Source organism: Pelmatolapia mariae, linkage group LG18, assembly GCF_036321145.2.
Source record: "Pelmatolapia mariae isolate MD_Pm_ZW linkage group LG18, Pm_UMD_F_2, whole genome shotgun sequence".
Lineage (NCBI taxonomy): Eukaryota > Metazoa > Chordata > Actinopteri > Cichliformes > Cichlidae > Pelmatolapia > Pelmatolapia mariae.
This window is the reverse complement of record NC_086243.1, coordinates 15,794,499-16,079,619: the sequence shown is the minus strand read 5'-3', so window position 1 is coordinate 16,079,619 and position 285,121 is coordinate 15,794,499. Positions and strand designations below refer to the sequence as shown.

Sequence of the window (285,121 nt, the reverse complement as noted above, 5' to 3'; positions counted from 1 at the left end):
TGTAGGGTCTCAGCCTTACAAAATAAACTGCCTTGAGCATCAGTTATCCAAATAATATTTGTTTATTTATACTGTGATTTACACTGTGGACACAGCAAAAGTGAGGAAAAAAATCTTTCTGAGACAAAGAAAAAAAAAAGTAAGAATAATGCGAGAAAAACTTGCAAACAATTTTTCTTTTATTTTTTTTAAAGAAAGGGAGCAATATCACTTCAAGTGTTCATGGTTAGGTTAGAGAGAATGTTTGGGATCAATAACTCATAACAAATGTTGAAATCACATTATCAACAGGACTGGTTGGGAGGTGTCTGTAGAAACTGTCTACAAAGATAAATCGTGAAAAACAAAATACATGTTCCTATGATTACAATCGCTGAACACTCACATGGCGATAATCCATTTAAACAGAAACCAGCTTGTAGTATATATGAACTTCCTTGCAGTTTAAGATAGAAAAATGAGGCGTTGTCGGTCTTTGATGAAAAAAAAACGGTTAACTTGTAAATGTGTCGCGTATTCGCTCATAAATTTGACAATTTTTTAGACACTGTACGTCTCTTTTTATCTCGTTACACTCCAGGTCGATAGGTGGCGGTAAAGGTGAGTGGGTTTTTTTCCAAACTCCGGTGGTTTCACGCAAGTCAAATCCAATATGGCGGTTAACAGACTAACATGTTTTGGGTTAAATGCCCTTTATTCCACCGTCTGCGTCCCAAAGCAGGTAAAGCATTTACGGTAATCTTGCATGTATTAGCCGAGGTTGTGTTTTCATTCAGACTCAATCTATTATCTCTGACTTTTGGTCGATAAATGTAACATTGGCTGTTTTACTGATGTAACTAGCGTTCTGACGTTAGCTTCGCGGCTAATGCTAGTTAGCCTGCTATGTGTCAAACCTGGCTCAGTTTGGTTCTTTGAAGGGTTTAACAGGACATGATACATGGAAAATATAAGAGGAAAGGTAGTATATGCTCAGTTCCCGTGCTTGTTCTAGCAAGAACGGTTGAGTGATTCACTTCTTTTTACGCTATGGCTTCTAATGATCTTGAAAGCAAGATATTTAAGCTGGATAAAATGATGACTTTGTTAGCATTAATTGTGGCCCGTTATCCCCCAAGAGCAACCGATTTCTTTTACAGCTGAGCGCTCTTTATATGGATAAAATTATTCCCTGTTTAGTTTTACTTGAACCTGCAAAGTGAGCCTTTTGTTAACACGATCTGTGTGGAATATGCAAACGTCATAGGAAGGCAAGTTTTCAATGGATCATCAGAAGTTGCATGCAGTAGTTTTATGTCCGAATCACCAGGGTCTCTCACCCTTTGTTATTTCGGAAGCGTACGAAGGAGGTTTCATTTATTTTTTGGCTCACATCTGTGTGTGTCTGTTGTCTTGGGCTCCTGATGCTCTAATTCGGGCAAACTTGATTTCTATCTCTGACATTATCATGCTTATAAGATAGCCGCATAGAACAGAAACTGCTAACATCAGGTCAGATGCTGTGTTTTCAAGTGAAAGCTTGTCCAAAAGGTCAAAGCGTTGGTGCATGCATTAAGCACAAAGAGGGAAACCCTGTGTGGGGGGGGGGGGGGGGGGGGGGGGGGGGGGGGGGGCTCAGTTAGAGCTACAGTGTGTGTAAGTGAGTACAGAGGCAGACTAAATAGTTGTTCACTAACTGAAGGAGCACTGTTTGCAGGCATTGAGGAGCTGCTGGGGGGCGGTGGAGCAGGTGAGAAGTTACTATGTTGACTGGAGGATGCTGAGGGATGTCAAGAGGAGGCAGATGGCCTTTGACTATGCTGATGAGAGGTTACGAATTAACGCACTGAGGAAGAACACCATCCTACCCAAAGAGCTTCAGGTATATACTGAAGAAGGACGCCTAAGTCATATGTGTATTAATAAATAACTCAGCAATGGTAATGATTGAACTGTTACAGAATGAATCCTTGAAAAGACATTAGTACAGAGTGAAGTCTGTATTTGGTTATTTTATTTACTTACTTATTCATTTTTTGCAGGAGATAGCAGACAAAGAGATTTCAGCACTACCCAGAGACAGCTGCCCTGTGAGGATACGTAACAGGTGTGTGATGACTTCCCGACCACGAGGAGTGAAGCGGAGGTGGCGTCTTAGCCGTATTGTCTTTCGTCATCTAGCTGACCACAATCAGATGTCTGGGATTCTGAGGGCAAGGTGGTGATGAGGTCTCACTGGACATTTTGAAAAACAAGATTTTTCAGTGGTTATCAATAGACAGCTACATTTGATTACTTGTGTAAATTATGTTTTCCTTGGTCAGTAAGGTGCTGTTGCTTCCTTATTAGCCTTCTAAATATAAAAAATGAGAAAGTTGATATGAGTACTGATAAATAAATGAATATTGTTGTACATTACAGTTTTGTGAGTGTCTTGGTTTATTATAAAATGTTATGTGTAATATAAACGTTTTATAAAAGCTTAACACCTTCTACTGTCACAGGAAAAGAAGTAAGTTATTTTTTAAGGTAATGGCTGCCCTAAAATGAGATCTAATGCATAGGCAAGAAAGCCCACATTTTCCTTTCACTTACTTTCTTTTCATTTATTCTCTATATAACATAACTGGTCTTTTATATAGTTGAAAAGTATCTAAGATGTGACAAATACCAAACGTGTGGAACTTTTGCTTCAAAGCAGGATGGATCTATGCTTTCATTTGGTTAGCACCACATTCTGGTCTTACGATTAAATGTTCCAACAGAAATGAGATTGATCAGACCAGGCAACAATCTTCTTTCCAATCTTCTTCCAATTTTGGTGAGCCTGTGTGAATTGTGGCCTCAGTTTCCTGTTCTTAGGTGACGAGTGGCACTCGATGTCTTTCTGCTGCTGTTGTTTTGATATGTTGTGTGTTGTGGAAAAAATCAGTGGAGTATGAAAAGAAACTGGTTTTCTGAGATGTATTTTATTTTATTTTATTTTTTTATGTCCTCTCCAGCACTGTAGCAATCAGAATTATTTTCTGAAGGCCAAGAAAAATGCCCACCAGATTTATTTTCCCAAGTAGACCATTATGGCTTTTGCTATACTGGTCCACTTGTTTGTCATATTTTATTCAACCTTTATTATTATTATTATTATTATTATTATTGTTGTTGTTGTTGTTGTTGTTATTATTAACTAATTTTTCATTTTGAGTTATTACAATCAGAACAGACAGGACCAGGGGATGGGAAAGAGAAAGAAAAAGAGGCTGGGAAGAGAATTAACAGAAGGAGAGGGAAAGATAAATAGAGAAGAGGGATAGAGAGAGAAAAGATGATGAAAATCTGCGTGATCACCTGCTGAGTGAAAAAGAAAACACAGTAGGGAAACCACAGCAACAACCAACATAAGCATCAGTAACAGTAAATAATAAATAGTGAATGTTACTGAGCAGCATACAGTACTAATAATTCATGATACGTTTAGAGGCAGCAGCCAACCAAGATAGTGTGTTTGTGAGTACCTGCTTGTACACCTGTGTGAACACCTGTGTGTGTGTGAGTGCACTTATGTTCATGTTTTTATAGAGGTTATATCATTCAAAACACAAATTTCCCTCTACGTTATCCATTCAGAGATGCTGCTTCTGCTTTTTCTATCATGATTGTAATGAGTGACTATTTGAGTTAATGTTGCCTTCCTATCAGCTCAGAGCAGTCCCAGTAGACCACAGGTGTCGAAGTCCAGGCCTCGAGGGCCGGTGTCCTGCAGGTTTTAGATGTGTCCTTGATCCAACACAGCTGATTCAAATGGCTAAATGACCTCCTCAACATGTCTTGAAGTTCTCCAGATGCCTGCTAATGAACTAATCATTTGATTCAGGTGTGTTAACCCAGGGTGAGATCTAAAACCTGCAGGACACCGGCCCTCGAGGCCTGGACTTCGACACCCCTGCAGTAGACTCAGATAAAAGTCACTTAAATCAACTTTCTTCCCTGTTTTGGTGCTCAGTTTGATCTTCACCACACCTGCATGTCTAAATGCACTGAGTTGTTGCCATGATTAGTTATTTGCATTAATGAGCAGATAAAGGATCGAGTGGCCAATGTGCGTATATATAATGGAATTAAATAGAATGTGTCTCTAAAAGTGGTGCAAGTTTGTTGAAAGCCAGCAAACTGTAACATTCATGTGATTTTACATTAAAAGGTTCAGTAAAAAAGTTGAAATTACCTTAAAACGGTTCATTTAATTCATGTCATGCTCTACATACAAGGACACTTTGCTGTTTAGCAATGATTAAACTTCAGTACAGTAGGTGGCGGTAGCACACCTGTAGTCGGCCTTGCAAATAGCCAAATGAAGAAGACGGAAGAGCCATTGGCGTTGGGAAGAAGCGCCGCTGCAAAGTAGTCTGAGAGCAGTGAAGAAGAACCGCAGAGGCATTTCATAGTGTAGCTGATACTGATAAGCCTGAATGGATTTAACCGAACAGGTGAGCAGAATCGTTTCATTCAGTTTAGTGTTCAGCAAAACTGCAGCTTTAAAGGTTTAGCTGAGGTAGCTGGATTTCCATAGATACAGTGAAAGCAGTGCAATGCTTGCTAACGTCAGTCCTATCAACCCGTGGCGAGCAGCTGCGTGATGCCTGATATATTTTTTTAAATTTTTTCTCCAAGGTAACGTTACAGTTGTAAACTAAAATAAAACGCCTGTCTGGCAAATACGATTACAGTCGGTAGTCGTGCGTGGCGGTGCGTGCCAGTAGCTCGCGGCCCAACTTAGCTGTTAGCTTTTATTGGACTACCAGAACATTCTAGCAACATCATTCAGTGTAAAACAACTACTGCGCTGCTAAACAAGTCAATACGGTAGTTACTCGGCGTCTCTGTTAGCTGTCTGGAGATGTTACTAGACCCACTCATGTACAGTATCATTAAGCACTTTTACATTTGAATTATATACATACATACATACATACATACATACATACATATATTACAATACATCTGTAAAGGATCTCTCAAGACATGAATAAGTTGTTTGGATGCAGACAAATGCTTAGTTCCAACGTGTGTTGTGAGTTAGGTTAGACTACATTTAAATAAAGTAATATGACTTCGAGAGTGGGAAATGGGTTAGTGACTATATAATTATTGTAGAAGGCACTTTGTTCTTACTATTTATTAAGTTACAATAGAAGTTTTTATTTAGAAATGAAATGTTAGTTTTTGCACATTTATTTACTTATATAGTTTTTTTTTTTAAATTAAACAAATGTTTGGTAGTTGGATTCAAACAGACAACACTACTCTATTAGTGGATGTGCATGTCTCAGTGATTGTATTGTTCCCCTCATACAGATTAAACAGTTGGAGGCAGACTTGCAGGAGCTGGGGTCCCTCTTGGAGAAGGCAGAGAGGAAAAGAGTTCAGGATCTGCTTAAACAGGAGCAGAAAAAGGTGGAGAAGGAGCTCGCAGCTAAACGACAACAAAAAGAACAACAGGCCAGGAAAGAGGCAGACCCGTCTGCAGCCACTAAGGCAGCATACACCGTCAAGATTACCAGCTATGGTATGGGGCAGTTATCGAGTAGCACTATCAAACATTACTGAGAAAACCAAGCGGTTAAGATGCGTTCAAGAGCTGGGGAGGGGAAAAAACAGTATTTCAAAATTCTTCACATGTGTATCATCTTTTCTGCAGCATGGGACCAGTCAGATAAGTTTGTCAAAATTTATCTGGCATTGAAAGATGTGCACAAAATATCAGCAGATAACGTGGAGGTCAAATTTACAGAACGGTGAGTTGATAATCAGCATAGTGTTCAGTTTGTTTATACATTCCTGTTCCCTTATCAGTACATGTGAATTTGCCCCTTGTCTGTGTTGCAGGTCATTTTCTGTGCTGGTGAAGGATCTAGATGGCAAAAACCACGAAATGACAGTTCTGAACTTGTTGTATCCAATCAATGAACAGGACAGCTACAAAAAGGTAAAGAAATCATGTGCTGCTTACTCAGCTTCTTCTCCTCAGTCCAGCCTGCCATGAGATGTTTGTATTTCAGAAATCGGTTGCTGGCTTTGGGTCAAAAGTCTTTGTCATCTTAGATGAGTGGGTGTGCGTTAGGAAGCAGTGGTGCAATCTCTCTCAGCAGACTATCCCCATATTTCACAAAACTGTGTAGGTCTGTGATATTGCAGGCCAATAATCGGCCAAATACTTGCAATATATACTTCTTCTCTCTCTCCTTCATTCACAGCTAAAACATCAGTTTGCATGAAGCTGTGCATAATGCAGGTTTCCCCTGCTGTCTGTCAAGAGGGTAATGCTTGACAGGCAGCAACTTCATGCTACTCAAAAGCTCTGTGGCAGGACTTTGGATCAAATCAAAGTTTTTATTTTTTAAGATTGCCTTTGCATATTCTGCATCACATCAACAGTTCTAAGCCATGTTACCTCCTGCAGCCATCACACTAAATCTCTTTTAAACCAGAGAAAAATAATGTTAGATGGTTGTAATGTAAGCTTGCTGCTTGATGAAGAGTAATAAAAAAAAAAAAAATTAAATCATGTACGCATCAATGTAGCTAAGAAAGCAGGTGAAAAGGTACCTTATTAACAACTGACTGCTCATTAATTGGTAATTCAGCCTGTGCATCATTTTAAATAGGTGCATTTATTTGTATTTATTTTAAGATTTCAGGAAATATTAGTCATTTTGCAGAGAAAAACTGGAGTAGTGATTCTTAGTGATTGACCTGTTTGTCAGAGAAAAGTAAGCATCAATGAAGAGCCAAACACAGTAAAAACAGTAAAGTAAAAAAAAAATTAAAGTTAAAACAAAATTACATGAGAGCATGTTGCTGGTTTATTAATTTTCTAGCCTTATTACCACAGGTAATATACTCTTGCATTGGTTCTGATGTGGATAATTAAGAATTGTGTGGCCACTAGGGGGCAGCAGACACCCAATTTTTAAGCTTGTGGCAATGAGTTTAAATATACTGCATTAACTTATTAAGGTGGCTATTGTGATTATACTTAAACCTTGTTAAATGCAGTATCAGTGTTCCTGTCACTTTTTGTCTTTGATTTGAGCTGCCAGTCTGTTGTCCACACTCTGAATCTTTTGCTCTCTGCAACAGATAAAAACAGACATGGTCTTGGTCATGTGCAAGAAGCAGTCAACAAAGAAGTGGGACTGTCTGACGGCGGTGGAAAAGCAGTCTAAAGAGAAAGAGTGAGTTAGAAATTTGCTTATTGATTTTAGTTTGTGAAATAAAGTGCAGCAACAGTGCTGTGTCTCAAGCCACTGTGATTGCAGTGCAGTGATTGGGTGCACACATACTACATGAGAGCAATCTAAAGAATTGTTTGCACCATTAAAGTATTTTCCCGCCGCCTTTCTACAGAAAACCCAGCTTTGACGAGAATGCTGACCCCGGCGAGGGCCTGATGAATGTGTTGAAAAAGATTTATGCAGAGGGAGACGACGAGATGAAGAGAACAATCAACAAAGCTTGGACAGAGTCCCAAGAGAAGAAATTAAGAGGAGAGGAGATGATGGACTATTAAATATTGCCACTTTTCCACAGCAGGACCAAATGAGAGCTCCAAAGGTTGAAGCAGGCATGACTTAATTATTGAAAGTAAAGTCTACATACACCGCTCATAAATAATTTGTCTAAAGTAATGTCTAAGCTCGGGATGGCCTCAATTTGGCCCTGCTTTGAAAACCAGGCTGCTGGTGTTCTTAGTGATGGGCTACAACTCATCTGTCACACAAGCAAAAGGATGGAGTCCATCACGTGATGACCTGAAGACTGCAAGAACGCACACATTTCATCATAGCTGACGTTAAGAGTCCAACCTGTGGGTAGAAAGCAGGGAAAATGTTGTCTGCTTCCCTGCTTACATACATTCCCCTTGTGTTTTGTGAAGTCGCACTTAAAGGGTTAAAGGACCACTGCTCAGTCATTTCACAGCTCTTGTTTTTGTTTTCCTGGCTTGTTTCAATAAAATGTCTTGTTGTGGTTTAAATTGGACCAGGGTAAATGTAATTGTTCATTTTCAATGGTAGTTGAAAATCAGTACAGATTAACTTGGCAAATATTTCTCTTTTTTTTGTCAACTATAAATTTGCCAAAGTTCTCTTACTTCTAGTTATGAAGTAAACCAGAGGATAGTTTTCTTTCTTTTTTAATCTTTACATCAGCTGTATGATTTTGTAAATCCACAAATAAGTCACGTAGCATACAAAGACAGTAAACTATCTTATGTCAGCCTAGTGTAATACTTTGTTACTGCATGCAGGTATGTTTGAAACTACATTTTCCACAATCCTTTTTTTAAGTTACATGTTCTGCATGTAACTCTGCATTTTATTGCCATTTATATCCATTGGCTGATGTTTTCAGCTAGCCTTCTCAGTTAATATTTCATGGAGTCGTATCTTAGATGTGTTATGAAATTACAAGATGCGATTTGCCTCATGCAGAAGTAATTGTCCTGGAAACATGGATGGGTTGTGTAAAATATGCATATACTGGCCACTATTAAATGCATGGTTATTAACTGCTCGATAGTGTGCATATCTAATTACCCACTTGTATGGCAGCCTCTCCATTCAGGTATGTAGGCATCAGGTCAAGACCACCTGCTGAAGTTCAAACTAAGTGTCAGGACAGGGAAGAAAGGTGATTAAAGTGACTTTTGACATGGTATGGTGTTTGAGGTGATGGGGAGACAATAATTTAAAAAAATCATTATAAACGAGGCAGAAAAGCATCTGTGAATGGCCATCTTTGAAGCAGCAGCAGAAGACCACACTTACTGCTGCTCCTTTTCGCTAAGAACAGGAAGGTGTAGCTACAGCTCACACCGACTCACCAAAACTGGACAACAGAAGATTGGAAAACCACTGCCTCCTATTGTGCATCCTTTTATGACCACAGTGGACACATCTTCCAAGTGCTGATTCCTCCAGGATAATGCACTATATCTCCAATGGAATCCACAGTCTAAAGCACCTTTGGGATCTGGTGGATCAGGAGATTTATATCTGAAGAATGTTTCCAGCACCTTGTTGAATCTGTGCCATGAAGAATTAAGACCATTCTGAAGGCAAAGGGGGTTCAAGCCATTACTAGCAAGGTGTGGTGATATTACCATAAGCATGGCCATGCCATTCTGAAATTCTAGTGTCACAGAGTTTCATTACTCCCTCATGTGTCTCATCTACTCTCCAGATAAAGATGCACAGTATCAACATTATGAAGAAGCTGCTGAGCTGTCCTTGAGGCCCATCATGGTCAAAGCAAAGAGCACCAAACAGAAGTCGACCTCTCTATCAGGCATCAGGCTTTCTTCAGGCCTTCACCAAAGAGGGCGCACCAACAGCTATGGTCCAGAATTGGAATTAATAGTAGGCCCACTTTTTATTTCAGCTCTTTATTACTGTATTTGCACAGTCAACACTGGACAAAACTGCCAAATATTAAGGACAAAGGCCACTTTGCAAAGCCGAGTGCAAATGCTGTTAGAGCAGGCTTTTCTTTTCTTTAGTTTCTTTTACCTTTATAAAAACTAAAAAAGCACATTAGCTTTATAACTGACCACTACTGTGTCACTAGAGAAATATTTTTCATAAGTCATTTATACTGCACATTCAAGTCCTCACAGCCTGAGCTTGAGAGCTTCACGTTTTGACCACCAGGTGGCAGCCGTATTCAGGACTTTCTCAGGGGGACTGCACACAGGGGAAATCTAAGCTAGGATTTTACTGTAGGAGCCTTGAAAGTTGTGGAATTTTTTTTTAGTAGAACAACACTTTGTTTCTTTGTAAGAAAAAAAAATATATATCTATATATATATATATATATATATATATATATATATATTTGCAGAATGGAAATGATATGTTCCAGGCCTATCTTATATCTAATGAAATAATTTCCTAGTAAGAGGTTTTTCCTGCGTTTAAGTCTTGTTCTTCTTAACAAAGTCTCCTTTAAATAACAAAAGTCTAAAAAATTTCTTTTCTCCTTACATGTTTACTTATCTCTTTTCATAAAGTGGCTTTTTGTATATAAAGAGTTAAAACACTGTCCGGGTCACTGGCCTCCCAGCAGCTCTCAGAGACTTGAGCCAAACCCAAGCGACTCTTTTTTTATCAGGTCTTTCATTCATATTTCCTCTCAAAAAATCCACATCAATATTTGATTGAGTTTCTGTCTGAGCAAATCATCTGGAGTTTCTCCACCAGTGCACCACCTCCTGCCCGCCCACGACTCCGTGACGTCGGGGCCTCTATATAGCCAGGGTTCGCCTTTTCGTCCACACTAGTTGGATACAATTGAGAGAGACGGACGTACCGTGAAGACGCACTTGGCACTTTTACGGAAAAAAGAAGAAATATTTAAGACGGAGACACGTACGAGTCGATCGTTTATTCCGCTGTGATAAATGAGTACCGGCTGTTTCACCGCTGCTCAGCGGATTTCGTGCCACACTATGAATGCGGATTTATTTAAGCCTGCTCCGGAGCGTGGTGGACCCCAACAGACTTCTGCCCCGGCGAAAAACAGCAGGAATAAACACGACCAACCCAAACCGGAGATGGCTCAGGTTGTGACGGATCTCAAGACGGGGAGATCCTACATTAAAGGGAAGCTTTTGGGAAAGGTACGCGCATTTCATACATTTTTCTTCGCCCCTTTTCCATGTGTCTGTGCGTCGCTGCGTCGGTTTTGACTGAGGAGGCAGATGGATCTAGAATCTGAATTAATTAGCCGCAGTTTTGGGCTGATTTTTTTCCCCCTTTCCTTTTTTGTTTTCTCTTTCTGTTTAAAATCACTATGAGCCATGTTCCAGGTGTGCTTGTGATGTGATGCGGGAATAGAGAATGACCTCGTGGTGGATGTGACCAATATTCCCCCCCCTGTCCTCCTCCTTCTTGCTGTTCTCGTCAGTGCTGAATGAATCAGACGCAAGGTGTGCCCAGCTCCGGTGCGCACACATGCTTAGCCATAAAAAAATAAATAATTAAAAAAAAATCTCCACCGATGATGAACGTTTACAGACCCCTCTCGTATTTTAATGGCCTGCCGTGAAACCAAAGACACGCTTGTCTGACCACACCATAATTTCTGCCCCTCATGATGATGCATCAGCATCGCTTTTTGACACAGTGTCCATGGAAGCGAGTTTATCAACGTGTTGCTGGTCGTATCGATGTGCTGCAGCCAGTTTTTTTTTTCCTTCCTCTGCCTGCCGCAGAGCTAGAAACGTCTCCGCCAGTTTCACGGTTAATGAATGCAGCAGCTCAGGCTGCCTCATCCTTCATGTACCCGAGCATGTGTAGTCTTGATCGCATCCGGGAGAGAAGGGAAAAAACAAATGTCTGTGTAAGCGGCAGTAAACGCATCTGGGGGATGATGTTTTTCATCATATCTGCGCATCCAAGCCAATAAAAGATGTCTGAGACATCAGATGGATCGTTTTATGGTCATGACAATCATTTTTATGTCTTTAATCTTATCTCTATTATTGTTCCTGAAATTGTTTTGACTGCATCGCTACTGATCCTCAGGTCAGACTTGCCTTGAGATTGAGTGTGTGGGTTTTAAACCTGCTGCTTGTGTAAATTGATCATTCTGTTTGTTCCCCCCCAAAGGGCGGCTTTGCTCGATGCTATGAGATGACAGACCTGTCCAACAACAAAATGTATGCAGTGAAGGTGATCCCACAGAGCAGGGTGTCCAAACCACACCAGAGGGACAAGGTACACGATCACCAATCTTTGTGTCTCCCGTGTCTTGCATAACTGGAAATCAATGTCTGGGTTGTTGTTTTTTCTTTTGGGACATTGAAATGTCTTCACCGATTGATGAGTTGTCATATGTTGACAGATTACGAACGAGATCGAGCTGCACAGAACGCTGTCACACAAGCATGTGGTGAAATTCTCCCACTATTTCGAGGACCAAGAAAACATCTACATCTTCCTTGAGCTGTGCAGTCGGAAGGTGAGACTTCAGAACTCTAGAACAGTCTGCGCTGCTTTGTGTTCTGCTTGCACTAACAGTATTTCTTGTATTACCCTACAGTGCTGCTACGCACGCTATATTTAAAAGGGGTCTTGGCAGATTTTTACTGTTTTCCTAGTGAATGTAAAAAAAAAAAAAAAAAAATTAGATTTCTTTTATGCAGCTGCAGGGATGCATATGTGCTAGCAGTGTTTGTACAGTCCCACCCACTGATGCAGGGTTGACGGTTCACTCATTGCTCTCTCTGCAGTCCCTGGCACACATTTGGAAGGCGAGACACACACTCACAGAGCCTGAAGTGCGCTATTACCTCAGACAGATCATATCCGGCCTCAAGTATCTCCACAGCAGAGGAATCCTGCACAGGGATCTCAAACTAGGTATGTGGCTGAAAATGCGGCTTAACGCATACACAAAGCATCCCAGGAATCTGTGACTTTGGACGAGCATGCGTGTCATCTGTGGAATGCTGACCGGACAAATGCTTTTGTCTCTTTCAGGGAACTTTTTCATCAATGAGAACATGGAGTTGCGGCTGGGAGACTTTGGCCTCGCTGCCAAGCTGGAGACAGTTGAACAAAGAAAAAAGTAAGCTAATTACTTAAAATGTTTATCTGCTGGAGGAGCTTAATGGGGGCCCATAGATCATACTACTGTAATGATGATTGTTATAATGAAACAAAGCTCTCTAAGCTCTCTCCATATTACCTTTTTCATTTTTTTTGAGTATTTTTAGCCCCATCTCAGATGTATCTTTTAAAAATCTGACTTTTAATGCCCTATTTTAACACAAGCACACTCAACCTAAACCATTACATCAGTTACTAAGCATAATCTTCCTCCCACAACTTTCCTCCTGCAAGTACCTAACTAAACCGGTTTCCAACTGACAGTTGAAAGTACCGCTTAGAGCACAGTTTCAATTCCTGTTAGGCAGCTTCCTGTGGAATACCAGAAGACTGAGAGTGACAGAAAAAATATTTCAAACATTACCTGTATGCCTGATGTTGAAACCAAACCAGTTTTAAATGTTTGAAGCATTACATCTTACCCATATATGGTTCTTGTTTTGTTTTTCTTAGAACAATCTGCGGGACTCCCAATTACTTGGCTCCTGAGGTGCTCAACAGACAGGGCCACGGCACAGAGTCTGACGTGTGGTCCCTCGGATGTGTCATGTGAGTCTTTTTACTTTAAGATGATTATAAGAACTATCCTGGTTTCATAGAGAGTGTGTGTTGGGGGGATTTTGACCTTGGTGTCACTCGTCTCAGTCGGTCGGGAAAGTGGGGACTTTTTTTTTTTTTTTTTCTCCAAATCACTCACTTTTGTTTTTGAGCTGACTCACTGTTGCCTTGATTACTCTCTCACAGGTACACACTGATGTGTGGAAACCCTCCTTTTGAGACGCTCGACTTGAAAGAGACGTACAAGTGTATTAAAGACGTTCGCTACAACCTGCCCTCCACGCTTTCCCCTGCTGCTCAGAAACTCATCTCAGGCATCCTGCAGAAGAATCCCAGTGACAGACTCACGCTGGATCAGATCCTCAACCACGAATTCTTCAAAGTATGTTGACCCTCGGGAAATTTTTTGCCAGTGTTACGAAACACTTTCATTCAGTTGTGACATTTTTATCTCGAGGTGAAGGAGTGTGAAAATGTCAGTGCTTGATCTGTTATCTCAACTGAGAACAGAGTGGGCACGCTCCAACCTCCTCACTTTTTCTCACCGTTTTTTTTTTCTTTTCTTTTTTTTTTTTAATGCATCACCTTTGCCTCTTTCTCAGGGTTTCACTCCTGACAAACTTCCCCCCAGCAGCTGTACAATGGTGCCAGAGCTACACCCTCCCAGCCCTGCCAAGAAATTCTTCACTAAAATGGCCAAAAGCCTATTTGGAAAGAAGAAAGCAAAAGGTGAGCAAGCAGCAAGAGCGATTGGGGGGTTCGTTTTTCAGATTTAGTTTTAAGAATATCCAAGAGCTGCTGTATGTATTTAAACAGTCCTACCTTTAAACATATTTGTTGTGACTACAGTGTGTCGTGTTTTCACAGTGGAAAAAATTCCATGCGAGGACAAAGAGGACAAGGATATTTCCAAGCTGGTGTCGGGCATCGTTAAATGTTCCATCAACCGGCAGATCAGCTACAAAACAGTGGGACCCAATGAGGTACTTTTTTTTTTTTTTTTTTTTTTTTTTTTTTTTTTCTCTCTCTCTCTTTCCTCTGTGAGAAACTTTTGACCTGGTTTACCTTAATTTTGGTAATTCCAGCCAGTTATGCACACAGTTCACATGCAATTACAGCCGTTCCAAAGGCTTGGAGAAAACACAGAATGCATATTTTAATAGCATACAGCCTCCATTACAGTTGAGAATTGCTTTCCATTAGCATGCTCATTTAAATAGTAAAAGTGCCCTAGAAAAAGCAACTGTTAAAGAAGTGGGGTGGAAAAAATGTCTTAATTTTTAAAGAGACGTTGTTTTAAATTTGTTTTTCTTCAGAATAATGTAAGATACGTGCCAAAAAACTAGTTCAGACCAGAAGAAATGTAGCAGTCTGTTGGTGGTAGCTTTTGAATCTTGATAAGAAGCTGGTACTTTGTTATCATAAGAATCTGAAGAAGCTGTTACTGCACACTTAGAGGGGGGGGATGTTCTCTGCTCAGTAACGACTTTCCTATAGAATAGGCCATGACGTATTTGTTTTAAAAAGACTGAACAGAACCTAGAGTATATGCCACAATTGCAGGATGCTCAGTTGGCCGATCCCCAATCAGGCTCCTCTAGTTTATTTATAGAGCCAAAAAGGAGCTACAGTTTTTGCTGTCATGCATGACTCTTTCTTTGTCTGTCTTAAGAAACCTGTCCTGAGGAACCAGATTGTCATTAATAAGCGCAGATAAATATAGATTTTTACAAGTGTACTCTGAAAGTAGTGCTCATTTTAGCTTGTTTTCATGTTTGTCTGTTTGCGGTGGGAAAAAACAAACCTACTCGCACAGCACTTGTGGTAACGTGACATTAGAAACTACGTGTCAGGCTTGCAGCATGCTTGCAACGTGCACAAAGGGAAACTGTGCAGCTGAAAGTAGTTTCCCCACCTTGCAGTGGCAACGAGATGCACTGCATTTAGTCTAAGATGTTGCAGAAATTGAATAAATGAGCTTCAGTGCTGACACAGCAAAAGTGTGCATGCAAGGATTAAAGGAGCTCATTCCCTTTATCTCTGGTTACCCTTTCGGGCATGTGACACACTGCTCTTTCACTTTGTTGTTCTTTCTCATCATGTGCTAATCGCATGTTTTGTTGTTGCTCAGGTGCAGTCTCCCACCGGTCAGCTGGTGAGCTCTGTGCCTCTGGAGCAGACTCCTGCTGAGGAGGAATCCAGAAAGTCCATTTCCCGGTCTTTTAAGGGCACCATGGCCAGCAGCACTGAACGTAAGTTTCTGTCTGTTATTTATGAACACACATTTGGTGTTTGTTGTGGTGGCTGATTGCAATCAGGGTTTCTCATTTTTGCTCGTTTTGGTTGGTTTTTCCCTTCAGCGTGTGAGGATGTGCTGACCCCTGCAGCTGTTGCCGACTCTGCCCTGAAAGTTCTCACGAACTGCCTGGCCACCATGCCTGCAGGTATGTTTATGCATAAGATTGTAGCTCAGCCATTATTTTTGTTCTCCCTGTGGGATTACTTGAGTGGACCAAAGAGGAATAAAATCAAGCAAAATGTCCTTCTTCTGCTGTTTGCCGAGATTACAAAATGCAGCAGAATCATTAAATTTAACTAGCTGGATATTTTCCTTGAATCCTCAGAATTTCTGCTGATTCATTTTGCTCATTTGAGACACACTGTATGTGTTAAGAAAACATACAGTGTTTCTTCACATTCAAATTCATTTTTTTTTTTATTAATCTTTTGACTTGTTGAATTAAGATTATTTCACTAATCCTCATTTTTTTTTTTTTTTTTTTTTTTTTTTTGTTCTCTTCAGCCAATAGGAATCCACCCTGCCTGTCCAGTCCGCAGTCCTTCCTGTGGGTGACTAAATGGGTTGACTACTCCAACAAGTATGGCTTTGGCTACCAGCTCTCGAACCAAAACGTAGGCGTGCTCTTCAATGAGGGAACACATCTCAGTCTTTGTGACCAGCGCAAGTAAGTACTTCAAAATCAACCGATTAAGATGTCATGTCAACATTTACACAGTGCTTAGAGCTTATTGTCAGTTGCTTAGTGACTAGGCTCAATGCTGTAAATGGAAAAGATGTCAAAGTTCATCTTCCAATTTCCCCCCCCCTCTTTCAAACAGGACTGTCCACTACTGCTTGACCAACAACAAACACTTCAGCTTCCCTTCAAACTCTCTACCTGAGCAGCTGCGCAACCAGAAACAAATAGTCGAACTAATGGCTAACTACATGGAGGAGAACCTAATGGAGGTAGGAAAGCACCCATTAGTTTTCAGCCATTACTTCGAGTGATTGACTTGCATTTAATGACAACTGTAAGCCAGGATTTGTGCCTTCATAAACCTGTTAAAGGCCACTTGAAGAGATTATGACCTCATGCAAATGAAACTAAATAATTTCTGTCCTCCTTAGGGTGGAGATCTGCATTGTGAGGAACATGTCTCAGCTCCTCCTCCTCCTCTGCTCCTCCAGTGGGTGAAGACTGACCATGCTCTTGTCATGCTCTTCAACAATGGCACTCTACAGGTTTGGATAATTAAATTCATAAAACCAGTCATGGGACACTGAGTCTACATAACTACTTTTTCAAAGCAGCTGGATTATAATTCTCCTTTTTTTTTCTTTTTCTTTTTAGGTTAACTTCTACACAGACCACACCAAAATCATCCTGTGCAAGTCTTCTGACGACGCCTACCTGCTCACCTATATCAGTCGGGAACGTGCCTCGTGCACGTACCTCCTCAGCATGCTGAATGAATTGGGCTGCACATCTGAGCTACGACACCGCCTTAGATATGTGGTCCAGCTTCTCCAGCACCACACTGATGCCTGAGAGCGCAGCTCAGTGCCTCCCAGGCTACCCGAGTGACAGATGCCTTAGAGGCAACCTGACTGGTTGATACAGTTTCTCAAGGCATAGCCAAGCAAGGCAATGTGTTCATATGCGTGACGGATGAAAAGGATGCTCAACGTCTCTGAGCAATATTCTTGTCTGGCTTAGTGCCTAGGCAGCTGATTTATCAAACTGACTGATTTTGATAAATGTCAAGCAGTCAGGGAGTTGCCCAAAGCAGCATCTGCCTCAAGGGGTTGTGCCTATCCAGCTAAGCCTCAAAGGTATCCACCTGGAAGCTATTGATACCTAAAATAAAGACTCATACATGGCCTGAAATGATGGATCCCTCATCGGCAGATTCCTACAAAACAAAAAAAAGACAAAAAAAAACAAAACAAAAAAAAAACCCACCCAGTTATCCTCCCTCACTCAAACGCACTGCTTCTTGTCTTGGGCCTTTCAAATCCGCCAACCCTACAGCTTTCAGCCTCCCCTGATAGCCCATCACCCAGGCATGGTTTCTTAAACATTTCTCAACACTAAAATTGTCCCTTTTGCTCAGAATGGAGATAATCTTGCAGCAGAAATGCTCAGATTTCCAAAAGTATTTTAGCAGCAAGGTCTTTTACACCGTTCTCTTGCACTCCAACTGATCTTTCAGCAAAGAAGCTTTGTGAAGAGGTATGGTTTGACTAGAGAGAAAGACCCCCCTAAACCCTCAATTGGTTCATGGTCTTTTTTTTTTTTTTTTTTTGTCGTACCATGGTGTACACTTGTTTTTTCAAATGTTTTTTTAAAAAAATAGAAAGAGCCAGCTATAGGATCACACTACAATCTTGACCTCACACGCACAAATATGCCTGGCCTTATTTGATGATGGTGATGCTTAAGTTTGGGAGTCATTGCTTCTTCTGCTCCAACATCTTTTTTTTTTTTTTTTTTAAATTGCAACCAAATTTCACTGATGTGGTGCATAACAAACTACTGGGGCTGCAGGAGTAAACACAATTTTGCACTTTCTTTTTTTTTTTTTTCCTTCTGTAAATTCATCAGGCGTACAAAGCCTTTTACCACTTGTTAGCTTTTTTTATTTGCTTTTAACTAGATACCAAAAAGCATTTCAACTTTCAGTTTGTTTTTAAAAAAGGAAAAGAAAAGATTCAACTTTTTAAAATTCACATACAGTAGGTGAATATGCGCTCCACACGTGCTGGGAAGCTGAACTGTTGGTTGGATAATGGGGTGGGGGAAAGGGGGGTAAAAGTGCCTTTCTGAGGGATGCCTGTTTAGTGCAATAACAGCCCTTTGTGAATGTCAAGCTGGCTACAAACAAGATTGAGATGGGTTTTACAGGTGGGATTTACTTTTGGACTTTGCACCAAGTTTAAAAGTAAGTCCAATAGCACTACACTCTCACTACCTGGTATAAGCTTTTAGAACAACTGTTAGAAGTATATATTCCAATAATATCTACTAAGGGGAAAAAAAAAAAGAAGAAAACATTGTACTCTGTCGTACTGTACTGTACTGTAATCCTGATCGGTTTACATTGCTTTCTTGACCCAGAGTTGTATCCTAAAAACTGTGACCTGGAATGCAAGTATTATGTACATGTGTTTTCAGAAAACTCAACATTGTGAAAGCCATCTGCCAATTCAGAAGAGTCTTTATTTTTTTGGCACATAATGTCGTGTTTATTTATTTTTTATTTATACATAGTTTTTTATTTATTGTGCAAATGTTCCGGTCTTGACACAAGTAAACGTTCAATTCCGATCACTTTTTTTGTAATGTATTTTGGGGGAAAAATGGGACAAAAATAAAGTTTATTGAAAATGACATTTGTTGTAGCATTTTTATATTGACAGTGCACTAAAGTCGAGAAATGTATGGATTTTGTTGAAATGAGTCTAGTCCATTGTTTCATGGACAGGATGGAAACTGAATTGCTCGTCCTGGATGCCAGGTTTGAAAAATCCTATGATCTTCCTTCTACGTCTACCAATCAAAGCACTTTAGAAAGTGTTGGATGAGTGTAGTTTATACTATACTCTATAACTAAATAAATGCCTTTTCACCCTAGAGAACACGCAGTGATCAGAGCTTCCTCTTTCATATTGGTGGACAACACCGGATCTGTTCAGTCTGCCAGGAATAGATCTGGTGTTAGTTTTAACCCTCTTAAAAGAGGGTTAAAACAATCAATATGTAAAATCACATGGGCAGCCAGATGAAGTCATATCATGATGGCTCAGATCTGAGCTGACTCAAATATCTCTTCTTCTTCTACTTCTACTATTTTTAAATTATCTGTTTGTTTGTGTTTTGTAGACTCTTGGCAAATGAGTTGATATAAGCTCAGTATCATTTCAGGAAGCTATAAACTTGATTGTGGATTGTCACTTCATTAGGATAGGCAATAAGGCACAATGCATCACATCTTCTTCACCCCCAGTAACTGTTATGTGTGTTAGCAAAGACTGGACCCACACCACTGGCTGTCAGAACAGTGTCTGAAACCTTACAGGGTTATTATCTCTACTTTTCAGCTGCTGTTTTTCAAAAGCTCCTGTATGGAATTATGTTTTTGTGTTTTGGCTATCAAATGATTTATGACACCACAGCACACAGTATAGGCAGATCCCAGGCCAGGTGAGACAGATCCTAGTGGAGTTAAATGTTTCAATCTCTGAAAAATGGGAAAAACATGCAGGAACTGCATTCATGATCTTGGCAGACACTGCAAGCCTGTGAAAGAAAGTAGACAGGAAGGTACAATCTGTTCTTTACAAAGAGGACCTTCAAAATAAACCCTGGTCACCTTTACCCTGCAGATCTAACCGGAAATATTTTAGACACTCTTGAGTGAGTTCCTCAAATGTTTTACACCTTTTAAAATAATTTCATTAAATAAACAGTGTCTGCAGTCTAAAGTGCATGAGTTCCTTATCATATCACATGACACGCACTAAAGAAAGAACTCCAAGCCCCCTGCTGAGTTGGCTGGTTATCATAACTGCTGTACCAGGAGTTATGCGGTATACTTCACATACAAAATGCTTAATATTTTGGCACGTTAAGTAGGACATTTCTACACGAGGTCCCAACATAAGCCACTTAATGGTCTTCTGGGTCAGTTTAGGGTTCCTGTTTAAATGCACAGAAGTGTTTTAGATTAAAATACTTGTTGTTATCTGCCGTGTAGACAGAGTACAATACGATCTGACTGAGAGCCTCAGATAAAGACAACTTATGACGTGAATGAGAGACTCACATCATTGTTAAAACTTGTCAAGCATGTCACATTATGTGCAAGAAAGGTGTGCATAGTTTTCTTATTTTTGAATACCATTAAAGTCAAAGGCTTGGGCTGTGAAGTCATTAGCGCAACTTCACAAAAATAAGCAAGGTAACAATTCTTTCATGTGCAGCTGAATGTGTCACGTTATGCAAATGTTAGTAAAAACTGGTTTTAATTACATATGTGTGACAGGCCACAGTCTGGGCTGGGGTGGGACTCCCTTCTACTTCCTGTTTATAAAATGCCGTACTACTGTATGTACAAAATATAAACAGTATATATAATGATAAACGTCATGGGTTTATCGCTATATGATTAAAAAAAAAAGTACAGACTTGAAGACTTGAAAGACTTGAAACATATTCATTTTTTTAAACATAAAAGGTTTGAACAGCTAATAGGCCCTCTTTATTTGATAGAATGACATGTGTGCCATTGGCCTCTGGGCACTATGAGTACTTAAACCTTGCTCAGTTATCCAGATCGACCGTGTCTTTCAGCATTCACGAAATACTACTGAGAGCTTGATGGTTTTTTCCATTCCTCTACCTCCACATACACACTTACACAAACATGTCTCCTTCTGAGAGCTTCAGGCTGTTTTATTCACTGTGCACATGGAGAAATATGAGTGCCGAAAAGCAAATATTAGCTTTGCGAGGTAGTATGTCAATGTATGTGATGTTCACAGTTTTACACCATGTTGACTTTTTAAATAGAAGTGATTTCCTGTCAGGATTGCTTTTTGGGTTTTTTGTGGTATTGCTTTTCCCCTTCACATTTACAGGGACAAAAAACAACACTACTGTGATCCATAAAATCTTTGAAGGATGGTATGTGAGGCATGGCAAAGTGGGTGGCACAGCTAAATGAGCGAAAGGAAGGGATGTCCTTCCCTTCCTCTGTTACTTTTTCAGTGACCCTTGGCCACATCGTATTCTGGCTGTGATGTGTGCGAGTGCGTGTGTGTCGGCTGTGGTTTATCTTTCATGCAGGGTACTGGTGCTGATGTCACATTCCTGCCTGTTAAGGCCAGACTGAGTCCATTACACACACCGATGTACGTCACACACCAGTCCTACAGGAAATGTGTGTTTCCTTTTATGATTCTCCCTGTGTTTCCCATTAAAAGCACAAAGCGCAGTGTTTTATTCACTCTTCTGCTGCCAAAATGAAATGCTCTCGCCACACTTTAGTGAATCATCAAGCACTTCAGAAAGAAAATTGTCTCCAAGACTATTGAATCATTCACTAGAATTAAGACTTGTGAGCTCTGAATACAGCGTGTATTCTCATCACATCATGTGTCAGTGGATGGGTTATAGACTGGTAGAGTGGTACAGAGGCTGCATGTGTGGAGATAAAGTAGCTTAAACATTTATCAAAGGCAGATAACATACATAAGCCTCTCCCCACTCCCCATTACAGAAGTTGAGTAATTGAAAGCTATAAAATTACTCATCAAGGTAGGGTCTTTCTTTTGTACAGCAGAGTTTTATGTTTATTTAATTATCTTTTTTATTATGAGCTGATACAACACTGAATCCTTTGTTTCCCTTGTCTGTAAATGGACATGTTAGTTTGTGACAGACTGCCTGTTCCAAGACTGTGGTTTGTTTGGTTTTTTTTACATACATGGAGCATTGAAATATATGAGAACATGTTTCCTGTATCTCAGGCTTAAAGTGCTCTTCCTGTTTCTCGACACCATCATTCTTTTCCGTCTTTGTTCTCTCAGCGGGGCTCATTATTTATCCTCACTAATGATCAGCCATAATATCCCCTGTAGTGACAACATGAAACAGCACTAAAGCTTAGGAAGTCAAACATCTGGAGACGGGGAGGACAGATGAGGGGAAAGAGAAGGAAAGAATTTGGCCAGACATCTAACTGCTGTGGGACAATTTTACCTAATTAGTAACTTCTGTTTTCCCAGGAGTTTTCTCTCTCCTCGGTCTCCCTTCATCCTGTGTGTGTGGGAGCAAAAGGGACAGAGAGAGAGAGAGAGAGAGAGAGAGAGATTGCAATAGGCTTTCTTTGTGAATTGCTGCCAAGGCCACAAGCCAAAGTCCTTGTGAGTGTTACTGGACTAGGGTTTCTCAGCTACCACTGGTTTCCTCTCAAGAACAAATGTTTCTGAGTCATTTGCATAGCCCTTTTCCCTTCTCAGGCTTTATTTTGGTTCAGAACTGGTGCATCCTAATGCATTGTTCAGGCCTGCACAGTCATTTCCCAGATTTCTTATGTTTATGGCTTTCCCATCTACCTCTGTGACCCTGCAGATTATGTCTCTCTCAGGAAGCATAATCTATTCACAAGAAATCTCAGTATCTCAGGTGTCCCACAACCTGTTTCTGAGGCTCAAGTCAACCCCCCCATTTGTGATCTATTTTATCGTCATAGTTCTTTGGTAAAATTCCAAGCTCCTGGTATATCGTTTTATTAAAAAAAATAAAATTGTTGGACGGCTGTTAGTGTCTGTTTCCAAGCCATATCCTTTTTAAGTCCTTGGTTTCAGTCACACTCTTTTAAAATGATTGTGCTGACTGATGATCCTGCCACCTTCTGCCTCCTTTGTCAGTCAATCATAGCTCATAAATCGTGTGGGGGTCAAACAGATCCTACAGCTGGCGTAGTGTAGTTTTTTGTTGTTGTAATTTTGGCTCTGTACACCAACAAAGAGGATTTTAAGTCAAACAAACAAGATGTGATTGTAGTGCGTACTTTCAGCTTTAATTGATATAAATTGTATTTTTAGGAATGTGTGGGAATTGCATGTGTTCTTATAAACATCATTTTCAGTGGCTCGAAATTAATTGGAGAATTGACTGATAAGCAGTTTCAACACAAGTGAGGGAGGCCGTTATTAAATTGTAAAACTAAATTAAGCCTAGCAGTGAGATTCTGGTATAGTCAGTTTATGCTGGCCAGCTAAGCAACACCAAAAAAGTCATGAGGTCACAGTAAACAGTGAAAGCACATGATGACATATTTTCCATGGTTAAGAAAAACAGCTTCACACATCTAACCAAGTTAAGAAAACTCTGAAGGAGGTTCATATGTCAAGGTCTACAAGGTGCAAACCACCGGTCACATTTAAGAATATGAAGACCTGTTTATCTAAAAGAGCCTGCACAGTTCTGAGAAGTATTCTTTAAATAGATGAAACAAAGATGAACTTAATGAACCAGAATGATGGGAAAAGAAAAGTATCAAGGAGAGAAATGGTTTATGATCTGAAGCATAGCATCTGTCAAACATGGTGGAGGTAGTGTTATGGCATGGGCTTATATGCCTGCCAGTGGAAATGTTACACTAGTTTATTTTTGATGATGTGACTACTGACAGAAGAGACTCTGCTCAGATTCCACTAAATACTTAAAAACTGATGAGACAATGCTTCACAAATAGATAATGACCCAAAACATAATGCAAAAGCAACCTGAAGGCACATACATTTTTCAGTGGTCAGGTCAGTCACCTGCTCTCAATCCAGCAGAGCATGCTTTTAAGTAGCAGCCCAAGTTAGCTGCAGTAGCAGTAAACAGCACTATTTAGTGATGTTAAATGATGTTAGTTTGTACAGTTGTTTTGAGTCTCTGAAAATGGGGGGCTTTGTATAAAATGGCTGTAAATCCTAAACAATTTTGTACAAAACTTTTGTAAAACCTCTTGCACATGTAAAGCACCGTGGTGTGGCAAAACTATATAAAATCTGTCTTTTTCCAACAAATAATGGACCTAACTATATATTAAGGTGGATACAGGTAATGTAGATGAAATGGATAAAACCTAGCAGTTTAGAGTGTTGTGAATCTTCTGCTGTCATCTCACTGTAAAATGTCAAAGTGGATAAAAACCTTTTCATGGCTTCTGTAAATAATTTTTGTTAAAACCCTTTACTGGTAACAGACTACATGCAGTAAGCCAAGTCAGTGCAGTTTCAATCTTTTGGTAACTGATACAAGTTTGCAGCCAATGATAACATAACTGTCCAGATGGCTTTCCATTGTAAGCCAAGTCAGAACTGTTATCATCTTTTGGTTGTCTGATCGAATCTGTGTGAGGGGCCTGCGCTTACTCGAGACACACTTTAACAAACTCATGCGTACACGTGGAAACAGAAAAACTATTTTTAGAGTCATGGGGTCTACAGTTGTGTTTTACTTCGTGGAAAGATAAGTTTAACATCCTGTGGTGTGTGCGTGCATGGACATGCGCATGCATGCAAACACACACTGAATACACACACCTTCCTGTTTGTTAAGTATAGAGGAACTAGATACAGTGCCCACGCAACAACAAACATGTGAGATAGAGCAAAACAAAACACCCCCTTGGTACACTGTGTGTGTGCGTTTCCGTCAGTTATAAATACCAAAGATGCAATCACCTGCAGTTTGTTGCCGTTTTAATGTCAGTATCACACAGGTGTGACTTTATCATCAGATATAGTGTTCTTTGTGCTCTTTAAAGAGTAATATAAATAGGCAAGGATGTGACAACTCATGAGTTCAGAACGTGTATTTATTTCCAAGAGAGGAGAAGCAACCATTGACATTATCACACTGCTACACATTAAGAAAGAAACTCATTCATAGAAAGAAATCTAGCTTAAAGATCTAAAGCTGGAGGAACTAAGTCAGACTTTGTAAATAAATGATCAGATTGATAACAATAACACAAGAGGCCCATAAATAGTGTCACAAAAAAGCAGCTTAATTGACTTTATTGCAAGGCATGCCCTCTTATTCACAAGGGAAATTAATAAAACTGATCACTATTCACCGGATGCCAGCTTTGCTTTTTTTACATAATGCCCTTCCCTCCAGAAAATGAGAAATTCAGTCAGGATCATGGCACCACGCAGGATTACACAGTTACGCAGGTATTCTAAAAATAGCAGCAACAACATCTGGACCTTTGTTAACAACTAGCAATAACCAGGCTCATCATGGTTTATCCCTGATGATGCTGAGCAGTGAGCAATGCACTGAGCAATGCCTGCAGCGTACATACATCAAAGTGATGCAGCTTGTCACTTGTCACACTGGAAAAGCAATGGAGTCCTTTTATGGCCCTAAACTGTGATTTCAATAGTTAACATTGTCACTGGATAATTATTGTTTATTCATCTTTTCTTATTTTTTGTTACTTTGTCTAATAAGACAGCATTTTAATTATTTTAAAGAAAGCATGTCCACACCCTTGAATTATGTGGAGACACCTTGTGTGAGGGACTGTTAATCCACTAATGTCTTTGGTTGGAGGAGACTCTGCTGACTAGACAGAAATGAACGGCACAGGGAAACAGATGGTCAGAAGGCAGTGATGTGAGGGAGATGATGTAGTGAGGCTCCAAATAGAAATTTTTAAAAGGGATGTCAATTATTAGGTGTGGGAATTTGGATTTGGAATAGCAGCAACTCAAAGGAAAGTTGACATGTGTGCCCAATTCATCATTATATATATGATGTGAAAGTAAAGTGAAGCATATGCAACTGATTTGACCAGACTGGAGTCAGTAACACTCATGTGATACAGGGTATGATGGAAGGGACAACTCATCCCTTTTAAATGTGATCATTGTAGGCATACAGTCTAACTAACCCTTCACTCATGAGGCAGCTGATCAAGGCCATTCACATGAGCAACTCAAGCGCTAAAGAGAAAAATGAGCAATGTCATCCATGGCAGAGTGATGCAGCAGCAGTTTTATCTGTCTATTATTATCAGAAATGACAGCTGAAACACGCAGAGGAGAAAACCACACATAAAACCTAAATAACCTGTAATTAGTTATTATCAAGCGTTACATCATGTTTGTAGTTCAGCGTCTTCAGTTCATATCTACAAAGCGATCGCAGTCAGCTTTCAGTCATCTTCCCGTCATACACTTTAATAAATTTTACAGAAATCTTTAATCTTTTGACATGTGAGTTCTGTGACTGTCTCAACCAGAACAGGTTTTAGGACAACTGAAACTGTCCACGTGGCCTCGAAAAAAAAAACTAAAAAGGAAAAATAGGTCAAGTTTCACTTAACAACCACTATGACAAATCAAAAACAAAACTTCTAATTTGTTAGAATGTTTTTATCATATGATTACATCATCGTTGAGTACTTCCATATAGAAAAATCCCGTGTGGTTCCTGAGTGCAGATTAAGCTCTACATGTGATCGTTACAGTGTGCGACAGTCACAAGGGAAATATGCAGTGTGTGTTTGTTTTTTAAATTGTCTCTTTGAAACGTGGCGATTTGGGTAGGAGAAAAAAATCAATCTTTGTGTGGGTTTAATCTCCTGATCCAGCAGCTCACAGGATCACAGAGTAGGATTGAGGCCTCGTTCGGAAAATGTTTCCTGCTTTAAAATGAAGTGGTTTTGTTTTTTTAATTTTCACTATACAGTCTCTGAATTCTGTTTCCCAGTTTGACAATCAAGATACTGAAAATCCTCCCACCAGTATGTACAAGTATGTTTGTACTCCAGAACAAGAACAAGAGCATGCTGTAGGACGAGTCACCCGCGGCCCTCTCACACCACATCTGCTCAATGAGGCACTTTGTGTTGTGACCACTGTGGGGGTTGTTTAAACCAACCCCCCTGTCTCCACCCGTTGACTTTATTAGCTCCACAGCCTCACCAAGAAAAGCTCTCAATGTTATGAAAAAACTGTGACAATTAGCTGAGAAAGATTAGGAGAAAAGATGACATATTAAAAAGTCAAATGACTTCACGTGCTTATGGCAATCACACGATTTGACACTCTTTCTTTTGCCCTCGCGATGCTTCTTTCTCTTCCTCTCTCCTCTTTCACTGTTTCTATTCTTACTCTCCTTAAACCCAAACAAGCATTACTCCTAAAGAGGGATTCCAGAGTAGACTGACTGATCAGTGGGGAATTCCCACCCTGTGACACAAAGTTCAGTTCAGATGAAACGCTTGTGTTAAAGTCAGAGTCAGTCAAGATTTATTTCCATATTCCCTTTAATATTTGGAAACACGAAGGGGGGATGATTTACAACATGGGAAGTACCTATAATGTGATATTTCCCTTACTTACACAGTAAGTGAGAGAAAAGAAAAGCTTGTTTATGAGACAGAACTTCTTCTAATAAAATGCTTTTTGTTTTCTATAAAGAACCATAAATGGATAAATAATCAATTCCTTTTTAAAATGTAGGTAAACCGACACGATTTACACTCGGTTTCATGTCCAAAGACTTGCAATATGTTGGAAACACCTTTAACCTTTTATTTTATTAAACTGTGTGAGAACTCTTTGAAGCCAAATATGACATTTAGTGGCCAACGTGTAGCACATTAACTAACCACAATAAAAACTCCAAGCTTTTGGACAACAATACACATGGGGATATAAAGACATACCAGTACAGAGATAAAAGAAATCTAATCTAATCCAGAGGGAATGAGGGGAAAGCCCACGACCTAACCGACTTACTGAATGACTGGAAGTAAACTCGGTGAGCCATGGTAATGGGATTATTGTACTATATTTCAAGCTGTCCTGTACTGACAGCTAGAATAGTTGTATGACTTTGTTTAGAGGTCTTTGGCCCTGTGAGCCCCTCGGGCTGAAACCATGATGAATGATTTTTCTGTCCACCACCTAGTTTGGACCATATCCCAGGCTTAGTCTAAAACCCACCAGGGCTCTGTAGTGCGCCTTTAGCCATATGTCACATAAATTAATCTGTTTGTCTATAACCACTCCATTAGAACCATTAAGATCTAATTAATATGTATTATTTATAAAATTCTGTATGTATCTGGATTTGCTTTAAAAGGATAATGCTGTTAGAAAATGTTTTTGGTTGATGATAAATGGTCAACAATATCGAGTTAAACTTTGAAAGGAGAAATTTGGTATGAAGGTTGCCTCGTTGTCCTCTTCTTTTTGCGTTTATGCCTTGAAATCGGTTCCAGACATCTGGGGTTGAAGCACAGAAACACATTAAATGTATTTTGCTAACCAGGGTCAATGTTAAATTCCACAGTTTTCACATTAGTTATTACCTGGTTGATGTAAAAAGTTTAAATGATTAAACCTTGACACCACACTACAGTTGGAAAGTCTCTATTTATAAGATTATTGCGGGTTTGTGGAAATGAAAATGAAAAACAGTCTGAAACTGTGCTGATTTTGGAGTCATGAAAGCTGAGTTCCTTGTTAAAGCTAAAGAACAGTAAGTAACATTTAAAAACAGAGTTATAAATATATTTTAAACATTTATAACTTTAAATATTTTTAATTCACATAAAATTTCACATAAACCAGAAAGAACAACAGTGAGGGTCAGATAAATAACAAAACGCCTTACTTTAATATATTTTTGTCATATTTTGTTAACCCAATGTTTTCATTGCGACACGTACAAATCTCTAAGAACTTTAAAATCTCTATATAACAGAAATATTTCATAAATCTGTCAAAAACGTTTTTTTAGAAGCTAAATAACAAACTGAATTTATGATTTTAAACATAAATTTGCTTTACTAGTTTTCTATTTTTTTTTTGTAAAACACTAAATCATGAAAAATCATTAATAATATTTTTGAATAAAAAAATATCATTTAAATTAAAGCTTGTCATATGTCTGCTGTGCTAATAAATGTCATTATAAGGACTGTTCTTCTATTAACATTACATTGGTATTGCATAGCTTGGTGGAGATATTCTGCCACTACATGAAATAGGGAAATTCTACAAGGAGGAACTAGAAAGTCACTGTCATTTAACAATATGTTAAACTGTTGTCACATAAAAAAATGAGTGTGTCAGTGACAACAATAGTTCTTTCACTCAGCAAACCACCCCACTACCCATCTTTGGATCTCCCCTGCAACAACCTCCGCTGCTTGTCATATGTTCCTTTTTTTAATGTGTTTCAATAAAGTGCGGGGCTGTCCCACGGGTTCCACCTTCATCAGAACAGCCCACTGCTTGTATTCATAATCACTCTTTTAATAAGGGGATCCTAGAAAACCATGGCTCACATCTCAACTGTGTGTGTCTATTTGCAGAGGTGTATGCACTGAAGTGTAGGCGAAACAAAAGTGAGAAGTTACTTTGAATTTTAAAAGAAGTTTCTTTTGATGATGAGGGGTTTACCTTTTTTTCCTGTAAACTTTTCAGGGTTTACCCGGGTGCAGTTCCATTACTAAACCAGGCAGTGGGCCACAATGGTAAATACTGCAAGCTCATGGTTGCAACTTTGAAGAAATGAAAGAAGTGAAGAAGCGAAACACACGCCTAATAGCAATCAAAACAACTTCTCTTATCGTGACAACAGACTTCAGTACAACCAAGCTGAGATAGGCAAAGCTGGAAGAGTAGTATCTATTATAGCTGCCAGATAAGATTGGTGGTTATTGCTATGAAAGTCTGCTGAGGTTGTTTGCTTGTAAAAATTTATTGGTTTGTTTTGGTCTGCTCTGACATGTTCTCACGTGTTCATAAGGTTTATAATTCTTTTTTTTCTTTTTTATGTCATAGACCAAAATTAGACAGTTTTATTAAGATTTTTATCTCTCTGTGTCTTCCGCTTTTAGCTCATTGGTGCGTTACTTTTTCACGTTGACCTTTCTCAGACTGCAGAAATTCCAGGGGCTGAGGAAGGTGGAAGCCAAAGGGTAGTGAGAGGCTAACAACAAAATGACACACGGTATCAAAATGAACATTTTAAGGAAAGTTTGAATCATTCCACACAGATTAAAGTCTTTGTGACTAAATCTGCAAACAGTGAAATAAAAATTTTATTTTCAGTTTGAAAATAAATCATTTCTTCAGTGCTTGACTCCAGCTCTGAATCCCCAGCTGATGACTACAGTGCTGAGTCCTCCTGTTCCTAAAGGGACTTTCATGGTTGTGCACAGTTGTAGGAGTTTACTCTCACCAGGGGGGGCGTGTAAGAAAAAAACCTGTCTGCAGGCTACTGTTGTTCATGTTTGTGCTGTTGCGGTTGTTAGCTTAGCGCCTGCCATGGCAAGGCCAAAGTCATAAAAGATAATGTTTTGTTTGTTTTTTTTATAGTGAATTTAAACAGACAATTAAAAAAAGAAAGAAAACTGACTACTGGAGCCCCTCTCTCTGTCTTTTCATTTGATTTTTGATCTGTTTTTTGGATCTCCTTTGACGTTCCTGTTGGATCCAGAGTCAGCCTTCTCTGATCTGCTCCGATTCAGGTTTATCCACCTTCTGCTCGACTCCCTTTACTGCTGTGCTCCTACCTGATTCCTGGAAGTTTCTTTTATATCCAACCTTTCGTGCTGGCCTCATGACTCCTAACCTTCTGAGCATCTTTGCCTCCTCACCTATATGCCACCAGGTTACCCTTTCTAGGCCAATGGGTCACCTGGCTGCCAACCTGGTTTCCTGCTCTTCAGCTGCTGGGCAGGAAGTCACAACTCTACAGTCACAGGATGTCAACTTGAAGTCATCAGTTTACATGCGCTCCAACTCCTGGGCCTCTCTCCTGGCCTGTCCACCCAGGATCTCCAAATCATCTGCTCATTTTTATCTGACTCCTAACATTGTTTTCAGTATCTGATGTCCTGCATTTTGGCCCCCTTTACTTGGCAGTCAGTAAAACCTTTTTTTAGCTGCTCTGGCCATTAAAGAGGGCATAACAATACACACACTCCCTTAAAAGGGAGTAATGCATGCAGATTAATAGAAAAATGATTGTGTAACAAATGAAAAATAGAAGATTAGGATTCAAACTTCAAAACCTGCTTACATCTTCACCTCTGCTCCTGTATATTTATTGTACATCGGTTTTATGGTCATCAGTGCTGAAAGTTTGTGAATCTGCAGTTTAAATCTGCTTACCAGTAACAGCAGTGCACACAGTGGATTACATAATTACAATTACATATACCACTGACAGACAGTGCCATGGTAACTGCTTTTGTGGAAGAAACGCACAATGGGCCAACAAAATGATTACCACCTACTTGCATTTTTCATACTCGAATAAATCATGTTAATTATTGGTCTTTATAGTTCATGCGCAAGCGTATTTATAGCCATACAGACACAGTATAAATTCCTTTGTAAGTGTTACAGATTAACCCAGTCAACCTAAGCCTGAACAGAGGCTTGGACATTTTAGGGAGTCTGTATCAGTCTGTATCAAGCTCTAAAATGTTCTTTTGTCCATTTTCCTGTAAGCAGTCAGCACTCCCACTCTGAAATGCTGCAGAAATTCCAGGCTTCTACTTGCAGGGCCAAAACTCAGTCGTGCATAAAAGGCATGCATAATATTGTTATCTGTCTTAAATATTAATTAGTGCTCTCTTGGTCTTTGCACAGTAGAAGTTGTGATTATAGTTTCAGGAATAAGGCATGTCAATCTCGTGCAATTAAGTCTACATTTTTCTGATCGTTGTCTAATTTACAAACTGCAATATGCTTAAGCTCAAAACTAATTAATCTGATGTTTAATGAAAAATTTTCTTACCAGGTTTGCAATTTGTCAATTAGTCAAATCTCCTTGAGCAACAATAACTTTCTGGCAGATGCAGATCAGATACGCAAGGTGAAACAAAGCAAGCTGCGTCAGCACAGAAAGCAAGTCGCTCCACACACATGAAGTTGAGACTGATAGCTGGCTGCTACAGCGGACATTCCTTATCACTCTGTCATAAACCAGTCACCGCTTTCTTTGGTAACACCTTCAACTGTGTGCCCGGAGTTGAGAAGAGTTCAGCTCAAGAATCGTCCACTTCACATGGCAGGATTTTTTTTTAAATTCAACTGTAGTTGCTCAATGTCACCCACTGATGCGGACTTTTAATGACCTTTGGTCAAATTTCTGCAAATCAGTTCCTGTGGGGACACAGATTACACCTGACACTTATTCTTTACTGTTAGGATCTGTGTATAACTGTCTCCCTGGAGGTTATTCATACCATTGCTACTGCAATAATGACTGGATATCTCCAGAAGGTGGATAATCTATGAAGCATTTTTGTAGCATTTATACTTTAATGTTTAGAGCCAGGTTTGCAGATGGCCTTGAGCAGAGATGTTCCTCAAAGTTTCCCGTATGTTGTTTTTTAAGTAGGGAAGCCAGTTTCATCTAGTCAGGTCAGTCTTGGCAAAAGGTAATGTGACAAACATCGGAACAAAATTCAGGCCAACATTACGGTCAACATCTTAAACTAATGGAGGAGAGACTTTTGATTTTGTGGATCAAAAGTGACCCGTGCATGCTTCCTCCTGGTCGGTGTTAGATTTCATCAACAAACAGCAAAATACTTTCTTGAGTGGATGATATTAAAACCAGCAGTGCTAATTCTAGTAATAATTTTAATACACTACCTAATATGAGCTAGCAAGTTGGGTGGTTAGTAGCCAACTAGTAGTTACGAAGCCCTTGGTCACACAGGCCTAGAGAACACTGTATTCTCTGACTGGCCGGTGAGCAGGTGGTGGCAGTCACTCATGAAACATTGGTCACATATGAGGAGATATACAGTGCTGCACTGAAAACATTGTTGTGAATGCTTTGGTTTCTACCAGGCTGGTCAGCGGTAATTTGCATTGGACTTGTCTGCAAAAACTCTCAAATAACAGAGAATTCTCACTTCTAAAGAATGAACTTTTGAACTTTTTTAAACTTTTGAAATGGCTTGGTCGCAGCGTTAAGGCAAGTTGCAGCTTTTACATTAAAGGTGAATGTTTTCTATTTCTGGTTTGTGTCATGTTTTTTCTGGTTTCACTACTGCTCAGAGAGTAAATGGCCAGCATTTGCAGAAAAGTCAGAATCTCTCATGTAAACTATAGCAGCAATAATCTGCTAGTGACCAAAGCAATCACAGAGAGGTTTTTGGTGCAGCACCCTCTTTGATATTGATTTCACCTGACAGCAGCCAGCAACCACTCGCCAACTATTCAGGGAATACACATTTTCCCTAGTGACTGTAGGTGGCAGAGGGTCCCTGACCTGTCTCTAGGCCTGGGACTGTGGCCTCAGCCACGACATCCATAGTATAACTGTTGTTGCTTATCAGTTCACCTGATACACAATACATATAATACTGCAACCTAACAGTGCAGGATAGTCTTGTGTATGTCACTACTTTGGCCAATGCATGAGACGCTCGCTTGCACCTACCTGCACAGAGCAATGATGATGCCCCTTAATTGCCACTGTTGTCATATGGTGGCAATCACTAGTGTCATATGGGATTTCGTAACCATATACAAAGATATAGTTATCACTCTAAATGGTGTCAACACAGCCTAATCTGTCTTGTGTTTTGCACTTCTTTAGTCATTCTGTATGACCACACACAAGCTGCCTACATTTGCACTAGTTCTTTTGCTCTGCGTGTGCACCTGATGTGCACCACTTTCACTTTCCCATACAAATACTGTTTTTTGTTAATCATTAAACAGTTTCATACGACACATGTGATTATCTGTATATTTTAACGTACTTATCTGTGGACTATGGATTCCATGTATTAAGAAAAACACAAACGACATGTTGTGTCAGAATATGCACACATCTTCAGAAAACTGAGGAAGGTTGTTGTTACCTCCACCTTAAAGTAAACTGACCACATCGCACCGCAACTGATCCTGTGCAGGGCCCACTCACAACTGTTATACAGGCAACTGATTATACAAATTTTTCCACATTTCTTTACTTCAAAGCAAAATTCGTGTGGATGAGGTTTACCAGTTATTTAATTCAACACTTGACTGATTAGTGTGCACAATATTGTCAGGTTAACCACCGCATCAGTCTCTACAACAGGTTGCATGCAAATACTACCCACTGTGCATTGGTTTGTGCTTAAAGGAAAACACAAGAAACTGACTCACATTATAATAATGTCCTTGAGAAGGAAGCTAGTTAAATAAATGTAAATTTGATAATAAATATAAAAATAATAACATGAACATATTTAACTTTTTTGTCAAAAATCTTTGAAAGTCACTCTTTAAAACTGGTAACACCTTGTAAAGTTTCAATTACATAGACACTATTTTCCAATGAACTGCACAGCCCCCGTGTCATACTGAAAATATCTGTGCTGTCTGACTCTTGTGCAATTAAGGGTAAGTGTGACACTACTACCACCTTCCACCCACTAACACACAAACAAACTAACACACAGCCACGCACACACACACACACACACACGCACGCACAAAAATGAGGCATTAGCACATTACAGGATGTGTTGCCATGGTAATGCGACAACCCATAATCACATTGTGAGTGTGTGTGTGTTGATGAGTCACCCAGACTTAATCTATATTCATATCTGGAGTGCTTATTTCTGTCACATTTGCCACCACGTGTATTATTACTGTAGCTTAATGTGTGTTAACATATATATTTAACCTTTTTTTTTTTTTTTTTAAATCTACAAACTTTGTTGATCGGTTTGTGACATGATCAAGGTCAATATTGGATTCTTTTCTATTTCTGTGTGTGTGTGTGTGTGTGTGTGTGTGTGTGTGTGTGTGTGTGTGTGTGTGTGTGTGTGTGTTTGAAAGAGGGAGAAGATTGGATTGCTACTTTGTTCAGTGTCTCTAATGATTTTTCCAGTGACCACCTGCTTCTCTCTTCCCAGCCTCCTTTTTGTTATCGCTCTCTTTCTCTCTGATGCATTTTCCAGAAACTAGGTCTCTGTTTTTTTCATTTTCATCTGTGTTGTATTATAAGTGCACTGCTAAAAAAAACAAAACTCCTTAAATCTAACATAAATGTGAAATTACGCACGTCACTTGGGCAATATTACAATTCCAGATCATGTAACATTTCTGTAACATAACTCGATCTGAATTCAATGCTGCTTGACACCAGCGCACAAGTATAAACAATGGAGCAAGTACTCAGGTACAATGCATCTTATTCTACCACCACTTTATTGTCATTTGATTTAACCCACGTGAGACATCCTAACTCTGAATAGCAACTTCAACTGATGGAGAAGAAGCCACCAATGTTGCAGAGGGTATAGTGTGAAAAGTATGTCACCTGCACTAATATGTTCCCATATTAGTGTGAAGACATGCTAACTACAAGCTAGCTTGCTATTCCTCATCTGTTTTCTTATGTGTGCTCTGTTTAATACACCCAGTTAATCTGTGCATTGATATTTAGAGTGTTTAATTATTTAAAAGAAGAAGTAGCGGTCATGTTTTTCTTGAGAACAGCCCACCCCCTGCAGCCTTCACAGGGCACTGTGCCTCTTACTGTTTTATTACTGAGGGAGGGAGGTTTGTGGGTCTGTTTTGCTGAGGTTTGTGTTATCTCTGTGTTTGCAATTAACACTTGCTGGATGAATTATATACCTGGCCTCAAGCAGAGTTAATGATCTAAGGCAGGCTGGTGTGAACTCTCTCAGGCAGCTCTAAACATGTGTCACTGGGTGTCTTCTTCAGAAATTGCACGTTACAGTTGTGGTTTTTTTTACTCAGATTTAGGTCAAGTTACATTTGCAATGCTGAATTCCTGAGTAAATTTTTAACCATAGATTAGACTCTGTCATTTTATGACATGATGAATGTTTTTCCTGAGTGGCTGACAAGTACATGTATAAACATAAAGAATGCAATGAAATTTTAGTACATAGATGTGCTATTGTAATACTTGCATCTGAATGTAGGCATGTGTTGCTACAGGAACCTGCATTTGCCATTGAGCAATGGGGCCTTCAAAGATGTGCAGGTTACCGTACCACAGTGCAGTAATGGACCCAAATGTCATCACCATATGGATACTTGCTGTTGAAATGTCACACACTGTCCCACAAACAACGACGTTCTGCTTATCAGTTTCTGTTTTATATATATAAGCAGAGCACTGTTTAAAGAATTAGTATAAAGTCATAGTTTAGATTTAGAGAACAAAAGATACACAGTACAGTGGTCATGTCTTTGTATTTTGGGAATGTCTAATTACTTTAAACCTGGCACGGAATTAAGGTTTTTCCATTATGAATGGTTTGATAGTCTAGTCTAGTCGATAGTCTTTAGTTTTGTGAGCTACGGTCGTGTGATCAAAGCATTCTTCACCATGTGACTCTAAAGAAGCTAAATGTCATATAATCTTTAGCCCATGGTCACACATCGCTGATGCATTTTATCTTCAAAATATGAAGCGTAGTTTCAATTCCTGTTCTAAATGTATTAATAGTAAATAAATAATAAATTTATTCAATGCTTCCCTGACCATCAGTTATATTAAACTCCTACAACTTATAAATATGTTGAAATTATTGGACTATTTGCATATTATATATGGTTATTTGATCAGCTGTTGTAAAAGTATTGATTGCTGTCACATTAACGGAAAACTTACAATCTGAATAATAATTTAGATAAAAGAAAATTTTGTGTAAAGTATCATACTTTAGGAAAGCCACAAGGCTCCTCAGATCAATAGTGTGGGAGAGAGGCAGTAGTCTAATCAATACAAGCTCCAAATGGAATACGTCATACATTTGTTATCAGAGTCGATCTATGCAGGAGGAAAATTGGGTTACAATGATTCACAACTGTCAATATGCATTCCTTTACTGGTGATAGAACGGGAGCATATCTCTCCTAGGTCTAAATAAATAGCTGGGTAATGTCCTTGCTTGTCTGAATGAGCTGATATTCAAGCACACAGGCATCTCTTTGTTAGCTCTTTCTGAATGTTTGCTCACTTCCCTGTCCTGGTGTTGATGTCAGAGAAATATGCATTACAAGCTGAACAGAAATCAGTATTTTTCACACTGTCAGATTTAATTTAATATGTTTGGGGCTCATGTTTTTCAGTCCCCCTGTTTAGAAAAGGAGAGAGAATGAAAGATTATATGAATGTTAGAACAGGACCGTAAAACATGGGGCACAATGCCTCTTTCAGCTCAGATGGTGCCATGCCAAGTGAAAGCGAGAGAAAGGAAGATACCTGAAAGAGGAGAGACATCTGATAGTCTCCTTTTTTTTTTTTTTTTTTTTTTTTTTTTTTTTTTTTTTTTTAACCTGTCCCGTTTGGTTCTTTTGCCATCAGAATTATTGTCTAAAGGCGAAGAAAGATGCCCAACGGATTTACTTTACCAAATGGACCATCCCAGCCTTGCCGTAATGGTCCATTTGATTCAACTTTTTATTGTTTATTTTATTTTCACTTGCTGAATACGGGACAGACTTGACTGGAGGAGAGAATGTGGAGAAAGAAAGAGGGAAAGAAAAAAACCTGAGAAGAGGGACGGGGAAAAAGGGCAAAAAACAAAAACCAACAGAATAAGCAGACAAAAAATACATATATCGATCACCCGGATCACCTGTTGAGAAAGAAAAAAGAAAGCAAGCAGAAGAAAACGAGAGTAATAAACAAGATCACAATGATATATGAGAATATGACAGTAAATACTAAATATTAAACATTATTGTGCAGTACGTGAGATCGACAGCGCACAGTGTGCTTTGAGGTAGGAGCCAAAAAGGGTGTAATTTGTGTGTGTGATCACCCGTGTGTACACCTGTGAGCATGAACGCGCTTGTTTTTAAAAGGTTCCTTCATGTAATGATCTGCTAGAGGGTGTGGGGGGCCACTGCCCCGACCTCCAGGGCATGAAGCAGGTATGGAGGAGATCAAGACTCCAGACATCCAGAGGCCCCCAGAACACAAGAGACCAAGGAAGACCAACAGAGGGGCAGCCGCGCCACTATCCCAGAAAGAGCTGAGGAGAGTCCCAGATGAGGGGTCACTCAGCAGCCGCGGAGCAGAAGCCAGGGGGGGTTGCAGTGACGTGCCCGTGAGCTCTGCCGGCAGCCAGCTGCGCCTGAGTGGCCGAGCCCCGGGCCGTGAGGCCGAGGGCACCCCATCCCCAAAGTGGCCCGAGCGAGCCCCAGGCTCCAGGCCCCAATAAGCAGCCGCCAAGGAGTGAGCCGGTGGGTACCTGGGCGCCCACCCCCGGAGACAGAGAACCACCAACGCACCGATGTCTGAGGGCGTCCGCCACCGGCAGGGGAAGTGGTGGGGGGAGATGGGCCTCCAAACCTTGGAGGGCCTGAGATGTCCTCAGAGAGGTGGCGTCTGATACCCAACCTGACATATAGACACAGACAAACAGGCACACACAGATACAAACATCTATTCCCACCCTCATGCTCTCATATACAATTGCTCAACACTCACCCAACGTGGAGACAGACATAGAGAGACGCTGTACACACAATCACACTCCCCAAGCGTACTCTAAGCCCCGAGTCTAGGTACCCTTGCCCCTGGAGGGGGAAACTGCACCCAGACTCAGGTGGTGTAACCCTTTTCCCTGCGGTGGGGAGAAGCAGACCACCCCGACTCCGCAGCAGCAGGGAGGCCCCATACACCAGACCCCAGTCGGACGGCCAACTCCTCCTCCTAGCCCCCCTGCTCCAGCAGGCCGCAGAGAACGGGGTGTAGGAAGACTCCAAACCTCCCTCCACCCGCTCATATGTACTGTTGATGTATGTGTGTTCTAAGGTGCATTTAAAACCCAGGAGGGCATGGAGCCACCTGCCAGAGCAGCAGGTAAGCATATAGCCCCTCCTGCTAGCCCTCAATGTCTACATGTATTTAAAATTGAGAGGTGGGCAACGACGCCAGGGGTGAGGTGTACACCCTGATGGTAGTTTGGAATCCGTGTAGCGTGCCCACCTCCAAGATCCTATATGTATGTGTAATGAGAGTGTGAGTAATGTGAATGTCTAAGTTGTGGGATAAAATTGAGGCAGAGGCAGCCAGAAGGGGACAGAGGGGGGGGATGTCTCCTCTGCACCCTGGTGACACACCCCTACCCCAAGGCCCTGCATGTGTGGGTGATTGTGGTGGAGCGGGAAGAGGGAGGCCGCTGGAGATGGGGAGGGAAGGAAGGGAGGGGCAAGTGACCCCTCCCTGGGGCCAGCTCCCCCGCTGACCCCAGTAGGCACCCCCATGCTGTGCAACCCGCCAGGGAAAGGGGGCCCAGGCCCATCCGGACCGGGGCCCAGTGCAGCAGCGCCCCCCGGCCCCACAGAGCCCGGGACAATTCACCCGACCCCACCACAGAGAAAACTGCACCCACCCCATCATCCACTCATCTTCCAGACTACACAAGACAATAGACGCCCAGGCTGAGATCTTCCTCCACCTCTCCTGTATCTCCCCCTCCTGCAGAGAGAGTTCCTGAAGAGAGGAAAGCTCCTGCAAGATGTGACAACCTCCCCCACCAGTTGAAGAGCCCCCCAGGTGGCTCGATGCACCGGCGGCACCCCGCGCCAGGGCCGGGCCCCCATACACCCACCCGCCCACAACCCCGGCAACACACCAACCAGGACCCAAGCCCCTGAGGCCCGGCCAGGGCCCCAGCCCAGAGACGGAGCGCCCCCAGAACCTCACGCCCATCCCGGACCCACCCAGGGGCAGCCAGGCTACCAGGTCAGTAACCCACGTCCGTCAGCACAGACCCTCCCCTAGCCCCGCTGCACGCAGCCACGAGGAAACCGTCACCTAAGAGCCAACAGAGCCCCTAATTGGCCATGACCGCTACCCCGGGTTGAGCCCCCCAAGGAAGATGCTCCTGGGGAACCCCCCGACGCCCTAAGCCTGTCCCTACCCCCACACCAATCACAACAGTGAAGGTGGGACCAAACTATGGCCCCCCACCCCCACTAGGTGATGGAGCTGATCAAAGGAGCCCAGAGCAATTGATCTGATGTGGTGGCAGAGGCTGTATCAAGACTAATGTAATCTAATAGATAATTTCTATATTGGTTAGAATTAAGATTATTTTTATTTTTCCAGTTCATGAGGACTGTTTTCTTGGCTATGCATAGGGCAGTGAAAACCATATGGGCTATATTCTTTTCCGTAGTGACATTATCTAAGCTGCCCAACAAACATACTAAAGGAGAAGTTGGAATGTTACATTTCAGACACTTTGATAAGTCTTCACATATCTCACGCCAAAACTTCTGAACTGGTGGACAGAACCAAAGAGCGTGGATATAATTGTCCGGTGAATTGGTTTGGCAGTGTGAGCAGTTGTTGGTAGACGTAAAGCCCATCTTGAACATCCGATGACCTGTATAGTGCACTCTATGTAGTATTTTGTATTGAATTAATTGAAGACTGGGATTTCTAATTAAATGAAAGGTTTTTAAGCAAATCTGAGACCAGAAGTTTTGGTCTAAGTTAACTGATAAATCCGCTTCCCATTTTGCAATAGGAAGTGATATTGATTCATCTGTTTTAGAAAGCATTCTGTATATTTTGGATAGTAATTTGGGGGTTTTAAGAGTAAGAAATTGAACCACACTTGGTGGTGTTTGTAGTTCAACTTGACCCGGTTTAAATCTCTTTTTTACTATGGATTTAATTTGTTGATATTCTAAAAATCTTTTCTTGTTGATCCCATATTGTGTAACTAGTCTGTCAAATGAAATAAATTCTGTTCCTTCTAGTATATGTTCTAAATATTTGATTCCTTTACTACTCCAATCTGAAAAGTTTATCATATTATTGTTTTGTAATATGTCAGGGTTGTTCCAGATAGGTGTACGTTTGCATGGGATTAATGGAGACTCTGTCAACTTCAGAAACTCCCACCACGCTGTCAGAGAGGAGCTGATGTTGACGCTTTTGAAGCATTCATGTCGTTGGATGTTTGAGCTGATAAACGGTAGATCTGAAATCTCTAGATTATTGCAAAGTGCTTGTTCTACATCTAGCCAAGGTTCATCTAAGAGGGTATGTTTTTGCCATCCTGAGATAAACTGAAGCCTGTTGGCCAAGAAGTAGTGCTGAAAGTTAGGTAGTTCTAATCCTCCTTTATCCTTGGTCTTTTGTAGTGTTTTTAAGCTTATACGTGGGGGCTTATTTTTCCAAAGGAATTTGGACATATATGAATCTAGAGATCTGAACCAATCTTGCGGCGGTTTAGTTGGGATCATTGAGAATAAATAATTTATTTTTGGTAATACCATCATTTTTATAGCGGCAACCCTTCCCATGAGTGATATGGGTAGACATTTCCACCTAGCCAGATCACCTCCTACTTTCTTTAAAAGTGGGATATGGTTTAATTTAGTTAGATCTGCAAGCTTGGGAGAAACATTAATACCTAAATATTTTATATTTCCCGATTGCAGTGGAGTAGAAGAGGAATTATGGAAGGAGCAATTAATCGGAAGGACTGTAGATTTTGACCAGTTAATTGAGTAATCTGATATTCTTGCAAAAGAGTTTATCAGTTCAATCACCCCAGAGATATTGGTTTGTGAATTTTGGAGAAAGAGTAACACATCATCCGCATAAAGGCTGATTTTATGTTCCACGTTCTTGCATTTTATGCCCTTAATTACTGAATTCTGTCTAATTGCTGCTGCTAGTGGTTCGATAAAAATTGCAAACAGTGAAGGGGAGAGTGGGCATCCCTGCCTGGTGCCCCTCAGGAGACAGAAGCTGGAGGATGTCTGGTCATTTGTTCTGACACAAGCTGTTGGGGAATTATATAATATTTTTAACCAGTTGATGAAAGAAGATCCAAAACCAAATTTGTGTAAAGTTGCAAATAGAAATTTCCAGTTAACTCTGTCAAACGCTTTTTCTGCATCTAGAGAAAATATTGTAGTTTCAAGGTTTTTACTGTATGAGTAGTCTATCAAATTAAGTAATCTACGTGTATTTGTTGATGAGTGCCTACCTTTTATGAAACCAGTTTGGTCAGGATGAATTAAGAGGGGGGTTATTTTCTCTAGTCTCTTTGAGAGAGCTTTGCAAATTATTTTAAGGTCTACATTTATAAGGGATATTGGACGATAGCTTGAGGGATATACAGGGTCTTTGCCTGGTTTTAGCAGGAGATTAATGTTTGCAGAATTCATATTTGGTGGAAGTCTGCCATTTTCTTTGATTTCCAACAACGTTCTGTAAAAAACTGGTGCTAGAATCGTCCAGAATTCTTTGTAGAATTCTGCAGGAAAGCCGTCTGGACCTGGAGCCTTATTATTGGGCATATTTATCAGGGCTTCCTGGAGTTCACCTGGCGTCAGTGGCGAATCCAGTGCCATTGCTTGAGTGTCTAATAATTTTGGGAGAGTTATGTTGTCTAAAAACTGATCAATTTCCTTTTTAGATGGGTTTATTTGTGGTGAATACAACGTTTTATAGAAATCCCTGAAAATGTTGTTTATTTGTTTCGGTTCATATATTGTGTTCCCAGATGAATCTTGAACAGCACATATAGTTGTTTTTTCTTTATTTATTTTTAGCTGGTTTGCTAGAAATTGACCGGATTTATTACTATGTTCATAATTTTGTAAGCGTAGTCTTTGTACTAAGAATTTTGTTTTTTTTATCAATTATCTCATTTAATTCTAGTTTTGTTTTGCGTATTTTGTTCAATGTTTCCTGATCTTGGTGGGACGCGTAGGCTTCTTCTAGTGATTTGATGGTTTTTTCTAATTCCTGAATATTTTTGTTTTCTTTTTTCTTTTTATGTGATGAGAAAGAAATTATTTTACCTCTCATCACAGCTTTCCCTGCTTCCCATAAAACAGAAGCTGATGTTCCGGGAGTGTCATTAAAGTCTAAATATGAAGTCCACTCTTTTTTAAAATATTTAATAAAGTCTTCATCTTTAAGCAGTGATGTATTAAATCTCCAGTTTTTACTTGGCGTAGTATTATTCTTGTGCATTAGTGTTAAAGATACAGGAGCATGATCGCTGACAGCTATAGGGTGAATCTCAGTGTCTGAAATGTCACTCAGCAGTGAGCTGCTGACCAAAAAATAATCCAGACGAGAGTAGGAGTGATGAACATGTGAGAAAAAAGTATATTCCTTACTGGTGGGGTGAAGGGAGCGCCATGCATCGCAAAGACCAAAGTCGCTCATATACTGTTTGATTATATTTGTGGACTGCCAATTACGTTGAGTTCCTGCTGTATTGAGCCTATCCATTTCTTCATTTAGTCCAAGGTTGAGGTCGCCTCCAAGAACAAGTGTGCCATCTAAGTGTTCAGAGAGTGCACTGAAAAAACTGTGAAAGAATGAGGGATCATCAACATAGTCTCCTTTACACACACACACCAAGCCGACCATCCGTGCATTCAGACACAGACAGACAGTTCCCAGAGGTACTGCTTTGGTGAATAAAAATCAGAGGCCATGCTGCATTATTTTCTACCACCCAACCATCCTTTTCTAACTCTTATGCTTCCTTTTTGACTATGACTCCAGTCATCTCTATTTTTCTCCACAACATTTTCATTATGATTGATTTCCTTCTTCACCTCTACCTTTTCCCTTTGCCTGACTTTCTTTGACAGAAATTTTCTTTGATTCTTTTCATTCAAGCAGTCCCTCCCTCACATACGGTCTTTTTCCCTCCCATATTTCTACTGCATACTGGACTGTAATTGCAGCAGTGTCTATTTGAATAGGAGAAACAGAATACCAAACAGAGAGCGAAACATGAGAAAGAAAAAGAGAGTGGAATGATGTCACAGCTCAGAAGTGAATAGCCAATATAACAGGGTCACCACCACACATGTCATCCACACTGTCATCATCTTCTGGTCAATGGTAGCGTGTTTCTAATGTGTTCCACTAACTCATGCTTTCATTATTCCCATAATACTAATAATGGCAAGGCCCTCAGACAAATCATATTTTGTACTAAGCTGAAGTCAGTTAGTTCAGAGTGAATGTCATTCTAAAGTGTAATATACCTAAAGTTATTTTGTGCATCTTTACATAGCTGTTTTCGGAAGTTTACATAGACTCATCATGGGCATTAATGTAATGGTAATTTGGAGCTTTTAATGATTCCTTTGAACTGTTCTTTTTCCATTATGCAATGATTGTACAGAACATCTTTAATAACTCTAAAACACAAAAAACAGAATTCGGTGCACAAATTTAAACCTACATAAGGCCAAAAGTATACATACAGGCACAGATATGTACATACACACCCACTGATTTGGTTAAATGCCCCTTAGCAAGTTGCACCTTGACCAGAGTCTCTTGGTAGCCATCACTAAGTTTCAGGAATAATTTGGTCTGGATGATTGAGCACTCTTTTTGTCAGAGAATTGGTTGGTTTCCTGGCATGGACCAAGCTTTTAAGCACAGTCCATACATTTTCAAAATGGTTGAGGTTGGGGCTTTGGGAAGGCCTTTCCTCAAGATGCTTTACCTGCTTTATCCGTTCCCAAACTAGTCTTCATGTGTATTTGGGATCATTGTCCTGTTGGAACACCAAACTGTGTTTCAACCATTTAGCTGCTGATTTGAAGTTAAGTTGAAGAACTTGGAGGTTGTCCTTCTTCATTATTCCATCTACTTAGTGCAATGTACCAGTACCACTGGCAGGAAAAACAGCCCCAGAGCATGATGCTACCGCCACAATGCTTGATAGTCAGTATACTTTTCTTAGGCTGGAAAGCCTCACTTTACTCCTCCAAACATACCTCTTGTCATTGTGGCTAAATTCTCAATCTTTGTCTTTTCTACCCTTTCACCAAAAGGCCTTTGGCTTGTCCATGTGGCCAGCTGCAAATTTCAGTCAAGCTTGAAGATGTCGATTTTGGTTAGCACCCTGAAAGTCAATGTAAAACTTGCTTAACTGTGGACAGTGACGCTGTCACAGTTTCTTCAAGCACTTTCCAGTTCATGGCAGGCTTGAGTCTTGGTGGCTCCTGAATTGATCCTGAACATCCTAATCCATTTGCTCTCATCTGAGGTCGATGGTTTGGGTCTTATTTCAGATCTTGTGGTGGCACATCTGAATAACTTATATATAACTATTTGAACTGATGACTGATGCAGTTGTTTAGAAATGGCTCCAAGAGACCTCCTTAACTTGTGTAAATCTACAATTTTCTTACTTGGACTACCTCATTGTTCCATGCATTGATGAGTGCTGTCAAACAAATAATTTTTACACTGGCAAGAAGAAACTTGGTTGTATTGGTTGTAGTCAATCATCATCACAAATAACAAGTTAAATACGCTTGGCAATGCAAAGTTGAAAGACACTGTAGAACTTTTAGCACCACTTAATAAAAGATGTAACTGTACTATATATGCACAAACACACAGATGATGGCTGATTCTTAGTCAGCAAAAATGTTTCTTTTAGTAAACCTCACTGAGTGAACTAAACTATGACATAATCACACCTAAAGGGAGACTAAATATTTCATGTCTTCAATAAAACAAACTCTGCTATGAGAGATCTCTGCAGATGGTATGTTTTGTTGCTTTTAGTCATTCCCTGCAAGATGACTCACCTCGCTCTGTGAATTTTTCAGTGGATGCTGTGAATTCTTATGCTCAGATTATATTTACAGATATGATTTACAGAGACTGCCAGCAGTGTGAATGGCATTGATGGTGATGTCAGTGTAGAGGCATGAAACAGTTATTTAAATTCACATATTTAACATTGTTTTTCTCCTCAGGATTGTCTGGCAATGACACATCTTGTTGTTTTACAGAAGGTTGTGAGTTTAAAAAAATCCCATAAAACCTGAACTGGTTCTTTAAAGAGCTTTCAGTGTGTTTATCTGCTTGTTAAGCAATGGCGTATCAACACTGTTCCTGGGTCCAACTGTGTACTGCTTTGATTGCCATATTTTTAACTTGTTGTAATGCTTTCTTTCTTGTTTTATCTAATAAAAAAAAAATTTCAGCAGTTATCCTCAGCCTGTCCAGTTTATTTAGCACTACTAACTTGTAGCATATCTTTGACCTAACTGTTCTGGACACTAAATATTTTAATGCTTTAAAAAGGAATCACTCTCAGGCAAACTAAGATTTCAGTGTGGAAATTCAGCTTAGGTTCACTTTTCGTGGTGAGTAACCCAAACCAAACAGCAGCATGTTAATGACTAAACTTGTGTTGCGAATAAATCATCTTAGATACTCTCTCGGCAGATGTTTTATCCATTTTTGGTATCCTTTTCCTGCCATGTGATGGCATTTGTCTCTGGCCATCAGTTACTCAGAACATGAGCTTCTGTTACAAACAATTTAAGCCTCATCCTACGTTTTCCTTGTCCATGTGTTTACATTAGCCCAACCACAGCTCCATTAGCGTCTACCAGCTAGCACATCAGTATGTCTCCTAGTCCATCTTTATGGATCCTCAAAATATTGATACTATTTAGATTTCTATCTTTCTTTGTTTCCATAGTTATAGCAGTGCTATACCTTTCAGCTTTGTAAAATTACTTAAGTCACAACATGGTGTATTTACTTTAGGTGGAAACTTTTCCCAGCCTTATGAATCTAATTTTTCATGAATGTCTTCATGCATGTTTAACTTTATTTTAACACCTGGTGAAATAAACACACAGATTATTTTATTGGAGCTGAAAGAATTGTATACTTTTTAATGCTCAGTTAATAAGGTTAATAATGTCAGACTTTACAAGCAGATGTGCTGAACTGACTACTCTAGGACTGAGCCAGGTTGGCTGTTGCCCCTTTTCTATTCTTCCAACCTTTGTAATTAGCAACTACACTCATACTTAAGTATAAAGATGGGTGATAACATGAGTATCTCATTAAAGTCCTCCTGTAACCCTTAAAGAAAGTAATTAATCATATTTCTAAAACTGTCAAAATGTTCCTAAAATAAGTAATAGCTTGGAGAAATCTGACAGAAGTCTTTGTTGTAGCTGGCAGTGTTCATACTGGCAAGTTTAGTTCATTAAACATTGGCTCCAAAGAGCACTGGCAACTACTGGGGTTGATTTCAATAGATTGTCCTCTCAACTATAGGTGGTTGCTCTTTAAGCTGCAAAGGATTTGGAAAACCAGGCTAAGCTTTGTAATGGGGGGTGCAGTTCAAGCGACAACAGCAGTTGCGTGTGCCATGTATTAATATTCATGTGACCCCTGGAAAGCTGCCTATAAGAGCAGTGTTTATTGTGGCCGCAACAGATAGAAAAAAAAAGAAGAAGATAATTGAAAGAAGCAGGCGGGCCGCAGGAGAAGCAGCTTTGGGGCGTTGAGGCAAACCAACACTGCTGGGCTATGAATGGTCCTCACTCAGCAGGTGGGATCAGCCACAGCCCCCCACCCTGTCCTGCATTCACTAACACACACATAGACACAAGTGCACATATACACAAATACATTATACATATTTGCATGAATGCAAGCAAACCAGCTGACTTCAAGGAATTTTACAGTATGCACATAGAGGTAGCACAATAAAAAGTAGAAAATTGATTCATAGCAGAAAAAGACAAAGAGCTGAAAAAACAGAAGCTCACAAAAGCTCCATCTGCTATGACGAAAGCAATAAGTGCTGACTTGACACATGACCTTAAGCCTCGGCGCTGCCACCATTGCAGCCCTAGCAACCATCACCTCACCTCCTTTGTCTCCCCCCACTTCTCTTCCTCCTGTCTTCATTGAATGACTACAGGCTCCGGTGATTGCTACAGCTAAACGCCCCCACCCACCCCATAAACCCACCAACCGTTTTCCTCCACCCCCTCCTCTCTGCTGAGTGATTCGGGGCCCCCGGGCTCAGCACAAAAACACGGCTGCTCGTCTGTCAACCAGAAGCAAAGGACAGAGCGGGGCCCCTACTGACTCCTATTCAGAACCCGTGAATGACATTATTGAAATCCCAGTACCGGCTGCGTGCATGTGTGGCGGCAATAACCTCACACCTGTCCTCTTAGTCTGCCTAAGAAGACAAGATAGATGGGGGGGAGAGCCCGAGGAATGTGTTGATCCACCATCAAACCAGCTGTTATGTCTAAGCGGTTTGCAAAATAGGCCATGTGTGTTACTTTTGATTTCAATGTTCCCCTTAATGCTTTCTAGAAAACATTAATCAGGCAGTATACCTGCTTTGAAGTTGAACTTTAAGATTTTTCTATTAAGCAGAAATAAACCGTTAAAGCAGACAATGTTGGGTTGTTTTTTTTTTGGTTGTTTCTTTACTGAAGAATGATGAAAACTGTCATTTGTGTGTGTCTGTTAGGCATATAAACTGTCTTTCATCTGTGCCATAAGAGAGCAGTCTGTAGTTTACCATCTGTTGCTCCTGTCTTCCATACCAGGAGATTTATGTGTGATTATTGTTTCTCTCTGTTGGTTGTTCATGTGAATCCCCTTCCAGCCTCCCAGACTTTAAAGAGTCAATTTACTCAACACTTGCATGTAAGAAACCACCTGTTTAAATAAAAAGTGTCCCAGGGGGAAACATTTTTCCCCCTCTGCTTTTAATATTAACTAATTCTTCAAAGGGCCCACTAATCGCAACACATATCCCGTTTATCTCTGTTTGCTTCAGTTGCTGGGACCGATATCGATTTCCAGGTTGGGACTACCCTCAAGGGGTTCGCACAGGATCAAGGCCAATCAATATGTTCTGCTTGTCTCACACACATCAGTGAAATACATTAGGTATAGGGAAAAAACAAGTTTGCTTTCCATGCCTGTATAGTTGAGTGATAATTTGCAAGGGTTTCCATTAGAGTTTTAGAGGAAAACAAAACTGGTTTGAAAAGCAAAACGGTATGCTCGCTTTCACACAGTGACAGGGAAAAAAGATGCATAAATATTTAACAACTCTTTTCCCTTTGTTTCTGCATCAGTACTTCTCTACTACAGGAGCTGCAGACGGTATTGTGTTCAAGATAGCTTATAATGAATCTGAAAATCTGCAGGCATCAAAAATCAAATGTAAAAACAAAACCGAAAGTAATTCACAATAGTTGTGAGACTGGGCTTCTCCCAGTCAGAGCAGACATTAGCTGCGTTATTCAAATCATAAATTCATTTAAACAAAAAGAAAAGCAATAGCCCCAAATCCCTGTGTTGCTTTCGAAACTGTGGCAAACCTTAATGTCGCAGTATCGGTGACATTTATAGTCAACTGACAGAAACCTTTTCCTTTAAAGTTTTGGTTGAACGTCATCAACTTTTATCTTTTCAGATGCAGAGGCTGCAGCTCTTCACAGCAGGTATGTCAATGCATCACTTTTTTCATCATCTTCCTTCTTCTCTTGAAGCCTTTATGAGGAGCCAGTGTTTCAGTATGAGCTCTTTGGCATTTTGCATTATGTAACTTTGCTGTTGTTATGACGTGCCCTTGAGTTGAAATCCAGTTCTGAGGGCAAACACACTTTCCCTCACACCCACGAAACGCACAGCAAGGAAACACATCCACAGACACAAGCACATACCCGCATTATTACGTAAACACACATACTTGCTCACGTTACCTAAACAAGTCACCGATGAAATCACCTGAGCAGTGCAGATTTAACCCTTGGATGCACAACCTACCAATACCTACACTCTTCCACGAGTGGGGTCAAAAATGACCCCAAATAGAAACAATACATTTTGCTATAAGCTTGGTTGTTATTCTTCAAAATCTTTAAAACAAAGAGTTGTAACATTCTCATATTTGAGGTATTCCTCATAAAACATGTTTGTGACATGAGGCCCTTTGCATTTTTATTTATTTTTTCATTAATTTTAAGAAATTGCAGTTTTTGTATCACTTGCATCACTTTTGTATGCTTGCTCTGCATATACTGCAGAAGCTGGGTGTTCCCTCTGAAAGGCACAAGTTGTTCATCCACTGTAACACAATCACTGAGGATGAATTTCTGCCTACAGTTGACCAGGAACAGGCCCCATATGTAGCGGAAAGCTGCCATGTGGTTTGTTTTCTGTCGGTAGGCTCTGGTCCTCTTGTCATCAAAGTGCAAGAAACGGCGAATATCTTTAAATCTTTGAATTGACATAGTGGGCCTTGTACAATGGGTTATGCAGAGGACTCCCAAAAAGCACACCAACTTGTACATCCCAGTTCTTCTCACTTCCTGCAAAAATGGTCAATCAAATGAAGACCAGGAGCTTATGTTTGATTACATTTTTCCACTCTTTTCCCCTGTCTGTGGCTACTCTTCGTGCCTCCATGTTTGTGCATGTCAGAACTTCTTCTATTATATTATCAGACATGAACATCTTCCATGCATCTATTGGGGAGACAGTACTAAACCCAGGTGCAAGCCTTGGCCGACTAATTCAGAATATTGTGGCTAGAGCAGTAAGATGGGCTCATTCTATTAGACTCAGTATCCATTTCCTCTTCAGAGGACTCATCAGAGGACTCCTCTGTGTCTGACTGGCCTTGTTCAGTGGGGGGACAATAGTCTGGGCCCTCTATATCTTAGATGTCAGATTCTGAGTCAATGCCTCCGATGGGCTCTTCATCCCATCCGTCCTGGATCATTTGTAGGGCAAGGTCCACAGGGATCCTAGCTGGACTCATAGCAGCCATGTTACTTTAAATATTAAAAAAAAAACATCAGAAAGGACAATGTTTGAAATGCACAGGAAACTATAAACAGGGCTGCACATAAATAGTCCGCAGGTGCGCATTTGCTGTCAAAATAAAAGATGCGTCCAAGATAAGAAGTTGGAACGCTCGTTTGCGTACATTAGATGTTCTGGAGGAGGACAGACATTTGTTCATAACTCTTAAAGATGTCGAATAAGCAAGCTCCGTAAGCAATTACTTTGGTGTTCCTCCACTGCAAAAGAAGCGCATATTCTCTGAATTTCCGGGAATACTTTTATTTTGACAGCGAATGCACACCTGCGGACCACTTATGTGCAGCCCTGACTATAAATCATGTATGTTACTGTGTAAAAATTAACTCTTGATCCATCAGAAGTGTAAGTGGGACAGTCAGAGTTGCTAAGAATGAAAGTTTCATAGAAGATTCCATAGGAACTGCTTGGGGTCATTTTTGACCCCACTTGTGGAAGAGTGGGGTAGTGATACAAAAACTGCATTTTTTTTTAAAATTGATGAAAAAATAAATAAAAATGCAAATGGCCTCATGTTACAAACATATTTTATGAGGAATACCTGGAATATGAATATATTACAACTTTGCATTTTAAAGATTTTGAAGAAAAACAACCCTGTGGGGTCATTTTTGACCCCACGTGTGCATCTAAGGGTTAAATTATATCTGTAGCTCTGTAACTACGTACAGTTATTGTGACCTTGTGTCTTTCCCATTCTTCTTAGCACGATACATATGGAACATCTAGAGGGAATTTATTATATCTGGCACAAATACTCATTTGGTCTCAAGAATGAGTTGGTTAGAATTAAATGGTGAAAGGCTAAGGATCTCTGTGAGTACCACACATGGTCATAACTCATAATTCATGCAGGAATTATGGCAGAATATTGCATTAATGTCCCATTGCATAAAATGAACGGAGGACAAAGTCAAAGGTCAGATTCATTGGGACATTATAAAATTCAGCAATCTCAGTACTTTATATGCAACAGCTAAGGGACAAAAGTCAGACTGTGATCGTATTTCACATTTAATGTGATCGTAAACTGGTGACTGAGGCCTTTGTTGCTCACTATTAAACTGTGGTGACTGTATAGATCTCTGAGAAAACATCTGTAAAGCAGCCACACTTGAAGCATTTCCACTCAAGCTGCACTCAGTCATTCACATTTTGCATTCCTCCCATCATGTCACATATCAAAAAGATGTGACAAAGCTGCTGTTTCAACTCATCCACCTGAAGGTCATTAACTGAAAATTCGCCAATCCCTGAATGTCACATCCATCCATTTCCTTCCTCTTATCCTATGCTATCCCATCTGTTACGAGGTGACAGGTGGGGTACACCGTGGACAGGTCGGCAGGCTATCGGAGGGCTAACACAGAGAGACACACAACCATTCTCTCTAACATTTCTACCATGCACGTGACTTGTGAGAGGAAGCTGGAGCACCCGGAGAAAATCCACGCAGACACACAAAAATGTCCCAGCGGGCCTTCAAACTCAGGACCAAGAGCTACAATGAATGTAACATACTGAAGTCTAAAGGGAAAAGTCTATGTTGTAAGTTCAAGAACGTCGGACTGAATCATGTTCTGCTCAAACCTGTTTACTGGATCTTTTACAAAAATTTCCTCATAGACATTATGTACATGATTTATGTTGCTTGGAAGTTGCCAAAAAAATTTGAGAGCAGTTACTTAAACAGCCTGAAGGTGAAAAACCAACTAAGCAACTATGCTGTTGAAAACCAGGTTATCAACCAGTTGCTAATTTTGTCTCTATCTTATTTTAAGTTGAGTGGTTAGCATACAGTGGCTTAATCACAACAGCTGCGATATTTTTGAGAGTAATAATGCTAAACCATACAGTTACACTGTACTAAAACCCCAAATTTTGGGAAGCTAATGCCACAACAGCCACAATATCTTTTAAAATTTGATCTATTATTGCATAATTGCTGTAAAAAGATAGATTTATGATCATTTATTTATGATTCATGAAGATTTATGAAGAATTGTTGAAATCATTTTTTTTTAAAGGAAAATGGTAGCATTCAGTGCTTTTTCCTGTTTGAGAGTTGATGCCTAGCAGCACAATATGGAAAGTCTAACCATAACCCACATTTCTGTATTTGAATTCGCTAGAAAGCAAAAACAGAAACAGGAAGTGGCATAGCATGAACTGGATTTAGAAAAGTGAAACAAAAACTGAATTTACAAAAATATAATTGTGTGCAGTGTTTTTTTAAACTTTCATTTCTGAGAACACATGTTGAAAATATCATTATCATTAAATTACAATTTCATGCTCGTCAAACTTTGTTATCTTTGGCATTTATCATGAAATTGAAAAAAGAAAAGGGAAGAAAATACCTGAAAATACAATTTAAAGCTTTTTTGTAGCACCGGTTTAACCTTGAATAAGGTGCCTTTTGCTGAATGCTTCACATGTGAGAGTTAAATGCCTATGAGCTCTGCTGAAAATGAGTGAAAAAGCAGCCACTGAACAAAGAAAAACATTAAAAGACCTTCAGAAACTCTGGAGAGCTGTTACTCAAGATCACAAAAAAAACAAACAAACAAAAAACAGAAATGTGTGGCTCCCTGGAGTGGTAGATCAAAACTTTTGCACAATAATGTATTTCTTCTTCTTCTTCGTCTTCTTCTTCTTGTACCAGTTAATAATAATGATATTAATAATATTATATAATATCTCCACAGTAGTTAAAGCAAAACTACCACAGTTTATAAGTTTATAAGTTGCAACAGCAGGTTTTAAAGAAAGCAGTGGCCTTAATTATCCTCAATCCAGGCCACATGTCTAACAGGAAAAACAGAATGTTTGTTATACTCTCCCTCAAATACCTCAACAGTCATTAACCAGCTATCCCACATATATTTTCAAGAGATCTAACAGGAAGTTTTTGGTGGTATGAACTAACATGAATTATTGCCTGATTGTTTCCTGAAAACACTGACAGTTAAACTAGATTTTTCTTAAAAAAAATCTGAATGAATTTTCTAAGTAAGACTGTGAAAAATGTTGACAGGAAAGCATAAAACAGTCTGGAATCCACTTATATCTAAGTGTTAAATACACTTTCTTTCAACTCCTCCCCCCTTCTCTCTCTCTCTCTTAAACATGCACAGACATGTCCAGAGAAGAGGAAACGGGGAAGCCCGCACATGGTGGGGAACTACTGTGCATCCTGAATTACAGGACAGACCAGCAAGTACAAGAAATGGCACACATGTAACTCCAGTTACAGTGTTCAAATGCGATTATCAGCAGGGCTTTGTTGTCTCTCTGAACTCTCTTTGAGCTGATGAGGCCAGGAAAACCAGATTAATTTGAGACAAAACAATAGCGTGATTAGATGGAGAAACGGTTACAGGTCAAAGAGGCGGGCAGATGGACAGAGAACCAGAGAAAGGCAGACAGAAACATTAATGAATATGGATGTGCCTACATGAATGCAAGATTAGGCGCAAGCTCCTGCACGTGTGCGCTTTGTACACATCCGTATAAATTTGTGTGTGCGCTTCAGTTCGTTCTTCTAGGGAATGTTTGACCTCTGACCATCTCCCTGCACCCCCACCCCGTACATACACACCCCATCTTAGCTCCCTATATTCTGGACAGCTGTCAGCAAGGACCTGGCCAAAGAAAAAAGAACCATCTGTTGCCTTCCTTCAAAGGTCACGGCTCAGGGTTGTGTGTGTGTGTGTGTGTGTGTGTGTGTGTGTGTGTGTGTGTGTGTGTGTGTGTGTGTGTATACTTGGAGGGAGGAGGGAAGCTTCTTTTCACTCGTTTAATCTCCACTGTTCTCTGTCGCTCTCTGGCACACTTCTGAGGGATACGGCTGTTTAAATGCAGACACCACTCGTGTCCATGTCTGCTGTATTTAAAGTGTTTTGTGATGATGCCCAAGCTTGTTTGAACATGAGAGCTCCACTTGTGCATGTGCGTGTGTTGTGTATCTCATCTAGTGCTCATTTATATAATAAAAACAGTGGAGTCCTGGTGCATATCTCCCTCAGAAAACTTCACACCTGTGACTTATTAACCCTTTTGTTTCTCTTACTGGAGCAGAAATGCTGCTGTGGGTCTTTGATCACATTGATCAAACACATTGATCAGCTACTTTAGAAACATGAACGGGTAGAAACAGAGGCTGGCTTCATTATTCACTCAGTTTTAACCTCACTCTGGGTTCTTGGCTAGCTTAGCATCAGCATGCTTTCTTAAGCAGAGGAAGAAGGACGTAGTAATAGATGTAGCTACACCAAGTGAGAGCAACATCAGGAAGAAGGAACATGAGAAGTTTGAGAAATGCCAAGAGTTGAGAGAGGAGCGAGAGTGAAGGATGAAGGCAACAGTGTTCCCAGTGGTAACTGGAGCACTCCGGGCAGTGACTCCCAGAATGGCCGAGTGGCCCCAGCAGATCCCAGGAACGACATCTGAGATCTCTGTCCAAAAGAGCACAGTCCTAGGAACAGCAAGGATACTGCGCAGGACACTCAAGCTCCCAGGTTTCTGGTAGACGACCCGAGCTTAAGGGATAAAGACCACCTGCAGGGCGAATGGGGATTTGTTTTAATTTTTTAAAATGGAGGAAAAGGCCTCCTCCATGGTATTCACCTCCATGGTGATGTTGGCCAACAGGGTGACAGTGGAAGCTGTGCAACTGTTGACTAAAGACAAAGTAGAAGAGAGGGAGAAAGCACGTTGTCTTGGAAGAGGCAGAAGAGGATGCTGGAGATGCAGATGACCTGCTGTGCCAATCCCACAGGGAGCAGCTGAAAGAAGAGCTGAAGATGATTAAGAAGATGTGTTTAGAAATTGGTCCTGTGATTCAGATCAAGTTAATTTACCTGGGTTTTAACTTTTTGTAAATCTTAATGTTAAACAGACACAATAAATAGAAGTTTAACTGAAGGAAAGACAATTTTTAAGCTGTTACATTCGTTGTTTTACCAAAGCAATATATGACAGTCTACCACAATAAGAAAGGGCACAATTTCCTAATCTAACCCGAGAGATTAACTAAGCAGTGATGCACTCCTTATAAACTCCCCCCTTTTGGCCTGCTATCAAAATCACTGCATGGTGTTGTGATCACTCAAGTTGCAGGGTTCACTCTGGGTCCAGTTGTGCTTTTTTCACAGTCCTCTAATTGTGAAAGAAAAAATGCCACTTTATTAAAGATGTTCACAGTACATATAACATTATCTATGTGAACAGTCAATCACAATATAAACACATTGTCTCACAACTGGCTCCTAATCTAGCATGACCTTCTCACACCTGAAAACCTGAAATCTCACATTTTTGTCCTCCATCAAAAATAAATTTAAATCTCTGAGCAGTTTCTTACTTTTGAGATTCTTCAAGACTTCCCATTACATACGTTCATATTTGTTTCCTCAAAGATGAAATGATAAGCTGGAAATCCCCATGTTTGTTCTCACTGTTTTACAACATAAATATCCAAAATGTTGAATTACAATACGTGCAACAATATAATGTTTCTGTGGCTGATTTCTACAGCTCAGATTTTATTACGGCAGCAGATTACTCAATTAATTCATTCCAAGTAGTGCAAGACAATACTGTCAGAAAGCCAGTAATCCATTTTGGCAGGTAGAAACTAGTTTTCAGGGTGATAAGAGGAGCGTGTGCGAGAGGGTGTAAGAGATTTGGACTAATACATTATAGTTACATAAAGGGATTTTAGGGAGAAAACAAAGGCGTTTTTCTGTGTGATTACTAAGGTTTGTACGCAAATACATAATCTGCCATGTCTAGCACTGTAATAATAGACTGCCGGAAAAAGGCAAGGATTACAGGGGCAACAGGCAAGGTGTTGTATCACAGACAAATGATTATCATTTCATAGTCATTTAATATGCGAGATAGGGTGCCTCATTTTCTTTAATGAGTTCAGTTCAGACAGACTGAATGTAAGTCACATGTTTAACCCTAGACAACAGCCTAGTTACAGTTTTTGGGGGGTGAAGAAACTCACAGTTTACCCAAACAAATATTACTGTTAATGGTCATGTGCCAAGAAGGTCACAAGGAAGTCATATGGTGCAACACACACACACACACACACACACACACACACACACACACACACACACACACACACACACACACAAAATAAGCTTTTAAGTGGACCTCATTGAAACTTAAGTATTATTTAAAAGATTTCCCATATTTTGCTCTTTTGCTGAATTATTTAAGCCCCATTCTTGATATATTTTTTTCCTTTATGTCAGATGTAGCCCATTTATAAAGGAAAAACCACCAGCATTAAGGAACTAATAAAATCTGAATCACTGAAGGTAACTACAGCGTAGATGTCAAAATATCACTGCATGTTGTAATCAGATTCTCCTCAGCCGGGAAATAGTGAGTGTTATGAGCAAGTGTATGGGGCCTACCACAAAAACCATCATCATCAGTGACACACCCAAAACAGCAACAACACACACTGTTTGGCAACCCAGCATGTTCCAGCAGTGCGCACGCTGATAACAGTCTCTATGCTCCGTTGCCATTACACATTCAACCCATAATATTGCATGCAAATATTATATAGCATGAACTGTCTGTCACCCTCTTTTTAACCTCAAAGTGATCCACCTTTGGAAAAAAAGAATAATAAGATTTTGTTGTGTGTCAAACACAAGCATATAAAAAAGGTGACCTTGTCCTCCATTTCAAAAATACACAAAAGCAGTTTGTTCATTATTAGGAACTTTCTTGGCAAAATAATAACTTTCATCTGAACAGATAAGAAATAGCTGTTATTGCATTAATGCTTATGTTCCTATGTTTGTTTTTGCTGTTGAAAGAATTTAAAACGATGAATGATCTTTTCTTTCTTCTTTTTTAAAACTGTAACTACTGTTTCTGCTAATTACACGCTGATTAAACACTGGACCTTTATGCTCAATAAATCATTGTAAGTTATTCTGTGATGTTAATGTCTGCATTGGATCAACACTGTAAAAAGACAAAAAAGAAAACCCACTCAATTTATCAAAAGAAATGTTAATTTGTCTTACTAGTGATTCAGAAATGCTACATCCATGTTTGAACAAAGCTAAAGGTAGGCTAGTCTGTCTTAGCAAGGTGCAGTTACTTTTCAGTTAAGGGGTTTGTTATAATAAATAGTATAAGCAGATCAGATGTAGCGAAACAGTCTGAAAAGTGAAGCCAAGTGAAAGTGTCACTTTAACCTGTAAACAGAAGTCACGAGAACAACCATACTTCTAATTTGATTTATTGCCTCGATTAACATTTTCAAGACAAGTAGGTTTATGGTCCCAACCTCCAATTTAAAGACCTTGGATAAAATGAGATAAAGCAGCGGCAGAACCAACTGTAGCATTTGAGGTGTATGCGGAGGTACTAACCATTCATTTTGCAGTAATTATAGCTTTATTTTAATTCACAGTTAATGTAAATTGCAAATGGACTTAGCTAAACATGCTAGCTAGCTTGTTATGGTAGGATATAGACAGCATAAAATATCGATGGGGCTACCAAATTGGTGCCGTAAATGTGCATTGGATCTGAAAACTACCAAATGGCAATTGATGTGGTTGCAAAAAGACTTCGGGTCTTTATATAATTTAAAAAGTAGGACTATCCTTGATGTGCTCTTTGGCTAAAGACTTGTGATTGACAGGACATTAGCCAATACCCCATCTGTCCTCTTCATGTCTATTTTTTTTTTTTAACCAAGATGGTGGCAGTGAAAATGCCGGACAGTGAAAACGCTTATGTCAAGGTTTCAAAATATGACAAGTGGATGGCACTATGGTAACTATGTCCATCCTTTGTACCGTCTACAGCAGGGGTGTCGAACTCCAGGCCTCGAGGGTCGGTGTCCTGCAGGCTTCAGATCTCACCCTGGGCCAATACACCTGAATCAAATGATGAGTCCATTACCAGGCCTCTGGAGAACTAGAAGACATGTTAAGGAGGTCATTTAGCCATTTAAATCAGCTGTGTTGGATAAAGGACACATCTAAAACCTGCAGGACACCTGCCCTCAAGGCCTGGAGTTGCCCACCACCTAAAATGTGTTTAATTTTTGCTCCAAAAAAGGTGCCCCCAAAAGACTCGACATAGCTTTACATCATTGAAAAATACAGATGTTTGTTAATCTGCAAAAACCTTTTAGCATCTCAGGATAAAAGGAACTACACAAGAACACAGTCCATTTACTTAAAGTGCTTTTGGAAAGGGCTGACTGAATAAAGGATAAATAAATGATAGGGAAAAGAGGGTGGAAGGGTGAAAAAGGAGCAGATGCTAAAGGGAAAAAGGAAAGTTAAGATAGGGACATAAAGACAGGAAGAAATAAAATAGCACAAACAATGACACAGAGAGATGTGAGGAAACCTGCCCAGAGGCAAGGAGAAGCCAGTGTGGGTGGTTTGCAAAATGCTGGTAGCTTGGAGCACTTGCATGGCAGAGTATGTGTGTGTCTCTGTGTGTGTGTGTGTGTGTGTGTGTGTGTGTGTGTGTGTGTGTGTGTGTGTGTGTGTGTGTGTGTGTGTGTGTGTGTGTGTGTGTGCGTGCATGTGTAACGGGCTGTGTATGTACTTGTGGGTGGTATCATCTCCTGTGCCTGCGTCATTACCTTGATTAGACTGCATAAAAGAATGGCTAGGAAACCCCAGCCCATTTTTCCCCTCCCTCTCTTCCTCTCCCTCCTCCACTTTATCTTTCTTTCTCTACTTTATCTTTTTGTCTCCCACACTCACACATTTCACACCATAGTAAGTGATTCTTGTAAATCAGATGTGTTGTTTTGCTCCAAATATGTTTTCTCTGTTTTGCTCACTCACGTCTTTTGCCCCTCTTACTTTCTCTTTCTGAAGTCACACTCATGTCATGTCAGAAAGAGGTCTCAATCAGATATGAAAACATATGAGAAATGCAAAAACAAAAACCTTGGTATCTACCGCATGTTGAAAGAGTACAGAGGAAGTCAGGCTCTGCCCTGTCTGATGCTTCTGTGGTTGGATTTAGCAAATGTGCAAAGGTGTGTGCATGTGTTTGTTTGTGTTAGTCAGAGTATGTCTGGAACTTGTCATCATTTTACATGGGCCATTTAAATATTGCCGTCTGAAAACTCCCCTGAAAACTGACCTTTGAATTCCTTTCTAGCAATAATTACCTGATAATCTAGGCAGACTATTAGTCAGAGATAACCTGATCAGTTTTACTCTATGTAGATGAATGCTTACTAAAACTCTGACTTATGCTTCTTGTAAGAAATACCCACTTGAATACAGAATTATATGCAGTATATTTGAATGTATAGGCTGTTTTAATGGTAACTATTTGATTGAAATTCTTTAGGTATGTATATTTCAAATAAGGTCTCTTTGTTTACCCTAAGTAATGCAACATTTATTGAAACTTTACTAAAACATATTAAATCCAGCACAAATGTAAAATCTAGAGTTGCTCCTTGTGACCTTCTAGCTAGTCATTTAAACAAGGGGGGGGAATCAAGCTGGTCAACCAGTCTAAAAGACAGAAAACATTAGAAACTGAGCACACTTCAAATGTACAAAGTTAAACATTTGCCAAAAAAATATTTATTTTAGGTGCAATATGAAACGGTTAATCCACTCCTCATTAATCAAATCTGTTTTAATAATAACAATACTTTTATTTATAGGCACCTTTAAAGACCCACAAGGTCACCTTACAGCAGAACAAACTAAAAACATAAGGTAAACAAAATACAAAACTAGAAAAGCTAATGAAGGACAAAAAAATATAGACTAAGACCAAGTCATAATGAAGGGTATGCAATTCTGAATAGATGGGTTTTTAGATGTGATGTAAAAGTAAAGAGAGAGTTTGTAGTCCGGAGATGTGGTGGAAGTGCACTCCAAAGTCTCGGGGCAGAACAACTAAGGTTCTGCCTCTTAGTTGAGGCCCACATTTGGGCTCTGAGGCCCAAATGTTGCAAACATAGTATCAGTCTAGTTTACTGAGTTTGGCTAACCTCAAGAGCACTAGCAGCAGTAGCCATGGCTTCTTTCATGCTGGCATCCGCATCCTGGTGCAGAAGGTGTTTGCACATTACTTCGGTTACTTGGTTTTGTTCTAGTTTATTCTGACAAACATGACGTACTGTACGGCTGCTTTGTTTTCTTGTTTTACAATCAAGTACTTCAGAAGAGCGCTGGTTAGCATAGCTGCTATCTTCTTTACTTAGTGTTAGTCGCCAATGTTAGCTACCGTTGTACATGAATAAAATAAGGATGATACATAGTTTTCATCACTAGCAAGGGTAACAATGTTTGTCGAGTAGATTAGACTAGACACAACATTGTACATTATGTTGCATCTAATTAAGATCACTCTCTCTTAAGTTCTCTTCCTGGTCTCTATTAACTCATATACATTGTTTGGTTGCTGGCTGCTTCTATATACCATTTCTAAATGCATTTTCCTGTTAGTGGCAGACATCATTTTGCACCTCAACATGAGTCACTGTAGCACCAGTTCTGCCTTTAGTCTGACATTAGAGGATGAATCAGTAGCATTGCCCAGAGACATTTGGACCTCTTGTCAGTCATGTTGAGAGTCAATGAGGAAAACTGCAAATACAATATTAGCTGAAGCTCTTTACAAGCAACCCGTAAAGACCACAGTGCAGGTTGACTGTTGGAGGACTTCTGTGATGTAGCACTGTCTGTAAATGTCAGGCTAAAACACCAGCTGTTTCAGTGTCTGTGTGCCATTACACTAAGAGACAGACAAAACTAAGAAACAAAACTAGTGTCCCTTACGGTCAGTGCTGCTGTTTCACAGTACCGCTGCCAAGTAGGAGAATACCACTTGTTGGCTGAGTTGGGCATTCTAGAGTTTTAAAGTCTATCTTTGCTCTTTGAATCTCTCAATTTCTGCCTACATCTCAAAATTTTCTATTATAACGGAGTGAGTGTCATGGTGCATTAAGTTCAACATGGTTTTAGTGTTTTTGAGAAAATGTAAATGTATGAAAAAAAAATCCCATAGATATTGCTCGGGCATTTTACTAACTAAAAAGTGTAAAAGAAAAATTCCAGATGTATAAGAATGTAACAGAAAGTAGCAGAAAACATAAAAGCAGATGTGGGGAGAGATTAAGACATTGAAAACCACTCTATGACCTTCTAACATCCTCTCTTTTCAACCACATCATTGCATTTCACCTTTAACAAACCAGCGTGGAAACAAACATAACCTTCTTCTACGGAAAATGTCTGACAGTACACCACTGTTTGATTGCTCATCGCTCCTTTGTTGTAGTTTTTTTGTTTGTTTTGTGTAGCGGCGACCCATTAAAGTGATGTACAGCATTTGATGTCCCCTTAGCCTAAAAAACTCCCCCTACTCACTCTCACTTTCAGATTAATATCTGGTGTAAGAAAACAGTTATGTCTGCGGCTGACTTTGTGCGTCTTGGGTTCAAACCACTAAAATAAATCTCCAGAGTGAAATATCATTGTCACACCACATGATTGTTCATCACTTTCTGCTGTGCTTTTACACCACATAATGGAAGGTGTTGATAGTGTCTTTATGTAACCTTTCTCTTTCTATCTTTCTTTCTTTTGCCAAATAGTCAGACAGCCAGAAAAGTTGAGGCACCCCTCAGCCTGTTTAGTATAGTGCATCTGCGGTGCTTGCCAGGCAAATGAGAGGCCAGCAGATGGCTGGAATGTCAAAAATGCCAAAGAAGGCAGCAGAGACACAATGAGAGTAGCAGGGAAAAGCAGAGCAAACGCCCCAAACTGAGCTGTAAACATCCATGTGCGTATGTGCTTGTATCTCTCAGGAGAAGAGTTTTTAAGAGATGTTGTGTGCCAAAAGATTAGATGTTGGTTATGTGCTGCTCTGACTGTAAACACAAGCCTACTCCTCTTCTCTGCATTGGGATTAGACATTAAAAGCAAGTTGTCTTTTGGCCTCTGATCTAAGACAACTGATTCTCCAAAATAACCACTTGAGGTAGCATTGGATTGTTGGTAACATGCAAGGTTTTTCCTGGGGAGCCAATGTGGATGGGCCAATACCTGCAGTTCCCCTATTCACCACTTGAGGCTCACTCTAAAGCCAAGCCAATCAGACCCCCTTGTTAAAATGCCCAACTTAACTGAAATTAATTTTTTCATCTCTTTATACTGTCTCATTTTTACAAGAAAGACTTCTTTTAGTTCTGCTGCACCAAACTTTATTAGATCTTAAAACTGCCCCCCAACCCTCTGACAATACAATAGAGGTGTAAGGTTAAATCTATAATATGTGTCAAGACATAGATTCCTTTGGACAATTTTCTTATCTATCTAGTTACTGTCTGTGAGTTGCCTTGCTGCAAATATTTTTAGATGATACTATAAAAAACAGACAAAAGCAGTTTCATTTCATTCTTGTAGCGTTTCTCCACATGGAGCTGCATTCCCTAATAAATGAGCTCATTGTGTATTTTTGTAAATGTTTTAATTGCACTACCTAATGAAGTCAAGAAAGCTCCAAAGACACTGAAACTTTACATTTCAAAAATTGCTAAAAATTTCCAGAAGACATTATTTCTGTGTTCCTCATTTCCTCATAAAACTATGATACATTATAACCCAAAATGAAAACATTAGAACACCTGCAAATCTGAAATATGGGATCTCAGAAGGAAATTCACATTGTGCAGTGAAATCCTGCAAATCCAGGTTTGTAGGGTAGCTTCTTACGTAATCTCTTTGATCATGCGCTGTATTGTTTTCTCCTCCTCTTGACACCAAACTATCAATTCTGAGCACTGGCACTAGGCTGCTTTTAAATTATTAACTAACAGTAGATTTTACAGTAGGCTGGAAGTATCTTCATAAAGCTGGATACAGCAACCTCGTGTTTGTGCATGGGTCTGTTTAAGCAAATAATCAGCGTTTGTACTTTTGTGTTGACTGACAACGCTCTTCTTTCATTACATAACAAACTGAAGGACTTTTACAGTTTTTATTAATTAATGTAGTAAAACTAAATTACTTATCAACAGAGTAAAAATGATACATTTATATCTTGTGTAACATTCAAATTACAGAATGAGTCATCATTACTATTTGCGAGTCTGTAATGCTGTAATTTGTTATCATAATGGTAGAAGTCTGCATAATATATGAAACCATTTACAGCATATTCAATATCTGAGCATCTTTCAAACTGAGTCAAAATTTAGAGGTTGGTGGTTTTAAAAGAAAAGACAATCACATCTTTTCACATAATCCTTCACATATTATTCTTCCTTTTCTATATGGCCCGTTCTTCCCTGATTTAGTTCAGGAAGAGTTGGAAGCTTTAGAGAGCCCCTTGTGTACCATCTATTTCCCCTGCCATTGTGATATTAGACAAGGTTTAATTTCAGATCTGTGGCTTGTCTCGGACTATCTCAGTGTTCATAACAACACAGACTACAGTTACAAGTTTTTGCTTAAACTGCATCAAAAATATATGAATAGAATATGACATATATAACATGTTTCTACATGTTCTACAATAAATTAAACTGTCAGCATACACAGAAAATAACAAGCAAAATTATGCTTCCCAAAACGGAGAACAAAAACAGATGGTGTATTGTCAAAGTAATACTTTCAGACTAGCGCAGCTCTGGCATAGTGGCAGACTGAATTATCCCCAGAGCATTGTTAATACACTGGTATGAAAGCATCTAACAAAATGTTGCATGCTGTATTATATAACCAGAGTTTAGAGGGAAAATGAGTCAACGTGAAGTGGATGTAGGCTAAGATAAGCATAAAAGCACTGTAGCCTCCTTTTACTTCCTCCTCTATAAACTCTATTGTCATCCCCCCCTCCCAACAAAAGGATTTGTCTGTAATGCATTCGAGTGCCAGATTGGGAATGTTGTAACCTCATAACAGATGAACTCTTACGTAGTTTGAACCAAATCTGCAGCTTTTTTTTAAAGCCAATGAGTAAAGTATGGTGGGAATTTGTATTTCAAATGTATAAACAGTTCATTGGCACAAATATAACAGAGCATGTATATCAGTCGTACAGCTGCAGTCATGGTCTTGCACAAAAGGGAGTGTGCTGGAGCAGAGCCAGCTGATAAAGTGATCAATTTGACACAGCAGTGGCTCGACTGAGGTGTGTGTGTGAATGTTAAACAGGCAGCGACTGTAACTGAGAGTCTGTGTGTGCAAAAACATTCAATGTGCCTAATGCTGAAAGCACCAGTGTGTTGAGCACAGTAATTCTAGAAGATGTCATATAAAGCGGAAGAGATAAAGCAGCCTCACTAAAATGTCCAAGTCTGTCACAAATGTGATGAATAAAGTAAAACTGATTACAAATCAGTTAAATAACAAAAAAACAACTGAATGCAGATGAGGACTCAGGTGAAAAATGTAATATGGCTTGAGTTATTTAGCAGTTTGTCCATTTGTTCCATTTACACATTTATTTCACTTGCCAGTAGGGGGCAGAATAAGCTGTTTATGACACACTGTTGCAGAAGAGGCATGATGTGTAATGCATAATCCAAGTGTGTGTGATGAGAGTGACGAGAGCCTGTACCCAGTGCTGGTGCCGGTGCTGCTGTAGCTTGCTTGTCTTGACTGGTTTTATCTGGTGAAGTAATAAAATGAACTTTTTTGGTTACCTTGGTTAATTCTGTTGCAAACAACTACAGAAGAGCCAGGTGTCAGCCGAAGTAGTGAAATTCTCTGAAATTTCCAGATAACAGCACTCACTTCCTGTTTGCTTTTGTAGCCTTCACTGCAGCTGCAACCACCGCATCCTGTTAAAACAGACATTGATTGATATTTGTTCAGTGTTTGATTTTGTTTTTTTAAAATTGAGATTTTTTTCTTCTTGTGTAACATATAAGACAAAATTACTTAGGATGAGAGATTAATCTGAAGTCACAATAGAGAGTCGCTATAACCTATAAAATACGAATAAGTTATATATTTAAATTTTTGATACTTACAAATCTTCAAAGGAATATTTTTGTGCTCCAGACTTTGTGACCTGGAGCGCTGATGTGGCATTTCATTTGCTGTATTGGTTGGTCATATGCAATAGAGTTGAATGAACCAGAGTCCAGGAAATGTGCTCATCGGATGACAAGAATAACAAAAAGCAGGAAGGAGGCAGAATGGGTTTAGGATCAGAAGTCATCTCCTCAAAAGTGCATTGGCAGGAAGAGGCCTCTGGCTTGATGTTCTTGGCTTCAGGACCATAAGAGTGAAGCTGAAGTGACTGAAGAACAGGAACCAGTGAGTCTGATCAGGATTTGAATATAGGAAAGATTTGTTTTTAGTCCATCTCCATTCATCCAATTGCATTTTGAACTGACAATAACTCATCCTTTTCTTTTCTTTTTTTTTTAAACAATGATTTATTGATTTTTTGGAACAACACAAACAGCAACAAATCAGCACAGCCAAATACAAATAAGAAAAAGAGAAGAAAAAAAAACAAAACAAATACAGGTACATGAGTTACAGATATACATGTCTGGGTCAAAATATGTACAGCGTTTCACATTTGAAGTCAAGGGAAATAAAAAAGAAAAAAAAGGGGAGAGAAAAAAAAAAGGGAATACAGACATTAATTGTTGTGTTTAAAAACAAAATGTGATCCCCCTTTATGTAACAGCACAGCAAGGTCACGAGGTAGGTGATCAAGCAAAGGCTGCCATATCCTACAGAATGCATTACAATTGCCCTTTATGACGGCACTGAGGAGCTCCATTGGCAGCACCTTGAACATTTCTCTGTACCATTGTGTAACAGTGGGGGGCTGTCTCTGAATCCATTGAAACAGTACACATCGCCTCGCTAAATGTAAAAGTTTACCTAACGAAAGCATCTGTACAGAAGACAGAGAGAGCCCTTCTATAGATAGACCCAGAACGAACAGCACAGGGTTCAGTGGGATCGTTTGGTGAAAGATGGAGCGAAGCTCTATAGCAATATTTTTCCAAATTCTAGTAATTAAAGGACATTGCCATATGCAATGGTAGTAGGTCCCCACATCCGTATTGCACTTTACACAAAGAGGAGAAATCTGAGGATGAATTTTATTTAGAAACTCTGGCGTACGCTGGAGTCTATGTAAAATTCTGTAATGGCTTTCCTGGAGTCTGTTGCAGGAAAACAATTTCTTGGCAGATCTAAAAGTTTTGGACCATGCTTCTGCACTAAGCTGAACTTCGAGGTCGGTTTCCTACCGAACCCTGGCCTTATCAGTGGTTACAAAATTCAAAGACAATTATTTCCCATAACAAAGAGAGATAAATTTCTTTTTTGTGATTATTTCCTCATTAAATTTAGGAATAAAGCTTTCAATAGGATTCAAAACTGGTTGATTGGCTGGAAATTTAAGGGAATTTACAAAATGTCTTACTTGTAGGAACCCAAAGAAGTGTTTCTGTGGTAAATTATATTTAATTTGAACTTGATTAAAGGCCATAAAACTACCCCTTTCAAACAGATAGCAAATAAATCTTATATTTTTAGAATGCCAATCATCAAATATACTAATGCCAATACCTGGGGGGAAAGCTTTATTCCTAATTAGAGGCTGCAGTGCACTAGAAAAACCTCTTCTTCCAACGTGGGCAGCAATATTATGCCAAACCTTAAGTGTAGGCATCAAAATGAAATTATTTCTGACACCAAGAGGAAGGTCAGCCAGATCAATAGATAAAAGACTAAGAGGCGAAAGAGGGGCACAGCACCAAGTATCTACAGATGGCTCGCCTTGGTATAGAAAGGAATGTAACCACCCTGAGATAATTTGTGCATGGCAAGCCCAGTAATAATATAAAAGGTTAGGAAGTGCCTGCCCCCCCTCATCTATAGGTAGTTGTAAAATCTGTATCTTTAGTCTAGATTTCTTCCCATGCCATATAAATTTAGAAAGATATCCCTCAATCTCTGAGAATGTTTTTCTGTTGATCCTGAGAGGCAACATTTGTATGGGATATAATATTCTGGGTAAAACATTCATTTTGATTAAACTTATTCTACCCATCCAAGACAGGGGGAGGTCAAACCACCTATTGAGGTCATTCTTGATTGAGGCCACAATTGGTTTAAAGTTCAACTTGTACAACTCTGTTGTGTCTGCGGACACCCTAATACCTAAATATGTAAAACCAGTGGTCGACCACCTGAAAGGAAAATTAGGAGGAGTGTCCCACCTCCCCCCATCACCCAGTGGCAAAGCTTCAGATTTATCATAATTTATTTTATACCCTGAAAAAAGGCCAAATTGATTAATGATATGTGTCAGTGCAGGAATAGATGTTTCTGGCTTAGTGAGAAAGAGCAACACGTCATCCGCGTAAAGGGAAATTCTGTATTCAGTATTCAACAAGGTTACCCCACAGATCTCAGGGTCAGTTCTTACAGCCTCTGCCAGTGGCTCCAATGCAAGTGCAAACAGTAGGGGAGAAAGGGGGCATCCCTGACGCGTTCCTCTACCCAGTGGGAAAACATCTGAGACCGAGCCGTTAACCAATACCCTTGCAGCTGGGGCCCCATACAACAGTTTGACCCACTTGACAAATTCAGATCCCAAACCAAATCTTTCCAAAACATCAAATAGATACTCCCACTCCACCCGATCAAATGCTTTCTCAGCATCCAATGAAATTGCAAGAGCCCTATAATTGGTGTTCTGAGAGAACTGCACAACATTTATGAGTTGGCGTACATTGGAGCGGGAGTATCTATTCTTGACAAAACCCGTTTGGTCAGGCTTTATCAGAACTGGCAGAACCTTCTCCAATCGTCTAGATAAAATTTTGGACAGAATCTTGCAATCTACACCGAGTAAACTTATAGGTCTGTAAGATGTACACAGATCTGCAGGTTTATAACTCATCCTTTTCTGATGCTGACAATGTGTTAGGCATTCTTCAGGTCAAAGTTAGTATGACAGCAGCATCTTTCAGAAAATCAAAAGCTGAGTTAGCCAGTCGCAAGTGATAATCATTGTAATCATTGCAAGTGGTAATCATTTGTGATCACCACCTCCCCTATCAGGAGGTTAATACCATAGTTATATGACGTATGAGGAGGTAGAGGGAAAGCTTTCCTTTTGCTGACAAGTTCACTAAAGTTATGGTATTCTGGTTGTTACCAGGGTAACATGAACATTATAATGAGTAACCTCAACCAAGACATAACCACTTTCCTCATTCAATTTTTTATCCAAAATGCTGGCCTCAGTATTGGAAGCTAAGCTAAGAGCATTAATGTGAATTTCTGGTAACGGAATAGCTTGAATGGGCATTTTAGGGCCCACCAGTAACCCTTGTTCTATTAGTTAGCCTGGTCTTTTGGCTGAGATGGAAAGATAGCCAAGAAGTGTCCCAGCTGACAACAGTACAAGCTCTCCCCTGACCTGAAATGACGTAAAGGATGAGTGTTGGACTGAGACTGCATCAGCGCCAACCATTCTCTACGTCACTCACGCAACCGATTGTCTAATTTTACGGCTAGAGAGACAAGAGAATCAAGGTTAGCTGGCTCATTCTGGGAAGCTAGTTTATCCTTTAATGGTTCACATAACCCATTAACAAATACTTCCCAAAGTAAAGACTTAAACAAATACCTAATGTTTGTCCAACACAAGCATACCATGCAGAACACTGAATGATCTGGCAGACAGTGGCCTAAAGACTGAGGGTTTAAATGCAGCAGTCTTGATGAGGAGATGATGCTCAGGTGTGCATAATGATTGAGAAGCATAGCCATGCTAGTGCACACGCCAGATGGAGATGGACAGAGCTAATCAAACTGGAGGAAGGGGATACAGAATGAAAACCAGGCTCATATTAACTGTAAGTTTGTATAATAGACTGCTGGTAATAAATTGTATCTCAATCCATAAGCATTCCCAGTATAAAGAAGAGTATATAATGTGCAAAACATGTATTTTTACAACAGTTTGTTGCAGTGTTTGTGCCCCAATCTCAATATTATATCAAACAGAAAAAATCACTGTTGACTTTTCTTTTAAAAAGGTAAAAGTTCTGTATTGATAATCTGAAAACACCTGTGTGTTTGTTTATGTGAAGAAAATGAAAGAAGAAATAAACCAAGTTATCCCTTCTCCTTTTTTTCCCCTGACACATCCGCAGCTTTTAGTCTTTGTACTGTAGGTTGCCTACTTGTCTGTGTATGTGTGTGTGTATCACTTGCCTTCTTTGTACAATACCGGAATAGAACAATGCACAACTAAAAGTAGGACATTGACGCAGGATATGAATAGATTAAAAGCTAAAAGGAAAAAGATGAATTTGCCACACAAATGTGCGCATTAAAGGGGTCGGGCACAGGCTAAAGCATCGCGGATTACATCACGTCACAGTAAGTCAGCAGCTCAGTCTGCAGGCCTAAACGCATCTGGACTTCACCAAACTGCCAATTTACCACAAATAGAAGTGCTCTCATTCCTGACTTCAGGCATTGTAATGTTCCAACAGACCAAAACCCAGTATTATGTTGACGCTGCGTTGATATTTATAAAACAGGGAGGGAATCTGATCTTTTTTTTTTTTTTTAAATGTAAGACAGATTATTTGCACATTTCACATACCCTATCAGCTAGGACAGAGTGTTTGTTTATCCATGTTAAATCTACTTGTGCCTTTTCCTGCAAGGGAACAGCCAGATAATCTACAGAGTGGGTGAGGGACTGAATGCTGCTATTTCAGCTTTGCAGTGTCTGCATCTATGAATCACTTTGGATGGACAGAGCAAAGAAGGTAGAGGGGTTATTACACTAATGATTCAAGCAAAACAGTTCTGTGTTTGCTGCTCACTAAATGTTCACCAAGCTGTAAATCTTTAAAAAAAGAAGGGGATGAAATTTGCAGCTGACGTACAATAGTTAATCTTACTGTGTGAAGGCTGATATTTGTTTACATGATCTGCTTTTCTCACAATTTGTACATACAAGTGTGCCTGTATTATGTTTTCTACTATATCTATTTTTGATTTACTTACTAAATACACATCTTCATACATCTCGTATCTAACAGCATACCACATGTAATTTAAAATATATTTTTTTAATATTTCACCATCAGTGACTGTGTGAGGTAGACGCTTTATCTGCAAGTGCACGCTTTGCTGTTTGTTAGGTCAGCTAGTGAAAACGGTGAGCTGCTGAATAATAATTTCCCAGAGTGATTACGCATGCAAGGAAAACAGTCTATATAGGCCAGCTGCACTTACAATGTTCATTAGACTCTCATTAAAAGACATGAAGAGAATGTGTAGAGGATGACATAATACCTGGTGTTGTGGCATACATCTTTTAGTGTTTCTTCTAACAATCGATGGTCCAGGTGTTTCTGTTTGGTCCTTTTAGATTCTGGATCATGGGAGTAAATAAAACACCCTTTTGGAAAAGAGCTACAGAGAAGCAGAGGCTGTAAACCAGCCAAAGAATCACAGGAGTATTAATGATCACAAATCCAATATTGTATTGTCTCTTTGTCGGCTCACTGTGCTCATTCGGGAAGCTAATAAACAGATCCTTTTACAGTTCAACAGAGGCAAGAGTGAAACAGACTTGGGGAGATGGATGGTAGGGGTCAATCAAGCAGCACAGCTGCACTCACAAAAGATACTTGTACTAACCGGCTAATAGCTTGAACAATGCTTCCCCCTAACGGTTAAAAAGAAAAAAATGATGGCCTTGGGCAGGCAACAATTACATGATGAATAGAAAAGGCCTGCAGCTCTTCCTTTTAAAACAGATGTTTATATCCGTTGGTTTCCTTTGTGATTACCTGCTGTGAAGCATTTTGCAAACTGAGACCCACATCAGAGTTTATCATGGGCAAAACAAGACCGTAGACTGAACATAAAATAGTATGCAGCTCCTATTTTTAAGATGGTTCCTTCAGCAACAATTGACATGGAGAAATAGCTTTATTTTCAATCTCTGACTGTACAGTGGACTCTGGCTGATCATTAATATTATTTTAATTATTATTTTAATGCTGTCAGGATACAAGGAGTTTCTATGAAGCAAAAAGGGGAATATCAATCATGTCTTATGTTTTACTGCCATCTGCTGGACACACACAAACACGCATAAACATGACTATATAAAACTGTAAACATGATTTTCTTCATTTTTTTTTCAGACATAACCAAGCTCACTTAAGTGCCACCGACTTATTCTTATGACAAAAATTTGGTTTATCTCAACTGAAATATGATTTGTGTTTGGGGGTCCTTCTGTTTGGAGATTGCATGTGTGTGGCGCCTTCATGGTTTCTTTGATTTGTTTTTCTTCCCAGTGGTCTGGTTTCCTCCCACAGTCCAAAAATGTTAGATAAGTGGTGATTCAAAATGGTCATATGAGTCAGTGTGGGCACAAATAAATGCTCCTTTGTCTGTGTCTTTGTGTTTGCCCTGTAATAGATGGGCGACCTGTCCTGTACTCCACCTCCCACCAAATATTGGCTATGATATGCTCCATCCAGTCCAGGAGTGTCAAACAAGAGGTGCAGTTTGCCAGGCAAAGAATCCAAAGTACTCCACTGGCTGGCTTGGGAACAATTGAGGGATGGCGTAAATTTTGGACTTTTAACTGTATTTTCATGTTTTATAGAATTTCCTATTAATAAAGGCATTCATATACTCATTTATACAGCACCAAAGTAATTAAGTAATAGATACACAATTAAATGACAGAATTGTTCCAGTTTTTTTTACTGTCTAGTCTAGAAATTTCTGTTTTTTTACAGTGGCTCCACAGTCAAAGGAAAAAATATATATTTTCTGTGACTAACATTTCTGTTTTATAATTACAGGTAGCTCTAGGCAATGAGCTACCAGAACTTTGTCTGTAATTTCACATTTTAAGCCCAAAATGTCAGTCTAGCAACATTTCTTTATCACGTAGAAACACTGAGACATACTGCTGAAATTCTTTTTCTTATGTTAAGATATCTCCGGGATTAAATGTGTACTCCTCCAGCCAACTTAACATCAAAGTAAAATGACTTTGACATCCCTGCTCTAGGCTTTTGTATTCTTAGTAAAATTGATGGAAGGATTTCACTTATCTTACTTTACAAAATAAAATGCTATTTTGTTTCCTCCATACATGAGAAATAGCTCTTGTATTATTGAATTTTTCTTGTCATGAATTGATATTGTGATATTGTGGCAACAGTAACTATGAGCTGCACAGAGGAAGAGGCATGTCAGTAAGGCATGTGCTGTAACAGTATCAATGCCACTTTCCCTGCCGATGACCCTACAGGGGAAGTTATAGCTCAAGAGATTTATGACACGAGTATTTGAACTATGTGAAATGTTATTAAATGACAGAGCCGTGCCAACAAACGCAGCTCTTTGAAACAGGAGGTAAAGTGAGGCACGAAATCATGAATGTTCCACTGTTTAATAATGGGACAGGGTACATTCAGCCTACAACCCTGTAACTACCCGGGGAACTCTGCAAAACCAACTCAGTGTCATATCTTTAAATAACATCTTAAAACATTCTTTTTAACCGTACAGTGATGATTTGCTTTCTTGCACATCTTATGTTGATACATAAAGTTATTTTACTGAATGAAACTTGAAGAACAGAGGTTTGGGTTGTCTCTGTTATGGAAATTGTGGCTAATGTTTAACTCATCTTTCAAAGCCTTGTTTACCTCCGCTGTGCTGCATTTCACTCCTCATTCCCTGGCAAACATAATAAACCAATGCTAAATATATGTCTGGGTGTGACATGTGAGGATTTTCCTGACAGCTGAGAAACATCCTGCAGGTCAGATGATGTGATCCCACCAAAGATGTAAACTTCATGGGACCCTATAGAAATGTCATGTAGTGAATTTTTCCATTCATCTTTTTTTACTGAAGATGTATTGACAGCTTTAGTCACCTATAAACCCGAATTACATATAAATATATTTGAACAACGAGTAAAATAGCTTCACAGATATGAACTGTTAGGAAATAAGAAGGAAAATGTTTACAATAATAAGACTCAGACCACTTTGTGTAGGATCTGAAAATTTCTGACTTTGATGACCCCCACTGGTAGAAGGACAGGACATTCCAAACATAGTTGAATAAGATATTATGAGGTTTGTATGTTTTTAACTGGTCATGAGCAACAGTTCTCCAGGCTTTGTGAAGGTCTTTCAAAGTTTTCTTTTGGACACTGGCTGCCTTTTCACTAATTTTTAGTCCGGTCCTTGTACCTGACCATTTTCAGAGGAATGATGTTTGTTTGTTTGTTTGTTTTTGTTTCTTAAGCTTAATAGTGATCGAAGAATAATTCCACCATAAACAGGCACCTGACTCAAGGGATGACCCAATGATGTGTCTACACATAACAGACAGCCTAGCAAAGAATCCATTCTAAATTCTATCTTTAAGCACTTTTTTACTTGTTAAAGATAATCCAGTTTGACAGGTAAACACCACCAAGATGATTCCCAAATTAGCTGGAAACATGGCATGTCTTGGCACAACATTAGATAGATAGATAGATAGATAGATAGATAGATAGATAGATAGATAGATAGATAGATAGATAGATAGATAGATAGATAGATAGATAGATAGATAGATAGATAGATAGATAGATAGATAGGTTCCCCTCACTGGCAACAATGTTACCTTCACCTTCCACATCTTCTTGAGTTCTTCTCTGAGCCCTTGGTACTTTTCCAGCTTCCCATGTTCCTTCTTGATGTTGCAGATTTTTGTGTATACTGTGCCGGCCACTTGGTTATGGCGTACCATGTATTGGCCTGCTAGCATCTTGCACTCTGCTGTTATGTGCTTGATTGGCTCAGGGGCATCTTTACACAGCCTGCACCTGGGGTCTTGCCTGGTGTGATAAACCCCAGCCTCTATGGGTCTTGTACTTACAATTTGGTACTGTCCTGCCATGATTAGCGCCTCTGTGCTGTCTTTCAGTCCAGTTTTGTCCAGCCACTGGTATGATTTGTGGATGTCAGTCACTTCCTCTATCTGCTGGTGGTACATACTGTGCGGGGACCTGTCCTTTCATGATGATTCTTTTCCTTGCACCTCTTCTTTCTTGGGTTTCTGCTGCCTGAGGTATTCACTAAGCATACGGTTGGTTGTGGCCACCTTCCTGATGTACTCATGGAGTTTGTTGTCTCATCCTGGACTGTGGTAATGACGCTCACTAGTCCCCGGCCTCCTTCCTTTTGCTTAGCGTACAGTCTCAAGGTGCTGGATTTAGGGTGAAATCCGTCATGCATGATAGGGAGCTTTCTTGTCTTGATGTCAGTGGTTTCTATCTCCTCCTTTGGCCAGTTTATTATCCCAGCAGGGTACCTGATCATTGGCAGGGCGTAGGTGTTGATAGCCCAGATTTTGTTTGCCATTTAGCTGACTCCTTAAGATTTTCCTGATCCTCTGCAGGTACTTGGTGGTTGTGGTTTCGTAGCAGCCTCTTCATGGTTCCCTTGACCTGTGGGATCGCCAGGTACTTGTAGCTGCCCTTAATGTATGCAATGTTGCCTTATGGTAGCGTGATCCCCTCAGTTCTGACTACTTTCCCTCTCTTCTCCAGTCCGAATGGCATTCCGATGTCGTTGCTGTAGATCCTGGTGGTGTGGATTAGTGAATCAATGTCTCGTTCACTCCAGGCATACAGCTTGATGTCATCCATGTAGAGGAGGTGGCTGATGATTGCTTCATTCAGTAGTCAGTATCCATAGCCAGTTTTGTCAATGATCTTACTCAGGGGGTTCGAGCCTATGCAGAATAGCAGTGGGGACAGAGCATCTCCTCAGTAGATCCCGCACTCGACTGCGACTTGTGCTATCGGCTTGAAGTTGGCCTCTAGTGGTGTTCGCCACATCCCCATTGTGTTTCTGATGAAGGTGACTGCTCTGTCTACCAGGAGCTGCTGTTTTGCCCCAAAGACAAGTTTTGAATGTCCTTAAAGAAGCCTGGAGAACTATTCCAAAAGCGTGGTTAAAGAAATAACATGAAAGGTTGCCTAAGAGCGCATAGACTATGCAGAAGAATAAAGGCAGTCACACTAAATACTGATATTCAAGCTCATTACAACTGTACAAACTCTGTTTTACCTTATATATTGTATTTCCATTTGTGTTATCAAGTTCCAATAAATCACTGCATCTATTTTTCATTTTCCTAACAAAATGTAAAGAAATGACGGGTGAACCAGGACCTATACAGTTCTGTATGGGCAACAGTTTCTAAAAGGTAAATGAATGGGATTTATCAAGAAACAAAGACACTGTTTTGTTTCATTCATGTATTTAACAATTTTGTGTTATTTCCCTCCATTTAATTAAAAAAAGAAAACACTATTGTGAAACAATTAACAGAATAATTACCACTTAAACCTTATATACCTATACACAGCAAATTCAAAAGTGTCAAATGTTTTGGTGTTAGTAGACTTCTTGCAAAAGTAGAGTTAATTTTACTCTAAGTAGAGTCACATTCTTTTAATGTAACTCTGAGGTGTAAAATGATAGTAGTTAAAATCGAGTGTTAAAAATTAGTGTTTCTATGTCAAATCTGGAGGTGTTACAATGGAAACATTAACTCTTGACCTCTTAACTCCGAACTCCTAGAGGGGCTATGACACTAATAGAGTAAATTCACAGACTCCACCCCCAGCACCACAGATTCCGATCCAAGCTGAAGTGAAGCCGTTTCAGAACATTTTGCTCTACATATTTGAGTTGTTTGCCATGCTTGGTAAGTCATTTTTTGTGACATTGTTTCAATTATTATTATTAGCTTTTACTTCTGTGGCTTTTTGGAGTTGAGACAAAGCTGTGTGAAAGGCATTAGCCACGTTGCTCTGTGATAGCATAATAATCTGTTTTAGCTAGCTGAAATGTATTGTCTGCGGGCAAATAGTACAGCCTTGAAAAAAAGCTTGCATATGAATTTTCATTCAAGCTTTTGGTTAACTTAAATGCACCTAAAACAATGTCTAGATTGTGAATTGGTATAATGGTGCTACTTCAAGCCTGAAAACGATCTCCCACAAAAAGAACGAGCAAACAGCAGTAGCAGATGTCCTGACTGGGTTGTACGTTTAGATCCCTCCAGAGTTTTGTACACACGGTTTAGGTAAAAATGAAAAAGATTGAGTTTTTAAATTTAGTTCAACATTAACTGTTGTCTGTGTTCTTCAGTTGTTTGAGAGAGCACCATTTTAACAAACATGTTCGGGTAGAATATTGCCTTTAAATATGGGCATTGGATTCATATCTGGAATCTTTTGGGGAAATACAAATTATAGCTCAAAAATGATTCTTTTTTTTTCTTTTATTTTTTTTTACTGTGCTGCAATTGATTACCAGATTATTTGTGCAATTAATTAGTGCACAACTATTTTTTATTGAATCTCCACACAGGATATGCTTGTGAAGGTGGAATATGGGGGAGAGCAGAAGTGATGAATGGAGGACATGTATATTGTATTGAAGAAAAGAACAATGAGCATGCTGTTGCATTTACCTATGTCAGACCGTTTGATAAACAATATTCTAATGAAAGTGAGAACATGTACATTGCTCCATATTGTTACATGTTTCAGAAAATGTTTTGAAATTGTAGTGCACAGTTCAAAATAAATGTTTTTCAAAAACCATTGCCCCTTTGTAATAAATGTTTATTTCCAAAGGAATTTCTAGAAGTTCAGAAGAGTACAATTCAGACTTTTTAGAATTAATTAGAAGATAACTCTTATGCAGTTAAACTAGAATACTCTGTGAGAGTTAGTATATAAACTCTTAACACCTAGTTAGGATTAATAAGTGTTAAATTATCAACTCCAGACAGATTTGGTACTTAACACTAAATCAGAGTTAACGTACCAACTCTCCAATAAGAGTTAAATTAACTCTCTCTGGTGTGGACCCATATAGACACTTTAAAAGAGTTGAAATCAAATCTGACAGTGTTAATTTGGACATGCTGGATTTGCTGTGTACCACCACTTATTTGACCAAAATGTAAATTTAATTTTCTGATGCTTTCACTCTCTCTCTCTCTAAAACCCGCCCACACACACACACACACACACACACAGAGGCCAATACAATGACCGTTAGGGTTTTTTGCAGCTGAATGCCGTGTCCTTTACAGAACCTAAGTGCTTTACATGCTGCCTCAGAAAGTTTTGTGCTGCTAACAAAAACGTTTGCATGGTCTATTCAAATGAGCGCTACCACACATGCATGCACACAACTTCATAAGCAGACACACATGTACACACAAACATACACCTCACTCAAATTGAAAGCTTATGGCTTGTCTTCTTAGAGGGGCAATAAATACTTTGCGCCTGCTCCAACAGACAGCCCCTCTTTCAGAGGAGTCAGCCAGGCTGTGAAGAGACCAGTAAACAATGACTTCAACAAATCAATGATAGAATATCCTGCAATGCACAAAGATTGTTTTTAAAGAAACTGATATTTGCAAAAAAAAGTTGCACAAAGTTGAGGAAAAAAAAAAAAGAAATATCTAACTTTATTGCACTAAACATTCAAAACCAGATACAGACACACACAGAGCACCACACAAAGAAGGAAGTGAACGCTTGCTGAAAGCTAAATTGAAACATCTTGCAGTCATGATGCCATGACTCGCCATTGTTTCTGGGCCCAAAGAGTTGTAACAGGAGAATAGGAGAAGTGAGGGGAGATGAAGGAACAAGGGGAGAAAGGAGGACCTTTCCACCCATTGGCAAGAGAAAGCGAGAGGAGACTGATATTAGGCGGTCTGTTTTGAAAACTGGTGGACACCCCTTTGCATATACACTCTCTGTCTCTCTCTGCCTCATTCTCTCTTACCCACTTGCCCTCCTTCCACCCCCAGCCTCTCTCCCCACTCCTCCTTTCTCCTGCATCCCCCCTCCCTGGGAAAACAGGGACAACAAATTAGCCTTCTTTTCTCGGTTGGGCCCGGGGAGGAGGACACTTGGACAGCCCTCAGAGTGTCCGCCTGGAGTTCCCATGGACCCCTCTTGCCCCTTCCCCTTTCAGTCGGCAAGGAAGCAGTCATTGTGCCAGCACCTGTCTCTGAGGAAATTGGTAAAAGTGATGGCTTTGTTAGCCATCTCCATGGCAACCAGGAGAAAAGAGTGGGGCCTGCTAGCAGGGATTGGGGTAGAGACTGGGGTGGCGAGGAGAAAGAGTGGGAGCAGGAAGGAGGGAGTTAAGGGGTCTGACAATGGAGTAGCAGTTGCATCGCTCTGGCTTTGCCAGGGATCGATGTGAGGATGCTGTGATGTGCTGTGCGTCTTTGTGCGTGCGTGTATGCGCATGTGTTTGTGTGTGTCTATGAGCTCCCTCATCCCTGTGGGTGACACTGTGACATCCACCAGTGAAGCAAGGCATGACTGTGAATAGATTGAAAGCAACAAGGTCAGTCACATCATGTCCAGAGAAAATCCCCCTCAGAGCAGAAAACACACTTGTAATAATCAAACAGGGTTTTTTTTAAGTACAGCAGATCAATTCAACCTGAGTCTGAATGAAATGCTTTGAGGAAATTTATGATGCAAAATGATTGTAGTCAGTTTTAAACAGAGGAGATTTTGATTTTTTTTTTGACTTATATATTGTAATGCAGCAAAGAAGAAATTCTTTGAATTTGTTTTGTTTAGAGTTTAGAGTCAGCTCAGTACATTGATAGCTGTGAATGAACAGGAAACACTGATGCTCTCAGTTCTTGATCTAGAATTAAGCTTTCTTCTTTCCGGTGGAGATGCATCATTGCTTCATCTGAGAAGGTAGCAGCTGTCATGTTTCATTGATCAGATGCTGGTTGAAATGCCTGGTTAGAATTAAGATAGCGTTAACTTAATATTGGCCAATGTAATATTATTATAACATTTAATCTTATGTAAATTACAGAAAGTCATAATGTGACAATTTAAGGCCATCAAGTTGCCCCAGTTTCCTTCATGTCCGGTGCAAACACAGTGATGTTCTTTTTTTAATTTTTATGGCAATACATGCTTCCGACCAACAGATGGAGGTCATTCCCTGGCTCTAGTGGAAGACGAAAGCCTGCAGCAGAGTTTTATGTCCACAGTTTTAAGAGAGATCTAAAGACTTAATCATTCCTTATTTAATAGAATCTTCCCTGAAAGCTGTTTATATAAAAAGCATCCGGTGAGTTCAATGAGAATGATAGAGCAATCAACCCATACAAGACCAATGTGGGAAAATGTAGCAATAACATGTATTAATTTTTTTTAATTGACAATTTATAAGTTGAGGATCAGTTATGAGCTCTAAATGTAACTGGCTATCTCTGTTAACAGACTGGATCACTTACTGTTAGTTAGTATAGGCCTACCACAACTTGATTATTTAAAACAAACATTTATGAATATATTTGTGTGCTAGCATTTAATCATGTTGTGAACACCATAGTCACATATGCGGATTTGCCATAAATAGATATACAAAAAAAAGTCCCCATATAAAAAAAACATTGTTCATTTATTAAGAGAAAAACAAGTTTAAGGCCAAATTATATACATTTATATACATTTATAAATGAATCTAAATGAATATAGGGTCCTCTCAGTTTGTGGATTGTGTATTTGTATGTGAAAGGGTTTGTGTGTGACTAAACATCTGAACCCATGATTGATGAGACCACAGCTGAATATAAAGGCTGCACATCAAGAGTGGAGAGGAAACAACTACATTAGGGGTCAAGATCAGGAAACGGCTGTCATTCACAAAACCACAATGGTGAGTTTGAATCCCTCCCCACATCAGAGAAGGTCTGAGGCTGCTCAGCTGGTGTCTCATAAACTATTATCCAATGGAGGAAGAAAAATACTGGCTCTTGGTGAGTCCCTCGCGATGCTGGACGGTCTGATCCACAAGGATGCACAGAAGCGTATCTGTTTCGTTGCATCACGTCAGAGTGATAGGAATGTAATTTTGAGTCTGTAAATGGCAGTAGAGCCTTTATTTGGTGCAACATTTCCATTTCATACTTTCACTCACAACTGAAAGTAAAGTTTTACGGGTAGGGTTGAAAATAATCGGCCTTGTGTACTGCCGCTGTCTGTGTGTGAGTGTCATTCCAAATGGCATCTGTGAATATTGCCATATGGGAACTAAGTGAATGCGGTGGGTTTAGAAATACCTCTAAAAGTGTCTTCGCTGCTGTCCAGCACTGTGATTTATCTCCTCTCCGATGTGAGGCTGCAATACCTTCACTGAAACAAAATACTCTAAACATCTGGAGCAGATGCTTTTACCTATCTCTGTGTGTGCGTGTGTGTGCATATGCGTGAGCAGGCATGTGTACTATTTTCTTGATACAGAAACCCCTGAAATGATACACAGCCTCCCATGCGGAATTGCAGGATTGCTGTTCCTTCCTCCTTCAATCTCCCACTGTCTGTATCATGCACATACACCCATACAGTTATATGGCCTTGTGTGTGGGCTAATCCATGCAAACACTTTTTTATAAAGCTAGTTATCCTTGAGCACACACATAAGGTGAATCATTTAAAGTTACAATTTATTTGTCCACACTGGACAAATAAATTGGCACTGTTATTGGCAAAATACATTTTGTGCTATGGATATTTAGACATCCTGGATGTAGTGAAGCTCTTCAATAAATCTCTATATTTAAAATGGATAATAAGGATTTCACATTTCAGAAGTAATGACACCAACTTCATGGTGGCACTAGAGGGATGACTATTATGATTAATTCTCTAGGAACTGTGAAAACAAGCTCTTCAGATATTTCTGCTCCAACTCAAGTGGTGGATCAAACTCTGAGAGACACATAAAGCTGTGCATCTGGAGTGCTAAAAAACAGAAAGAGCCAAAGATAACCATCACATAAAAGAGGAAAGACTCAAGATTACAGTTCCTTACTGGCACTGACACTAAGTGTGCTGGAAACAGCTGAATACCAACATGCTCCCGCGTTACTTGATGCAAATCGGGTTGAAAAACACAAAAACCAGACAGCGTACCATCAAAGGCTTCATTTAGTCACCTATAAAAACAAGTATAGGTAATGATGTGTCCAGTGGTACCAGTGGTATCAATTATATCAGCACTCATTTGCCCTTTCAGCGATATTTGTGTGTGTGGTCCTTTGTATGTGTGAAAATACCCACATCTATGTTTTTTTTGCTCTATTTACTTGTATAATGGTCTCTAAATGCAAACAACTGTTTCCATGTATTTTATAGTGCCTGGTGTAACAGTTGTTTGGGGAGTTAACAGACATTTGTAAACTGCCAGAGAGGCATGGTGTGCTATTATGGCATTACTACCGTTTTACAGAATGAGACTGTAAAAATGGTCACACATTGCACATTCTTCAGTCCATAGGCTGTGAATCCATTGGCAGAGTATGCCCGTCAGAGTGCAAATGAAACAAATATGCAGGGCTGCTTTCTTGCATTTGTGAAATATTTCCAAAATTAGAAACATTCTGTCTCAGAGTGATGCTGAAAAACTTATTCGTGCATTTATTACTTCTGGGTTGGACTATTGTAATTCATTATTATCATGGTGTCCTAAAAACTCTTTGAAAAGCCTTCAATTGATCTAAGATGCTGCAGTTAGAGTACTGACGGGGACATGAAAGACAGAGCATATTTCTCCTATATTGGCTTCTCTTCACTGACTCTGTCTTAAATCACATTTAAAATCCTCACATCCAAGATCTCAAATAATCAGGCCCCATCTTATCCTAAAGACCCCCTAGTACCGTGTCACCCCAATAGAGGACTTCGCTCTCAGACTGCGGGCTTACTTAGTTGTGGCTCAGGCAGAGCCTTCAGCTTTCAGGCCCCTCTTCTGTGAAACCAGCTCCCAGTTTGGATTCGGGAGGCAGACACTCTCTCTATTTTCAAGATTAGGTTCACCTTTTTCACTCACTATGTGTTTATACACCTCTCCACATTTACTCTTTAGTTAATATTCATTTCTGGCTGCCTTCCAAGCATGTCTTTTGTCCTGTCTCTAGCCACAACTGGTCAAGGCACATGGCCTCCCCTCCCTGAGCCTGGCTCTACTGGACATTTCTTCCTGTTAAAAGGGAGTTTTTCCTTTCCACTGTCGCCAGGTGCTTGCTCAAAGAGCATCTGATTGTTGGGGTTTTCTCTTTATTACTGCAGGGTCTTACAATACAAAGCACCTTGAGGGGACTGTTGTTGTGAAGCAAATGAGCGTCACTGCAAAACCAATCACCCCCAGCTGTGTGTCTCTCCTTCACTGGTTAGATCACATAACTTACATATAAAAGACGGAGCTACTGTGATTTCACTCATTGGTTTGTGGACTCCCATTTTGGTTAGAAACTTTGTGCCCATACTGTAGTGACTTTTCAGTCACAATGTTGCCACACTCTAAAACACACCCAACTTTACTGAACATTGTAGACAAAGTATGACCATCATTTATTAAAATAACATCATGCTCTATTAAGAAACTACCTATGGAGACTATAATCTATGGCTCCATAGGCTAGTGGTTGCTGGTCAGTTCCAATCAGAGACACAAATCCCACTTTGGGGTTGTGTCAGAAAGGGTATCAGGCATAAAACTCTACCAAATCAAACGTGCTGTATTGACATCGGAGGAGCTGAAAGTAGCATATGGAGACCAAGATCTCATCAGAAAAAACTTATAGTAAGGTTACAAATCAATTAAGCTGATAGTTTGTTTTCTACACACTCCAACTTCTTTATGGTACATGGTCTTATACTTATATACTTATATATACTGGTACTTATAAATCGCCATTTTACTCACTTTTGAGCACTCAAAGGGGCTTTCTACTACAAGTCCCAATCACCCAATTACACACACTGTTTTTAGCTGGACGTTAACACTATTATCTAACATTCACACACACACACAGTCCTATGAATGCATCGTAGCTTGCCCAAGAATACTTCAACACATGGACAGGAAGCGCTAGGAACTGTCCACCTTTGTTTACAGTCTATGGTGGCCCCATTAAGGCCATGGTGGGGACTTGAAACTTCCTACAATGGACTATAATTCTCAGGCCCCTTGTATACTATCATGAGGGTGACTATGAACACGGTGGATATTTTTAATGCCCAAATAGTGCAAGACCTTCAATCACAACATCTGTAAATTTTGTGTTTTGCCCTGTCTCCTTTGGCCTTTTTTTCTCCTCTCTTTTTCTCCTCTTTTTCCCCAGTGGGTCGCGGCAGATGGATGCCACTCCTTGAGCCTGATTCTGCTGGAGGTTTCTTCCTGTGAAAAGGGAGTTTTTCTTTTCCACCGTTACAAAGTGTTTGCACGTTGGAGCTCACTTGATTGTTGAGGCTTTCACCAGAGTATCGTATGGTCTTTACACTGTGGTATAAAGTGGCTTGAGGTAACTGTTGCTGTGATTTGATGTTATATAAATGAACCTAAATTGAAGTGTCTTCGTGCCGTGCTGTTCTAGGACAGCTATTTAACAAAAAAGGTAAATGCTCATTAAACCTTTAGGCCAAACATTTAACCTGTTAAAGTTCATTTTGATTTGCTTTTTCTTAGACAAAGAAAAATATTTGAGACTTATGAATGCAAAACTGTGGGCAACTGCAACTAATCACATTAAAGCATTTCTTTATTGCTCTTGTGTATGACTGATTTTGTCAGTTTGCAACTTGATCCCTGTGTATGACATTGCTACAATACTAGACTTTACAAGCACTCATATTGTTTAAGTCTTGGCCAGTACTAAGTGTATCTCTCTTATATTGTAGCTTTTTAATGGCTAAATTTATTAGCAATTTAGTGAATTAGTAAATTTAGTGAATTCAGTAATTTAATGGATACAATAAAATACCCCAGACAGTGTTTTTTTCCTTAATTCTCTCTGCCTTGCTCCCATTTTCAAACACAAACACTAGTGTTTCTTGCTCTCCATTTCTACATCTCTCTGATCCCCCCCCCCTCTCTCTCTCTCTCTCTCTCTCACACACACACACACACACACACATCACTGGCATGCTCAAACACCAGCAGACAAACACCTTAACCTCAAACCACATGCTAGGTGCAGACAGGACCACACATACTGTCTCACACACAAAATGTTTGGAATGCTATAAACATTTATTTCGGTTGAAAGGAAGATTTTTGCAAGTGCGTGATGCATACATGTGGGTGTGCACGTGTGTGTGTGTGTGTGTGTGTGTGTGTGTGTGTGTGTGTGTGTGTGTGTGTGTGTGTGTGTGTGTGTGTGTGTGTGTGTGTGTGTGTGTGTGTGTGCATGTCCTCTTTTTTTTCTGCTGAACAGGAAGGCCACCGGATCGAGAGAGATCAAACATGACCAAACATTTTGGGTGTGTTGTCCATAAAATGCGAAGGTTTATACATAAAAAGAGTTAAATAAATAGCTGAGTCATCATCACCCACAAAATGTTCCAAAAGAAGAGCAAAGTGATTTATTAATTTTGTACATTTATGCTTTTGCTTGCATGTTTTTGTATTTAAATAATATATAACAAAACAAATTTCCCATGCGTGGGACTAATAAAGGCTATCTTATCTTAACACAGTTCAGCAGTGTAATGTAATGATCTGGTGTTTATCCCAATATAAAGGTATCAATTAGACTGATTTGAAATGAATGATCTCTAAACAAAAGGTACAAAATGTTCCATATACTTTTGTTTTTATTGCTATAGAGTGTATATATAAAGGTGTGTGTGCATGTGTGTCTGTTCATGTTTGCCCTGTGTGGGTAACAGACCTCCCAGAAAGTCCATCAAACAGAATGTGGCCAAGCAAAGACACACACAGACGCAGAAAGCGAGCTGCAGTTCAGATGATATGGTCAAACTCTCTCTTTTCTTCTTGCAAAATCCTCCCTCTTCCATTAGCACTTTTCCTGTATAAGTCTATATTAATCTTCCTCTGTTACCACCTTAGTAGATCTTCAAAACAGTCTTCCTGTACAGCCTTTATCGCACAGAGACGATTGAGAAAGGCCTTTACAAACTTGACAATGACAGCCTCTGCATTTGCAGCACGCTTTTTAAAAATATAATCATTTCACTTTTAACAGTTGAAGCTGCTGTACTCTGTTACCGAAGATCCAGTATTTACCCTCAGATTCATGAAGACCACAACTATTTTACATGTAATTTTCAGAAAAAAGGAATTGTCTTATAATTGAGTAAATACGGAGTCTCGTAATGGAAAATGTGGCAGAGCGATAGACAACAATTGCCAGTATTGTAGCTCAACAGGGAGGGATGCAAATGGATAACATACACAGTCAGATGGGTTATAGAGACCCTCAAACAGCATCTTACAGAGAAAAGTGCCAGCGCCCTGCAGCAGGGAGTTGTCCAGCTTTTCCCACTCTGGCTTCTCAAAACCCAACCCAGATATTTCCTGGTTCTGACACCAGCTTGGCTCTCAGATCCCTCCTGAAAGCAGAGAGAAACAAGAAAAGAATTACTCCAACTGTGTTCAAGTGAAAAGGAATGAATTTCAAAGGTCTAGTGACGCAGACTGTTGAATGTCAGGTGGAAAAAAAAATGACATTTATTTGCGAATCCCCAAAAAACACACTTTATATCACAGTTGTTTGAAATATAACATTTCACAGCTGGTTTTGAGGCTGATGATGAACAAATTTGCATTCTGGGTTTCAGTCCAATAAAACAGTGACAATGGATCTTGTGAAGTATTTCATAACAAGAGGGAGGTTTTTAGCATGCAATAAACTAAAGTGCATTCACAGTAAATTAGAAGAAAAAAAACTAATCACATCACCGAAGGAATGTAAAACAGTTTCTGCATCTCTGCCACAGTGAGACATCTTAATCTTTGAACTGCGAGCATGTGCGTTCATCTCTGACACTGACTGGGCGAACGTGCCGGTTTTAGTTTCCATAGCAGTGGTAAGGGCCCCACAGAGCACTGGCCCTGGAAGTGGAGCAAACACAAACCACAGTACAAGTGTGTGTGTGTGTGTGTGTGTGTGTGTGTGTGTGTGTGTGTGTGTGTGTGTGTGTGTGTGTGTGTGTGTCTGTGCGCATGTGTGACTTTGTATGTTCTGCAGTACCCACCTCTAAACTCAGAGGGAGGCTTCAAACACACACACAAACACACCCATGCATGTACACTCACACAGACTCTCGCCTTGGCTCTGTTCTCTCGCTGGGTGGTCTGTGCTACAAATGTTTATGATCTAAACCAAGCTAATCCAACTGGCTTGTTTCAGTGAACTGAGAATGATTTACAAGATGCTGCAACAGAGCCAAGGAGGGAGAGGAAATCAGAGGAAATCTTAGGGCTCCATTTCAAGTCACTCAACGATTAGACCTGCACGACTGTCTCCATGTCTGTTTGCATGCATATCCCCATCTGGTTCTGTCTCGGAGTTGTGGCATTCTGTTTTGGACCTTTTTTCATTTTGTCTTCCTCTAACCGCTCAGTCGGATGTCTTCATTTCTGACAAATAAAGCGTATTTTGAAAATATGCAAAATACATACGCTCAGGGAATTTTTTTAAATTTACATGTGATTCCTCTTTGTCTCATTTTTCAATTCTGTTTTCTTCTCCCCCGTTTTCCCCACATATATCAAAGAAGTCAAATCGTGATAAACAGTGTGTCTCTGTAGGGCTCCTCCTTACAATGAACATGCTAAATGAAGAGCGAGATTGTTCAATAGCATTGTCTCTATGTGTATGGAAGGATATCCTTAGGGCAGTATATAATGACAAAGCCTATTAGAAACCTTTCTGCAAGCAAACCAGAATTTGCTGAAAAGCTTCCTTTTTTCTATAGTCAGTCAAAGCTGCATTAAAAATAGAGAGATTAAAATGACAGTTATTGAGATCTTTAATAACCTTGAAAAGCAATAATATAAAGAAACATGAATATGAATGTAGAAGTATGGAAAGCATAAGCAAGAAACATTGATGTCTGAGGGGAGGAGGAGAGAAGCTGAGCCATGTAAAATCTTTGTACTTAATTACATTTTTAAGTAATACAGAACTTAGCATACAACACATGCACATCTCATCAACTGGCCAATCACACTGTCTGAGCAATCAGTTAGCATTAGCCAAGAAGTTATCTATTGCCATTAAAAACTAAAACACTTACCATTTATTCCAGAAGAGAGTTTTATGTAAACAAACACTTTTTTGTTTTCTCACCAAATTCCGAAGCTTTTACAACACAACATTATTATGATTCAAGAACAACACCATCACAAGGATATCACATCCACTATAGAGGAAAACTCAAGTAATGTGCAGATGACATCACACAAAAAACTTCTATACTAACCCCGTTTATTATTATTATTATTATTACAAGAACAAACAAACAAACAAAAACCAACTTTGATATCCTTTTAGACATGTTTGCTTTCTTGCTGTTTGAGCTTTTCTTGTAACTAGCCAAGTTCTCTAATGTCTCGCACACTTCAGTTCCCTGTGGTTAACCAGCTAAGTTAAGCAATCTTTGTGGTCTTTATTTGACTTTTACTGTGGCCTTTTTAATTTTTTTTTCCCAGATTCCTTGATATGAACTGAGAAAGATGCCACCTGCCTACTGACAACACCTTGCAGGCTTGAGAAGATGAAGATGATAAACAGAAATGATCATATGTCGGTTAAAGTGTGTTTTATAAGATAAATAGCATATGGGATTGTTTGATTTTAGAGTTTGTTCTTTTGTTATTTGTCTACATGGCTCTTCTGCACTGCTTATCTGACTTAGACCTCAACTGATGTTTAGCCAAGACAATGAAAAATCACAGACAGCAAATGCAGCTGGACACCCACTTTTTCAGCAATCACCATTCACGGTGGAGAAATTGCATTCAATAGTTTCAGCATTATGGTGTTTGGGCAACAACAGGCAGTCAGGCCTCTTCGTCTCTTTGTTGTTTTCTTTTTCTCTCCTTCTTCCCTCCCTTCTCGTGCTTGCCTGGCTTTGAGCAGGCAGTAACGAGCAGTCAAGCTCATCTCCTGGCCAGAGCAAACAAAACCAGAGCCACATTCCCCAAGCTCAATTTGCTGTTACGTCTCAGCTCTGTGAATTGGGATTTTTCTAAGCTTTAATTCTAAAGGAGTAGCTGTTTGGCTTGTGGCCGCTAATCTGCTCACATTTTTACAATGTGTGAACATTTGCAATTCCTTGTACCATAGCTTTAAAAAAAGAATCTTCTTTATCTGTTTAATAATGTAAAACAATTATCATCATCAGCACTCGGAAAATTAATTTAGTATAAATCATAGTTTAGCTTGCCAGCATGATGATATTATACCCTAGCAGAGTGAAGATTTTTTTTCTTTTTAAACAGATCTGTTCTTCTCAACCATACCTATTCCTCCTTTTCCTCTTGTCTGTAAAAAACTTTAGTCTATGACAGAATCATGGTCTAGTTTTTCTCCTATTCTCTGATCGGAACCATATTACAGAGGAAGTAGTTTCCCGCACGGACGTATTTCACTAAAGGCACGCAGGTGTCATCATTAAAATGCTAGTTGCTTAGCGTCTTTTGCGTAATTACTGTTAAATTATTTGGCGAGAAATCTAATATCTGTTATTTACTTGTATTTAAGTTACCTGTCGGTTTTCAGAAACGTGTCCGGTTGGTTGTAATCTATCTCTAAAAAAGCGGCATCGTTTACTGCTCGCTGCTAGTCCTTAGCCGAGTGCTAACAACACTGACGGCAAGTTACATGCGTCTAGCACCGCTGTCATTTCCAGGCAGCCGAACAGCTCGGAGGGATTCTGACAGGTAGGTAAAGTTTTATATCTCAGTGCTTCGGCTTTGAATTAATTCTTAATTCAAACTAATTTTTAAAGCATGGGTGTGCACTCGGTCAACAGGGTATGTCCTGAGCACACATGCCAGTTTGGCGCTAGTGGTTACTACAGCGATGACATGGTAGATATAAAATTAATGTGGATATAAACGTTCAGGAGAGCAGGCGCTGTGTGAAGCACACGCTGTACTGAGACTAAGAAAGCTGTGACTGTAGGAGTCAAATAACTGCGCGATTTTAGATGTCATATTTCATCATGATAAACACAATATGCAGATTCCTCCTCTTTTTCCTCATTTTCAACCATAGGTGCCGTACGTTACAATAAAGCACAGGCATCTTTGTTTACATACAATGAAGCACAGTTGTGCAAACTTGTTGATGATGCACTGGTATCATGGCGTTGAAGGTCGATACCACTGAATGCTTGAGGGGAAAAGACACTGGGAGTCCATTCAACAGGTATTAAGCTGTGCATGCTCTTGGTATGAAGGTGAATGAAGCAGATTGTGTGCTGCCAGTAGGGCTAGGCGGTATAACTTCAAAAATCAAATCACAGTATTTCAATGAAACTTGCAATAACAGTATTACCGATGATATAGAAAAGAATTCTGAACAAGGTTTTATTGAAGCTTGCAGGCATCAGCATCACTGTAAATAAAGTGTATTTTCCATTCTTCTTTTCCATTGATGAAACACTAATTTAAATTAAAAATTTATTTATATAGTGTCAAATGACAGCAACAGTTGCCTCAAGGTGCTTTATATTTTAAGGTAAAGACCCAACAATAATGCTGATTGAAGTGTGAATCTATTTGGGTACCAGAAGTACCAGCATGATAGTGAAGTAGTGATTACATAGCATTACATTCTGGGATGTTGTATGTTGGGTCAACAGCCTTTTAACCAGCTGCTTAAAGTCCTGCTTATTCCACTATGTAACCACATATGTAATTTCCATCCACTGTTTGTTCTCCCTGGCATTTAGAGAACAGCTAGTGGTCCTCGGTGGAGCCATTTGTTTACATTTGCACTGTATCTTCTACTTTATAGCCTGGTTGTACAATGTGTGGCAATGTGTATTTGCTCCAAGTGCTGAAATATTTTTTTTGTTTTCGCTTTTAGTGGGAACTACGATATTTTGCAAAGTATGGTTTTTGTTTATAATAAACCGTCATTGACTCTCGCTCTCAGAGATGCCTAGTCTTGTCTCATTGTCGTCGTGTGCACTAGGGAATGTAAATGCATGGCGTTGCTATAGCAAGAAACTTGCGATAAGACATTTTTGTATCGTGTGAAAGTTATACTGGCATTATTGTGGTTGTTTTGATGTGGCACTGCCCTAGTTGCCAGCATGATCATGACATTCAGAAATGTTAGAAGCTAACTCCTGTGCTCATCCATCAGCAATGAGATCTCATTAGTGACACAGTACATCAAGCCAATACCATGAAAGACAGAAAAATACAGTTCTTTATGATTATGACGATGATACTAGTATTTTAGGGAATCCATAGTTTCAGTCTTTTGAGTAGGGGTGCACCGATCCCTAACATTAATGTCCTAACTTTGTAAAATGAAATCCGTCTAGCATCACTGTTCAGTCACACAGGCTTGAGAGTAAATGAATCATAGAGAGCTTGTCAGTTGTGTCAATTCATGTGACCACAAATTGCAATTTCATAAACTACTAAACATCTGAAGCAGGTCTGGAATGCCTCTAAACTGCTAACCTTCTGTCATTAGCTTCCTGTGTGCTAGCCAGCTGGGGCCTTTCTGTGTGGAGTTTTCATGTTCTCTGTGTTCCTCCCACAGTCTGAAGATATTCATGGGGTTAGCTTAATTGGTTTTTGTAAACTGACGATAGATGTGGATATGAGCATTATTGATTGTCTGTCTGTGTTAGCCTTCTGTTAGACTGGCCACCTGCAATCTTGGCTGGTGTGAGCTAAGACTTTTTAAATAAGGTAAACAGGGTAGAGCAGAGGGAGTGTCACTTGGAAGACTGATTGGAGTGTATAGCTGAGGCACACAGCATCATCAGTATGTTATATGTGTACATTGAACACACTTTATTTAAAATAAACATAATGGTACCATTAATGCATTTAAAAACTAATAATTAAAGTAATAAAAAGACTTACTTCTTTAACAAGGATCTGTTTGTGCTCTTGTGCATGAACTATATTGAACTGATGTACAATAGCCCATTTACCCATGGTGTCCATTTACATTTAGGAACTCACATTATTGTTAATATGAACCATATTTACACTTTGTGCTTTAATATACTATTTTACAGAGTATTATACACAAATATTATAGACAGTATTTTAGTGCTGTATTAATTTGTTGAAGTACTAAGTCTACACCTGTGGTCAGTACTGTATGTTATACGTTTTCAGTTACAATGTCCCCTCCTCTCTTAGCCATCTGCAGCAGACATGGAGCTCCAAGCGGTGCTGATGGCGGCGGGTGGGGGTTCTCGTATGACTGATCTCACATACAACACCCCCAAAGCTATGCTGCCTGTTGGCAACAAGCCCCTTATGTGGTATCCCCTTAACCTTCTGGAGAAGGTGGGATTTGAAGGTGAGAGCTAGCAATAAATATAATACTTCTTTATCTCTTGGTTCAGCTATTATTTCAGCTGATACTGAATATTACAAATATTATTCAGAGGTCTGGGTGTCCATAATATGTGAAAATATTTGTTGCTTTATAGGTCATCTTAAGCTATAAAATCAGGTCTGATATTGTAGCGTACAGCTCACGTTAACTGTATTTGTTTTATGTAAGCTTTGTGTAAGTGGTAGCGGGGGAGAAGTCTTAAAGTTGGGGCTAAGTCATTCTTGGTTTCCACATAAAATGTAAAGAAGCAAAAATCCTGCCAGTAAGTTTATGTGGCCCACTTGGAAAGTCTGGAACAAAAAGTGGAAACTCAGACCTATAAGAAAAATAGTTTCACCTCCTATTATAACTGAGGACTCCTTTTTTTAATGTTAGTACTGTCAGGATTAAATTACAGATACAAAAACTGATGTAAAAACTGTGAGCACTCTTAAAGGGAGAGAGTTATTTGTGCAGTGACATAATGAAGAGAGAATGTCAGAGGAGGTCATAAAAATGGTTTTATGATTAGAATCATGTCAACTGTGACTTAAAAAATGATATTTCTTTCATTGCTAGTTCATCATTTGGAGTGTTAAAGCAGAATCATCCAGGGCAGAATCCAGGGAAGTGCAAACTATAGTTGTGTGTTTAATAAATTATCTGTTTTGGGGGATAAGCAATAATATGCAATACTAGACTTTAAGCAAGATCTATCCTACACAAGTAGTTGTTGACCAACTACTTGGACTCTAAATTCTGGGGAGTTAAAACTGGTTAGATGTTTTTCACCATTGTTAAAACATTCAAAATACTTTGCTTTTGTTTGGCACTGAAATCCTCAGTTAACAACATTACAAATATTTTACATCGAGTCAGATTTTGCTCTGGTCTGTTATAGTTGTACTTCCATCGGCTTGTCAACACATTGTCAGCACGTCAGGTGTGCATTTCCTGACTATTTTTTTTATAGTCAAGTTTTCTGACTCTTGTGCAGCAGCATGCAGTGGGGCTCAGAAAGCCTGACCTTATAAAGTATTTATTTATTTTTGGCAATATGCTGTTCATTACAAAAGCCTGCGCTAGGTTAAATAAAAGTTGCTTTCTATACATAATCATTCTGTGTGGCCAGCAGTTTACAGTGTGCATTTTCCTAGCCAAATCTGTGCAATTAGGTTTTACTAGGCTGACACAGCTAGAGTGAGCAAATGCCCGGTATAAACCATTTAATGCAGACAAGGCTAATTAAACTAGATGGATTCTACAACATTTTAGATTCGTAAAGTGGTCTAGTACTGTTCCTACCAACTTTATAAAAAACAGAAAAGTGGCTTATTTGCAGCTCACAATATATTATAGCCATGTAAGCATCTGATGTGGCTTGTCTCCTTTTTTATGAAGGTAAGATAATCAAAGGGATACTTTTGTGAACTGTGTTTTCAGAGGTGATAGTGATCACTACTAAAGAGGTCCAGAAGATGATGAGCACAGACCTTAAAATAAAGGATGTGAAGATGAAACTGGATGTGGTTTCTATCCAGGAAGATGGCGACATGGGTACCGCTGATGCTCTCAGACACATCCAGCCAAAGATCAAGGTACGTGCGTATTTGTGTGTGGGTTTTTTTTTTTTTTTTTTTTTGGGGGGGGGGGGTTGAGCATATTTACTCCGAATCTCTTGGACCTTTATTTGCTATGTATGGAAAATACAAGCATGACTTAGATCAGACTGAATTAGTGAAAGGGTTACACTAAAGGCCTCAGTCACACGGGTCTGGAGACTGACTTGAACTGGAAAGAACATTCACCTTCAAAATAAAAGTTTCACCTTTTTAAAATGTTTTCTTTGCAGTGATAAGGCACAACATTTATACATTTTTACTTTGAAGGTGAATAGCTTACATTTCCATCATATTTTTCACAGTTTCACTATCACTCTGCATCTAGAGGCTAGTGTTTGCAGACAAGTTGTTGCCTGAAATTGTGGGCAACCGCGGAACCTGGTATAGCACCCATTTGCAAGCGACTCCCAGCAACCTCTAGCAATCATTTCCCAAATGGTGGAAGAATAAACTATTTTTCCCTAGCAACTGGTTACTAGTTTCCAGTTTCTAGTCCTGCATGACTGCGACTATCGTAACACTTGTTCCAGTGTCTACAATAATTTAGGATACTATTTGCAGTGTTTTTTTTTTTTTTAAAATATTATGATTAAATTGTTTAGTTGCAGGAAGCATTGGTTTGAGTTCTGCTTTATTATGCAGTGCCAGTAAAGAGTTGCATGTTGCATCCACAGACACTGCATGTTGCATGTTGTGCTCTCTAATACCATTCTCCATTGCTCTGATTGACAGTGTTTTGTAGGGAGTTTTTTTTAAAAATTCTGTTTAATGTCACGGTCATACAAAAAATTGCAGAAAGGTTTTAGGTAAGGTAAAAAATTGACAAAGATTGCGGGGGAAGTTTAGGTGGACGTTCACACTGCTGGGCTGACCACCGATCCATGCCTTTTCCTCCTTTGAATGGCCAAGGCCGCCGAGGTGCCTCATTGCACATTTTTAAAATACACACAGACATTCACAGGCACACACGTGTACATATGCTGTCTTGGTATCCATGACCCCCAACTGCAATTTCCATACCCCCCTCTATATCCTGCCTGCTGATCCCTCCATCCCTCCCTTCATCCGATTCACTCTAAACAGATGAGGTCATGGTTAAGACTCAAACTCCCTGTGCTGCCAGTTTACCCAGTGCACCATTTATTCTCATGCAACAGTCATGCACATCTGTGCAACATTTGTGTTTGGGTATGTAGGGTGTATGGTGACCCTGTGTATATGCCATTGTACTGACTGGCCCCTTGTGTCCATGAAGACATGTTTATGTGAGTTTAGGGTTAGTTTGGGGTTAGGATTGACCGTTGATGTGCTTCAAAAGCAATTTCTCTTGTTTATTGTTTTACTATCAAAGAATTGTATACCACTGGCTTAGTTAGAAATGTCAGTTTTAAGAATCACAATTAGTTCAGACTCATCAAATCTTAAATGAAGGTGATACTATGAATGCTTTCGAGTAATTAACTCATTGTAATTCATGCGTATGTCAATAATGTAAGGTTTTATGGTTGTTTTCAGGCTTTCAGGCATTACATATTTACAGTAATGCTATATGAAATCAGCAAGGTAAATAGTGCTGATCTACGGTACTGTCTGATTCAAACATTTACAAGAAAAGACACGTTTTTGGCAGTTACAGAAATACAGTCCAAACATTTTGTCATACAAAATTAACTTTTGCATCCAATCACATCTTTATTTAATCAAGACGAGTTTTTGTTGGTATATTTTTTAAATTATATTATGATCTCAACCAAGTGTTGGTAGGTGATTGGCCAAAAGATCATGACTTTTTTTTTCTGGCACAATCACAACTCTTGATCTGGATTGTGATTCTGGTCAGTGGTTTGATCCCTCGCTCCTCCTTTTTGGCAAATTCCCAAAGAGTGTGTATGTGCAGGTGGGTGAATGTGTTTGCTTGATACTTAGAAAGGCATACGAGTGTAGCTTGTAGTAAAAAGCTAGATTATTAGATAAGTCAACTAATTTCACAATACCAGAACCACTTAATTATCAACATATAGAAAAGAGGAACAATGTGAAACAATATCGCCTACCCTTAATCTCAAAAGGAAGAAAAACCACAGGATCCTAATATTTCCAGGAATTTCTATTCCCAACACTAAGCATCATTACATGCTACATTCCTACTGGATGATAAGTAGATGTAGGGCGTAGTGGGGTTGTCAAAAAAATCGATTCTCAGATACTAAAAATTACTATCAAATTACTCATTTGTATCAGTATCATTACCACCAGTGCAGTCTTTGCCTCCTCTAGTTGACACACTTCACCCAGCACCTCTCCTCACTAGCAGCTGAAGTATTTGACATTAACAACACTGGACAACTTTATTTAGATTAATTTAGGGTTTTTTTTAGCCTTTTTTCGTGACAGGAGACTAGAGTAGTAAGGAAAGGAGGGAGAAAGCATGGACATGCAGGAAATGGCACAGGGTGGACTCTGCAGAAGCCTTTAGGCATATGGTTTGACTGTTCAACCCAATGAGTTATACCAGCACCCCAAGACTGAACAAGTCTTTACAAAGAGTAAAGTATTACACACTCATAAACTTTAGCCTGACTGACACACACATTAACGTTAGTCATTTAACTATAAGCAGTTCCTCGCAGTTCCTATATTAGCCATGTGTTATTAAGTTGGTAAAGTTTGTATTGTTCTAATCTTTAGAAAAAAGATTTTTCCCCCTGTGTTTTTTTTTTTTTTACACTGCATTTCGGTAAGTTTGAAATTCTAGTATTTTGATAACCCTAGCAGGCTATAGTTTCAGTTACAATGTGAGTTGTAGCTTCTTTAACTTTGTCCCAGGTCAGGTCACAAACAATCATCTTGAAATCTCTATCACAATCTGATGTAAGACTGTTGTTTTAGAGCCTCAATCAATACAATATCACTACAATTACCGTATTTTTCGGACCATAAAGTGCACTGGATTATAAGGCGCACTGTCGATGAACAGGTCTGTTTTCATACATCAAGCGCACCGGATTATAAGGCGCATTAATCGAAACAAAACAGTCAGATAAGTCAAACTTTACTCAACTCATTCTTCTTGCTTCCTCTACTTCCGTACCATTGATTCATTAATGTTCAATTCTCTTGCAGCTGCTCTATTCCCATGTTGTTGCAGTATATTAATGACGAACCTCGTATTGTGGATGGATTATCTCAGTTGTTCTCCTGACTAGGGCTGGGCTATATCATACCGTTCACGGTAATACCGGTGTAATTTTGGGCAACGATAGGAAAATGAAATATCGCGATAGAATATGGGTAAAACGCGCATGCGCAGTGCCTATGTTTACATACGCACAAGGCAGCGACGCAGAATGAGAAGAGCGAAAGTGGATCGTTAAATGAAACGGATGAACCAGAATTGGTTTGTAAAAATGCTGCAACTTCAGTGGTGTGGAACTGGTTTAGCTTTCGTCCGTCAGATACACAAGAAAGTACTATTTTTGGTAGAGCATGCTAGCGGGCCGTCGTTATTACCGTGTTGTTTGGAAAATACAGCACACTTAAAATCAATCCTTCATCGACAGTGCCCCTTATAATCCCGTGTGCCTTATGTATGAATTCTGGTTGTGTTTACTGACCTCGAAACGATTTTATATGGTAGACGGCGCTCGAAAATCTGTCAAATGTTTTAGTACGACTTTGCTAAGCTACGAACCGCTTGATGGATTGTCGGAGCATTACGGCTATCGTAGGCAGGCGCCTCGCGGAGTGATACGTACTGTGCTTCAACATAATATTACCGTATTGTGTGTGTATAACCTCTTTTTAAGTTTTGTGGATATTATACATGGTTATGCTGAGGATATGTCGGCCAGTTTCCACTGGAAATGCCTTTTGGTTAAACTGTCAGCAAGGAATTTGCACTGTTACATTTTTATATAACTTTAATGCACATAAAAAACAGCTGCTTGTTTAAGTGAAAATACATTGATGGGGTTTTTTGCACTAATAAAGTTGTGGCGTTGTAAAGTATTTTGTCTAGTGTCAATTATATCGTCAGTTATATCGTTATCACAAATTTTCAAATGTACAGTATATCATGATAAATATTTTTGGTCATATCGCCCTGCTCTACTCCTGACTGACGTTTGGTCCGTTTACAGCATCGTGCCATGTGATTGCGTTTATCCCTAACCATCGGGAACCCTCACGTTAACTTTTATCAAGTGGAAAAAAGTTAGCATTCATCCTGCAGCTTCACTGTGTTTATGTTATGCTAACATAGCTGTGTCGCTAGCGATCACGTAGCACATCATTATATATCAGCTATTCCAACTTCAGTAACCCTACAAAAGTAACTGCTGTTTAGTTTTGTCTTCATTTATGTTGGAAGTGATAGCAGAGCTGTGTGTTTTAATTTTTTCAGAAATCTCTCAATCAGAACATGCTATATCATGTTTAGGTGGAAACTAGCGAGCTAACTTCCTGCTAACTTCTAACTCTGCTAAATTTAATAAATTCTGTTTTCATGGATGCCTGCATGTTAAATTTAATTGTTACACCTGGTAAAGCAGCAACGCTGATCATTTTATTAAAGATGAAAGAATTTAGACAGTTTTTAACTATTATTATAAGGCGCACTGTCGATTTTTGAGAAAATTAAAGGATTTTAAGTGCGCCTTATAATGTGGAAAATACAGTAATCTTTTTGGTCGGCCACACTTGACATGTTGCATAGATATTCAAATGGGTTAAAAATCTAGTGATTCCACGTGATTCTCTGGGTGTTATTGTCCTGAAAGAGAGTGCTCTCCTCCGGACAGAAATGTTAAATCATGGATAAAGCTGATCATTGAAAACAGCTTTACATTCAAGTTGCCAGCAAAGTACTCCTCACAGTGTAGCAAAGGCACTAAATGCTCTCACTGTAATGATAAAGCTTTCAGGGGTTTTTTCCTGTCTGTACAATCGAAGATAAAAATGTCCTTCTGACATTCATTCTTTACAACATGATCAGTCTTTTAGTTCTTTTGGTCAAATGGCTTTAATCGTTTTTCTTTTTTCCCCTTTGAATTGGTGTACAGATTCTAGTTATTTTCTTAGCTAGATTAGTCCTTTTAATAGATGCTTGGAATTACCACATGTACAAATATTCACACACTTAGGCAGGAACTAGCTTCAGCATGCTCTCATTGAGAATCGTTGAGTTTCTAATCCTTTGAGCAGCCAGCTGGATGAGAGGCATTGAGTTACACACACTCACACACTGCAAGGTGATGAGTGAGGAACTGTAACCATGGCCTGCCAAATCCCCGCACAGAGATCACTCAATCTGTCAAACCGAAGCCTGCGCACAGTATAGACACTCACACATCTTGATGCAAACACCCTTCCATGAGGGGATTTGGTGTAACCGATCAAACAAAATAGTTACAGGAATCGGTGTGTGCTCTGGGTGAGCACAGTCGGCCATTTCTCTCGAACACTGAAAGGAGAGATTACAGGGAGCATTTTTTATTTTGTTCACTCTGCAAACAGTGAGGTTACACAAAAGTGGACGGATATGCTGATTAATGCTGAGTTCTTTCACAATAAGCCAAACTAGTGAAAGGAGTACTTTGCATGCACGTTTTGCTTTGTACGCCAAAAGCCTCTTTGACATTTTTATTATCGTTGAGGCTTAATCACCTGGTATAATGAGCGCGTATGAACTAAAACAGCTATATATGCATTGGAGTTTGTGATTCAAGGCTTCACCTTTGGTCCACATCTGTTAGTCAGCCTGTAAGACTCGACACAAAAGGTGAAGAAAGAGAGGAGTGAGAGATGGGACTGAGGCTTTTCATGAAAGCGACACAGCAAACATACTTAGATGTGTCTTTTTTTTATTTCTTTCCCTCTTTCAACAGTCTTGCTCCACACCCTTACTCCATGTGCATTTTCTCTGTCTTTTCACTGAACTGCAATGTTGAAACTTCATAATCTCAAGAAGACCAGGCAAGACTTGTACATGTTAAAAGTGACCTACATTACTTTTATCCCAGGGTGAAATGGAAAATATTCAGTGGTTTGTTTTTGTTTTTTTTATGATGAACACATCAGTCAAAGCTTGTGTATCCTTCAAACCTACAATGACTTGATGACCAGTGTCACACAGCCGAGTCATTTCAAGTTATTAGCTTCAAAATCCTTTGAGGAATCAAAATATAAAAGAGATTGAACAAATAGACTGTTTTTATTGGAAGTGTGGTAAACAGTCTGACTGGCGTGCATGCATGCAGCTGAGCAAAAGTATTGTCAGTTTTCATACTGCAGTATACCAACAAGTGCACTGTAGCTCAAAACATTCACTGGTACTGAATATACAATTATATGGAAATAGTAAAATAATATTATTTTACCTCTGACACGCAGCTAAACGCTGCTCTGGGCGAATCGGTTCTTTGAAAAAGGTGAAATATTTACGAAAGCAGTCATGATAGAGCTTCAACTCCTGAGTCAAACCATGAAATTCTCCCTGCTGCTGTCTTCTCATGAGAATTGGATGAAGCCTGAATCTCTTTTTCATACTTTCTTTGTTTATTATATACGTCATAGCTTTCTTTATGTACATTGCTGAATTTTGTAACTTGTAAATAACAGAGTTGTGAATGTCAGCCTTTACTGGTGGATTCATACCTCATACAACAAAGAAAGTGTCCTTGAAACGGGTCAGGATTGTGCAAGCACTAGTTTTGGATTGAAGTCAGTTACCACTAGGACAAATCCGCATCTGTGTGTGATTGCTTGTGCACCAGTGTGTGTGGTCCTGACCTGTCCAGTGATCCTGGCTGTTGAAAGGCCAAAGTGTCTTTGCCTCTCCAGCTGACTCCACTCGGCTGTCGCCTCTGAGTGTACGCCTGCGTGCGTGCATGTGTGAATGAAGCAAGCACGCCTTTGTCCATTTAATGTGTGTGGCTGTGTGAGAGTGCTCTGTTTCTGAACATGTGTGCGAGCTTATCAGTCTGTGATAGAGCGAGGAGAGAGCTGAAAGGTCTCAGAGTCTCAGGAGTCAGGAGATCTCTTGCAGGCACCTTCAATTTTACTGTGGCAGCTTCCTGTCGCCAGGTCAAGATTAGAGTTGCATGTAAATCTAGGTCAACTTGACCCTTGATCTCACTGATCCAGCATACTCTACATACTTTGATCCTTTTTTAAACCAGATAATATATTACATTTATTCTATATAAATACTTAAAAAAAAGCATAACTTCACAGTAATCTTTCCTTTTCTTTCTTTTGTTTGACAGTGTCTGTGGATTCTTTGCTCATGTGTTTTTCTTCCTTATCCCCTCTCTCTCACTCTGTGTTCTCCTTCACAAACAGAGCAATAATGTCTCTGTCGTTAAGGCTGCTGGTGCTAATGGTGGGATTAGTCCCTCTGCTGACAGCCTTCATCTCTGGACAGACAGATGGATACCGCACACAGACACAAATGCGGCTGCACCCACATGCAAACACACATTCAGACAGTGGAGAACAGTTCAAATGACAGGTACTGCTTTTGCTCTCGCCATAAGAGCAAGTGATACGTCAACTGGAATTCACAGCTGCATATTTATTTGTGTTTCCAAACGTGTATTGATTTACATGTGGTTAGATAGTAGGGATACTGATACTAGTTTAAGATAGTCATCTTCTTCTCGCTCGAGACGGAAATTCTAAAATAAGACTCTGCTTTTCTCAAAAAAAAATGTGGGCTCTGTTTTAAGCTCAAGTGCATTTTGTTGAACGCTGGCTGGTTTTCTCTGCCTGTGTGTAACGTTAGAGCAGTGTTGTATGTGGATCAGTTCACAGAAATGTACTTAAAACCAGCCAGCCAGGGTAAAATGGAGAAGGATAAGGGAGTTATGTGATATTGTGTCACTGAATGCAGTGAGTGCAGCATGATTTTAAAAAAAAGACTCAAATATGGGCAAGACTTAACATGTGGATGTAAACACAGGGTGGAGTTAATCTTCCTTTATTTAAGGCAGGTTTTTCAGAGAGATAACTGCGTACACACACTGAAAACTAAACAGGACAGATGTCTAATTTGTCAGGCGTTTTCAAGCACTTCAAACAAAAAATAGAAAATTGTGAGATTGCAAAAGATTTAAACAAATGTCCCAATCACATGTAATTTCTCTTTTATACAAATTCAAAGCTTTTAAACAGAAGTAGCTGCATCTGTTGATGTAAAACTACTCATTTGCAGTAATTAGAGAGAGTAAAACTAGCATAAATGGCTTACTGGAAGAGCAGTAGAGTTGTTGCATAACATTTTATTAAAATGTATAGACTGTGACATAGTGTAACTTATTGCCAGTAATGGTAAAGACCTGATAGAAAGCATTAATTTGTTATGCCAGAAATATTGTTCAATGTATATAATCACAATACAGACTGAGCAGTTTTGTTTTTGTTACAGTTCCTGTTTTTAGTATCTGTCGTTTAATCAGCTGTTGATACTTTTTTGTCGTTTCGATCTACTGTGGGCTTTTAGGAGAAAAAGAGAGCATGGTTTTAAGGACTTCAGAAATATTAGAGTATCACAAATTAATACCAAAGTAATTTGACGAAGACCATGTGTTTAGGAATTGAATTGTCTGCTTAGATCCAAGCAAGCTGACGGTCTGCACAAAGAGAAACAGCAGAAAAATATAGTTACACTCACTGTTTATGGATTCTGTCTCTCAGACCTGAATGAATGGAGAAGGGAAGGGAGCAAAGAAAAAACAGGTACTCTGGGATTTGTGTAACTCACTGTTGTAGGGTTCTTGGCTTACAGCATAAAGTGTCTGGAGATAACTTTTGTTGTCAAAAGTTGCTGAGTAATTTCTTCGCACCACCTCTGCGCTTTTTACTAGATCAGCAGCTGAACTTTTTGTCTGACATCTGGTTCAGCTTTGTTTCCATAAAGACAGATGCAGAAACTTTTCACCACCTTATACCACAATACCTTTATTCCCTTTTGATTCAGGCTCCTTCCTGTTTTATTTAGATCTGTGCTTTTTGGTTTACTATTTTTTAATTTACCGTTTAACTGAGCTACTCAAGTATAATTTTTTTACCTTTCTAAGCTGTTTTTTTTTTGTTTTTTTTTGGTTGCTATAACCCAGTCATTTCTCAGCAATCGGGATAAATAGAGCATTACTTGAATTGAACTGAACTGAATACTGAGAATCCTGAAAGCTTTGTTTTCCCAGACTTACATATTTACGTTACTGATTCTGCTGAGAGTAGAAGCAAGACAGTTCACACTTTAAAAAACGTTGAATTTAAGAAGTTAAGACTGAATAATATAGGCACTCACAGCAATGCACACAAATACCTATAGGATAACAAGGCAGCTTATATTGCTTTCATATTAAAACACAATGTCAAACAACAAAATCAGAAGAGAAATGTTATATTCTCAAACAGAGATGGTGAATAACAGCAGAAATCATTACTCACTACTCTCTGTAATCAGAGTTTAAGTCACTTTAACAAAGGGCCAACAAGCACTTGTGCGGAAATAAAGTTTATGTATACAATGGTCTAAATGCTTCACCCTGCCAACTGTATTTCAGCCATTTCTGTGTCTGTTTCAGAGTTTTGTGTGTGTGCCTGCAAGCTCCTGTCAAAAGCCTCTTTATACTTAGTAAAGTAATCCTAGTCCCACCAAACCACGTCAGGTTCATTATGTTAGACATTCTGTTGTGTCTTACCGTTGCGCTGTCAAGTAAATACATCAGCATGAATAGATCACTGTGATTTTCTTTCAAATCTTTCTCTTAAGACCGACATCCTGGTGTTGAGTTGTGACTTGATAACAGACGTGGCGCTTCACGAGGTGGTCGATCTGTTCCGGGCGCATAACGCGACAATGGCCATGCTAATGAGCAAAGCCCACGAATTCACAGAGACCGTCCCAGGCCAGAAGGGCAAGAAAAAGACAGGTAAAATGAAAATAAATCTTAGAAAATGAGACCATTTTGCATCTGCTGTTTATTTAATCTATATTTTTTTCTTTCCCCTGCAGTGGTTTAACTGGACAATTTTTTTTTGTATTAATAGCATATGTTGTGTATTTTCCCCAGCTGAGCAGAGAGACTTTGTTGGTGTTGATCAGTCAGGAAAGAGGCTGCTCTTCATGGCCAATGAGGCAGATCTTGAGGACGGACTATCAATCAGGAAATCCATTATGAGGAAGTAAGTCTAACCACACATTGCTTATTTATATGTCCAAATGAGCCATTAGAAATTATACATATATGTGAAAATCTACTCATTTCTGATTGGATATCCACTTTCATTCAATCATTTCACTGTTGAGTCTTTGTTTTTGTTCACTTCAAAGGGGTCTCGGTCTTCTTAAAGGCTCCTGATTCTTCTGTTTTAGTGGAGTGACAGCTGTCCACAGCACGGTTTGTTAACCAAAGCAAATCAGTGTTCACTTTATAAGTTGCTGAGCATGTGCGGCACGTGTTCTCGTGCAGGTTCTTCTTCCTCCATGCGTGGATCAGAGTTTGGAGGTTTGCCTGATGGTGACGTGTTCTGTACATCTGTAGGTTCTTAGCTCTGGCAAAGCAGATGTTTAAGTTTCTAATCAGAGTCGGTGTGTTTTAGGGCGAAGGTTCTGTGGTGGCTGTGTGGGATTTTTGTTACAGGAAGAGTGTTCTAGGTAGGTTTTTGTTTCGAACTCCTAAAATGCATGTATGTGTGAGAGCGGGTGTTTTGGGAGCTCGTAAATACTTCATGGAGCCAAAGACACAGTAAATTCTGGCCAATAAGAGGGGGGCCAGAGCAGCTGCTCGCATGCTTCTCTGCACAGGGAAACTCTTGAGGCACACACTAACATATATACACACACACATTCTGTCTTATTTCATAAACTCAGAAATGCTTATATGAACGCATAACACAACCTCGAGGCGGACATTGATGGAGAGAAAACAGTCACACATTGTCACAGTGTTATGGAAACCTATTGAGCCCACAGCTAAACATTTACAGCTTATACTGAAAGACTTCCAACACTGAAAGCACCTCTGATCATTTATACGCTCGCATGTCACACACCCACACAAAATTATTTTTTGCCTGAGGTAGTAAGCAGAGTAAATGCCAGAGTATGGATTCCTGTTTCCCACCTGTAGCTACCTGACTGTTTTCAACAGCAGTATCACCCACAGAGTAGTCACAGCTTACATGTACTGTACATACAGGTTATGATGCGTCTTTTGGATATTAAATGTTCGTATTCGTGTTACATTTGTACACATTAACATTTCACACCTGTAGTATATTTTGCAGTTGGTTCTTTTCAGTTTCTGTGGAACATTAGTGAAAGAAAAATGAATCGGTGTGTGCGACCTCCTGAATTTCTTCATTGACTGGCGTCCGTTTACTTTCCCACTTCATTCACTTCATTTAAACAGTTCTTGTTGTGTGCATCCCTCCACACAACCAACCATCTGTTCTTACAGTCTCCATGCTTGTTCTACCTCAGCCTCTCTGTAATTTTTCTTCCCTTTCCTTCTCTATAGTTTCCACATGGTTGAGGTGTGTTAGCTCAAAACATTCTGCACATGTGAGATTGTTTGACCTGGAAATCGCTTAAACGGTGTGAAAGGAATCCAGCAGAGCTTCCTCTCATACATTAAGCTCCACCTGTCAGAATGTTGTGGATGTAGGTCTGGAGAAATGGTTGACTGTGTATTTATCTGCTGATTTAACAGGATAGTTCGGAAAACTAGAACGTTTCAAGCAAAACAAGCAAAGCGCCAAGTTTTGCAGTTTTGGGTTTTTTGGAGGTTTTAAAATGATGACATACACTTTATTAGGTGCACCTGTTCAGCTGATTTTTAATGCAGATATGTGATCAGCCTATCGCATGGCAGCAAAACAATGCATTTGGGGATGCAGACATGGTCAAGACGTCTTTTCGAAGTCCATACTGAGCATCAGAACGGGTAAGAAAGTTGATGTAGAGGTTTTTGAATGTGACATGGTTTTTGGTGCCAGACTGGCTGATCTGAGTATTTCACAAACTGCTGACCTTCTGGGATTTCTCACACAAGCATCTATAGATTTTGCAGAGAATGGCTTATTGATGCTAAAACTGAGCATTGCTTATATGCCACTGCTTCCCTGCTGAGCATGTCCATCCCTTTATGACCACAGTGTATGCATTTTCTAATTGCTGCTTCTGACAGCGATAACATCCATGTCATAAAGCACAAATAAACTTCGGTTTCTTGAACATGACCGCAAGCTCACTGTACTCAAGTCAAGAGATGTAGTGAACAAGAGAGTCACATGATGGATGGGCAGCTGATAAATCTACCACAACTGTGTGATCCTATCATGACAATATGGACCGAAATCACTGAGCACTGGCATTTTTCCAGGACCTTGTTGAATCTGTGCCACAAATAATTAATGCAATTCTGAAATCAAAAGAGTGTCCTAGTACTAGCATGCAGTGCCTAACAAGTGGCCAGTAAGTGTATAAAGAAAAGGCAAGGAAGCTTAGGTCAGATCAACTGCAGTGATCTTCAGCAAAACAGACTAGGAGTTACTTACATCTGTTACTAATGATGGCACACGTGGGGCTAAAAGCCAATAAACACAAATATTACACAACGTACCTTTTAAAAATGAAATAACTTCCCTTTCAAAGATCCTTGTACTAAATTTACTAAACATATGTATCAATGGTCCCACATAATGAGTGTGTTTGCACAGGATTTGACAGCTATCAACATTAGTCTGACTGCACTTGCAGAGCCATGTGCACTGTAGGCTTGCAACACAAGATCAGATATGTGAATTCAATTGAGAAAGCATCTATAGTTTAATATTACGGGAATCACGAATTTTGCTTTGGAGGAGTGGTTAAATTTTTTTTTAAAAAGCCCTTCAGCACTGTTGGCTCTGTTGTGAAAACCTGACTAATGAGGGTATTAACGGTTATTCTGCTGCATCTGACTCACCGTCCGCTGTGGGGTTTTAGTTGTAACTAAATAAGACATTATGCTGTGTGTGTGTTTGAGAGTGAGAGATGTGACTCCTCTCTCCCACTGAGGACTTTAGTGGTACTTTAGTAGTCAGTCATTAATCCAACAGTTGAGTCATCCCTGCCTGCAGAGGCACTAAATTCCTGCTCCCTTCGACAATGAGCTCTACAGCACTCGCAGCAACCAGAAATCACATGATGCTGTTGTTAGGAAAGGCAACTTGATTTCTAATGTTCGGGTAATATATGTACTGTTACAATGGTGCTTACTCATTAAACACGAACATTTCAAAGTCAGCATGTGTAGAAGTAGTTAGTGTGCTCATGCTTCAGACTCCTCTTAAAAACTCTGTTACCAACAGTTTTTTCTGCTCTTGGGTCTGCGGTATGTCAAAGGGAGGGGGTTTTCTTAACATGGCATATGCAGACCCCCCCAAAGGTGTTGTTCAAATGTTCAGTTTGTCAGTTGCAGGCAATCAAAGAAAGTTGACTTTGAGGAAGACGAGCTAAGTAGTTAAACCGAGGCTCAGTATGAGGGAAAATAAGGACTTGTTTTGAATTGGTGATCATGCAAAGCTGCCATAATAGATTCCTGGAATAAAAACATATGGACCTGAAAATGAGGGTAATGAGGTCCCCTTAAAAAAAGTTAATATATTTTGGTTTTATACTGCAACAGTCTTGATATGGTGATACTTGTACCTACTGTGCTGCTTTTTATGGCTACTAACATATTTTTATTATGATTCAGGGCACCTGTTCTTAACCTAAAAACGCACACAGACACACATCGTCACTCATAACCCAATTATCCAAGGCTCTGTCTCTTGCCCGTCTGCAGGTGCTAAACAGTGATGTCACATGCTGGGTGTTCTGATGAGTTTTACTTTATGTATGCGATAACCACACAGAGGCTTACACCTGGGACACCCGTAGAGCATGACTGTGTGTGAGAGTGAACATGTGTTTTTATGCTTTTTAATAAAATACCTCAACACAGACAGACACGCACTGAGTTTGATTTAGAGCTTTTACCATCTGGTTGTTAAGTGTGTGTGTGCGTGTGTGAGACTAAGTAATCCTCCTGAGTCACTCCAGTTATACTGTAAGCCTGGTGTTTGAGGTGGGAGGAGAAAGCTTGTCGAGAAGATCTTTTTGATGGCTCCTGTGGGGGTCACCACAGATATTTTTCTCCTCATTTCCTTTATCGCTGTTTTAAAAAAAATTGCAGTTTAAATTATTAGTTGTGTGTATGAGGAGAAAAAAAAACAGTTTCAGTTCAAATCAGTTAAAATGATCAAAATAAAACTTTTTAAACATTCACTAAATCTTGGTCATATATGTACATCGAGGTTGTTGAATCAGTGTTACATGCTAATATCAAAAATAGGAGAATTAACATAAAGAGAAGCTGAAATACATTTAAGTGGAAATTCACAGACTTACAATCAGTCATGTGAAAAATACAGTGTTCACAGGACTCTACGCCGTCCCATGAAAAACCAAGTACACCCTTATTGCTTCCAAAGGAATTCAGAGAGAAAGAAGTAACCAGGTGATGGTAATCAAATGCACTTGATTAACTCATCAGCAGCAAGTTGTGTGCCTCTATAAAAGAAGTAGTTTTGGCAAGTAGCTGGTGTGAAGTATTCAGGTGTGTGTTAACAGAATGCCACAATCTTCCCAGGAGCCGAGGTCCCGGCAAATTCACCCAAAGGTCAGACTTTGTGATGCTCAAAAAATCTGCAAAATCTTAAGAGCTATAGTTCAGACTCTGCAAGTCTCAGTTAGCAAGTTAAATGGAGAAAAAGATGGAACAAGTGTCGGTTGTTTGGAAAGCATCTTATCTCTAAAAAGAACATGGCAGCACAGCTTAGGTTTTCAAAGTTGCATCTGAACAAAACCTGAAGACTTCTGCAGCAAAGTGGAGATATCGGGCTGTAATGCACAGTACTACTTTTGGTGAAAAACAAATGCAGCATGTCAGAACAAACACTTCATACAGTTTTGGAGGGCTGGTGATTTGGGCTTCTTCTGCAGCCACAGGAACTGGGCACCTTGGAGTCATAGAGTGAGCCATGGACTCCTCCGAATACCAGTGTTCCAGAGTCAACTAACGCTAACGCTTGGCCAGAATTGGGTAATGCAACAGGGCAATGATCCCAAACACAGCAGTAAATCTACAACAGAATGCGCGAACAAGAAACGAATGGAGGTGTTTCGATGACCCAGTGAAAGTCAACTGCTGTGGTGGTACATGTGCCTGAGTTGTGCATAAACAAATGCACACAAACCTCAATGAACTGAATCAACGCTGTGAAGAAGATTGAGACAATATTCCTTCACAATGATGTGAAAAACCAATAAAGTCAAACAGGAAACAATCACTTTGAGTTATTGCTGCTAAAGGTGGTTCTACAAGTTTTTAAATAATGGGGTGTACTTATTTTTTCACAAAGCTGCATAGAGTTTCTGCACAACTGCAGTCGATTTGTTTTGGTTTCCTTAATTTTGTATGACTTCTAAATTTTTACACATCTTTTTCAAGCAAACAGCTTTGAATAAAACTTTATCACGTCAAAGTAATGTTGGCGTGGCTTCCTGCTGTCACACTCACTTTCCAGGGAGAGTTGTAATTATCATTCCTGTTGCTTTTAGTGTGGAATAATAAATCAAAACTGAACACCTCTGTGAACAGTGGACGTGTCTGTTTTTAATTTGGTCGGAGTTATTGTGTGATAATGAGACAGACTTCAACCTGTTTGTACAACCTTAAAAATCTAAATCACTGCGGCGTGCTGTGAAGATGGTAAGCAGTAATGAAAGGTCTATGTGATTGGTAATAAATGGGCTAAAAGTGGTATGGCCCTTTTAAGGAGGAATGCACCCCACAGTTTTTATTATGTCGTGGTTGAAAGGGCAGAGGAAGAAAGGGTAAGTAGTCAGAGAGGACATAGGGGTGTTGATAGATTTGTTTATTGAAACGTCTGGGACTGCATTGTTTTCTTTAGGTTGTCGCTTCGTAAATGTCACGTTCAGACTTTTGACTCCGCGTCTCCCTATGTGAAAAAATTGTGTGAATGAGTGAATGCATGACGGCTGCCCGAGTGGCGACATCTATGGTAGATGGCAGAGGACAATCAGGCATTATAGCTGGTTTTGCCGGTTTTTTTCATCAAGTGTTATAGTCCTGCGTGCAAAGGAACACAGATTAAAAGTGGCTTGAGCAAATGTGAAGTAAGCATTAAAGATAAAACCAGCAGGTGACGAAGAGAATCAAAGCACACTCCCCCAGAGGTAGCACCCAATTAAGATGGTAAAAGCAGCGCAGGTGTGCAGTGTGTATTTTAATGTATTCGTTTCTGTGCATCACACTTTTCCATTGTGTGCAAACGGTGGATTTTAATGCTTTGTTTTCACGAACTGAGGACACTTTGTGAAGTTTGATTTCCATCTCTGTTTTTCCTTTTACCCACAGACATCCCAGGATGCTCATCAAAACAGGCTTAGTGGACGCTCACCTCTACTGTCTGAAAAAGGCTGTCGTGGACTTCCTCACAGAAAACAAGTAAGTTTGTGGGGGGTTGAATCTTTATTTTAACAGGAAGTCCTACTGAGATCAGACTGTTTTACAAGAGAGACAAAATATTTCCAAAAATCTGCAAGAACAAAATACAAATAACCACACCAAGAAACACTAGTGAACTCTCAAGAAAAACAAGTGCATGTCTCCATCACCGTATTCTTTATGATGCTTTTGAAGTGAATAATGAATATAAGTATGTCTAAGTTTAGAGGTTTCTGCAAAGTAAGTCCACAGTGGACATAAAAATTTCCCCAGACCTTTTTCACTTATTTTTGACTGTATTTTTTTTTTTAATATGTTGAATTTTGAAATGTTACTGTTTATGTCTGCTCCGTGAGAGGTATTACCCAACAGACTTAGACACATATAGACACAAAGTATATGCATACGCCCCACACTCAAGCTGACATGAACTCTACCTCGCTGCTTAATCTGTGTGTGTTTAACATGGTTACATGGTGTGTAAGGCTTTGAAAGGTTCTGTTAGCATGGTATTCTAGTGAGGTGTTAATTTGTTTTACTATGTGCCACTGAGACAGGCTGTTAGGCCTTTAGCCTCTGAAGTGAAGCGGTGTGACGGGGGAGCTCGCTATAGCCGGAGGAGTCTATATAGGAGTCTCTCTGTGCTGCATCTGAAAAATGAAAGGCTAAAGCTGTTTTCACTATTTTGAGAATCAGGGTTTGTCAGCACTGGGACAGGAAGCGGGCCGCTTCAAACGTTGTAACTTCTTGAATGCTGGGTAAATGCTTGCTGTGAATTTCTTATACAAATACCTATTTTCACACAGGTAGTGGGAACTAGCACTTTGAAGTCCTAAAATTAGCATTTGCATTTCTACATTTATTCCTTTTATAATTAGCAAATTGATGAAAATTGTTTTGACAATTTTTAAACAATATTATTTTCAGGAATATTGATTATTTGTCATGATTATTCATTCATTTTAGTGGCCGTAATTTTCTAAATTTAACACTGCTTTCACTTCCATGTGATGCAACATGTTCCATCTTTATGTAAAAATAAAACTACTTTTCTTCATTTACTTAAATTGTGTGCATCTTTTAGAAGGAACAAAAAACATAAAAATACAAAATATAAAGAGCACAAAATTACATCAGAGGGGACTGCTTTCCCTGAATTTACATTGTGCTATGGTCTTGTTAAGTAAAACATCTTTACAGACAAATAAAGTGTTTAGTCACCTGATATAAGTGTGTCTACTAGAAGGAAAAAGTAGTTTCACTTTATTTATCGTACCTGCATGATGGACATGAGGATGAACTTAAGGTTAAATACTCGACAGCCGTGACCTCTTTGAAAAAAAAATTGTGTGAGGGAATGACATCGTTTCTCCATTAAGTTTAACTTTAAGTTTAACGGAAGCTTATCTTTGGTCAATGGAAGTGTGACTGCAGTTGTGATTTCAGCACATCTTTGTGGAGGAATATGTAGACGCACTGCACAGCCTGAGTTTTGTGGAGGATTTGCGTCAGGGACAAAGCATTGTTTTTCTTGGCCTTCATGCCTTAATTATCCTGCAGTTTGTGGTGCATTTTCAGGCATGTGAATAAGTGGCTTATGTTGCTTTGAGGCACAGACACACCTCTACAGCACTGTTTGCATCTGATTTCTTCTTGGTTAATATCAATAATTCCAAAATATCTCCAAACAGCAGATGATAGTCCACTTTGAGCAGAAACTCTTCACCGTCTGCTGTGCCATACATTTGATTTTTGTTGTGTGTCTGTCTTTTAACACACCGTTACTCATCCTGAGCACATCCAGGAAACCTCTAGTTGTGCGGTGCAGGGAACAGCTGTGATTGTCACATGCAGTCACATCAGGCTCTGATATAGGGAGCGCTTGATTTGCTTTTGCTTTGTGTTCTATTGGCGGAGCATTTACTTTAAATAGTGCTTGATTGTATTCGTTTAATTTTGGGAAGCAAATATAATATTATTTGTTGGCAACTTCCCAAAACTGGGTGGCGATGAGACACGTGTATTTTGTAACTTGCACATTATTTCATGAAGAAGTGGGTACCACACTGAAAGCCAAATTGTGGAAATCATTTATTACCCATTGTTAAAGTTCAACAACTATAAATGGAGTGCATCCACACCAGGCTACTTTTATTCCACTCAATAAATCCAAAGCCAAGCCAACAAACACAAATCCCCTTTACTAATCCTGTGAATATTTTTGGTTAAAGCACTTGAAAGTAGCAATTTGCCATAGAGATGCAGATGTAAATCTTACATCATTGCATCACCAACGCACCCTCTACCGCCACCGTATATCATCTCTCTTGTTAGATGACTCATTTCTTTCTTCAGCTCTTTTCTTGGACTCTTTTCACGGCTCCTCTTTGCCTCTCTTCCTTTCTCCTCAATGTTCTTTCTCTGTCTCTTGCTCAAGGAGAGAAATGGACAGAGTAACTGTTGTTTTTCTCCTGTCATTCAGATGGAAATTCTAATCTCCCTTTAAAAGAAAGTAAGAGAGGGCAAGTGGAGGGGGGTGTGGTGTGGTAGAGAGGAACACTGAGCACAGCGCAGTCCAGAGAGGAGGAAAAAGAAATTAAGATGAGGATATTGCCTCCTGATTTACACAGAGAGAAACTTGGAAGAAAGCTCACTGTTAGCTCTTTTTATTTTTTTAAATTAATGTATTTCTTGCTGGAACATCATCAGTCTTTAGTCAGTGCTTCCTTTCCGGATTTTGATCGACGTCTTTATAGGGACAATGACTCCTTTATACATCATTTAATTATTTATTACATTCTGTTATTGAGTGTTACACAATTACTGCTTACAACTACTCTTGTGATATTCATAAAATACAACCATTTTATTCCAGTATAGTCTATATCTTTTCATTTTTACCGAGATATTGTAAGATGTTATGATTGCATAGCATGAACTAGTGTTTCTTACCTGATCCAGTTGCTAAATGGCTAAATTAATTATGTTTCTTTTGTATCCTAGGTCTATCTCATCGATCCGCGGAGAGTTGGTGCCATATTTGGTGCGTAAACAGTTCTCCAAAACTGTTAACAGCCAGAAACTGAAAGACGACACAGACGATCAGACCCAGGAAAAAAACGACGGGCCTGCAAACCACGGTTATTGTTTGCATTCACATAACATATCTTCATGCATCAGAATCAGAGGAGGAACAGCATTGAACAACCCAAGCATGATTATTCTTCTCTGTCTTTTGGCTGGTCCCTTTAGCGGCACCACAGCAGATCATCTGCCTCCATCTCACCCTGTAATCAGCATCCTCCTCTGTTACAACACTCTGCATGTCCTCCTTCATTTATCCTTGTATTTTCTCTGTGGTCTTCATCTTTTCCTCCTGCCTGGAGGCAAAATAATTGATATCCTTTGTTCAGTACATCCACTATCCCTCCTTTGCAGATGTCCAAACCTCAGCCTTGCCCAAAGACTGCAACCTTTTTAAAATTCTTCTTCATCTTGCTTATAAACATTCATCATAAAGAACTTCTAGGTTAGGGCATCGCTGCCTAAGGTATCAGCTTCTAACCCTCTTCTCTTCCTGCATCTCTTCCTCTTTTGGTGTCCAGAGCTCCTCATCTCATCTCGGGACGAGCCTCTCCTCCAGCTGGCGCAGGAGCGCTCCTGCTGGAATGACCACCGCGGTGATATGAGTGAGGCCTACCATGGAGGAAAGCTGCGCTGCTATGTTCACATTATGGACCAGGGTCTGTGCTGCCGGGTTAATACTCTAGCTGCTTATATAGAGGTGAACCGACTGGTGAGTCAAACATTAGACTGTTTGTTTTGTTTGTTTGGGGGGTTTTTACGTATATGGCATGACTACAATAGCCTAATCGTGGTTAAATGGTTATGTGTACATGCTGTTCCCAGAAAGTTGATTCTGTTCGTCTGGACGTAGCAACATCAGTGGGAGAAACGTGAGAAACCAGACTGAAGAAGTCACTTGGATGAGTGATGAAATGCATCTCCCACTGAAAACGCTACATCCAAATGAGTCAACTTTCTCGGATTTCCTTTCTTGGATGACATCACGCCGCTGTCCGTAAAATGTCATCTTGAAACTTCAGATTTTGTATTTCCAGTCACCAATTTGATGATAAATTTACTCAGGTCATACATTTAGTAAGAGCTGGTCCTTTTATCAAAGACTTTTTGCAGTTGGACCGTGGGAACTGCCCCCTGATGGCCATTATTAGGAATGCACTTTTAAGTTGACTTTACTTGTGAAGGAACATTTATCCCTCTCAGCTATTCTAAAAACTACAAAACTTGTGGTCAACCTGTTTGGCTTTTTAAAAAAAATGTTGTAAACACGCGGACACTCCATCCATCTTTTGTTTACAGTCTGTTTTCAAACTTATTACTACTTACTTAATCACTCTTTCACTCCCCCCGTTTTCTCTCTGCTAGGCCCCAAAGCTGTTTGAAGAACCATCAGTCCATCCATCTGCTGACATTTCTGAGAGATGTCAGGTGAATATAGACTACAAGCCATGCTTGTATTTCAGTTATCTAGCATTTCCCTCTTGTTTTGAACTTTTTCAGATTGTCTTCACTTCATCAGAGCCTTTTATTGTTGTCTAAAGGCACTTTACACTACGTGGACTAAAATTGTGTATGCATGTATCTCCATTGCTGTTTGCGGTGGGCTTTCAGATGGGATCAGATAGTATCATCGGAGCTCTGTGCCACATTGCAGACAAGACTTCCATAAAAAGGTCTACTATTGGAAACTCCACCACTGTAAAAGAGAAGGTCAAAGTCACCAACTCCATCATCATGCATGGCGTTACCATCGAGGAGGGGTGAGAACACACACAGTTGTACACAGACATGCACACACTTGCTGAGGTTGTGTACTTTGAAATGGTTTCTTGAACGCATTAATTTAACCTAAAAAAAAAAGAAAAGAAAGGGAATTTCACCTTGAAGGCATGTTTATAGATTAAAGTTTTAATTATCTGGCTTGTTTTTTTAAAGTGTGAAGTTGCTACTTGCATGTGGTGGGTGACAAGTAGCAGTTAGCAAGCACACGTTTCTAAACAGAAGCATGAAAAAACACTTTTATCCTCCTGTACAGCTGTTTATATTATTTACTTGACTTGAAGTGAAGGAACATTTATGCCTCTCAGCTATTCTGAAAAACCACTAAACTTGTCATCGACCTGTTTGGCTTTTTTAGAATTTATAAAAGCATAGATGTGGCTCCCTCTTCCCTCGCTGCATACCTTTTTATTGAAGTGTGTGTGTGTGTGTGTGTGTGTGTGTGTGTGTGTGTGTGTGTGTGTCCGGTGATAGGCCGTGTAACAGGTTTTTTGTTTTCTGCGTTCTGTGGGATCGCTGAGTTAACAATGTAACTATTGGTGTGCAACCAGCCAGAGACCAGTTCCAAACAAACACAGAGCTGGTGAAGTGAAACACACAACATCCATGCATTTCATTTGAGCGCCTAATTTACTTGGCTATACCCAGTTTCCCACTGGTAGTAGAATTTTTGGAATACCACAGGAGTTCAGATGATGCGTTCTCTAATAGCCCGCCGCTATTTAATAAAATCATGTGTTTGGTTTAGCCTTTAAGGATCAGTTGTCCCTCCAGTTTGCCATCTTTTATTTAAAGAAAGGTTTCAGCATAGGGGTCTAATCAAGCTCACCAGGAGGTAAACATTGTAGTTACTTCACACATGCACGTCTGTGCTTACATGTAACAATGTGTTGCAAGTTGTGTAGTTTTTTTTTTTTAATGATGTTATTTTTCCACTTCGTATCATTTTTAACAGCAAAACAAAAACCCACCATACAGCCAATGTGCTGCAAATTGCATCATTTCAACTTGAGATTTAGGAACTCCAACTTGGTTAAAGAAACACAGAAGCTTAATGGAGAGCATGTCAGATATTGTAGTTGTGATTTGAGTCCAGTCTGAGTAAAGATGCAGCAAGATTTCTATCCAGTCCAGTTTCAGCTGTAGTCAAGAGCTAAGGTGGAAAGAACTGACTGCTTTGCACAGAGAGCAACAGTGACTACTGTAGAATTAGCATGTAGATTGATCTGTTTGGTGTCTTAGGGCAGGAATATTGGTTTAAAGGGACTCATCTTGGCTTCAGCTCTGGATTTTAATGCTCTCATTCACAGGCTCCTGTTTCTTTTATCTCAATTCTTCTTCCTCTCTCTCTTTTCTTTACATCAAGGCCTCAACGCCATCTCCCTCTCTTTCTGTCTCTCGCAATCTCTTCTTAAGCCTTTCAGGGACCCCAGCCAGTTAGCATGGGGACCCTCATCATGCCCATGTAGGTGCACGCACAAAGGCGTGAAAGAATGAGAGAGACAGGAGAAGGGAAGAAAGAAGCGAGGGGAAAGCAGGCTAGCACGCAAGAAAGAAATTGCAATTCTTTCTTTTCTTTCTTTGAGGACATAAGAAGGAAGGAGAAAGAAGGAAAGAAAGAGCCAGTATGAGGGGATTAGCAGACCCCAGCCATGTCGCAGAAACCCCTCGCGTTTCTGGTTTCTTTGTTTGGTGCTGACCAGAGCTTGTTGACAAAGCGCTGCATGTTTGGGAAGGGGGATAGTTGGGGTCAACTTTATAGGGGAGGGTTGGCACAGGAGGTGGGGGGTTGACATGCGTGTGTGTGTGTGTGTTTGTGTATGAGTGTAATAGAGAGGGAGGATGGTGGGGGGGGTCATGGCAAGGAGGAGCCCTGGTGTTAGTAATTAGTGGTGTTTCAGCTTCGAAGCTTCTTTGGTGGTCTCTCTCTCGCCCTCTCTCTCTAATGTTACAAAACTCTGAATCTTGTAATCTCCCATCACCAACTACCACCACCACCACCTTCTAGGTAGTAACTTAAACACACACACACACACACACTCTTTTCTCTGTCTCCCTCCAAGCCTAACCACCTGAATAGAATGGGCCAATACAAACCTGTCTGTGTGTGAGGTGCACAGGGCCAAGTGTGTGTGCGTCACTGCCTGGGCAAGACCTACATGTGTTCTCCACTGGGCTTCTTGAGCTTCTGAAACACGCGCGTTTCTTACCCCACACACACATTCGCACATACGCCCTTCATGGTTAGTCGACACAGGACACACAGGACTGTCTGTGTCTCTCTCCAAGAATTTTATGGTGATGGTTTGGCTGAATGTGAGCATGCACAGTGGGTTGGCACTGCCAGCTCAGGTGGGACTCCAGAACGGGGCCAACAGCGTACACACACATATATGCGCACACAGCGTGGGCGCCTTTCGTAACTTAATAGAGATGCTAATGTTGTGTCATTAAGTTCGTTTGATTGGATAGTTTGGATAGTTTTGAGTTTTCGGAGCAGGTGTGAGGTGGGGAAAACAGTCCGAATGTCTGTGTAACCTCCGGTGTGGCCCTCAGTCCATGACGGTGCAAGTAAAGAAGCTTAGCGCCCAGCTGGAAAGCTGCGCCTTTCCTGTGAAGCTCCCAGTGCTGCATGAATGTTCTTTGCTGTGTGTACCTGCCTGTGCGTATTTACATAAGGGCCCAGAGAGCAAACAACTGAGCTGAAAAATAATGTTTTAGCACTAATGATCTACTGATTCATCCCTTATTCAGGTAATACAAGATTTATGAGTCTTTTAAGAGGATTTTCTTGAACTGTATGTTTAGGAAGGGAAATTTGTGCATTTTTTAATATTTTGAGGATGGTGTGGAATAATATTTAATGATTATGTCAATTTTAGAAGACTGAGAAAATAGTTCTCTTGGACAATGTGACTGCTTTTGTTACTCATGTAATGGTTTTCCCTCTCGGCCAAATCACTCTTGAAACAGCGATTAAATCCCGATGAGATTTTTAGCTGGATGAACAAGGGTATTTTTCATGAAATCTCTGGTAAAGTGGTGGTGCAAAGAGAGCCACAAGTTTGTGGCATCTCTTCATGTAATGTCAGTTTTCTTTCCTCTGTTTAAAGGAGCGTTAAGGTCCCAGTATACGTGCCGCATTGGTCGCTTCGTGTGCTGCCGATAACGTCATCTCGCAGCCACATCGATTTATGCTCATCGCCACAGTGTAGGTAGCTGCTGCAGTTTTCTTTTGAGCAATAGGTGTGATCACTCTAAAAACACCTTCCCATCAGCACTGATATTGGAGAGAAGAAGTCAAAACCAGAGGCAAAGAAATGTTCTTCAAAGTCTTATATTTTCAAATTGTTGCAACATCAGTGATTCTCTGAACATCTGAACTGATATACCATTAAAACGGCAGTAAAAACCGACATGCTGACGAATGGCATTGTCGTACGATGCCATTCACCAGGTACTGCACGGCATGTATAATGTATACCTGTTAGCTCTCAATGCATAGAGCCACCAGCCATCACTGTGGGAACATAGTGGCCAGCACACATACAGATTTATTGATACAAACTGCATGAATTTGATTTTATGTGTGTGTTATTTTCAGGTGTAATATCCAAGGCAGCGTGATCTGCAGTAATGCTGTTATTGGCAGAGGAGCAGACCTCAAATACTGTTTGGTGGGAAATGGACAACACATCGAACCAGAAGGTAAGAGGCACCGAGATAAATACACACATATGAAGAAATGGCCTATCAGTGTTTATCACCTGATTTCATTTTATCCTGTTCACTCTTCTCAGCACGCCAACGTCTTGCCGTTCGATTTTAGTCATATGAAACAGTCTACCTCGGCAGGTAGTTTGTCTGGTTGTAATGGGTTTGTGAACATTATAATTTCTGGTTTTATAAGCACTTATATGGCTTTATTTATTTATTTATTTGACCAGTTGGCAAAGCAGTCTCACCACAAGGTGAGTTTAATAGCTGCTCTGGTGCCCACACTGTAGTCACCTCCTGTTTCCTCTGTCAGTACTCGCATTTCGGTTTGTACATTTGGACTTTTAGTTCTTTTAAATGGCACAGTTAAACAGGAGCATGTTTTCAATCCCCAAACTAAATGGACACTATGGGATAAATGATGGCCTCAGTAAAACAAATATCCTGAGCAATGGGCAGTAAAATCCTAGTATGGACAAAAAAAGCAGAGACATCTTGCACTCTTAACATTTTCCAGCACAAAAAATAGCTCTGACAGGCTGTAACGTCCAGGTTTTGTTGATGCGCTTATTTGTACTTCTCCCTGGCTGACTCGGATAAGGTGTTAATGTATGTGTGTGGTATCTGTTTATAAGTGCCAAGTGTTTGAGCCAACTAGGAAAGTTTCTTCATTCTCAAGTCTGATTTGTCAGAGATTTTTTTTTAAATTTCCTTAATCCTCTTGTCCCAAAAGCTAGCTGTGCGTGTGTGTATGTATGTGTGTGTCACATTGATGGAGAGGTTAGAGAGCAGGGCCAGAACAGGACCACCCGGAATTCAACAGCCTCCAGCCACATCCACACACACTCGCATTCACACACACACATACACATATAGAGAAAGAGAGGGCGAGCTCAGCTACCAGACTGAGCAGCCTAATTGAGTGAACAACAGGGTGTTCCAAGAAACAACAGTGTGAATTTGAGCTAAACTTGTCTAAAACTGTTGGAAACAGCTGAAGCCTTTTGGAGCATCCAGTGAGCGATTGCTGCAGGAAGTCTGATCTTGCTTCAGCTGTTTTGGTTTTTTTTCCCCTTTTTGCTGTTAGACAGTTCCTGACATTATTATACTAAACACTGGAAACTTGGACCTGTGTTTGCATGTGCTATAAGGCCAAAACAACAGCAAAGATCCAGCCTTTCACCATAAATTGTCTCCTTTTATTTTAACACGTCCAGTGTATACAGCAAACTGAAGTCAGATTCATCAGACAACCCAAAGCCAGTTGTCTTCCTTAGAAGATTTTACAGTTTAAGAAAAAAACAAAAAAGTAGCAGATACAGCAGAGAGATTTGAATCTTATTCGGTGACTGAAGTTGCGACATGCCATAAAGGTCATGGGTTCACTGAAATGTTTGTTATTCCTCTAATTTGGCACATAAACTTACCTTCATATTTTGGCATGCATGTGCTGGATTTCAAAATCAATTAGCAGGCTAGGAAATAAAAACAGACTGAACTCGGAAGAGTGTCACACAGGTTTTTAATATATGTTCGATTAATCTGCCGTAACCTACTTCAAAAGTTTTAACACAACAATTCTGGAGATTCAGTTCAACAGTGGCTCACACACAGCCTGGCTGTGTATGAAGAACGGGTCGGATCAGATTATTCTGTGTAATGCTTTGCAGTAAAGATAAGCCTTCTTTCCCTCCTGCATTACATTGTTACTGCAGGAGAGCACAAGATTACCTCTCACCACCAAATTAGCTGGCTGACAGTGGGCTGCTAAAGACATTACACACCCACTCTGCTGCTGAAGCTGTTAGCAGCTAAGGACCACCCTGACAGTTAGCCACGCACACACACGTGCACACATGCACGCACGCACACATACAATACACACGTCTACGTCCATCAGGTGTTGATATTTTAAAGATGCATACCTCTCCTCTAGGTGTTCTGACACTCAGATATGCATTCGCTATTGCAGGTGTCATACATACACTGCCTTTTATTTACACATGCCAACGATGCGAGATCACGCACTAGTCTTAGATGCATTTGAATGTGTGCTTTTATTCAGTGAGTTACAAAGCAATTCAGTGTTTTCTTTAAGAAAGCTCTCTTTCTTTCTGTTTATATGTTTAGCACATTTTATGATGTAGGCATAGAATAAGTGGGCTTCAAAAACATAGACAAAAAAAGGCAAAGATTATCTATGACCGAATGCAAACAGCAGCTTTTGATAAGAATGCGTTGCTATAAGAAGGGTGGAAAAGGAAATAGTCACAGTAATAATTATTCCAAAACACAGGTTTTTTTACCCCCACGTGTTGGCTCCTTTTATGTGTGTCACAGGCCCAGCAGTAGAAATATGTAACATGTAATGTTACATATGGTCCTAATACATCTACAAACTCTATTAGTTAGTGACAAATTATCTGGCCCAGTGTGAGTAACCTTTCCTCCCTTTCTTCCCAGTCACTCCCTCTTGTTCTCGCTCCTGCTGTCCCGTGCTCCATTTGTTCTCCCCTCTTCACAGCTGAGGATAAGCTCATTCTGAGCAACAGATTCCTTCACACTAAAACCTGTCTGTGTGGATGGAACATAACTCTCTGCCACCGTTTGCTTTGGATCAGTACCGATGCTCGGGGATGGAGGGAAAGAGCCATGCGGGGAGGAGTCGGGGCTGACTTTCCTCATGTTAAACTAGCTTTGAGTAGAGAATGATTTAAGAAAGGAAAAGAACCAATTAACTCCTTATTGGATGTGTATTCAGTTTGTTAGCTACTAGAAATATTATGAAGAAATAAAAAATAGACTTTCTATTGCACTAAATATCTTGTTAGTTGATTTTTTTTTCTCCTTCAGTTAATGAAGGTTACACTAAATGGACAAAAGTGTTAGGCCACACCTCTTAATCTTTTAGTTTAGGTGTTTTCAGTAAAATTGTTACAGGTATATAAGATCAAGCACCTAGCCATGCAGTCTGCCTTGAAAATGTTTGTGAAAGAGTGGGTTGTTCTGAAAAGCTCACTGGATTCAAACATGGTACTTCAATAAGACACCACTGCTGCAAAATGTCAATTCATAAAATTAATTCCCATCTAGATATTCCACGATCAGCTGTAAGTGTTATTATCGCAAAGTTGAACAACAGCAACCCGAGGAGCGTAGATTGTAGAAATCACCAACTCTCTGCTGACTGAATAACTCTAGATTTCAAACCTCCTCCAGCAGTAACATTAGCACTAAAACTGTGCTCCAGGATCTTCATGGTATGTTTATAAACAAATGATTAAAAAAAACTCATGAAGAAGTGCATGAGAAGTCCAAGGTATAAATGTAGCTGCCAAATGACAAATTTTATTATTAGAAATCTTTGCATTCTTACGAAAAAAAATCTAATATTTGTTTGGCGCCTGCAGCCAGTGATATGTCAGCACTGCTGTGTCTGTGATGTGGAAGGGAAGGTGTTCACATTACAGGCAGTCGTTTTCAAACGATGAGCACATTATGGGTATTGTTGAAGCCCAACAACAACCATCTATAGGCATTCAGCATTTGAAATATTTTTTTAAATGTGTTTAGTGCACCAGTTGGCAATAATACATATTGTATGGTGGCAATATTCAGGAAGAGACATTTGTGGATTGCACATTTTTGAATTTGTTCAAACGGTTTTGGGGAGGATTATTGCATCATTTTTTCCCCTGTTTTATTTTTTCAACTGTGAAGATCACAAGAGCTGGACTTGCAAAGTTTGCAACTGATATAATCTCTTTGTCATATCTCTTTTCTGCAGCTGAACGGACTAACGAGATCATCGTTGGAACAGACCAGCTCATGGAGATCTAGTTTTCACCTCATTAACCAATCCGAGTGCAGCAAAACACGGCCCTAATTCCCCCAGCGGATAGGCCAATCAGAAGCCTAGACTTTGACCTCGATTGGCTTTTTTGTACACAGTGTCCAAATAAACTCAAGTCAACTTGAACCTGTGGATCCGTGTTTTTATTTTATTTTATTTTATTTCTTTTACTGTTTTTAAGAAATCCTCTTTCTTTCTTTCATTTTACAGACTTTTTCTGTGGCAGTACCGAGTCAATCTTAGCAATCATGTCACCACATTAGTTATTATCAGATCATTACTGTCTCTTAATAGCAGCAGTCAATTACTCAATTTAGCCTGTTCCAGAGGGAGGAGCGCGCACTCATGCACGTTCGAATGTTCACGGGTGTTTACACATGCACACTGTGCAGCTGTGAAGACCAGAGAAGGGAGAGAAAAGGCAGTGGGAGGGGAGACCACAATGGCGTGGGGGTTAAGTTTATTTGTACACAAAAATGGTGTATGTGTAGGCCCCGGACCACCCAACTTGATCCTGTATCAGTTAACACCGACACCCCGCCCTCACACGCACACACATTCACGAACGCAGCAAAGGAGGAAGCCGACTTGCACCCGATGCTTTTCTTTCTTCTCCTCTTTCCATTACTGCTCCTTTTGCTGTCACGAGATTTATTGCATTCCATCACTCGACTTTTTTCTTAAATTACAGGTTTGAGGGTTCCTTAGTCACAAAGGAAGAAGATGAGGACAGGGATGTCTGCAGGGATGCTTTTTTGTGTACATGTGCGTGCGTGTGATTTACTGTCCCCCGTTTCTTATTGTGTCTGTGGCCTTGCATGAGACATCTAGACTGTCTCTTGTGGCCTGATTATGTGATGTTCCCGTGTGTGTAGGAGAGAGATTATCGTGGTCCGGGGGTTTTTTTTCCCCCCTCTCTGGTGTCCTTTAGATAGCCTTGTTTGTCTATATCAGCTATACAGTCATGTGTTTCAAATAAATACTCACTAAAAATGACAGTTACTTCTCTGACTTTGTATGTGAACTCTTGTAAAGTACAATGTACTGCCATAACAGTTTAACAATGCGAGATATGAACTAAAGTATGAATCATGCAGTTAAAAGTCAAAACTATAGATTTTATTCATTATTTGAGTTTCTTAAAGCAGTAATAGTTGACACAAAGTTTTACCCTTAAAGGGTTGCTTCACTGATTAATAAACTCAGTCGGTGGTTTGTGTAATGTGTCGAAAATAACCTTGATCGTTTAAGAAAGAGAACAGGAGCTACTCACAGCTTGATCTTGGAAAACTAAATCATGGATCTTAAATTTGTAGAAAGACATTTTATTTTTTGTAAGCTTAATTAGCAGCGACTTACTCGTCCTAATTAGTTTGGGAAGGATTGTAATCTCTCTCCATAGCAGTTTGTTTCAGGATTTGTAGAAAACCGGGCGGTCATCTTTAAATAGTAAGTTTAGAATATGCATATAAATGTAAAATGACACTATCATGAGTTCACTTTTAAGCTGGGGGGTGTGATACGAATAAAGGAGTTACACTTTATTTATAAGTGTGTGCATCAGGCTGAAAAAACGAGCTTTTTCAGACACTTATATGGCTTTTCGGGATGCACCACAGAAATGTCTTCTCACTATATTTACTGCAGAAAGTACACAGACTAAATTACTTTGCAGCTTCTTGCTTTTTCTGCCTCATTTTATGTTTATTCCAATTTCTGTGTGAAACTTTTGCTAAAAGTTTTACTAATCATTTTTATGCTTTTTTTAAACGTTAAATCTGCCGTTCATTCTCAATGTGAAATTGTTTCATTTTTTATGTTAGCAAGTATTGCAATCGCATCAGTCAAGCTGGTGGTTTCTGCAAAGGGCTCTTACTTTGGAACTTTCCTCATATGTCGAGGGTGACTAAATGCGGTGTTGAAAGACTGCATTTGCTAGCTTAAAAAATATAAAAACAACAGTTAAGATTCACTTTGTCTGTGTTCTTTGTCTTGGCCGTGTTTACGCTTTTGGTAAATTTCCACTCTGACCTCTCTCCTCGACCACATGATGAGATCTGGCGGCCGGGTGTGTTTGGGTAAAGGTTGTATATTTACGCAAATACCTCGGAGTCCCCTCAGTAAAGCACCACCATGGCTGAACCCGTCTTCCGGCACATACAGTAGATTTGTTTGCTTGTGCCTGTGTGTGACCATTATTAATCTTCTGTTACAGCAACTAATAACCCTGTGAACGACTGCAAATGCACATGTGCACACGTGCATCCAAAGGTTTTCAAGCTATGAAGACCTGATCGTGTGTTTTATCATAAAACCAGTCATCTGTGATACAGAACCATTTCATAGATGATCATTGGTTGTCCACAAGATTTGTCTTGACGGTTGTGAAATTTAGACAAACTTTTAATTTTTTCCGCGTGACTCTGTGGTGAGTGTTTACACCTGGTTGTTGAGTGTGAAGTCTGTATTGTTTTGTGATGGTGTGCTTGAATTATAAAGACATAAAAGTTGACGGCGGTCTGGAGTTCAGCAGACTGGCTCTCATCAGAGGTTTTTTATTTTCCTTTTGTTAAGAGTCTGGGAAGTGGCTCAGTGTTGGTTGGGGAAGATTCAAATGGTTGTCAACATTTAATGCTTTTTGTCAAGATAAATGCATTATATGACACCTCTGGGCATGTTATACTGATGCTATCTCATGCGACACATGACTCCATCCCAGAGATTCGTATAATAAAAGACAGCTGGTTAGCCGATTTGTAGTTTAAAAGGGGAAGTTCATGTAAATCTGAAAAAGTGGGGTCTCATTTACCCTCCAGGGACTGTGAACTTTTAGTTTTTATAACGCCACACCCTGGCCACCGCCTGAATAAAACTGAAATAAATCAACCTTCTTTGTGTTACACAAAGTCATGAAAAAATATATATAATACTTTTCCAGAAATTAGTGTTCCAGAGACTCTTGATAGTCTGTAAATGACTGATTTGCTTTTGTTGGAGCGATACTGTCTACTGAAGATGCTGTGGGGAAAACTATCCAAAGTAAAGTCTGGATCATCCAGAGTAAAGCTGATAGATTTGGTAAAGAAGCAGTTCACTTTTCTAAATTTTGACTTATGAGTTAAGACGAGCACTAAGAATCACTATGTTAGAAGCAGAAAGGAAAGTACTCAAAGTTTGTTGGGAGTTTGTTCATTTTTTTTTTTAAATTTAGAACAAATAGATCAGGCTCAGAGTGGCTCAGTGATGGGTCAGTCATCATGAACTCAAGTTTTAATGGAGAAGTGTGAAATAAAGAGCAGTACAAGATGGGTGGGTCAGATGGACAGTGGAGGCAAATGTGTGGTGCACGGACAAACAGATGCACAGAGAGGTGGGGTGGAGCCTGTGCTCTGGGTGGTGGTGGGGGTGTCTGAGACGATGGGTGGCTTCGTGGCTTGAGGGCTGATTGTGGGTGAGTAAGAGACAGACACACACAGAGAGAGAGCAAGCAGGCCACCCAAGTGGCAGTCAGTCAGAAACCTGCGTGTGTTTGCTGCTGACCCCTACACATTAGCACAACACTTCCTCAATTTGTCTTCTGTGTTCTCTGGCCACAAATGAATTTCCTCCCTCCCTCTTTTTTTTTTTCCACACACTATACCTTTTAAGATGCTACCACCACACCAAAAACACACACACAGACACACACACCAGCATTTGAATACATATGCACACAAACACCCCTTTTACAAGTATTACATACAACAGTTGCTTATGCTGCTCGGCCAACAAAGAATGTGTGTGGCGACACAGATTCAGTGTGTGGGGTAACAACCCCTGTGACATTCCTCGGACACACCTACACTAAGCCAGATATCGCTCTCTGTCACATTGTAACCCCCCAACCTCCCACACACACCCTTGCCCTCTCCAGCAAATTAACTAAACTTTGATTAGGCGCTCGGCTGGGATCACATCTTTCTCAGCAACATCAAAGGAAGAAGTCTTCAGATACCCCGTTCTTTCTGATCTCATTCCGCTGTGTTTAGCTGGAACAGCCCAAAGTTTGTTTCTCAGACGTTCAGTGATATTTTCATTTGATTCTGTCCAGCTTTAAGCAAAAGCTGCTTGTTATTGGCTTTAAAATAGTGAGAAAGTCTTCAGTGACGTCTGAAATGCAAGACATCAGCAATTTTAGGCTCAGTTTTCTACTGAAAGAAAAAAAATGTGTCTCATGTGAAGAATAGCCCAATGTTTCAAAATCTTTAAGGTGGAGCTTTTCTGATGAGCTTCAACACTTTTAAATCAAACTAGTGTGGCACTATTTTTTTGGAAAGGCTATACCATTTTAGCTATGCTTGCTCTCACTCCCATACATATGCATGTTTGCACTTTCTTGTAAAGGCTACAGGTCTAAGTTTCCATTGCCACCTGCTTGCTGCATCTGACAATACCTCTGTTACAACCACACGAACAAAGACTTAAAGAAAAGTGTGTTTCACTGTCTCTCTCTGGGTTTTGTGTGTTTTCCCCCCAGAAAGGCAACCATTCATTTCGATGACAAAGGGGTATAGGAGTGCATTATCATAATTAATCTTGTGTGAGACTGTGGGTGGCAGCTTTGACTCTGCTCTGAGACTGACAGAGATGCTCAATAAAGAAAGTGTCTCTCAGCACCCGGGCAAATTTTGAGCCTTTTCACTGATATCTGGGAAGTAAAAGTTTGCGTGTGTCATCAAGCTGGAAAAACTTACAGGGTCTTCCCACCAATGTGACTTTGTGAACTTTACACGAATCACATGCAATTAAGTTTATAACTGAAACAATCCAAACATTTTCAGAATTTTAAAACTGATCCGGTGTTTTTGTTTATCTTTCTAAAATATTTGCTTTGGTCATCTGTGAATATAATCTGTGCATTTAAATGGGGCTTGACTTTAAACGTGCTTGTGACTGTTCTGTTTTATGTTTTTCAGAGATTTTTTTTTTTTGTTTCTTCTTGTTATGTCTGAGTCTTTTTCTCTTCTAGATCTGGATGGGATGCTCTGATGATTAATGTTTCAGTATACTGAAATATTAAGACACATGACAAAATATTGAAAAATATCAAAATTGTGTAATGAAGGGGTAGAAAATTATTATGATCTTATCGCCCTAATCGCTGACTAGTCTTCTGAAGTTTTGATTGGTTGTTAATTTATTTTATTTTTTATGTATAAGATACTTTAGTACCTTTAGGTAATAGCGGGAAAGTGTGTAAAATTTGGTTAAATTATATTACTTTCTCTAATTGGCGTGTTAATTATTAACTGGACATAAAAGGACATAATAATAATATGATATGCAGCTCGACACAGACAACTTTAGAAGAGGATAAGAGAAGGACAGCCACTTCTGCTTTGACCTCCTGCTTTGGTGCATTTTAATGGAAGGATTTTTATTTTAAAGGTCTTCTTTTTCAAAAGTGAATCCAGTTTCCCACAACCCTCAGAAAGCACTGCAGTTCAGCACTTTTCTGAGCAACATGACTCCCTGCTCCTTTCTTGAAGTATTATATATAAACCGTTTTTTTGTAATAGCTCATTTTGCTGGCTATATGGGTTTAAGGTGTCTTCCACGTGAAGACCCTCTTTGCTTTTATTTATTCTTTATGAGAGAAAAGGCAGCATGAGCCGTCTCAGAGTCTGTCTTGAAAAATAAACACCGTGGGCCTGAACACCCAGTGTCTCTGCTGTTGTGAGACGGCTGAGTGCCGGAGCGGTTCCGTAGCGCTGCCTATAGCACATACAGAACCCCGGACGGACAGCCAGCCATGCATGGATGAACGGCTCGATGGATGGAGTCTCTGGGGAGAGATGAAATGGAGGAATGGAGATAGGGGGAGTTAGGGGAGAGCAGGACTGGGGAGGCTGAATGCGAGATGAAGGGGGAAAAAATCTGATTCTGATAAGTGGAGATAAAGGCAGAGAAGACAGAACAGGGGAGATGATAAAGAAAGAGGAAGTTGGGAGAGGCACCATGTGGGACAAAGGACATGGAAAGGTGAAAGAAGGAGAGAGGACTTGGGTGGTTTGTGTTTAGAAGCCAGGGAGGTGTGATGGCAGATATCTGCACAGCGCATGGTCATCTCAGATGGTTTATTTATCCAAGGCCTCCAGACCAGGCCTCGGACCTCCCTGAGTTTGTTAGGCTTGAAGGGGCCCCCTACCACACAACCCAATTCCTCACATTCCACATTAGCTCCCATTTCCAGCTGCCTGTTTCCCTCTACCACTCAGCCCGACCCAACCCAGTCCAGGCAAGCCGTGCCCAGTTCCACGAAGGGGAAAAACAGGCCTTCGAGTGCCACTCCTGGACATGAGCAGGTTATAGGAGCAGATGGACGCCTCTGACTGAAGATCAAGATGAAGAAGTGTTTACAATATGCAGCTATGTTAGTGAACATCTGCAGAGTGGCAGGGGTGGTTAATGAGAACTGAAGACAGTACCCTGTGAGTCTACATTTCACCTCCATAGATAGGATGACACACTGAGTGATGGTCAATTTGTGCTGTTTTATTCTAAAAGATGATGAAGATGATGACAATGGTTTTTCTAAGCAGTTTGACAGATTTTTCAAATTCAGGAAACCTTTAGTAATATTTACTGTCCTTATCTGAGTTACTCAACAATTAACCAGTGGTGTTGGTCAAAAATAATAGCACATATTTACTCAATATCAAATCACATTTATTTTTGCAATATTTCATATTAATTGGCTTATGCTGGACACTGGCTGCTGTTTAAAGATGCTAATGAAAAAGAATGATAATAATATAAACATGCTTTGTTTACTCAGCATGTTCTATGTGATTTGTCACATTATGTTTTGTTCTTACTGCAATTATTAGTGATTTTATGACACTATCCTATTAACCACTTACAACAGCGTTGTCAAACATGAGGCCCAGGAGTCAGAACTGGCCTGGCAGACTTCCAGCCAGGACTCTGGACAGCTTTGGAAAATGTAAAGGAGGACATTCATTTAGGATTTTTAAAAGCATTTTTACAGCTTTGGCTACAGATAAATACCCACCCCATGGCCATTCATACTACATCTAATTAAATACATAATAAATAATCAATAAAATAATAGAAATGTTCCTGTTTTTCCCCATCTACTGCAAAAATTTCATTTTTATACAGTGGCTACACAGTATTTTTTTAAGAAAAAGAAAGGGCATTTTATAATTACAGGACAGTCTGGGCAATGAGCTACCCGACACATTTATTTTTTACAATTTAAGCTCGAAGAGTCGTGCTGACAGATTTCTTTCATTTACTACAGCAGCATTTCTTTATCATATAGATTAAGAGACATACTTCTTTTTCTTGCATGGGATTAAATGTTCTGCACACTGACAGAAACATAAGATCGAAGTCAGCTTGTAGGTGGCCCACAGTGTAAAATGAGTTTGACATTATTTAAAATATTTCTGTTTCTTTTTTTGTTTTTGTTTTTAATAATTCATATGCAATAAAATATTTATACAAACATATTCAGTGCTGTTTGTAAAACTATCTTACTGAGTTGTATTAAAGTTGATAGCGACATGGCACAAATGTAAAAGAATAACAGTATTAATTCTTTTGTACTAGTGTGTGGCTCTATTCACTTTATTTAAAACTTGGTACAGGGAGTTCTATCAAAGGCTCTTGTAGTTTACTTATTTTTTAGGCATTCACAACTGTACTAAGTTGCCCTAACTTAGTTATCTTGAGTAAGCTTTACTTAGGTTTTTTTTGAGTCAATGAGTTTGCATATTTTTTTAAGGTTCTGGCAACTAATTAGACTTTACAGTGAAGACATTCATACCAAATATTTCAAATGTATTTTATTTTATTACTACACCTAAACATAAAAAGAAATTGAAAAAAATCGGAATAATTTGGAAAATCCATAACCCACCTAATATTGTTTTATCATTCATTATATGTGCACAATTAATAGGTTTTGGTCAACCAGAATCTGCACATCAGACTTTATTGTAGACCGATATCATCCCTGGTACCTCATTCTTGCATCAGTGTCTTCTTTCTTATTCTAACTCTGCAATCTGACTCCTCATATGACTTTCCATTATTAGTAGTAGTAAAAAATGAAAAATTGTGAAATAAAGATCATTTTTCAGTCCCCGTGTTATGCTCTTCATGGTGTGCAAGAGCCCCTTTAATAGAATATCACTATAAGCCTGCCCATGTCTCTCTATCTCTTATTCTTGTCTAGATATCATGCAAACAGTGAAAACTGACATAACAACTTAGCAGCAAAGTGATAAACCAAATGAGCTCATAGCACCATCACAGACATGTTCAAACAGCTTAACTTTAGCTTCAGATAGTTTTACAGTCACCCAACGGGCCTCAAATTAGTAACAGCCACCTGACAAATGTTCTGCACAGCAGCACAGGTCAGTGTTTAGGTGGAGAATGACTTTGTAATCCAGTAAAGTGTTTGTACTTCACCCCCATACAGTCATGAGTGGGGCCAGTGGAGGCTTACATTAGCAAACCACCAAGACACCCTTTACTTACTTTATGAGAGAGAAAACAATCTTTCTTTCTTTGTTTCTTTCAGACATTATTCTTAGGTGAGCTGCTTTCTGAACTCATGAAACCATGCATGGCGAGACATGGAAACTCTCCAAAAGTCTCTCCAGAGAGATAAGGCTTTCGCAGAGAAACCAGGCGGCACCAAGGCGTTAATGAAAGAGATGCACGTGTCCAATAATTCCCCTGTCTTTTAAAAGGCTTGCCTTACAGGACTGAGGGGTGATATTTTCTAGGATGTGAGAAACCCCACCAACCTACTTTTAGAAGCTTTTGGCCATAAGAGGTGAGATTACAGCTGTTTAGTGCTAAGAACCTACAGGATCACACACTTCTTTCCACAGCTGCCTGAAACAAACTGCACTCACAGCAAAGGCTGGGGAAGCTAGAAATGTCTAACAAATGTGGAGGCTCCAAAACATAAGATGCCCTGGAGTGATATGAAAAGTGTTGAAAGATCTCTAATTCCCCCCATACAAAAGAAGAATCACATGTTTACAATCCTTTATAAAAACACGTTTCTTCTCCTCCCCCCCCCCCCCCCCCTTCTTCCTTTCACTGATTGGCTCGTGTTGATGAAACAGAAAATCTGAAAATTGTGTGTGCGTGCATGCCTGTCGCTGTTATATCAATAGATGGCATGTGCGATTGCCTCTACAAACTGGAGGCCAGGCCACTGGGAATAATGCTCACTAAGCAAGTGAGTGGGGCAGGGAGCGAGCTGTGTGCGTAAATGTGTGCGCGCACGCACGCACGCGCGGGTGTGTGTGTTTGCATGCGCGGCCGTGCACAGTTTATTGAAAGAGTTCCTCTCTCCCTTCCCCTCCTCCCCACCGTCCTCCTCCCCCTCCCTCCAGCCCAGGCAGCAGCAGCCTGGGTGGTCCCCCTCTCTCTCCACTTTGGTGAGCTGTTGCTTAGCAGCTAATAATAGGCGATGTTTGCAAAGTAATTTGCCTCTTCCTTGGCCAATGGGAGCCGGAGCACTTTTCCATCAAACCTTCCTTTTCAGGATTTGCCGAGAGGCGAACTTCTCCAAATGTTACCGCCACGGGATCGGAGTTAGACTTGACACGGACGGCTCAGACATAAGCTACTACTACTACTACTAGAGCTACTACTCCTCTCTGAGACGTCGGTTCACACACCATCGGGACGAATGAAGACGGAAGGATCTATACGGACTCCGGCGCATAATGTTGGGATGGAGTTTAGAGACTTGTTTGGCTCAAAGGAAGACTAGAAAACGTTCTTCTAGTTTGTTGCCGGTGCTGCTGGATGCGCTCTACTTCTATGTTGGATTATTGTCGCTTTTTCTGAACTCGCACCGATTCTGTGTCGCTTCGCTCTGCGTGCCGTTCACGCTCTTTGGACTATGGCCTCGGATCGCGGGGTCCCAGGGGCCGGCGTCTTTGGAGATTTACCCCCGAGTTACACACGCTCCCAGCCGCCTGCGAACCCAGACCTACTCCGGAGACCCAGCTACTGCCACGCTGCTTTCGCACTCAAACAGATCTCAAAGGTGATACACTGGTCGCAGTCTAGAGTGGATTTTTCTGTGAATACAGCTTTCATCCAGTCGGCAGATGTGAATGAAAGGTTTCCCCTAAAAAAGGCAGCTTATTTATTTAGGAGTTAGGTTATCTAATCGGGATTTGAGGGTCGCATGTGGGAATGCGGTGTAGACTTTAAGCAGCAGCTATCAAACCGGAGTCCGGGGACCACCAGTGCTCCCCTGAGGGGAGACGACTGCAAAATCGGGATCGCTTTGATTTGACTATTTAATACTGAAGGGAAACATTGCCATTAGAAGCTAATATAATATAACATAAATCGTTTTAACTGGACAGAGCCGTGTTAACCAAAAGCCTACCTGCGTGACATTTTGGGGGAGCGAGTCAAATGAACGAGTCTTGTGTTTTTAGCTGTATGTTGACTCTCCTGTTTATTTTAACTGACATCGGCTTCTCATTGATTTCTGCTGTTAAAAGGCACCGTGAGGAGAGCGAGAGAGAAAGCTAAGGGCTTGTTCCCATACCCTATCCCAGGCGTGTTGTGCGTGTTTTTTGGCTGTGTGCAGCCAGCGGAGAGCGCACTGGCCCGGGGTCTGTTTGGAAATGTGGTGGGTCCTGTAAAGGAATTCACTGATTGAGTTTGATCTGACAAAGCATCTTTGGACCGCCCGGATGCTTGGACGTGTTTCAGCACTGCTGCGAGAAACCACAACACTACAGCAATGTCTCCTAGCGCAGCAGTGACATTTGTGGCAGTTCACAGCAAATGAGAGATTAGACAGCTGGGTGTAAAATTATTAATAAAATGTGAAGTAGGACCAAATTAAAGCAAAAGATATCCATTAATGTTTTTCTGTTGGGCTACAGTTATAGAAATAGCTTGAACTGCATAGTAAATGTGTTAATGGCTCTTTTTCAGTAGAACAAGCTCACAGTTTTAACTTTCAGCTTTTTTTAAAGTCACGCATTTTGCTTTGGAATGAAATTGTCACCTCTTATTTTTTTTATTTATGGGTGCTCCTCTAGGCTGTAAGGTAAAACACTGGAAATCTCTCTCCTTAAATAAGGACGTCATTAAGTACAAAATAGTCCCAACACAGTGTAATTTAAATCGTATTATTGGGATAGGACTACAGATAATGTCTAGCCTGAGATTTAACACATAAGACCTGCATCAGAGCTCTTTGGCACCACGACTTGTCTCCATTTTATGAAAAGCATGATTTAAATAACAAACATATGTTGTCTCTGAATACAGATGCATGTCTCCTCAAATGTTTAGAATTTACTGGCACAACGTTGTTTGAAAAGATATGCAACCAACCTTTTTGAGACAGTAAGCATGATTATGTGTAGTATAATAGTAATAACTAATAATAATAATGATGATGTTCTTTTCTCATCGTCTTCCTGCTTCCAATCCAGGGGAAGGCAGTAGGTCAGAAAGCTCCTCTTTGGATCCGGGCGAGGTTCCAGGCCTTCCTATTCTCTCTGGGCTGCTACATCCAGAGGCACTGTGGGAAGGTCCTCTTTATTGGACTCTTAGTTTTCGGGGCTCTGTCTGTGGGACTCCGAGTCGCAGCCATCGAAACCAACATTGAACAGCTATGGGTGGAAGGTGAGTGTGTGATATTTCCTGTTTGACAGTGCATGCGTTGCCCTAGGGAGCTTGTTTTGGGTCGTAATCGTGTGAAGCAGTTAAATGTTAAAATGTCTTAAACACTTAACTGTAACTGTATGCTGTCTGGCGCTGGCACTGAGTCTACAGTAAAGCTATCATTCGGTATGCTTCCTCACAACGTTGTAGCTGGTTTGTGGACTTTTTTTTTTCTTTTTGCTTTTGTTGGATCGTGACAGCTGATAAACTGACATGAAACTAAGAGAGTGATTGAGATAGAGCAAATGGTGCAGACATCCAATGGTTTGTACACAATTCTCAGTTGTTTTCCACTGAGTGTAGCTGGAGTTCTGATGATTAGAGGTGTTGGCAGGAAGATACAGGTTAGTGTCATCTCAGTGCCGTGGCAGGGCACTAGGTGTTCAGTGAGCGACACAATGGCTTGTCTTGTTGAAATCCTGATGACAGAACTGAGGATTTGCGGGACTTAGTTTAAGTATTTTTTATCTTTTTAGGGGCTTTTATTAAAGTTAGAATTACAGCACACATTTCTAACCGCATTAGCACCATATAAGGAAAACAGTCCTACTTACTACACCCAGTATTAACAGCAGATTCATGCCACTCTCTCCTGTGCATTGTATATGTTTTTATCAGCAGTTTTTTATGTTTTTTGACTTCTTTATCTTCTACGTCTTTTCATCATGAGAGCAAACACATCCCTGACATTTCTGCCGTGGTTTTTTTTTGGATATCTTACAATTTCCTCTTCTATTGATAGTGCTCCCATTCCTTACCTCTGAACTTTTTACGTTAAGGTTATCTGTACATTTTCAGCGGCAGAGGCAGCTTTATTTGGTTTTTCACACTGACCAAATTCCTTTTAAACCCCCAGGCTTCAGTGCCGGGGCTGATCCCTGCAGCAGATGGACTGTGTGAATGGTTAGCCATCTTTGAGGGCTCTGACCCCTCCCCCCCTTAGCTCCCTGTGTGGTCCCTAACTATTCTTGGATTCCATTCAACAAGAGGCAAGCAGGCAGGCAGGCAAGCAAGCAGGCACCACCTCCCTCCCTTACCCTCCTCCCTCCCTTCTCTCCTCCTCACAAGAAGAAAAAAAATATAAGTGAATGCAGCTGAAGTTTACCCACCTGTTTTGCACGCTCTAAAAGCGCCACAGCAGTTGGTGAATATAAACAGACTCTATAGGGTTTTTTAAGCCCACCATGTCACTGGAGGACAGGAACAGGCAGCTCCCACAGGACCTGTGTGGAGGTGTTGGTGGAATCACACGTCGCCGGTTGTTGGAAGGCTGTGCGCTTCACTTGCGCAGGAATTTAAATAAGGTTCTCTATCAAGCACAATAAAACAAAAAAGAAACAAAAAGAAAAATCTTTAAAAATGTAGGCACTGAAATTGTTGGCTTTGAAGGAAACGCCTCCATCTCCCACAATAAGAAGGAGAGCTGCCACTGTGTCCCTTTTCTTTGGTTTCACTGTGGTTAGTGTAAAGCTTCGGGATTACCTCTTGAGCTAATTGGCCAAGCCATCTTTTAAAGGAGATGTTTAGATGTTTGTGTGCAAGTTGTTTTGCTGTGGGATTGAGAGAGTTGAACTGGGGGGGGGTTCCTCAAAAGGAATGCTGTGCCTTTAAGAGGCCGTGGCCATCTTTCTAAAGTTTCTGCCTGCCTTGTTTCCACCAATAGCCCATTGACAAAGCTGCTAGGGCCTCAATGGAGAGTAAAGTGGTTCGGTAACAAGGAGAGGTTAGTTCTCCCTCTGTCTCTCACTCTTTCTCTTTTACACACACACGCACGCACACACACACACACACACACACACACACACACACACACACACACACACACACACACACACACACACACACACACACACGCAGAAAAAAACACATGCACCAATACACATAAGCCAGGGCACAAAAAAAGAGTATGCCTTCTAGTAAGACATCAGATTTCAGACTGATGGAACGAAATTATAAACATATATTTTACATTAGTTCCTGAGTTTTATTAGTCGTGTTTTGTAATCTAAACATGTAAATAATTTGGCTTTACATCAAAAGCAACTTTAAGAAGCGGCATAAATGAAAGTTTTCCCACTTGTACCCTAATTTGTTCAGATGAAACTAGCTGTGAATTGACACCTTATGTGTTAACACTCCAAGCTGAATGTGAATGTGTGTGTGTGTGTGTGTATCTGAATGTGTTAGGAGCATATGCTTCCCATCATATATTCATACTAGGAGCTGCCCCCTGCAGTTTTCACACACATACACAAACACGCACACTTGTCATCTTTGTCACTTCTGGTGCGTGCAGCTTGCCTGGCCGCCTGTCTTCCCACCTCAGGTTCCTGACTGCGTTCCCGTCTGTCTGCCCGGGCTTTGTGTGCGCCTGTTTATATTTCTACCTGTCTGTCTGCCTGCTCTGTGAAGTCAGGCCACCAGGGCTTTTTTTTTTTAATTGCTTCCTCCCTCCAACAGGACCAAAATACCGTGAAGCACAGCAGTGCAGTCTGTGTCTAGAAAGTGTAGACAGAGAGAGTGAGACAGCATTTGTGCCTACACTTCACAATCAATCGAGCATTCTTTATGTCTTTATTCATATCGTTTACTTCAACCAGAGGACTCTTGTGCATTTCCAGAGCGGATGCGCAACTTGTAAGTAGAAGGCTTCATTGTACCTTCAGCTCTCACACCTGTGTAGTGGAGAATAAAAGCCGGAGTATCAGGGTGTTTAGTCTGACAAGGGGGATTACGAACTATTTCTGGCTAACTGCCTCTGCTCTAAAGGATATGAGACAGACATCACCCATCAAATTACCTTACACCCATGCACATCTTTTTTTCTTCTTCCTTTTTAAACTGCAGTGCTGGCCTGAGAGATGGCACTTGTTGCCAATTTCCTAATTCATTCATAAAGTGCCTGGATTAAATTGAGTTAAATTGTGTTTCAAAAAATCATTCATGTTATCTAGTTAGAATTAGATAAAGTTTACACTGTGGTTCTGCTTATCTAGCTTGGGCCACATTTGAGAATTTGAAAGTTAAGGTATGACCTGGGCAACGTGTGACCCGGCTCTGTATTGTTCACAAGGAGAAAAGAAAAAGATCATAAAAAGAGGTGCAGGAAGAGGACGAGGATAAGAGGAGACAATGGTGTTGGGGTTGGGGCAGGGGGTGGAAGGTTTATTGCAAGCTCACACTTTTTTTTCCCTTTTTTTTTGCTGCTGTTTTTGCCTGTCTCACTTGAACAAACATCAAGTGCGAAACGGTCTTGTGGATGTCTTTCTCTATAAAGCCCTGTTTGTTTTATGAGAGAAGTTACTTTCTTAAGCTTAATTTTTTTGTTTTTTTCACTAAAATGTGTAAAACTTAAGGATGCCTTTGCGCAGCCTTTGGATAATTGTTTTCAGGCGCGTATCAAGCCACAGCCGAAAAGCTGTGTATGGGAAAGAGGGTAAAGAAAATGCCTTCATGTAACAGTGGTGCTGTTTACTCTGACTTTAACTAAACTCATCTTTCTTGGCAGTTGTTTGGGTGAGGCATGACAGACATGTACACAGACTCAAGCTGTCCAAATATGAGCGCAGCGAGACGAGGACTATCCGGATAGCAGTTGCCCCATAAAAAGTCTTATGCAGGAGAGAGGGAGGTGAAAACCATACAGTGTATACAGAATAACAGGGAATCAGACAAGATATGAAGAGACCGAGGTGTGGACTGATTTAAAGAGAGGAGAGCAAAAAAGTTTGCACAAATGCACACGTGGGCGTTTCGCCGTTTGGAGCGGTTTCTCTAAACAAACCTCAGAGTGGCGCAGCAGGTAAATGCTATAATTCATTGGAGTGCACACAGCGCCCCAGTTCAGACAGAGAAAGGGAGCTCTATGAGGTATTATTGGAGGTGAATAGTGCGCGGTGGTGCCCCAACTAGATAAATAAACTCCCAGCGTTCAGGGCCCAGGACCTCACTGGTAGAGAGAACAAACAAGACAGAGTCAACCTGGGTCACTTCTAAATGTTTATTTCACCCCCTCTCCCTCCATCCCTCAATCCAAGACTACCTCATTCCATCCCCGTTCTCAGCATCCCCCAAACACACACACACGCTCTTCAACAGAGAGCCCAAGACCACCCCCCAACAAATAAACACACACTGAGCAGCTACAGATACATCTGCATATGACAGACACATGGCTCTTGCTTCTACTGAGACAGGAAGCACAAAAGAGCGTGTTCTACCTTCCCTTTTTTAAAGTCTTGTTTGTTTGGGGTTTTTTTTCTTCTTCTTTTTTTTTGCCTTTGGTTGTAAAACAAAAGCTCTTCGTATATTTATTGGGTAATGAGTATCACCGGTTTACAGTGATAGCATAAAACAGGTCTTTGGGCTGAAAAAAGGGCACTGGACTGTCAGGCTCTTTGCTACATTGAATGCGATATCCTTAGAAAGGCCGCAATGCAACCGAAAATGGGATAATAAAAACTCAATCAGTATAGTGTGGCACCCTTTATCTCTTCGCTGAAGAGCAACCTTTGTCTCTGGCTGTGGGGTGGGTGTGGGGGGGAATAAAGCGACACCAGTCACCTTAGAGTTTGCACCATTTGCCTCTGTCTTTACACCGTGGAAGTATAAAAAGTGAAGTGAGAGGGAGCTGGAGAGAGAGAGGGGGACTGAACATTTTCTTGGTACTTGGGAGGGAAAAAAGAAATGCTTCTGGGGCTCAATAAATTCATTTCTCATCTGAATGAGACCAGCAACGTGGAAAAATTTTGCTTTTCAGGCGGGGATGAATGTATGTTTCAACCACACATTAAGCAGCATTAGCGGTCAGTGGAGTGTCTAATGTGACTATTTTTCACAGTGGCCAACACTGCCCATGATTAGCATAATTAGCAGAGGCAAGCCTATACATATGGAAATAGAAAGTGCCTAAATGCCAGCCCTCGTGGAAATTTATGTGTGGTGGCTAACACCACTGGCACATCTGAATAGAAAGTAAGTGAAACTGATTTTTCATGTTGTTTTTGCTGTTTTATGCAGTTTTTAAGGTGTGATTTGGAGACAGCTTTTTATTTATGTATTTATTTATTTTTATTTTAATACCAGGGAAAAGTTACAGGACAAACAGAGACCACATTTGTTTTTTTGTGTGTGCGGGTAGTTTAGCTCATTTCCTGAGTGAATGGTGTTTTTGACAGCTGCTAAACAGATACACTGTATTTCTATAGGTAAGATAGCAAAGTGCCAGCTTCTCTTTCTTGCCCCTTGCCTCACCCCCCCTTACATCCCGACTCTGGCATTGTTTTACAGGCTGGGAAAGTTTTGGTCCATTTGCTTTTGTTGAGGGGAGAAAAAAAACGTTCCCTCTTTATTTTATTCTGCTGTTTGTTGGGAAACATCTGAAAGAAATTGAAGGGTTGAATGACAAAAGGGTCTGCATTCAGTCTGGAGCTGTACTGACGGATTCTATAGAGGAACAGCCCATCTGCTGGGGTGCAGCCTGCTTTAGGCAGTGCCCTGGCTAGGGAAAGCCATAGGGCAGGACTGGGCTGAAGGATTCGAAGTGGAGATTCTGGTGGGTCCAAAAGAAGGGGGCCTATTTGGGTGCCAAGATGAAGGAATGAATGTCTCATTTAGCTCCATTGCTGAAAATCAAAAGGAAGTAAAGCAGCTCTTTTGTGAATAAAACAGTGGAGAAGGAAGTAAATCATAGGTAAAAGACAGCAGGCGAGGGATAACTTAATCTATTTTTCATATTGTTGCTACGCTATGATAAACGTAGCGTAGCAACCTTCCCTGAACTATATTTTATCAAAGGAAGTTTTGTGGAGAAATCGGCTGTATATTTCTTCTCATCTTGTCATGCTGTGTAAATCAGGAAAAAACGTCAAATGCACTACATAGCAAGTAATAGCATACATGTCACCTTCAGCCCTCTTCTTCTTGAGTCTTCCTCCATAGCAGCGTGGGGCCTTTCAGGGGCCCCCTAATCCAGCTAATCTACCACACTAAACTTTGAAGGCGGCCTGGTCTGACCTAGAATGGCCTGGAACTGGGACTAGGTACCCATAACCACAATAGAATAGAATAGAAACAGCCCTTTAAAGGTGGTCTTGGATCATTCTAGAAGCCAGATGTGAGAAGCCGCACATATTTTATTGAGTTAGAAGATGCTGTCTGTTTGGCTTGTAAGGATGGAAGGGTCAGGTGGGTAGGAAATGACTGAGGTTGGTGGAGACAGAGTCCTGTTTCACCTCAGTGCACACACACACACACACACACACACACACACACACACACACACACACACGCACACATATATATACACCGGCACATGAAAACACGCTTTCTTAAAAACATTATTATTATTTTTTTATTTTTTGTACACCCACAGCCATGAAACCATGTCAGGGCTTGTTATGACATTTTCCCCTCGCTTTTCACTTTCCCAATGTCGTAACTGTTGTGAAAGTGCTTTTAGTGGTGAAGCTAGTAAATGAATTCATATGTTGCACCCATCAGAGTCGAATTGTTTGCTAAAATTTGTAAGATGGTGGTCGAGTATCGCGAAAGCATCTCGAAAAACCGATGGGATGTGATTTAGAGTTGCGATCATTTGTGTTCACCCATCTCCAAGCCCCCCATTTTTCTTTTTTTCTTTTTTTTTTTCAATTTTGATCATGTTGCCAAACAAGGACTAATATTTCATGTTTCAGAATCGCTCGTGTAATAAACTTACCAGCCACTGGGCTGTTAAAACCCAGCTTTACACCCTCAAAGGCGCTTTCTTCCCAGGGTGGGAAGAAAGTTTCTGGGAACTGTCTCTTTAAGGCTGTGAGGAGCGAAGCCTGGCTGAAGGGAGAGGGTAGAGGGGGGGAAACTGAAAAAGAGTGAGAAAGGGAAAAACAGCCTCAGAAAGAGAGAGAGAAAAGGGGGACGAGGAACAGGGAAAGAAAGGTAGAGACGGAGAGGCTTCTTATGGAGAGAGTGGTGAACTTGAGCAGAGCTGAGTGCTGGGGAAGCTTAGAAGTCGGGTGGTTGGGGCCGGACCGGGGGTTGAGGAGAGAAGGCGAGAAAGAGAGGGAGAGAGAAACGAGAGAGGACTGGCTGCCTGGGTGGTCCAGATGGGAGGAACGAGACACAAATAGCTATAATTTACTTCAGGAGGCCTGTAATTACAGAGCCAGAGTCTCTTCGAGCCACCCAGTTCCTGTTGGGATCAAAACCCCACGCTGCAGAGGTTAACATACGAAATGTCAAAAAAGGTTTAACAGATGTCAAAGAGGTCCTCAAACGGAAAGTGTTCAGTTTTTTAGTGGGTTTTTTTTTCTTTTTGATTGGAAATTAGTGGGGCAAGAAAACCCAAGCGGGGCCACGAAGATTAAAATGTTTTACACTAAATCTCATATTTACACTTCATGACAGTATGAAAATGATTTAATAAAAGTCAAATCTCATTTTCTAACATTTCCAAAATTCCAGGCAGAATTATTTCTTTCACATATGTCCTGCTGTGGTTTATAAATACATTAGCTTTAAAAAAAAAGAAAAGAAAAAAGTTTTTGTGCAAAGAACATCCAACAAGAGTGTGTCCCATTTTGAAGTGTTTTCTTTGTGAGATGCACTAAGCCCGACACCAGTGACTGCAAATAAACAAGGTGACCCGATAGTCTCAAGGCCCTGCGAATGTAATTAAAGCCTTGAAAGCGAAGCCTAGAAATATTGGACTGTGTCACAGAGGACCACAGTTCTAACCTGATCTCACACTTTTGCGGCGTAGGCTGAATAGTTTGTTTTTTCTTTTCTCCCCATCAATTATGGGAGCCTGTTCCAGCCAGGGGGAGGTCCAGAAAGCGTGAGGGAAAAGAGAGAGCGGGAGAGTGTGTGTGTGTGAGAGAGAAAGAGATGGAGAGAGAGGTAGATGGGAGAGTGTTAAAAGGATGAAAGAAATAGATGCTCGGAGCTGCGAAGTGCAGCGCAGTAAAATTGGGTGAACGACTGACAAAAATTAGAATCAAGAAGGTGGTAGCCCTAGTTTCTAAACTCCCACCACTTCCCTCTTTTCTCCCCTCCCTTCTGTCTCTCTGGGGTTGTCGTGTAGTGGGACAGCAAGAGGGGCAGACGGGCCCTCTGTGATCCAGCGCGGCATGTTTCATGTCCACTTGGCACAGGCACAGATCCCCCCGGCTGGCAAACTCTTTTCAGGGCAACCTCCTGTAATTAGGGGGCTGGGGTCTATTGCACAGCACAACATAGCTCGCTCTCTCTCTCGCTCTACATTTTTTCATCCGCTTTCTAACTTTTCTCTTCATCACCATCTCTGACAGCCATATTTCTTTCCTCCACGAATATATTCACTGTTCTTTATCCATTTGTTCTTCTAAGCACTTTTATGTCTTTCAATGCCATATTACAAGAACACCACTGAGGAAGCATTGCAGAGAAATACAGAGTCTTAGATGAACACATTTTCCAATAAACAACCTTTAAAGGTTGAAAACTGTGCATAAACATCAGGAATAAAAGATGAAGTGCCCATCATAATTATTTTTTATGAGTTCAGATTGTCCCGGTCTGTATCTGCTGCTCTAAACAGAGCAGTAGAGCGTTTTGGGGGCATCAGAAGGCTGGTTTCACTAACTAACAGGGCACATCTGTTTCGCAGAAGGAGCCAATGAGAAGCTGTATTACTCATTTCTCTTGGCCAGACACTGGCTTGTGTGAAGTGCCTTCAAAACCAACACTGGCGAAGGCCAAGGGCGTTGGTCAATATATGTGTGTGTTCTTGTGTAAGTGTGTGTGTGTATGTGCATATGTACGCACAAAACCTACTCTGTAATAGGATACAAATGTGTGAGTGTCTTTGCATGTGCATTAAAGAAAATCTATCTATCTGTCTATCTAATCACTTTTCATTTCTACTTTTTTAGCTGGCAGTCGTGTGAGCACAGAGCTTCGCTACACAAGGGAAAAGCAGGGAGAGGAGTCTGTATTTACCTCACAGATGCTTATCCAGACCCCCAAAGAAGAGGGCACAAACATTCTCACCCAGGAAGCTTTGCTGGTTCACATGGAAGCCGCGCTGTCCGCCAGCAAAGTGCAGGTGTCATTGTTTGGAAAGTAAGTGGACATGCTCTGTGAAGATCTGCTGCGCGCACTCATGTGTTTTTTAATAAAACTTTTAATCTAAAACTTTTATTTCTCTTAGATCATGGGATCTTAACAAAATATGCTATAAATCTGGAGTCCCCATTATAGAGAACGTCATGATCGAAAGGGTAAGTCGATGAAGAAATATCTGTTTTGTTTTGTTTGGGGTTTTTTTGTGTCTATGTTTATTTATCACTGATTTGTGATGTTTACTTCTTTCTTTTCTATTTCCTGATCCCAGATGATTGACAAGTTGTTCCCCTGTATGATAATCACCCCATTGGACTGCTTTTGGGAAGGGGCCAAGCTACAGGGAGGCTCTGCCTATTTACCGTAAGTCTTGGAATATTTGCCATAACTTTTTTTTTTTTTGGTGCACTTTTAAGCACTTCATTGACAGCTTGGCTGTTTCTATGCACTGCTTCCATCTGATCTGAGTAGAGCTTTTGGAGGGGTCCGTCACTTTTAGCACATGATGGATGGAGACATACAGTTGGGCTTTCAGTAGTCTGTCAGTGGGTGCTGTGACTGACAGTGCTGGTCAGTAATAGAGTTCTTTTAGGGCCCAGAGAGGGACTGAAAGGGGGTGTACTGACAGAGAAATTCAAAGAGAGAAGGTTAGAGAGAGATGCAGCGGGCAAGCAAGCGAGGCAGGGATGGAGAGAGAGTAGATGGCTGTAACAGCAACTGGGTGGTGGGTTGGTAGAACGGAGGGCGGGGAGGCGGCGGTGGCGGCGGCGGCGGTGGTGGCAGGGGAGCCCTTTGGGTCAGACAATGGTAAGCATTCTTTCAGTTTACGAGTGAGTGTCCATCAGTGCAGGGGCCCCGGAGGAGGGAGGGGGGCTGGCTTTGTCAGCTCACGGCTAACACTCGGCATTCTCATGGTAATGCCCCGGAGTCCCAGCTCCCAAGTTGTCCAACAAATAAAATGGGCAGTATTCAAGCCCCAAGTCCCCCGAGAAGGACAGAGAGAGCCTACAAGACAGTTAACAGTGGAGTCTGGGCGTATTTGGGCATTTGGAGATTCTATTTTTTTTTTTCTGCGGGGGATAAAGTTCTCTTGAGAAATTGAGACACTGAAAGGGATCTCTTTTTTTCCTCGTCAGAAGTGATATTTCAATTGTGTGCTTAGTTTAGAAAAGATAGTTTAGATCATAGCAGATGTTTCTTTGCAGAGGAATTATTTGTTTATGTGTGTGTCTTAGCTGACAGCGGTATGTTGCATGACAAGCCAGCACATACAGAAACAAACACAAGTTTCCCATCCTTAGCATCTCCCTGTTGGCTTGTGTGAAAAGCATAGCACCAGAGAAAGAGAAGGGGGCCTTTGATGAATCACACATCTTCCAAACATTCACACAGTGCTCAACATCTGCTGTTATTTATTAAATGTATCGTCGTTGAGCTTACGAGAGCTTATTGCATTCACTGGCGGGACTGTCTCTTTACTCAGCTTCTGCTCCAACCATTTTTAAAAAAAAACAAAACAAAAAAACCAACTCAAAAACAGAAGAAATAAGAGTATGATAGAGAGCAAGAAAAGAGGAGGGGGCATCAGGAAAGAGAATGAGTGAAGAGTGGGAGAGAAAGAGAGTGAGAGAACTGGGGAGAACAAAAAGCAGCAATCTATGAAAAAACAAAAGGGCCCAGGCCCGGTCCAGTCAAGCAAAAACTAGCTGATAAAGGAGTGTCTTTGCAACCAGCAGCAAAAGGGGGACCCTGGTATGTGGGAATAGGAGAGCAGCTCTCTTCATGAGCCATCGGGGGGAGATTCAGCTTGGAGTTCAGATACTTTGGGATAATTTTATTTCCCTTTGTCTCGCTGAATCACAAACCACAAACATAATTCCTCCAGTTTTTCCAAAATTCTTATTTTCCTTGAGCAAGTGTATTACATTTCCTGATATAGGGCACATTGCAGAGCAAACCAGCGCAGTACAGGCAAAGCTAACAAACAGGTTATTTGTCCATGTACATCTCATCCCTTGCCCGTTTTCCCATCCTCCTGGCCTCTCCCTTCCCTCCCTCCTTATCAAGATGTTTGGGAGGCAGAGGTAATTGTTATGACTCAGTGCAGGGCATTGAGGAATGAAAGTGAGCAGGCAGCCACTGTGCCTTTTCCCTGGGCATTGTGGCAGCGTGAAACAGGATAATAAACGCTATTTTATCCTGTATCTGCAGCTAGCCTCCTGTGTAGCCCACCACAACAAAGGAGCGAGAGAGAAACTGAAGTAAAAGTTTTCCTGCCCAGAGTAAACATTAGCGAAGAATTCAAAGCCACGTAGCCGTGTGGGCACACGCTCATAAAAGCTATTTTACGTTGCCTTCCTTCCTTAAGTTCCTACAAATAATGTAAAATCAGTGTGTGTGTGTGTGTGTGTTTGTCGCCGTTGTAAAGTGTGTCTTTGCTCTGCAGGGGTATGCAAGATATCCAGTGGATGAATCTAGATCCAGTCAAGCTCATGGAGGAGCTGAGCCAGTTCACCTCACTGGAAGGGTTCAAGGAGATGCTGGACAAAGCCCAGGTGACGCACAGAAAAAATGACACGGATATCTTTGCTAAACAAGGCTGCGTGTCATCTATATTTACACCTCTTATTGTGTACTGAGACATCTCTAACATTGTTTGATTCCTCAGGTGGGACATGCCTACATGAACAGACCATGTCTAGACCCCTTAGACCCTGACTGCCCCCTCAGTGCACCTAACAAGGAGCTAGGAGAGGTAACCTCGCATGAAAGAGTGCAACTTTAGTAATTATTTACAGTGCACAGAAAATAAACCAAAGAGGAGCGCATATTGACATTTCTGCTTTCTTATTCAGAGTCCTGACATTGCTGGGCGTCTCCAGGGTGGTTGCCATGGTTTTAGCCGGAAGTTCATGCACTGGCAAGAGGAGCTCATTTTGGGAGGGCGGGTCAAGAACAGCCAGGATGCTCTGCTGAGGTGTGTGTGTGTTTTTTTGGGTATATTTATACATTGTCTTCCTCTTGTGTGATTAAAGGATTCAATAGTAAGGATGCGACGCGATCACTACCAGCCAAGTAGGCTACGAGTTCCCCTCTGAATCTATGGAACCCCTTAACAGCAGTGAAGACACATGCTAGGAATGCCTCATATCGAGAGGGATCAGTTTCCTGAATGACCCCGGTCTGGGATCAGCCAATTAAAGATGATTGACAGTCACATAAAGCCCCACCACCCTGCTACACATTTGTTGTGTGCGGGACCAAAGAAGAAGGAGAAAAACAAGGAGGCGAATAACACTCAAATTCACTTTCATCTAACCCAGGGCTCTTTATAAGACAATCTTCAGAGTTCAACTGGCTATAAAAGCATGGCCAGTACAAATGGAGTGAGAGCACTGGGTCAGAGCCCAGATCAAGCCCCCCTCCACAGACCCAAGAGAGCCTTGAATGAAAGAGGATTCCAGGCCCATCTGCAAGAGCCACACTTATTCTTGGATGTGATTTATGATCATCTCTTTCACATTTTGAGCGGCACTGCTGCTTGCTTTGCCGGTGCCAAGAAAACCTGAGGACATCTGGGACTGCAGCCTAGAGATGAGCAGACAGACTAGATAACACCTGCTTTTAGTTGTTTACACTGGCAGATGGGCAAGCAGGCAGGCGGACAAATCTTAGAAGAGACGGCACCTGCTTTCAGATACAAGGGACATCTAAACACTCAGACTTAATGGTTACATTATGGTTTTTTTAAGAGTCGCTCATCATTCCTGATGTGTACTAAACTTTGTTTGCATGTTTTGCAGTGCGGAGGCTCTCCAGACCATGTTCCTGCTGATGAGTCCTAAGCAGCTATATGAGCACTTTAAGGACGACTACGAAATCCACGACATTAACTGGAATGAGGAGAAAGCCACCGCCATCCTTGAGTCCTGGCAGAGAAAGTTTGTCGAGGTACGAACTCGCGCACAGATTTCACGCTCCTTTAAACGCGCCATGCTTCAAGGACAGCAGGGCAGAAATAAAGATATTTTGTTGTCACTGAGATCATGTAGGAGGAGGGGGAGAAAAATTAGAGCTCATTTCCTTGTCCTCATGCTGCCATCTTCACTGACACACACACATAAACACACACACAAGCGCACTGAGACTTTAATCTGCAGTGTCTGAATTCCATCAGTCTTCAGCTCCCTTGTAAACTGAATCGCAGGGCAGACCAGAGCACCGGGTTAGTGTGTGTTTGTGTGTGTGGTAGGCCAATCGTCTCCCTCTCTGTCAGGACCCTAGTTATAGGAACAAGCTGTTGCTGTGATAGCTGACACCCACCACGGCGAGGCTAAGCACAGCGGGAGGGAGGGGCATTTGGGGAGGGGAGGAGGGGTAACAAAACTCAAATGTAAACTGACAGAGACATGAGGCTCCCCCAGCCCGACATATTAAAGTACAAGCGCAGATCTGTACGAGATAGCAAATGATGGTCGAACGCTTACAGGTAAATGGCTTTCGGGCGCTTTGGTTCCTTCATGGGCATGAAGTACCAGGAGACGCCTTCTGAGCCATGCGATCCCATCCTTTTTCACCTTTGACCTCACAACCTCTGGCATCTGTGCTCATTACTCCTCAGTTGTCATACTTATGCACGCACACACACATGCTAGCACATGTAAAAACACACTCGGGCCGTCTTACTCGCTTTCACAGCCATGCACATTTCAAACAGAAGTTTTAGGGGGTCCTAAGATATAGGGCTGTAGTAGTTTAGGGGGATTTTGAACCATGTGTGTAACAAGGTCCATATTCCTTCAGTTGCTCTTCCACATTGCGTAGTTATAAATTGGGTAGTATGTTTTTTTTTATTCTTCAGCAGAACGCTTTAACAGTTGATTGATGTTTCCCCATCAGATGGTTCACCAGAGTATTCCAGCAAACTCCAGTCAGTCCATCCACGCTTTCTCCACCACAACCCTCAATGACATCATGAAATCCTTCTCTGATGTCAGCGTCATCAGGGTGGCTGGAGGATACCTGCTCATGGTGATTATAGTCACTGACTTTTGCCCATTATTAATGGATAATAAGTATCTTGTATCATTTCACTGTCTTTAATAATAATACATTTTCTCCTCTCCAGCTGGCCTATGCCTGTGTGACCATGCTGAGATGGGACTGTGCCAAATCCCAGGGGGCCGTGGGGTTGGCTGGGGTGCTGTTGGTGGCTCTGTCAGTGGCAGCTGGACTGGGTCTCTGCTCCCTGCTTGGCCTCTCCTTCAATGCCGCAACGACACAGGTACAACATAAAGGGAGCGGCGTACATCATTCAGTTCATAAGCACATTTAAATTTAAGGAGGTCCTCCTTTGATTTAAATCACAGAGTTTGATTCCACATGCTGAATGATCATTCAGACTCTTTATTCTCGACTGATGTTTTTCCTATTCCAGGTGCTTCCCTTCCTGGCACTGGGGATCGGTGTGGATGATATGTTTTTGTTGGCTCACTCCTTCACAGAAACTGAAAGCAACATACCCTTCAAGGTACCTTTCAAAGCCTCTTCTCCTCTCTTCCCTTGTCCTCTCCTCTTTTTTCCTCTCTTCTGATTTGTGTCTTCTGTTTTTTTTTGTAAAGGAGCGGACAGGAGACTGTCTGCGTCGCACCGGCACCAGTGTGGCTCTGACTTCCATCAACAACATGATTGCATTCTTCATGGCTGCTCTAGTACCCATCCCTGCACTCCGAGCTTTCTCATTGCAGGTATGTTTTGCAGACATACACAGACACACGCCTTCACACACATGCGCGCATGCATAAACAAACTGTACACAATCGCACACCATGAGGCCTTGGGCTCCTTTTAAAATGAAAGAGATAACTTAAAAGAGTTGACATTTATTCAAAGCAAGCGAAGCCTTTGTTCCTAGTTTTATTGCCACTGCACCTAGAGGGCCAACGTTTTTTGTGTGTGTGTGTGTGTGTGTGCATGTCTTTGTGTGTAAGTGTGCATATATGTATATGTATATATATATATATATATATACATATATATATATATATATATATATATATATATATATATATATGTATATATATATATATATATATATATATATATATACATATATATATGTAATGCGCATATAATATGTATAATGGGGAATAATCAGAGCAAAGACAGTGATGAACAGACAGAGACAGAAAACGGCAGGGAGAGGGAGGGAGGAGTGGACCAGTATATCACTGGGCCGTCAAGGCGGTTCTCTCTGATCTGTGACTAACTGTGGGTGGTCTGAAACACACAAGCTTGCACGCAAATACACACACAAAGATGGACACACTCTGGAAACCACAGCCAGTTAGAATGTCAGCTTCAGGGGATGGGTGAGCGGGGAGGCAGTAGCTGAACTGGTGAAGGGTGATGGTTTTGCTCAAACTTTATATTTGTATATATCTTTCTATATTTTTTTGAGACTTCTTTCTTTTCTTTCCCCTCCTGGCTCGCTTAGTATTCGTGGCTGGTGATTTAGAGAAGAGCTTTTCTTTACTTACTGGGCTGTGGTGTCAGGCATTAAAAAAAAAAAGTCTTGACTCTTCCCAGTTGGGCTGGTGTGTCTGTAATTTTATATCCTGTTCAGTCTCTTCTTAGCTCTATCTTGCTCTTATTTCACTCTGTATTTTTTCTCCCTCTCCCTAGGCGGCCATTGTGGTTGTGTTTAACTTTGCCATGGTGCTGCTCATCTTCCCCGCCATCCTCAGTTTGGACCTCCACCGTCGCGAGGACAAGCGTTTGGACATCCTCTGCTGTCTCTACAGCCCGTGCTCCGATCGCGTCATCCACCTCTCCCCTCAAGAGTTATCGGACGCCGGAGAACAGCCTCACACGCCAACAACGGCGCACACGCACCAGTACACTGCAGGCTCGACCATCACCACCAGCACCCAAATCACTACGACGGTGCAGGCGTTCACACAGTGCGACGCGGCAGGCCAGCATATTGTAACAATTCTGCCGCCTACCTCACAGATTTCCACCAGCCCTCCTTCCATCATCCTCTGCCCTCCCTCCCAGCCTCAAGGTAAACTGAACTCTATGATGATTCTGACAATACAGCAATTTATGATACTGGAATGCTCATTTCCTGCTTGTATTTCCTCCTTTTAGCCACCTCTCCTTCCCCCACCACCACCTCTGTGCCAGACCCCTATGGCTCCCAGCTCTTCACCCCTACCTCCAGCTCCACACGAGACCTCTTAGCCCAGGTGGAGGACTCCAGATCAGGGAAAAAGTGTGTACCGCTCCCTTTCCTGCACTGGAACCTGTCCAATTTTGCCAGGGAGAAATATGCCCCTCTGCTCCTTAAGCCTAAGAGCAAAGCCGCCGTGGTTGTTCTCTTCCTGTGCCTCCTGGGCCTCAGCCTGTACGGTACCACCATGGTGCATGACGGCCTTTACCTGACCGATATCGTGCCACGCGACACCAAGGAATACGACTTCATCGACGCCCAGTTCAAGTATTTCTCCTTCTATAACATGTACCTGGTTACTATGGACGGATTTGATTATGCCCGATCTCAAAGGCTGTTGATTCAGCTGCACAACGCCTTCAACTCAGTTCGATATGTGGTCAGAGACAGCGACAACAAACTGCCCCGCATGTGGCTGCACTATTTCCAGGATTGGCTCAGAGGTAAGAATTCAGAGTAATGTTATTTTGGGTTTTTTTTAGAGGGAGTTAGGTAATAACTTCTTCTTTCTGTCTCTTTCTGATAATGATGTCAGAGTCTGATATTTAATGCATTAGGTTTTTTCAGACATGCTTTTTGCTAAAAACAAGAGTGAGTGGGTTAATGGGTGTGGGGATTAGAATGTGCAAAGGGTGAGTGGAAGTTCAGTCATATTGTTAGACTGCATCCACCTGGGCTCAGAGGTGACGTACTCGCTCACGGTTTGAGGTCATAGGCTATCTTGGCATGTGTGTGTGTGTGCGCGTCCTTAGGCTAGAATGTGTCACAGATCCAGTGAAGAAGAAGTAATAGCAATCAGGTCAATCTGATCCAGAAAAGGAAACTTGATATTCCACATTTTCAGCATCACTGCTCACACAGGCAGACATGCAGAAGAACTGTTATGATAACAGAAATCAAAGCATTTATAAATGACAGCCTCAATAATCCTCTCTCTTCTTTGTGTGTTCTACCTCACACACAGGTCTTCAGGCGGCTTTTGATGCTGACTGGCAGGCAGGCAGAATTACCGCTGACAGCTATCGTAATGGCACAGAAGATGGGGCTCTGGCATACAAGCTCCTGATCCAGACTGGCTCCAAGAAAGAGCCTTTTAACTACAGCCAGGTGAGTTAAAAAAAAAAAGATGGCTTTGTCTCATAATATGTTTGCTTGACATTATAGATGAAAATATAATCAACAAATGCAAATTTTTTCTCTAGCTGACCTCTCGTCGGCTGGTGGATGTCGAGGGTTTGATCCCCCCGGAGGTTTTTTACATTTACCTGACAGTCTGGGTCAGTAATGATCCCCTGGGCTACGCTGCATCTCAGGCCAACTTCTACCCTCACCCCAGAGAATGGATTCATGACAAGTATGACACTACAGGGGAAAATCTGCGCAGTAAGTTATCTGATTTTGGTCGGAGTGGATGCATTTAAAGGTGACATACAGTGTGAATACAAAATCACTTTACCTTCTTTTAATCTCCTCTTGCAGTCCCAGCTGCAGAGCCCTTGGAGTTTGCTCAGTTCCCCTTCTACCTGAACGGCCTTCGTCAGGCCAGTGACTTTGTGGAAGCCATTGAGAGTGTGCGCACCATTTGCGATGAGTTTAGCCGCAAGGGTGTGTTCAATTACCCCAACGGATACCCCTTCCTGTTCTGGGAGCAGTACATTGGCCTCCGACACTGGTTTTTGCTGTCGATCAGTGTGGTGTTGGCCTGCACCTTCCTGGTCTGTGCGATCCTCCTGCTCAACCCCTGGACTGCAGGCATCATTGTAAGTGGATAGCTCTTCATCCTGCACTCCACTTTTTTATTCCTTCATATCGTGCCTTTTTCCACATCATTTCTGGGGTTTTTTTTTTAATTCTCCACCTCATCCTAACTTAGCATCCTTAACCCCTTCCTCCCTCTCGCTCTCTTTATTTTCACCCTTCTCAGCATAGCTCAATAACACTGTCTAGGGGGCCCCTTTTTTCTCTGTTGAGGGCCAGCATGCACACACACACACAAGGCCCTTTGTCATTCTAATGTGCGCTCGGCGAGCCTAAAAAAAAAAAAGGAAATGCAAAGGAGCAAGAAAGGCTTTACCCTCCTGAAGCCTCTACCTCCAACTCTCTCACTCCTTTTGTCAAAGGGAAAGGGAGAGATTTGGGGACAGGACAGATCTGCCCAGTTGCGACCTTGGCCTGCACAACCCATCCATCAGGGATATTTGTCTGTACGTGTATGTGCGTGTGGGAGAGCGGAAAAGAGACAATCTGAGTGGTCAACAGATGGATAACATTTCACACACAAGCTGGTGGGACCGGTGGTCCTCAAAGACCCCAAACTCACACAGAAACACACATCCCCATAGCCCCATTGGGGGTCTGTAGCTCAACTACAGAGCCGGTTTCAGCAGGAATGCGTTTAATTTAAGCAGCGGCCCACAGCAGCGCTGATTGAGACAGCAACACAACACAGTCTCTCAGACAGAGAGGCACAGCTACGTGCATGCATGGTCTCCAAGCATCAACCGGCCTGTGAAGGCTTCACCCAGCCTGTATGTGGTCGAGCAGTAAAACAGCTTTTATCATTTCCAATTTAACTATGCCCCAGCTAAAAGCCCCTGCTGGGATCAAAAGCCGCTGTTGGCCAGGAACTGCTTTCTCCTCCTTGTTTTCTAAGGATTGTTGTTGCTGTTTGTATTGCGGTTTTACAGTAACACCCCACATGAAGGCATTCGAAAGCTGTGGCACTGCATTACTTAACCGTTGTATTAAATGTCAGAAAACAATAAAATGAGCGACACAGGCTAAAAATCTTGTGGAAAAAAATGAAACAAGATAATTTGTTATGAACAAGTAAATGTGAATGTGGTGCAAACACTTTGCCTTTGGTGCTGTCAATCTCTGGTGTTAAGCACCTATGGGAAGGAAGAAGAGAAAGAGAAAGAAGGAATATGGGAGTGGGCGAGGGGGATGGGATTAACCCGAGGGTGGGAAATTTGATCTCATGTCATTAAGATCTTGAGCACAGGGTCGAAGATTGTGGCAGCAGGACTCAGCTCCATCTAGAAAGAAAAGCATTATCGTAGTTGAAATGCTTTAATTTTACAATCTCGTTTAGCCATATCTTCTTTTTTCATCCTACTGTGTTGGCTGGCTTAACATTTCCTGCACTGGAAAAGTGGTAACGCTAAATTTCATGTGTGCTTTTAGGTGTTTATCTTGGCCATGATGACTGTGGAGTTGTTTGGCATCATGGGTCTAATTGGCATCAAGCTGAGTGCCATTCCTGTGGTCATCCTGATCGCTTCCGTGGGCATCGGAGTGGAGTTCACTGTTCACATCGCTCTGGTAAGGATGGAGCAGCACCTAACCACCTAATCTATACTCATACCTAATAGAAGAAAATGCATTACAAAATATTTTATTTATAACTGGCGAAAAGTTGGCTATTTTAAAATTATTGAGGTGTTGGCTTGCTCACTCATGCTGGCAACCTGCTTCCATGCACACTCTACTGTCTTGTAGCATAGTGTTGTAATCCTCAACAAAACCAAACGCAGGAACTAGGGAGCTTGCCAAAGCCTCACCGCAAGCACAAGTTTTGTGTGATCGGCAAGATTTCCAACTCACTTCTCTTCCCCACCTTCCCCCCTCTCTCTTCCGCAGGGCTTCCTGACAGCAATTGGCAACAGAAACAAGCGCTCGGCGGTGGCGCTGGAGCACATGTTTGCCCCGGTGGTTGACGGCGCGATCTCCACGCTGCTGGGTGTTCTCATGCTGGCCGGGTCCGAATTTGACTTCATCATGAGGTAAGTGAGTGTGAGTGTGTGTGTGTTCATTCGGAAAGGTCATATGCTACCTTTAGAAGAATCAGCATTTTGTGTGGAGCCGGTTGTCTCGTCTCACTTTGGGTGCAGTAGTTAACCTCACTTTGGAGGTCTACATGCAGGTGGAAGTCCTTTTTTTGTTGTTTTTGTAGACACACACAGAGACACACAAACAGTGACAAATAAGCACCTGGTTCTGTCACTCTGGGAGCGCACACACATCTGACTCCTCGAGCTTGGAGTGAAACAAATGGGGAAAACATCAAGGGTGTGTGTAGCAGCTGCTTGTAAACATGGAAGTGTTCTGCTGCCCACTGGGTGGTGTCTCCCTCTCACTCTTTCACGCTGTCTCTTTCACACACACACAGGGGAATCTGTAAAAATTCCTATCATCTGTTTGGCATTCCCGCCTTCCACGTTGGATGCCGTAATGAAAAAAAAAAAGTGGAGCTAAATTTGAACTGGTCAGATGCTCTGCGGCCCACCAACAGACCCTCTGTGTGTGTGTGTGTGTGTGTGTGTGTGTGTGTGTGTGTGTGTGTGTGTGTGTGTGTGTGTGTGTAAGAGAGTCTACACTGGTGAGTGTAAATTGTGTACGCATCTGCTCTCGTGTGTGCGTGTGTTTTCTACCACTGTTTCATGGTCAGAGTGGAAAAAAGGCGAATACCTCCATGTTTTTCAGCCGAATGTGGTCTCGGCCCAAACCCTAAACCACAGCCTTGAGCTCACAGACTGCAGCAGGCCTCCATGACATAAAAAGCACAGTTTTCTGCAGAAATGGAGACAGAAGCAGAGGGAGCAGGAGACGTTTTCTGAGGGTGGCTTCCGTACAAGGACATAAGGTCTTTGTGGGTGGCTAGGTCACAGCCTGATGAGTAGATCTTCCAAAAGTGTTGGATTACACTCATAAAGAAATGTACATATATTTAGGTAGCGGGAATTTGAGAATACCTGGGAAGTTGGGTTGGAATTAAGGGTGCCAGAGCAAATTTCCAGTACTTTTTCTCTGCTCACATTTTTGAGAGACAATTTTCAAAAAAACAGAGCGTAAAGGAGAGACAGAGGGGACTAGTCTCTGTTGGAGGTCTTGTTTAGCTGTAGCTGTAGCTGATTGGGGGAAGCCAAGGCTGGCTAGCTGGGGAGTAGCATAAATATACTGCTGTAAACATCTCCTGGCCTTGTAATGCACTGAATAAACAGCACGCCTAATTCAGCTCTGCTCCGAGACTTCTCTCACACACATACTTACGTAGAATATGCACGCACGCAGGCAGGCCACAAGTCAGTGCGCACGCACGCACACACACGGGTGTACACACGTGGAGAAACGCACATACGTACATGCGTGTAAGCGCTTACTGTCTCATTCTTACACACACACACACACACACACACACATACGACTCTGCAGGCCTGACAACGAATGGAAAAGATTACAGTTTATATAAACAACAGAATTCCTAACAGTGAGACGCTGTTGGAGGTCCCACCAACGTCTCACTCTCTTTCTTTCTGTCTCTTTTTCCGCCACGTAAAGAATTGTCATTTTGAGGTAAAATAAGCAAGTGAGCTCAAATGTGGACGCCATTCTACAATAATAATAATAATATTGATAAACTATTTATCATTTCGCCATCTGCAGGTGAATGTGCGTTAATTCGATTAAGCATGCTCGTTAAATATGTGCGTCCCTGCAGGGTTTTGGCAAAGCAGCTTATGAATATCCTTCTGATAACAGAGGAAAATAAGGACAGCTGCTAGAGAGGAAAAGAGAAAACATATCAGACAAAAGAGTGACCTTTGTCAAGTGAGGTAGTAGTAATAATCAGTGTAGTAGTCCATTGAGAGGGAATGTTTCCATAACACTCTGCAGCTATTATCCTTGTCCTTGTTGGCTTTTTTCCCTCATACCAACTGTCATTTTTTTTCCCTCCCTCTCTCTTTTTTTTTCTTGTTTTACCTCTTTAAGTCTGGCTGGTGGTTAGCATCTCACTGTCTCCCTGCTTTCTGTTAGTGTTTAAGTGGAGTCCTCTCTAATTTTCTTGGGGAGCTCTTTCTTGTGGCCTGCCTCCACCCCTGGCCTCCTCAGAGCTGTACAGAGATGGAAACACACACACATACACACACACGCACGCACAGTGTGAGCAGAAAGAAAAAAAGAAAACGAGCGAGAGAATATCTTGTAGCAGCAGCAGTGGAGGCATCAAAGCATGTTTTAGTTGGACTAAGCAGGGAATCAGATTTGCCCCCACCCCACCACCCAGCCCCCTCGCCTTTGATACACAAACACTGGGCTTTCCCTGTATTCTTCCCCAGAGCTACTTCCCTTCCTCATGTGCCAACTATGTGTGTGTTTGGAGCTGCACACACACACACGTGTGTTTTTGTCCATTTAAAGAAAAAAAAATGTGTTGCATAACAAAAACGTTAAATAGAAAAATGGATAAAGCAAAAAAAAAAAAAAAAAAACAACCAAACATTTGTCAAATGTTAAATGTCTTGTACTTTACTTTGTGTGATAGTGTCACGAGCTTGGCTGACAGTTTTAACGCATCTGTATTTTAGCCAAATCCCTATAAAACTTAGTATGCAAAAGAAAATAGGATTAAATGGATTGCAGCTCTGTCACTGCACGTTCCAGTTGATTGAAAAAATTGCCAATAGGCTAAAGAGGGATGACAGACCTGCTCTGTCCTTTGGCATTTGTCTGATTTCAGGATGGTTAAATGCATTAACAGCGATCAGTCACTACTGTGTGTTACCGTCTGCTTTTATTCCGACACTGATTCTTTGTCGTGTCTGTTTTCGGTTCACGCCCAAACTAACATCTCATGTCTCTCCATCCTTCAGGTATTTCTTCGCTGTGCTAGCCATCCTGACTGTTTTGGGGATGCTTAATGGCTTGGTTCTCCTCCCAGTCCTCCTCTCCATGATGGGTCCTCCGGCTGAGGTCACCCCAGTTGACAATGCCAGCTGCCTGCCGTCACCTTCTCCAGAGCCTCCGCTGCCTCCACCAATGACCCACCATGGGTACTACACAGGCCACCCCAACCCACGCTCTCGTCAACAGGCATTTTCTGAGTCATCAGACTCTGAGTATTACTCTGAGTTGACCACTACATCAGGGATTGGGGAGGAGGATTATAAGTACTGTGAACGGAGTGCATACTTAGCATCACACACCAGCGTTCCACCAGCAACATCTCATATACTGCTGGAAGCGAGCAAAGACCCGAGCTTCCCTAAACTTACGGTACGCTGCATGACCACGCAGACAAAATAAGCTGCCCTATTTTTCATCAAATCTTCTGAAAGTTAACTGTAAACATTTGTTTGTTTTAGGTGGTGAAGCCATTTAGAGAAAATGCAACAGCTCCTGGTGGGAGGATTGAACCATTAAGTGAATCTTCCTACATTGCACAGTCTCCTCTTGGATCCCAGGTTACATGCTGGGATGAAAACAAGCGGGAGCAGCAGAGGGGCTCCCAGAGACTCCAGGCTCAGCCTGGCCAACACTTACCCGGCGACAGAGCCCACTTTCCTGGGAGGACTTTTCAGAGCGGCCCCAGGTTCCAGAACGTTAGAGGGCCTCAGCCAAACAGGACTAAAGGGCTGAGCTATAGCCATAGCAACTCTACCCTGCCAACACAACAAGGCTCCGCTGGGGGACCTGTTACTATGGTTACAGCCACGGCCTCTGTGACAGTGGCTGTCCACCCGACCTTGCCGGGAGCAGCATACCAAGGCTACATGCATGAAGGTTTTGACACGGACAGTGAGTCGGACTGTTTTGAGGCTGCTAAGAGGACATGTGGTGACAAAACAAACTTTTCTTCATGTAAAAGAGACTCTCTAGAGCTCCAGGACTTGGAAGCAACACAGGGCCAGACAGAATATCAGCTTGACAAGACACAAGGTGAGCAAAGTTTTCAGGCTTCTTTGTCACTGACAGTAACATGTGACCGTGACTTAATGTTCCCCGTGCCTAAAGTCTGATCACTCTTTGTCTGCTGTCCGCTGCAGGTGAGCTGAGGATCCAGGCACCCAAAGACTGCTAGACCCTCTCACACGCCTCACCCTCTCTCTTCGAGTCTCTGGGTTACTCCCCAGAGCGTCCACATGGCGTCACGTCACGCATTGACAGCTGTACATAGACTCTAAAGAATAAAAGAGAGGTTTTACTTCAAGGACGTGTTAAGATGAAAAAAATATTTCTTTTAAGAATTATATAAATTTATGAGTATATATTTTAATACTAAACAAGAGGGAAGCTATTTAAAAGAGTACTGTATAACTTGGGTATTCTCTTGTGTAAAAGTTCAGATGTAAAAGATTATCTTCAAGTGGGGTGGTTGATTTTTTTTTGTTTCTTTTTTGTGTTTTTTTTTTTTGGGTTGCCCCCCTGCACTGTATAGAATAAGAAATGTGCTATATGTTTTCACAAAGCTGAGATGTTATTAAGATTATAGGCTATTGAACATACATGGTCAGTGTTTTATTTCTATTTGTATTATGTTCCTTTTTTTGCTGCTACACTTCAAAATAATTTTAAGCAATTTGCCTTAAAAGAAAAATGCAGTACCCCTCCCTCCCCCTTCTCCTATTAGCATCTATCACAGTGTTGTGCTGTGAGGTATTCTGCATCTGACAGACTCTCTGCCGTAGTGTGCACTGTAAAAACTTACACAGCAGATGGTGTTTTCTTAACAGTAGTAACCGCCGTGCCTTCACTACATCACCCTTCCCCTGTTATCACAGCATTCAGAGCTCAGTATTATGTTGTAATTGTATAATATATGTTTTTATCGCTTTCTCTTGTCGAGACACAGAATGTGTACCACGATTGGCAGTGATTGGCTGACGCTTGTCACTATCTATCTGAAAATGGTCGAATCTGATCAATCAGCCATCATGACACGCTTAATTCATATTTCCTGTGCCCCAACGGCCTCTGCAGTTTTAAATTACTTGAAGGAGCTTTGATGTCTTTTTTTTTCCTGCAGTTTTTGTAAGCTCTACAGTGGGTGATGTTTACTTTTGTCACTTTAACAAAAGTGTCGTTCACCTTCTTGTATTACTTTTGAAAGGGAATCTTAAAATTCACAAATGCAAAGGGAGTTATTTTAGTTTATTATTTTCTTCTCTTTTTTTTCTTTGCTGGCTGCTTTAGGGTTATTAGGATCTCTTGTTATCGTGACCTGTGCAATTATTACACGATGTAAACCGGTTTCAATCTAGTTAGCGCTTCGACACGCTCTGACTCACTTTTTTTTTCCTAATGACTCACTCTGTCTGTTAATGCAAACCTCATATATGTGTCATGTTACATTTCTTTCATTTCATTTGCTTTACAGAGTTTCAGTTGTTATTATTCTTGTTCAGTATTGGTCTAATCACTGCCAGGTTAAATAATTGCAGGGAGAAACTTGCAGATCTATTTGTGTGTGTGTGTCTATGTGTGTGTGTGTCATTTTCCAAGTGGCAGCTTTGGTTTTTTTGGTTTTTTTGTTTTGTTTTTTTATTTTGGAAATATGAAAAAACAGTCAAGTAGCTACTGCAGCTGAACAAAAACACCTTTCACAGTTTGATCACACCATAGACAGCCAGGAGGTGTTGTCAGTATCTGTGTGTGTGTGTGTGTGTGTGTGTGTGTGTGTGTGTGTGCGTGCGTGTGTGTGTGTGTGTGTGGGAAGGGGGTGGGCGAGGGAGTCCTGCATTGATTTGTAGTTTATTTCAGAAAAAAATGTTAATGTCATGCCATATAAATTATTTATATTAAATTTTTATTTTTGTAGTTTGTACAGTTGTTAGTATCTAGACTGAAGTTCTATTTTTAAAGAGTAAATATATATTATATATAAATATATCTATTTGTGGCTGAGTTTGCTTTTATTTTATTGTTCTGTTGACTTTGGGGGGGGGGGGGGGGGGGGGTTGGAGTGGAGGGCGGGAGGTCATGGGAGGGAAGGGGTTCACAACACTTTAGAGCTGAGGCCTTTGTGTGTGTGTGTCTGTGTGAGAGCAGGAGGTGTGCATGCGTGCGCGTGTGTGTGAAGCAGAGGGGGCGGTTGGAGGACCATGAAGGAGAAGGTGTGTACGAGTTTGTCACTGTTACACCTTGTTTTTGAGTCTCCTCTTGGCCCTTCCTTCTTCATTGTCAGTTTTAAAAATGTTCTTGTCCACGTCTAAAACACTGTGACTTCTGAAAACTATGCTCAAGAAAAAACCCTTGTGTGACCATTATGTTCCCTCACCTGCTATAGAAATTTAACTAACAAAATAAATGGAATGAAAAAAGTGCCTCTTTGGTCTTTGCCAGTCTTTGCGTGTGTGTACGTCCACCTGTTGCCCTGCAAATAAATAAAATGGGAGCACACATCTCACACACTGTGGCCTGCTCTCTCATCAAGACACAATGTTGAGGTGTCGGGTAGAAGCATGTTGACCCTTCTGGCCTTAAAATACAAGCACTGAGTTACTAAAGCGGTAAAATCAAAGAGATGCTTAAGATAAAGACTAAGATTTTAATATTATCTTTATTATATTATCAGGGAAGGATTGACATGAACTTTCTAAGCATACTCCATCCATCCATTTTAAGCACAAGATTACACAGATTAACTTCATTTGGTTCTGAAAACTACATTAATTTTGCTTTGGACATTTGTCTTTCCCTTTATTTTTTTGCCAACCTCAGATCAAAATGTAAACCTTACATACAGTAAAAAGTATTTACAAAGCGTGTTGGATAACTGTGTAAGCTGGGGGCCTACCCCAGCTGTCAAAGGGAGAGAGGCAGGCTACATCCTTGACAAGATGCCAATCAGTTGCAGGACTAACACAGAGAGAGGCAACCATTCACATCCACACCTATCACAATTAGAAACCCCCAGTTAACCCAACTCTGCATAAAATTTTGATGACCACATTTTTAATTCTTCTCATCCCAAGTCTTCAAGATACTTGCTACATTTATCTGGTACGCAGTAGTTAAAGGATAACACGACATAAACACAGCTACTCGCTCACTGTTTCGTTTGTGTTCAAATAAATGTGAGTTTCACAGATCAGAGGGATGATAAACATATTTATGATGATTGTCTAAGGACATGAAAAGGACAGAAAACTCCATGCAGAATGAACTGGATGTCTTATCGGTTTAGATTTATTGTTATCTCACTGTGCCTGAGGTGTTGTGCAAGCATAACAGTGCCCTCAGCTTCCTGACAGTCATCTGACACCCCCTGAAAGCCACACAGGTTTAGGGTTAGGAAATAATCCGTCAGAAAGAGTTGTCGCACACGGACAAGCGTTTAGCAGCGTGTGTCTTCCTGCTGAGTAAAACGTCCCCACTTCGTGAACAATGACTTAACAGTAGGAACCAGTGAACTGGAGCTTTGAACCACCTGTAAGGTGCCTGGGATCACCGGTTGCCTGAATTATTGTTGTGACTCATCTGTCTAAATCTCGGACGCACATCCCCACACACAAACATCAAGACTCTTGTGTTTATGTGCACTGCAGATTCTGAAACACAAACATAAAACAAGCTACATGCTCTCTCTCTCTCAAACACACACACACACACACACACACACACACACACACACATACACATACACACACACACCCACATCCCTGCCTCCTTGCACACACATATACACACACAGGCCCACCTGTGTAGATAAAAGGTAGATGCTGTAAATTCCTTTGCTTCCCACACAACAGCTCCTCGTTTGTCAGCCCAGGCAAAGCAGCCCATGTCTGAATCTGATACCTCGGTCTTTTGAAGTCGCTGTCATGCACATGCACATCTAACACAAGCCTCATACTCTTGCACACAGGCAGACAGCAACAACACAACGCAGTGTTCATGCGTCTATATTCGGGGTAAGCCAAACCTAAATATCTCTTAGTTTCTACTATCTCACGTACGGCCTCAAGCTAGGAACAACGCGGGCCCTGCTGACTTTGTTTTAAGCTCTTCATTAATGAGAACATTTGCTCAGCGAGTGATGTCATCACATTTGTGCGCAGTGTCACAGCTCAGTGACGAGAAAACATGTCCAGTTATGGGTCACAGCAGGGCTGGAGCCTTACCCAGCATGCTTTGGAGGGAAATTATGTAAACAACTGTTCAGACTAATGTTCACACTTATGAGAGACTATTTTGCATGTACCTAAAGAGTAGAAGAAATGACAGTGTATATGTGTGTGAAACCTCATCTTTATACTCAGTATTATTAATTTCCTGGAAACCTACCCTTACCTTAAGCATAAAAACTACTTATCTAAACCCAAACCTTATCCTGAGGTTAATATTAGTTTAACCTCACCCTAATCTCAAACCCAGCACAATATATTGATTTATGTTGTGAGGACCTGCTCCTCTTAAAAGAAGGTGGGTCCCCACAGATTTATGTCCCCACAGCCTAAGAAACTGGAGAACGTGTGTGTTTTTAAGAGTGCTGAGTCATTCTGGGAACCACATAAGATAGTTAATAAGATAAAAAATTAAGGTGTGTTGGACTATTCCTGAGCAGTACAAGAACTACTTTAAACTTTTTCTGCCTCCTCTCCCCAGCCAAGAAATTAAATAACAATATTGTGTAATGGCAAATGTGAGCCGCAGGGTGAGAGCAGCAGTTTCTTAATCATTTCGAGTCCAAACTTTTTTGCCTTCATGAACCCTTTTTACAAGGTAGATTATCACAGTTTTTTTGAGAGTCGGTAACAGCTTTTGCAATTAGGGAGGAATGTAACAGCCGTAATGACGGCAGCAGGCACATCACGGTCTGTCTACGAAGCGTCATAGAAGGGACAGCATTGGACGTAAAACTGCTCGATGTGTCTGCTTCTCGTCAGCATTGCCAGGACAGTGGATGTTAACAGTAAGTAAAAAGGAGCTCCTTCCCTCCTTTCTGTAAGCGAGTGCAGTGTGTGGGCCCAGAAGCTGATAGTCCAGATAACAGGATCTTCCAGTGCCAACTCCTGACCTGTGTGAGGTGAGATCAATGAAGGAAGAAAAAACATGATAAAGGAACAAAAGACAGAACTCATGATCTGGTGCTGTTGGTGTGCATGTGTGTGTGTCTGTGTGCATGCACTGCTTGGGTGGCCCGAGGATGAGCGCCTATTGTTGCTGGAATTCAATAGGGCTGATTAGTAAAGAAAAGTGTGCGTGTGTGCGTGTGTGTGTGAGTGTGTGAGTGTAAAAACATGCACTGGCATGCGTGTCTGTGTGAAGCAGGGGGTGGTGTATGTGTTTCTACTTTTGCACTAAGCACAGCAGAGAAGAATGGGGGAATTAGCTGTAAAGCCAGTGAGAAAGCAGACTTCAGGGTGACATACCACACAAATCTGGGGAACTGGGATTGCTTCTCTTCACATCCACAGCAGCGCTTTTCCTCAAGAGAATAATTACAGTAAAGTGTAAACTGTATTTTAAAAGGATATCTTTTTTTGTTGGTTTCTTTGTTTGTTTTGTAAGAACTGATAGTTCTTGTTGAAAATCTGACAATTAAACCCACCATAATCCAGAAATTGGCAGGAGACACAAATGCTGTTCAGTGATTTCTGTTAAGACAACCTAACAGCCTCCTATCATCTGAGATGTAAGAGTGGTGTTGATCTTCTGATCCAAGTCTTGAGGAGTCTGGTCACCAGTCCATGCAGACAGCTGTGAGACTGTAGTGATATCCTCGACACCATCTTCCAACCTGCAAAAAAATATCAACAATCAGAAATTAGTATTCCTTAATTACTACTATCTAATGGCTACTATGAACTTTGTATATTCTCCTTGCGTCTATGGGTTGTCTCTAGGTACACTGGCATCCTCCCACAGTGCATGCTAGGGTAACTAATGATTGTAAACTGGCTGTAGGCGTGAATATGAGCGGGCCTGTGTGATATTATATTCACCATCCCCCTGTTCCTGTTTTATGAAATATGGACCTATAACCGTGTGGAAAAGCTTCCAACAATAGATGCGTGAGGTCATAATATATGCATGAATGGAAGGCAGAGCCTTCAGTTTTCAGGCCCCTCTTCTATGGAACCAGCTTCCAGTTTGGATTCGGGAGACAGACACTACCTCTACTTTTAAGATTAGGTTAAAAACTTTTCTTTTTGCTAAAGCATATCATTAGGGCTGGATCAGGTGACCCCGAATCCTCCATTAGTTATGCTGCAATAGGCGTAGGCTGCTGGGGGACTCCCATGATGCATTAAGTGTTTTTTCTTCAGTCACCTTTCTCACTCATTATGTGTCAATAGACTTCTCTGCATGTAATCATATTTGTTATTAATCCACGGCTCTCTTCCACAGCATGTTTTTTATCCTGTCTTCCTTCTCTCTCCCCAACCGGTCACAGCAGATGGCCGCCCCTCCCTGAGCCTGGTTCTGCCAGATTTTCTTCCTGTTAAAAGGGAGTTTTTCTTTCCCACTGTCACATAAGTGCTTGCTCATAGGGGCTCATATGATTGTTGGGTTTTTCTCTGAATGTATTATTGTAGGGTCTACCTTACAATATAAAGCGCCTTGAGGTGACTGTTGTTATGATTTGGTGCTATATAAATAAAACTGAATTGCATTAGATTTTATTTGAAACGTGTCATCTTTAACTTTTTGAAAATGAGCTTGTTTAGCATGTGGCTAAAACGTTTTCATCCTAACTCTAAAGGTGTGACCAGAGAGTGTTGGTTCCAAAAATACCAGATGCGGTAAGGAAGGGCTGGTCTGAGTTGTTAGCCAGTAAGTACATGCTTTCATACCTGTATTATGTAAAAATGGTATGACCGTAATTTACAAAACAGACTTAATTTTCCATTCAGCATCACATAAAATGAGTGATTGAACTGATAAAATCAGCAGGAAAACCTTTATAGTGATTAAGACAGAAAGCTGCTCTCCCATAGACTTCTATAGGACCGGAGTTCTTTTTGCAACCACAGTTATCGCCATCTGGTGGCCTTCAGGTAGAATGCCAATTTAAGGCGCTTCTACATTAGCTTCAGTTTTAAGACCCAGAAGCTAAGGGCTGTAGTCATCAGCAACCAGGTGACTCCTAAGAGGTCACTAACATTATTATTTCAAACTTACTCTGTAATAAGTAAATATTATAACTTGTGCAACCACAACTCACTCACCTTTACAAAATTACTTTATTAAATTACTATGATTGAGCTATTTGTAGTTTTTTATATATATTTGTGGCAATATTTTAGGTGTTAGGAATATTTTTCCTTCAGCAAATATTTAATGAATCGAAGAACATGTTGTTCCACTTATATACGTAGTTACTCACCCATCTGAAACAAAATGCTCCTTTAAGGCTTGAGTTTCTCTGCTGCTGCATGTATTTATATGTGTTCCTGCATAGTGATTGCACACTGTAGCAGACCGCTGCTCCGACGGAGTTCTTCTAATCATCTCTCACAGAAACAGAGGAAGAACGAGATCAATATTTACTGAAAACGCTCTTCAACATAACAAATGTGTTTGTAATCTATGCACCGTGTGTGTGCGTGTGTGTATTTGGTATACCTTGGCCGTGACCGGGCCCATCGAGGGGTGGCAGGAGGAGGAGGTGGAGGAATGCTAAGTTCCAGGCAATCATGCAGAGAGGCAGGAGGGCCCATATAGTGTAAACATGTTTTAAATAAACAGGAACCAGCGTAATGCCCTTTTAATTGATTCATTCTGTGCTTTGCTGTTTACAGAAGGGCCTAAATATGAGCCTCGTAAGGCAGAGGCCTTGTGTTTATAAGTGATTTGTTTGGTTCAAACAATAACAGTTTGAACGCCAAACGTAGTTGTGGATCAGCCCTGATGGGATGTGCTGTAGTACTCTCTGGCATAGCAATTTCTCTTATGTTTTTCATGTACTCTTTCTTTCTCTACATCACTTCCTTTGTGCATGTGTGTTTCTCCATTTTAGGGGAGAATAAAGGAGCTAAAGCAGCTCTCTACAGTGCCCCACTGTCTCCTCTTTGCAATTTGCAGGCCGGCCAGGGTATGCTGGTGGGTCTGTATGTGTGACTGAAGTTTAAATTGCAGCCACAGTGTAATGATATGGTGGCATGGCATTGAGGGGTACTCCAAAGGGAGGGCGGGGGTTGGTAATTAAACATATGCCGACACAGACACACACAGAGGGTGAGACGCGCACACACAGACACACACAGTGAGGCAGAGAAAGAGAGCAAAGCTAAACACATCCAAGTGGGGTAGTAAAAGCTAATGAAGGCTCAGCGCTAGGCTGGCACAGACTGCCATTTCATGTGGTGAAGAGGAGAAGAGGAGGAGGAGGACTGGGGCAGGCTGGGGAGCAATAAGGCAGAGCCTTACTCTACAGAAAGTTAGGCAAACCAGATGATAAACTATAATTGACACCATGCATGAGCGTGGTTTTTCAATATCGTTTGTCTCAGGGTCTGCCAAATCATTGTCTGTGCAATAGAAAAGGCAAACAATGGCATTAACACATTAACAATAAAACTAACACTCACGTGTAGGTAGCTTATGATGGAACTGAAGTAGTTAAGTGTCAGCTCAGGACCTTGTGGGGAAATCAAGACCTCGGTTAATGATAACAGGATAAATGATAAAAATGTTAGTAGCATAGAAGCAATACAAATACACAATAACATGTATCATTTGCCTTTTTAGACAATATCCAAATCATCTTGTCATTACGAGGTAAAAATGTTTGGTTCCATCTTTTGATAATAAACCAAAGTTTGCAGCAATGTTTCTCAAACACACTTCAGCGCTCACAGTGTGGCCAGCGATGTGGTTTCTTTAACGCTTAGTTTTGGGGTTTGTTTTTTTTTTAATGAAATTTGAGCTTCAACATTTTTTTTTTAATTCGTTGCCTGTTCATCTGTCTTGCATATGCTAACTAGGGGTTTCTGTTTGTCTCAAACCAAAGTCTGTTGCTCGTTTTATTACAAACAAGACATCACTTAGCATAAGTCAGAGAAGGTTTGACAGGGACTACGTAACTATTTTGTTTTTTAAACAACAGAGAGAAAAAAATAATCTGAGCTTGGTGAGATTTACAAGCTTCGATGAAGAGCTCACTCTTAAGCTTTAATTCCTGAAATATTATCATTGTCTGCGGACTTGGAGCACTGGAAAGGAAATCTTTATCTCATTATCTGATTTCTTTTTCTTAAAACAAGTGATACAATCTGCTAGTTTGGTAACATGACTTCATCTGTCATCCTTTTGCAATTATCTCGCTGAACGGCCACATTTCTCTCTCTTTCGGGGAACTTAGTAAAACACGAAAATTAAGTTGCTATTCTGGAAACCTTCGCAGTGCATCCCTTTGCTGTGGTTTGGGAGAAGGCTGTAAAGCTCTGTGTGTAGGTTTAGTTTTTCTTTGAGAACTTTGGGGTCCACATGCTGTACCCTGCACTATACAAGCAAACATGCCTTCTCTGTTGGCTCCTGTAAAAAAAAAAAGGGAGAGAGAAAAAAACCCAAAACACTGGTGGGTTTTAAGGATTAATTTCAAAAGCACACTAACACATTTCTGTGCTATTCATGGTTTGTGGTTTCAATTGGTGTTCCCTTAAAGAGGTCGTATGGAGGCCTGCTGTATTTCAGTCTCTACAGTTTATATATAAAGAAAGTGATTGAATTCAGGAATAGAATTTATGGGCTAATTTCACAGTCATGGATAAAACTTTGTTTTAATCTCCCATTAAACTTTCAATGGACAGATTTACATTAAGATATAACCCTTATTTTGCAACCCCCCAACCACCACCACCTCCTTTTTTTGTCAGATAGCTTCTCTACTTTCTGCAGTTTGCTTTAACTTTGGAAACTAATGAAAGCCAATAGGGAAATTGTGATGACAGAGTGGCCCTGTGGACTTTTTACCAACCAAATAGAGAAGTTGAGGAACCGCAAGTTGCACTCTGTGACCTAACTTACAGTATGTGTGAGGTTGTGGGTGTAAAGCCATGTAAATGACATTAATGGTATTTCAGTACTGTATCTAAAGGCTATAATGCCTTTTACTTTCAAATTCTTCAAAATAGCTTCACATGTAGGGTGACAATATTTAGAATTTTCACACCAAGCATCACAATGAAGAAGAGAAGTGATTTAAATGACTCTGAAGGTGGTGCGTGTGTGGTTTCAGACTTGTTGGTCTGAGTATTTCAGAAACTGCTGATCTACTGGGATTTTCCCGCACAAACATCTCTGGTGTTTACAGAGAATGGTCTAAAAAAAGAGAGAGCATCAGTTCTCTGGGTGTCTTGTTGATGCCAGAGGAGAATAGCTAGAGTGCTTTGAGCTGATGGGAAGGCAACAGTAACTCCAATAATCACTCGTTACAACCAAGGTATTCAGAAGAGCATCTCTGAAAGCTGCAGAAGACCACACTTAATGCCAGTCCTGTCAGCTAAGAAGAAGCACCGAGGCTACAGTTCTCACAGGCTTGCCAAAATTGGACAACAGAAGATTAGGAAAACCTGGTCCGATAAGCCTCAATTTCTGCTTCAGCATTCAAATGGTTGGATGAGAATTTGACATCAACAACATGAAAGCATGGATCCGTTTTGCCTTGTACCAGCAGGTCAGGCTGGTGCTGTAATGGTATGGGTGATATTTTTCTTCACTCTGGGCCCCTTAATACCATCTGAACACTATTTAAACACCACAGCCCACCATGTTCATCCCTTTATAATCACAGTGTACTCATCTTCTGACAAACTCATACAAAACAAAAATAAACATTTATTCAAACTTGTAAAGCGTGATCCAGTGATGCAATTAGGGTGTTGCCTTTTTACAGTTTACATTAAACTTACAGGACGCCCACAGATGGGTGTGGTCATATGTCAGGTCTAGCAGCTTAAACCACCCAGCCAAAGTCATTACAGGAACTAATCGTTCCTTTTAAAGCCAAACACTCAAATCACCATTACCAGTTACCTGGCTACCACAAAAAGGCAGGGAGATCACCATTATGACATTCACAGGTAGATTCTGTTTTAAAATACAACACCATCACATCAATTAGCAGCTTAATACAGTATATTTAAAGTACTACTTACAGATAAAGTATCACTGCATGAATACCAGTGGTTGCATGTGTTAAGTTTAGTTCTTTGGCCTCAAAACGGCTGTTAAAATGAAACCATCTGAATTTTAGCAGAGAAATCTACTGGACTGTAAACAATAGTTTTCTGTTTGTTTGTTTGACTTATAAAGAATCTAGTAATAAAACTATCACATGAGAATGTAGTAGAAGCATAAAGTAGCATACATACCTGTTACTTGAATAAGTGTACTTAGTTCTGTGCCAACACTGTCATCAATCTTGGCTTTAGTTTATTTAAATATTTATCTTACTGAGTGTGCTGACTAGTTTCTAGTGGATCTGTAATATTAGCCAGCAGTGTATATACACTGCTGGCTAATCATTAACAAAAAGCCAGTTTTCTGTGCCCATAATAATGATTCTATTAATTGCATTTTTAACTTTAGGTATAAAAATGAAAATTACATTAATGTACAGGCCGAAAACACATGCCCATAGTGTTACTGTAATTGCAGGTACTACACGTACCACTGTTTACTTCTGAGCCAAAATAAATAAATAAAATTATTGCTGAGGAAACAAATATGCATTTGCAAGCAGGGGGAAAAAATAGAACTTTTTGTGGCTGCACTCACAAGTTCAAAGGTGAGTGAAGTCCTCAGTGAATGACTCCAAAGCTTGAAATGATGTGGCTGAAGAGAAAATTTAGTACTAACTTTTTTAAAATAATGGCATGGAAAGAAAAAAAAAGGGTCACTGGCATTATTTACTGGATCTCCACATGCCAAGAATACGAACATGCTTTAATGACTGAATGTTCCAGTTGCACGTTTAGCTCTCTGGCTGGAGAAGATTTAATTCCCTGGTGGATGTGCAGTGGGTTCAGTTATGGAACAGCACGTACCAACCCAAAGCTATGCTATGGAAAAGAAGAAAACCTGCATTCTGATACTGGATCTTGAGTCCTGTCAGCACTTTTATTTCAAATCCCACAGTTAGCTGTACCTGACTGCATGCTGCCAGTTCTGTTTGTAGTTATATTGCTCTCTGCTGGTCATGTTGTAAAATGCAATACAGACCCTATATATTTAGGAAATACCTAGAAAGATAAATAAGATGAAAACCATTTGATAAAACCACACATTACAGACATGATTATAGCAAATCACATGCCCACTACAAACTGCCTCATTGGTCAGTATTTCAGCATCACTATAAAGCAGAATTAAAGTCCGCTTTATATTTATGGAAAAACTGACTAATACTCGCTGACAGCTTACACCCAAATGCTAAACTTATTCTAAAGACCTAATTTCATATTGGTGCTAGGTTTGGCAAGGGTTACAGAATTATTATTGCTATTAATACCATACAAAAAAGAAAGAAAGAATATGAAAAAGTAGTTCAGTTTTTCCTTCTCTGTTCCTCTCACTGCTCCTCTCCTCGTCTGTCAGCCTTCCTGGGTGGTTTATAAGTGTGCTCAGTTCACGTACAGTATGCATGTGCATGTTTATTTAGTCTGTATAGAGGAACAGAGCTATGGCCTCCGCCAATTTTCTTTACACTGAGAAAATATGCTTTTGGACGGGTGGAAAAAAGGGGAGCGGTTAAACAGTGACAGGGCCAACAGATACAAGACTGCGTTCTTCTTCGGATCAAACACCACCAACAATCGACGCCGTGAAGCCAGCACCTAAAAATGCCGCTGTGTCTTTTCGGCGACCGTGATCTTTGCATGGCGTGACAGCGTTGAGGCCAACTTTGGTGTTTAAAAGAGGAGACTTGAACTCAAAAACCCAATTTTCAGTTTGTTTTTTTCTAGAGTTTTTCAGCCAAGTATTGAACCCTTATCAGTATGAACAAACAAATGTGGAACAGAGCTGGCTGCTTGAAGGGAAAGCCCACCCTGAAGTCTCTGCAACATGTGTGAGACATTCTCCGCAACAGTCACAAAGTCATGAGAAAAATCTGAATAAACACGCACAAACGTATATGAAAATAACAAAAGCATAAAGCCACAGATGCTACTGTTTTGTTACATTATTTCACATTCCCGTGACCTAGCCTGTGTATAACAGGAAGTGCATTTACAAGAGCTCATGCTCAGTTTTGGGACAGACATATGTGAAGTGATAAAACATCATTACCGAGTGAGTCAATTCAACGAACATTTTAATGATGTGCACTGTCAGCTGGTTCATTGTTTATTTTGTAGTTTAAAGCTTGAAAAAGAGAAACAATGTGTTATAGCTTTAAAGATATGTGTTAAAAAAAAGAAAACGTGGATGAGGACGTGTGATACTTTACTACCCCCCCAAATGTTTTTTGTAATCAGGCAAAAATCACACCTTTGTGACAGTTTCTAGCTTTATGTAAATGACGAAGGCATACTTGGACTAAGTGCACACAGAGACAAGGTTTCTTTACATTTTTTCTTATCTTACTCGGTCCACTTGAGGCCACTGGGGAAGTGTTGAGCTAAGGACTATGGCTGTGAGAATGGATGGACTGACAGCGTAAGGGGAGGAAAAGGGGGAAGGAGAATTGCTTGGAGAGGAGAGGAGGGAGAGGAGGGTCTAGAGGTTTAGGGGATGAGAGGGGGAAAAAAAAGGGAGGAGGGGAATACCACCCACTAAGCCAGTTGTGGAGAGGTTCTGGGGGTTGGGCTGCCCACAGGAAACAGTTGTGGCTCCATCCCAGGCCTCACACCAAGCAGCCCTGGGCCACCCAGTCATCAACAGACAGACCTACCAAATGGCCTGGACGCTCAACCGACAGGGATTTGTTTATTTTTCATCCTTTGGTGGTGGGGGGGAAATTGTTCAGCGCAAGCTGTTTATTAGAGCTTTGATTTGTCATGTGTCAGCGTTCGCTCGTGGAGAATGTGTATACATAAGTCTAGCTTGTGTATAGTTAGGAGGTTTGGAAACTGAGAGGGTGTGGGCACGTAGTGGGGAGGCTAAGGGGCGAAAAAGAAAAGAGAAAAAAATGGGAAGCCTCCCACACTGAAGGCAAGGCTGAACTGCATTATGGGTCATTCTCCAGCTGTCCCTGATTGTTGATGTCACGGAGGACTGAAATGTTGTGCCTGGTTTGCAGTGAGTGTGAGAAGAGAGGCAGCGTGTGGATAAACACTGGATTCTTGTGGTCGCAAGCATGAAATGCAATAGGCTAAATAGATCAGCTTTTAGCACATTTGGGGATCACTGTGGAATGATCAGGGATGTGTTCACAGTCTGGAATATCTATAAATGTAATATTAAAAGAGGCCTGTTTGGTTTCAGTGATGTCATGATAATGCCGCTATTGTTTCAAATTAAAAATAGCTTCCCACTGAAAAAAACTGCAATTATAATTGTTTGCAGCATTTTTATTATATTTTGTATGGATGTACCAAATCAATAGTCCAATATCAGCATGGCTGCCATTGGACTATGGCAAACAGTCTGTATTTGTAATGTCTCTAAATTTGTTGTTTAGGTTTCTTTGGTAATATTCCTATGATCTAAAAAGTATTTCAAAATTTAAAATAAAATTTTGCACAGAACAGTGTTTTATGTGATCTACACGTAAACATGTGGTCTGTGGTTCTACAGTAGCTCAGTTGTTAGCCTGTTCATGTTAAGATAACAAAATCACTGTGTCATAGTGCAATGTTGTATTGCTGAAAGTCTAATTACTCCATAATGTGGCAAATGTGAATTCTGAGAAATGCATCGGTCTGTTTTCTGTCATTATTTTTAATGTCACATCTCATAGTGACCTGTAGTGAGTTAAACTCTAGGCTGGACTACTATCAGGTTACATTTGAAGCAAGTGGGAGTAGTCTGGACTTTCTACCAAATAAGTAGATACAGTCCTGTCAAAACTAACTACACTCCTACTCTTTCCAAAGGAATTATGAGGGTAAGCAACAGCCAGGTGCTGCTAATCAAATGCATGTGTCGTTAATTAAGCATCTGCAAGTGTGACCAAACTATGACAACAGGAGTTTTGGTAGTTTGCTGGTCTGGAGCATTCAGGTGTGTGTTAACACAATGTTAAAATCTTCCCAAGAGCGGACATCTCAGGAATTTCATCCCAAGGTCAAGGTCGCGTAATGCTCACAGAAACTGCAAAAAATCCAAAAGCTACATCTCAGACTTTATAGGCCTCCGTTAGGATGTGAAATGTTAAATTGCGATTAGAAAAATACTGAACAAATAAGGCTTGTCTGGAAGATTTGAAAGGGGAAAGTCTATTCTCTCTAAAAAGAACACAGCAACACAACTTAGGTTTCCAAAGCTGCATCTCAACAAACCACAAGAGTTGTGGAACAATGTCTGTTGTACAGAAAAGACCAAAGTGGTGATTTTTGGTCATAATGCACACTGAAAACCAAACACAGCATATCAGGACAAACATCTCACAACAATTGCAATGCACAGTGATGGAAGGGTGATGAGTAAGGCTTGGTTTGCAGCCACAGGACTTGGGCATGTTGCAGTCACTGAGTTGATCACGACCTCCTCTGTATTCTAGAGTCAAATGTGAGGCAATGACAGCTAAAGGTTTGCCAAAATTACAGCATACAGCAGGACAATGATCCCAAGCACAGCACCAAATCTACACAAGAATGGCAGAAAAAGAAAAGAACAAAGGTGTTGCAATGACCCAGTAAAAGTCCAGATCTCAGCCTGATTAACTGATAAAGAGAGCTGTGTGTAAGAAATGCCCGGGGAAAAAAAATGAACCAAAACAATGTTGTAAATCAAAGGGCTAAAACTGATATGTGAGACAGATAAAGTCATGCAGAAATTTCTTGCTAAACCATTGCTGGCTGTATAATGATTTTACATCATGTTTATTTTCAGTTTCAGTTAAGGTTTAGAAAATAAAGTTTAGTTGAGTTCAGGATAAATATCAGTGATGAGTATTTGGTCATTTTAACTTTAATTCTTTAATTCATATATGTATATATATATATGTATAAATTATATATAATTTATTTTTTTAAAATCCCGTACTGTATGATGTGTATTTCTTGTAAAGCACTTTCTTGTATTTCTTGTAAAACACAACATTTCATTAAAGTCAGCAACATCTTAACGAGCTGGTCTGGTTGAATTAGTGTATCGAAGTTCTTCCATTTGCGCAACTGTAGCGGTCCTTCCTAACTTGTCCGATGAGTGGCAGTGTAACATCAATTTAAATGCCACCTCTAAATCCGTAGAAGAAGAACGCTGGACTCTATGAAATGACGAAGACCAATCAGATTCCTAAATACTCGGAAATAACGCCAGTTTAAATTCTGGGCGCTGTTGAGTTTGGTACGGGTGAAAGGTAAGTGTGATTTTTATCTTGAAAGAAACTAAAAATAAACAAATGGAAATGACTGACGGTTTGGTTTTATCAAACTTTACGTTTCCATGAAAAGGCGACATATTTTCAGAGCGACGACAGCACAACTGGTAGAGAGCGAGTTGGATACTTAATACGCTAACGTTACCTTCATTTTTTTCAGCTTTTTAAGAAGGTGCTATAATGGAGAACAGCCTGTCCAGACTTCTCGTTGGACTCTCTGTCCAGATCAGCCGCAGTGATGGTGAGCTCACGTTGCATTAAATCCGTTCGTATTATGTGTTTTTGTACTTCCTGTGTGCCGTGAGTTTAACTCAGGCATGCTTTTTATGTACGTGAACTAGGTCGAGTCCATTCGGCCACGGTGAAATCCGTTGACAAGTCCACAGTTATGGTTGAGTGGCATGAGAGGAACATGTGCCGTGGAAAGGGGGTCAGTAATGTCATAACTGAGGTGATATCAACCAAGTATACATTAAAATATCCTATATGCTGAGTCTGCTTCTTCTTCTGTGTTTTAGATTGATCTAAGTGAGTTATGTATACTCAATCCAGAGTTTTTGGACCCTATTAATTCAATCACAAGCTCAACTCCTGACCCACCAACTCCTGTTCCAGAAAAGGTGAGTGCTAGCCTACATTGTTTTTTCTCATAATTTATTACATTAACCTTGCAAGGTTAGATGATCCTTGTGTAGCCTCTCCTGTGACATTAAGTTGACCCTTATTTCAGTGAAGGATGCATGTGAGTTGAATTTGAATGTTCAGTAGAAGCCTTGTGCTGTATGAGGTGTAATCCAAAAGGAACACAACTGTAGTTGTAAATGAAAACTTTCCATGAGCAAACCTGAAGCAATGCTCTACTCCACACGTTGATGACCTTAAGACAGTGGATTAATTGCATTTTTGTTTGTTTGTTTTATAAGTGATAAATAACTTTTTCTTTTTTAAGATTGCACCTGGATTTCGAAATCTCCCCCCGCTTTTATACTGTTTGATGTAACTACATGCAGAATGATGTTCTAATAATTTATATTGCACATAAGTACACGGTGCTTCTTATGAGGGAGTTAAATGGCTGACTCGACTGAGCATTATACAGTTTTCTTTCTGTTTTTATTCTGTAGAAATACGAGGGTCGACTGCGCTCCTCTAGGATTCCTGCACCTGCCTCCTGTATGTAAATATTGAGTCTCTGTGTGTGTCAGATGTAAATGTTAAGTACTCTTGCCTAATGGCTTCTTTCCCTCCAAAAGCTTCTACTGCAGCAGTCACCAGAACTGAAGAGTCAGGTCGGCACGGCGTGCATGTTTTTTGTTAAAGCAAATCGGTCCTGTTTTGGTTATGGATGTAAGGGCGAGGAGTGACAATCCTGCAAGAGCTGAACTCTGCTCCCAGATTTTAGATGTACATTAGATTAATGATAACGCACAAGGGATGCAAATCAACACACTTAGGTGTTGGGTGATTGTACATTCATATGCAGCAATGTCTTTTTTTTTCTTTTTTTTTTTTTGTCTCTTCATCCTTAAATTCTGCCTGTTGAGAAATAAGATTGTGCTATAAAAAGGACCGCTGATTGTTATCACTGGTTGATCAGTTCATTGGAGAATAAACAGTGCATGTACAGTGGCCTCTAAGTCCTTTTTTTAGGACTTAGAACCATTTTAATGACCAGCACAGTAGTGTTTCATAGCTTTGTTATTCGCTTAAAACACACTTTTCTACCACTGTGGATGTCTAATTTGGTTGTTCTGTTTTTAGAAAAATATGTGGTGAATTATTCTTTTTTTTTTTCTTTCCTCTTTCTCCTCCATTTTACCAGTAGTCACTGTCTTACTCCAGAACAATAATGCTGGTAATAATCAGTCTGAAATGCATAAACTCATATTTCAGCAGTTTGACTTGGTTTTGTGTCACTTTCAGTTGCTACTCGATCCCAGGCTCGGCAGACGTGTATGTTTCAGGCCCCGGGTTCTGTTGAAGGACCAGTCTCAGCTACAGAATCATTTTCAGCTAACCCAGAAACCATACATCCCGATCTCCCTCCATCATCTGTCCTCAAAAACTCTGGTTGGTTGTGATTTATTTATTCATTTAAAACAGAAAACAAAAAGATTTGTTAAAATGCATAACACGGTCTAATGAGAGCCACATTTTTTTCATTTAACATTGAAATGTGGTTCTTGGTGACCATGCGATATGCATTTGGTCGTCTGCAGGGTACAAAGTCATATCATGTACCTGTTAAAATGTATTTGAATAAGTTTCTGAGTACTTTAAATGTGTGAAGAAATATTTTGGTCTTTTCCTTCTGTTAAATCTGAAATATATATTTGTTTTTTGTCATCTAGCAATTCCGAATTGGCAGCGTAAAAGGAATGATACGCAACCAGCGACTTTGCAGCCTTTCGTTCCCGAGGCCATAAAGGAAAATGATGAGCCTGAGAAAATGCCTCCTCCATCCACAGTTAGAGGTATGTAACCCATTTTATTGGTATTAGCTGTTAACATCTCATTTATTTATTTCAGTGTGTGTGTGTATATTCAGTGTGTATATTTTTTTCACATTTCAGGCGGAAGGAAATCTGTGGCTCCCGTGGAGTTGAACAAAGGCAATAAAAGGCTCTCTTGTGTTATAAAGCCCCCAGATATGCAAACCAAGAGGGGAAAGGTGAAAGATTTCTTCAACCATTATTCTTTTTTTTTTTTTTTTTAATGTAAATTGTTTTAAACATGAGCAAAACTACTCCTCATTTTGTTACAGTACCTTTTGTTTGCTTGTCTTTATAGTTTCTGGAAGGTTCCCGGCCCAACCAGAAGTTCTTTGAGATGATTCAGGATTTCAGAGCGACTTTGGAAATCACACCCTTATCAACTACTGAAACGGTAGGTTTGAACATGGACTTACAGTGTTCCATCCAGAAAGTTTTATTGTAGCTTTGCAAACTGTAGCACAGTCATTTCTATGCACATCTCTTGCCTTTTTTAAGATTGAGCCCCAAAGGATTTGTGTGTGCATACGCAAGCGGCCCCTTAACAAGCAGGGTAGGTCAGGGATAATTTGTAGATTCTCTATTCTATTGTCTGAATATAAAGGAGTAATTAAGGGAGAGAAAACAGTTGCCATGTTTATACACTAACTCTGATACTCTTGTGTATTGTAGAGATTAATAAAAAGGAGATTGATGTGGTGTCTGTACCTGGGAAAGGTGCGTTACTGGTCCATGAGCCAAAACACAAGGTGGACCTCACCAAGTACTTGGACAATCAAGTCTTCCACTTTGACTACTCCTTTGATGAGACCGCCACCAATGAACTTGTCTACAAGTAACTACCTCATTTTTCCTTTAATTAAGCCAACAGTGGCTCTGATTGTGCATTTTCTAACTTAGCTTTTTCAACTGGGACATTGACCAGTACAATGGAGACTTGATGTATACTTTTATACATGCTGTAATTTTCCTGTTAATGTTATGATGACTAAAATTCTGATTTTTCCTTTAGGTTCACAGCTAAACCTTTAGTCCAGTCCATTTTTGAAGGTGGTATGGCAACATGTTTTGCCTATGGCCAGACAGGAAGTGGTAAGACTCATGTAAGTCTCCACTTGATCTAAGACTTTGAGGGGGGTTTTTTTTGGGGGGGGGGGGGGGGGGTTGAAGCACAATTTTGCAAATGTGGAATTTATTCAAAGTCTTTATTTGTTTTTAAGACAATGGGAGGTGATTTCACAGGGAAGCAGCAGAACAGTGCTAAAGGCATCTACGCATTAGCAGGTAGGACCTTAAATGAAACAACTGGATTTTGTACAAAAAACAGACTTTGTCATAATTTGAGTCTATTCACTTCTAGCCCAGGATGTTTTTGCCTACCTCAACCACAGGAGGTATGCTAATTTGGATCTCTCTGCCTACGTCAGCTTCTTTGAGATTTACAACGGCAAGGTAGGAAGACGTGAAGGGAACACCCTTCACTCAGAAGATATCTATTGAATCCATGTGTTCAATTAATCCATATAACAAACTAGACCTTTATTTATTTATTTTTATTTAGGTGTATGACCTGCTGCATAAGAAGGCCAAGCTGCGTGTTTTGGAAGATGAACGACAACAGGTTCAGGTGGTCGGCCTCGAAGAGGTCTATGTGACCTCAGCAGAGGAGGTCATCAAGATGATACAGATTGGCAGTTCATGCAGGTAGTTTAGTATCAAGAATGTGTTTGATGTTTCTTTGTGCATTTTTCTTTGTGGCTGAAAGAGCACAAAAACGTATTAATTACCCATTAGTGTAGGTAGGCAAACTCTAAGTTAGAATCTCACTGTCTTTTCCAGAACGTCGGGCCAAACCTCAGCCAATGCCAACTCATCCCGCTCTCATGCAATCCTTCAAATTGTTCTTCGGCGCAATGACCGTGCTACCACGCTGCACGGCAAGTTTTCACTGGTCGATTTGGCTGGCAATGAGCGTGGTACAGATGTCAGCAGCAATGACCGGAGTACTTTAGTTGAAACTGCCGAGATCAACCGCAGCCTTCTGGCTCTCAAGGTAAGCGATGGCTGATTAAAAGGCAGAAGTACTCTGTTTTCTCTCCATTAAATATGTATGCACAGCAACTCAAAACGCTGGTGTTTCCTCTCTTGTATCCTGTAGGAGTGTATCCGTTCACTGGGAAAGAACAGTGATCACATCCCTTTCCGAATGAGCACTTTGACCAAAGTCCTCAGGGATTCTTTCATTGGAGAGAAGTCCAGGACCTGCATGGTATGTTGCCACACCAAATTTGACTTCCTCTCACCACTGGATATTTTGAAATCCACATCAAATAAATTTTTTTCTTTGTTTCACAGATTGCTATGGTGTCTCCAGGTATGACCTCATGTGAATATACAATGAACACATTGCGCTATGCTGACAGGTATGTATTTAGCATATGAAGCTCTGAATCTGTGGGCGTTTTGTTTTGTTTTGTTTTTCTAATGGGAATTCTCAGTCGCCTTATTGTATGATGAAGCTTGAAACATTTTCTGCAGAGTGAAGGAACTTAATGGCAATTCCAAAGCCAGTGAAGCACCTAAGACACAGGAGCCAATGAATAGCTCCTCAGAAGAGGTACGCTTGCACAGCATGAATCCAGTTATAACCTGTGTAGAAGTTTCTCAGATTTAACTTTCACTCTTTTTGTGATGTAGGAATCAGTTTTGGATACCGGTGTGTATGATGCCATATCTCAGGTGGCTGAGCTGGAGGAGAAAGTTTATTCAGAGCTCAAGGTAGAGTTTTCCTAACTTTGTATGTTTTTTCCATGATTCAGGTTACAATGTCATATTTTATTTTTTTTTAATTAGTAATTTCGCCTAATTTTTCACTCAGAGGGCAGGTGACCTCGTACAAGAAATGGACCAAATCTCATACAACATCGAGGAAGGACTCCCCAATCTGATTGATCATTCCAAAAAGTTATTGGGTTTGTACCAACCAAAATATTGCTTGATTTGTTTTGTTAATGTAATGTACTAAATCTGCTTGCTCATTACACAGAACCTTACCCCTTCTAACACAGCTCCAGCCTTTTTTCTTTTGTTTGTTTTAAATAAAGGTGTAGACTCAGACAGTTTAAAAAGAAAAAAGAAATGCCTTAAAATTCTCTTCTTTTTAATGGCCATCAGGGGGCAATACCTAGGGCTTGTAAAAAGACTTTTGTTACTATAGAAAGAAAAACAGTTTCCAAATGTGACGTCTCTAAACACTTTCCTGCTGTATGTAGTCATTATTTTCAGGGTGAGATTGGGAGAAAAACGATTAATGGTCAGAAATGGAGGATTGTTTCAAATAGTTAGCCAATGAGCATGCAGTTTGACGGTCCAATCCGCCCTTTTCATCATATCTGATTTTTAAAAGACCAAGATGGTGATGGAGAAAATGGCTTGTCTTGAGGATTTAAAAACGGGACAGTGGGTTACATCGGCCAAGTTCATGTTTTGTTTTATTAAATTTTTTTTTTTTTTTTTTAAGTGTATTTAAAAAAAAAAAAAACATGCGTAGATGCCAAACAGTCATCTTGTTTTGTCAAAATTGAATGTATAGCCTGACAAGGGATTAGGAAGAAAGGATGTAGTTTGGTGTGCTTTACATTCATTTGTTTCATCCACAGAGACAGTGATGGCTTTGCAGTCTGCTGTGGATCAGGAGCGATCAGCGAGGCTGAATCACTAAATCAACTAGAAAACCTCTTCTGAATGATGAGCTGTTTTATTAGAAAATTGTGTTTGTTCTTACTATATTTGTTTCATTGTAGTAACTTCTGTGTATTCAATAAAATGTTTTTGAACACTATTCATTAAATATGTGATTTTATATATTTTAGGCAGACAGCTCATTTCTAGTGCAGAATTAGATACATGTACATTAAAAAATCGAGACAAATTTTGGAGGGCTCATTCTTGATGGAAATGGTCATTGAAGTTGTCTATGCACCTCATTAAATAAATTATACCACCACTAAGAATGCAGTATGATTTCTTTTCTGCATCATAGGTGAGCATAGTTCACCTGTTTCAAAGCTATGATTCACATTTATAATTTCTATGAAATTTTAACAGAATTGATTTATTCTTGGTCAGATGTGGCTCTGTATAAATAATTGAATGACTAAGTTGACGGTTTCTGTTTGTTTGTTTTTGGTTTTTTTAACAGCAAATAGCTGTTATGGAATATTTTGCTTCTATTATTTGACTTGGCCCCTATGAGGGAAGGCTAACTTAAAATCAATATAACATTTTGATGGCCCCTATCCTATAATGAGACTTTGATCTCAAAAGGGGGAATGATGGTGCACAATGACTCCATGAATTTTGCCAGTGTAAGTGTTGATCATGTGCCGTGGCCTTAGTAGGTATCCGATCAGCTGCAACACTATTATCAAAACACCCAATAAGGAAATATCCCATCTTTAACCTCCTAGGACCTGGCGTCCACATATGTGGACATCACATTTTGGGTTATTTAGACCAAAATACTCAATTTTGCTTTACAAGGGCCTGATATCCACTTATGAGGACATTATACTGCTACTGTTCTATCAAAATTTTAAACAAATATCCTCATATGTGGCTCTTAATTTTCTTAAAAACAAAAATAAGGTAAAAATAAAGAATAATAATAATCTGGTAATTCTTTGTTTTTACGTTCATTGGGCCCAAAGATCAAAGAGAAATTAAAAATGCATGCCGTGGAAGAGTTCGGTGATCCAGGTTGTTATATTTTATTAGCCCAAAGGCTCTGTTGATCAGTTGAACTGCCAGAGCGGTAGGTGGTGCTAAAGATGAAACCAGCACTAGTTAAAACCTGCGATTGGATGAAGAGGAAAAGGATGGACCAACCAGAAGCGAAATGTACAGATTAACCTGCCTGTGTACGACGGGTTGAGGAAGGGACCGTCGAAGAGGATAGCCATGAAGTGGATACGGTTCTCGCTCCTGGTTTTGGGGGTGTTTTCCCTCTGCTGTGCTACGGCTGGTGACAGCAGCGGCATAAAGAAAATGAAGATGCAGTTTGCCACGGGACCTCTTCTCAAGTTTCAAATCTGGTAAGCAAATGAGCCAAAAAACTGGCGAGTCATTGCACGCTAGCTAAAGTCCCCGGCTAACAGCGTCGCAGGCCGAAAATCGGTAAACGCTCGCCGATAGGAAGTTAATTTACTGGATGTTTATTAGGAAATAACAACGCTGCGGGTTGTTCAAACTGAATAAATAAACAGCTGTTAAAAGCTCTACTGAAATCATTTTCTGGACGTCGATAATTTTTGGCACTTTTTTTCGTAAACATTTGGTGGAAAACATGGCTTCCACTTCCGCTGTTAAACCTTTAATAAACTGTCTACTGTGTGTAGGTCATGCTAATGTGTTATCATTGTTATGCTACGACGACAGGATTTTTTTTTCCAGATTACAGTAAAATGTTCCCTCTGGTCTGCAGTTATTGTTGGTAAATTCAACATATTGTTTTTGCTGATAGACTTGGAGACTTTAGGCAAGTTGGTCCACTAACTACTCTAAATATTAACCTGACCAGGAGGCGGTGTGCTAACCTGAAAACTCTCACTTTGTTTTACGTTTGTGTACGAGGAAATATGATTTTTTTTTAAGGCCACATTTGCAATGTAAATAAGCTAGTCACTAAAGCAAACACAGCCCACAAAGGTGAACATGCAGCTTTCATGTATGATAACGCGCTGCTGCCAAGTCAAATATAAAACCTTTGAGTAAATGATCAACAGAGAAGTTTAAAATTCAAATCTCCGGGCTAAGTCATCAACGTAACCTTTGTTAGACTGTCCTGTTTTGACTTTAGACTGTGCTCGGCTTTCTAGCAGTGTCCTTGTTTTCCCCCACAGCATTTCCTGAGGATACAAGCGGGTGTTTGAGGAGTACACGCAGGCCTTGTACCAGCGGTACCCAGACATCCGCATTGAAGGGGAGAACTATCTTCCTATTCCCATCTATCGGTAAGCGAGAGCGGAAGATTGCCTGCCTTGTTACAAGTGGATTACGTCCAGCCTTATTAAAGCGGGCTGAAAGCTCCCTGGGATTAGCCGTGATTTGTCTAAGGAAGTGAAATTCTCAAGCACGAACATATCTGGCCATGGATTGGTGTCTGGTAGTTTTGGTAGACACTGCTTAAACTGCTGTCCTTTTGAAAGATGTTTTGATCCAGTGTCCTAAAATCACTCCAATGAAGAAAATGTCTACAAATTAAATCGAAATGTCTGCAATAGACAAATTGTTAGATGAACTGGGCTAATTTTACTCCAGCTTACTTCATTTTGCATTCCCAAGTTTTAAAGATGTTAAATGGGTACTCTCCGCAGGTAATCCAAACAACTGTGATGCATTCCTTAAATTTTCAGGCCATGGGGCTGAAGTTGCATACCTTCCTTGGTGTGTACAGTACAGACATGGATGTGATGGTTTCAGCTAAAGTATTTAAATGTAAATTAAGTGGAATGTCATGCTATTTTAGTGTTTTAGTTTTATTTGTCACATTTTAAGTTAATGCAGGGTCAGCATTATAGATAAATTTGTTTCACAAGATATAACAGGTCAAAAAGCTACAGAAATAGAAGTTTAAAAACTATAAAGATTAAAAAAAAAAAAAAAAAAAGAAAACAAAAGAAAGAGACAACATAAATGAAGTCATAAATCTTCTGAAATGTAAATGTGTTCATTGGGTGGGGACATGCTTTTTTTTTTTCTTCAGTTTTTAAAAATGTATAGCTTTATTATGGTGTAGGATTATATGACATACATAATGGTCAATTAGGTATTAGTTAATAGTAATGTAGCCTTAACTTGGGAAGGTAATGAAAAATCTGTTCCAAATGACCATATCCACCACTTCCCATATTTCTTATAGCCCTTTTCCACTCGTACCTACTAAGATTAGCTCGCCATGGCTCAACTCATTTTCAAGGACTTTCCATTAGGTTGTAGTACCAAGTACTTTGGTATCTAAGCCCCTTTTCCATTAGTACCTACTTGCCATGGATTGCCACACCTCGACTTGGATCAACTGGTTTTCCATTACAAAGCAGTGCTACCTAACACGCGTGACTGTCGTCATAACAGCACGTCCGAGCATCCCATGATGTCAACGCTAGACTCTGGAAACACGGCGTTGTTTTTGTAGCCGTTTCTCTCGTTTCCAGATTTTGATTTTCGTGAACGAGACAAGTGATGCTACTGACCAGCCAATCGGTGGCATGCAGTCTGATGATGTCACATTTTAGTACCTGCTCGGATCGCTTAGACCCCTGGTCAAGTATTTACTAAAAGAAGTACCTGGTACCAGGCACTATGACATGCGTAAATGCATAATAACTAAAACCAGCATATTAATGATTAAGGAACTGACCTCACAGCCGATTATTCAATCAGTGGGCTGGTTTCAGTTATTATGCAATGCACTGTTTATAAGGTTGGGGAAACCTGCAGTCAGCTGAGACTGAAGAAGTCACTTGGATGAGTGATGAAATGTTTCTCCCACTGAAAACACTACATCCAGATGAACTTACTTACCTGGATGATTGAGCATGCATCAAGACTTGCATCAGAACATTAGGTATTTAGCTAAACCAACAAGTCCATCTGTACAACGATCAGCACTGTGACTTATGATAATAAAGTCCAAAAGAGAACTTATAAATAACACATGAAATCTTTCTCATTGTATTCTAGTTGCTATGGAACTGTTTCTTTGTGTTTACCGTTTCAGATGGACTATAACTTGGTTTCTGAATAATTGATGATAAGTCTGTGGCATTTTGAGGAATCATTGCCTGGAGAATTGGATTGTATTTGTATTACATGTGAGATGTATTTGTGTAGCAGTCCCAGGTGTTGTAGTTAAGGTGTGGTGTTACTGAGACTCTTAAGTATTTTTCTGGGCTTCTAATGAATACACACGAGAAAAGCTGTGCAAAAGAAATGGAGATGGTATCAAACCCCCTCAGATTCTTTAACCATTGTTTTCAATGTCTCACAATGTAAAACTAAAGATTTTGGAGAGATTTTACTTCAGTAACAAGCTCTGTCTGCTTTATGTTATCACGTATAAGAGCTGTATTCAAATCCATATCTACACGTATTTTTGTTTTGTTTCCACAGACACATTGCTTCCTTCCTGTCTGTTTTCAAACTGCTGGTGATTGGGCTGATTATCATCGGCAGGGACCCGTTCGCTCTCTTTGGTATGCAAGCCCCCGGAATGTGGGAATGGGGCCAAGGAAATAAGGTAAGGTTTCCTGGAATCAAAACTGTGTCCTTATGGGAGCGTTTTTACTGTAGTGTTTTGTGTAACAGCGTGTTAGACGGCAGACTCTGGCTTTTCAGTAGATGGAGCTGCACATTGTTTTGGCAAGTTATTGCAGATAGCACAGGCGTGGGTAGCATGTAGAAGTGAAGAAAGGTGGGCTCTAGTTTCCGTTTACTTACAGGCTGCCAAGTACAACTAAAACCCGCAGGATTTCATTAGCTCTTCATTCGGTGGCTTCTGGTTGTTTTGTTAAGTATTGTTTGGCTTGGATTTGTTATCCCCAGGGTTAGAGACCTGGCAAATCCCAAAAGCCTTCCTGCAATAGTGGTCGTTCTTCCATTTTAACAGAAGGCTGAAAAAGATTCAATGGCACAAAAATAGTTTTTAAACCCAAACGCATAACAGCAACTCTTGCCTTTAAATACACAATAAAGACTTATTCATTTTGGTTTGGGCTGGTTTTGCTAGTGAATTTGTTCTTTTAAAATTGCTTCTAAGCCACATATGTTTGATAACAAAGACTATCTTAAGTTTTTTCTTCCGCTGAGTATGTGTTTGCTTTTAAAGCTGCTTTCGGTATATACATGGAATCCTTTCGCATAATATTTAACATGAATCTAGACTGCTATCACTAAATCAGCTGGCTTGAGAGCAGAAATCTGGTTTTAATGACTGTGGCCAGGCCCTGTCATTTGTTGTTGCGTAATCTTACTGCACTGTAATCTCATCAGCCAATACGGGGAGAGCTGCTCAAGAGTGTGCGTCAAAAACAGGCATGCACAACTCTGTCAATCCCTGTCATGTGAACTGCAGACGGGTAACAAATAAAACAAAACTTAGACCTGCAGTAAAGTCTTAACGGCTTAACTGCAGGAGCCCATATGTGACTTGGATTTAAAATGCATATATTGGGAGAAATACCCATGTACTTCACAATGTTAACATATTGGCAAGTGTTACTCCACTGAGAGTGACTATTGAAGTGCACTAACGGATGGCATGAACGTCATATTTTAAAGCAGCTACATGCTAACCTGTTACTAGAGCAATACTTTTATCCTGTGGGGTTTCTGTCCTAATTTCTGCTCACTGAACATTTCAGACTCTGTTTAAATAAAATAAATCTTTCCTCTCCATCAGATTTATGCCTGCATGATGGTGTTCTTCCTCAGCAACATGATTGAAAACCAGTTAATGTCAACGGGAGCGTTTGAAATCACATTAAATGGTGAGTGTTATTCTAGCACGTACTTAGTGCCCAGTGGATTTGACTTGATTTCATTTTTCTTGCAATAACATTCATAAACTTGAGATGATGGAACAAAATCTAGCCCACAAATTAAAATGAAAATATTCTTTTATAGATGTACCAGTGTGGTCCAAATTGGAGTCAGGTCACCTGCCCTCCATGCAGCAGCTTGTGCAAATCCTGGATAATGAAATGAAGATGAACGTTCACATGAACACAAGGCACCACCACCATTCATAACCTTACTGTTCAATTCCTAGCTGAAGCTAAAAGCCCCTCCCTGTAAGTACAGTCGTGTGCCAAGGACTTTTTTGTTTGTTTGTTTGTTTTAGAGTCACTTCTACTAAAGTGAATGTTTATGCTTTTTAATTTGGCCTGCTCCTTTCTCTGCCCTTCTAGGTTTGAGGTGGGTTTCTCACTGGGCTGTGAGGTGATGTTTATGAACGTCTGCGCTGAAGGCAGGAACACTGCTAGCACAGACTGGATGTCCCCATCACTCTTCACTGCGCCCCTTAGAGATGACCCGCCCCTGACGCCAGAGTGGGATCCATGGCAACAGTGCTGGCCATTTTGTCATTTTCTTGTACTATTCATACTACTACAGAGTTCATCCAGGTGATATTAGTGAGCCCATAAGGAGAGAGTTAACATTGGTTCTTGTAGTCTTTAACTATTTGAATATAATTTGATCTCTGTGGAAAAAAAGAAACAATGTGTCATTTGTACCACTGAGCCATATGTAGAAATTTGTTTATCAAGTAGTTTACCGTGTAGAAATTTGCAGCACTTAAAAGTCTGTCATCACTGTTGTGAAAATAACATTGGGAACCTGTTGGTATGATTTCTGAATTTTTATATTTACAAACCTTGGAGGAAGCTAAGAAGATTAATAAAACATATTGTTAACTATTTAACTCTGAAACTGCTGTGTGGTGTTGAGTTGACATACTGATGTGGTGTTAAGTTAAATGGCTAACGCATCTGTTGTCATCAGGCTTATAGTTTACTGTGGGTATACTATGCAATGGTATGAAATATCTGGAGTAACAACCTGATTATTAAGTCTTCGGGAAGCTCTACACTGATTTTATATTACAAGGCAAAAGAGAGGAGAAATTAAAAAAACAAAACTACAAGACCAGCCTAAAAAATACAGTGTGGTTAATGTGCAACAGATGACTTTATTTAGACAATGAGTAATGAAAGTCATTTATTGGGTTAATTCTATAACACCTTTACTTGATATTCTCTTTGTAAAACCGGGTTCCATTTAAATTGAATTTAAAATAAAGGTAAGTCTGGCCTTAAAAATGAGAAAATACTGATTCAGCCAAGCATGCTATAAGGATTATCTCTATATATTAAAATATCGACATGCTGGCACTCAGGTGCTAGTACATAAAATGTTTGGTGTTTTTTTTTTTGTTTGTTTGTTTGTTTATTTGTTTTCCCTTTAGGTGATATAGTTTTCTGGTAACTAAAGTCAAAAAATGAGACATGCAAAATGTTTTTCCAGCCTTTTTTTTTTCTTTCTGTAAATAAATGTCAAGTCACTGTCATCATGTTCCAATATTACATATACATCAACAATCCTGAAGGCACTTGAGGATGAAGGCTTTGTCACGGTCATTCATCATTATATCATCACTGACTTTCAGGAGCCTTTGAGCAGTAACCTGTAGGTGATGGGCTGGTGTCTTAAGTTTTGGGGGATGTAAGGGTGTCGTCAGGTACTGGTGAAGATGCTGAATTGCTGCGTGGATCCTGATTTTGGCTGCCAATGCCAGCAGCTCGTCTTTAGAGACCGATGAGCCTGAAGTATGCACGTATTCACCCTAATCAAAGATTTTTCACGTTAATGAAGCACTTTAGTATTTGTTACAGTCATTTTGCAAATCATTTAAACCCTCTGTGTAGTTAAATGTTTGAAAGGCAAAATATATTTGCTTTCAGAAAGAAAGACATCAGAAAACTGGTAGTAATGCATACCCATATCCAAACTTTTAGACTTTTGCCAGTGTCATATTCAAAATGAACATATTTTCCAACATTTTTTTTTTCATTTTAACCTTTGTTATGTTTGTTATGTTTTATTTGTCATATGTTTAATTATATAAAATAGCCAGTTCACAATGTGCAGACTGGTTGCACAGTGCTTCAGTCTTACCTGAGCACAGCAGGTACCCACACTGAACTTAGCCTGTTGCCTGCCTGCCAAGAAGGAAACAAACACTTGTTTGTTCCCCAGGACTCGAACTCCAACAGTTTTGTTGAGGGACAGAAAGATGGGCTGCAGGGGCGTGGGAGTACCCCAGCTCCACTTACAAGTTACGTTGCCTGCATTGTTTAAGCATCGGCCACCAGACATGTTTAAGGACAGCCTGCAATGCGAGTACAGAAAAATACATGCATATAAATGGACTGTAGCTCATTGCCGTTATGTATTTATGCTCACCTGTGCAAATTTTAAATATTACATTTACACCCCATAAACAAAAACATTTTTGACAGCAACCTCTATGACAACAACTATAGGGCTAATAATATAATTTAAAGAGGCAATATTTAATAAATGGTAAATATTAAGAAAATGCTATCTACCATATGTTTCCATTGGTGTGATAGCATGTCGCTCTGCCATCAGACTGGAATATAGCTCTGATTTGTTGATTAGGGGCACTGACGTCGTCATACACTATACAAACTCTTCCATTGTGTTCAGTGACCACGATAAGTACAGCCAAGAGGCCGGAGGGATAACTGTAACCAAGCTGGTAAGGAAAGGAACACTGACTATAGAGGATATTCAATTCAACTGGAATTCACTGGATTTCTTTAATGTTTAAATTGCATTTTTAAATCACTTCCGCAAAGTCTCATGATCAATCTGATCAAATCTGAGAGGATACAAGACCTGAGCAGAGCCATCAGGGAACATGGTAAGGAATTTGATGCCACTGGAATAAAATTTCTGTAAAACTCCAGACCCCACCTGTGAATACAGATAAAGTTCAAAAGAAGAAATTATCATGTCTAGAAATTCTATTTTGCACACAATTACATGGACTTTTGAAAAACTATTTTTAAAAAACAATTATTATTCTTATCATAACCTAATAGTGTGGAGTTTGAAAGAAGTGGGAGGGTTGCTTTATTGCAAATTTATCTCTACATTCAAGTTCTCTTTCAATGTCTAAACTCGTCAACCTCTGCAGGGTCATTTTGATTGTCTTTTGGCCTTTTTACCCGGCTTTACTAGTTTACGATACTAAAACTGAGTAGTTTCTCTTTATAAATAATAATACTATTTAGCGTAATAACAAAGTCTTGCGTTTGTGAAGGTTTTGGGTTTAATGTATTATGTAGACACAGTGTGACCACATGGGGGCATTGTGTTAGTGTGTAATGCAGCTGTCTGAGGCCTCTATTCAAACATAAATGAAACCTCTGTGTTGGCAAGAACAAAACGTCATACATTTACAATATAATAAGAAAAAACAAGCTCTGTACAAGCTCTGTGGGTCATGAAAAATAGAAGTAATATTAATTTGCATGTTACCTGATGATTACATATGCCAAACTGAACTGGTTTCCAATCAAAAAAAGGGAGCAACACCTCCTCCTCTTCCATTTTTAAGCATTTTTCACTTGTGCTACTGCAATACGTTGTCCACTTTCCTGGAGCATGTGAGAGTCTTAACCTGAAGACCCCTGGTGCAGAGACAGCTAAACAATAGCAAAATAGACTGCGTTAGTTTCACAGAGCTTTATAAAATCAAGATGCAGTTACCTGTCTGTCTGCCTGTCTGTCTGTTTATTATGACTGTATGCAAAAGTTTCAGGCTTCCAGTGTGAATGTTGCTAACTACTCACAGGTCTTCCCTGCAAGCAGATTAACTGGGTAACCACCGTAGATTGTAGATTCTCTTGATTGTATTCTATGAAAAAATACAAAATAAGCGCTACTCATATTAATTTTGCACATTATTTGAGTCATATTTCTGTTCCTACTTTCATTCTGTTTCCAGGCATTTTCATGCAAAATCATGCAAATGTGTACCTAGGTTTTCTCAGAAAGCCTTTCATAAACTTGTGGTAAGCTTCACTCTCTCTGGATTTGTGGTACAGAATTTCCATCTGGTCTTTTGAAGTTAGATTACCACAGGTTAGGTTAGATCTCTCCTCAAACAAAAGTCTCTGCTTCACCAGCATTTGACATAGCTGCTGCCGCTGAGCACAACAGAAGTGGGTCTGAGATGGACACACAGGAGGGGGTAAGGAGGTCATGTAGTACAGTAGGTGAATTTAGGGATTTTGACTTGACCATTTACAATCTGCCTCACCTCAGGATTTTGTACCCATGTTAGATCCAGTAGAGGATGACCCTTTTCCCCACAGTACTCACATTGTGCTGGGTATTCTGTCTGGGAATGAATAACATTTTTTTTTTATTAGAGTCGCATTATCTGTAACACCTTGCTTCCTTCCTTAAAAAGTAAGGAGATATTTGACTTTTAATTTTTTTTTTACCTTTTGGGGAAAAGTTGTTAAATTCATCCTGTGATTGTCAGACTCACGATTGTACCTCAGAACTCCCGCAGCTCTGATACAATAGGTGGGTGGGTCACTGACAGGTTTTGGGCAACTGTATCGCATCCTCTTACCAGACAAAGAGAAAAAATGACAAATGAAAGGAAACACTCAATGATTTTAGAAAGAGTGAGATATTAATCCATATAATAATATCAAGATTGTTATATGACCATATAAAACCAACCAAGGTTGGTCGTCTGGATTATGGAGTAGATCATGAGCTAATGTAGCAGTGCCATTTAATGAAACACAGAAGTCTGAATAAGAGAACTGTTAACAGTGTTGGTATGTATTTATAAATATACACTCACTGGCCACTTCATTAGGTATTCCTGTTCAACCGCTTACATCTAACCAGCCAATGTGGACGTGGTCAAGATAACCTGCCGAAGTTCAAACTGAACAATAGAATGGTTATAAAGGGTGATTTAGTCCAGTAGAGGGCCTTTGGGATGTGGTGCAATCAGGGATTCAGCTGACAAATCTGCAGCAACTGTGTGATGCTATCATATCAACATGGACCAAATTATCCGAGGAATGATTCCAGCACCTTGTTGTCTCTGTGCCAAGAAGAGTCGAGGCAGTTTTGAAGCCAAAAGAGGGTCTACCAATCTAATAAAGTGACCAGTCAATGTACATGTAGGACTTCATCTTTTTGTCTTGACTGTGTTTAGTGTATTTATCCCAAGATAAAACAATCCATCCTCAGCTCAATGAGCTAGTCTCATGTACTACCAGGAATCAAAACTTATCCCTAACACATACACACTCAAGTATAATACTTCTAATATATTTTTACATATATAAAAGCAATCATCATTTAAGGAGGGGGAAAAGACAGATAAAGCTGACAGTAGGTGAAAACAAACACCTCTATACATAGTCTACGAAGACATGAAGATATGCTGAAGACAGCACGACAATAAAACACCACGTACTTGCTGCAGTGGTAGTCAAGTATTGAGCGATGCTTCAGACTAGCCGGTGTTGTTAGTAACCATGGAGATGAAATAGCTGTATGGCAATGTGTAAACATAACAGCAGACCTCATCTGTGCTGCTGTCTGACTGGTTATGCTAACATTCATAAGCGTTCTGACATAAATTTCTAATAAACAGTAAAATATATGGTAAGACTCCGGATTTAAAAAAAAGCCAAAACCTTTCCGCAATTATTTTAATGTGTAAATATGGTAATCTAGTGTTTACAAAGGATTTGGAGGCAGGAAATAATCCCACCTCAGTGGTTCATTTAACAGCCTTTCTGCAGCTTCACCAGCAGGTGGAGCTTTGGTGGTTGCCATGGCATCGTAGATGTTCAAATTCTGGATATTTTCTGAGCACGTAAGAGGTTGATCCCCAGCTTTCATTGATCACCTTGGAAACTGCAGCTGACAAAACAAATTCGCTTCGGTTACCGAAATCGTTTTTGCGCTTTCCCTTTTATGAGCAGCTGAGGTCTCTGAACACATGCCACATTAATACTATTTTTAGATGGGACAGCGGTTGTGCATTTATTTTTCTTAGTTTACCTCATTAATTATTACTGTGTGTCTTAATTAAACTCTCTCTCTCTCTCTCACACACACACACACACACACACACACACACACACACACACACACACACACACACAAAGCCCGTGAAGAATAAAATGTTAACCAGACATTACTCAGGTGCATATAGTGCCAGGTAATTAGAGAATCCGTTGATGTCCCTGCAGCGGCTTCTGATTGGCTGTGGCGGCACCTGGCTTGCTTGCTGCCGCACAAATAGCCGTAGCGAATTCTCGCCTTCCAGCTCTTAACATTTCTAGGAGACACGCACAGCTAAACGATGTGTAGAGAAAAAGGGAGACGTACCACCGTTTGTTGTGCTGTAGCTGTTATTCTGGTGTGCTATTTAGTGCAAGCAATAGACTGTTACCGACTAACGAAAACAGAGAGGCGAGGAGGGCGCAAAGAGGCCAATGCGTTAGGTGCTCGAAAGGGGAAAGTCGTATTCGGAAAATCTGACGGGAAAGGCTCAGGCCTTGAGTCAGAAGGCAAATATGGGAAAGCCTCTGCAAACTCATCCGTGGAGGAATCTTATCAAGCAGATTTTATAGGTAAGCTTCAGGTCCACAGTTTATGTAAGGACACTGCCTGCAGGAAAAGTGTGCTTATTTGGAGATGTACTTACATTTGCATTTTTATTTAGAAGCTCTATGCCTCTGTGCATAACTGCAAAACTTGCTCTTCTTGATTTATTTTTTTTCACGTCAGGCTGGTCAAAAGGCCAAACGTATGATGCCAGTTCCAGAGAAGCAGCATGGAGGCGCATGGCACCTTTGCTGCTGTGCGGTGGGGATCGGATGAGGTTCAGGGTAGTGGGAAGAGGAGTCTCACAGCTAGCAGTGGACCAAGGTAAGCAAGCAGGGCTCACTTTTTTCTTCTTTTTTTCTTTGTTTTTTTGTAAAGTGTCCATTTGGTTGCATAGTCATGTAAACTTTTTTCCCCATAGCAAATGCACCACCAGTACCTCTGAGCCAGGTCCCTCCCAACTGTGGCTACAACATGCAGAGGAACTTACTGTCACTTGTTATGATGGTTCCCTATGATGGCTGCAGTGTGGTTCAAGAGGTAATTTTAACTGAAATTAAGTCTTATGCTATATTTGAATAATTGACAGCCTGCTGTTAAAATTGGCTAGTCTTGGGATTATTATTTTTTTAATTATCAAAAGTAAATTAAAATTATGCAAAATCTTCCTTCCCTGAGGCTTTACTTTGCTAGTCATGGGTTTGGAACTGTCTCTTGGCTAAACATAAACACTTAATATTGTGATCTCTAACAATTATGGCTCTTTTAAAAGGGGATAAATAACTTGGACTCCTTGACTGGTAACACGCAAGTCCTGATATTCCTTCTTGTTTTAAAGGGTGGCAGTTATGTGCTTCCAATGCGGTGGCAGGGTATTCCAGTCTCCCTTTGGTGTTCCAAACCTGCAGCACCAACTCTTATGACGACTGCATCTCAAACCCCTCAGGACCCCGCATCAAACTCCCAGATGCCCTACACTAGCAAAAATCCAGATCAATTGTATGCCCATGTTCCTCAACCCTTTTTCTTTCCACAACAAATGCACTATCCATATCCTTCAGTTGCCGTATCGGATCCTGCAGCAACCATAAAGCAGCCAGAAATGCCCCCATTCCAGCAATACCCTCCACCCTTTTCTCCCCTCTATCCTTACTTTTATCCCCCACTTCCAGCCACAACAGCAGCCCCAACCACCACTGCAAAGCCAGAAACCTTCATTCCTCCAGAGTTTCTCTTACCTGGTTACAAACCAGTCGGTCCACCTTTTCTTTGGCCCTTTCCATTACCTGTGCCAGCAGATACTCAAACCACAACTAACGCTGACTCTTATCCCCAGTCACTGCAGCTTCCACCCAATGTGCATTTCCTCTCCCAGTATCCTCTCTTCCCTCAGTTTGTCCCTCTTCCACAATATCCGAACAACCCTAATGCAGATTTGGCAGCTGCTACTGGAAGCTCGGACACCGTACTCCCTCAATATGTTGTGCCTTTCCCTCAATTTGTTCCTCAATATCCAAGCAATCCTAATCCAGACTTGGAAAGCGGAAGCACAGACACTCTGCTGCCTCAAGCTCAGTCACACAATTTTCCACACTTCCATCAACAAGTTCAGTTAATGCCCAATCCCTCCCTTTCGTCATAGTTTGAAGAAAATATAATAAAGGCTTTAAATAACACCAGTTCTTGGTTTGAGATTCTTTGTTCAACGGCTCAACTCAATCAGCACCACAGATTCAAACTCAAGGATCATAAATGTTATGAGCATTTAGTGCTAAGGTGATTGGAATTAATAAGCAGACTTGATGATATTTGGATGTTGGGGGGCTCAAATTTAAATGATTAATGTCCCCGTTGTCTGCAACCACCCACCAAACAAAGGGGGGTGGGGTGGATATGTAATGTTGGAAAGTCACTATTTTGTTGCACTATGCTGGGCTTATGTGGCCTGAACTGTGACGCTTGCTTTTCACTGATAAAAAGCAATGTTCTGTCATGCTGTTCCAACTTAGTCAAAGCAGCAAATGGAGTATCTTTACAGGACTTAGTCATGTACAGTTGTACACAATGTCCTTTACCTGGCATGCTGGGTCCTTCAAGAGATCTTTTACTCAAATGGCACCAGGAAAAAACAAAACTTCTAGCATTATCACTTTGCAAATGCAGATTCATCACTTTCATCCACTTTCAGTCTGATTGCTTCCGTATATCATTATATATTTTTGCTTTGTGTTACAGGTTGTTCAGCTCATTGCTCGTCTCGCGCTCTATCTATCTCTATATCTATAGAGATCTATATTTTAAACGAATACACGTAACATATAATGTAATTGCAAGGAGGTATTTCTGCAGTCTTTTAATTACTAGATAGTGGAAAGGGGGTGGGATTAAATAAGTTTATGCTTCTTCCTGCTCCTTTTTGAACATGAAAGTTATTTGTAGTTGTGGTTGCTCGTTTTCTTTTTGTTTTGCTTTGTTTGTTTGTCTCTGTTTAATTCTATGTTGTTGTACTTTTTCAACATGTTCAAAATAAAGATTCAATCAATCAATCAATCAATAAAAAAATATTGACTCATTTTTGAAAATTTCTATTTTGCCCCACCCTCCCAGTTTTCTCTTTACACTCTTCATTTTGTTCCTTTTAATAAAAATGAAAAAACAAACAAACACAATTTGTAAATACAGATAATCAGAAATAACCAGGGCGACTGTTGCTTAGGAGACAAAGGTGGTCATCCAACAATTGAGAAGTTGGTGGTTCAGTCCCTGGCTGCTCCAGTCTGCATGCCAAATATTCCAGCATAAGTATCATGCATCCATTGGAGTGCAATGTGAGATGGCACTTAAGCTTAGAATAAAAACTGCTCGAATCGGCGGGTGTGAATGAGGCATATTGTATAAAGTGCTCAAGTAGAGGTGAAAAACACTAAACCAGTCCATTTACCATAACCACCATCTTAGGCCACTCATTGGATTTATTATTTTTTTTCTTGGAGTTGTTTGAGCCCATCCTTTCTTTCAGTTAGCTGTTTGTATTAGCTTGCCAAGCTCTGCAAACAAACTGTTTTAACGGCACACTATTTTGCACATACAGGTTTATTCAGATATTAATTTTAGTAATGCAAATTACAAAGTGATTTCATTTTTCTTTTAACTTGTTAACCTGCAATTGATTAAAAACAACACATATTATGAGATGTAAATTTTTGTATGAATTTTTTAAATCACATTTGTGGTTTGGTTATTTGCTACAAAGTAAATTTGTCCAGATATTTTAGGAAAAAGTCAGCAGAGCTTTTTTTCTGCTTTATTGCAGCATTTTATTGGGTAGGCATTTATAAAGTGGCACCATGATGAAATTACTAGTTTGTACTTCTGGTTTCATACTTCTGCATGCATTCTGACAAATGCATATATGGTGTAAAAATGTAACTAAATGGAGAAGCAAATACTACACTACTGCTGCATTTCATTTTTTTTCCAGTTCTTTTTCTTTTACAGGATTTTATAACACTTCTTCTCTGCTCAGTCATTCAGAGTTCAAGCTACAGTTAGATGGTGTTTACTACTGTAATTCTTGAAACTGAGAACTTTTATTTGATTATTAATCGAGTCAAAGAAGAGTTTCTTAAGCTCACTGCAATAACCTACCTACACTTATTTGAATTTTTCTTGATTCAATTCACTTATGTTCCAAAGGAGAATAATTTTAGTTTAACCAAAATTAGTTTAACAAGAGACAGAGCCTGCACCTGTCTACAGTATATCTAAATAGGATAATCTTGTCTGCATATTCATGAGTTATGATGACTAGAGAATTCCACGCATTTCATGCTCCATAAAAATGTTCTTCATCTACTTATTCCAGGACCACACTAGAGTCAGATGCCAGAGGCTCTTAACGAGGCCACAGGTGCAAACTGTAACTGTGTTGATTAGCTGGTGACAAATTGCAGACAGCATCAGAAGCTGTGATTTGGTTGTTCTGCATCGCTGTGAAGTGCTTTCCATCTGCACCGTGTGTCACCACTATGGGAGGTGATAGAAGTGGGAGATGTAGAGCATGTCAAACTGTGGCAGTCACATTACTCCTGTGCTCTTTAGCCCTTTGTTTAAACTTGCAAGTGCTGGGCAAAAAAGTTAAACATGAGGGATCTAGTGAGACTGCAGTGAAAGATGGAAGAAAGGGAAGCGTTCTCTTTAATGGAAAAAGGCTTAACTTCCAGTCAGGATCTGCTTCTTCTGTGGCTGCCACAGGACATGCATTGCTGCAAGTTGACTTGCATCAGTCAAGCATCACAGGTAACACTTGGCTGTTTCTGCCAATTTGATATGCTCGGTACACTTGAGGCAAAGGTTGTTGCAGTTAACTTTGTGTTGGGATATCTTTCTTCCTAAAGCAGAGAGTAGATCAAAGCTGAAGAATGACACTGCTAATGAAGCAGCATGGAGGCAATTAAACTCTTCACTACACTGTAGTGATAACAAGATGAAGCTGAAGGCCATGGGGCTTGGTGCTGCTGATCTACAACTGCACATAGGTAGAAAAAATATTATAAGTATGCAAGACAGTTTCAAAACCTGTCATTGAATACTGGCATTTTTTTTTCTCCTTCTCTCAGAAAATGCACAACCCTTACCACTGAAGCACGTGCCTGAAAGCTGTGGTTTCTCAATGCAGCAGAATGCACTGGGACTAGTTTTAGATGTCCCTTATAATGCCTGCAGTGTGCTAACAGAGGTATGGGGTTTTTTTTTTTTTTTGTTGTTTTTTTTTTTTGTTTTTCTCAAGTGGCTAAAAGGACCTGGACTTGATGAAATGTGGTTTTCACAGCTGCACTATTTGATGAATTCCATATTTTCTTTTGGTAGTTTTAAAAAAGAACTCTTCAAACTTAGAGTTGGTATAACTGCTTGATGCTAAATTTGCCAAAAAAAAACCAGGCCAAAACATGTTTGGTTTTTTTGTTTCAGAATGGAAGACATGTGTTGCCAATGACTTGGCGGGGGATGGCAGTTAAATTCATCTGCCCTGTTCAACAGTCCAGGAAATTTCCTTTCTCTCTCAGGCTATGGCACTTCCATCGCTCGAGACGACAAGCAAAACAGCCCTATTATCCTAATCTATATAATTCCTACTGGTATAACTATTACATGCATATGATGGCACCGGGCGCTAAGACTAACCCAACTACAACTGCCACTCGCCCTCACACAAAGCCACCTGAATATTCATACCCACTGTACTACCCATATAACTTTTATTACCCCTACTCATCCTACTTTCTCCCAGTGAAGACCACTGTGCCACCAGCTACAACCACTGTGGCACCACCTATGGCTGTTAGACCTAGCGGCAACAAAAATCCTTCCAAGAGCCCTGCCTATTACCCTCCACATTTTTCTAATATGCACTACCTTCCACCAGTCCAACAGTTGCAAATGATCCCTGACAAAACTCAGGTTTACTACTACAACCCGGAGACTGAATATTTCTATGGAAAGCCTTCATACCAACAAAAACCAAATTTGCCAAAGCAACCTACTTGGTCTCAATTTACCCCAGTTGCTATGCCAGGTTACCCAGCTTCCCCTGTGAAACTGAGTTACCCAAGCCCTGTCAGCCCAGAAACCTCTGCAGTCCCTATAGCACCATATGTTCCATTTGACAAGCTCCCCTTTGAGCCATATGTTGTATACAAGGCTAAGAAACTCCCTGATGACCAGAAGTACATGGCCAAAGCAGGTTTTAAATCGAGATTCCAAACGCATTCAGGCTTCCCTTTGCAAATTGCTTCCAGGTTTCCTCAGTACAGAGGTCAAGGAGGTCCCTGACTGGGACTTAAGCAGAGCTGTAAGTGCTAAGGGTTTCTTGTTGGTGTGAATTTGGTAATGGTTAAATTGTTCTAAGAAAATCTTGTTTTCTCGTGGTGCATGATGAAAATTCATTAAAGATTTTTCTACTGTGAACTTGTTCTCATGTGTGGGTTTATTTTGTTTTTGTTTTTTGTTTTCCCACTACAAAAAAAATACACTCTCTTCATTCATGTGAAAAGGACTGGTCATTTAATGGTGGTGAAATGCACAGTCCTAAGCATGTTGGTTGTCATGGTACGCCCCTTTCTAAAACACCAAACTGAATTACTTTTCAAATGTTTGACCTATTTATGGCAAGCCCCCTCAATACTTGTTAGAGCTTATACTAAGACAATGAATCAAAGTCTCTAGAGGGCTACCTTTAGTTCTTGTTTATGGAGCACTTTTTTTTTTTTTTTTTTTTTGCATAAATCCCATTCACCCACTGCACATGTAGACCCTATTCTGTCTGTTCCCATATATTTTTACACAGTGCTCTCTCCCCTTGGGCACCCCGTGACTGTGTGTACACACTTTGCTGAAACTCAACCACACGTGACAACTGAGAGATGTGTAATGCTGGACTCTGAATCCAGACATGCTCATTGTCGTTCATCCACTTCATTTTCTAAACGCTACTTGGAGGGTCCAAAGCTCCAGAACAAGAAATCAAGTAGATCATTCATGCAACACTGCGTATGTGTCTCGCTGCAGCTGGTTAAATTATTCAGTCATTTAAAGAAGTGGTTGCATCTCTTTAGCCAAGGTGAGCGTTTTATGTGGTACACAGGATTTTGCTTTATCTTTTTATCAGTGATAAAGAATTTGGATGTTTGTTATCAGGCTATAGATTTGTTTTGTGGCTTTGTTTAAATGAACTTGATGAAAGGATTACGACCAGAGACTGAAGTTCTACATTTTTTAAATCTCATTTTGTTATATAATCTATTTTTTTTTCTATCCATGCTACCACAGGAAACATTAAGATGCCGTGCATTAAATAGACTGGAACAGCCATCGTTTAAACAACTAATTTTGGTCAAAGATCTGTCTTCCTTTCCTGTTTATGTCTGGCTAGATTCCCGACCAGATCTCTCAGCTCCTCCTCCATCTCTAAAATTTGCTCCGCCTACTCTACTTTGTATCTTTATGGAGGATTATGATGTGGACATGGATGAGGAAGAGGAGGGAGACGTATTTACTAGAAAGGCCACAACGTGCCACTGGTGGGAAGATGCACAGCATCAGGGAGGAAGACTAGGATGCATGGTAAACAGTCGCAGCTGGGCAGAGGAGCTTAAGGATATCTTTGCACCACAGGCAGATCACTGTTACAGTGGAGCAAGAACCAGGCTGTCCAGCATATCTGTGAGTGATTCACTGTGTCTCTTGTTTGATCCACACATGGAAATAAATGAGGACACTTGTTCTGATGGCTAGGTCTCTTGTAGTTGTTGAAGAGACTTCTCCAAATGAAAAGGAATGGGCTATAGGGAAAAAAATAAATTTGGGTAAAAGACAAGCGCAACAACAGGCTGTGTTTATTGCCATATTTGCAATATGCAGTTCTGTATCGGTTTTTATATGCATGCAGCATATAATTATCTATATATATGTATATATGCAGCATATTTTCCATAAGCAAAATTCCTGGCATGGAGAGACTGAGAATATTTGGCTTGATGTTGACAAAAGAAGGAAGATGACTCAGTCTTTCGTCATTTAATCAGTGCACAACTGCACTGTGACACAGCACTGTGGGAAATAACTGCAAGCCTGTTTGTGTGTGTGTGTGTGTGTGTGTGTGTGTGTGTGTGTGTGTGTGTGTGTGTGTGCGTGTGTGCGTGCGTGCGTGCGTGCGCACAACACTGGTTGTTTATGCACATGTGGACAAATGCGCCATGTGCTTCCTTATGCCTCTTACGGCTCATTACATTTGTGCCTTTGATGTGGGATGAAGCTGGAGGAAATTCCTCCAGAAGACAAAACAAATATAACAAATCTACTATGCTGTGTAAGGCCAATAATCAGATGTTGATCTATTAGAGAACCACTATGGCCTCTTTAAGTATTTTGTTGCATTCTCATCCATTAGGCCTTCTAGCCTAGTCCAACTGCCATTTTTTTATAGATCCAAAATGTCTGCCTCCATTTATCAGAAACACAGATTTATTATTTGTCCCTCTCCTTCCAGTAAAGGAAAGGTGAAGAGGAGAAGGCAAGAGAGAGAAAATAGAGGAAGATGGAGATACAGATAACAGATCAGGAAAGCAGTGGCAGCACTGAGCAGCTTCGTCTCTCCCCTCCCTTGATTTCTCTCTCCTCCTCTGCTTCCGTCGCTGCCCACTCCTTCCTCTCTTGCTCCCACGTCTCCTCACCCTCCCCTATCTGCTGCCTCTCCCCTCCCTGCTCTGTCATCCCTTCCTCCCACCCTCGCTCTCCTGCACGGAGCTGCGGTATAAGAGAGGGTCTCCTGGGTCTAGTTTCACTGCAGTGTAGAGGAGGGCAGGACGGCTGTTTTAGTACGATGCGCTGAAGGATGGTGCACCAAGAGAAACGCATTTACCAGGTGTGTGGATTTGTATTTGCTTGCATTTAGTGTGTGATTCTGATGGGTGTGTAGCATTTAACAAGATATTTAAAGGTATACATGATAGGTATCCATCATGGGTGTGATGCTGTAGATAAATCAGCCGTATGGGATAAGTGGAAAAGGGAGTGGGCGTGTTCGTATGTGGTTGTGCTCGAATATATCTGTGTAATATGTATGCTCCTGCATTTGTTCAGTCAGATTTGACACAATTTTCCATCTCAGATCATTGATATCTATATCATTGTATGTTATACTGTCTTTTGTTTGAACAGGAACTAAAATCCTTCTACATTTGCATTTATCATACCATGTACATTCTTTATAAGGGGTACAATTTTTGGCTTGTGGGGGTGCATGTGCTCGTGTAGTCAGTTTGTGAGTAAGGAGGACATCTGTTTGTCTGAAGTGGGTGAGCAGGGGCCAGCGTTGGTTTGGAGAATGATGGCGATGAACTCATTTAAGCTTTTACGTCACATCCTCATCTAAGGATGCGTCACAAAAAAAGAGGGTGTAGTGGTGTGTGTATGTGTATGTATCAGTTTTGCAGCTATTTTGAGTACAAATGCTGACACATAAGAGAAACGTGCCTAATTTTAGAAGTGTTATTCAATATATGTGTGGTTCCAAAGAGCACACACAAACTCAGGCAGCTTTAGCAGATGTTGTTGGCTCAAATCCATTATATATAAATACTTTCCCTTTGATGCCAGAATAGAAAATCATGTTGTGAGGATCCAAGGGGAAAAAATGAAATCGGTTCAAAGGGGGAGCTACAGACTGAAAGCTGAGATGAAGTGAAATAAAAGGAAACGAGATAGAAGGCTCGGGCGTGGAAGCTCAAAAGGTTAAAGGGGAAAAGAATGAGAAATACAGATGAGGGAAAGGGGGCAGAACATAAAGATCCAATGTCATTAAAGTGAAACAAAAAGTATGAAAAATGGGATGTCGGTCAAAAGAAACTAGTCACATAGGAAGAGGAAGCTGTAAAACACCAGCCCACAGTGACACGGCATTTTGAATCAGCAGCACTAAAAGAATGCAATGGAATTTTTTTAACCAGTTTAGATAGTACCTGCTGTTTTGATGATGAAATGTGATGCATAAATTAGTGAAAGAAGCCATTTATGGATGATTCACCGTCACTACAATCCTATGATTGTAATGAACAAAGATCTTTAATAAAAATGCATTCAGATGCACTGACATAACTGGACAGATACACCTATTACCTGTTTCATTCTTCAGTCTTTTCTGGGCCTGGCCTGTGGAAAAAAAAATATGTGCACTGTCTCTCAGAGTTGAAACAGTACGTTTCTCTGAAGTGTTAATGAGGACTACATCTGCCCGATTCATTCGTTTAATCATTTTCTATACATCTATTTCAATACTACTGTTTACACGCGTTAGATGAGAAATCCTGGACAGGCTGTCAGCTGGTAGTAGTAGCAGATAATGAATGCTTTAACACTCATATTCATACATGGGATCAAAAGTAGACGGTAGATGTGAGTCCATCACATCTTCCCTCTTAATCGGGTGTAACAGGATTTATAGTTGATTAGAAGAAATTAGAGTGTCCTCTCATTTTGGTGTATTACCTGAATTTATGCATTTGTTTATGAATTTCATCAGTCTTCCTTGTCAATAAGCGACCCACTTGGCAAATCAAGCAGAGAGAGACGGCAGCACAGGAGCCTCGTCTGTGTTAATATTCTTTGTGCTTCCACATTTCTCTGTTTGTGGCAGGCCCAGAGGAATGAGAGAGAGTCCATCAGGCAGAAACTTGCCTTTGGCAGTTTCTATGACGATGAGCCAGTCATCTACACCAGCTGCAGCAAGAACGGCCCTTCGTCTCGGTGCGTTTGACTGAGTGTATGTGTGAGCAAGCAGAAGAGAATGGTTGGATGGTATAATTTTGAATTTTGTATGAATCGTAACAGTAATAATGTGATAGATTGTTGGCTTTATATGTCATTCTGACTGCATTTGCACATCTTCAGAGCACAGTAATGTACGATAAAATTAAATTAAAACAAATCACTGAAATTTGGTGAACTGAATTTCATCAGTCACTGAAAACTCATTTGGTTTCCTGAAGCTGCTCACTTCTCACAAAGCCTTTTCATAATGAAGTCTAGATCTCATGAAAATCTTTTTTTTTCTATGTATGTATTTATTTATTTTGTTGGCCGCGTCTCTGAGATGCCAACTGTATCATGGAAGCACCTTAAGTTAACCCTTTATTTACAGTAGGCCTGGCGGAGGGCCCATTTTACAAGCTCTTTCAAATGACCTTGACTCGGTTACCATTTCTGCTAGAGACAAAATTCAAATGGTTTTGGAAAGAAGAGAAGACGAGCTTTTTGGGAGATATTTAGTGTATCATTGTAGCAAAAAGCATTCACAAAATACTGCTGTGTATAGAAGGACATAAAATTCAGCTCCGCCTAGGTTTTATTACCTGCATTTTACATTACTGTAAGTCCTCAGCCATTTTTGGGAGAGGAAATTCAAATGATTCACAGTAATGAGAGTTATCTGGTGATTTTACAGAGAAAATGTACAAAATAACTCCACTTAACCTGTATTATACTTGGGTGTTAAAGGGTTAAGACCTTTACAGCCAGGAGAGGGGATTAATCATCAGATTACGTCATTTGTTGACTAACAACTGTTAGCTGAAAACTACAACAAACAAATTAGGGAGACGGAATAGTTTTCCCTGGTAGAAATTTATCTAGAAGCAGTGACGTTCTGGAGTTGTGTGTACGTTTAATTATCATGGCTGGTTTCATACGGACTGTGCAACAACAGAGGAAGTGAGTCATTTAAGTCGCAGACATGCAAAGCGAAAGTGAAAGCTTTCCCGGAGTGCCACAGTCATGTTTACAGTCAGTCTAAAGGGACTGACAATGGGCTATCTAGAGAGTATGGAAAGAATGAGAACGTAGAGCATGGCACTGTGGTTAACCTCTGTTGCATGATGAGCTGCCCACACAGAAACTAAGCAATGCCCCAGCTTCATGGTGGGACACAGTTCAGACATGATGTTCTCAAATCGGATAGCTCTCTTCGAACTCTGTGCCACCAACCTGCCCGTTAAATCATTAAATAATAAAAATAAAAGGACAGTGTAATATTTTTTTAAATATCAGAAATATCCAAATATTTTATTTTTTAAACATTAGTATTCAATGTTTTTTTTTTAATTTGTCAGACGTGTTTTGCAATGCAAATAAAATAAGTTGATCAGTAATTTTTTTTTAAATATTTTATATCTTCTTATAAAATGTCATTGTAAATAGTATTATATTTGATATAAATCAAATAACATACTAGTTTCCATGGAAATGACATTTCACGTCTGCAGTTTTGGATACAAAAACACAAAACATGTAATGCAACTGGAAAGACTTGCATTATGACAGACTCCCCGTGGTTGACCAAAGCCACAGCACTTACATCAGTACTCTTTCTTTCCGTGACACCAGTTGACCTCCAGTAGCTTTTTGGCTCCCAACCTTTTTTTTTTCTTTTTCCCACAATACCCTTTAGTTTATGTCACACAGTGGGGCTGTCCTTCGTTACTGTAGATGTTTGAGAAAGTAGTTTCGTCAGCTTGCGAAAGAAGAAGTAATGCCTGACACAGTTATCCACAGCTACAATTGGTGGAATTGAGCATGTGACCCCCTCCCCCGTTGGAGGTAAAGGTGTAACGGGGTATAGTTTAGGGTGGAAATTCCAAAAAGAGTTAGTGAGGTGTTGTTTAAGTAATTGTTTTTGTCTTAGTGTAGGGGAAGGTTACTTTGGGTTGTTAGGTTCTTTCAGTATCATGATCTGGAATTGAATAAATGGTGTTTTGAACCCTTGGAAAGGCTGAGGTTAAGGTTTTTTTTCCATCACTTCTGTATAAGAGATGTTACCGACCATTTTTTAAAGACCTTGTTTATGAAATGGGAAAAAGAGTCTTTGCCCACATTGTTGTAAAGTTGGATGAATTGTTTCATAATGAATACTATCCTAACCTGCTGTGTGACCTAAAGTAACAGAAATCTGAATAAATAAAAACCTTTATGCTTTACTATGCTGTTTCCATATCTGTGATTAAATCTTTGGATCTAGCTAAACAAGTTTTGGGATGTGCCATTCCAAAACCAATATGGAGGAACCACTGGAAATATGAATATATGCAGAAATTCAAAGTCAATGGGCAAACATTTTACCTTAATTGTGATTAATTAATTAGGTTTTTTATTGTAAATATGCCGCTAAACTAAACATTTAATATTAATTAAAGCTTTAGCAGTTAGCTAATGTAATATTGTTGTGCTCCAAGTGTTGAAATACACTGGAGGTATTACTGTTGGTCGCTTCAACCATTTTTCTCTCAGTTTTCTTCTTTTTGTTTGAGGTTGACTTTCCTGTAGCCAAAAATGTCTCCAAATAAGGGACACAACAATTTTATTTGGCCCTATGTTTAACTTTTCCTACATGATGCTTCCATGTGGCAGACTGGACAGGGCAGAGTGGACTTTAAACGAATTCTGTATTGACAGAAAAATAAAAATAATTTTAAAAAATAACCGACGTTCATAAGATTAAATCAGTTAGAGGTTCTAAATGTTGGTTTTGGTTCATTTTAGGTGAAATTAGCAGCCCTAACCAATGTGTACCCAGACTGCATCACTGACATGTGAACCCAACAAATGTCAACAAAAATGAATTCATTTGGTCCAAAGTATCATATGAATTATTGTTAGCCAATTTTGCATTCAGGTGTTAGCCAGCAAAAACAGTTGAAGATTAATTATAAGTTAATATGAGAATGAATGTGTGGACCACGCCATTGTAATGAAGCAACATCTTGGGAAGCTTTAACAGCTGGAAAAATCAGGAAATTTTTTGCTTTGCTAGCGACAGCAATAGTAAGCAACATAGTAACAACCTATTATTTCAGAAATGTTACTGTTATTTTAGTTTGACCACCACTGAGTTACAGACTTCAAAATTCAGATACATTGACATGCAGGACACCAAAGCGTAACACATGGCAAGATTAAATAGGCCTGTAGACCTAGCTAAGCATCAAATGAAATAACTCAAACATAATTTTTATTGTCTGATTTTCATTTTTCAAATGCATTTATAAGTTTTGCCCTAAACAAATGAAAACAAAGAAAATAGACAAGAAACTAAACAAATACAAATGACTTTTTGTGTCGTGGTATAAAAATCCAGTTGGTGTTCCTCAGAATCACAACTCATAAGTAAACTGTGAAACTTTCTTCTGACGCTGTCTTCTTTTTTTTTTTTGAGTGACTGTTTTCACTAAGCGGAAGAGAATGGATGAACTGTTTTCACTCTTTGCCTTACCACTTTTCATGCTTATATGCAGCATTGTTTGACAATAAGACCTAAATTCTTTTTTATTTTGAATGGTGTTTGCTTCTTGTGTGCAAACAGCATTGGCCTGTGCTCTCTAATGTGTGATTCTGACTAAAACGGGTGCGATCTGAGCGCCTCTGAATATTGCATTTGTGTTCTCAGGCTGCAGAGTGGGGTGAACCTGCAGGTGTGTTTTGTTAATGACAGCAGCAGCGACAAGGACAGCGATGCTGAAGACAGTAGGACAGAGACCAGCCTAGACACACCGCTGTCACCTGTGGTATGCGTCCGAGTCTCTCTGTGTCACCATATGTGGGTTTTATGTGTGTTTCTGTTCCACTACACTCGTGAGGTGACCGCAGTTGTTGTTGCATCACAGTATCGCTCACTTCCTATACAGAGTAAGCAGAGCTCATCTCTGTCGGACCGGGACACTGGAGAGGAGGATTCAGATCCTTTAGATGACTGCGGTGGGTTTTGGCGAGTGCAGCGAAGGCTGCAAGAGGAGGCCCGGGTGGCGTTGGCTCTGGCTCGACCCATGGCTCGCATGCAGGTGGAGGTAGAGAGGCAAATTCAGCTTCACAGACGTTCACCTGTGGCTGACTTGGTGAGTCAGAGGGGTTTTATGCACAGAGGTCTTAATTCCCTCTTCCATGGAAAATTCAATGTAGGAAACTATTAAGGGCACTAAAATATCAAGGAAAATAAAGTGAAAATGGAATGTAAGTTGGTGTTTCAGTAAATATGACATAATAAAACTACATACGTGAAGAGGTCAACACTCAGGTTTTTATGTGTACGTGAGACGTGGGTGCGTGTTACCAAGAGAAAGCCCCTGAAACTGGTGAACAGACGTGTTGCAAGTTGCAGTTAGAGGCTGCGTCATGTGAAAATCCAGAGAGATCTAGTTGATTAATAATTAACAACACTTTTTAAGTCTTTATTTACACTCAAATGTTTGACACATTTTGACGTGCAGTAATTTCCCGTCTGTGTGTGCTTATGCGAGCAGCTTCCCCATTTGCCCCACATCAGTGAGGGTTTAATGAAGAGGAATCTGAGGCAAGGGGACATGAGAGACATGAGTCTTGGACAGCTGCAAGTCATCACGAATGATTTGCATTCACAGATTCAGAGTGAGTAGATGACTCACGCGTAAAGACACAAATTAGTTAATAAAACCAAGACAAAAGACTGATCTGTACTTTATCAGATTTTAATATTTTTATTCATGCCATCTATGCTATTATTTCTATCAAATAAAGTATAAAAAGACATTCAGTCAACTTAAGAATTTATACGATATCTTTCGGGATTGTTTTTCTCTTCCTCACTTCCTATTTTTTAACACATTTCTGTCTAACCTCATCACACCAAAAGCACACACTTGGCACGATAAAATACAATCATACAAGGGAAAAAAACATTCGAAGACTGGATTTGTATCTTCAAACAGGTCTAAATGAAGAGCTGGTACAGTTGCTGCTGATGAGGGATGAGCTGCATGTGGAGCAGGACGCTATGCTAGTGGACATAGAGGACCTCACCAGGTGAACCACAGTTTTTCTCCACCTCAGCTTCTTAGCTGTCAAAGGTATTGGAAGCGCTGTCACTTCACAGTATGTCCTGGACTCACTTTAACATATTTCTTCTTGTTTTTTATGGCAGGCATGCACATAGCCATCAGCGGCACCAGCCAGAGAAAGGCATCTCTAAATAAACACCTTGTCTACACATGTGTCTGTATGCACGCCGTCCGATTTCCCACTCTACGGACTGCTACCAGTGTTGCTAATGAAACTTCATCTGTGCCCACTGTATCTGGAGAGTTGAATGCAGCATATAGAGTAGTATTAAGACACATGTGATATGTTGCGCCACATCTTAGAACCTCAAAACACAACATCTACATGTGTAAGATCACCAATTTCAGTATTGACAGATGAGTTTGTGCAGGCGTTCCACTTCCACTCAGCATGATTGTCCCCGTCATATTTCATAAAATTAGGGGAGTCAAGTTGATTCCATCCCTGATCTTTACTTAGCACTCAATAATTTTGGCACAGCTGGGTTGGAGAGAGCACCACCATGCCTTGTGTCTCTTTTTTTTATGAAAAAGGATGATGAGTTGAGATCTTGAGGTCTTTTGTTTGGCTCTAATAATCAACAGGGTTCTTAGAAATGCTCTGTTCACTAGTATATCATTCACTTCACTAAGAGCACTGTGACATTGCTGTTTATCACTCTCATTCACAATCAAGCGTCACATATCTGATCTGGTATAATAGGAAACGATAAGTACTCTGTATTTGTTACATTTAAGCAACTGCTTTCCAGAAATTTCCTAAAAAATCTTTAAGACTCAAACCTTAATATAATTAAACAGCTGCTACAGTTTCCACCTCCTTTAAAGACATTTAGAGCTTTACTGGACAGTATTTTGACCTTTATTTGGGCAAATCCGTATTTGTCAAATGTGATGATCTGCTCAGTAGAAGACACAAAAAGTTCATTTTTTTCAAAGTTTACACCAAGCTGTAAAAAGGAACAGGCATCTTCACACAGATAGTCTCTTAATAGAAATATGCAATTCCATTTTCTTAATTTAATAACGATCAGAAATGGTAAACACAGAACATGTAAAACATATATTAATAAATCGCAGCCTAAGCGTATATCTATTTTATCTGTTTCAAATGTTTATGTATGTAAATGTTAAAATATACTTTATTAAAAGGATTAACAACATGCCTTGTTGTGTTTTAGTGTTTTAATTCTAAGCTTTTTAAGAATGTCATTTAACACAAAATCACTTTTTTCTATTGCTTGATTCATGAACACATGTATTCTATAATGATTGTAAAAAAAAAAAAAAAAAAAAGATTCCGTAATAAATGTTTCAAGTGTGTCGACTTTCATGAGATTTATTTTGCTTTTTTTCTGAATTGCAAGAAGAAAAAAAAATCCACACGTTCCAAAGAAAGCATCACGCCTTGACACTGCAATTGAATGACTGCAAGCTACACAAGGAAGGAAGCGAGGGCACAGTCTAGTTTCTCTTCACATTCACACTTTCACATGTGATGTGTTGACACTTAAGTTTTGTAAAGAATTACCGCCAGCAACGGGGAAAAAAGCTGTGAAAAACTGTGGTGACAAAAATAACCTTGGTTAGTGTTACACAGTCACAGCCAGTGGGAAAATAATCTATGGCAAAAACTAATGATCACTTAATACGTTTATTATAAAACTTCATTATACTTTTTTTCTCAAAATTTGGGACATTACTGTTTAAAAAGCCCAAAAATGGGACAGTAAAATGAAATCAATGCAATATTACAAAACAAAGTATCTCAGGAAGTACACAAACACACACATATGTGTGTGTGTATATATATATATATATATATATATATGTATATATATATGTGTATATGTATATGTATATGTGTATATACATACATATATATATATACACATATACATATACATATATATATATGTATGTATATATATATCCTGCAGTTGTAATACCAGTGTGATTATTAATAAAGACTGAATAGAATGTGACCATTTAGAGTGGGTTTTTTTTTTTTCAGTTTTTTGTCACATAAAAAAAGCATTTCAACCTTTTTCTTTTATTATTTTTCATCCTTAAAAAGCTATATAAATTTAGTTGTGATTAATGATATCTTAGATGTGATCAATATTTTGAGAAATATTAGACATAACTGTGGACTATCACAGTTTAAAAGAGCATATGGGATGAACTTTCAATATGTTTTCTTTGGTAATCGAACAATGAACAGACATTAGTTTCACCAAGCCACGGTTATATGGTGGGAAAGGAAACTACACAATCTTGAGCCCACACTTTCAACTTACAGTGGATCTACTCCATTGGCTGATGCAGGGAAATCCCTGCATCAGCCTGAATATAAAACACTGCTCAGCCAGACACAGTCAAAGAACACAGTTTACCACTCTGAACCAAGATGCCCCTCATCAAGCTCTGTGAGTATAACGTATCATGATTGAAGAGTCTAATCTTCCCAAGAGATATTTTACAGTTATCTAATTTTTCTCTTTTTTTTTTCTAGACTTCACTCCTGCACTGCTGCTCCTAGTGCTCACTTGTCCTTTATGGCAGATCAGCCAATCTGTGCCACTGATGGGAATGCAAGACTCCTGTGTATTACACGCAAGAACACTGCTCCAGAACATCACGGATGTACTCAACCAGGTAGGCCTACAACGAATGCAAATCCACAGGTTTTTTTTTTCTTACAGTTTACATTTTATTAAACATTACTTGTCCTCAAACAGAAAACCCTGTTTAGTGGAATTGACTGCACGAAGCAGAACATGGAGCTGTACAAAAAAACCAGCACACCATCAGCATGTGCACCACAGGTACCCACTTTAAATACCAGATTGCTTCCATTTTGTTTCAGGATACATTGTGAAATGGAAACAAGATATAACAAACATTTGATAAGTCTTTTGTAGCTGTGCCTCTGATTAATTAACTGTGTTTCCCCCACAGGGATCAGCATGCTCAGAAATCACTACATCGGGATTTGATCAGGTAGGTTTTTGTGCTACTTCATCATTTATTTTCTTTACTTTATATTCTTGATAAACACGTTAAGGTCTAGACATGGAAGCCAAATAATTCCAAGCAAATCTAAAATGGTGTTTGACATTTATTGTGGTTGTGCTTTCTGTGTTTTCCGGTAGAGCTCATGTTTGAAAAACATTCGGGAGGATCTGAGGTACTATGATGAATTTCTGGCAGCGCAGCCTGTTGGTACTCTTCTGTTCAGTCTCAGGGAACTCATGAAGGTATGTGATTGTACACAATTATTATCCTTTTTTACTGTGATTTTACATAATTCTCAATAAATAAATGCAGACTCTTTCATAAAATCACTCTCTGAATGTTGTTTTATCGTACTGTGATTTGCCAGGGTACTAAAATAAATCTTAAAATCTTAACAAAGGAGAAATCACAAACTACCAACATTTACATTATTTATATCATATAAGAATTTTTGTTGCTCTCAACAGAACTGCTTCGGAATAGTTCCGGCATCAGACTCGACCTTAAGGGAGGTAAGAGATCTATTTATTTTTAAATCAAGCTTGATTTCACACTTCTTCGGGTCTTTCTCATTAAATATTTTGAAAAAGAAATATTAGGCTTGTTAGGGAAACAATATTTAATTACATGAATGTTTCAAATCGTTTATAATGTTTCTGTGTTTCTTTAAGGCTGCTGCAAACCTCGGAACCTCCTTCGACCAAAGACTTCACCTCTGCAAAGTGCTGAAGGGCTTCCAGGTCCGTGCCATCACAATAAACCGAGTGATTGCGTACATGACCTCTGATGAATACACTAAATGAATCGTCACTGAGCTCCAGAACAAGAATACTCAAGAGGCTCCGGAAATAAATTACAGAAACTACGGTGACAGTCAGTTAATGTTGCTGTGACAGAAAACACTTCAATATACTTTAAAGTTTCATAAATTACTTAACTCATATCTTAAAATTGACGACTTATATTTAACTGTGTTTACTGACTTGAAAATGATATTTATTTATTTATTTTATTCTGGACTATTTATTTTCAAATGTTGAATGTGTTGTCATTTATTTGATTCTAAGAATCATTGAATAAATATTTTTTCCTGCATACTACCTGCTGGTTTACACTTTATTTGTTCACTAATTACATTTTTTTTCCCGTTTTAAATATGTTACAACAAGATAACTGATTTAACTCTTTATAAGAATCTAAAGACATGGTTAGTTTATGGTCAAGCTTGAAAACAATAAAAAGCATTTGTGGACTATAAGGAAAAAAAATTCCTTAATAGAGTTTAAACAACAACAAAATGTAGATTGCACATTGATGGATTTTGTTTTGTTTCTTTGTTTTTGCCACAGACCAGTCACAATGCTCTATGTTTCCTATAAACATGTCAGCCCAGCAAACTAAACCCACCATGAAGAACATTTACAAAGAGACCACAGTATAGTGTTTGTTCACGCTTCATTTGGAAATCCCCAAGTTAAGATAATGACAGTCAGGTGACTATTATTGTCATGATAAAATAGTGATAATAAAATGCCAATAAAATGTGGTCTGATATCAAGAAGGAAAGTCAATCAGTATCTGTCCAAGGGGTTAAATTAAACTTAAAAACTGGATTATGACACTTCATTATGGTGCGATTACAGTCAATGTAATAAGAAATGCATCAAATAGTTAATCTGTTAAGACCAAGATTTACAGAAAGAATCATTATTGTAATTGTTATTCAGTATTATTGAATAAACATGAACTAAAACATGTTCTGATTTTAACACTATATCCACAAGCAGGTAATTAAATAATAATAAATAAATCAAATCTTCCATATCTGTGAGACACACATGTGTGTGAACTTCACTGATTAGCCATTAATTTAAAGGTGAAATTAGAGTCAGGTGCTTTCAGTCAGCAGGGTGCGAGTCAGCTATGAGTCAGCAGCCTGTATTTACTAAAAAAACATTCAGAAAAAAAAAAATATAATCTTCCCAACATGTGTTTGTGGAAGTGTTTTACGATAAAAACAAACAAGATTCCAGAGTTGTTGATAAGTATGGACGCAACCAATCCACAATCAGACAGACTCTGTGCAAATGGAGGAAAGCACCTATTCCGGGGTTGGGAGGTCACAGTGGGTAACCTTTAAGCAGCTAAAAGCCCCTCACACATTCATCTTCATGAACACAGTGTTACCTGTGGAGAAAGAAGAACACTGCATTTCAGAAGAGGAAACTTCACTCATCTGTGAAGCAATATAGTAGTGACAACATGCTTTGGGCTCGTTTTTGTAGCTGTACTTTGATGAATAAATTTTAAATTATAGCAATAAAAAAATATGCTGCGGGTCATGCAGCAAGACTGCAACCTTCGCTACAGTCTTCAGCTTGATCCAACTGAAATGTGGAATGAGCTGAAGTAAGCAGTTAACATGAAGAAATCAACAAGTGTCCTGAAAATGCATTGTATGGATTTAAATTGGTTAGAAGTACTCCAAGACAGTGTGCAGGACTGATCAAGAGCTGACTGACCAGGAAGCGTAAGACTGCACTTACTGCTACACAAGGCTGTACACCAGACACTTGAAGCAATGGTTCACATACTGTTGCCACTTAAATATATGTAATGTTCAATCTGTTTTTGTCTCTTTTATTTAATTTTGTTCCCTTTTTTAACTTTTAGGACTTTATTTTTGATGTTTTGTGTCATATTTATACAGAAAAGTCCACACAAAAGAATTAACAATGAAATACCGAGATAAGCTTGTTTTATTTCCCATTATAATTGCAGGTTTTAGTCATATCCAGGCTGTGACGACATTCGGGATACAGCACTTCCACGTAACACGATATACTGGGTGTTTCCTAAATGATGTCATACATTATGCAGGGTTCTGGGTGTGTGCAGTAGCGCATTGATTTTTCACAATATCAACTACTGTATTCATTATTTACAAAGGAAAAAAAATCCGAACATGCCACACTTTCAGTTTCGATATTGAATTTAGTATAGGTTGCTTAGACATGCTTGTGCAACAGACAAACAGGATACTCTAAAAACCATCGTCATGATTAGTTGTACTTGTGAGCGTGTAAAACGCTGTTGATGTTTTCTTGACTCGAACACAAACTTCATTGATTTACTCAGGTCAATGCCCTAAAATGCCACCTGAAAGTTAAACAGGTTAATTGTGGGAACGATGGTTTGAAAGCAGAGGTAAGGTGAACTGTTTATTCATAAAACCGAACTGAAAATGAAATATAACTTTGTTTCCGTCCGCATCCCTTCCCTGTTCGTTTGAATTGTCACAGCTGACATTTGTGGCTTATGAGGCTGAGAAAAGAGGTGCGACATTCTTGCCACAGAAACATGTGAGGTAGACAAAAAAAAAAAAAAAAGGATCACAATCAGGCACAGAAGATAGAATGAGATGGAGATCCAAATACATGTGATAACATGATAGGAAAGATAGCGACCAGGCTGAGGTGGATATGGGCAAGCCCACCACACAAGCAGAAAATACCTTGTTAATTCATTTAATACTATGTAAATGTATGCAAGTTTCATCAGTATAGACTTAAAACTGTTTATGATGGGGCAACCTGAATGTAGACTAAAGGGGAAAACCCAGGGTAAAGAAGACCCATCTGCTGCCCCTTCTAGTTTATAAATGTAATTTTTTTTGTTTAGTTGGCAGGTTCAGTTGGAATTAAATCAGACTATTTTTTATTTACTTTAGGTAGTTATTAAGTAATGTCATTTCACGAACATCCCAGTAGAGCTGGCGTAATAAATTGGTGCTAAAATCTTAAGGCTCAAGACAAACTTCAGTGCAAAAACAGTCACTTCTAAACAGAGGAATGAAGTCACCATTACATCATCCCTGTCGACAAACTGACTTTAAGCTGTTTTAGTGCCACCTGGTGGAAAATATATACAATAGCATTTAAATTATCTAAACGAACACACAATCGAAATGAATAAAATTATGCAGAAAAAAGGTTTTAACTTGTTGCACTTTAGTTAAACTTGTTGTTTAACAAAAAATCACTTTTGTGTCGTCACGTTTCGAGTAACGGGCACGCATGCTCAGTGAAACGGTTATAATCAGTCAAACCAGGTGTGTTGGAGAGCAATCACTTACAGCTGTGGTGCTTTTTCTTTCAGCGGGTGTGTTGTAGGGGGACTCATCGCTCCTTCCAAAAACCTGGCTAAAGCATGGACTGTTACCTGCACGGCCTCGTTTCTTGGTGCTTTATCGTTTTTTATTCCGTTTGCGCATTCGCAGAAAGCAGCCGGTTAGTACACAGCAGCGAGTCAAGCGTGACAAACTCCTTCAGCCAGGGTGGGACATATGGCCGCATCCAGCCTCAGTTTGGAGCGGTAAAGCAGAAACCGAGCACGGAGCTCCGGGAGCGCCCTCGTCCGGTCACGGTAAATTGCCAACCGGATGCCATAGAGGTCGTGGTGCAGGCTGACATGTTTGACACAGGCCTACAGGTGGACGGCGGACATCTGAGACTGGGCTCAGATTCAGCGGGTGAGGAGAGAGTGTGCGGAGCAGTCCCATCAGGAGAGGCGGAGTTCACCATCCGGGCCCAGCTGGTGGATTGTGGGACAAAGCTCTCAGTAAGCACTGCTAGTTCTCTGGAGCGTGGCTCAGTCACTGCTGTGTTCTGGTCAAAAGTTTCTCCTTTTACAAAACAAAATGAATGAAGTGTGAGTTGCAGACTAAAATGTTAACATTTGCTTTCAGTCCACAAAAGAGAAGCTTATCTATGCCAATGTGCTCGTCTACTCACCTGAGCCCTCATCTGATGGTTTGCTTAGACTGGATGGAGCTGCTATTCCAGTTGAATGTCATTACAAAAAGTATGCCTATGCACATGAACAGAGGTTTGCAGTGTGCTGTAGAAATCTGTGTGTCTGTGTGAAATCTATGTCTGTTTTCAGGAAGTATTCTGTAGGTGGCGTTTCCCTGCATCCCACCTGGGTTCCACTTGTTGCAACAGCTTCAGCAGAAGACCAGATAGACTTTCATCTGCTTCTCATGACCGGTATTACAAGGATGCCAGCCATGAAACATTGTTCTGCTATTGCTAAGAGTCATACTTAACGTCACCACATAAAGATTCGTCTTTAAAATGCCATCACAGGTTTTAGAAATATTCATTAGAGGGTTATGTGTACTTTATTTTATTATTTTTTTTAAATTGTTGCCATCTTTGCAGATGATTGGATGTTTCAGAGGGGGTCTTATACATATTTCCTTGGTGACTCGATTCATTTTGAAGTCTCTGCTGTTATTGGTAACCACATGCCCCTGCGAGTGTACATTGACCATTGTGTTGGCACAGCAACTCCTGATGCAGACGTAGCATTAAGATATGATTTTGTTGAGCATGGGTGAGTTCTACTACTAAATCTTTAATTCTCAATAAAGATTCCTATATTTACATATAGTAAAACTCATATCATGGCATAGGCTTTCATTTTTAAATTGTCTTTGTTTTTTTACATAACAGATGTCTTACTGACGCTTACCTGACAAACTCCAGCTCGCGCTTTCTACCAAGAACCGAGGAACACAAGCTGAGATTCCAGCTAGATGCCTTCATTTTTTACCAAGCACCCAGCAACCAGGTTGATAGTAAATAATGGCTTTCCACAGTACATGTGTACATGTGTATTTTACTGTAATATGCAGTTGGATCCATAATTTGTCAAACCAAACTTGCTATTTTTGTAGTTTTGCTTCTTTACAACACCACAGTGGATTTTTAAATCAATGTGCGATTGAAATGCAGGCTTTTGGCTCTAATTCAAGGGTTTCACCCAAATTTTTGCATTATTGTTTAAGAATTACAATAATTTTATATGTAGTTGCACACTTGGCCAACAGGCTGTTTGTTTTTTTTTTTTTTTTTTTTTTGACCATGTGGCGTGCTCCCTCTTTGTTTTTATGAAAAATGGAGACATAATATCTGAAGCTGATTTAAATTGTTGAGTTTTCTTTTCACTATAAGTTTAAATATAAGGGCCAAAGAAATGTCTGTGCATATGAAGGTAGCCATCATTGGGCCATGTCTTTAGACAGATGACCTAAAGCATACTGTAGAAGCTACTCAAGAGTTTCTCAGAGCAAAGAAGTGGGATGGCTGTTCTGCAGTGGCGACGTTAGTGACTTAATCTCAACCCAGCAGATTATGATTTTTGAGTTACTGCAGACAAAACTGAATGCAGAGAAATGCAAACCAGCAGCAGCTGAAGGTGGCTGCAACAAAGATCTAGCAGAGCATTTTGAGAAGGGGAAACTGCATTTGTTGAGGCAAAATTGTCTTTGGCCAAATTATGTCCCCAACTTTTGTCTCATCCACAGGTTTATATAACCTGCCATGTAAAGGCTGTTCCAGCCACAATGACTGCCACCTCACAAAACCGGGCCTGCTCTTTAACTGAGAACAGGTACCAAAATCATGTCATTTTTATGTGCAGCAATGGTCAGTTGTCCATTTGCGCTACCATGTTATCAGAAAATAAGTCATGATGGACATAATTAAAACAATGTCATCTGAAAGTATTTTCCTCTCTAAAATCTTATTGAAGTACAATATATTTATTTTGTTATATATCAGATTTCACAGATGCGTAATTTTATTTTACACATGTAAAATTTTACATTATCCAGGTGGCGTTCAGTCGACGGGAATGATGAGGCATGTAGGAGCTGTAATATTGCCCACCAGGTTGAAGAAACTCAGTCCACCCAACCTCCTAAAACTACTATGAATGCCAAAGCAAGGCCCACCTTGTCTTCACTGGAAGGTTTAGTCCAGAACAGACCCAAACATCATCCAGCAACTTACGTCCATTTCCGTCCAAGATTACACCAGCGCAGGCACACAAAACATGAGCAATCCTCTGCTAAATTAATGAAGGGAGGAACAGACTATGTAGCACGTGAGTACAATCTTAAGTCAGTGGGTTTCTGCTATTAAACACCTTTTCATTAAAATTGGATTGCTGTTGAACTTGTATTTCAGAGATTTAATAATTAAACCTTGAGTGGAGCTCAAAGAAACCTGAGTGAGACACTGATCTGTATTTTATTTTTTCCTGTTTTTACAGGGAGACTGCAGCTGGGACCCTTAACTGTGTTGCCGTTCAGTAACCATATCACAAGTTTAGCAGATCCAAAAACAGTAGTTTCAAACAAGACCACCTGAGACTCGGGATGCTTTACTGGAGAGTGAGGATTAAAATAAAGATTTCTCTGCTGACTTGAACGTTACAAACATGTTGTGGATACTGTACACAAACCCCATGAATGCGGATCATCCTCTGCACTAGAACACAATCAGGCCTGTTACATTTTTCGAATAAAGTTTTGTCTGAACTTCTCCAGCCATTTAAGTGTGTGCTGCTTGCCATTAGTTTCTTTAAATTATGTATTTTTCTACTACAAATAACTCTTTGCTTCAGCTGCTATATAGACAACAAACATGAACAAATCTCCAACATCCTGTAATTTTCAGTCTGTGAACTTGATATGGAGCTAGCAAACAATTTAATTAGCATCGGGTTTTTAAGCACTCAAGCTCATTAGCCCCGAGCAACAGAAGTGGATGTCAAAAGGATGCATTGCTTGTGTACTTGAACACAAACAATGCATCCTTTTGCCAGCTGTAAAGATTCATCTAACATGCCAACCATTATCAATTAAGGAGATATGCAGACATGCTATTAGAGAGCGCTTCCTTCCATTACTACCCTCAGCCTACTCATGTAACCACATTATTGTCACAATGAGGGGTATTTGATGCAATATAAAATCTTGGCTTTTCAGACATATCCAGTAACGCATTAGTCACAGCTCCCTGGAGAGATGGATTACTAAAACTGTTGCATCTTTGTCTTTTAACTTTTTATTCATAAAAGAGCAGCTTTACACTACCAGTAAATATGTTTAATAAACATTAGAAAGTGTCACATCTGTGCTTTTGTGTAGCAGCCTTTTAGAGTTTTGGCAAACACCTTCCAAGAGCAGCACTTCCCTAGTAGCACTTATTGCATCATGTACGGATCATCTTAAATGGACGTCCGCTGAACATTGCGGCCTTTTAAGGGGATGGCCTGGCTTGACCCCTTGATGTACGCAAAGTGGTATTAATATTGCAAATGGAAAAATCTTTGCGCTCGTGCCAAGTGGAGCATTTATGCTCTTTGGATTTTGTGGTGTCAGCATCTCGGACAGCGCCCCTTGTTGTTGTCCTCGGTGGGCGTGATGAGCGCTGTCCGCGGTGCTGAAACAGTCTGCGCGGGCCACTTTGTTTTCAGCGTCCCCTCCCATCTCCGTGATTAATTGCCATTCTTCAGCCTTTCTGACACGACTTGTCGATTTCCCGGGCGCCTGTTTACTTGCATATCAGATGAACAAGCCACTATATGTATGCTGTTTACGAGTTGCTGAACCAATAAACCTGCTAAGTGCATAACAAATCAGGAGCGCACTGAAGTAGCACTTAGGAGTTCAGTGCCGCTGCTTTATTAGCATATTCATGCGTTGCAGGGGTTACAGATGCAAGTCCAGATCTCTGCCTGATCGTTTTCAGTCGGGGAATGCTTACAGTTTATCATCTGCCGATTGGTACTGTTAATACGTAGACTTAAGATTGTTGATTACCCACCCTGGTCCGTCGTTTTATCCATGCTCTGGGGATGCGGTGAGTGGATAATGCTCTGCGTCAGTGTTTCAGTCCGGGCATTTGCGTCGTCTCGCCTGCATCCTGTTTCAGGGCTTTAGCTGTTGTCTCTCACTGGGTTGCTTTATCCCGTTGAACACATCGGCGATGTTTTCCCTCAGAAACCAACTGCTGGCGTTGTTCACTACTTGCCTTTTTGTTCGCACGGTTGTTTATTGCAGCCGGAGATGCGGAGACGTCCTTTGCAGAAATGATCAGATATGCTGCACGCAGGGAAACAACACCTCTGTTGTCACCTGTTGCCCGGAGTTGGTGAACTATACGTACTACAGCATCGCCATGGTCACCCGAAAACTTTCTGGAATACTTATTCTGCTGCTTCTCTTTGCGTTGGGATACTTTGTCCAGAGGGTGCTGTGTTCAAGATCAAGGCAGGACACCCCACCTCAAAATGGACAGCCAGCGGCCACCACATCGCAAGAAATGCTTATGGAGAGCTGTACACCGGAGAGCTGGACACCGGACAGTTCGGCGGATCCAGCTGCCGCTGCGCATTTGCCAACATACGATGAATGCAAACATCTGCCGACATATGAGGAGACGGTTCGGGACGGAAAGAGATCGACGACTGGAATCCTGTGACGGACAAGCTACAAGGCACAAACACGTAGCACTATAGATTCAAGTATTCGATATTCGAGATATTTGTCACTATATTGCGCCTTTTTGGAGAAGAACGCACATGATATCGCCAGGTGAATTTCCATACAACCTGAACTGTATGCCTCTGGAAAATGTTTTGATCCAATTCCTCCATTTCTTCCCCCCAAAAAAGTGTGCCCAAGTGAGTGTTCAGGTTTAGCTTAATTTTCTGCTAAATACTCTCAGCACTGAGGCTCGATTTATTATCATATCACATCTAATGCTTCATAGATTAGATGTGATATGACATAACAAAGACAAAGAAAACAAAAAACAAGAACAACAATTTTGGGTTTGCCAAGCCTACAGTATCTGCTCTTTAATCAGTCAGACTCTAATACAGCCTAGTAAAATGATTACAGTCAGCATTTACCACATTTAGATTGTGTTTTTGCAGACTAGCCATTTAGAAAGCGAAAAGCTAATCAGTGGATTATCAGCATCTATCATTTCTTACATAAGTGAAATGAAACACTAGCCAAAGGAGACTGTTTACAACCGAGAGTCAGTGCAACACAACTAAATCATCCAAACCTATTTGCACTTGTCTTTGTTGCGCTTTTCCCCTGGGTTGACAATGCTGTCAGTGAGATACACGACTGTGAGATAACAGAATTGCGTTTAATAATTAAAAGGAGATATGGATATGCAGTGATACAATTTCTAAATGCACACCCAATAAACAGCTTACCTGTTTATATGATTAGTGCATGTCTCCGTGGGCGTAAGAATCATAGAAATGTAACCAAAACATGGCATTTATTTAAATACGATTTATTGTTGATATAAAGGAATTAAAGCAGAAGGTAGTGTCAGAGCGCATTCGTTATATTGTCAAATAACACATTGCTTATAAATAAATGTTAATGTTTGCTGTTTGTTCTGAGGTAGTGCACTGTATCCTTGATATTGTCTTTCACTGCACCGGGCTCTAACGGGAGTTTGACCACTTGGACCACTCGTTTAAAGGCCTCCTCAACTCCAAATCCCGTCGACGCAGAGCATGGCTGAACGAAACAATCCCGCTCCTGGCAGATCTTTCTCATATTGAATCTGTCCTTCATTTCAGTGACATTCAGCGCGCCGTCGACGTCCTGTTTGTTGGCGAGAAGAATCAGCGGACGGCCCCGGAGCTCATCATTTCTCAGAGTTCTTTCCAGCTCCATTTGCGCCTCGTTCAGGCGCTCCTGGTCGGCGCTGTCCACGACGAACACGATAGCTCCAGCGTTCTGGTAGAAATCCGGCCAGTGGTCGCGCATCTTCCCTTGACCGCCGACATCCCAGATCGTTATAGCAATTTTTTTCCTGTTCTTTCTGGCCTCGAGCATTTCCACGTTGAAGCCAATGGTAGGGACGGTGCTGACACAAGTGTTGTGCTTCAGTTTGTAGAGGAGAGTCGATTTTCCAGCGTTGTCCAGACCCAGCAGAAGAACTTGCACTTGAGGTTTGGAAACCCATGATCCCATGGTGAAGCACAGATACAAAGGCTGTTAACTGACGTGGGACAGGCACATCCTCCGCACTGTGCCCGTCTGACGCGGTGTTTGCTTAGTGCGTTTACCGAGGTTTAATGGATAAGCCATTAGTTCCCTGCTAAGGCACTGTGTTCCGATAAGGCGTCACACCAGAGGGCAAAGTTTCCTGTTCCCCAGTTACACTTTTATTGGTCATTTATTCCATCACTTTATGTTTGTTATCCGAAGATATCAGACTGACTAATGTGCATTCGTAAAAGTGTCAAAAGCGCACTGAGAACAAAACCGGGTACTCAAACAGACTTAAATATTAAAAACTAAATAATAGCCAATTACACCAAACCAGTTAAAGTTAAAAAAGGACCGTAGTGGAAGGTACCTTAGTGACTGCGATGCCTCAAACTGTTACAACATTTCGAAATTTGAATGACATGTCCAATCACGGAATTAAATAAGTGACACCTAGAAAAACTTAAATAAATAAATAAATAAATAAATAAATAAATAAATAAATAAATAAAACGTTGAAGCTCTTCCTGTTTGCGTACACACAGTTCTTGTATTCAAACCAACTTCTACACCGGCTTGTCAGCCGTGTTAAATATGAGGTGGATGTTTCCACGCTGACATGCACATTAAAAAAATCTGCTCAGATTCCAGTGCTTCTAGAAAACCAGAAGCAGCCAAACATCGTAAACTTGAGGTCACGTCACGCACATCTTGCTTTTACCCCTTGTGGACATTCCGTCCTAAATCAAGGTCACTCCATCACATCCAAAATGCCATCGTTATTTTAAAATATTGTATTTTAATACCCGTGTATGTTGTATAGCACATACACGCGTAATTATAAACAGAAATAAAAGTCAAATAATAAAAAAAAGGAAAGTGGGACAAAATCAATAAAGGTTGGTCAGCCATTGGTACGGTGCAGGTTTCACCATGACACCATCGACCAAAGCACTACAGCCAGGCCCCTTCCCTTTGTTTACTCCACATCATTCAGAATAATAGAGCACCCAAAGACATAGACTCGGTGGCTAATCACCTCCCCTCACCATCTCCCTCTCAGTCTAACACTGAACATGTAAACAGAATAAAGAAAAATCCGTTCATCTCAATGATCCGTCCAGCCAAATCCTCGGTAAGGTGAAGATAGATTGAATCCACCTCACTGCAGTGCGGGCGGGCACAGTGGAGGCTTACCTCACAGCAGGAAGATAAATCAACAACATCTGCTACTCTGTAAGATGCTTAACTGATTCCACTGATTAAATCATTTGTATTTCAGTTTTTTGTATCAAGATCTGGACCATTTCTCCTCCGGCTTCACCCACACCCCGCCGGTTGGGTTATCCATCACGTACACCAGTCCTCCGGTGTCACGGCGACGCAGGGGCCAAGAGTCGAGTTCTGACTTCTGCCTTGTCCGGGGGGAAGAGTGAAGACAGGCCGAGTGATTGGTCACCTTCTTCTGAAAGCGGACAACTGAGCCTGGGGTAGAGCATGTGTCCGCTTTCTGACACATGTCCGCCGCGCCATCGCTCTGAAAAATCGCACGGGCTTCAATGGAAGATTTGGAGCCATGCTGTCCCATGTTGTTTGGAACTTCGAGAAGATTCCTAAAAACGATCTAAGGGGTTTTTTTTAAAGCCAGAAGTGTTGTATTCCTGCTTGTTAGTGAATCTCACGTGTCCTCCACACGCACTGATCTCTCAACATGCCAAATTTAAATAAACAGCGGTAAAGCGTTCCCGTAAAGTCGATGAGTGACGCTGCTGATTTTTATAGTTATTAGACAACACTGGTCTTAGGAATTTGGATGAAGTCGTGTGGAGGCTATTCTGAGTTTGACCACCTGGTGCAGAGTGTCACTGAACTTGACATCGCTGAGCTTCAAGGCTGAAGGCTGCGGTGTTGAGTTACCTTGCAGACGACAGCTCTGAGAGTGAGAGAGCTATTTGTGGTCTGAGAGAAGCATCCCAGAAACGCTCCGATTATGTCACGTGTTTTCCCTCAATCTTAGTGTGACCTCACCCTCCTAGCCTTTGTGACTGTTGTCAGCTAAATTCTTTATAATAAATGTATTGAGGTAAAAATATGAGAAGCTGTTTGCATCTCCCCAAAATCTATATTTGCAACGGAAGGCACTTAAGACTGGAGTGCTCCGGCGGGGCTCTCCAACAGACCCGGCAGCAGGTGATGTGCATTGCATTTAATATATGATAAAATGTGGAAAGAATAAACACATCCAAATTGATCATACCTGTCATGAGATGATGGAGATGAAAACGGTTAATATATTTCAGAGGAAAGAGTTTAATACTTACAACTTTCTCACGTTAAAATCACGGGTACTTGTTTTATTGTAAACTTCTGCTCATGTACAGAAGGACAAAACTGAAAATACATCATACTGGTCTGGCAATCTGCCTGAGACATCCAAAAAACATAACAATAAATAAGGCATTGGGTAAACTGTTAAAATAAAAGAAAGAAAACAAAATGAACAAAAATCCCCTCTGTCGACTGATGAAGTCATGATACACAGTGGTAAAAGGTGAATTTAAAACAGCAGTAAATCAAGCACGGTTTACGGTAACTTTCCTTGACAGACTGCTGCCGTCACTGACACCAGTTGTATTGCTTCGGGAGCATATCGTATTTCTAATTACAAGCATTCTGGCTGCAGCTGTACAGTTCGTGATGCGACATCTTTTAGTCTTTTAGTCTTTCGTGGTCGAGGTGTGTCCGTTGCACCTCTTCGCTTCGTGTGCTTCGCAGGTCAAAGACAGCCACCAGTGGACGTTGCTGCACGCCGTTAGGTCATTCGTTCGTGAACATGGTTAAGCTGAAGCACATGCCCTGATACAGACAGTGTAAGTCCACTTGGATGGAACAGTTTGCGTTTCCTCCGTAGCCTCGCAAACAGGTGAGTGTGGGGCTCGACGTAGAGTGAAACCCTCTTGCGTTGCTGAGGGTAAACAGTGTTTACGTTTGCTGATATGTAAGAATTTACCATTCCAAAAAATAAACCTCTGAAAAGTGCATTTTTTTTTAGAACCATATGTATTTCTGTGGAAGTTACATGTATAAGCCACAACATTAAAACCACTGACAAGTGGAGCAAATAACCTTGATGACATCTCACCCACTTAAACACTGCTGCAGACCAAGAATGGCCTCTCCCAGCAAGGCAACGCACTTTCAACCACTATATAAAACTGCCTACGAATAACTCCAGGGACCCAAAATCGAGAGCCAACTGGGCATCAGATTAGAGCCACCACCGTGAAACCCACATGAGCCAAAGCATCCAGTGCCAACATCCCTGTCCCACACACCAAAGGAACCTCTCAGAATTCCAGTGAATACACTGTTGGATCAGAGGTGTTTGGCAAGGATCACACAATATTTGATAGGTGGTTATAAGGTTGTGGCTCATGTGGTGTATGTGTGTGTTGTAGTTAAAGTCGCATTCCACACATAAATTTCACTTTTGAGTATCACACACCTTCTACAGACTTGATAAATTTCTTTAAAAATGTTAAGTTTCAGCCTTTAAAGTCACTCGGTTAGGTTAATGTTGATTAAGGATTCTTCAGAGGTGAAAAAAATAACACCAGGTTTCCCAGGCATGGATTGAAACAAGCACCAGACTAAAAGAAAAATTAAATGAAGATCAACACTGATTAAAGTTTATGGTTTAGGATCATGCTTAATCCATGTCTGCGAACTAGATGTAAATGTTCAAATAGCCGTAGAAACATCTGAGTCCACTCTATTGGAGATCTTGAAGGATAAGAACCAGAACTGATTATTTTCTTTTGTCAATCTTAATGCAGTGAAACAGCTGACCCTCAACATTTAAACACATTTTGAGAAATTATGGACATTCAGATCATCTTTATGCCTATTCTAAGTTGATTAAATTGATGTGCAATATTTAAAAAAAAACCCAACTTATTTAGCTTTTATTTGGTCAGTGAATTATCAGGTGCTCCAAGCCACGAGCCCTTGTCAGTGCTTACCTTCTACCTCCTTCTCTTTATGTGACTGCTTAGTTTTAAAATCTGCTGTACTGAGCATGGACTTTAAATAAATGCAAAAACAATAAATCTCCCAAAGCTTTATCGTCACTCCTCAAGCCACAAAATAGGTGCTTAATGCTCAAAAGTGATGTGTGTGTATTGTCATCAGAAATTAAGTAGAGGTATGGATCCACTGGAGTCTTCTTACATTTGAGAAATTATTATTCCTGTTTGAAAGTCTAACAAATGCATACAATCAGAGAATCATCAAAATGCAGCAAGCCGGGTGGTGTTTTTGCAGATGGACAGTAATTGTTGTGCAGGCACTGGTTGAAGCCTCCTCTGCAGAAGCCTCCAGTGGACCTGTACCATTCGTGTGCGTGTGCATGTACAGTAAACAGCAGTGATGTCATCACAGTCTAATGTGTGCTGGTTAAAAGACCCCCCCCCCTCCCCTGTGTCTGGTAGTCTTGATACTGTACTTCAATATTTTAATCAATTCCTCATCCGTTTAGCAGATGGCTGTGAACTGTATTGTATTTAAATGCCCTTTTCTCCATCAAGTCAAATTAAATTGAGCTTCATTTTCTCATATCATTGCGTGTGTGTGTGTGTGTGTGTGTACATTTCTCTGTATGCGTGTGCATTAGTTAAAAGCCCAGTCGAAATCTATACTTCTCCCAGTCCTTCCGTGATGATGTACTTACTGATACATCCAGAAGATGGGGGGAAAATATACTGATCATGACGCAAGCTTTAAACTCGACCCTCACCTACTCCCCTGCCTTGCTGTTCCCCCCTGCTCCACTTTTAAACTTCACTACCATGACGGTGATGTTATCAGGGCAGCCACGATAGAAAGACTGTAGGACGATGCTCTTGGCACCAAAGTGAGGCTCGTCCAGGCGCTCGCGGACAAAGCGCACTGCCTCCTCGTTACTGAAGGCATCCCACAGGCCATCAGAGGCCAGGATCATGAACTCTGGCTGCAGTTTGTCCAGGTCAAAGGTCATTATGTCGGGGTCGGGAATGACTACGTTAAGGTTCTTCAGTGGGTAATCCCCGAGGGAGCGGGACATAGCGAGGATGCCCTGGACTCTCCACGATCCATTAAAACTGATGAAGCCTCCTAAAAGTAAAAAGAGTAAAAATTCCAATTTAAAGTTTAAAAAATAACTTTAATCACAACCTATTTCTAACACTGCATTGAATTTCCCAGAACAGACCAACAGATGGCGACAAAGGACCCCATATCCACAGCAGGTACACAACGCCTAAGCTTTATATTACACTCTTATACTCATTATTTACCTGCCCTCTTGATTCTCTTGCGCTCTTTAAGCTGATACGGCTTGTGGTCATGCGATAGGGCGACAGCATTCCCATCTTTGTCACACAACACACCACGCGAGTCTCCAACATTGGCCACTGTGAGCTCTCTATCTGACAGCAGCGCTATCAGACATGTCGTTCCTGTGTGGGAAATTCAAAGAGAAGACAAAAACAAAAATCCAAACACTAATCATTAGTGATTTTTGTACTGTAACCAGCTACAAGTAAAAAAAAAACCCTCAGAATTGTTACAGGCACATCTTTGAGATCTTAGATTATCCTTTAACTTTTTTATTTTAATCACACCACAAAATATAACAAATAATTTTTATGCCGAATTAACAGTAATACATAAAACTAGATTTTGTTTTGTTTATGCTGGCTTTCGAGAACGTAACTCATGACTTCAGATATCTCCAAATATTTGATTAGGCAAATTTTTTATTCCAGCTGCCCCTACTGATGCAAAACTCAAGTGATTTGTGTCGCCTCCTGGTCTCAAACTGAGGATGTTTTGCTGCTTCGCAAACCTGTACACCACTACACTACAGCAATGCACACAGTAGATATGTTTCAAGTATGGGGTGTTTTTTGTTGTTGTTGTTTTTAAGATTTATTTTTTGTATTTTATCTATATTGTACAATGTAGAGGGTGGACAGAAAAGCAGGAAGAGGATGGGGGGATGACTTGCAGCAAACCCCACTCATCCCAGTGAGCTATAGCAGCACCTTTTCTGTAATGAATTTAATTTCACACTACCACAGAGGGATTTCAGAGGATAAAACTTAAATTACTCCTTAAAGAATATGCTCGATGATATGTATGAATGTGAGCTTTAAAATCTGATCTAAAGACGATTAGAAGAGGAAGACATTAAATCACTGATGGAAACTGTAAAGAAAGAGAGGATGAAACACATGTAGAGGTCACTCTAAGAAACAGAGTTTTCCATAATAAAGTTGCTAACCTGTGGGTCAATACTAGATCAAGCTCAATTATTAAAATTAATTTTATAGAGACACCATTGTGCCAGTGGCCAGTCATTAACTGTATCTTCACTATCCTGATGAGATGCTGTGGCAGACTGTCACCCAAAAAAACCCCATCAATAATGAAAAATAATAGTAGGTCAAAAATATGAGGAAACTGTTTTCCCAGGCAGACGTATCAAATGCCACCAACGATCAATCTGAACTGTTTCTCTGAAACATCAGCGCAAATCTGGATCAGCATAGTGTTACACAATCATCTCACTCTTCTAATTCAGCCAGCGTTTCAAGTGGGCTGTAGAAGGACTCGGTCAGAGACGTAAATGTCAGGTGGGAGTACGGAGATGAGAGGGTATTAGACAGGAAATTGTGAGGATTTTCTTTCATAGGTGAGGTTCTCCAATGCCACCAAGTCCCTTAAGAGGAGAGAGCGTGAAAATGAGAGTACTCGAAAGCATCGTTCTTAACATGCCAACTTTCACGCAAACAGCCAGCTTTATATTAAAGTGCACTAAAGGAATACTCTTGACACTTCTTGGCAGAAGTGCCTACACAGTGTGTTTACAAGACATGTGAGACGTGCTTCCTCTATTTGTCTCATGCGGCAATTTTAGTTTCAAAGTTTCCCCCCCACACACACTGATCACATTTTTTTTTCCATTTCCTTCCACCCTCCTCCTCCTCCTTCTGACCTGCTTCATCGTGGTTTGCAGAGAGCTTGTCCAGCATGTCACGATCCACAGCCAGGATGCGCTGCTCGAGAATGCTGGCGTACGAGAGAGCGCTCTCTCTTTTCTCTCTCTCAAAGGCCTGCAGCTGCTGCTTCAGGGACTCGGGCAGGTGGGCCTTCACATAGTCAGCTGCAGCCTAAGACGTCAGAAGGGGAAGAAGGGAGGCACAGAGAGGATTAGACACAGGACGGTGCCTGTGATCATAACAAATAAGTAGAAAGAAATAGCAAACAGATGTTTCCCTAAACTGGTGCTGCCCAAAACAGAGCCAAAAATGAATAAATACTGAAAAGTGGTCAGCAGTCAAACTCTTTTTATTTAATGCCTGCTAGATTTGTATATTGGATATACTGTTTATAAATGTAATGTTGATTTCTGGTGACTTTTCATATAACTTTTGGTGCCATAATATATGGATAGATTTCATCGTGTTGAATAAATACAATGTTCCCCAGCTTTGAAAGACAGAATAAATAAGGTTATGATTCATTTTTTTATGTCTCGCCAGGCAACACAACTTTAATTTAGAGGAGTGCTTTAACACCAGGTGTTCAGAGCTGAATTATTGAGCATCCTCCTCCTCTTCCAGCCCACTCCTCCACCTCCTCCCTTCACATATCTGCTTCCACCCTCGTTTTCTCCGCCAAGATTTCCATTATGCTAATGCTGTCAAATCAAATCTAAAAACGGGAGCATTTTACACCATCTTGATGTCACTGCATTCATATTTCAGATTCACAGCTCCTATGAAACGAGGACACTTTGTGCCCTTCAGTCCACACGCTTTCATTTTGCTCCCTTCTGACGTGATGCAGTAATAAAACATAATACTCGGGTTTATCAGGTTTATCCACGAGCGCAGTTGACATTTGAACCGTGATATTGCTCAAAATATTTACCATGAAGTGTATGGAATGTCTAATTATGTCTCATTATCAGGAGGGACAAATCAAGTCCCTGTCTGCTTCCTGTGCTCAACGATCTATTTAATGGAGGAGAAGCACTGAGGGAGGCTGGATCAGGGAAAGAGCTTCAAGTGTAAATTTCCATTTGCAGTAAATAGCAGGAAATGCCAGACTGAGTGCAGTTACAAACCTCTCGAAGGACTCCAATATTTTACAGCCTTTACATTTAATCAGCTAATGTAAAATATTATCTCAGCCCCATTTAAAGTGAAAATACAGATTATGGATCTTGATTTCTTATTAACTGTGCTGTTTTATTAAATTCTACTTCTTCCCAGAGCCAGCATGCAGGATTGAATTTTAGTTTGTACAGCAAAGTAACGTGAAAGCCCGTTTAAGGTGTAAACTAGTCAAAGCAAATAGTCTCTCCCCCTGTAAGGCAAGTTGAAAATGGAGCAGCAGCTTGTGCTGACTTTTATATTTCAAGGCCACAATTTGTGCCTTGATAGAAAATAAAAACTATAGAGGAAAACACAGACATGTTTGAGGAATGTTGTGCATATTTTCAGAGCCAGGACACCCTGCACTCAGAGACGGCCTGTTCTATCTGCCCATATTTGGCTTGGCAGTATGGCTTCATTCAATACTGGTGATGTGTGAGGGTTTGTGTGTGCTTCCAAATGCACCAAAGTGTAAAAAAAAGATCAGCAGCAAACAAATGTCACTTCCTACAGTTTGTGCCTGCATATCATTAGCACTGAGGGTCCCACGTAGTTTGTTTTTACTAGAGCCTAGTTTTTATACTGGGAATTGTGGTTACTGTGTTTGCATGTTACAGCATGTGTTCTGTGCACTGATGCTAATGACCCTAAAGCAGCTGAGGTCGATGTCAAAGCAACCCAATACAGGTCCAAAGCCTTTGTGACTACTGATAAAAAGAAGGGGGGCAAACGAGTAAAACACATATAAACAAACCAGACAGCAACACAAATCTGACTTATGAACTACAGAAACTAAAGGAAGCAAAGAAAAACAGCAGACACTGAGTGTGAAAAGGAGAAAGAGGGTGCAAGATTGGGAATTAGAGGAAAGAAAAATATTTGTTTACACAGAAAGAGACAGAAAGGCTAAACACAGTCTGTTTGTTTACCTCCCTGTGACTGAACACATCCGGACGCCAACAGTTACAGCATTTCTGGGAGCTAACAAACTAATGCCTGTTTCCTTAAGACAGCAAATTAATTGCCTGTGTCTAATGAATCCCTTAAGATGTGCTTAAAAGAGAGGATAGACTGGATGTAATCACCAACTTTTCTGATTTACTGTTTCAGATAGTTTTAAGCAAAAATCCCAGTTTCACTGTTTCAAGTCAAATGTGAACTACAGTTTGTTTTCTTGGCCTGTTAATGATACTAAACTGGATATTTAAAAGCTCTGAAGTGAAATAAGTTAGATTAAGAAATTAAAAAACATTTTCACAACTCCTTAATTTTCAAAATAAAAATAAAAACTGATATATTTATTAAGAAAACAGTAACACTTTATAATACGTCTTAGCCCGTATTTCCTCAGATTTAATGTGGAATTTGAATGAAATTTGTTCTGAAATTAGGGTGCAATTTTATTAGGTACCCCAGGATAAAGGGCTAAAACTCAAGTTTTGCTTTATACATATGCAATTTAAACTTTTTGATATGTTTTATGGTGACCCCAATGAAAGCAAGAAGCTGAAACATGAACAATAAAGCTGTTCTTAATACTACAAGTGCTGCTCAAGCTTATTTCTCATAGGGCAAGGTTAAATAACTCCATAATAGGACCCAAGACCATAAAAAAGGTGTAGTTACAACGTTAGACAGGGAGGTTAAACCACTCTTTAACACAGCCCACACACCTTAAAGTAGAATCTATTTATTATTATTCAAGATGGGGAGTTTAAGGCATTCCACAATACAACTGCCACCTCTAAAAGTAAATTATACTTATGTCAGAAAGGGGTTTAGGCCACTCTACAATACAGCCCATGGCCCTAAAGGTGGGGCATATTTACATTGTAAAACTGTAAGGTTAAGCCACTTCATAAAATGGCCCACATCCCCAAAAGTAATGCATATTACAGTAGAAGTAGTGATTTTCTTTTCTGCTCAAATACCCCAAAGTTGGTCACTGCTTAAGATTACTTAGGGTATGATTTATTTATTCTTTCCTGTAAAGTACTTGAAGTTACTCACTACCTAAAAGTACTTACAGTAGAATTGCTACCCTTTTAATCACATGTAGGTTTCTTATAAGTATTTGCAGGTAAATAAAAATTCACCCAAATTTCATCCAGTTTCAAAAATAAATTTAAAATTTCAAGTTAAATCTGGAGGAATTACAAGCTAAGACATGGACTGTATCATAAAGTGCAACCGATAATACATATGTGGAAAATATTCCAAATTAGAAATAAGATTTATGACTCAGGCTCGTTCCTATTTGCTCTACGGGAACAGCAGACCATTTTTATTGAGCATATACTGCATTGAGGGACAAAACTTCCTTTTTTCAATACTTTTATAGCTGCATGGCACTCTTATTCTTAGACGTTATCACTGAGTGAAATATGCAACAATATGTCCTATACTGGGAGCTCTGTGGGACAGTGGTGATGGTGTGACAGATGGCGCAGGACATTTGCTCTTCAGGCAATCCTGAGAAACAACTGACCCTTGATAACACGGGGACTGGAGGGCACACACACGCACATACACACACATACTACAAACCATTGTTCTTGCGCACACACACACACACACACACACACACACACACAAAGCCCTTTGTGATGAAATCCAAGTCACCTCCCTGATTGGCAGTGGTGGAGGTGTTCAAACAAGGGAATACAATGCTGGAGTGGGGAGGGGGAGCTCTCTGCCACCCTTGTGGAAAGTTTGTAACCTTAACTTTTGTTATTTCAAACCCTGATTGGTAGCAAATTAACCCACTCAACAAGGCTAAATTAAGAAAATCAAAATAAGTATTTTTTTGAATATCTATAAATGTAGCAGCATTAAATAAAACTGCACTCTAAGATACATCACGTTCTCTTTACCTGCCAAATTCACTGTGCTGCTATAAAATAAAATAAAATAAAATAAAATAAAATAAAAGGGGCCCTCGTAACCTCTTGCTTCCAGCTTACCTCGCCACCATGACCATCAAATATCCCGAATATGGACGGGTGGCTCTTGTTGGTGATGTCAGTGAGCACCTCGAAGCGATCCTCCATGTGGTCTCTCCTCCCTTGTATGGAGTACACGGCTACGTTGTTATTCTTGAACTCCCAGGTTTTGGAGAACTCTGCATCCAGGACACTGAGGCCTCCCAGCCGGTCATTCTGCATCATTTCTGCCACTTTCCCCTTCACCATCTTCACCGCATCTCGACTGGACTTGACGATGGTTTTGACTTCGTCCGTGTGGAAGAAATAACTCCACAGCGCCAGGCTTATGCATAACAGAAACAATGTCTCCGGCCTGAGGAGAAAATAACGCATGATCCGACCCAAAAGAGACAAGAGCGTCATTGTGTCTCCTATCATCACACGCAACCAAACTGCGGTCTGTCTCTCCCCCCGTCTGCACAATTCACTCCATCCGCTCAGCGGAACTATGAAGAAATCGATTAACTACCACTGTGTCAGAAAAAGACAGGATTTCAACATTTGTTCGGAGATCGTTCTGCCTGCTCCGAGCGCATTTACGCACTGTGCACGACTTGGCTGCCAGACACCCGGCCGAAAACAGAGGACAAAAGAGAGGAGGCCACCCTCATTGGTTCAACACAACGTCTTGGTCCTATCCCCGGCTCTCTAAACAGCTGCAAGAGGATTCTCCGAGTTGAGCCGATCTCCCACAACCCATTGTAAAACGACGGATTTTCTGGGTTAGACCCACCACGCTGACAGACATAGGAGTCACCAGGGGGACGAAGTGACTGCAATATGTCCTTCTTTTTCACCGCTGACCCCGTTCCTACTGTCAGATATGTGTCGATTCAGTCTCCGCATCAACAACACATTTCACATACACACAAACACACACACACACCTTCCTACTTAAGAACTGTCAAACCACCAACAGGAAGCGAGAACAATCTCGGAAATCCGAATGTGTGTTTAACGAAGCAAAATAGTAGAAGAGGCAGGAGCTGCGAGCAATGCGGCCAAATCAGGTGCTTTATGTTGAAAGACCAGCGGAAACGGTTTATTCACAGCGAGAAACTTCACGACCACTCGTTCCTCAAATGCAGTCGGCGCTGACGAGACTGCGCAGCTGCAAACTCATACCGTGCGCAAGCAGAACGCTGGACAAATGGTGGTGACTGCGGAATCAGATGATGAGGTCATCTAGTGTAATACATCACAGTCATAATCTAGATAGCGGCATTTTCACTTCGTATGACTTACAATACTGTGTGATAATGTGATGTTTTATGGGGCTGCTGACTGTTATGGAGAACATTTAACGAGGCCCAAAATAAAAATGCAGCAGAATGGAAAACAGACATAAATTAGTCCCAATACTTATGCAACAGTATTTAAAAGTAGATAAAATTATGTGGTCGTTTCAAAACAGGCAGCTTTTGGCCCTAAACTAATGGGAGGCGATGTCTTTATGTTTTACAGCAGTGATTGAAAAATGCCTCCTCCTGGTGGCAGTTTAAGGTAACACTCACTGCTAATTCTATAATTTACATTCTTGGAGTCAAATGATATGGGGGGGGGGGGAGAGCACATCAAGTTGTAAAGGGACAATTCCAGGCAGGGAAATCATACCACTACGTACTGGTAAAGGTCTTGAACCACTCCCCTGTATTTTTATTAAATAATCTTTAGGAATAGCTTATTGGAGGGCATTTCAGGTACACTATTACTGCATTGGCAGTGTGTTTGGAGTCACTGTTATGTTGAAAAATGAAGCTTCTGCCAATCATATGCTTTCCAGATGGACCCAGAAAGTTGACTCTGTTTGGACGCAGTGTTTTCAGTGGGAGAAACGTTTTGCCACTGTCTGAGCTGACTGCAGGTTCCCACAACCTTAAAAATAGTAAATATGCATAATTACCGAAGCTTACACTACTGATTAACAGTGGGCCATGAGGTTCACTTGGATGAGTGACAAAACATTTCTTCCACTGGAAACGCTACGTCCAGATGAAGCAAATCCGTTTTCTGGGATTTCCTTACCTGTATGACTGAGGATACATCAAGACTTTCCAGACAGTATTGCATGGTCAAAATCTGACAGTACTTTTCTGTGTTCATAATTCCATCAATTTAGATAAGATGCCCAACACCAGTGACTGAAATGCAGCCTCAAACAAAGATATACCCTCCATCATGATTTATAGATGGCTGTAACTTTCTCTTAATCTCCCCTGCACTTATTGATTGCAATTTGAATTAAAAGCTTTAAATTTGGATTAATCACTCAATTAGACCTATTGGCACCAAATGTCAGTCCAGATCTTGTGTTATTTGCATACCTCATCCTTTTCCCCCTATTTCCTCTCCTTAAGAATGCCTTCTTGACAACTACCACTGAGACCATTTCTGATCAGGCTTTGATGAACAGTAGATCGATCAACTGCAGGGCCAGATGCATCTCTCAGGTCCTCTGTCAGGTCTTTTTTGGAATTTTTCCTGTGTTCTAAGGACTTTCAGATACTGTTCATCTGCTGTAAGTAGTTTTTTTAAGGCCTGTCTTCTCCTAAGCACACATTGCACTCCATGCTAAGAAATGCCCAGTTTTTAGCTAATACTTTTTTGGGAATCAAGTTGTTGTTGCAAAAATACAATGTTATGCCTAAAATACCAAAAAAAAAAACCTCCAAGGCACTTTCTTTTTCTTATACAATAAAGGTGCCTTTATTCTTATGTCTTGGTTATATTTCTTCACCAAACGGGCCTTCATCTGGGTGAAAGCATGGTCCATGAACACACTGAATCTCTGCTCCCTAAGGGGTCTTCGATATGTGGTGTTCCAGTAGTAGAAAACTTCCACTCAGGGTGAGAGTGGACAATTCCACCAGTAAAACTTCAACAATAGGAGGAGTCCTCAGTAACCTGGGCAGATGCAAGAGCTCAAATTCAATCCAAGTCAGACAAAAGAAAAGACAACACAGTGAAATCAACTAATGATAACATATATGCATCTTCAAAGGGAAATAAAGTTTATAACAAAGATGTAAAATCTAAGTCTTCATTTAAGCCAGAATTTCTAGTGGCCTGTATTTTACAAATCCAAAAAGGTTCATTTTGGTTAAGACTTCTTTGTCTAGTACCTCTCCGTACTGAAAGAATAATGTGGTTAATTCAAGCCCCTTATAGTGTAGAAAGATTATTATTATGAAAGTCCAGGTAGTGCTTAGCCATGGTGTAAAAAATGTTACCTGTGCGTATGGCATATTCATGTTCTGCTAACCTATACAACCATCTTTTTATTCTATCAATGTAAAAGAAACACTTTGCAGCTAGGACACTGGCCTATAGATTAAAAATGAGGTTTTAAAATTAAAATGGTTTATAGTAAACTCATTTTGTGAAGCAGAATCAACAAATGTCACACTTTGTACTACATTTTAGCAACGATTGCAATGAGCTTTAGGTTAAATACAACAATTCTTTGAGAATAAAGTTATATTAATTCCATATGAAAGTGCCTTGAAGTTTTTGGATATCTTAGTGTACATGTATTCCTTCCAAAGACTACCTAAAATGGGAGTGTTTTGAGTCCAGGAAGCCTTCCTTCTTAAAACAATTTGAACTATGTTAGACCTTTCAAACTGTGTTATCTTTGGCATTTTGTGTAGATTCAACTAAAGAAATGGGAACACATTATGTGTTTTTGTGACAGGCTGCTGGTAACAAACTTTTATTATATAGACACACAACACCGGCTCATCCCTTAAGTTAAGTGCCTTTCTTATGCTTGAGCGATTCAAAGGTCAGTGTAAAGTGGCTAAAATAGTAAGGTTCAAGGACTGCACTGTAAATTAGTGTAAAAGCAGCCAATGTCCAAAGAAAAAGTTTGAAAAACTTTCAGAAAGCTGAGAGAATTATTGCTCAAGATCACTTTAAAACATTACAAGAAGGTCTGGCTGCTTGGAAGAAATTTTTTTTTCTCAGATTAAAGCGCATGCTTAAGGTAATCAGACCTAACCTCTTAGTTGTGCTTTTGTTTCAATCTTACAGCAAATAATTTCATATAAAATAAAAAAAAATTGTGGTGCAGCCATAGAATTTGCCAGGATGTCTACTAATGACCTCCTCCTTTTTATTTATTCATTTAATTTATTATTTTACTTTACTGGGAAAGTCCTCACTGATCAACTATTTCTAAATATCCAAATCTCTCATGAGTTCATTTCAGAAACTGAAATGACATCCAGCACAACTTTCAAGAGATGTGAAGCTCGGTTCACTGGTGCCAGGTTTCCGTGAGGTGTACTTGATTTACTGGGTTTACTTTTAGATCAAGGAGATGACTAGTTAGATTACTGGTGCCTGTTTTAGGACACTGATCCTTGTCCCACTGTATCTGGTGATCTGTTTGCTTTGAGGTGCTGCCAAATGGTGTAGTGAGTTGACAACTCTCACTTGGTACTGCACTTGGTAACTCTCATATGAAACGGTATTCATTACCAACAATGTGTATGTTTTTGTGTATAAACAGTCAGTGTATGCAGGCATGTTCTTTGACTGTGTATCTGTCTTTGTAACTTTATATTGTCTCCTGTTTCTGTACAAAGCAAGCATGTGTGTGAGCAACACCTAGGCAGTTTGCACACTCCTGGGCCCTGGATTCATATCCAATATCACAAAGAAATAAACTCTTGCCTTGTACAACAATCTGCTTTAGTTCGCATCCCTCAGGAGTCATGTAATCTGTTGCTGCCAGCCCACCTGCCACCCAATAACCCCAGAGTTTTCTGTCCCTTGTTCTGTCATTGGCTTAGAGGTACATAAGCTGGAGAACCAGGGCAATAAAAGGAAGGAAGAAAAACTGCACCGACCACTTGTTCTGAGGGACGGAGTGAAGAATCAAGTGTCATCAACAGGTAAGATGCCCTCTATGCTATTTGTCTGTGATGCAAGATAAATGATCAGCGCTTCACCCGTTTTGCCTGAATTCTTCCATTAGATTATTGTGCCCAGCCGTCAATATGCCACCCCTTCGGGCTGTTGTGCTGACCACTCTCTGCATGGCCCTCATGGCCATGCTGGCAGCTGGTGCCAGAACCACACGCTGGCCCAAACCTCAGAGCACCAAGAAGCCACCTCGAGCTGGCGCCAGCGGTGATGGAGGTGGACGATTTGGACGAACCACGACAACGACCCCATCCCCTACAAGCAGCCTGAACACTGAAGAAACAACTGACATTATGATGGATGCATATTCCCTGCCCTCTACAGATAGCACGACATACTCCATTGACACATACCCCACTGAATTTCACACTGATGCCATAGTGCCCCCCGGGAACACCCTTTCAAACTTTACCCTTGACTACAACGAATGCTTCTTCAACTTCTGTGAGTGCTGTCCGCCAGAAAAAGGTCCTGTAGGCCCTATGGGAGAAAGAGGGCCAACAGGGCCACCAGGCGAGAGGGGCATTCCGGGTGAGACGGATTTTAGCTTTTTTTATTGAAAGGGAAATTACAGTTTAAGTCAAAGATTTTATTCTTTTTACTCTCGTGTGTTGTCAGGGTTGCCAGGAGAGAAGGGAGAAACAGGGCCCAGAGGACCTCCAGGACCAGCAGGATTACCTGGAGCCAATGGACTCAATGGCGACATAGGTACAACGAGGCTTAACAGCAGGAGAGTTCTTGAATGTCTAAGGGTTTCTCTCTCTGTGTCTCTCTCTCCTTTTGTGCAAAACGCTGTTTTGTATAAGTACTTTTTGGATGTCATTTTCTACGCTTTATTTATCAAAACTGCTGCAGGTGAAAAAGGTGATCCAGGACCTGCAGGTCTACCTGGTACCCCTGGTATGCCAGGAAAACCTGGAGAAAAGGGTGTGTAGTTTCCTGTAAGAACCTGGCTACACATGTGCAAAAGTCATGATTTATAGTTATTGTTTCTCAAAGTGCATTGAGGTACATAATAACATATTTTAATTCAAACCTTTCTTCCTAAATAAACATAAACCCTCCGCACACAGGTGATCCAGGCCCTAAAGGAGAAAAAGGTGAACGTGGTTTCCCTGGTCTAAAAGGAGACCCAGGAGAAAGAGGAGAGCCTGGCCTGAATGGGACTAAAGGCATCCCTGGCCCAGAGGGGCTGATGGGTCCCCCAGGGATTCCTGGGTCAAAGGGTCAGAAAGGTGAACAAGGGCAGCCAAGTGAGTGTTTGCCAGGTGAGAAAGGAGAGAAAGGTGATCATGGACCCCCAGGTCTAAGAGGTGAGATGGGCCCCCCAGGACTGAATGGAGTTGACGGTGCACAGGGAGAACGGGGGGAGCCAGGGCCTCCAGGAGGGAAGGGTGATACTGGACCTAGAGGCCTCCCAGGTGGGAGGGGACTGGCAGGGTTGAGGGGAGAGAAGGGGCCTAAAGGTCCTCGTGGGCCTCGGGGTCCCAGAGGACCTCCGGGTCAGAGTGCCGTTCAGGTTCGATCTGCCTTCAGTGTAGGTTTGTTCCCCAGCCGCTCCTTCCCTCCGCCGGGCCTGCCTGTGAAGTTTGATAAGGTGTTTTACAATGGGGAAGGACACTGGGACCCGGGACTCAATAAGTTCAACGTCACATACCCCGGGGTCTACCTATTCAGCTATCACATCACTGTGCGCAACCGGCCTGTGCGTGCAGCCCTGGTGGTTAATGGAATGCGGAAGCTACGGACAAGGGACTCTCTGTATGGCCAAGACATCGATCAGGCATCTAATCTCGCGCTCTTGCAGCTGAACGAAGGTGACCAGGTGTGGCTGGAGACACTGAGAGACTGGAATGGAGTTTACTCCAGCAGTGAAGATGACAGCACGTTCTCTGGCTTCTTACTTTACCCAGACATAAAGACCAAACCTACTGAGCTGACAAACCTGTGAATGCATCCTTGACTGAGCTCTGATTTGAGCCTCTCGCAGACTCTGCAACTTTCAGCCTTTTGCACTGCTCTGTCATTTTAATGTGATTCAGCTAAGCACTGCTGCTCAGTATCTGCTAGCGCCCATGCTAATCAAACCAAATGCTTTACTTGCCTTGCTGTACCTGGAGACGGGTGAGGCCTGATTAATCTTCTGTATGCAACATTTCAGCTCTTTGTAACACTGCATTAAAAATGACTCTGCTTGAAACTGATGACCCTTGGGTTGTATTTACACAGAAACAGCTTATACACTCATTTAAAAGCTATTTGCCATTGCAATGAGAAGGAAAAAGCTCAACGCCAGTGAACCATTTGTATTACTTGGACATAATTTAAATAAATGACATATTGCATTTGTTTCCCACTAGAGGGCGCAAGGTGTTCAATTTTTGGAAAGAAGCTCTGGAGATTAATACACAAAGACAGTAGGCTAGAAAAACATAATGGTCCCACAAATATTTCAGATAAAGATTGAAAGTGATACCTCTATCGTGATGTTATTGAAAGAACTGCACACTATGGCAACGATATACAACAAGGGGAAAAAGGCAAGTTTGGATGATTAAGATTCACTGGAACGCAGAAAGTGATATGATTTAAAAAACACATTATATATACATGTATGTACACATATATAATTGATATTACACCCCCATAACGTCATACACCTTAGTCCTGAGCAGAGATGATAACCCTCTGCAGTAGATCAAGCTGCACCATAAATTATACTCTAATGCTCCCACACTGCACAATGAAAAATAGAATAGACTTTTACAAATACTATATCTCATTAGACGTTAAAGAGTCAGGACCTCTCACCAGATTATAGCCGATAATAACTCATTTACTTTTATACAGCAGCAATTCATTCTGAAGATAAATTACATTCAGTACATTTGGTATACACTCAGCCACACTGAGATGCTCTGAGACTTTTTATGTTGTGACGTGTTCGTTAAATGTAGGAGGCAGGGGATCTGCATTAGCTGGTTTTAAATGCTTTTCTTTATGTAAGGTTGTAATTAGGCACCGTCACATATTTTTCTAAGCACATATGATACACTTACACATACAACAAAACGTATAAGCAAGATAAAGTTTTAGATACTAATAATGTCACATATTGAGCACCTAACTTGTGCAACAATTATCACAGAAATGTATCCTCAGATTACCTGACTGAAGTGTGAATATGAATCTCAGAGTCATAATGATCTAAGTATCAACATTTCATTGGGAGTAAGACAAATAAATGAGATTTAAATCATTTTAATTTATAAAAACTATTAAAAAATATATTCTTCAGGGCTTTCTCCTACTTTGAGTCTTATATGACAACAAAGCTTTAAAATTGGACATATACCTGAGAAGTGTATTTTCACTCTTCAATGCAATTTAATAAAAAAAAGTACTTAGTGTGTGTATTCATTTACAAATCTGCGTAACACTTTGATTTACTCTGGAGAACATGTGTTTCCTGAGGGGGATTTATATTTCAGGTTGTACACTCAACCAAGACTGCTGCCTGTAGGAAGATAAACAGTTACTATAATCGAAAACACTGTATCATAGTAGACACAGAGGAGTTCTATTTACACTGATGTCCAAATTTTAAGGCAGCATTTTTTTCTCTGGTGTCTTTCATGAAAAAATTTAGGAGGCAGGTAATGTTTTTCTTTTTTCAGGTCTATCATCCACACTAAATTGAGTTAAATCATACTGCAATTTATATACAACTGTAAATACAATTGTGAAAACTTTGGAAAGAATTATGTAGTATTTATGTAGCTGATCACCAGTGATTATTCAAATAACATTTAAATACAAAAATATTGTTCAGACAAGGTTAGAATTTTCAACACCAAAACTTTCCCCGCTCTTTTTTTTTTTTTTTTAATTTTCTTTTAATTTCATCCTGATCAAACACCACCAGATTCGGTTAGCAATCAAGAAACATTAATGTTTGGCCAAAATGAAGAACCTTAGAATTACTAAGAACTTTAGACCTAGTTTGGAAATCTCCTTATCCTTACCAGAGTGACATTTGAAGAACTCGAGTTAAACTGACATGTTTTTTTTTCTTTCTACCTAATTATAACAGTGAATTAAAGAGTAAATGACAGCTTTATAATAAGGAGTCACTGACGCTGATGCTATCGAACTTGATAAAAATAGTCTCCAGTGCAACTCCATCAAATTGGATGTGACAGAAATGAAGTACAAACAATAGCTGCTTTCATTTAAGTAGTATTAGGCGTGCTCAGCAACAGCCTGTTCCCTGTACAGGAACCTCCAGACAGGAAGTGGTGAAGGTAGAAATGTCTCTCAACTGGAAAAGCTTTATTGATTGGAAGATTGACTGGAATATTATGAATTAATTTGATGTCAACTTTAATTATGCGAGCACAATATGTTTACTTTTATGAGGAATATTGAAGGGAAACCTGTTAAAGAGGAAAGCCCAGAATAACATCTCCATCTACTGGTGAAGGATGTATATTTCTGTCAAAGTTCCACCTTATTCATGCTGCTGTTCATGTCGATGGTGATGTGTGTGCGTTTGTTAAATGTTATTTTGCTTGTTTGTTTATAGGCCTATCTGCGGATATGTGTGCATAAGTGTGTGTGTGTGTGTGTGTGTGTGTGTTTGCATTTATGTATTTTCCTACTACTCTGTGTGAAAATATAAATAACTACCTTGGCGGTGTGTGCAGTGTAATCTGCTCCCAACAGGCTGGATTCCCACTGTGAGAAAGACAGTATATTGTTCCTGCAGCACTACAGATAACAACTCATTAGCATACTGAATCATTTGGCAGCAAGAGCCACTCTGCCACCCATCTGCACTGAGCTGATAAACACACACACACACGCACACCAGCTCTCTCTCTCACACACACACACAGATCCATGCAGTGGGTATACGCATACACACAACGCTGCTCTCACAAACACATGCACACACACCCGCAACAATCTTCCTCTCATTCGCTCTCTTTCAATCCCTGTACACTCCCTGTATCCCTCTCATTTGTGAGTCTGTGTCTTTTTGGAGAGTTAGGAACACTGGAGCAGGTAAATGTTTGGCAGGCACTAACCCAGAGAGCCCCTCCGCGGAGTCCCAGCACAGCCAGAGCACAGCGCGGGAGAGGTCTCCAAACACCTGGATGTCTCTGATGCTCTCTGGAAGCAATTATAGCTTTCAGAAATGTCTAAGTGCTGATTCTGTTGTAGCAGTGGTGGCACAGTCCTCTGTGAAAACTTATGGGATATAGGGAAGCAGTCTTAAAAAAAAGTGCTTAAGCTACACCTACAAAGCTAATTTTTTTTATTAATGAACACAGGCTGGGGAGCATAACTTCAATAAGTAAAGAATTTATGGGCGGTGGAGTCTTGATCAGTGTGGCTGTTTCACAGTGTGTACAGACACAGCAGCAGACAAACGAATGCAGTGGAGGCTGTCAAAACCACTTTCACAATGGCAGGATATCCTGAAGGTCACCGAGCCATGTTAACCTCCACAGGAAGTTGTCACTTGGTGGGAGGAAGAGAGGATTCCAGCATTCATTGGAGGAGTTTCTCTGAGGAGGGCTGGGTTTAGCTATAAACCAAGCAGATATGGTGGGAAACAGCTGCGAGGAATGTCATTATAGGAATTAATCACTGAGGTTATGCAACTCTTAAATATGGTGTAAAATATGGAAAATATTTCACATAGTATGAGAAGGGCCACAAGACTACCGTATGAACTCAGCTGACTTGAAATGCACTGCAGTCGACCCACAGCATGTTTGAGTGAGATCAAATATACAAGACTTTTCCTCTGTTTGTTTTATTCATTTTTTAATATAAAATTCATCAATTTAACATTGGATATATTTATAGATACAGCTATAATACAACAAATATGTCATTACCAAACGTACAATGTCCCTTTACTGCAATTCATAAAATACCATAGTTACCAAAGGTACCAATATAGGCTACTAGGTCCTGCTGAAAAAGCAACAACAGTGAGCAATACATAAGTGTCTTTGTCAGAAAACTGCTGGTGTTCTTATGATATTAACACTGTGTGGTGATGGTGTGTGTGTGTCTGTTTGCGCGTGTGTGTGATCCAGGTATTAGTCACGTTGCGGGGCCCTAAATCTGTTTATACACTCAGATTATTGGCATTTCCTTTCCTTAAGAGAACAAAAGGCACGTCTCCATTAAGTGCATCATTAACTTCTAAAATGAAGACAAGTTTCAAAGGAGAGTAAGGGTTAAGGTTGGAGAAGCTGGAACTGCTGTTAAGGTTAGAATCGGCTTCCCGGACGGCTGTCACGATCTGAGACCGCTTCAGTATACGACTGCTGTGCTTAGAAGAATTTGCAATATTATTAGTTTTGCAAGATGTTTAAATTTGACATGACAATAATAGTAATGTCATATTAATTCATCTTTAATTTAGATTATTGTGTTTTTGTTTCCTTTTTCTTCAATGAATTGCACTCAAAATGCTAGCGGAGAGAATCTGTAACCACACCTGTACAAAAGTGTACAAAATAAGAACAATTACATAAAGCAGTATCGTATGCGTATCAACAGTAAGCTATCAGTGGTCAATACCAAGATGTGGTGACACAGCCCGTCTCCGGGAAATCAGTGTAAGTCATTTTCATATACTCTTAAGTCATGGATGTGCAACTTTGTGCATGTGTGTGTGCGCGTGTGTTTTAATGTGTCGTCTGTACATGTAAGTGTAGAATATGGCAATGAAGGGATTTATTTGTGTACCTTACTAAACTACAACTGATTTACAGTTAAAAAAAAAAAAACCAAACAAACAAAACAAAACACTGCAACATTCATATAAAAACGGACTGCATGAGTCATGTCGTGATTTCATTTGACCCACACTTTGTACACTGCATGTCTTGTACCTCCACAGCAATTTCAAATAGATATATTCATTCCAGGCAGTGTGATTGTTTTCTGCTATCTGCTGACATATTTGGTGACATTTTGTCATCACCAAAGTGTAACAGAAGTCAGTTGTACCACAATTGATGTACTTATACGTTCAGTCGCTTGCTTTACTTCTTTTTTCTTTCCTTTTTTTTAGTTCATCTAATTTCTTCTCCTTCTTGTCATCCTGTCTCCTAAAAGACAATTTTGCTAGTAAACCCACTGACAAACACACTATGGTACATCTTAATCCACATGACTTGAATTTGAGTCACTATTATTACATTGTGCAGTGGAAATATATATGCTATTTACAATGCATACGAATCGCATGGGTACAATTAGGGTCCACTCAGTGTTTTTATGGCCTCAGAGTGAGGCAAATTTTCCTTTGTGTCTTTAAATTAAAACACCAAACTTGTCGAGGATAAATCTCCTGGTGTGCTTGTTACTTTCGGTGCCGTGCAAGCAAGGTGGATCAATTCCAGTGGCGTCATATTGTAATTAATAGTTACATCAGTGAAACATTGATCCTCAGAATAAAACGCTTGTTGTTTGAGTGACGATTGCCTGATTATTATTAGTTTTTGTTTCTTTGCTCTTTCTTTCATATATTGGGGCATTTCTTTTGTGTAAGGATGTCCAGTCTTTGGAGCTTTCAAAGCACTGAAATCCGCAGGTCTGTCAAAGACATGAGACATGCAGAATTTACAAGTCTTAAATTCAACCAAACTGTTAAGCGTGGAGACGAGAACATGCTCGTCATCCATTTTGGACAGCACTATCTCAATATGCGGAGCTTAATTCTGCTTTCTACACTGATGACTCAAAAATAACAGGGTCTGAGTGTGTCCGCCTCTTTTTTCTTTTTTTTAGTTCCTCCATTTCACTCTCAGGTGCTGCGTTGTTGTTTGTTGGCATCAGCATCATCGGCGACTGGAGTTATCTAACGGGCGTCCATTGCGCCTCAGATCCCTAGTAGCTAGATGAAGTGGGGGTCCGCGAGATGTTGCTAGAGTCCTTGGAGCTGGAGGCGAGTCCTGGTCCTCCATGAAGCTTTCAGGACTGCCTTCAGCATCGCCATCAGGTAGGCTTCCGCAGCTGGAGCCTGGCGACATTGTCTCCAAAAGATCATCCCTGGCTAAGCCCACTACTGTGTCCTGGTGCGGTCCACCCTGAGGGCCCCCCTCGTGGGCGGCAACCCCAACCAACAGCCCTGTGTCCCCATCAGTTGTGCTGCCAACATTCCTCCCACCATCCTGATCCTCGAGGAGGTTGGAGAGGAAACTGATGTACTTCATAGCGAGCCGCAGTATCTCGTTTTTGCTCAGCTTCTTGTCGGGAGGGTGGGTGGGAATGAGTTTACGAAGCTCTGCAAATGCCCCATTTACATTCTGCTGCCGCCAACGTTCACGACTGTTTGTGAAGATGCGACGTACAATCTTTGGCTGGCCAGCTAGCAGAATGGAAAGAAGGAGAAAAAGACAAGAAAAGGGGAGAGTAAGGAGACATGGCACCAACACATTTGCAAAAAAACCAATGAAATGCAGAGCTGAAGCAGAAAATATGGTTTGTAAAACGATAAATCAACAGAAGCGCAAAAGTAAGAGTGGGAGAAGAAGCAGCGGGAGATGCACAACATTTATTTGAGAGAAAGTACAGGATGAAAATAACAAACTTCAACAAATTCTAAAGCAGTAACTTTTAAAATTGTCCTCCGTATATGGCCACAGATTTTTTTTAGCTGATGGATCAGATGTGTGCCATATGTGATACAAGTGAAATGGTTGGTGTGGCATGCCAAACTCCTTAAAGGTTGTCAGGGAGCCTGTGTGCTCCCTATTTGACATTCTAAATATTTTTTATTTAGTTAGTTATAGTAAAATGCTTCACTGCAGGTAGTCACATCCTCTCACCCTTCAACAATGGTGTCTTCTAAGCTATTGTTGCCCTTGGAACACACCCAGTCTATCTTAATCCTTCAGCCCACTCTGCAGTAAAACCTTGGCATGGAGGCAGGAGCACCCCCATCCTCCACCCCTGTACATGGCAGTGAGTGGGCAGCAGTGGAAAGGATGTTTCAAATGAAATAAACCCCAAATCCGCCTGAAAAGGGTTTACTTTAATGGCATGCAGGTACATGTATTTGACATTCAGATTAGCATTTATTTAGCCCCGTGAATTATGATGCATTTATTCTTCATGGGTGAAGCCCTTTCTGAATTTTCCTTTGGCAAGGCATCTTCTGCGAGACTCAGATTAGGTACGGTATAGCTCCATGTCAGTGAATGAATGACAATGGTGATGGAGAAGGGACGTTTCGGGGGGGGACTAAACTGGCAGAAGGAGGACACGGCAGAAGTGCATCTTACCATACTTATAAAGATCTAAAATGCGCCTACCCTCGTCGAGTTCAACCTCATAAGGCGCCGGGCGGCGCTTTACCCTGTTGCTGGGGTACATGCTGTACTGCTCCGACTCTCCTCCGAGACTATGTCAACAGAAAGGAGACAAAAGGTGCACAGGTACATTAGGTCACATGAATTCCACTGTACACAGTTTCCTTCATTGATTCTAAAAGATCTTAATGCTCTCCACTCATTGCAGCAGGACACACACACACACACAACACACACACACACACACACACACACAAACACACACACACACACATTATCTGTCACATATGCACATGCTCAATAATGTAAACATAACGTAACCTCAGTAATACAATAAGCATCTTGTCCCCTATCCTTTTACAGAAAGGCATAATTGTGTCTAATAACCATCAAACTTTCTATGTGCATTCATGAAACTGTATGTTTTTTGTTTTGATTTCCCCCCCTTCCTTCAGCCTTTACCTGTTGATGGCGGCGAGAGGCTGTGCCAGGTTGTAGAGCATCGCCCGCGCTGGGACAGGGAACGCGTTTGGGCTCAGTTGGACCATTCGAGCGTCGTCTCGTTGCGGCGGCGGCAGCGGCAGCGGTGGAGGTCTGCGAAGTTCCGTGATCGGCACCAAATGGCTCTCAGTCCTCTGTTGCACCGCTTTTATAGCGTCCCTCCTGGAGAGCTCGATCACCGGCACTTCCCTTTTCAGGTCAAGGGCGTTGTGAGAGGCAGTTTCCTTGGCAACGCCGTTGATGATGATGCTGATGCTGGTCCCGTTGTTCGAGTTCTGCAGAGGAACGTCATCCGTCTCCTCAACCCCCTTGAAGCTCCCTCCCCTCTCCTCCTCCTCATCCTCCTCCTCTTCTTCCTCCTCCCCCTCCTCTCTCCTCGGCTCCCCGTCCTCCTTGCATCCGTTCTGTCTGGAGATGATGGCGGAGTCCTCCCGTTTATTAGGACCGGACCCTGCATCGGGACTTTCGGGACAAAGCTCCTGTTGCCGCTTTTCCATCATTTTTATGCCGTCACCACTCGCTAGAGTCCACTACGTCCTAAATGAGATTTCCCTCGATTAATCCATAGTTCAGTGCATCGTTTGTGGCAAAATGTCAGATATAACCACGCATTTGCTGTCCACGCAAGCCTAAAGAAAATTAACAATGAAACATCATCACCGAGCTATTATTCTGCCTCTTATCCTTATTCAAAGTACTGTTCTTAAACTGTAAATTATATGAATACTGTAAAGCTTAAATTAGCAAATTGAATTAGCAGTTAGATGATTCTCCCCCCCTCAGGTGACACATTTTATTCGACATTTTTCAAACTGAATAAGAAAAGGCCAAAGATTTTCCTGTGATATTGTTCCATGACAAAGAAATAACTCGGCACTCTATGACCATCACATTCAAACATCTCGCAGTTTTCCAGGATCAAACCATTATTTCTCAAACTATCCAAGGTGAGAGTGTTTTCAAGCTAAATAGAAACACGATGAATTCTTTTCAGGGCTCACTGGATTTTTTTATTTTTTTATTTTTTTTGAAATTTCCACGGTTGATTATTTTGTCACCATTTAATTTACAGCTGCAGGTGTAACCCGTTATTGTATTTATTTTATTAGGAGTCTTGTCTGCGCCTGTTTGTTTTATTGTTATTATGAAGCTCTTATCAAACGCTTGCATGGCCTTCACTGGGCTACAGTTAAGGCGTTACGCCTATATCTTACAGGGACGTTAGACGTCCGCGTTAATTATAAGATCGGATATTAGAAGCATCATTTTCGCTACTGTTACATGTAAAACTATCGTGGAGGAAAGCTGTGGATGCGAGGACTAAAAGGAAGGTTGATAATGACCACTATTCGTCGAAGTTAAAAAATTAAGAAAAATAAAAATCCACCTTTCTGCTTTTCCTTCCTCCCCTTGCAAATGAGAAATAATAGTCCAAAAAATGCTCGAACGGGATCGTTTTCGCGCGCAAAGAATTCATAGCAGGTTGTCTAATTTTTTTTTGTTTTATCGAGGGTAAGGCCATATTAGTGCTGGTGTTAACACCGAACATCAGGAGTTTCTTACAATGACCAGTTTCAGGTGTTTCAGACGTAACTCATTTGATAAATTTCCTGGAAATGTTTTTCCTTTTAAACGAACGGCAGACGGAGAATTAAAAAAAAGAAAACGCACCATAATTTCTGGGAATTCTCCAGCAGGCCTCGCATCCGTTATTTCATGCCGTAGACTCCAACCATCCGATCGGACAATAGCAGAAAATATAGGCTAAAAATGTCGCTCATTACAGCAATAAAACCAAGACGAACGCGCTCAAATCACCGCGTACAGAGCGAAAAATGCGCTGGTTTAAATGAAGAGATGTGTTTTTGGGGGGACTTACCGTTCCAGCCGTGTTGTTGATGTTACTGTGTAAGTGGAGCCATTTTGTGAGTGGGTCATCCATGTCTGAGGTTTTTCTTTTTTTTTTTCTCTACCAGTTGTGGAGTAGTGTGTGTATGTGTGTGAGTGTGTATATGTGTGTATGCGTATGTGTGTAGCTGAGTTATTCCTCGCCGCATCCAGTGCGCTCCCTCAGTATGGGGAGCGGAACACAGGCCGCAATGTGGCCGAGTGAGATAAGCGCACGGCAGCGGCCTCTTCATTCCCGATAAGCCCCTAAACCCATTATTTATGAAATGATTCATTATTATTTGGCTGTCGTGGGCTATATAGTCTTGTGGAGGGCAAAGCATTTAAAAAAAAGCAAACAGGCACAGCGCAACGGCCTGTAACAACGTGAGGTGGTATAGTGTAGCCTGAGCTACAGTTGAGGTGTTTTAATTTTTATTTATTTATTTTTTACGCAATAAACAAAAAGCTCAGGTTAAGCTTTTGACCTATTTATATTTTCAACAAAGGGTTTTTTCGCTAAGCTCATTTATCCTGCAATAAGATAACTGATAATAACAGAGGGCCCTCTACCTTTTTTCTTTTTGTATGTTTTACATTATTTTATTTTTTGTTCAGTTTGTTATGTCCATTAATCCATATCCATTTCTGCGCCCCGAGGATGAATGCGCCACTGATACAATGGACTGGTAAAAATGAGGTGGTCTAATCATTTTGACACTATTAATTGAATGTGACACTATTTCTTTATCGATAAACACGTTCATAATAAAATGTGTGTGTGTGTGTGTGTGTGTGTGTGTGTGTGTGTGTGTGTGTGTGTGTGTGTGTGTGTGTGTGTGTGTGTGTGTGCGCCATTGGAAATGTTGGGGATGGGGCCGGCGGTTCCCCCGGGTCCGTGGGGAGTCATGGCTCGGGGAGATAAAAGCGGATCGGCTTCTGGTCACATCAGATAAACGAGCAGAGCATCAACGGTGACATGCTATCAGAGTACATTCAGTAGAGCATAAATGGTGGCAGGTACATCCTAATAACGGATTTTTAACACATTTCAAAACACTTTGCGAAAGTAGAAAATAAGCGCATTTAACCAAATGAGCTGTAGATAGATAGATAGATAGATAGATAGATAGATAGATAGATAGATAGATAGATAGATAGATAGATAGATAGTGTTTCCATGGTGAATTAATGATTAAAGATCGAACTCCACACTGAGTCACGACTCTATAGCAGGTCTTTTAAAGCAGAAGTCACGACCGTGATCCTACATCCTGTGCGTGATCCGTGCCTGAAACAATTCCCTTTCACGTGCTTATTATCTTCCGTTGAAACGTCACTCTTCTGAGTAAAAATGCGCCAAACAGTCATTAATCGAGAAGCTAAATTAATGCACGTGACTGGAAACTTTAAATAAAACATATAATACGCCATAACAGAGTAAGTATTTTTAAGTGTGCGATTTAGTTGTGGCATGAATGTGAATGATCAATTAATTTGTTAAATTAAAGGATAAACATTTCGACAAAATAAATCTCTATATTATTTTATTTAGAAGCAAAACGGCACCCGGTTCATAAAAGAGTACTTGATACAACACAAGCAAAATGAAGAGACCATACAGAGCCCTAGGGAAATATGTCCTGAAGAAGAAAAAAAACAAACCCAAAATGAGATAATTATTTTTTTTTCTTTCTTTACACACCAGCTCAAGGGTCTATTGATCAAGCATGTGCCACACCCCTACAGATAATCAGTTATTTGACCAATAAATAAATAAGAAACAGTACTTAAAAATATATATATATCTGTATACAATTTCAAATAAGTGACAAAATACTATTCCAATCACTAACCATTTGAGATCTCATGCTCTGTGTGACATAAAGAGCATAATGAATCAAAAGAAAAATTCACGACAACTAAAAAAGAAGAAGAAAATAAATAACTTTACAAATTGAAATTGTATTAGGTTTGAATTTTTCTTAACTTTCAAATACATTAAACTTTTCTAACTTGCCTACTCTGTGGACGGTTGGATTTGTATGTAATGTGCTTTTCAAAGGAGTTTGCAAAGAAAAGCGTCTGGACTTCTTTAAGTTGCTTGAAGACGTTTCACCTCTCATCTGAAAAGCACATCAGTTATGTAATGTGCTTTTGTTTCTATTGCAATCCTTTGTGATGTCACATAATTTCACGTTGATTTGCACTATGAGAAAAGAAGCCCTCACCCTGTTTTTCCACCTACGCATTTGCAAGTGTGCTGCACTGACTACAGCACGTCTACCATTTGTTGCAGTCAGTCCGCAGTGTTTGTAGCAGTCAGTTACTCTGCGTGTCTCCAGGAGAAGTGGCTGTGTGCCATGCCTGTCCTGTCAATCAGCGCTGATTGCGTCGGGCGGGCATGATTCGAAGGGAAGCAGTGCTTTCCCTGGTCATGAGGCGCGTCACCTGGTCTAAAGTGAGTCCGGCCACTGCTTCTCCATTCACCTGCAAAATTTCGTCACCGATGCCAAGGAGGCCTACGTACGGGCCTTCTCCGCTGCCATCACCCACTTTTTCAACATATACACCTGCACAAAGGAGAAAAAAGAGAAGAGAAGGAAGATGAATAGAAAGAAATGAGTTAGAAGTAAATGTGTCTTTGGGTTCATAGAATTTATACTCTATTTATTATTACAAAAAATGAAATTAAAATGTAAAAACATACCTGTGTCTGGTCGACCTTTGCCCCTTGAAATAACAAAACCATAAGGACCGTTTGGGGGTTTGATGAGCTCCAGGAGGATACTCCCATCGGGGAAAGCCTGAGTGACCCGGCCCACCGGACGTGCGATTCTAGAGGGAAGTACATCTTCAACGCTCAAGGCCCTGTGAAGCTCAAGCTGAGGGCTGTCAGGGCTGAGGAAGCAGAAATTCATTATTTGAATAAGAGTGTGAGAATTTATATAAGTCATCTTCATCACTCAGTTCTTCTGCTTGGTTTTGTTTGCCACAGACACCTACCTGAGTGCCAGGCCGTATGGTATTTGCACCTCCCCAAGTATGGTTGAACGCTCTGTTCTTCTCTCTAAACTCTGCACAGAGGAGGCTTTACGCAGCTGGGCCAGTGGCAGCACCTAGTGGCAAATGAATGGCACTGTAATAAACTGATTTTATTTCTTTTCACCAAACCAGCTTCCAGAACCATAATATTTTGCCTTTACTACACCTATAAAAAATATGGTCTGCTTGGCAGCACACACACACATACAAAAAGGATTAATTCCACTAGTGTATTCCTGAAGCTGCAGAGAAGGCAGCAGACCTGTACAAAGTAGAAACTTTGGCTGGTCCACTGTTGAAATGAACTTTGTACAGGTATGTGAGGAAAATGACATTACTTTTTACCTTCTGCCTGTATGAGGTTAAATTCGTATACATTTATTGTGGCCAATCATGATGTTAAAAACATGAGATAAAGGAGCACAGCAGTCCCCAACACAACAAAACATTTAGACCTCTTGCTCACCGTATTCAGTGTCTGCAGGGAGGGTGTCCTCTGTATGCGGATAGTGGGCTGCGGTCTCCGTGTGGGGCTTGGTGATGCTGAGCTCGCCCGGGGGGCAGTGGGTATACTGAGCTGTTCCATACTACTGGAGCGACCTCCTTTCACAAGCCTACCGACACTGTTCAGGCCAATGGAGGAAAAGAAGCGACGTAGGAAGAGCTTTGGCCGCCCATCCAGCTTTCTGTAAAAGGAAAATTGTGATTTTTTTTTTTTAAATTAGACCTTAGCACAGACTTTAAATATATTGATCTAGACACTGTTGCATCACAGTGTGAACTACACACACACTGAGAATTGTTATTATGGACTGAGATTATTTTTAAGAGCTGTGAAAACAATTTTATAATTGTCTTCCTTCTGTAAAGGATCGTAATGACTACAGCTATATACTGTATTACCAAAAGAGGGCAGGATTGCCCTGGTATTGAAAGAAGCTTTCTAACAACAAGAACAACAGCCTGTCTGCTGGACAGGGTTTTAATCTACTAACTGCTGCACAACAGTGTTGGTGGGGGCAAGGGATTTATTGTCTAAGCTATGGCAAGAACATTGTTATCTTGGCTTACCTAGACCCATCACAGTTTTCCTCCCACAGGGCCTCAGCTTTCAGATGTTCAGCCCTCAATAGCTCTGCTCTGAGGTCCTCAGCCCGAGACATACCCAGGCCACGTATTGCACGGCACTCTGAACCAGAACCAGAATCCCCACTTAAGCCTACAAAAGGAAAAGAGTACATAATTAAATGTCAGTATTATCCTGATCTTTGCAGAAAGTAAACTTCTAACTGCTCTTTTCCACACTACAACATTTATCTATTAGTGCACACAAGTAAAGTTTATAGGTAGCTACAGTTCACTTCAGAAGCACAACCAAAAAGGCTTCTTTATACTTCCACTTGTCTGCAGTTCAGACAGACATATTGTACTTTTTCATCAACATTTATTAGGTAGTCAGAGTAACATTTACTTTGTAGCTCATGCCTTTTTCATTTCCTTCTCATTACTTTATTAAGGCTTCACTATAAAGTTAAATATCCCTAAGAATAGAAATTACTCAGAGTTAGTTTGTTGCTTAGTTGCAACAATAGGACCATGACTACATTTAAAACATTAATGATAAACGAATAGTATGTGTAATCGTATAATGCTGCTTTTAAAAATAATTATAACATGCTAATAGTATTTATGTACATTTCTGTTGCCACTCACCTGCACCATCTGGAGTGGCATCCCAGAGTTCAGAGGCTGGCAGGTCTGTGGCTAGCCTGGCTGGGGAGTACCTCAGAGTAGAGGGTCTGATGCAGGACACTGGGCTGCTAGTAGCAGGCACCCCTGGGGTTAAAGATGCTGGAGACTCCCTCCTTGTGTCTGGAGAATCCAGCAGAGATTGAGCTCCACCCTCTCCTCCCTGATTTGAGGTCATCTGGAACTGAACCGTGGACTGACCAGCAGCAGAGCGATTTCTTGAGCTTGACTTGAGAGCTGACTTGATAGGCAATGCAGGGGTTGGTGACTCCCTTAGTCCACCAGATGCTTCAAGCAAATGTGGCTCCAGAGAAATGGGGCTACCAGGTGCAAATGAAACAGCTCTGCTCAGGTTGACTCTGTTACGTGGATTTGAGTTACGCCGCTGAGCCCACGACGGGCCATAAGGGCCATGACCAGACTCTAACCGACTTTCTCCTTTCCTGCTCCTTCTCCTAAGTTTCCCAAACCCTGATGACTTCCATCCTGTACTAATTTCTCTATTTTCCCCCAAAACATAAGCGCCGGCAAAGGTGACAGTAAGAGGAGCTTTAGGACGAGTGCTTGCCTCCGCTTTGTTTGGTGACACCCAGCGAGGAGCCACTTTTCCTCTTGGGTCCTCAGGGTTACCAGGCTGCTGAGGCTCAGCGTGCTTTGGATCTGGTGGCGATGAAACTGGCTGAGGTTCCCTCACCACAGAACCACATGATTCACATTTCTTCACCAGCACTATTATCTCTTTAACCACTGTTGTAGTTTCACCAACACCAGACTCATCCTCTTGCTTCTGTATAGGAGGCATAGAAACACTTCTGTGGTTTCTGTTCCTCTCTGAACCGCTGCTGCTGGAATCTATATTGCTGTCTTTACTCTTGAACCTGGGCGTCCCGGGCCTGCCACGCTGTCTCACTCTGTCCAAGTAGCGAGACTCTGCTTCTTTTTCTGATTCATCCTCAAAGCGTACACGGGTGGGTGAGCAACCGTACCTTCTGGTTCGACCTACTTGGTCGCTGGGTGAAGTGTCTCTCTGACTGGGGACAAGGAGGGGACCAGATGAGACTTGAGCTGGGAGCTCGTCTTTGGTTTGAACAGCTTTTTGTGCTGTTGTTGGACTGGGAGATTCAACTTGCTGTTTCCTCCTGTAAAAAATGACAGAGGTGTGGGTATTGGAGACAAGTTTAAAGCGCCAGATACTTTGTCAACTTCTCCATTTTTATGTTATTATTTTATAAAAGTCAAATGTGAAAAATGTAGGAAAGCTGAATCCGCCATCTCAGTATCAGATGGTAGCAAACATAAGACTCAATAACATGTGCACCACTGGGCACAAAATATCAAAATATAAGGTGCTAAAATGACATTTACATAAACTGTAATAAGACATACTGTATGTGTTACAACTTTGTCTGTCTCAGGCACCAATGACCAGGTTAGTGAAGCAGTCAGGAATGTAGGGTATATTGCAAATTCTCCTAATCCTAATTTAAGTGAAAACTTCCTGCTGATTTAAAGGGATTTCAGAAACAAAACTACACAAAGTACACACCATTACATAAAAAGAATAAAAGCAAACATTTTCAAAACATTGTCAGCTTTTCTTATGTAATTACAAAGCAAAAGTCAAGTTCTAAAGCTTTAACTTGTTTTTGGTTATGCAACATTAGCTTTGCCAGAAAGGGGCAAGTGCAAAAGAAGGATAGACAAAGCACAGAAGAAGTGTTGGGAGGGAGACGTAAGGATGGGAGCAAAGTGATAAACAAACATAAGAAGTGCATAAACAGGAAAAAAAGAAGAAGCAGACACGCTCAAAGTGGGACTTTCACAGTCTCTAACCTCAATCCCACAAGCTCACATAGGCCTTTTAAGTCAACTTACACGGTGGATCTTTGATCAGAATGGGAGCGTCTGCTGGGGCGATCGCCTTTGATGTGATTGGAGCGAGCCTTGAGTCTTGCTCGCTCCAGAAGAAGCTTGGCCTGCTCGTGTCTTGGGCTTAGAGGTAGTTCATCGCTGATTACAAGAAGTGACCTGAGGAGCAATGGGAAGAGAGACAGAGAGTGGAAATTAGTACAGAAATGAATTATTATGGTGACAAAAACAGCAGGGGAATGGATAGAGTTTAACTCGCTAATGAGACAATCTGCCTGCATCTGTCTGAGAATGCTGAATATTTGATAAAGTGTTCAAATTTTCAAAGCTTATTCTGTGCTGACACATATCCAGAGACATCATATTTCCCCAAAGATTGACTTAACATGGAGCCCAGCAAGCTGCGTCTTCCTAAGCTGTCTTATGTAATATCAGATAGATAGACTGGGGCGTGGCTCTAGTGGTCAGCAGCAAAGGGGAATGTCATCCATCCATTTATCCATTCATCCATCCATCTTTATGCCCAGCAGCTAAGCTGCTCTGCATTGTGCTTCATCGTCTGTACTTCTCTTTATCCCCTGGCCCAGTGATAAAGATAGCATGATACACCAGCCACGTGGATTATCTTTGTAATGGACTAAGTGTGATTCATTCTCTCCTGTCTGACAACATGAGAACATATTGTCTTTCACTAGATTACAGTTTGTTGTGTCACTGCAGTATTCAAACACCAGAAAAAAGAAATCAACAAAGTTGGAGCCTATCTTTAAATATCATATGCAGCTCTTTATTCTACAGTTTATAACCATGTTCAAAATAACAACCTTTATTAAAAGGATGGATTCCAAAATAGTGCAACTGGTGAAAAAAGATAACAGTGTGCCAGGTCGACAAGTGACGAGCGAGTATCAAACATAACACATATTTGATACTCGCTCAGTATCGCCAGTGCACTGCTTTTGACAATACTCGACATCATCTCTTCCCTGTGATTAAACCCGATTATCAAAATGTTTGTTTGGATTGTGCACCACGCATAGTTGCCTCATTGGGTAGATTTTCTCAAGTGCAGCTGTAAAAGTGAAATTTATGAGGAGAGGATATAAATAGTCCACAGAGATTATCTGTCACAAACCCTTGCCAGGATCTGCATTGCTCACCTTAAATAGGGTTCAAGTTCCTGGGCCAGAATGGCTGAGTCTGAGGTGTCCAAAACAGAATGGGCACCTGCAACTGGTATAAAAAATGAAAAAGATATGAGCATATATAAAAGCGCAGTCAAAATTTCTTCCAGATAAAAGAAGGATTTCTTGTCTTTGTTTCTTCTTTTACCCAGACATAATGTGCTACAGCGCATTAAATTATTGTTTAATGTTCCATTTTTTTAGGACTTGCCTTGCGGCAAACACAACTGCAGAGAGAGCAGTCAGCCATGACGTGACCAACAAGGACATTTGGGTATCAAAGAAATTGGGACTTGCTATGATCAAAAGGATTTTCATAAACCTTATAACATTAGGTTCAGATTAGACTCAGTGGCAGTCTCGGAGGTCATCCCTAACTCATCTTTAATCTCAGACAAAAAAAACCCAAAACAAAACAAAACACACACGCGAGCACACACACACACACACACACATACACAGATTATGTAACTGCTGAAGGATAAAAGCAGATTTCCCAGAGACAAGAGGGCAAAATCATCTCATCATCACGGACTTGCACCTGCATCTCTTGTACTGGGCATTGAAACTGAGATCTGTGCAATACCACATGATCATTGCATGGGAAAAAATATCATCTGTCATCCTACAGACATACAAAGACATCCATTAGCGCGCCGGCAGAGATAAAAAAGACAGGAACACTTCCCCCACTGCTCTATTAATAGTAACACCCGCATGCACATCTGCACATCTGACATCTGTTCAGCACTGGGAACCAGCCAGGTTACATTCTGCGTTTCAATACAACATTGTAGGTAGGCAGACTACGGCTGAATGGGGCACTTTAAATGGCTGCAACAGATGGAAATCATTCTAAGCAGACAATGTGCATAAAATATTGACAATTTTCCAGCTTTAGAAGGTTGTTAGGGGAAAAAATCAAATGCAAAATTTAACATTTTCTGTCCTCATCCAAAATGCTAACACGCCACAGGAGCTGATCCAGCTCATAACATTTGACTACACTTCATGAGGAAGCTAAAGTAATAGAGAAAAAAATTATGACTAAGTCACAACCTTTTATTGAAACTATATCAAGTATTGTTGTCATAAATATGGCAGCATGTGTTTTGTTGTCTTTTTTTAAATAAAGGCACGCTACTAAAAATGCTATTATTGTATAGCATACTAATACTGCAAAAGTAAAGTTATGTATTTCATGCCATGGCCAGGAGTTTCAAAACACTCTACAGCTTATTTATCAGTAAAGTATTACTAAACCCCTTCTCAGATGGCTCCATGCATTACTTTTTAGCTTTCTCTATTATTTTCCTTAATAGACCTACCATTATAATCCACTCTGTACGTTGTTTCTTCATAATAGCCAGTGATTTCTCCTTCGTGCAGTTCTCTCACTTCCCTGTAGTGTTGTTGTCTTTCCCTTAACTTTGCATAGGCCCTCTCCTTCACCCTCAGTTTATCATCAGCGCAAAGGACTCCACTTTGTGAAGACATGCTCTCTGAGCTGTCTGAACTGCACAGTTCTTTATTGGGATCAGTCACATCTGTCTCCCTCTGCTCGTACTTGTCCAGGTACCACTCCACACTATCGGAGTTTTGGATTTCAGAAGACACATCATAGTCATTTGCCAGACCTTCCACATCATTCTTGTTGCCTGCTTCAGCCAGTTTAGGCTTCCTCTGAGGCTCTGCTAGTGCCTCTGTCCGAGTGTAGTCCTTTAGTGGTAATGTGGGGGGTGTATTGTGAGGGTCAACCCCATTGAGAAGCAACGTTTCTGGGCGTGCTACTCTCCAGAAGCCCTTTGGAGGGGCCCAGTGTCTTGCTGAAGGAGAAGAAGTGGAGGAAGTAAAGGACGATGCTGTAGAAGCAGAGATGTTGGAGGAGAGCACAGGTGGTGGTGGAAGAGGAGGAGGGGAAGGGGATGGGCCATCCTTGCTAGTGCTTGGGTTGTCAGACGGAAGACTCTCCAGACTGGTGCCCTCTCCAAGCCCACAAGGCTGACCCGTTGGATGACTGACCTGTCCATCATCGTTTTCTGACTGCTCCTCTTCCACTTCCTCCCCCTGCTGTACAACTTGTGCTTCAGCGGGAGGACTGTGGATCTCCAGCCTGACTTGTACCTCTACCTCCTCCTCTTCATCACTGCTGCTTAAGTCCTTTGCACCACCTGATCGCCAGGAGGGAGCAGGCAGAAACAGCTGGCCTTTCACTTTGGGTCTCTGTCTAAGGAGGACTTCAGATGAAATGTGCCCCGCTGGGTTGCTCACCAGCGCCTCCGTGTCAAATCTTCCTCTGTCTTTCTCCCTGTCTCTTCCCCTTGTTCTTCTCTGCGTGATCGACTTCACCTTGGTCTGCAGGGCATGCACGGCTGAACTTTGAGCAGGGGGAGGAAGAGAAGCATTCAAAGTGGTGGTGGGTGCTGGGAAAACAGGCTCAGGAACAGGCCCTGTAATGAGTCCCCAGTTTATGGGAAGCCCGGTGGGCAAAGGGGAACCGGATTTTGATTGGATATTATCAGCGGCTTTCTCTTCCTCCATTGGCTAGTCATGCACAAGAAATTCCAAAGAGACTCTGAAAATAAAGAACAAGAAAGATAAAAACCTTTCCTATTCAGCGTATTCTACATCTCTGTTACCAGATACTTTTTTCCTGTGTGCCGGGTAAGGAGATATGTAATGTGGACTCTGTCACGTTGCCTTATCCAGTGATTACTTTGCAGGGCACAGGATAATCCTTTGGAATCAGAATAAGCAACTGCTGCCTGCAACTGAGACCCTACAGGGAATAAGCAGTATTATATGTTTATGTTTGGTTGTATATATCAGAAATAATCAACCATGTTTTTCCCTGTTTGCCATTCATTTATAGAAAAACTGGAGGAAAAATCAGCTAAAGTATTTAAAATTCATTATTTACCCATAAGAAATACGCACAACAGCCGTTTTCTACAGGCTACTGTTGGTAATTATGCAAACCGCCTCCATAAAAGCAATTTTAACTCATCATTATCATTAACAAAGTAGCTTCTCATCACATTAAGAGACAGGTTGGTTTCGCTATTAAAAGGCTAACAAACATTTTTTAATGTACCTGCACTTTTGCTGAAGACGGCGTACTTTGACATGCAATCCCAGCGTCGATGGTCACGAGAAAGTTGCCATAAATTCTGGGGCAACCGCACAAATTAAAGTTGCCCTCCATAATAAAAAGCTGCGCCAAGCGTGCAGTTATTGCAGCGCGCATCCTCGCGTCACCAACAGGCGAGACGAGCGACGTCCCCGTGGGTGAAATAACAATGATAATAACAAGATTTCCAAATGTTTCTCCAGATTTTGAGGTTCTGTTTTCACTCTCCCTCTTTCTCTGTCGCTCTACGTAGCTCCGAGCGGTGTCAGGCGAGTCAGCGGTCTCTCAATCATGCCTGGTCTGATAATCCCCTCAGAAATCAGTGGGATTAAACAAAAATGGAATAAAAAAATGCCTGCTTTAATTTCGCTCTTGCCTCATGAGTGGAGCTCGAGTGGAGCTCTGTGTTGCGCAAGTGCACACACACCGATTCCCTCCCCGCTGTAAAAATAATAATAAACCAATGAAAAAGAGAAAACAATTCTAGTAAAATGGCTTGGTGACCTCTCGCCCAAATTAGATATCCCAGATACTTTTCACTCTTTATTTCTGTGGCTCTGATTGCAAGGAAGTGGGGTAGGCTATGCTGCGTTTTAGGGAGCACGGGTCTAATTTTGTCTCGCAACAACAAATGTCAGCTGATTCTTATTTGTCAATACAGCTCCTTCCCTCTGTCTTAATGTGTCCGAGCTCTCCCCTTCTCTTCTTTTGTCTATGTTTCGAATACAGATACACAAACATATTTAATATATATGCACTCGTGCAAACTGAGCAGTTTAACTGTGAAAATGTTCCCAGATGTGATCTTCTCAGCACCTGCCCAGTTTCGGTATTTTGTGTGTGCGGCTCAATATCAACAGAGGGCGCCATTTGCCCACAATACAAACGCGCACACGCAAAAAAGAAAAAAAGACGCGCGTGCACGCACACATCTTTTCCAGCTAGCTGTAACCGGCTAGCGAGTCTGTTGTCGAGTTGACACCCTCTCCCTTACCTTGGCAGCAGCTAAGCTGCACAGTCGACATGGCAAGAAAATATCGCAGCAATTTCCTTAAAAAAGATGAAAAACTTCCAAGTCTTTTGGAATAAGTGAGTAGCATCGACAATAACAATTTATCTGCTCGGTGAAAAACACAAAGTAGTAGTTGCATGTTTAGTTTTAGGCACATTAGTGACGCATAGAGATTGTTAGCGAGCTAGCTAAGGAGCTAAGCGCTAAGAGAGTGGAGAGAGTAACATTTGTTCATTAGCATGTTAGCCCTCTGTGCTCATTCCGACGACAAGAGCGGTTGAGTTATGTGCCCCTCAAAACAAGAGTAAAGCACAAACCTGGTCAGTTCTTAAGAACTTTATGGTATCGAGTTGTTGTCACTGTGTCTGGTGAATATAAAGACATTTTGGGACAGTTTTGTTGCTTTGAAGTTATGGGTGCTAGCGTTACATAATCTGACTTGTTGTGTCTCAGATCTCGTTTCCTTGAACAGCGCCTCCTCGAAGGATAATTAATATCATTAAAACTGTAACGTATGAACAACTGTGACTATATTCAGAGCAATAACTGTGTGACAGTCGGTCAGCGATAGGTTTCAGGTCGTTAAGTAACTGTTTACTGATCAAACGACGTTTGCCCATAGCTAAGCTAGGAAACTAGCCACCCATAGCTTCCGATGCTAAAACTAAGCTAACGTTACCTAGAGTTAGCTAGCTATAAAAGCGTCTCGTATCACTCGTAAGATTAGTGGGTGCATAACGAAACATCGAGATGGTCACAGCAAGGATAACAAACTGGGCAACAGCGCATTGTTGGTACAATATTATCAAGCGCTATCACCAGACGCTAGCTTTATATCAAGTTAGAGGGACTAGGTGGTTAGCCTATCCTATACCCTTTGTCCATAGTCATAGCGATAACCAGCTCTTTTTTTTTTAACTAGGCCACGCCGCAGTTGTTTTGGTCCATCTCAACCATTTGTTTGATTCTGACTTTACAAATATGTGTTGTGTCACCTCTGATTTGCCGTTACATTGTTTTGTTGGGCTTGAACAACGTATTTGACAGGAAGAGGCATATTTTCAGTGCGGTTAGTTGTTCCACGGGAAACCTGCTTTATAACCACACTGCCTAAAATGCATTTCTCAGCTGCAAATGCACTCATGCACAGTGTAGCCATGTTTTATAGTGTACTTCTACAATGTTTTGATGTAAAACTAATAACAGTATGACACGTTTTATTAAAACAAAAAAACAACGACAGTTTGTGAATGCGGGAACAACTATAATTCCGTTTCTCTTTCTGCTTTACAGTATTCATCACGAGATGTGATCTACAATCCACAATGTGTGAGGACATTTAAGAACGATTGAGTTCGGAAGAAAAAAAAATTGATTCCAGTGGAATCTTTCATTATATATATATAAAATTATTATATATTTTCCTCTGTGTTTAAGCTCACTTACATTTATCCACACCCATCCCGTCAACATATAACCATGCCAGTGCAAGCACCACAATGGACAGAGTTCCTGCTGTGCCCTATCTGCACACAGACATTTGAGGAAACTGTTCGAAGGCCCATCAGTTTAGGCTGTGGACATACAGTCTGCAAGATGTGCCTGAACAAGTTGCACCGAAAGGCCTGTCCCTTTGACCAGACAGCCATCAGCACAGACATCGAGCAGTTACCCGTCAACACAGCTTTGTTGCAGCTGGTGGGAGGCCAGGTAAGAAGTTTGTTTGTCATAAATTGCTAAACAAATGTACAGAGATCTGACTTTATACTGTCTGTGCTGAGATTTTGTTGACGCTATCTTGTGGTTAAGAATACTAGCTCATGGGTGTGTTTTTGTTTTTTGTTTGGGGGGGGGTTCAGTAGTGAAACATTTTAAGACACCAATCCTGGTTTTAAAGGATGACGTTTTCTGTAATTACTTTGGATTGTATTTGTGTCACACATGGGTTACTACATGGTGTATATACTTTTGGGATTTCTTTCTGAGTCACCCTGCAGTCATTGAGCAATGACTTGAATTATGCTGCTTTACTGAGTGCTAGCGCATTCTCTAAAGCCGTATTTCTCAGAGGGAGTGTTATACCAACAGGGTGAGGCATAGCTAATGGTGTCTGGCTTTGTTGGCCAAGTTTCTAAGTTAAGACTGCAATAATGGATAACGTCACTGCATCACTTGTAATGCTGAGATGTGTCTTCTCTAGTCATCATGACTGGTATGGCTTGTCTCTTAAACACATCTTGGTGTTATTGATTGCACATTTGTGCTAATATAGTTTACCCTAGGTAGGGCTTCCTTAAATGTTCCCTGTTTGATGTTGAAGTCGGATGATATATATATATATATATATATATATATTTCAGTAATGTAAAATTTGCTTCTGTGGTGGAAAAATATAACTATCCCTACCACATGTGGTGTGCCACACACACACATGTATTTGGGCAGACTGAGTGATAATAATGGTGGCAAACATTATTAAGTAGCACTCAGCTTTGTTATGACCTTTCTCGGAATTGGCCTTAATGTGCTGACGCCTTTGTGAGCTTTGCTTGTGGAAGATTGCAGCAAAAGATTTTGCTAACATTAACGAGAGCATCTCAGCATATTAATATTTCAATACATGCTGTTAGTATATAGTTAAGTGAAGCTCTGTGCACAAATGAAAATGCCTGGTTTGAGGGTCTTTGGCAATCTTCAGCTGGTTACTTAAAAAACGTTCTAATACCAGCGATTAGGTTGAGAATCCACATAATTTGAAATTAAATGTAATATATTTTAAGTAGTGATTATTTTAATTGTTGTACAAAATGAGTTGTAACGTGTTAAATTGGCCCTCAGTCCAAATTGTTTCTTACCGTAAGAATAACCATACACAAAAACGTTGCAAAAAATGACTACTTAAGCCACCAACATACACATCAGATTTTTTTTTATTTATTTTTATAAATATGCTTGACAGTTCACTGGAAATGTAATTTCTTTTTCCAAAGTTATGATTTGTTTCAGTAAGTAATGTTTGCTGTTGATACTTATTAGATGTTGGAAGTTCAGGCTAGTTTAATGCATTTCATTATGCAACTTCACATTATCAGTGAGAATGCATAGTTCACTTTGTCTTCCAATACACATAAAGAGGCATTTACAATTAATTTGTGCATTCAGCTGTGTTGAGCTTTTTAGCTGCTACATTACACACTGAAATGAAAATGATGGTGATGGCGGTTCCACTAACTCTGCTACAGCTTTGTTGGGACAAAAGTGTACTGAAACCTATTCATCTGTTGCTACTGATTTTCTAAATTATTCCTCCCTTGCATTCTGCTTCAGGTTCCTAAGGCTCAGCCAGTTGCTTTGATAACAAGTCCAGAGGACTCACAACATTATGAGGAGGCCAGGCAGTGTGTGGAGGAGCTGGCCCTCTACCTTAAACCTCTCAGCAACACCCGAGGTACTGGATCTTGCTGGAAGTATTTAGCTCTGTGGTTTGTTCTTTCTTTTGTTAAGTGGACAGACTTGCGACCTTTCAAATATGGAAGTTGATTTTCGGTATGAAGGACCACTTAACAATTTTCTTGTTCTGAGAGGGTGGATAGATTGGGAGGTAACTGTTAATGGGTGTAGACTTCCCTTTCAAAAAATAGCATAAGAGTGTTTGCTGTCTTTGTGTTAATCTCATGCTGGATACCAAAAACTGTCTGGCAAACAAAAACTAGGTAGGCACTGACAGTTTGAACGGCACCAGCATATATCATAGCTCATAAAGCTGGAGGTGTCTTTGAGTGAGAATGCTCTTAATAAGACATAACTACATTGTCGAAGTCACCCTATATGTAAAAACAGCTAAACACAGCCCTACTGTGTATCATAACTGATTTAGTGCAAGTGTCATTTGTATACCTCTTGACTTTTCATTCAAAAGTGTAATACATTTTAATACTGTATAGTATTCTGTATTTATATGTAATGTAATAAATTGCAGTTGTAAAGTCACAATGCCAAGAACAAGCAGACAATATTACCTCGGGACCAAGATTACCTATACTAATGTTTTGTCCCTACCTTTGAAATGCCTTCAAAACCTTACCTATCTTTTACGGCAGTAATTCTAGTTCTGTTAACATATTGCATTGAGGTTTGTTAACACTTTGGACAATAAGTGTTAACAAGTTTTATGCTTGATAAACAAAAGCAATAATCAAGCAACATTTCTGTACATGTATTTAGTAATGGTTGTATTACTGTAGTTTCTTGAGTACGACATTACTATACTAGATCACTATTTTTTTAATATATATGTATATTTTTAATATCGCAGATTATTACAAACTGAAATTCAGTTTTTACAAATCTGACTTTTTGTCAAGGCTGATTGTGCTGTCATAACACAGAGATGGATGGTGGTTAAAACCCACTAATGACATCCAAATTACATTTTACAGACCAAATGTTAGTCTCTTAAGTTACTTTGTTCAATTGCACAAGCATATGAAAATATCAGAATTGCATTTAAGGTGCAAGGTTTAAGTAGCAAAACAGATGATCAGCTATTAAGTCTGAAAACAAATTACAGTATTTGAACTGCTTATTGAAACATTTGAAATATTCAATATCAATATAATGAGTTGTATCTGCAAGTTGTTTCAGTGCAGAATATTGTGCATGATGCTGCCCTCAAGATTGTTGAGTCATAAATAAATGTATTTAAGGAGCCTCAGTACAACAGTAACAGATGGGACATCCTGATTTCTTGGGATGGAGCAGAAATGTTCATTTAGCGTCTTGTGTTTGGATGTATACTAGATCAAAATCCTTGAAAAAAGGAAGAAAAAAAATTTCTTCATTCCCACTAACAGTATTTGACTTAATTTACATGTAACTGCATCCAGTTTGTCAATGTGTGTCACTCTGATCTTTGCTGCAGAGTGGTGCATGTTTGATGGATGAAACAAGAATGAACTAATTTCTGAGTTTTTAATGTAGTTTTTCTTTATAGTTATATTAATATACTTTGTCCAGACTGTTAGGATAGCCAAACCTTGTTTTCTTGTGACGTCAAAGAGCATTGCCTTTTCAACAATGGCTACTGGCGTCTGATAATTTAAACATTGATACTGGTACTGAACTAAAATATCTTAGCAGTACATCTTTCATTGCATTCTTTTTTTCCTCTCCTTGCCAGGTGTAGGGCTGAGCAGCACCGCTCAGAGCATGCTGAGTCGACCCATGCAGAGGAAACTGGTTACTCTGGTCCACTGCCAACTGGTGGAAGAAGAAGGCCGTGTTAGAGCCATGAGAGCGGCTCGCTCTCTGGGCGAGCGAACTGTCACTGAGCTCATCTTGCAGCACCAGAATCCACAGCAGCTCTCGTCCAACTTGTGGGCTGCTGTCCGTGCACGAGGATGTCAGTTTCTCGGCCCAGGTAGATAGTTTTCCTTTACCCACAAAGTGAAATTTCCATGAAAACAGTCAATTTATTCTCAGTAAAGACTAATTTGGAGTGTTATGACTACTGAGTGTTACTCATCGATTCTGTGTTTGTTTTTCCTTTCTCAGCCATGCAGGAAGAAGCCCTAAAGTTGGTCCTCCTTGCTCTTGAGGATGGCTCTGCTTTGTCAAGAAAGGTGCTGGTTCTATTTGTAGTCCAGAGGCTTGAGCCACGCTTCCCTCAGGCTTCCAAAACTAGCATAGGCCACGTTGTGCAGCTTCTCTACAGGGCTTCCTGTTTCAAGGTATTAATCTGGCTGAAAACCAGAAGAAATTTATTTGATTGTTTTGATATTTGTTATAAATATTGTTTAATATTTGTTTCAATATTGTTTTGCTAAATATAGGTGCAGCCCTTTCTGTGCAGAATTTTCTGTTGTATGTATGTAAGAATTTCTTTCAGAAAATAAAGTTAACTAGCTCATTCTGTGGCTTTCTACTAGGTTACCAAACGTGATGAAGATTCATCCCTAATGCAGCTGAAAGAGGAGTTTCGTACTTACGAGGCTCTGCGACGGGAGCACGACTCTCAGATTGTTCAGATTGCTATGGAGGGCGGATTGCGGATTGCTCCTGACCAGTGGTCTTCTCTTTTGTATGGGGATCAGTCTCACAAGTCACACATGCAGTCTATTATAGATAAGGTGTGTACTGGAAGTAAATCTATTTCAGTTTGTCGTTTTCACATACTGTACACATGTCAAAGAATCATTTCAAAAAAAGAGTCTTAGCTCTGTTGGTCATAACATGTTCTTACATATGAAAGCTGAAGTACCAAAGCATTAACTTTTTTTTTTCTTTTTTTTTCTTTTTTTTTTGTTGTCATGTCATAGCTGCAGACCCCAGCATCTTTTGCTCAGAGTGTCCAGGAGCTGACAATTGCGCTGCAAAGGACTGGAGACCCAGCCAACCTCAACAGGCTGCGGCCCCATCTGGAACTTTTGGCCAACATTGATCCCAGTCCCGGTGAGAAACACATCCGCTATTGATGCGAGGACGAGTTGGTACATGCAGTGTCAGATGCAAATCCAAATTATGGCTCTTGTGTTTTCCCAACCCTCTCTCAGAAATCTTTGTTATTGGCCAAGTTTTGTTTTTTCTGGAATCAAGTTAAAGTTCAGGTTACTTGATTTATTTATTTATTTATTTTACCCATAAGTAGCTTAATTCTGGAGTCATAAGTCATCCATCCTCACATGCACACTCTCAACAGACAACAAATAAGCATAGTGCAAAATACTGAAAACATATGCCACAATGTGTCTTGGCTGATAAGTTTCTACATGGATCAAAGTTATTTGCCCTTCCCTTTACTTATCCATATTGTTCTCTTCCCATAATTCTAGTAGAATTGATTTCATCATTCATGTCTTGGAATCTTGCCACTGAGCTGGTCTGTCATTTCTTGAATGTCATTAATTCTTTGCATATTTAGGTAAAACCTCCTGACAGTAAACTTTGACAGTGATATACCTCCTTTTATATTGAGAATGTGCTTTCTGCACCAAGAAAAAAAAAATCAATTGTGCATTTTATTCCTTTTTGAGCTACTTGGCTTTTGGTATCGCTGAGGTCACCATGCATTCCTTCTTTTTTTTAAAGCAAGTAACACAATAGTAAAGTTTGTCACTGTAGCACAGAGGGTCATGTCTCTCTCATAGGTCTGTATTATCTATTCAGGCAGAAAGTTGCCTCCTTTTGTACAAAATAAGACTTTATTCTATTGTGGAAAGCTCCACCGAACAGTTACTAAATGCATATTCAGCACTTGGAATCAGCTACAGCAGGCTATCGCAAAACTTGGTCATAAAGCTGGTTATTAAGCAATTGTCCAGTTACTGTTGAGCCTGTAAAAATGGAGCAACTCTGTTAAAAAAAATCTAATGTTGTAATAAATTGTCCTGAATTGACCTTGAATTCAAGCTGAAAGTCTACACCTCAGTAACAAAATTCCTAAAACTATGCTAACAACCAAATACTTCCATCAGTATGTTGGATTTGTCCTGTGTAGTGTGACTTCTACTATGTGGCTCAAAGCACACATCTGTCTCAGCTGATAGAGAACAGCCAATTTAAAATGTATTAATCCTTTTTTCCTGTATTATTTGTTGTTTGTCTAGATGCTCCTCCTCCTACATGGGAGCAGCTTGAGAAGGGGTTGGTAGCAGTGAAAACAGTGGTACATGGCCTGGTGGACTTTATCCAGAACCATAGCAAGAAAGGAGCCGATCCTCAACAGGTTAGTGTTTCTATTAAACTGCAAATAATGCTTGGAAAAAACAAAGACAGGCTTTTAAACTGTCTAGTAATGTTTCAAAGGCTTGTAGGAGATGTAGTCATGGTGGTCCAAAACATTGTTATGATACTTTATGATTTACTGTAATTTGTAGCAAACCCAAATTTTTCAGGATTGTAAATACAGAGATATTTAATAAATAACTATATAAATAAATAAAAATGATTTTTGTAACGTTTCATGTTGTTGGATATAACATTTGTTTGCATCTGTTAGTCGATGCAATTTTCTTAAATGGAGTTTTTACTTTTTGATCATATGCAAAAAAAATCTTTTCTTTTAAGCCTCCTCAGCACAGCAAATACAAGACTTACATGTGTCGTGACATGAAGCAGAAGGGAGGCTGTCCTCGTGGAGCCAGCTGCACCTTTGCACACTCTCAGGAAGAACTAGAGAAGTGAGTCTTAACAACAGCTTGTCAACATAAAGTGTGTGTGTGTGAAAGGGAGAGAGAGAGAGAGGTTTTTTTTTTTGAGGGGGGGGGAAGCTAGTTTCTGTTCCTCAATTCAGTCACTATTACCACAGTGGTTTTTATACACTCAATTTTTCAGAAATATATGTGTATGTTGTTTTTTTTAATATCTAAAAATAATACGATATCATAATTTGTATTATATTTTATGATACCTACCTATTTATTTATTTATTTATTTACCTATTTTAAGGTATCGTAAGATGAACAAGCGTCTGGCAGCTCGCCTCCCTGGCTCAGGAGGACTCTTGTCAGACGATCCTCTCGATGTAGCAGTGACCCGAAAGCCTTCACCCTTGGCCAATGGGACTGGTGGATCCTCTTTGCCCACGCTCATTGCTCGTGGCACCGACCCAGTCTCATATGAACTGCCGCGTAAATCTGTTAAGATGGACGGAGGGAGTCCCAGTGCCCCAGGATCACCTCCTGATGTGTGAGTATAGTATGCAGAAGCCAGAGAGTTAGCATCTTCATCAGAGCCACGGGTTTTCTTATCCCTAGGTCACAGAATGAGGTTATTCAGTGAAATTATTTGCTCTATGTTAAACAGGACAACACAAGATACATCAGATGTTGGAAAAATATTTAACAATGTGGGTTTATTCTTGTAGCCTGGACACTGTGGCCAAACATGGCATGACTCTGCCACCTCATGCCCTAGCCCACTCCAGGATTTCAGCAGATAACCTGTCAGTGGTTCCCAGAGGATCACCAGTGTACCCCCAGCAACAGCTCGCTGAGATGTACGGTGACACTCGTCCACCACCTTCTGCCTCTCAGTATGAGCCCCAACCATATTCTGCAGGTAGGCATAATGTATGCATATTACTGAAATTGTAGCATTATTTTTATTATTATTTTAATTTATACTTAGAAGTAAATTGGAAGATTTCTTTTTAAATAGTGTGAAATTTTGTTTTCCAGGTTACCCCTACCAGCAGCCACCACAGTATGTTCCAAGAGATTACATCCGTAACCCTCCTCCGCATAGTGAGTCAGGACCCCCTTACCCGGATCCTTACCCTGGTTATGGCCCTCCAGAACGAACCTACCAGGCCCCTCACTCTGGTCAACAATTCTCCTACCCTCATCCTTCACACTATGACAGAGGTCGCCATATGCCCTACAGTGGTCCACCACCTCCCCCACAGCCTTACCCATCTCAAAGGGAAGGCTTGGTCAGAATGAGTCCAGCACCTCTAGATGTGCCCCCACCATCAACAGGGCATTCCAACTCTGTTTACCACCCAGAGCCCAGTACCCGGGATAGATATGCAGCAGATGGCTACTATCCACCAGGTGCTCAACCTATGAATATGAGGCCCTATGTGAGGGTGAGTATGGTTTTAGATATGCTTTGTGCTCATTTCTCTTGGTGTGGATATTGGGGGGGGGGGAAGAAAACTGTCAGCAGTTCAGCAGTCATTATTTGTGTGTGCATCTCATAGGGGCCATCATGTAGTGGTCCTCAAGCCAGCCTGGACTATCTGCATCGACGCCGGCAGGAGCTGTTATCCCAGCTGGAGGAAAGGAAGGTCATTTCGCCTCCACCTTTTGCTGCTTCACCCACTCTTACACATCCCTTCCCCAACGACTACCCTCCTGATGTTAGTACCCAGGAAATTTAATATGCATCTGCTGTTTATGTCAGCCATTGTAATATTTAGCATCTTATTGCAGGCTTAAAAAGCCTAAAATAATCCTGAATGTAGTTGGTGAAGTAAAGCTTGGGTTAACTGTGAATATGGTTAAGTTTTAATAACTTGTGTGTTGTGTCTGCAGTATGACGAGGACAACTCCAAAGCAATTCCAAAAATCAGACTAGCCAACTATACGGGGCAATACTCTCCCTGGTCTTGTGAAACTATTGGCTCATACATTGGCACAAAAGATCCCAAACCCAAAGATGTTATGGTTCCTCCTCCTGTGGAGATGATGGTAAGCCTCAAGTGACAAACGAACGTTGTGCTCATTTCTTGGGTTTTTCATATAATAATAACCTTTCCTCTCTTTACCCTTTTCTCTCCTTTTGTCAGAATGTGGATGCTAAAGGCCTGAGAGAACCGTCGTTGGAGGCCCCTCGGAAGGGCACAGAAGTAAAGGATGATGACCCCATTATTCCATTTGGTACCCTGCCCACTGTGTCGCGCTTTGGGGCCATCTCTCGCACCTCAAAGACAGGCTATCAGACCACTGGACCTGTACAGGCCATGGCCTCCACTCCCCAGAACCCAAATTCTAAACACATGGCCATGCCAGGTAAGAGCCCACATGGACCGCAGTCTTATTACTTTACTGACACTGGTAATTAAATGGAGCATATTGTTTCTATTGCTTTGTCTAGAGCAATACACACACAAGAAGAAGAAAAAGAACTTCAACTCTTTAATTCAGTGACTCATTGAACCTCCTTGTGCAACAGCTTTCAGCAGCTACAGCATTTCCCGTAGCTGCTTCTGTGATTTGGGACTATCCCCTCATTACTGTTTCAGTTAATCAATATTTCTGCAACATTCATCAGAAATATGATGAACACTGTATCATGCATGTAGCAACTCAAGTAGGTTAAGGTCAGGATGCTGACTTGGCCATTCCATAGCGGAAATTGTCTTTGAATTACTTGTGTGCTTTTGGTCACCAGGTGCTTAGATAGCAGAGAAATGCCAAACTATCATACTCCCTCCACCATGCATCATGTGGAAATACACAAATTTTGGAGGGTGGTGTGCAGTGCCCGTTTTTATCTTTACATTGAGAATTCACATTCAGCTTAGTATCTATTTGCAGAACGTTTTATCAGAAGTGGCACATCCTGTTTTTTGTTTTTTTGCTTTTTTTAAGGCGGTAGGATCTTTCCATTTCTACATTTAATCAGTAAAAACGTGAGCACTTTTTTCTTTTCTTTTTTTTAAAAATCAAGTTGTAGATATTTCTGCAAGTCATTTTGCAGCAGTTGGGTACTTTTTCACTACTTTCAAGATTGCACAGTGTGCTCTTGGTGTGAGGATTTTTTTTTTTTTTTTGCAGGACACCCACTCATATGAACAGTAGAAACAGTCCTGAATTCTTCTTCCGTTTGTAGAAAACGTGCCTGTTGCAAACTGAACACCAGTTTATTTAGAAACACTTCTGTAGCCCTTCTAAGCTTCTGTAGTATTTCTTTTAAAGTGCTTTGAAGGCTGTCATGCTCACGTCACAATTCACATCAAGCAGTTGTTTTTAAGAAGAGCAGCCTTGTCAGATCAGCTCCGGCTATATTTATAGGAAGCCGCACCTGTACAAGCATACTTCTAATCTGATCTTGTCAATTGTGATACACAAAGTAGTTTTTGAAGAAGGTGTAAGGAAAGATGTTATGTTTTTATTCATTTATTTTTGTCCCCCCAGACACAGGATTATAAGATAAGACAGCTTTTATTAGTCCCAGAGATGGGAAATTCACATTGTTGGAGCTGCAAAGTAAACAAGTATAGTATTCAACACACGGGAAAACTCGTAGATAATAGTCATTTCACATAATCGTAGTGTTTCATAATTACAATTTGTTAAGAACATGCTTCTGTTATACAATTTGCCACTTTCCCTTCATCAGAATACACATATGGAAGCCATGGAGGATGGGGTGGAACTTCATACCCCACCCACCAGAATGCCTCCTCCTCTCAGGGACATTTTAGTGAGCGGTAAGTCCTATATTTGTTTAATCTGTTTGTTGTTCTTGTGGTGGTTGTTTTTTTTTTTTTAAATATAGTCAGTAGATGATCATGTGAATTGTGCATTTGCCAAATATCAGAAATGCCTGTGTTAAAGATTGTGAAGCAGTTATTTTTTTTTGCCGTTGCAGTCTACCCATGGCAGCCTCAGACAGAGAGCAGTTAAAGATTGAGCTACAGCAGGTGAACCAGCAGATCAGCCAACAGACACAGATGCACAGCATGGAGGTTTGTACAATCTGTTACTAAGGAGTATCTATAAATGTCTAGAAAGACCCATATTGTTTTGATCAATTTTTACGCCATAAGAGGTGTGAGGTGCTCAATATTATTGATTTCTTGCATTACCTATTTATAGCTCAACTCTCCTTTTTAGATTAAAAATTGATGTGGTGAGAAATAAAAGCTGTTTACCTGGTGCCTAGTTACAATCAACATATATTCAACACTGAAATATGTGTAATGAATAAAATGAATGTCCCATTTTAAACCGTTGTTTTCCTGACTATTGTTAAAGACTTCCAGATTGCACATTCACCCTCCTACTCCTTACTTCCTTTCTTTCTGCTGCAGGCTGCCAGTAATTCTTTACTCCTGCAGAGGGAGGCCAGTGCATTGGCCACTCACCCTGGCCAGGGCCAGGCAGCAGTAGCCTCACAACAGCAACAACCCAAGTGGCCATCAGGGGGAGCAAGTGCAACAGCTGTCTCCAGTGAACAGCTTAGCCTGGAGCTTCACCAGGTCGAGAAAGAGATCGGCAAAAGGACCCGTGAGATGGCTATGGTAGGAGTGGTGGCGGGTTGTTGAACACTAACGAGGGATGTAACAATTTAACCATGGATTTTGAGAGAATTTGGGATTAGTGTGGATGTGGTTAAAAGGTCTTGATGGGTGGGTTTTTGGCAAATTGAGATCTAGATCCTGTATGAGCTGTGTGTGCTGAAATATTTTATTGGGGGTTATATCCATTTCCAAACCAGGAAAACCAGGTGGTCCATGATGTTCAGCAGTACAAGATGAAACCTGCTGAGAATGGACAGCCAGAGCATAAGACTCCACTGGAAGAAATCTCCTTGGCGCTTGCGTGAGTATGAACATGCTTAAATATACTGCGTCCTCCTGAATATGAATATTTTACATTATTTCCATACATGTCTTGTTCTGCTTTGTCTGTTTTCTCTTTTCTTCATACAGTGAGGTGTCAAATGGCTCCAGCAGTCTGCCGGAAAGTGCAGTGGGCGGGTCCATGCTGTCACTGACGAATAAAGCATCTGCATTGAGCTTATGTTCAGATCCAGGTGTCACTGGTTCAGAGATGCAGAAGAATGGTGTTGTCCATTCCTGCTCTTAGGAAGTACACATTTACACACATTCAAAAGCATGCACAGGCACACATACACCCATTCTATTTAGAAGATGAGCAGTATCTGCCGTGATGAATTTTCTTTCTTTTTGTTCTGTGAATGAGCTTTTTTTTTTTAATGACTTTCCTTGCCTGGAAACCAGGGCATATGATAACATTTCTTGTGTGTGTTATTTTTTTTTTTTGTACTGGGTTTAGATTAACAAGGCTCACAGTAGATTCAGGAAGAGAAAATGGTGGTGACGTTGACAGTGTCATTACAACTTTATTTAAAAAGTATATGCATATTCAACCTCAACGGTAAAATAATAGCAAAGTATTTGATCCTCCTGGAGAAGAATGATGGGTTAGTTGAATGGTTAGGCAAATAGGAGCACCTTGTAACATCGCATACACTCTGTACGATCTGGTTTATGATTGAAGATTGCAGAAATGTCACTCTTGGTACTCGCCCCCCAAAATCGTAAGAAAAAAACAAAAAAAGAGGTTGCCCAGATCTGGATGTCTGAGAAGGGAAAAGCACTTCAATATTCCACCTGGATTCAGCCAAAATGGGCATGCAGGGTGTTTTTAAAAATGCAGTGTTACACCACATGCACTTCCACACCTGCCATGAGAAGTATGATTTTTATTATTGCATTTTATGAACACATGTGTCTGTTTCATATTTGAAAGCAGTATATAATATATTTAATTGGAGCATTCTGTTTTAAAGATTGCAGTAAGTCTTTGATAATGAGCTTTCCGTGTTTTCTATAAGGGAACCTACTAAGTGCTTCTCTTGATTTATTTTTATTTGTTTTTTATGTGACCCTGATGTGATTTGGTTGCCTTTCACCTGTGCTCCTGACTGTCTGCTGCATTCAGTTCTGGCAAAATTGTTGTGAGCTTGTGCATGCAGGTTACCAGACGGAGATGGTGCACCTTTCTGTATCAGGAGTCACTTGAACGACTGTGAAGTTGACCTTAAAACATCAAGGCAAATAAGGGATTTCCCTCCTCAGAGATTCTCATCTGGCCACACAAAAGGCCTCCCCATTGGGATTATCTTGTCATTTGTTCTCCTAACTTCTATGAAGTTGCCTTCCCTTGTGTATGTTTTGTTAAATTTTTGTCTTACTTTTTTCTTGCTTTACATTGTTACGATTTTGGGCGATGATGCTTACCTTGTGAAGGTTTTATCCAGCTTAGTTGAAGACACACTCTCCTCTCCGTCATGAAATGGCTATAATTGGCAGTGAGTCCAGAAAGGTTGCTGTTGTAGCGTTCTTGGCTGCATTAGTACATTTGAAATCATGTTTACAGCTGAAGAAAGCAGTGTTATTTACTGAGGAGTGGCTGGAAACCTTCAGGAACGGCTGTGCTTCGATCAGATTAATAAATTCATTCACCTCGCATTGAGTGTATTTGAGTGTCTTTGCTGACTGGTGCGATATACAGCTCACTTGGTCACATTTTTTTTGTTCACAACCTGCTGTCATCATCACCATCATTAGAACCATTATTGCTCTTTCTCCATCATATAAATTGTTTACTGCTGATGCTCAATAGAGAGCTCGTTGCCTTTTTGTAAACAGTTAGCATGATTGGCAAAAGTTTTACTGCTCTGCTGACAACGGGTGAGTTCTTGTTCTTGAACGGTTAAAGCATGGAGGAGACTCTGTGGGTCGAGTTGTTTTAGTTTAACATCAAACCTTTGCTTTCACATGAGGAATACTGAGAAACTGGCACATTGGTGACACCGGATGAGTCAATTATTTTAAGGCACAAATGTTTTTGTGTTGTGCAACATCCTCATCTTGGCTGTTCAGTGGGTATCTTTTCCAGTTTGTCAGCACCACGACGGCAAAAGGGTTTTTTTTATTTTTGTTTTTTTTTTAGTTTTCCAACCACACTTAAAGCCTCTGGCTGCTCCTTGCTACATTTATTGTTTAGGTACACAGCTCACTTATACATATGAGTATGTATCCATACATTAATATACTAAAGCACTATTAACGTGCCACCTCTTATCCTACTCGCTCAGCATTTATATTAAATGATCTCTACTTAGAATCAGCAAAATGTTTTTGTTTTTTGGTTTTTTAAAATTTGTTTTCGGTCCACTGGTTGCCAACACAGACTTTATCCTTTCCCAGACGAAGGACTTCTGTGTGAATTGATGTGTGTTCACTTAAATCTTTTGTGTTCAAACAAAGATTAGACTATGCTTCCGATGAAGACAAAATTCATAACTTTGGAAAATTTATGGAGATGTTTTGTGTGTGTGCTAGATTGTATTGTAGATGTACCCTGGATAAGTTGTTTATTGTTGTTCTCCCCCTTCATTGTGCTGTACCGAGTGATAGAGTTGAGGTGTTAGGAAAGTTTTGGGGTTTAGCCCACCATTGCCCCCAAGAGAATTAGCAAGAAGTCTTTGATGAAAGGTTAGCCTCAAGTCTTCATCTCCGCGCTCCTTTACTTTTTTTTTTTTTTTTTTAGGAGCTAATTAACACTGAATTGGCATGATGGACTCAGACCTTGGTCCCACCACCCAGAAAATGCAATGATACAAGAATCTAAATCTGTCAAGATTTGATTAGCTTTGTTGGGTTGTTGTTTTTTTTTTTTAAAGAATGTTGACTTGGCTTTTTGTAGATTTTTTTTTTTCTTGGCATTAGTTGAGTGAATTTATTGACATGAAAGTCTTAGTCAACACCTGACCTGAAGTGTGCAGCTTTATGAGCACTTGGTGACATTCACACTTTGTTTTTTTTGTGTGTGTGTGTGTGTGTTTTCTAATTTTTATTTGTTTTTTGGGGGGGGCAGTTCTTTTTACAACTATTCGCAAGAAATAGGGCCATCAGCTTAATAAAAAAAAAAAAAAAAAAAAAAACAGGGAACGGAGTTAGTCGGTAATTGGCTAAGGATTTAATGGTGTTAATTCAGTATTTTGTTTCTTACAGAAGTTGATGAAATTTCCCACAGTGCTGATCCTGCCAAACGGGTCGCTGCAGGTCTGAATGAGCCGAAATGACTTTAGCTTTGCAAAAACTGGCATACCGTGATGTATGGGGTGTTTTATTATACAGCGAATAGCAAAGACGTTAATTTCAATATTCGGTGTGTTTTTTGTTTCTGAGTGGAACCGCTGCCTATACCCCATATTTGCATAACCAGTTAAACCCCTCCTCTACCACCCTTGACCACTGAACTCTGTTACTGCTGTTTGAGGCTCACATTTTATTCCCGGACTTTCTGGGGAAATTCGCAAATGGCTTTTTTATATAATTACTCCCGTGTAAAATATCTCTTAAATTAAGGTACAGGTTTGATTTCAGCAAGAAAAAAATTTTTTTATATGTATATTATACTCCATTAAGGAATGTCTAGAATTATCTTCCTCCAATGTGGATGTAGCCATTATTACGCCATTTTATGACTTTGTAAGAGAATTCACTGTGTGAAAATTGGTTTGCATTTTTGTATAATACAATCTGCTTTTTTTTCTTTTTTTTGATATGAGAGGGAGGTCAAACTGGAAGTTTGAAGAGGAAAACAAGAACCTGTGAAATTGAGAAAACAAAATGTAACTTATGTACAACAGTGATTCTAAGCTGAGGGAGAAAGAATAAATGATATTGCTAACTCAATGCTTTTGTCATTGTTTTATTTTGTGAAACAGTTCAGTATTTTTCAAGATGTTAATGCTGCTAGTGGACTCATGGGTGTGGTCCTTCAGCACAGATTCCTCATGTAGCCGTGTCTATTCAACTTGTATACTGTGGTCTTGAGCAGTGTTTTCTGAAGATCTTTGAGAGTTGTTCTTTGGAAGTTGTCTGCTTCTTTTTTTCCCATATCATTTTCAGTCCAGTCCTTGTATGTGATCTTTGTACCTGAAAGGAATTGTTTTGTTTTGGGGGGTTTTTGAGTCACACTGAGGCCACATCATCATTCAAGCATTGAAAAAATGCACCTGCTTCAAGAGATGAAACTGTGTTGTGACTACATGTAAGACAACTTGGCAGAGAACCAATTTTAAACATTTAGGCTCTTTGTTGCCAGCCGCCTGGTAGAAAAACACATTTTGTTTTCTTTCCTTTGGCATTTTTTTTGTAGATTAAACTAAAGGTAACAGTTTGACAAACATAAAATAGTATTTTTGCATTAGCAACATGACTCCCAAAGAACTGTTAGTTGAAAGCTTGGATTCTTTTTGCATGGTGTGCAGTGTGTCCTGAAGAAATTTGAGGATACTGAACATGTAAAGCACAAAAAAAGATGATTAACATCATCATGTCTTTTAAAAAGACAGACCTGAGAGATATCTGGCTTATTGTTAATTAAAGCTTCATCAAAAATGGTCTCAGTAGGAAGGGACACGGGGAGAAAAGGCCGAGGTATGCCAAATTACACAAGAACTGGACTGAAAATCAGTGGTGACAGGTCTTGAGTCATTAATCCAAATTTGAAATATTTGGTTTAAATAGTCATCATGTACAGATGGTGTCAGAAGAGAGGTGCAACACTGTATGTGTATACCCATCTGTAAAACACAGTGGAGGCTCTGTGATGGTTTGGGTCTTCATTTCAGCCGTGTCAAAATTGATGGAATTATGAGTACAGATAAGTGCCGTCAGATTTTGATTCACAGTGCAACACCATTTGGAAAGCATCTGATTGGCAGCAGCTTCGTTTTTTTTATATCACAATGATCCCAAACACACTATCAATCATGGGTTGGACTGAACTTCAACATTAGTGATGTAGTGTGAGATCACTTTGACAGAAGATGGACAAAAAGTAGCCAACATCCAAAGAAGAGCTTTGAATGTCCTGAATTTAATTTAATTCAGTTCAGTTTTATTTATATAGCACCAACAGACAGAGATAGCTCAGTAGGTAGGTAGAGTGGTCGGGGAAGGTCGGGGGTTCGAATTCACTGAACGACTACCCTGAGGTACCCCTGAGCAAGGTACCGTCCCTATATGCTTCCTGGGTGCTAGATTGGTGGCTGCCCACTGCTTCACTGAGTGAATGGGTTAAATGCAGAGAGGAATTTCCCCACAGGAATCAATAAAGTATACATTATTATTATTATTATTATTAACACACAGCAGCAGTTGCCTCATTGTATTGTGTATGGTATATAAGAATACACAGAAAACAGGAGAACAAAAAAAAACAGATGACCTATGAGCAGGGACCTTGGTGACAGTGGGATGGAAAAACTCCATTTTAACAGGAAGAAACCTCTTGCAGAACCAGGCTCAGGGGGAACAGCGACTAGTTTGGGGTGAGGGGAGGAAGATAGGACAAATGCGCTGTGAAAGAGATCCACAGATTAACAATAATAAAAAGAGAGTGTTCAGGCTGTGCTGAAGAATAAAGGTGGACATGAGAATCCACCTCATACTAAATTATGTAAAATATTCAAATTGAATTTAACATGATAACATGATAAGGTTTAGTGAAGTTAAACGTTACCAGAGCCAGTGTAGCCAGCAAATTATTTGCTAAACCCTGATAGCTTGTGTTATATAAAGTTACAGCTCACTTTCCTGCCTCCCAAACCTGTTTAAGCTTTGGGGCCGTTTTGTTTTTCTTTTGTCTCATGACTTATTTGCAAATGATACATGTTGCTTAAGGAATTTTGATAATCACGTACAATTAACTTTATTCATTTTTTTATTGGTACATATAGATTTTACAGCTGAAGTAAACCAAAGATTTCATTTGCGGAGAAGAGGGGCAATAAAAGGGGCAATGAAAGGTCACAGCCTTGAGTTTAGTTGTTTTATATACTGCAACCATAGATACGATCGTCTTAGAAACCACTTGATCCCTTCCCTGATTTTGAATGTGAAAATAGATTTTATTCAAGTCAAGCTCACAATCACAACCACGTTTCTGGGAAGGTAAAGATATCATTATCTGCGTTTACAACACCTTTCTTACTATATATATATCACAAAAAATAAATCAACAGTTCTATAAAGTAAGGCACTTGGAATGGTTTTGTCCTTCGTGTTTGTCTACACATTATCTGAAGATGTAGCTCAATAAACTTTGACATCACAGTCGAATCTATTTCCAGGAAACCTGTCACAAAGAAAAATAATTAACCAAGAACATATTCAAATCAAGATAACTTGCTCACTCAGCCATCACCAGTTCATGGACAAACATACCCTCCATCTTCCCACTTATTCTTATTCCACATTTGTTGGATCCCAAGTAACATGTCTTCCATCATGCAAGCTTCCTAAAGCAGCCATGTCCTCGTCCTCCAGCTGGAATCCAAACACCTGTTTGTGTGTGTGTGTGTGAGAGAGGAAGATAAGAAGAGGAAAAGGATAATATGAAAAACAAAAATACCTGTGGCATTAAAAGTGAGATTGACTTCTCTCAGTTGTGATGATAAACTGCAGAAGAAGTTATTATGCATCTATATTTTTCATTTGTCATCTGACTGGAAAGATGGACATATTATGCCATTATTTAAACTATTTAACTTGTCAAGATCACTTTACATTTTGTAAACCTCAGTTAAGCCAGATGCATAAGTTTATTATGATGACCTCTAGTGGAAGCTACCAAACAAGGCACATTATTGTGTAAAAGTCTTGAGCCACCTCCTTTTTAAAAAAATCTGTATATTTTCTTAGAAAAATGTTAATAATTCCATACATTTTCCATTCGTAATTCATCACTAAATCCATCAGTTTTAACAAGGTCCCCAACAAAACTGACTGAAATGCAGGCGCAAACAATGACAGAGCCTCCACCGTGTTTTAAAGATGGCCGTACACAATCAGTATCGTACCTCTCTCCTGACCTTTGCATAAACTGACAATTATTTGAACCAAAACTTTCAGATTTGGATTCATCACTCCATAAGACCTGTTGCTACTGACATTAAGTCCAGTTCTTGTGTAATGTGGCATACTACCTGTTTTCCTCCCTTAAGAATGGCTTCTTAACAGCCAGCCTTCCACTGAGACCATTTCTGACGAAGCTTTAGTGAACAGTAGATGAACCAGATGCATCTCTCAGGTTCTGTCAGGTCTTTGCTTTTTTCCTGTTTCTTAAGATACTTTTCTTCTGCTGCAGAAGAACTTCTTTTGTCCTCCATTTGTCCTGTTTCCTTAATATTTTTAAGGACACACTGCACACAGTGCTGCAAGTTTTCCACTAATAGCTCTTTCTGAATCACCCTGTTGTAGTAAAATTTTTACATCTGTCAACTGTGTTTGGCATTTTCCATAGATTAGACTAAAGAAATTGGAACAAACAGGCTGCCAGTAACAAAGTGCGTAAAGATACAATTTAAAATTGGTTCTTTACCAAGTTTTCTCTGTGTTTCTATGTGTAGAGACAGCACTGATTCACCCCTTGAGTTCGCTGCCTTTTTTGTGTTGAATGATTTATTCCTCTGAAAATGGTCAGGTACAAGGACTGGACTAAAAATGGGTGTAAAAACAGCCAGTGCCCAAAGGAAAACTCTGAAACCACCTCAGAAAGCTGGCTCCTTAAAGGCAAAATATAAAGAAATTAAGGGTGGTTCAAGACCTTTGCACGGTGTTGTAACTGGGTTTAGATGAAGACATGATTTTGACTGTCTTGTCAAGAGACCATTTTAAACTTATCATAAACTTAGGCTACAGCTAAGCTTTATTTGAAATAATGTTCGATCACAACATGAACTTTTATTTTGTTTTTTCATTTTGTAGACTTTTTTAAAGGGTTCAAGAAAGTATGGAATGATCTTTAAACTCACTTCACAGTTTTCTTGTATCCTCTTCTTTTTGGTCGATTTTGGTATTGTCACAACTCCGTTCTTAGAAACACAAAATTGAAAATATTCAAGAATATTTAGAATTTCAGTAGACACAATATTTTCACACCAGGGATGGAAATCATGTGATGAGCGTGACAACCTGAATACTCCAGCGGATGCAGATCTGAGCTGGCGTGCGTCTGTGCTTTTCCGCTATCTGGAGAACAGTGGGATTGTTGAAGACTTGACCCTTGGCCAGAGGACTGTACCCTTCAAACACAATTCCCTCCTGACGACAGTATTGAATCAGGTGATTTGGCTGCTGGAAAGGATGGTACTCAACCTGATCGGTTAAAACAGCATATAAAACAATAAAGTCAATGAGCTGAAGGAAGTTTTATGGCATCCACCGCTTTTCTCCTAAACATTCAGGATATCAAGAAGAAAAGCCGTATGGGGAAAAAAATCTTAGCGCTACTGCAAATCAACCGGGCATAGATTAATATTGTACTTATGGATTATCTGCCCCAAGGGAAACCAACAAAAATAAGAAAAATGGACCAAGAATTGACCCTTGGGGAACACCACATAAGAGGAGGGATGAGGATTAGGATAATTCTTCCATCAAAGCAGAGATTAGATGCAGGTAATAATCAGAAAGGTGATTAATGAAAAATATTACTATGTGTGTGAAAACTACTTTAAAGGTGCAAGACGACAGAAACACAACTCAAAACACTTGTGGCTGACCCACTAAAAACTCTCACAAATACATTATCATACATACTGAAAAGTAGATCTTTCACTTACATACATATGTCAATCTTCCCTTCTGTTTTATATGTCTCACAACTAAGCCATCTTAAAGAAAGTCAGCCTGAGTATCTTTGCACAGATTCTAGCATAAATAAATGCTAAATAGATAAAACTACCTGGTTAACATGTGGCACCACAGTACAGTCTTCTTTCAGCTGTTCCAGGTGGTGGACCAGAAAATTGCTGACCCCAATAGCACGGCACACA

The 285,121-nt window shown here is 40.4% G+C and overlaps 19 protein-coding genes across 26 annotated transcripts in view; 13 read left to right on the top strand and 6 right to left on the bottom strand.

The window, feature by feature from the left end:
- The first annotated feature begins 636 nt into the window (after positions 1-636).
- Positions 637-2,397, top strand: mrps14 (mitochondrial ribosomal protein S14). The gene is made up of 3 exons (XM_063462361.1): positions 637-721; positions 1,697-1,861; positions 2,022-2,397. Exons 1-3 carry the CDS (start codon positions 653-655, stop codon positions 2,202-2,204), a joined length of 417 nt encoding a protein of 138 aa, XP_063318431.1. The 5' UTR covers positions 637-652; the 3' UTR covers positions 2,205-2,397.
- A 1,940-nt stretch (positions 2,398-4,337) lies between these two features.
- cacybp (calcyclin binding protein) lies at positions 4,338-8,335 on the top strand. The gene is made up of 6 exons (XM_063461717.1): positions 4,338-4,463; positions 5,332-5,542; positions 5,675-5,771; positions 5,863-5,962; positions 7,117-7,211; positions 7,384-8,335. Exons 1-6 carry the CDS (start codon positions 4,446-4,448, stop codon positions 7,544-7,546), a joined length of 684 nt encoding a protein of 227 aa, XP_063317787.1. The 5' UTR covers positions 4,338-4,445; the 3' UTR covers positions 7,547-8,335.
- Positions 8,336-10,325: 1,990 nt separating this feature from the next.
- Positions 10,326-18,880, top strand: plk3 (polo-like kinase 3 (Drosophila)). The gene is made up of 15 exons (XM_063462549.1): positions 10,326-10,654; positions 11,646-11,753; positions 11,881-11,997; positions 12,269-12,398; positions 12,519-12,606; positions 13,101-13,196; positions 13,392-13,587; positions 13,808-13,934; positions 14,073-14,188; positions 15,337-15,457; positions 15,566-15,649; positions 16,009-16,171; positions 16,326-16,455; positions 16,618-16,731; positions 16,841-18,880. The coding sequence occupies exons 1-15, from the start codon at positions 10,436-10,438 to the stop codon at positions 17,036-17,038; spliced, it is 2,007 nt and encodes a 668-aa protein (XP_063318619.1). The 5' UTR covers positions 10,326-10,435; the 3' UTR covers positions 17,039-18,880.
- Positions 18,881-89,308: 70,428 nt separating this feature from the next.
- eif2b3 (eukaryotic translation initiation factor 2B, subunit 3 gamma) lies at positions 89,309-122,978 on the top strand. Its single transcript, XM_063462723.1, has 12 exons — positions 89,309-89,591; positions 92,049-92,211; positions 93,673-93,827; positions 103,630-103,789; positions 103,931-104,042; positions 110,330-110,419; positions 113,423-113,559; positions 114,025-114,215; positions 114,869-114,931; positions 115,115-115,263; positions 118,887-118,990; positions 122,787-122,978. The coding sequence occupies exons 2-12, from the start codon at positions 92,064-92,066 to the stop codon at positions 122,837-122,839; spliced, it is 1,362 nt and encodes a 453-aa protein (XP_063318793.1). The 5' UTR covers positions 89,309-89,591; positions 92,049-92,063; the 3' UTR covers positions 122,840-122,978.
- A 9,788-nt stretch (positions 122,979-132,766) lies between these two features.
- On the top strand, positions 132,767-160,569 carry ptch2 (patched 2). The gene is made up of 23 exons (XM_063462236.2): positions 132,767-132,939; positions 134,357-134,549; positions 143,498-143,687; positions 143,776-143,845; positions 143,959-144,050; positions 146,134-146,242; positions 146,356-146,442; positions 146,543-146,664; positions 147,491-147,638; positions 148,587-148,718; positions 148,816-148,971; positions 149,125-149,217; positions 149,309-149,434; positions 150,372-150,753; positions 150,840-151,364; positions 151,886-152,028; positions 152,124-152,304; positions 152,401-152,681; positions 154,108-154,245; positions 154,564-154,706; positions 157,575-157,977; positions 158,067-158,640; positions 158,748-160,569. The coding sequence occupies exons 1-23, from the start codon at positions 132,793-132,795 to the stop codon at positions 158,780-158,782; spliced, it is 4,470 nt and encodes a 1,489-aa protein (XP_063318306.1). The 5' UTR covers positions 132,767-132,792; the 3' UTR covers positions 158,783-160,569.
- Positions 160,570-175,013: 14,444 nt separating this feature from the next.
- Positions 175,014-181,558, top strand: kif2c (kinesin family member 2C). Its single transcript, XM_063462195.1, has 22 exons — positions 175,014-175,114; positions 175,296-175,376; positions 175,477-175,565; positions 175,654-175,755; positions 176,260-176,308; positions 177,059-177,205; positions 177,487-177,609; positions 177,709-177,806; positions 177,926-178,021; positions 178,126-178,180; positions 178,300-178,462; positions 178,640-178,730; positions 178,848-178,911; positions 178,988-179,079; positions 179,189-179,331; positions 179,467-179,680; positions 179,786-179,896; positions 179,983-180,050; positions 180,166-180,244; positions 180,325-180,405; positions 180,506-180,599; positions 181,287-181,558. The coding sequence occupies exons 2-22, from the start codon at positions 175,316-175,318 to the stop codon at positions 181,346-181,348; spliced, it is 2,082 nt and encodes a 693-aa protein (XP_063318265.1). The 5' UTR covers positions 175,014-175,114; positions 175,296-175,315; the 3' UTR covers positions 181,349-181,558.
- A 974-nt stretch (positions 181,559-182,532) lies between these two features.
- Positions 182,533-188,752, top strand: selenot1a (selenoprotein T, 1a). Its single transcript, XM_063461650.1, has 6 exons — positions 182,533-182,720; positions 183,528-183,638; positions 185,797-185,923; positions 187,085-187,172; positions 187,309-187,475; positions 187,593-188,752. Exons 1-5 carry the CDS (start codon positions 182,587-182,589, stop codon positions 187,431-187,433), a joined length of 585 nt encoding a protein of 194 aa, XP_063317720.1. The 5' UTR covers positions 182,533-182,586; the 3' UTR covers positions 187,434-187,475; positions 187,593-188,752.
- Positions 188,753-188,756: 4 nt separating this feature from the next.
- On the bottom strand, positions 188,757-192,109 carry LOC134617302 (glutamate-rich protein 6). The gene is made up of 5 exons (XM_063462514.1): positions 192,098-192,109; positions 190,103-190,185; positions 189,795-189,953; positions 189,361-189,574; positions 188,757-189,028 (listed from the first exon to the last, which is right to left on the bottom strand). The coding sequence occupies exons 1-5, from the start codon at positions 192,107-192,109 to the stop codon at positions 188,777-188,779; spliced, it is 720 nt and encodes a 239-aa protein (XP_063318584.1). The 3' UTR covers positions 188,757-188,776.
- A 1,496-nt stretch (positions 192,110-193,605) lies between these two features.
- Positions 193,606-196,252, top strand: LOC134617321 (uncharacterized). Its single transcript, XM_063462531.1, has 4 exons — positions 193,606-193,892; positions 194,050-194,190; positions 194,288-194,406; positions 194,705-196,252. Exons 1-4 carry the CDS (start codon positions 193,622-193,624, stop codon positions 195,506-195,508), a joined length of 1,335 nt encoding a protein of 444 aa, XP_063318601.1. The 5' UTR covers positions 193,606-193,621; the 3' UTR covers positions 195,509-196,252.
- Positions 196,253-200,345: 4,093 nt separating this feature from the next.
- zgc:153615 (uncharacterized protein LOC777747 homolog) lies at positions 200,346-210,585 on the top strand. Of its 4 annotated transcripts, none has more exons than XM_063462815.1 (8): positions 200,346-200,485; positions 200,798-201,087; positions 204,059-204,168; positions 207,860-207,977; positions 208,098-208,304; positions 208,710-208,833; positions 209,154-209,291; positions 209,366-210,585. In XM_063462815.1, exons 1-7 carry the CDS (start codon positions 200,404-200,406, stop codon positions 209,249-209,251), a joined length of 1,029 nt encoding a protein of 342 aa, XP_063318885.1. In that variant the 5' UTR covers positions 200,346-200,403; the 3' UTR covers positions 209,252-209,291; positions 209,366-210,585. The 4 variants fall into 4 exon arrangements, with proteins under 4 accessions (XP_063318885.1, XP_063318884.1, XP_063318887.1 ...); XM_063462814.1 differs by having other exon boundaries at positions 200,347-200,485; positions 209,154-209,247; positions 209,366-210,579; XM_063462817.1 differs by lacking the exons at positions 200,346-200,485; positions 200,798-201,087 and adding an exon at positions 202,135-202,288 and having other exon boundaries at positions 209,366-210,578.
- An 810-nt stretch (positions 210,586-211,395) lies between these two features.
- zmp:0000001127 (interleukin-12 subunit alpha) lies at positions 211,396-213,314 on the top strand. Its single transcript, XM_063462439.1, has 7 exons — positions 211,396-211,711; positions 211,798-211,940; positions 212,024-212,110; positions 212,244-212,285; positions 212,438-212,542; positions 212,768-212,812; positions 212,972-213,314. The coding sequence occupies exons 1-7, from the start codon at positions 211,693-211,695 to the stop codon at positions 213,101-213,103; spliced, it is 573 nt and encodes a 190-aa protein (XP_063318509.1). The 5' UTR covers positions 211,396-211,692; the 3' UTR covers positions 213,104-213,314.
- A 3,138-nt stretch (positions 213,315-216,452) lies between these two features.
- LOC134617166 (zona pellucida sperm-binding protein 3-like) lies at positions 216,453-219,650 on the top strand. The gene is made up of 8 exons (XM_063462364.1): positions 216,453-216,920; positions 217,048-217,163; positions 217,245-217,348; positions 217,523-217,697; positions 217,817-217,934; positions 218,671-218,756; positions 218,980-219,251; positions 219,420-219,650. The coding sequence occupies exons 1-8, from the start codon at positions 216,510-216,512 to the stop codon at positions 219,515-219,517; spliced, it is 1,380 nt and encodes a 459-aa protein (XP_063318434.1). The 5' UTR covers positions 216,453-216,509; the 3' UTR covers positions 219,518-219,650.
- A 2,864-nt stretch (positions 219,651-222,514) lies between these two features.
- Positions 222,515-223,275, bottom strand: arl14 (ADP-ribosylation factor-like 14). Its single transcript, XM_063462029.1, has one exon. The coding sequence runs from the start codon at positions 223,159-223,161 to the stop codon at positions 222,559-222,561; it is 603 nt and encodes a 200-aa protein (XP_063318099.1). The 5' UTR covers positions 223,162-223,275; the 3' UTR covers positions 222,515-222,558.
- A 2,237-nt stretch (positions 223,276-225,512) lies between these two features.
- Positions 225,513-235,258, bottom strand: ppm1la (protein phosphatase, Mg2+/Mn2+ dependent, 1La). The gene is made up of 4 exons (XM_063462028.1): positions 234,344-235,258; positions 230,216-230,390; positions 228,513-228,674; positions 225,513-228,330 (listed from the first exon to the last, which is right to left on the bottom strand). Exons 1-4 carry the CDS (start codon positions 234,740-234,742, stop codon positions 227,975-227,977), a joined length of 1,092 nt encoding a protein of 363 aa, XP_063318098.1. The 5' UTR covers positions 234,743-235,258; the 3' UTR covers positions 225,513-227,974.
- Positions 235,259-239,367: 4,109 nt separating this feature from the next.
- On the top strand, positions 239,368-241,244 carry otol1a (otolin 1a). Its single transcript, XM_063462583.1, has 4 exons — positions 239,368-239,824; positions 239,912-240,001; positions 240,149-240,220; positions 240,367-241,244. The coding sequence occupies exons 1-4, from the start codon at positions 239,368-239,370 to the stop codon at positions 241,242-241,244; spliced, it is 1,497 nt and encodes a 498-aa protein (XP_063318653.1).
- A 3,873-nt stretch (positions 241,245-245,117) lies between these two features.
- tal1 (T-cell acute lymphocytic leukemia 1) lies at positions 245,118-251,466 on the bottom strand. Of its 5 annotated transcripts, none has more exons than XM_063462584.1 (4): positions 251,015-251,466; positions 249,097-249,764; positions 248,608-248,726; positions 245,118-247,691 (listed from the first exon to the last, which is right to left on the bottom strand). In XM_063462584.1, exons 2-4 carry the CDS (start codon positions 249,633-249,635, stop codon positions 247,162-247,164), a joined length of 1,188 nt encoding a protein of 395 aa, XP_063318654.1. In that variant the 5' UTR covers positions 249,636-249,764; positions 251,015-251,466; the 3' UTR covers positions 245,118-247,161. The 5 variants fall into 5 exon arrangements, with proteins under 5 accessions (XP_063318654.1, XP_063318655.1, XP_063318656.1 ...); XM_063462585.1 differs by having other exon boundaries at positions 249,097-249,672; XM_063462586.1 differs by lacking the exon at positions 251,015-251,466 and adding an exon at positions 250,807-250,993.
- A 1,086-nt stretch (positions 251,467-252,552) lies between these two features.
- Positions 252,553-262,391, bottom strand: si:ch211-13f8.1 (uncharacterized). The gene is made up of 10 exons (XM_063462581.1): positions 261,964-262,391; positions 260,198-261,444; positions 258,846-258,918; positions 257,692-257,844; positions 255,781-256,955; positions 255,139-255,286; positions 254,534-254,753; positions 254,029-254,141; positions 253,733-253,923; positions 252,553-253,595 (listed from the first exon to the last, which is right to left on the bottom strand). Exons 2-10 carry the CDS (start codon positions 261,408-261,410, stop codon positions 253,402-253,404), a joined length of 3,480 nt encoding a protein of 1,159 aa, XP_063318651.1. The 5' UTR covers positions 261,411-261,444; positions 261,964-262,391; the 3' UTR covers positions 252,553-253,401.
- A 566-nt stretch (positions 262,392-262,957) lies between these two features.
- Positions 262,958-279,962, top strand: rc3h1b (ring finger and CCCH-type domains 1b). Its single transcript, XM_063462582.1, has 20 exons — positions 262,958-263,088; positions 264,305-264,721; positions 266,339-266,459; positions 268,191-268,430; positions 268,565-268,740; positions 268,939-269,139; positions 269,329-269,461; positions 270,616-270,734; positions 271,076-271,188; positions 271,457-271,696; positions 271,875-272,068; positions 272,188-272,597; positions 272,712-272,870; positions 273,046-273,201; positions 273,300-273,522; positions 274,856-274,946; positions 275,108-275,204; positions 275,550-275,759; positions 275,957-276,060; positions 276,171-279,962. The coding sequence occupies exons 2-20, from the start codon at positions 264,491-264,493 to the stop codon at positions 276,325-276,327; spliced, it is 3,375 nt and encodes a 1,124-aa protein (XP_063318652.1). The 5' UTR covers positions 262,958-263,088; positions 264,305-264,490; the 3' UTR covers positions 276,328-279,962.
- A 2,033-nt stretch (positions 279,963-281,995) lies between these two features.
- Positions 281,996-285,121, bottom strand: part of zgc:110366 (uncharacterized protein LOC550476 homolog) — a 4,960-nt gene continuing 1,834 nt past the window's right edge. The window contains exons 5-9 of the mRNA XM_063462599.1: positions 285,031-285,121; positions 284,259-284,441; positions 284,099-284,158; positions 282,510-282,626; positions 281,996-282,420 (exon numbers count right to left, since the gene is read on the bottom strand). The exon at positions 285,031-285,121 is cut by the window's right edge and continues 1 nt beyond it. Of these exons, the coding sequence (XP_063318669.1) occupies positions 282,531-282,626; positions 284,099-284,158; positions 284,259-284,441; positions 285,031-285,121 (430 nt within the window). The 3' untranslated portion in view covers positions 281,996-282,420; positions 282,510-282,530. The remainder of the gene's footprint in view (positions 282,421-282,509; positions 282,627-284,098; positions 284,159-284,258; positions 284,442-285,030) is intronic.

What these genes read in the sequence shown, in the direction of transcription:
- mrps14 (XM_063462361.1), top strand. Translation starts at nt 653, where the DNA reads ATGGCGGTTAACAGACTAACATGTTTTGGGTTAAATGCCCTTTATTCC. An exon ending in CCGTCTGCGTCCCAAAGCAG is followed by an intron (nt 722 to 1,696) that starts GTAAAGCATTTA and finishes CACTGTTTGCAG; the next exon opens with GCATTGAGGAGCTGCTGGGG. An exon ending in TCCTACCCAAAGAGCTTCAG is followed by an intron (nt 1,862 to 2,021) that starts GTATATACTGAA and finishes CATTTTTTGCAG; the next exon opens with GAGATAGCAGACAAAGAGAT.
- cacybp (XM_063461717.1), top strand. An exon ending in CGTCAAGATTACCAGCTATG is followed by an intron (nt 5,543 to 5,674) that starts GTATGGGGCAGT and finishes TCTTTTCTGCAG; the next exon opens with CATGGGACCAGTCAGATAAG. An exon ending in GAGGTCAAATTTACAGAACG is followed by an intron (nt 5,772 to 5,862) that starts GTGAGTTGATAA and finishes TCTGTGTTGCAG; the next exon opens with GTCATTTTCTGTGCTGGTGA.
- plk3 (XM_063462549.1), top strand. Translation starts at nt 10,436, where the DNA reads ATGAGTACCGGCTGTTTCACCGCTGCTCAGCGGATTTCGTGCCACACT. An exon ending in TTGAGCTGTGCAGTCGGAAG is followed by an intron (nt 11,998 to 12,268) that starts GTGAGACTTCAG and finishes CTCTCTCTGCAG; the next exon opens with TCCCTGGCACACATTTGGAA. An exon ending in AGTCTTTGTGACCAGCGCAA is followed by an intron (nt 16,172 to 16,325) that starts GTAAGTACTTCA and finishes TCTTTCAAACAG; the next exon opens with GACTGTCCACTACTGCTTGA.
- eif2b3 (XM_063462723.1), top strand. Translation starts at nt 92,064, where the DNA reads ATGGAGCTCCAAGCGGTGCTGATGGCGGCGGGTGGGGGTTCTCGTATG. An exon ending in GACTTCCTCACAGAAAACAA is followed by an intron (nt 110,420 to 113,422) that starts GTAAGTTTGTGG and finishes TTTGTATCCTAG; the next exon opens with GTCTATCTCATCGATCCGCG. An exon ending in GGCGTTACCATCGAGGAGGG is followed by an intron (nt 115,264 to 118,886) that starts GTGAGAACACAC and finishes TGTTATTTTCAG; the next exon opens with GTGTAATATCCAAGGCAGCG.
- ptch2 (XM_063462236.2), top strand. Translation starts at nt 132,793, where the DNA reads ATGGCCTCGGATCGCGGGGTCCCAGGGGCCGGCGTCTTTGGAGATTTA. An exon ending in AGCCAGGATGCTCTGCTGAG is followed by an intron (nt 146,665 to 147,490) that starts GTGTGTGTGTGT and finishes CATGTTTTGCAG; the next exon opens with TGCGGAGGCTCTCCAGACCA. An exon ending in TCAGCTTGACAAGACACAAG is followed by an intron (nt 158,641 to 158,747) that starts GTGAGCAAAGTT and finishes TGTCCGCTGCAG; the next exon opens with GTGAGCTGAGGATCCAGGCA.
- kif2c (XM_063462195.1), top strand. Translation starts at nt 175,316, where the DNA reads ATGGAGAACAGCCTGTCCAGACTTCTCGTTGGACTCTCTGTCCAGATC. An exon ending in GATTCCTGCACCTGCCTCCT is followed by an intron (nt 176,309 to 177,058) that starts GTATGTAAATAT and finishes TGTCACTTTCAG; the next exon opens with TTGCTACTCGATCCCAGGCT. An exon ending in CCTTATCAACTACTGAAACG is followed by an intron (nt 178,022 to 178,125) that starts GTAGGTTTGAAC and finishes GCCTTTTTTAAG; the next exon opens with ATTGAGCCCCAAAGGATTTG.
- LOC134617302 (XM_063462514.1), bottom strand. An exon ending in GATGGCTCTGCTCAGGTCTT is followed by an intron (nt 189,954 to 190,102) that starts GTATCCTCTCAG and finishes GCTTGGTTACAG; the next exon opens with TTATCCCTCCGGCCTCTTGG. An exon ending in CACACCAATGGAAACATATG is followed by an intron (nt 189,575 to 189,794) that starts GTAGATAGCATT and finishes CTCGCATTGCAG; the next exon opens with GCTGTCCTTAAACATGTCTG.
- LOC134617321 (XM_063462531.1), top strand. Translation starts at nt 193,622, where the DNA reads ATGTGTAGAGAAAAAGGGAGACGTACCACCGTTTGTTGTGCTGTAGCT. An exon ending in TTATCAAGCAGATTTTATAG is followed by an intron (nt 193,893 to 194,049) that starts GTAAGCTTCAGG and finishes TTTTCACGTCAG; the next exon opens with GCTGGTCAAAAGGCCAAACG. An exon ending in ACAGCTAGCAGTGGACCAAG is followed by an intron (nt 194,191 to 194,287) that starts GTAAGCAAGCAG and finishes TTTTCCCCATAG; the next exon opens with CAAATGCACCACCAGTACCT.
- zgc:153615 (XM_063462814.1), top strand. Translation starts at nt 200,404, where the DNA reads ATGCAACACTGCGTATGTGTCTCGCTGCAGCTGGTTAAATTATTCAGT. An exon ending in GTTCACCTGTGGCTGACTTG is followed by an intron (nt 208,305 to 208,709) that starts GTGAGTCAGAGG and finishes TTATGCGAGCAG; the next exon opens with CTTCCCCATTTGCCCCACAT. An exon ending in GACATAGAGGACCTCACCAG is followed by an intron (nt 209,248 to 209,365) that starts GTGAACCACAGT and finishes TTTTTATGGCAG; the next exon opens with GCATGCACATAGCCATCAGC.
- zmp:0000001127 (XM_063462439.1), top strand. An exon ending in TCACGGATGTACTCAACCAG is followed by an intron (nt 211,941 to 212,023) that starts GTAGGCCTACAA and finishes GTCCTCAAACAG; the next exon opens with AAAACCCTGTTTAGTGGAAT. An exon ending in CAGACTCGACCTTAAGGGAG is followed by an intron (nt 212,813 to 212,971) that starts GTAAGAGATCTA and finishes TGTTTCTTTAAG; the next exon opens with GCTGCTGCAAACCTCGGAAC.
- LOC134617166 (XM_063462364.1), top strand. Translation starts at nt 216,510, where the DNA reads ATGGACTGTTACCTGCACGGCCTCGTTTCTTGGTGCTTTATCGTTTTT. An exon ending in ATTGTGGGACAAAGCTCTCA is followed by an intron (nt 216,921 to 217,047) that starts GTAAGCACTGCT and finishes ATTTGCTTTCAG; the next exon opens with TCCACAAAAGAGAAGCTTAT. An exon ending in TGCTCTTTAACTGAGAACAG is followed by an intron (nt 218,757 to 218,979) that starts GTACCAAAATCA and finishes TACATTATCCAG; the next exon opens with GTGGCGTTCAGTCGACGGGA.
- arl14 (XM_063462029.1), bottom strand. Translation starts at nt 223,161, where the DNA reads ATGGGATCATGGGTTTCCAAACCTCAAGTGCAAGTTCTTCTGCTGGGT.
- ppm1la (XM_063462028.1), bottom strand. Translation starts at nt 234,742, where the DNA reads ATGATAGGAGACACAATGACGCTCTTGTCTCTTTTGGGTCGGATCATG. An exon ending in TTGATGGTCATGGTGGCGAG is followed by an intron (nt 230,391 to 234,343) that starts GTAAGCTGGAAG and finishes CTGACGTCTTAG; the next exon opens with GCTGCAGCTGACTATGTGAA. An exon ending in CAAGAGAATCAAGAGGGCAG is followed by an intron (nt 228,331 to 228,512) that starts GTAAATAATGAG and finishes TTTTACTTTTAG; the next exon opens with GAGGCTTCATCAGTTTTAAT.
- otol1a (XM_063462583.1), top strand. Translation starts at nt 239,368, where the DNA reads ATGCCACCCCTTCGGGCTGTTGTGCTGACCACTCTCTGCATGGCCCTC. An exon ending in TGGACTCAATGGCGACATAG is followed by an intron (nt 240,002 to 240,148) that starts GTACAACGAGGC and finishes AAACTGCTGCAG; the next exon opens with GTGAAAAAGGTGATCCAGGA. An exon ending in AGGAAAACCTGGAGAAAAGG is followed by an intron (nt 240,221 to 240,366) that starts GTGTGTAGTTTC and finishes CTCCGCACACAG; the next exon opens with GTGATCCAGGCCCTAAAGGA.
- tal1 (XM_063462584.1), bottom strand. Translation starts at nt 249,635, where the DNA reads ATGATGGAAAAGCGGCAACAGGAGCTTTGTCCCGAAAGTCCCGATGCA. An exon ending in CCTCTCGCCGCCATCAACAG is followed by an intron (nt 248,727 to 249,096) that starts GTAAAGGCTGAA and finishes CTGTTGACATAG; the next exon opens with TCTCGGAGGAGAGTCGGAGC. An exon ending in TTTAGATCTTTATAAGTATG is followed by an intron (nt 247,692 to 248,607) that starts GTAAGATGCACT and finishes CCATTCTGCTAG; the next exon opens with CTGGCCAGCCAAAGATTGTA.
- si:ch211-13f8.1 (XM_063462581.1), bottom strand. Translation starts at nt 261,410, where the DNA reads ATGGAGGAAGAGAAAGCCGCTGATAATATCCAATCAAAATCCGGTTCC. An exon ending in TCTGATCAAAGATCCACCGT is followed by an intron (nt 256,956 to 257,691) that starts GTAAGTTGACTT and finishes CATTTTTTACAG; the next exon opens with GAGGAAACAGCAAGTTGAAT. An exon ending in CAAAGGTCGACCAGACACAG is followed by an intron (nt 253,596 to 253,732) that starts GTATGTTTTTAC and finishes TCCTTTGTGCAG; the next exon opens with GTGTATATGTTGAAAAAGTG.
- rc3h1b (XM_063462582.1), top strand. Translation starts at nt 264,491, where the DNA reads ATGCCAGTGCAAGCACCACAATGGACAGAGTTCCTGCTGTGCCCTATC. An exon ending in ATGTCAGTTTCTCGGCCCAG is followed by an intron (nt 268,431 to 268,564) that starts GTAGATAGTTTT and finishes TTCCTTTCTCAG; the next exon opens with CCATGCAGGAAGAAGCCCTA. An exon ending in TAAACACATGGCCATGCCAG is followed by an intron (nt 273,523 to 274,855) that starts GTAAGAGCCCAC and finishes TCCCTTCATCAG; the next exon opens with AATACACATATGGAAGCCAT.